This window comes from Danio aesculapii, chromosome 1, assembly GCF_903798145.1.
Source record: "Danio aesculapii chromosome 1, fDanAes4.1, whole genome shotgun sequence".
NCBI classification, from domain to species: Eukaryota; Metazoa; Chordata; class Actinopteri; order Cypriniformes; family Danionidae; genus Danio; species Danio aesculapii.
In genome coordinates, this window is record NC_079435.1 from 37484776 (window position 1) to 37773133 (window position 288358).

The 288358-nt window shown below is 36.5% G+C and overlaps 15 protein-coding genes across 18 annotated transcripts in view; 7 read left to right on the forward strand and 8 right to left on the reverse strand.

The window, feature by feature from the left end:
• Window positions 1-5085: 5085 nt before the first annotated feature.
• Window positions 5086-26653, forward strand: lcorl (ligand dependent nuclear receptor corepressor-like). 2 transcript variants are annotated; one of them, XM_056459779.1, is made up of 8 exons: window positions 5086-5201; window positions 6252-6317; window positions 6419-6498; window positions 7489-7612; window positions 12584-12796; window positions 13089-13158; window positions 18365-22719; window positions 26158-26653. In XM_056459779.1, the coding sequence occupies exons 1-8, from the start codon at window positions 5105-5107 to the stop codon at window positions 26169-26171; spliced, it is 5019 nt and encodes a 1672-aa protein (XP_056315754.1). In that variant the 5' UTR covers window positions 5086-5104; the 3' UTR covers window positions 26172-26653. The 2 variants fall into 2 exon arrangements, with proteins under 2 accessions (XP_056315754.1, XP_056315759.1); XM_056459784.1 differs by lacking the exons at window positions 18365-22719; window positions 26158-26653 and adding an exon at window positions 13833-18257.
• Window positions 26654-27961: 1308 nt separating this feature from the next.
• Window positions 27962-41456, reverse strand: ncapg (non-SMC condensin I complex, subunit G). The gene is made up of 22 exons (XM_056459790.1): window positions 41380-41456; window positions 40700-40817; window positions 40029-40244; window positions 39713-39941; window positions 39422-39567; window positions 39170-39254; window positions 38772-38967; window positions 37367-37516; window positions 37136-37276; window positions 36714-36837; window positions 36391-36480; window positions 36124-36309; window positions 35501-35611; window positions 35239-35358; window positions 34930-35154; window positions 33146-33327; window positions 31039-31201; window positions 30777-30947; window positions 28883-29009; window positions 28742-28786; window positions 28577-28646; window positions 27962-28474 (listed from the first exon to the last, which is right to left on the reverse strand). The coding sequence occupies exons 2-22, from the start codon at window positions 40805-40807 to the stop codon at window positions 28348-28350; spliced, it is 3012 nt and encodes a 1003-aa protein (XP_056315765.1). The 5' UTR covers window positions 40808-40817; window positions 41380-41456; the 3' UTR covers window positions 27962-28347.
• A 1705-nt stretch (window positions 41457-43161) lies between these two features.
• On the forward strand, window positions 43162-97625 carry fam184b (family with sequence similarity 184 member B). Its single transcript, XM_056459799.1, has 19 exons — window positions 43162-43585; window positions 58271-58450; window positions 62242-62916; window positions 65507-65642; window positions 66927-67078; window positions 69780-70052; window positions 71433-71528; window positions 76865-77044; window positions 77351-77457; window positions 79970-80087; window positions 80971-81153; window positions 81719-81935; window positions 87135-87265; window positions 87352-87515; window positions 90814-90978; window positions 92793-92901; window positions 92978-93082; window positions 94808-95064; window positions 96972-97625. Exons 1-19 carry the CDS (start codon window positions 43427-43429, stop codon window positions 97060-97062), a joined length of 3498 nt encoding a protein of 1165 aa, XP_056315774.1. The 5' UTR covers window positions 43162-43426; the 3' UTR covers window positions 97063-97625.
• Window positions 97597-116066, reverse strand: LOC130221100 (uncharacterized). Its single transcript, XM_056453428.1, has 18 exons — window positions 115968-116066; window positions 115079-115256; window positions 114820-114924; window positions 114283-114453; window positions 114110-114197; window positions 113274-113872; window positions 110284-111055; window positions 109027-109201; window positions 106765-106922; window positions 106476-106661; window positions 106234-106319; window positions 106087-106149; window positions 105824-105915; window positions 105674-105753; window positions 100407-100495; window positions 100162-100304; window positions 98046-98148; window positions 97597-97963 (listed from the first exon to the last, which is right to left on the reverse strand). Exons 1-18 carry the CDS (start codon window positions 115987-115989, stop codon window positions 97759-97761), a joined length of 3315 nt encoding a protein of 1104 aa, XP_056309403.1. The 5' UTR covers window positions 115990-116066; the 3' UTR covers window positions 97597-97758.
• An 11647-nt stretch (window positions 116067-127713) lies between these two features.
• chrna9a (cholinergic receptor, nicotinic, alpha 9a) lies at window positions 127714-139392 on the reverse strand. Its single transcript, XM_056480372.1, has 6 exons — window positions 139199-139392; window positions 138190-138335; window positions 134650-134804; window positions 134340-134523; window positions 132956-133307; window positions 127714-128782 (listed from the first exon to the last, which is right to left on the reverse strand). Exons 1-6 carry the CDS (start codon window positions 139242-139244, stop codon window positions 127923-127925), a joined length of 1743 nt encoding a protein of 580 aa, XP_056336347.1. The 5' UTR covers window positions 139245-139392; the 3' UTR covers window positions 127714-127922.
• A 7302-nt stretch (window positions 139393-146694) lies between these two features.
• On the reverse strand, window positions 146695-150448 carry rhoh (ras homolog family member H). Its single transcript, XM_056480482.1, has 3 exons — window positions 150193-150448; window positions 149030-149059; window positions 146695-147781 (listed from the first exon to the last, which is right to left on the reverse strand). Exon 3 carries the CDS (start codon window positions 147468-147470, stop codon window positions 146883-146885), a length of 588 nt encoding a protein of 195 aa, XP_056336457.1. The 5' UTR covers window positions 147471-147781; window positions 149030-149059; window positions 150193-150448; the 3' UTR covers window positions 146695-146882.
• A 1305-nt stretch (window positions 150449-151753) lies between these two features.
• On the reverse strand, window positions 151754-172125 carry n4bp2 (NEDD4 binding protein 2). The gene is made up of 16 exons (XM_056459812.1): window positions 171811-172125; window positions 170465-171374; window positions 169675-169799; window positions 168732-168820; window positions 168191-168267; window positions 167835-167987; window positions 165294-167692; window positions 164747-164832; window positions 164578-164623; window positions 162066-162220; window positions 161855-161979; window positions 158667-158793; window positions 158403-158585; window positions 156269-156437; window positions 156024-156147; window positions 151754-152560 (listed from the first exon to the last, which is right to left on the reverse strand). Exons 1-16 carry the CDS (start codon window positions 172079-172081, stop codon window positions 152515-152517), a joined length of 5085 nt encoding a protein of 1694 aa, XP_056315787.1. The 5' UTR covers window positions 172082-172125; the 3' UTR covers window positions 151754-152514.
• Window positions 172126-173733: 1608 nt separating this feature from the next.
• pds5a (PDS5 cohesin associated factor A) lies at window positions 173734-210379 on the forward strand. Its single transcript, XM_056459848.1, has 32 exons — window positions 173734-173867; window positions 174594-174755; window positions 199710-199913; window positions 200104-200190; window positions 200386-200483; window positions 200567-200693; window positions 200780-200860; window positions 200977-201117; window positions 201198-201313; window positions 201415-201509; window positions 201617-201759; window positions 201842-201993; window positions 202118-202231; window positions 202389-202470; window positions 203815-203863; window positions 203945-204084; window positions 204239-204354; window positions 204992-205097; window positions 205215-205375; window positions 205520-205643; window positions 206792-206950; window positions 207039-207107; window positions 207262-207398; window positions 207484-207607; window positions 208080-208284; window positions 208423-208537; window positions 208725-208857; window positions 209057-209176; window positions 209256-209324; window positions 209632-209783; window positions 209887-209962; window positions 210038-210379. The coding sequence occupies exons 2-32, from the start codon at window positions 174630-174632 to the stop codon at window positions 210377-210379; spliced, it is 3963 nt and encodes a 1320-aa protein (XP_056315823.1). The 5' UTR covers window positions 173734-173867; window positions 174594-174629.
• On the reverse strand, window positions 180151-190202 carry LOC130230685 (uncharacterized). Its single transcript, XM_056459825.1, has 2 exons — window positions 189608-190202; window positions 180151-183348 (listed from the first exon to the last, which is right to left on the reverse strand). Exon 2 carries the CDS (start codon window positions 182891-182893, stop codon window positions 180824-180826), a length of 2070 nt encoding a protein of 689 aa, XP_056315800.1. The 5' UTR covers window positions 182894-183348; window positions 189608-190202; the 3' UTR covers window positions 180151-180823.
• A 5888-nt stretch (window positions 210380-216267) lies between the features above and the next one.
• Window positions 216268-228199, reverse strand: ube2kb (ubiquitin-conjugating enzyme E2Kb (UBC1 homolog, yeast)). Its single transcript, XM_056459835.1, has 7 exons — window positions 227760-228199; window positions 226985-227078; window positions 226830-226888; window positions 223995-224077; window positions 223486-223585; window positions 221770-221898; window positions 216268-217997 (listed from the first exon to the last, which is right to left on the reverse strand). The coding sequence occupies exons 1-7, from the start codon at window positions 227820-227822 to the stop codon at window positions 217923-217925; spliced, it is 603 nt and encodes a 200-aa protein (XP_056315810.1). The 5' UTR covers window positions 227823-228199; the 3' UTR covers window positions 216268-217922.
• A 2217-nt stretch (window positions 228200-230416) lies between these two features.
• Window positions 230417-241531, forward strand: smim14 (small integral membrane protein 14). The gene is made up of 5 exons (XM_056459860.1): window positions 230417-230619; window positions 233473-233560; window positions 235767-235815; window positions 235916-236064; window positions 240057-241531. The coding sequence occupies exons 2-5, from the start codon at window positions 233486-233488 to the stop codon at window positions 240093-240095; spliced, it is 312 nt and encodes a 103-aa protein (XP_056315835.1). The 5' UTR covers window positions 230417-230619; window positions 233473-233485; the 3' UTR covers window positions 240096-241531.
• Window positions 241532-242977: 1446 nt separating this feature from the next.
• ugdh (UDP-glucose 6-dehydrogenase) lies at window positions 242978-255002 on the forward strand. Its single transcript, XM_056459871.1, has 12 exons — window positions 242978-243148; window positions 244382-244543; window positions 244801-244902; window positions 244982-245182; window positions 246487-246684; window positions 247054-247201; window positions 247819-247913; window positions 249432-249562; window positions 251272-251411; window positions 251604-251695; window positions 254631-254741; window positions 254851-255002. The coding sequence occupies exons 2-12, from the start codon at window positions 244382-244384 to the stop codon at window positions 254950-254952; spliced, it is 1482 nt and encodes a 493-aa protein (XP_056315846.1). The 5' UTR covers window positions 242978-243148; the 3' UTR covers window positions 254953-255002.
• An 825-nt stretch (window positions 255003-255827) lies between these two features.
• lias (lipoic acid synthetase) lies at window positions 255828-265687 on the reverse strand. 2 transcript variants are annotated; one of them, XM_056459884.1, is made up of 11 exons: window positions 265509-265687; window positions 265017-265234; window positions 263908-264001; window positions 263169-263249; window positions 262870-263026; window positions 260995-261052; window positions 260777-260905; window positions 260244-260389; window positions 260079-260149; window positions 258334-258445; window positions 255828-256261 (listed from the first exon to the last, which is right to left on the reverse strand). In XM_056459884.1, the coding sequence occupies exons 1-11, from the start codon at window positions 265596-265598 to the stop codon at window positions 256194-256196; spliced, it is 1224 nt and encodes a 407-aa protein (XP_056315859.1). In that variant the 5' UTR covers window positions 265599-265687; the 3' UTR covers window positions 255828-256193. The 2 variants fall into 2 exon arrangements, with proteins under 2 accessions (XP_056315859.1, XP_056315866.1); XM_056459891.1 differs by having other exon boundaries at window positions 265017-265219; window positions 265509-265683.
• Window positions 265688-265869: 182 nt separating this feature from the next.
• Window positions 265870-271256, forward strand: rpl9 (ribosomal protein L9). 2 transcript variants are annotated; one of them, XM_056459914.1, is made up of 8 exons: window positions 265870-265914; window positions 266351-266397; window positions 266479-266594; window positions 269261-269356; window positions 269454-269586; window positions 269691-269771; window positions 270547-270664; window positions 271097-271256. In XM_056459914.1, exons 2-7 carry the CDS (start codon window positions 266352-266354, stop codon window positions 270651-270653), a joined length of 579 nt encoding a protein of 192 aa, XP_056315889.1. In that variant the 5' UTR covers window positions 265870-265914; window position 266351; the 3' UTR covers window positions 270654-270664; window positions 271097-271256. The 2 variants fall into 2 exon arrangements, with proteins under 2 accessions (XP_056315889.1, XP_056315879.1); XM_056459904.1 differs by lacking the exon at window positions 270547-270664.
• A 1239-nt stretch (window positions 271257-272495) lies between these two features.
• rfc1 (replication factor C (activator 1) 1) overlaps window positions 272496-288358 on the forward strand; it is a 24366-nt gene continuing 8503 nt past the window's right edge. The window contains exons 1-15 of the mRNA XM_056459928.1: window positions 272496-272588; window positions 273316-273423; window positions 273518-273584; window positions 276146-276250; window positions 276338-276642; window positions 279381-279452; window positions 279756-279833; window positions 280052-280390; window positions 282690-282797; window positions 282923-283102; window positions 283248-283352; window positions 283911-284298; window positions 287201-287313; window positions 287827-287941; window positions 288051-288139. Coding sequence (XP_056315903.1) covers window positions 272586-272588; window positions 273316-273423; window positions 273518-273584; window positions 276146-276250; window positions 276338-276642; window positions 279381-279452; window positions 279756-279833; window positions 280052-280390; window positions 282690-282797; window positions 282923-283102; window positions 283248-283352; window positions 283911-284298; window positions 287201-287313; window positions 287827-287941; window positions 288051-288139 — 2175 coding nt within the window. The 5' untranslated portion in view covers window positions 272496-272585. The remainder of the gene's footprint in view (window positions 272589-273315; window positions 273424-273517; window positions 273585-276145; window positions 276251-276337; window positions 276643-279380; window positions 279453-279755; window positions 279834-280051; window positions 280391-282689; window positions 282798-282922; window positions 283103-283247; window positions 283353-283910; window positions 284299-287200; window positions 287314-287826; window positions 287942-288050; window positions 288140-288358) is intronic.

The following is a 288358-nucleotide window of genomic DNA, read 5'->3' on the forward strand; positions in this document are numbered from 1 at the left end:
CTTTCACTGCTGATGACCTTGTCAGTTTTTCCACTGATAAGGTGGAGACTATCGGCAACCGTCAACATGCAATTCTGTGTCTTCTTTATTTCTTTTCAAGACTGTTATCTTCAAAGTTCTTCTTATGAACTCTCGATTCTACACTTTCCTCAGACCCTTTTCCATCTCCCACATACAGTATATGCAAAAACAACACCCTTTATATTCATTCATATTCTTTTCGGCTTAGTCCCTTTATTAATCTGAGTTCACCACAGTGGAATGAACCACCAACTTGTGCAGCATATATTTTACGCAGCAGATACCCTTCGAGCTGCAACCCATCACTGGGAAACACATTCATTCACACACATAGGCATACCCATTTCACCTGTTCACATGTCTTTGGACTTGTGGGGGAAACCAGAGCACCCAGAGGAAACCCACACCAACACAGGGAGAACATGCAAACCCCACACAGAAATGCCAACTGACCCAGCCAAGGCTTGAACCAGTGACCTTCTTGCTGTGAGGCGACAGCACTAACCACTGCGCCACCGCGTTGCCCCACCCTTTATGTTTTCACACCAAATTCAAGCAAGTTTGCTCCACAGAAACCATCTCAGTCACATTAATAACAAAATGTGGTTTTAACAGCTGAGCAATAACCTCTTTTGCTAATTCAAAAATGTCACTGTAGAACTCGTAAGTAAATATTTTTTCATTGCATTATATGTAGTATTGGACTGTATTAGTGATGACAAAATGGAAAACCTTGCTCACAGGTGTGTTTAGTCAGAAATATAACGCTGAATGACACAAAACCAAATCAGGTAAATCAACATCTGTCTGTATTACTTTACTGCATCCAGAAATTCACCAACATTTACCCCACAAATGCCAAAGCGAAGCAAACACAAAATTACAATGCAAGAGAGGGTAAAATATTGACTGAGGGAATAAAATTTTGCTTTATTTTTGTATTCTTTCTTCAAGTCAAACTTGAAGAATTAAAGTCAAACCAGTTAATCTTCAGATTAATTCTATCTTAATAAAGCATTGGTTCAAAAAGCTTCAGTAAAGAAAGCAATTTCGTCTTTCACAATTGTTGATTTGTCTCCCTTTCTATAGTCTACAAGGCAAAATCCACCCAACTCATTCCATCTTACTGAATTACAATGTAATGTGAACTGTCAGTTCCCAAACATACCATTTTGCACTATAAAATGGTTTCATTAAATTCCACATTTATATGTAGAATTAAAAAGAAAATATTAAACTGACATTGCCCTCAGTCAAATAATATTATTCAAGAACAAATAACGACGATTGAGGTCAAATATTAGTGCTTAACCTGTGAAAGACATGAGTAATGATCAACTGCTGATCAACTCACATCTCCAAAATCATCTAAACACATTTTCGAATAGCCTTGGTGATATTCAGTATTTGAAATCTATATTTTAAATCTCAAAAACACATTACGTAAAGCATAGCAATAACAGCATGTTATCAAAGTTATATGACATAAGTATAGTAAGTTTTGTCTTTGGGACACTTGCAGTAAGAAAAGTGAAGCTACTGTAAGTGTGCTGTTATCAGTTAGATATTGCATGGCTGAAAAATACTCTCAGCCAGTCAGATTGAAGAATCATTAAAACTGTATAAAAATCGTAGTTATTGTACATTTTGGTAAATTTGTGGCAATTTTTAAAATTGAGTTCATAACATCTTATTCATTTGTTATGCCTAACAGGTGGTTAAATTGACATTTGCATACAACAAATAATACAAATTTGCCACCATGTGATTTTTAAAAAAATCAAGGGTTAGACTGTTGAATTTCCATTTTACATTGTTGAAGAAGATATGTTTACATAAACAGTTTCTTTATAATAATGAATGTGCTTGACAGTGGAACAATGAAAGTGTCCATACATCTTGTAGGCCTTCAGCCATAGTGCTGTAGCTGTGGAGGAGGGACAGGGATCCAGATGACAGAATACACACAGGGAGTCCGCAGTGAGCGTAAACTATGCTCAGATTAATCAGTTGACTTTGTCTCATTCACCTATAGCGCATATGTCTTTGGACTGTGGGGGAAACATAGCACCCAGAGGAAACCCACGCGTACACAGGGAGAACATGCACCCAGGACTCGAACCAGTGACCTTGCTGTGGGGCAACAGTGCTAACCACTTGCCACCGTGTCGCCATTTCAAGTATAACAATATTATTCCTACAGGTGCTCTGGTTTCCCCCACAAGTCCAAAGACATGCGGTAAAGGGGGATTGGGTTACCTAAGTTGTCGGTAGTGTATGTGTGTGAATGAGTGTGTGGGTGTTTCCCAGTGATCGGTTGCAGCTGTAATGAAATCCGCTGTGTAGAACATGTGCTGGATAAACTGGTGACCCCAGATTAATAAAGGGACTAAGCCATCTGTCAACCCTCCCGTTTTTTTCTTAAATGTGAGTCTGTTCTGTGCTTTCGCTTTGTTTAGGCATGAAAACACTTTGAAATAAATATAAAAATGGGGCGATTCCCTTCCTTTTCATTACAGGCGCCGTCTCTCCTTTATATGCAATCCTAAAAACAGAATATAGCGGTGCGTGACTGTCAGCTGATGTGCTCCATAGTGATAAATAGATGCTGTTTCCCAAACAGATTCTGTACAGGCGATTTGAAGCGGAGCTAAAGACTGGGTTTTGAATGCGTGTTTAAATAGAAATACACATAATTAATAATGATAATATCTAAAGATGTCGATCTTGGTGGGGTTTTTTCAAACAAAACTAATTTCGTCCGAAATGAGTATTAAATCATCGAATGATTTGAATATAATGTTAGATGTATGCATTTTTAAAGTGACTCTTGTTATTTAATGTAATCAAATGAAAAAAATCTAAATAAATAAGAGATTCATTCGTTGCTCTTTAATCGGAATGTGTAAGTTATACATTGAAGAAACGGCTAATGAGATTTGATTACTTGATTCTATTTCATTATAATAGCTGTTAATTTTAAGCTGAACTGTTTGCTGCTAATGTATACTATGTATTTTTTTGTAAATGATAATAATAAAACATATTACTGACCATTTAACTTTATTTACAATGAAACAGCTCCAAATGAACATATTTAGTATTTTGGGGATTTTGTAAGGGGAGGGGTTCAGGGAAATCTCTTATTATGGTGGGCATATCTCTTATTTTCACATCCCAATGTTGACAAGTATGGACTAAGCTGAAAAGAAAATGAATGAATGAAGAAATAATAATAATCATCATCATCATCGTTGTCTGTGTTGTTGTGTGTGTGTGTGTGTGTGTGTGTGTGTGTGTGTGTGTGTGTGCGTGCGCGTGCGCGTGCGCGTGCGCGTGCGCGTGTGTGTGTGTGTGTGTGTGTGTGTGTGTGTGTGTGTGTGTGTGTGTGTCTGACAGATGCTCAGCTGGGCATTAACTCCATCTGTTCTCTCTGAGTGCTTTCTCTTTCTGGACGGTTGGACTTAGAGAGAAAGTCACTTTAATGAATCGAGGGTGAGTGTGTGAAAATGTACATGAAAATGTAAATAAAAAAGCACATGTGCATTGATTTGTAAATTCTAATTTGCCATGGTTGAAACATAAAACAAATTTAAGGGACCAAATGTATCTACACCTAATTTTTACTATTTACCATTTAAAGTTTACGTTTAAGTGATGGGCTATCTTGTTGATGTGGCACTGCTGTTCTGTGTAGTTATGGGACCATGGGAGTTTGAAATTAGCTGTCATTTTTAACACATAACTGTCTTTACTTTCTTTTCTTGTTGATGATTAAACAGTACAAACTGCTACATAAGAGCCGATAGTTTATGTACACCATGTCAATTACATGATTGGTGAGGTTGATGGGAACAATTTTATTTCATAGTAATATTTGGCACTGTTGCCTCACAACAGAAATTGTAACCTTGTTTGACCATAAAGGGAGATAGAACAGTCTGTAGAACAGTAAAAACTTCCAATATTACAGCTATAGGATGTCCCCATAATAATAGCTGTACAGGTGAACAACCTCTACACTGTGTGTGTCTGTGAGAGAGAGAATGGAAAGCTGTCCAGGCATTTTCCAGCACTGGGGGTTACGTGAGTTAGTGCAGGTATAACATAATGGCCAGAGTAATTGTTGGTTCATTCAGCTCTGGTGATCCCTGATAAAAGAAGGGAAAACTTAAAGCAACATTATGCTTAGAAATGAGTTAAAAAAAATTCTCTCTGTTAAACAGAAATTGGGGAAAAAATAAACAGGGGGGCTAATAATTCAGGGGGGCAGCCTGGTGTCCTGGCACCTTTGTCCTATTTATAGGCCTGTACCACAGTGATTGGTTAGTGATCATCAGTTAAGAAATTAGTGTTTCCACATTTGGGCAGTGTGTGTGTGTGTGTGTGCATGGGTGTGACCTGGTGAATAAGTGTAGCGTTTTGATTGGTTATGTTTGGAAAAAAGAAAGCAAGCCACTTTAGATTGTTGTGTTTTAAGTAGAGAATTGTGTGTAAAGTTTTGAAAAAAGTGGTTCATGCAAATAAAAAAGTCCAAGACTGGAAAAAAAGCAGCTTCTGGTTTTAGAGATTTGCTGTGTAGTTTTGCATTTTGAGTGAGAGGTTTCAGAAATCGTGTGACATGAAAATATTTTGTGTGTAAGCAAAAATCTTCAAGCATTGATGACAAATACAGGGTGTGAAAATAAAGCTTGAATTATGTGATTAATATGATGCGATTATTACCCTTGATGTTTACAAGAACAATTTGATTTGCTGGATGACAGCTGAAAAATATCACCTTAAACCTACACAAGTGAAAGTAGTATTCAAGGTGCATTCAGTTCACCAAGTAGCTACCTTTGTTAGCTCGACTAAAGCAGCATTCAGAGCATTCATTCAGCAGCATACTATTGACACTTTTCGACACATTTTTCCATTAGGCATTCAGAATAAATGAATGTTCTGGATTGGGGAAAATGTTGTTTACATCTCTAAGGCCCGCCCCCTACTTGTTCTGACACTTGTCAATCAATCGGAACCGTCATATAGATGACGTACAGTGACGTCACGGTTACAGCCGGGGGGAAGGTGGACGGACAGAATGGCGACCCAGTGCCGGAGCTCCAAATGCACGGCTGAAAGAAAAGGATTCCGGCGGGAACTCGACTCATGGCGACACAAGCTCATCCAGTGTGTCGGTAAGATCAAAATTGCCGTGTTCGGAAAAGCCGAAGTTGCGTAGCTCCGTTAACGGATGTATTGCACTCCGGTGTATTCACGGAGTGTTGCGCACGGTTCCTTTCTTGCCTGGATCTCGCGGAGCTCCCTCCCCCAGCCGCTGTTAGCCCGCGGAGTTGCTAAGCGAGCTTCTGTCAAGTTCAAAAATAACATTAGCGTAAAGCCGTCGTCCGCGCGAGCCCCGTGTAGCGTTTGTTGCTAATAGGAAAACGGCCAACGACCAAGCGGGCTCTGACGGCTCCATTTTCTTTGTCCCTAACGTTAGTTACTTCTTGATTCCTCGATAACCGGGTTAGCTTTGCACTCACTGACCCTTTCTGCATTGAATGCCGATGTACAGATGTCCGTGTGATTGTTTTGTAATAATAGAACATCATTAAGGTCCTGCTTTGAATCCGTTGTATGAATTATACAGTATATTTTCATGTTACCCACTGGTTCTTGATGAGAAGACCAAAAGTTCAGCAGTTTTTGGAGAATGTTTGTTTACTGAAACAACGAACGTTCTTCGTGTGGTTTTAAAGCAGGTGGTAGTTACTCTTTGAGAATGCTGTAAAACCGTGGTGTTAACAGTAGTTTGGTCGAAAATACAGTGGTCAGCATAAATCTACTTGTGTTTATAGCGTAAACGCAACATTAAATAACTCCGGTTTGTGTAAAACTGTCGCTATGCACTTGAAACGTTTCTGTAAAAGTACATTCCACATGGCAATTACTTATGTGCACGCATTCAGGAATATAACATTAAACACTAGCCTGCATGCTCTGATCATACAGTAAGATGTTAAATAAATGTGAAGCAATTTGCTAGAGTAATGTTGAATCTATCATTAGAATGTCTGTTTAGTATGTTGTAATTTGTCTTTGTAGGTTAAATGGGCTTTAATAGAAGTCAGGCAGAGGTTGTGTAGGCTTAAAATGTGAATGTCTTTACCATTATGTATCATTTCTATGACATTGTTTACTTTTTGAGATTTAATACAGATAAAATGATAATTGTTTGTTTGCAGGATTTGAAAGTATACTGGAGGGGATATATGGACCAAGACTGCTGCAAGACCTCAATATATTTGATGGTGAGTTGTGCTTGTATGTGTCAGATCTATTCTTTTGTACCTCTTTAGTTTCTCATAGCATAGTTGAGAATTATAGCTGATTGACACTGATTCTCCCTCAGAGTGTGAACCAGAGGATTTGGATGATTGGTCCATCGACGCAAACTGCTCCTTTTGCAATCTGCAGTTAGAGAAATTGAATGTAAGTCAACAACTTCATAATGCAAGTCATTTTTACTGTGAGTGCACCCTATCCCGCCAAAAGCGTCAAAGTTAGCTCAAGCCACCTCTGAGATCGCTGTCTGCCCTCACAGCTACATTGATCTCACATTTAAAGGGCCCATTGCACCATATCAGCAAATCACTTGCATTAAGCATTAAAAATTTTGCTATCTAGCATGAAAATGTGGTGCACCTTTTATCAAATTCATTTTACAATGAAGATTAAGTTATTGTGTGTGGTGAGGCTTTGCTCCACTTATTCAATGTGTCCATATGTCTGAAATTTTCTGAAGCAGCAATACTGTTCTGTACTGTCGTTATAGTTTAGCTTAAAAAAAATTATATATATATATATATATATATATATATATATATATATATATATATATATATATATATATGAATGTATATATATATATATATATATATATATGAATGTATATATGAATGAAACTATTTTGCACATCAGTATCTATCGCAATAATTAAACCCTTGGGAACAACTGCATTCAGAGCCACAGGACTGTGTTCTCTGGAATCCTCTCAAACTGTGGACTTCTACATTCTGATTGGTTGCCGCCTAACCGCGTCATAGCTCATTACCATAGAGTTGACTTGATTTCAAGTCTGCTAGATGCCCACACTGGCGAAGACAACTCTGCTGTGCAGCTTATCATTGCTAACTCCCATTGAAAATGAATGACTTCTGACTACTTTTATAGCTCTTACCGCCTCCGGTGTGAACGCAGTTTAACACCATAGAAAATGTGCAAAATGTTGCACAGTTGCTTGAAAAGGCTTGCACTGACATTAGAATAGAACGCTGTAACAATTTTTGAGTACTTGATTATTTTTTTATTCAAAATATATGGTTTAACAAATTGAAAGCAAATACTTTTAAAATGATTTTAGTAGATCACAACTTGATTAATCCCTAGTTTTAACAGCTTGTCGCACTTGTTGTCACATAGGACCATCCTGCTGTGCCCGGGTCGCCACCCTCTGCTGAAACCCCCCCACCTCAGGGCCTGTCCACCTCTGATAAAGTCCAGTGCCAAGCAGACCGATTCCTCTATGCTGTATTTCGCAAGAAGGGTGAGATGTGTTTTTTTTCCCCTCAGTGTTCATAGCAAGTGAGGTCATTGTGACAGTTATTGCTTCTAGTACTACTGATCTACATCAGTAATTTTCTCTCAGCTGGAAGGTCAAGCAATGGGCTGCAAAAAACAATTGCTTTATTGGCATTTAAAAGGTTGTAGTAAAATTGTTCTGTATAGCAGTGGCTTACAGACACTTTTCTGCAGCCCCTTTATACTGCACATTTTCATTTTACACACAAGATTCAGCCCATCAGCAGAGACTCATGGTCCTGAAAGGACCTGATTTTTCCTTCTCCAAAATTTCCACCAAGCCATTGCACAGATGCACATCTTAGAAACAATGGAGATTGTGGTACAAAATCTGTCATCACACAAAGCAAATTATGGCATGAACAAACACTGAACAACTACACAGACCCCCAGCACTTTTAGGCCCCGTTTGCACTAATATGTTTTATTTTTAAAATGGCATTTTAGAATGAAAATTATCCACACTGGTGCTTCGCCTAGCATTTCTGAAAAGATCTCCATCCACACTATACTGCTGAAAACACACATCATGTGGCAACACACACTCTCTAGCATGCTCTGCAGCATATGCGGACGTCTGTGCTCCAGACAGACAGTCAGCGGGTGCTTTGAACACAGCTCCCCCGGTGAGAGCAGCGTAGATCTTCCGCTGGAGTGCAAAGATAAGTTAATGTATTAATTTATGTAACCACTTACACTGATTCTGCATATTTGACTGATTGCTTGCCTTTATGTCCTATATAAAAACCTATTGTTTGTTTATACTTTGATAATGGCTATTATTGATTATTAAAACTGATATTCAGCAAAGGAGACAGGGTGTGTTTCATGATTTTTGAAGAAAATGAAAGGAGGCAGTTATGTTATAAGCTCTGTTTTGTTATAAATATGTTAAAGACAAAGATGACTAGAGTAGAAAGCTCTGATAATTTATAGTGTGTCAGTATTCATCTGATTAGTGCAAGTATACGGAGCTAATGCGGTACCAGCTGTGTTCAATCATAAGCACGTGATCCTCTCGAAATTAGTTTATAAATAACTTCATTGTATTGTAAAGAAAGTGAAACAACATGATGTGAATGACATTATACAGTACGCTGTTTTTACCCAATGTGTCCTCGGGAGTTTGCTTTCCATATAAAACTTGCTTCATCTAAACTTAAGTAAAAGGGTGCAAGACTAAACTTTGTGTAGGCTACTTAATATTGAGGAAAAAGCCCCAATCAGATGTTTGCAGCCACACCTCCATTTTCAGATGTCTGTGTTTTTCCCCATCCATACTGACACGGAGCAGCAGCGTTTTCATACAAAACCGGCCTCTTCAGCATTTTAAAAAAGCTCAGTTTTCAGGGCTCGAAAACTCCGGGGTAGTGTGGACAGAAGGTGTAACCGTAGCAAAACTTATGCGTTTTAAAACTAATACGAATTAGGCCCTGTTTACACTAATAAATTTTAGTTTGAAAACGCATATGTTGTGTTACGCCATGCGTCCACACCAATCCAGAGTTTTTGAGCGCCTAAAACTGAGCTTTTTGAAAACACTGGAGAGGCCATTTTCATTTTAAACTGCTGCTGATTGGGGCTTTTTCCTCAATAGTAGCCTACATAAAATTCAGTCTTTAATCCTCTCCTTGTAAGTTCAGACTTTGCAAGTTTGATATGGAAAACAAACTCCCGAGGACGCGTCGGGTTACTCTTCAAAGGGAACAGTGTACTTTATAACCTCATTCACATCACCCTGGCTACATTGTTTCACTTTATTAGCAATAAAATCAAAACATGATATAAGGAACTGCCCATTTTCATTTTGATATTAGAAAATTAACAGATATTAGAAATGTTGAGGCATTGTGTAGCTACCTAATTATATGACCGTCATCTTCACTGTATACATATTTATAACAAAACGGAGCCTGTAACATGACTGCCTCCTTTCATTCTCATTGAAAATACGAAACATACCCTCTTCTTTGCTGAATATCAGTTTTAATAATCAGTAATGGCCATTATAAAAGTATAACGTATAATAGGTTTATACAATATAGGACATAAAGGCAAGCGATCAGTCAAATGTGCAGAATCAGTGTACGTGGTGACATAGGTTAATATATTAAATTATCTTTGCGCTCAGCCAAAAAATGTTACCTGAGAACAAGTAATAGATTCAAAAATTATCACGTTTAAATAGTTTAAAAATATAGTGAGATTACATCCAGCAGTAGATCCTTGATGAACAGTCCGATGTGCACGTACGCTGCATCGCATGCCAAGTGCATATGTGTGGTCACGTGATGTGCGTTTTTTTAGCGTTATTGACCTTATTCTTAAATCCGGAAGTGCGCTCTTTTGCGATTTGTTTTAGAACTTCCGATTCAGCTGCCTCTGGGAGAAATGACTAGGAATAATAAATGGCAGAAAACGGTCAAACTACTTATTCTACAAACAAGTGTTTGCATGACAATACAGACAAAGTAGAATAATATAATAAGAAAATATCAGTTTGCAACACCAAGCAGCAAAACGAGCTGTTTTTAACGTTTAAAAATTAATGCAAGTGAATGAGACCGGAAGTCTCGAGCCAAAATGATTCAAATGGCTGCGCCAGCTCGTACGCAGAAAATAAGGTGAATTGTGTGGATGGACAGTTGTTCAGAAATGCTGGGTGAAATGCCAGTGTGGACGCGGATCAATTTCATTCCAAAACGTATTAGTGTAAACGGGGCCTCTGTTTAAATAGGGCCTTAAAGGGTTATGAAACCCCCCTGTCTCAGCAGGGTGTTTTCACACCTCTAGTTTGAAAAAAAAAAGTCAGGAAAGAAGGTGTGTCCAGCTTTGTTTCGGTGGGAATGTCAAGTGGCAAAAGAGTGAAGGGTTTGCATGAAAAGAGAGTTTCATCACGTGCATAAAAGAGAATAATAATTTGCACATCATCAACACAAACACAGATGCTGGGGAGATGGACAGTGATTCGTAGAGCAGCATTTACTGAGAGCTGTGTGGAAGTGGAGGACTGTTGATGATACTATATAATGTTGCCATCTGAAAATTGTAGTGATATTACTGTAAACTTTGTAACTTCATTCATTTTGACTAACCATTTCACTCGTACGATCACACCAGTGTTAATATAACATTAGAGCGCACATCATCAACTGCTCGTATTCAAATGTGATGGCTCGCACTGAGGCACAGAAAGAAGAGTATGCTGCCTGTCATAAATCAAAATTCATCAGTTATTTCAAACAAACAAATACATAACTACCAGCAAACTATAACATTGAAGGTTTGTAAAATACACACAGATGTCAGAGATGGCATTAATATTTATTTTTAAATGTAACTGGACAGTTTGCTACACACTGACTTTTAGTATATAGTAGGCTTGTGCCGGTATTCGGTAATGTGATAAATCACGGTAATGAATATGCACGATATTGTTATCGCGGGCACTTCAAAATACCGTGAAAAATAATAGATCCGAATTTATATTCTTAGAACGCGCCTTAGCTTATTTTCCATCAACCGCTTGAAGAAACACTGCATATATGCTACGCAGAACTGATGCACACTCTGATGTAAACAATCCCCACATGTAGAAGCACTGTGTGCACGCAGTGCGCGCCGCCGCTGCCACTGCTCTCTAATCCTCACACGAAGAAGAAGCATGGCGGAAGGAGAAACGCTGCTGACAATTTATCCCCCTTCAAAAAGGGTAAAGTCAGAGGTTTGGAAATATTTTGGGTTCCAAAAAAATGCAGAGGTATTGCTGATCGAAGACGGTTTCCCTTTGCACATTCACTTTGATATAATTGCTCAAGTTTACTTTTATATTGTGTATTGTTTTATTTATATTTATTTGTATTTAAATGTTTGAAGTACTTTTAGTTAATAAAAAGATATTAAAGTTACTAAGTTGACGAAACTGAAGTTTTTTGTGTTTTACCTGTTTCTCTAGTAAAATTACAATATCGTGATAATACCGTATACCGTGATAAAAGCTCAATCAATTAATAGCAGCATGAAAATGTGATACCGGCACATGCCTAGTATATAGTATATTTTTGCTAGATACTATTACTTTTACATGTACGCTACTCCTCTCCCGGTTAGTCTCTTTCATGTCGTTTGGAAGGAAATGATGAATCCAGCAGCTCTGTCTGATCTTCTATGCCGCGTAGGCTAAACATGATCCATCAGCCATCATAAATCAAAGAATATGATCCTTTTTAAAATGTTTTTAAGATGAAATGCATGTTCTTACACGTATTTGGAAATCGGAATATTAGATATTTCACAATATAATTCTGACATTTGTCAATATTTGCAGAAAATGGAAAAAGAAGCAAAAAACAATATAAGCGAGGGTTATATTGTGGGGCTGTAGTATGTTACGTAACAATCTTGAAGCAATGCTATGGGAAATTTAAGAGAAGTGTTCTAAATAATGGTTACTATAAAAAAAAAAAACTCACACAGGTCAGCTAGAGTATTTAGAAGTTATGCATGAAAGAGCCAAGGTATATCTTTAAAAAATGAAAGAGTATTGTTGACGATACTAACTAACTTTGCCATGTGAATAAACATAAACAAAGAACATTAATCACATGCCACATTTGGAATCAACACGAACTGGAAGCGAACTTTTTTTTTTTAAGGCGACTGGTTTTGTTAAATCATGTTTTGTAATATTCAGAAAACATAATGTATAGAAATATAAACACAATCAGCATGTATTGCTTTGTTACACACTTTTGTGTGTACATCTGTAAAAAGTATGATGGACCATGAAGCGTGTTGGATGGCAAGTAATTGTTTATCAGCTGTAAATCCAGAAAATGTGTTTAAGACAAACATGCTAAAGCCATGAATTCTAAATTTTTACATGAAGTACATAGGATGAAAACTTTAACTGATTCTGTGGTGTTTAATTTTTCAGAATTTCCTCAGAGCTGCGATTCGAGTATACCACTGGTTGCACAAGAGTTGATGCGCAGAATGATTCGGCGATTTGCCTTAGAGTATGCATGTAAAAGTCAGACTCATGGAGACCTGAATGGACTAAGTGACAATTCTGAACGTCTCCTTAGCCAACCAGATCCTGATGGGCCTCTGGACCTCACTGTCAGCAGAGCTTCTCCAGCCCTTCAAGGTATGCACCACAACAAATCATCGTTACTTTAGAGGAAATCAGATCACTTCAGAAGATCGGCACACTACATTATGGATACAGATTCAATAGTGTAGCTCTGCAGTATCAGATCATTGTATAAAATCTTTTTTTTTTTTTTTTCTTCTTCAGAGAAACACATGTCACATTTTGATTCATTATATCTATCTCTGGAAGTCAGCCAACTCTGAATAAACATAATTTACACTGCATTAGTTGTGGTGATAAAAGCATTCATTTTAAATTTGTGATTGTTCTTTTTTTTCTCTTATAGTAGATGGAGTACTTGACCTCTCTAAGAAAAACACACCTTCTGAGAATGAAACACTGCAGATAAGTTCAGGGTGAGTACTTCTACCTTATCTGTCATGTTTATTAAATCGAGTGTTTATATGTTTGTATTAAAGCCGAAGGAGAGGTTAGTTCCATGTCTTTTTTTAATCAGTAATATTTAATACGTTTTTTTTGTCTTTGTTTCAGTTCTATGTTATCTGATTATCTGATGATGTTGTGTGAACAAAATGTACTCCTCAAACTTGAATTAGTGGTTGTTTTGTTGCACTGCCAAAGGGTTGACTCTTTTCTAACTTGTTGGAAGGTAACGTCACATTTGCCAGCAGTCAGGGGCTTTACTTGTTCGTTTGTGCTACCGTTATTTATTCATTTGTTTATTTATCTATTAATTGGTTTATGCAGCATTATTTTCATGAGACGTAAATACATGAGTTTTACAAAATGCATCTGCATTGCAAAGATACTGGAAGTACTCCCATAGCTGCTTGTCTTTCTTCACACAATTGACAAGAGACTGTCCTTCCAAGAAGTATCGTTTGCAACCTAAGGCCAAAAACAATCCCTGTTTACCCCCAAACAACTCAAAGGCTTTGTGTTATGCAGACAATTGAGAAGCGAGTGATGTTACCAAAAGACAAGGCAGTAAAGGAGTGGACCCTGAGTGCGTCCTGTCATTGGTCCACTCACCCGTTCGTTTCTCATCCTCCCACCTACCTCCCCTTAGGAGACCAATCAGTGAGGACTATTTGGATCGCAGCTCTGAGTTTGCAGAGGGCTTGCTCTCGAAAGCCTTGAAAGATATTCGGTCTGGATCACTGGATATTAACAAAGCAGCCATACTTTACGGGATACCTCAGAAAACCTTACAGCTTCAGACAGAGGCCTTATTACCGGAGAGGAAGGCAGGAGAACCACGTGAGAACGGCAGGAGCACAGAGGCAGTGTGGCCCACCAGTGACACACGACTTGTCCTACAGAAGGTAGCAGCATGGGCTCGCTCACAGTCTGAGCAATCTGAAGTAAGAAAATTAAAATTTACATCACCAGAGCACACAGAGCTGAAGTTCCCGGCAGCCGTTACTGCCTCGTCATACCTTCACCACTTAACCTTGCAGAGGATGGTCTCACAGTTACGGGAGCAGAGCGACGGGTCTCTCTGCAATGCAGAGCCAGCCACATCTCCTCACAGTCCTGCTTCAGGGCCGACTGCACACATTCGAATCCCTCAGGTACGCTTCAGTGCTCAGCCCAAAGCCCAGCTGGATCTGGTTGGCCTGGTGGATGCTGTGTACCAGACCAATAAAGCCTCTGAAGGCCCCACTGCTTTCCACAAGCTGAAGACTATTCTCCCTAAACAGGGCTTGGTTGAAAGCCACTCAGGCCTTGAGTCACGTCTGCTGCAGGGTGACTTGCCTCCGCTGTGTCTGAACATAAAAAATGGGAGTGTTGGCGGGAGCGTGACCGGAAGTCTGGTTGACTGTGGAGATGATGACCGTCGAGACAAGCAGCCACGGAAAAAGAGGGGGCGCTATCGCCAATATGACCATGATATCCTAGAGGAGGCAATAGCCATGGTGATTGGTGGAAAGATGAGCGTGTCGAAAGCTCAAGGCGTCTATGGGGTTCCACACAGCACCCTTGAGTACAAGGTCAAAGAGCGAACCGGCATGCTCAAGACCCCACCAAAAAAGAAGATCCGCCTTTCTGAAGCTGCAGCTTCAGGCTCCGGAAAGTCAGGGACAACAACCAATGCCTCATCAACTGCCTACAAACAGTCTTAACTCAAAACCAAAACTTCAGCTATTTTCTAGAGATGGTTTTAACTAAAACATCGCCTATACTACAGCCAACAGAAGTTATCTTTTTTTTTTTTTTTTTCTAACTTGCAGTCAGGACCTCATTTAGACTTGAAAGATACACTTGAATCCTCAACCACAGATTAAATGGTACCTTTTTCAAGTCACAAAACATGCCTTTAAAAATCTATTCAGGGGTTATTCACTGTGGATATCTATATGAATATATATATTTAAAATATTGTGAAGCACTGTTGATTTTTAAGTTAATTACAGTTTGAAAACTAAGAAATATTCAGGTTTTGTTCATACATAAGCTAAACTCAGCTTAATGATTGTTTTATTCAGCTTTCACAGTGATTAGTCTGTGTAGTGACTGATCATTTCATTTCAAGTCTAGCAACAGTATTTTTATGGTGTCTGTGTGGCAACCTGGTGACAGCATGACTGTAATTTGTTTAAATCCCCAGTGGGAAATGTTCATCCTTTATATGCAGCGAGTAGATATAGGTACAAGTTTCCACTCCAGCAAAGGAACAACACTGTAAATATGTTTTTAAGGACTATTATTGCTTATGGCTATTTTTTGTTGTTGTTGTTGTATAACAAGGTTAATAATATCAGTTTCATAAAGTATTAATGAAATCAGGACTGTTGCCAGATCATTGGAGTGAAAGCTTGGACCAGCTCAGGCTTTTTGTGGATGATACTTGCCACATTTTCACCAATTGGGAATTTTTTTTAAATTTATTTTTGTTCAGATATGCCTAATTCTATATAAACTGTTTTGTTTTTGTCTTGCCCCTTCCAAATTTTAGCTCTGCAAATCTTCTCAACAGATCATATGGGCTAACTTTGATATGCAGTGTAATGCATGTCTTGATAATGCACAGGGGAAATGCTCGACAGCAGTCTCAGTATATGTTTGTTTTACACTCAGTACTATATTAATATTTATTTTGTATTGTTAATATTATCTGAACTACTGAAAATATCTCCATGTTTTCTTTGCTGATTTAGAATTATACTGTGTAGAGTTTTGTTGTTCCTCACACTAAAGACATCCTTGCATTTTCTTTCCACTGTAACAAAACAGTTCAGGGTCATTTTGCCACTCCATTTACACACTCCATGAACGAAGCAGTTCAGAGTAGGGTGCAGCTGATTTGGATCAGAATGTTTCTTGTCCATATTCCATGATGCACTTATCATGGGGCAGATATTGAGCCTGATTCAAGTGCTGCTCTGAATTGCTTCGTTTTGTCCAGGTTTCTGTGGTTTTGCTGCTCTTGCTATGTTGTTGTTGTTGTTGTTCTTTAGTCAATGAATACTAATTACTGTAGCTTTTAATGACCTGTTTTATTTTATGACACTTGTAATTCAACTGGTAATTATAAGTCCTTATTTATAGCATGGACCTGTTTTTATTACTCAGTTTAGAAGCTTGCAAGATTCAGTTGCACTTTACAAAATATGCACATATATTTGTGATACAGGTGATGAAGGATATGGCCATGTTCCTTCTTGAATGACATCTCTCTTTAGCATAGTTCTGTTATCTCATTCACAAGTATATTTGTAATGCTTTGCAAAGTGTAGCTGAAGCAATATGTGAATTTTGTGATTTGAAGCTTTGGAAATGTAAACATTTCCATATGCAATTTTAATGTATATTTGTGTTGTGAATGTTCTTTAATGGTTTACCTCTTGTTGTTCCTCAAAAGTTAAATTTCCCTCCACACTAAAACAAACAGATTTACTTATGTATTCCTAAATTTAACAGCTTAAAAGCATTTATCAAATCACCCTGAATGTTGCTCATAGCTCTTAAAATTAACAACACAGTGCCTGCTCTTATAGCTACTGCTCAGTCGTTCTGCAGGCCAGTAGCAATTTTACAAATTAAATCCTCTGGAAGAAAAAAAAATCAGGTATTTATGTACTACTTGTGTGGATCTTGTATAAAATCAGTATAACTTTACCATGATTTCCAATGTAACAATTTTTTTTTTTTTGTTGTTTTTTTTTTTTTTTTTTCTTCAGTTTTTATCTCGGGGATAGATGTCACAGGCACAGTTTCACTTTTAATTTAAATGGTGGCGTTAATACCATGCACATTTCTTTTTAAATCACATACATGGTCAGTGCTGCACTCTTGTATTTATATTACATGGGATACTCATAGGCTAACTTTGGAGAATGTTATTCGCTTTAATTTCAATGCTATTCTAGCTTCAGAATTCTAGTGTCCTATGTAATTTCAGTCCAAAAAACTTTGTACATGTAAAAACATAGTATTCTCAGGTTAATAGCAGTCTTATAAATACAAATAGCATGATTTAAACTTTTTTTATATGAAAATAAGGCCCTTAGAATTTTGTTAGAGAGCCATATATATGGTTGATTTCAAAGCAAACTTGTTTTCTCCCATATTTTGAGACCAGCATGTGTTCAGGACTGGTCTGGCTCACAAAAGCAAATCATAACATTTTACAGCTTGATTTATTATGGATTCATTAAGATGGATAAATATCACCAGTTTAGGCCTTTCTAAGTATGTATTATTTCATATTCATAACGGATGCAGGATATGAATCATTTTGCAATCAGTTATTTATGCATATATTCGTTGCACTAAGGTTGATTAATTTTTTTTGTACTATTCCCTTGTTCTGTAATTGTATTTGTGTTATTTCTTTTAATGTAATCAGAATATGAAGTTTAAATGTTGTGTTGGTTTTGTGTTTAAGCACTTTGTTGCTCTTGCACATTGATATGTGAAATGCTTTACTGCACTTGCATGCATAAGTGAGTTTCCTGTCCTGTAATGTTCCTTCACATATAATTAATTTACCCCAGGCAAGTTAATATGTTATTCTTTATGACTTTTTAATCAACATAAAATGCAAGAAAACAACTAAAGAAAGCTAATCAGCCCTTTTAAAACATTTATTTGTGTCTCAAATATTTATATTTGATGTGGTCTCTTGAAATGTTTTTTTTTTTTTACATTTTAAGGAATAGGATAATGTTAAAAGAAAGAAAGAATTGAATTAATTGTAAAAAGGTGGAATACTGAAGGCATATTAATCCAGTGTGTTTTTAACTATGATATATTTAAAAATATGGAACTTGGGAGACTTTGGGAATTTGTTTTAATTTTAAATCTGCAAATTGCCTGGAAATGTTTGTGATTGGTTTTTGTCAAGACACATTGATTAATCAGGAAAAAAATTATTCAGGTTTGATTGAAATAATTATTCTGTACTTATAGTTTTCCTGAGTGTAAGCGTTACTACAATCGCCATCCTTTGCCTTCAAGTTACCAATAAAAAATAGTTCCATGTTTGGAGTTTTTTTCTTTTTTTTTGCTTAAATTTGGGAGAAATTGTGAGGGGGTAGCTCAATTTTGAAGAGCTGTTTGTTTCAAGTAATGACTTAACCCAGTTTATTTATGTAGTTCCTTAGGATCAAGTGTGGAAGACAAGTCCAGTCTGGAGACTGAAGATGGTTCTATAGTTCCTGAGGTCTGGAAAGTCACTGTGTTGGAGAAGGTCCTGTCTTCACTTTGTTCCCGTCATAGATTACTACTCGCTCATATTTTAAAGTATGTGCAGGAAGATTACAAGATCTCATTATCTTTACGAAATGCTCATGGAAAACAGGCTGGATCCCTTTGTTGCCATCTTCATAAAAAACTGCTTAATGAAGCCTCGACACTTGCATTAGGTGACTGTTCAGTAACTGCTGGCATTTGTTGCAGAACAGCTTGTGAGCATCCAACATGTGCGTTTTCTCCTTCATGTGTCTCTCTGAGGAACAGTCATGGCCATTCCTGTCAAAATACAGTAGTTGCGTGTGTTGGCCAAGCTATCTGTTGTAACCCCAATGATTATTGTACTAATTCAAAACCACTCTCATGCCAGCATCAACACAATGGTGATCATACCTACATTTCTCATGCAAGTGGTGCTCCAATCATTCCAGGTGGTAGTAACTCTCATAACGGACATAAAGGAAGCCGTAGCCCCTCTCCACCACCACTCTCACCAAAACCTGTGGACCTGGACTATAAAATAGCAGTCAAGCCCAGTGTCTTTCCAATTCAGGAATTCAAGACCCCAAACATAGCACCTCCCTCTCTCCTACCTCACAGAATGGAGAATGAAGAAACAACTTTACACTCCAGCACTTCTCTTCATGTGGGATCTTCTGATGGATGTTGTGAAAAGGTTGTAACATTGCAAACACAAGCAGAGAAGGATGACCACCAGTGTGGATCTTTTATTGGAGATCTTATGGACAGAGTCACTGAACAGCTCAAGAGTATCCAACCCTCTGAGAAGGAACAAAACATTACTGCACATGCCAGTCAAATCTCCAGGATAAGAGATGACACTCATTTGACCGAAATTATAACAACCGTGTTGCATAACAGTAGTGATAAAGATTATAACCTTAATGATCTTTTACAACAGCATGTAGCCACAGAACAGCAATCACCTCAGACACGTTCCCGTAAAAGATTTGAAACTTTAGTTGCCATGAGCAAATCATCTGACCTTCCGTCATCAAGAAGACAAAGCTTACAAATCAAAAGAGACCTGGCCAGACTTAGTCCATTTTCCAAGAGAAATACAAGGTTGGATGGGAATAGAGGCACAAAAACGGTTAAACCTTTGGAGCTAACATACTCCCTTATTGAACAACCTCAGTGTAGTAAGTTGAACAGGACGGTGTACACAGAATCTGTAAATGATACTGGAAATATGACCACATATGCAGAAAAAGAAAAGACAGAATATAAACAAGAGAACCAAGAAACTCACATCCAGCATGTTGTTAAAGAACAACTGCCTCCTAATGAAAGAGCACAGTCACAAAACGCAGAGAGTGACCGGAAGATGAACGCAAAAATCCATAGAGAGAAATGTCTGGCTGTTCAATTTGAAAGGACCAGAAGAAATATTGTTCCACCCCAGCGTTTCTCTTCCTATGTTACTGAGCCACGAAAGATGTATTTTGCAGCCTGTTTCTCAGAAAGTATATTCACAAAGCATTCCTCCAGAGACAGCACCTTAACAGCACTAGGATCCACAGAAGAAATTGTCTTGCCTAGTGATAAATGTGGCAAACAAACTTTTCAGATGGAGGATGAACAAGAAGTCTGTGGATTACCACAGAACAATGGTTTACCGAAATATAATTTTTCAAAGAAAGAGCCACTTGGTGAGTGCAAAAATAATGAAAGTCCTCATAAGGAGAGGAAAAGGAAATCACTCCAGAATTCCATCTTGCCATCAAAGAGATCTAAATGCAACAGAGCCAACAGTCTGAACACTGAACCACACAGTCCTACTTTATCTAACTTTACAACCACTGAGAGCACATCACAGGCTGAAACAAGCCCGTCTAGACTGAAATATGACAGTCCTATAAAGCTCATGTTTGTTTCCTCTGTGAAAGGTGAAGATGGTATAAAATACACACTCAAAGCAGCTGGCTCTGGCTCAGAATCACATTGTGAGATGTTTGATCCATGTGTGGAATCATCATGGGCAGGCAGTGCCATTGATGACAATAACCAGGATTCAGTCATTAACTCTAATCCAAGGAAAACTGTTGAGCATGTTGGGAACAAGTGCACTTCACCAAATGTGGTTTCAGCTGGTGCTCCATTGTCCAGTTTTTCAAGTGAAAGCCAAGAACCACTACCATTTATACATCAAACAACTCCAATAAAAAGGCGCCCTGGGCGTCCCAAAAAAATTGGACCACATATTGTGAAGTCTGTGAAACGTCCCATTGGGAGACCTCCAAAACCTAAAACAACAGATTTATGTTCAAGTACACCCAGTTCAAATGCAGTCAATCAGGGAACACCTGAAATGTCTTCTAAAGATGATGATAACAAAAATTTGAAAATCACTATATTATATGGAAGGTCAAGAAGAGTGAAGAGAGTAGTTTCTGAAGATGTGAGTAGTTTCTTAATACAGCAACCTGCTTATGAAGAATACAATGGTAGCATGTACAGTAAAACAAGTACTGATCAAACAACCAAAGATCAGTTTAAAGATCTACATCTTGTTATGCCTATAGAGGACAGGAAATGTATCCAGTCTAGCAGTAACATTAAATGTCAAAGACAGAGTGACGTTATACTGTCAAGGAGACCAGGGCGACCTCCAAAAGTCCAAAAGATTTCTGGCATTTCTGTCACAGTCACATCAGGGTCACCAAGACAAAGAAAGATACATATAAAAAGGGACACAAAAGTTTCACATCTGCTCAGAAGGACTCTTGAACTTCAACCTTCCAAAGAGCAGAAGACAATCTGCATTCCTACTGACATTAACAAAGATAGAGTGGATGCACAGAAAGAATATAATCAGAATACTAGAAGGCAGCTCATACCAGTGAGACATTCTGTTAGAGAACGGAAACCCTCGATTCATTTGCTTCACTCTGTTGCTACTGCCAGATCCTGCGCATTGGTTCGCAGGTCAAGAAAACTACTGCTGAATAAGGCTAGCTGCAAGGCAAGCCAGCATGTAAAGAACATACAAGAGGAACCCCCAAACAATGCACTTTCCATTAAGACCAAGAATGTCAGTTGTGTACAAGACATTGTTCGTTTTTCTGCCATTTCAGTCAACTCCATTTTCTCACCACATGAGGGTTTCAGGTGGTGGCCCACCTCAGCATCACCTGAGACCTTGAATGAAGAGTTAGCTAGGAGGATCAAACTGATGTCCAATACTTGGGTATCAGATGTCCTTGAGGCAAACAGGTCAGGAGAGATCACAATGGATCTTAAACCAAAAACTTGTAAGGACCTTATTGATGCTCCTAAGAAGTCTACTTCTGCTATTAAAATGCTTTTTGAGAAAAATTATAATATGGAGAAGCTCTGCTCTTGGTTTATGCAATCCACGGAAACTCAGTCCCTTGCAATTGTAAAGAAGGCCATTGCAAGAAATCCCAAGGATGTCTTTCATTACAGCCTCAGCAGACCCAATTGCAAAGTGAATGTTTGCCCAAGTCCACAAGCAGAGCGACTCAGGAAACATGTAAAGAAATTTGCTAAAGTCGTTCCAAAGAGTCCATCAATGCACAAACAAGCACAAGAAATGTTGTCCAAGTCAGCAAGGCCCATAGCAAAGAGAAAGCTCTTTGACACATCATCATCATTTAAACAGAATATTCCAATGTCTAGAGGCAAATGGGTTGACTATCGAAAAGCTCTGATTAGAGCAAGACAAAAATTTAAAACCAGACATAAGATAGCATTACGAGATGACGTTTGTGACCAAATGAGGACAAAGACTTCAGGTGCTAAGACTCTAAAGTTACTAAAAGAAATGCCTAAGTTGGTAGACAAGCCATCCAAACCAGTCATGAAAGTTCAAAATGCATTAAAGCTTTTAGTCAAAACTCCTCCAAAAATGATTGGGCTTTCCAACATTTCAAAGCAAAATAGAATCAGCTCCGAAGCTTGGAGTCCTGAGTCCCTAAAAGAGTGCAGGGTGTTTCTGAAAAAGATCAACTCCCCAAACACCAAGTCAACGACAGAGGAATGTAATGTTTGCACCGTAAAGCTTTATGATGTCTCAGAGCATGAGGAAAGTGAGGATATTAAGGTGAAAGGGACACACAACTCTCCAGTACAGCTACCCTTGTCCTCGAAAAGCCAGAGAAAAGTAGGAAGAAAAACAGGGAAACTGCAAAATCCCTCTCCTTCAACAAAAATGCTCAGACAATCAAGGAGCTGCAGGGGTGTTCTGGGAGCAAGGTGGTGTGACTTTGTGCTCGGTAAGTCATCTTTTTAGAATTACCTCTCACTATGCCTGAAACATACTTTATGCAAATGCAGATGATTCAAGCTTGCTACACAAGCTCAATTTCAAGCATCTTGACGAAGTTCACTTAAAAAGGCTGTCCAAACTATGCTTACCTGAAAAATAAAATAAAATATCCTGATAATGTCATAGATTTTTGAGTGTAACTAACTCTTTAAGGCATAGGCATAGTTAAGGCATAGTTGACTCTTGTCAAATTATTGAAATAAATGACCAAACCACTAAATAGTACCTGCCATGACTATAGTACATAATCACTCTGTTAGGAGAATTTTGCTTTCAAAATCCAAAATAGAGAACGGTAATGTGTCGTAACAAGCACAATGCAGTTGGCAACCCGAGTTTGATTCCCGGCTCGTGGTCCTGTGCCGATGCTTACCCTCTCTCTGCTCCCCGTGCTTTCCTGTCAATACTCTACACTTTCCTATAAATTAAAGGTGAACCCACCCCCCAAACAAAAAAAAAAGCGCAATGCATCTATTGATGATTGTGTATTTATATATATATATTAGACTTGGGCGGTATCCAAGTTTTGATACATCAAACCTCCTCCCTATTTTACCTCGGTATACGGTATTACCGTGCATAATAAAAGAAATTATGATGTAAGGCTCAGACAGCGTCACCAAACTGTTGGCTTGTGCCTAAACCATTCATAAAACTGAATACCGTACATGCGATCTTAGGTTCGCGGTCACCTGTTTGTCTTGTTTGGATTAGAGATCTGCACGGGATGCTCTCTCTCATTCTCAGACACACACACACACACACTCACAAATAGACAGCACCAAGCCAGCGATGCAAAGCATCACGCTCTCTCTTTCATTCACACACATATAGACAGCACCAAACAAGCGACACACAGCATCACACACACACAAACACACTGCATCCACGCAGGTGTGCTTGCTCGCTCGGTAGCGATATTGTTAGACCGCCCGCTCCCTTTCAAATTACACCAGAGTTACCGACCGCTCCCGCACTTTATTCGGAAATTTGTTCCCACATCGCAAGAAATCTGGTCGAGTCCCGCGGTACAGCAGTGGGAATGCAGACCTCTAGTTCAGATTTACCACGTCTCCCTTCTTGTTCGGTCGAAACGCGGAATACTGCCAAACTGCAGAGGTTGTGTTTTTTTTCGAGACCAGGTCACTTGGTGCGCGACTCGTCATCTTACCTCACCTCTCTCTCTCTCCTCCACACTGTCCCGTGATGACAATCACACATACGCATTTTAGGCATTAAATAAATATTTAATACTTGTCTCCTATAGAAGTGCATTGTTTTTATGAAGGTATAAAGGTATTGAAACTTTGCTATTTTTAGATCCCGCGGTATACCATATTACCGCCCAAGCCTAAAAAAAAAAAAAAATGTATGTGTATGTGTGTGTGTATATATATGTATATATATATGTATATATATATATATATATATATATATATATATATATTAGGGCTGTCAAAATTAGCACGTTAAGGCACGTAGTTAATTAAATATTTAACGCATTTAAAAAAAAAAAAATAGAGCAGCTGCAGTTTTTTTTAAATTTCCTGTTGTGGCCGACGTGTGTTCAGGTACGGCGCGTGCATAGAGGCGACCTAGGTGGCCGCCTTGGGCAGCAGAATAGTGAGCGAACCCCCCTAGAGCGCCAGTTCAGCTTGCTCTGGCCCTGCGTGTTAACATGCAAAGAAATTTGTATGAGACCAAGGACGCGCTTTTAGAAGGAAAGTTTCAGTATAAAACAATTAATGTCGCATCACTAGGCTATCCAGCGTTTCCTCCAGTTTCATGCAACTTCGGGTGTTTCATTTTTAATCTTTAGACTTTAACTACAGTTCACTCTCATTCAGCATATTTTCATTCAGGATGTTTTAATGGAATTTGTTACCTCATGGCAAACGGAAAGAACCGCAAGCTGTCAAAGACAGCCCTATTTTCTGCCTTTAAGCTACTTCTATGAGCCCTCACATTTCATAAGTTTGACATGTTTCCCCCTACACGCAACTTTTGTAAGAAATTTTTGCAGAATCCTTGCATGTAAAATACACTCATACTTTAGAACTCTTAGTTTAAGCAAATTTGATGAACGCGATTGTGCGAGTTGATGAATCTGAAGGGATCCCTCGCTCACCGGGTCCGCTGTACTGCGCGTGTTTCTGTTTTGTGTGTGTGTAGTCCACATAGAATCCAACATGGAAATCATTTTTGTTTGTTATTGGCATTGTTTTGAAATTCAAATGGCGCTTGAATACGACATTTTGTGATTAATCATGATTAATTACAAAAAAGTAATTCCGAAAAAAAAATTTAAATCATTTGACAGCCCTAATATATATATAGCAATAAACTATAAGTGTCCACACTGCAAATAATGAAAATCCTTGTGGCAGTTCGTTGATGCCCTGTCAGTTACAGATAAACTCGTTCATTTATTTGATCTTCTCTGGATTTGCCATCTCTGCCTCTGTGCTCGGCTTCTCGAGCTTCATTTCACCAAATTATCAACTTCTTGGACAAACGAAGAGCATTTATAAAGGTGTATACACGATAGTCAATTTCATTCAGAGGGTTTTTAAGGTGATTTTCAAAACATATTACTACAAAAAAAATTACTGTTGAGATTCCCATTGGTTTACATTGAGCACTCCTACGTTTGTCCACAAGCATGACCAACTGCAACTTGCTGTGATGTAGATTCCCGAGCTCTATAAATAAAGTAATCCAACATGTCTGATAGCTCCGCCCCTTCCACGACATGAGCAAAGCGGGTATTTAAAGTGCAGTTACTTTTTTTAGATTAAACAATTTGCTGGCAAACGCCCCTGATCTAAACAGGCAGGTTTGGTGTCACATTGATGTATACGCACTGATTTTTATATATTTTTTTCAATGAATAGAAATGAATGACTACATGTACCCGTGAAGTCTGTCTAATCCATTTTTCATTGGCAGCTCCAATTTAGCCAAGCCTTCTATGTTTAGACTTCTCTTAGATGTCGATTAAAACTTGCTTGGTGTGCATGGCTTATTTTATTTATTTATGCTGTTTTGAGGTAAATCGGTTTCCTACATTTTAAATAGTACAGTAGACTTTGTTTTGGTTGTTGTTGGTTTTATTTGTTTTCTGAGGTCTGCTAGACAGTGTAACGTAACTGTCAAGTGTGTTCAACCAGAATGTGTTAATGAATGCAAATGGCCATAAAGTATGTTTCTGGTTTCTACAAATAATGTTTGATTCATATTATCAGTTAGGATTATTTTCCCTTTTGTGTAGTTTTAACTTTGTGTTGTTTGGAGTACAGTTGTTTCATCAAGTGAAGGTTTAATTACAGCCTTTTCATTTGTAGGCTGCAATCAAATATAAGCGTCTCCGTTTTGTGTTTTACAGGATCATTAAAGTAACATGGGACCAGTTTTGGGCAAGACATTTTCTTGAACTCTTAACACAAGGTGCCTTTTAACAGTGGTCTGGCTGAGTATCAAAAGCATTACGATACACAACCTCAGCAAGCGTCATGTAGCAAAAACAACGTAAAAATTTATTTGACACTTGTTGCACTATTTAAATATTTCGTTTGTAAAAGGTTTCTTTTTTTTTTACTTGATTTTATATTTGGTGCAGACCAAAAGAAGGTCTATGTGCATGGAGTATGAAAGGTTACATGAGCAGTATGTTGTCTGGGTGTCAACCTTTGATTATAAAACTTTCTAAAGACAACTCTTCACATTTACATTTTTAAAAGGGTACAAATGGTCTTTTGTTTTTTTTTAGATTTGCCAATGTTTGATTGAAGTCTTATGTGCTATAAATGTTGTCACTGAGACAAAAAACTGCCCATTCAAAAGGTACATTTAAATTTGAAAGTGATTGTAGTGTTTTTTTTGGGGGGGGGGGGGGGGGGGGGGGGGGGGGGGGGGGGGGGGGGGTGTTGAAAATGTCAAGTCACTTTATTATTATTATTATTTTACAGAAATATTTTCTTGGAGTTTAGATTGTTTGACTGTTTTGTGGATAATCATTTAAGCATTAATCTACATCCATGTTCTTATTGCACTACCAAACCCCACCTGCTACCCATTTCATTTTCTTATTTCTGACTACAACAGAAGTTGTAATGTACAGTGTATTTTAGTGCAATGTTTTACTTTTAGAAAGATGTAAAAGTCTATTTTACTTTCTTTTAAATGAAAAGCTTTTAATATTATCCAGAAGCAAATCTGCTCTACATATCGTTTCTTGGGGAAGAAAAGCATACCTTGTGAAAATCTTAAATTGTGATCTTGCAGTATGACACCTACCTCCTAAAATGTACTGGTAAGTCATGGTAGTTCAGCCTGAAATGATTATGTATTGTTGTGACCTTGTCCTCGATTTAGGCCGTGTTTAGTAATTTATTTAACATTTGTTGTTTGTCCTACTGCTACTTTAGCTTCTGTTGGTCACCAAAATGAATTTAGGTTCCTTTTAACAAGACTGGCTTACATCTGTGCAATTAAAATGCAGTCAGAGCTACACTGAGGTTGCCTTAGCTTTAGATGGACAATCTAAGCTTTGAGAAACTGGTTATTTGACATTTCATCTAATATGTGCTATTGGATTCAATCCTTTGTGTCTGGGGTCTTATCAGCTAGTGTTCTGACACAAAAGAAATTAAACATTTTCGCACGTTTAGACACTCTAACACTGTGGAGTGTCTCACACCTGGAGCAGCTGCTGGTTTAGTGGGGACTCACTTCAGTCGTAGGTGGAAGAGAGTGCTGGTTATTCATTACCCTCTCACCTACAACCCCTGCCCGGGACTGAACCACTGACCTTTAGGTTCACAATTCCAACCCTCTGTTAGGCCAGGCTGCAAAATGCACTCCAATTGTAACCTTTACATAACCAGTGGCAGTGCCAACATGTCTGCACAAACCTTAGCAATCCCACCTAGTGCTTTAGCGTCTCAACTATTTGAAGTACTAGTGTGTCAAACAAACAGACAAGGCAGGAATATTTTGCCTGTACACCTAAGCCAACCGAATGCTGGAGATGAAGCTTGTTATAAGACCTGTCAGGAGGTCTTCTGTATATTGTTTTACTGTTTTGGCCACTGTATAATTGTTACCTGGTGCTACAAGTTATGTACATACATTGTGTTTTATACTTGCCTTCAAAGATGCTGTCTCAATCATTAAAACAATAAAAGCTCTTGTGAACAGATGTTGTTTTATTTCAGTTAAAAGCATACAAAAGTGAAATTGAAATATGAGTTAGCTTCTTAATCAGCTCTCACATATTAGTTATATAAAAGGTATGAACCATTCTCTTAAAATAGCCAATTATGAAAGGGGGTGGGTTTAGCCCACTTCCTTGTGCATTTTATTTACAGGTTCAAACAAGTAAATGAATTAGCATGACTCCTACCCACATGAAAAGTACTGCAGATGGCACATTTTCACCAACAATATTGGAATATATCAATATTTGCCAGGATTTAAACTAAAGAGAGAGAATGCAAGTATTCCAATCCACCAGTAGTTTCTCAGGTAAAACTGAGGGGACCGTAGGATGTCATTGGTTGAAAACAGTCCACTCTTATGAACCATTGGCCTCCTGGTTCATGAGGGCAGTCAGATCTTGCTTAGTTTTATCCAGAGCAGCAATTTTTGCACGTCGACTTGGTCGAACTGATGGAGGCTCTTCAGGAATATTCTCTTCATCACTATACATAAAAAGAAATATTAGCAATAGCACAATTAAAATAACCTGCAAAAAAGTTAGCATCTCAGCTTGAGAAAACTGCCAAATTGTAGCACAATCCAACCTTTCATCAGAAGACATGTCTGCTTTATAAGATTTTTTTCCATTCTTTGCAGTGGCAGCTTTTTTCTGGCCTGTAAAAAAATAAGTAAATAAACAGTGGAGGCTGAATACAACAATATCTAACATCGACCCAACACAAACAATTCAAAACGAAGAAAATAATGACCTCTTTTTGCTCGTTTTGGTTTAGTCTCATCCTTGTTCATCAACTCTGCAAGAATGAACAGGTTAGTAAGTGCAATCTTAAATTTGAATCTTAATCATCTTATCAAAATTGGATGCAAATCTACATTATGTTAGCTAGTACCTCCATTGTTTTCATCAAAGTTAAGCAAGGCTGTGTCCTGGTTACTGGCTGAATTGGAACCATGATCTCCGATTAGCTGGTTACAAAGCTTCTCGATAACCCTTGTACAGTACTTATCTTTCACTTCCTGTAACAAAAGATAAAGATGTGGTCACTACAATCATAATCACTGGCTTTAAAAGGGCACAGATGATGAAAATCAGCTTTTGTAAGCTGTTAGGACACAACTGTATGTCCAGTGTCATATTGGAGTGATACACAAGCCACTTTTTTTTCTGACGTTAAAATAGGACCCAAATTCCAGTGATTTTGAGGCCCAATGTGACGTAGGAGTGCGGAATTCACTGACAGGCGCCATGTTTCTATAATAACATGTACAGAACATTTTTTGTAAAGAAACTGGGATTAAAATATCTGTTCCAACTCTATTTATAACTTAAGAAAAAAATAAAAATAAAAATCAAAGAGCATGTTTGTAATAAAGACAGTAAGATCGCTATGTAATTCTTAACCGCTATAATCACCACAGCTGCATGGTGTCAGTATATATATATATATATATGTGCAAATTTACTGACAACATGCACCTGTGGTGATTATAGTATGTCCCCCTAGGCCTGCACTCACACTGCGTCTTTACCTTACGAGCTGAAGCACGCTTACGTCATTGATGATGCTACTATTCAGTTTAACAGGAAGAGAAGCGCTCTTGCTCAGTACAGTAGATTGCTTTAATTGTAGCGTTTTGTATTTGTATTTAATGGAAAGCATATTTTAAGTCGTTTGATATGCAGTGACAGTCAAATAATTTGTAGAACAGATCCACCACTTTTGGCGCTCATAAATGTCCTCGTGCTTTATGTATTATGAAGTCTGCTGAAGGTGGCAGCTGACGTGCAGTGGGGGGTTTGCATCTTCCATAAACAAATGACAATTAGCGTTCATTGAAAAGTAAGAATGATTAATAAATCCATGAGTCCCTTAAAGTAACGTTACGTTAGGTCTGTGTAATTAATCGAACATTCGGTTGCAATTTTAGCTTCTAACAATTATGAAAAAACATTAATCAAGATGAAACGATTATTGCAGTTATCCCTTTCCAGTTGTACACGTGTTGGTTTGCAAAGATTTCATGTGAAAATGACAAAAAGCATGTACTGTAATTTAACTTGCGGCACAGGATGCACATGATTCGAATGTACATCAATGAATGATTCAATAAATACGATAGAATAAAAATATGAAACAAACTGTGCTTTAAGCATCTTTACAGCACAGTTTGTTTCATATTTTTATTCTATCGTATTTATTTCCCTTTCCTTATTTACAGGGAGGAAAATAACTGTATGTGTGTGTGTCAACTGATAATCGTTTTGAATAATCGTGATTACAATTATTACCAAAAAAAATTGTGATTATGATTTTTCCCATATTCGAGCAGCCCTACGTCGGGTCTTTAGTTTTGTGCCACTGCACACTACAAGCGTATCGTGCCAAAGCCCAACCGGAATGCGTTCTGGCACACCTCTTCCAACCGGGCCAGGGCCAGTCAACTGAACTGCGCCTGGGCCTGATTCAGAGCACTCGCATGTCAAACAAACCGGGAAACGCACCCGGGCAAGGTTCGGATAGCCTAGTGGAAGTGCACCCTAAAACGGCTACACTGTACTCAGGTGTTAAAATGGGGATATTGTAGAGACTATAATAAATTATCTGACTGGCATTTAGAGCTAAAACTTTAGACACCAAAGGCTTATCTTGCATCTTGTAAAAGGGGTAATATAGGTGCTTTTTAATGCCAATCAAATTTGACAGCCCATTTCATTGTCAAGTGTTTCCGCCTTAATCTGATGTTCTTTTCTTTGATGCATGTTTACAAAAGACATGGCAATACCTGTAAGATGTCTTTTAACAGGAGCTGCAGTTCATTGTTGGCAGGTCCAGGTTCAGTGTTAATCTCCAGCCAGCTGAGAGTTTTGCAGTAGAGGCGCACTTCAGGAGCAGAAACATCTCTCAAGATCTCATTACAAACACGCAACGCCAGTGAGTCATGAACTGACACAGCCTGCAAAAGAGATGTTTGATCACTTAGATAATATGTCAACAGATTCAAGTGCTTCAAACAAAAGGCATTACTGATTCTTTTGTAAGTTTACCTGTACGACCGCAGGTTGCAGGAGAGCGCTGGGTCGTGTTAGTTCAACAAACAATTCAGCCACATTAGACGCGTCTACCTCAGACAGCGGAGAGGTCACAGGAGCATTGAACAGTGTTCTCATGGTTGGTAGAAAACTCTCCTCCACACACTCTTGATTTGCTCTAGGTTACAACAATTTCAGGAGAAACTGTAAATATCTTGCTGTGCGCTTACAACAATGTATTTCATGTTTAACAGTGGAATGATTCAGACATAACTGCCTGTAACATTACAGGGTTAGTTCACTCAAATATTATGGTTTTTTTAGATACTCTATGCATGTACATTGATGTTAAAGCAAAAAGAAATCAATTGAAACATTTTCCTCAATCAAACCCCATAACAGATATAGAATCAGTAAAATGTTGCTGTATTGTTCATTAACAAGTATTTGTGTATGAGTGATAAATTAAAATGTTCTATATAAATGATTATGAATTTTATTAAGACCACCTAATGACTCAACATGCGATAGTCATGGAACATATTGGGAGAAAGCACACCAAAACAAAATATCTATACTTTACTTATGTACCAAAACACAACAATGTAATAATATTGAATTTGCTTCCTGCTCACAAAAACAACTAAAGAGTGAGAAATCTGAACAGAAGCGGTTGTGTCCCACTTGAATGCATATTTAATACTAGATTAAAAAAAAATGCATCTGGGACGACGACTTGTGATTGGATCACTAAAAATGCATATTACCTGGTGAAAATAGGGTTTCAGATTTCATTAAAAAAACTTATATTTTTCTAAGATGAAAAAGTACTGCAAGTTTGGAACCTGAAGAAAAGTAAATGGCAGAATTGTATTTGTGGCTGAATTCAGCCTTTAAACTACATTCAAACTTTATTTTCAGGATTTCTGTATGACGGCAAAACTATGGCAAAAAGAATCAAGCGCACTGGTGATGTTTATGCACTCGATCTGTCTGTCTCTTTTCCTTTTCTCTGTGAACACAAAATTTTCTTTTTAGGCCAAGTTATGTTCCATATATATTTACTTTTTACAGATGTGCTGCCTTTGACAGTTGTATTTCGTCAATTGTCTCTATTAAAACTTAATAGGTGATAATAGGTGTTAGATGATTATAGCATAGTTGATGTCACCAGCTATCACTTTTTTGAATGCTTAGATGAAGTTTAGCAGCTATACTTAAACTGAGCTCAAGCCAAAAGCATTACAATTTATACAAATCAATCTCAAACTCATTTTCTATGAAGAACATAGGTTTACAAATGAATCAAGTTTAAAAAGTACATAGTAAATATATTGCATTATTCTGCTACTCCACTATTTATGTGTCCTATAAGATGTGGCCATGAGGTATATTTATAGAATTGGTATTTTTATGCCTCTGAAGGGGAAAGATGCAATGTATATGCAGTGAGTATAGTGATACAAATGAAGATGTAGCAATAACATCTTTGTGCCAATAGGTGTGGACAAACACCCATCTAAATGTCTGCCACAATAGTATATTCATCAAAAAGGATTAATAAAACATGAAGTCTTTATAAGCAAGTTATTGAATCAATGAGACTGAAAAAAATCTAATTAAAGTATATAATATACAACATATATACAATTTTTTATTTTAAACTATCCATGTTTACAGTGGTGGTTCTAGGATTTCATCCTTTGGGGGGCTTTTTTATATATATATATGCCCAAGGATGAAATCCTAGAACCACCACTTTAAAAGTCATTTACAAAACAAAAATAACTAGACAGATTAAAGAATATGAAATAATAATTAAACCAAAAATAAGTTTTGTGTGAGAAAAGAGAAGAATGAGAGCTCGTGACAGCTTGCATCGTACACGAAGGTGATATGTGCGTGAGGGTTTACAGCGAGCTCTCAGGCTCCCATTTCCTCACAGTGGATCAGTTAAGCACGCGCGTAAACATCCCATGCGCACACGGGCACCAGTTCCCTCGCGTGTAGGTCTGTTATCTTCTCGTAGTTCACTTGACTTCACATTGCCAGTGCACTTGATTTATCTTGCCATTGATTTGCCATCATATTTCTGCTCAGAAGTACCTGCTCAGATGCATACCTGCTTGCCCGAGCATACAGTTGTAAGAAAACTCCCAGACAATGGCGCAGTCTTTGGTCATCCTCGGTTACAGGATTGTACCACAGTAACACAAGGCGGGACAGCAGCTTTGGGCTTAAGATTCTTCCACAGTACATCAGCTTGGCCAGACCCTCTGCTGTCTCTGTGCGAAGCTCACAGACCTGAAAAATATCAGTTTCATTTGATGCAGCATTTGCAGAACATTTAGGGCAAATTGTCAAAATGCTAGCCAATCAGCTACAGGATTCATTCATTCATTTTCTTTTCGGCTTAGTCCCTTTATTAATCCAGCATCGCCACAGAGGAATGAACCACAAACTTATCCAGCACCTGTTTCACACAGGATGCCCTTCCAGCCGCAACCCATCTCTGGGAAACATCCATACACACTCATACACTATGGACAATTTAGCCTACCCAATTCACATGTCTTTGGACTGTGGGGGAAACCGGAGCACCCGAAGGAAACCCACGCAAACGCAGGGAGAACATGCAAACTCAGAACTCTTGGCTAAGTCAGAAATGCCAAATGACTTAGCCAAGGCTCGAACCAGCGACCTTCTTGCTGTGAGGCGACAGCACTACCTACTGCGCCACTGAGTCACCCCCACCTACAGGATTTGCCACATTATTGAATTGTAAATAAATCTTTACTCTGACTCTGGACAAATACATTCAAAAATAAATACACATTCATTAAACAGTAATTAATATCAATTTATAAATTGCTATAGAATTTTTCTATAATAGGGATATGATTTTTAAACATTTCTGATATTTAATATACATTGAATTGAGCATTTGACATTGGCATTCAGGGCAGTGTCAAAATGCAAATGCAATTGGTTGTGGAAGCGTTTGAAAGCCATGTTAATGAGCTGATCAGTCAGCACTTTGCTCATATATCTGCACGGTTCTGTTGATAGACGTGGCTCAAACAATGCCAATCGAATAAATTAATTTCTGGAGGAGGCTAATAATAATTTACAAAACCCTTTTATTGCAGCCAAAATAAAAAGACTTTCTTCAGTAGAAATCATAATAGGAGATAGGGTGCATATTTACTTTCCCTGTTAAAAATAGCTTGGGAAATATTTAAAAAAGAAATGTCACAAGTATGTATTATATATACAGTGCCCAGCATAGATGAATACAAACATTAAATTAGTCAGTAACAAAGCCAAAACTAGAGCTAATGTAACAAAACTAACTAAAGATTATGGTAATGATCTTAAAATAGAGCACCCAAATTAATATAAAAAAATAATAACTACAAATTTTAAAAACAAAGAAACAATTATTTTTTTTGTTAACTTTGTAGTTTGTAAAATGGATGTTTTTTTTTGCAATACCTCACAAACTCTATTAATTTAATAAAAATTGTATTGTTTAAACACACCAGTTTATCGACTATATTTAAACAACCATTACAAAAAGGACAAGCCAGTCAATTTCTGATGTCATGTTGTGATCTTTCCTACATTTTTTTTTCTTCAAAAAGTCATTCTGGGTTTTACATCAATGGTAAAGACCAGACAACAGCAACTGGTATTTCACGCTCTGTCAATTTCATTTTTGAGGAATTACAAAACTTAAAAAAAAAAAAAAAAATCTCTTTACACCAATCTATTACAATAGATTTACAGTAATTAGTTCTATTTTAGCTGTTTGTTGGGTTTAGGTAGGAAATGTCAGATTATGTCCTTAGTTCCTATAGTGTGCCTTTAACAAAATGTCATGCTAATGTAATTGATATGCAGTACCTCACTATCAAGGAATTCTGAGAGCATCTTCAGAATGCTCTGCATAGTGCTCTCCTCCTCTGCTTGTTTTTCTGGTTGTTGGTCACTGATGTCTGGAGAGTCAGGTGTCTGGGAGGCAGGAGGAACAGGCTTGTCTTGTAGAATATCAAAACCATTGAGGAGGAGCTGATCAATAAGAGATCGAAGGGCGCTGATTCTGATTTTAGGCTCATCCAGCTGTGTGATCTAAAATAAATAAATCAATAAAGTTTTACCTCTAATTCATCAACAAAAGAACTTAATTCAGTGTTTTTTAAAGCATAAAAATACCTGCAAGAGCAGCACAAGGTGTGTGTTGGCAAGGTCTTTACTGTGGAGAGCAGCAGTTCCCAAACATATGACAGCCATGTTGCGCACAGCAGGATTAGGGTTGGAAACACTTGGCAGTATCTAAAAATAAGAGATCACTTTGAAGCTTTATTTTGAAGCTCTTTAAGCAGTTAAGCACTGAACTGATTTTTTTGAGAGTTACACAAATGAGAAAAGCTGCATTTTTTTTTTATGCGAGTGCATTTACGTATGAGTATCGTACCAGTGATTCTATCAGAGCAATCATGGTGGGGCAGACTCCTCTTTTTATGCTCATTTGCTTGAACAACTCGGCACACATTGTCAAACATTTCAACAAGGTCTCAGGGTCACTCTGGAAAAGACACACATCTTGTAATGTTGATTTATGAAGCAAGCAATGTTGGTGCTTAAATGTCAATTATGTCATGCTCATAGAAACAAGCAAATCATTTAACTCAACAGCCCATCTACAAAAATAAAAACAAAATAATTCAACCAATTAACAAATCAGTTATATTTGCTGGAGGAAAATTCCCTGTTTATAAACTGATGCTTAAGCATTACGAACTGGTTATATACATTTTGAATATTTAGAAAGTCCCATATTCTTACCTAAACTTATTTGATCAAAAACAGTTAGAAAAGTTATAAACACTTTTATTAAAACATCTATTTTTTTGTTTTGTACTTTATTTCTATTGTGACAAAGGTAAAGGCTAGTCTTTAGTACTGCATGACCATTCAGAATTATCTGTTGTCATTAAATTTTTTTGTTTAAATATTTCTCAATGAAAAATGTAGTTGATGAAATAAATGTACCTACAAATACACACATGCATGTATATGTGCTTGTAAATTTTGTACCTTTTCCATACGCTGTTCCTTGACATTTTCGGCTGGCTGTGAAACCTCCAGGGCAAGCTGGTTTTTGAGCTCCTCCAGTTGAGAGATGGAGTCTTTCAGCTCAGCTGCACGACTAAAGTCCTGACAGCTGATGCACTCTTCTAGAGTCTGTTTGGCCTCCATTATCTGCACTCGCACCTCAGCCAGCTATCAAAAATATTTTTAAATCAAGACAAATGCAATAGATTTATGACATTAGGCACCAGTGATGTATAAATTTAAACTCACTCTGACTTGTTTTCTGCGTTTCTCATTCTCATCCACAGGCTCAGAGATGGGCAAAATAGGCTCCCTCACATCAGAGATTATTTCAGCAACCTGAAGAAAATATAACCACAGTCAACCAATTACATTTATTTTTTTAGCCAGTGATTAAACTTATTGCAAGCATGAAAAACAATGTAATCAGATTTTTAGCACCCAGTTAGGGTCAACTTTGAGTGTCAGCACACCCAAAGAAAATCAATCTGAAAGAAATATACTGATCCAGCCTCAGGCTGTCACAAACAGAAGGTTTTTCATAAGTAATATGCTGTTCAACAAGTACTGACCATCTGAATTTTCTGCGCATCATCTCGCAAAATGTTGATAAGTTTCTCTACTAGCAGACCAATCAGAGAAACGGGTGTGTTGGGCATCACAAGGATCTCCTGCAGCACTGCTACCATGCGCTTCCTAAACAGTAGTTGAGAAGGTTAAAGCATTTTACCTTTACATGCAATTAATTAAATAATATCAATGTTGTCTTCAGAAAATAAAAATAATTCGAACACTCAAGAATTTAATGTTGAACAAAAAAATTTTTTCCACAATGATCAACAAAAGATCTACATTCACTTGCACCTCTACATTACAGATTTATGCAACTAAATTTAGATAACTGCAACTTGGCAAAAAAGCCTCTGCTAAATTATTACATGTTAATGTCTCCACAGTTCATGCAACCAGCCTCAGATATATTGATAAATCAGACCTGCCGCCTTCCTCAGAAGTGTCCAGACATCCAACAAGCAGAATCAACTGCTGCCCAACAAACTCTTGGGTCATCACCATCTCAAGCTGTGTCATATCAGCTCTTTGCGCCTCGGACAGCTGAGTAATGCTCTTTAGATAACTGAAACAAAAAGGCTCTTGTTTAGCTGGCATATCAGTTTATCATCCATTTATATGCAAGACAGTAAACACAAGCGTAGAGCACATTCACCTGTATAGATACTCAGCATAGATTGCTGCCTCAGGGAGTAACTGCTCCAGTAATTCTTCACCCTCGTTTCCTTTACTCTTGACAAATTCACACAGTGCTCTCCAGTACAATACATTTTCACATGAGAGGGACTTGACAGGAATCAGTTTTCTGTACAGACATACAATTAAACTTGCATAAGACAAATATACTGGCAGCAACTCAATGTAATAAAGAATAATAATAACAACAGTAACAGCAACATGTGCAGCTAGTTTCACATTATAAAAATAAACTTGTAAATCGTAACTATATAAAAACTAGTCATTTTTTAAGATATTTTTAAGGTTTTGTCTAAGGATGCACCGATATGGGTTTTTGGGCCTATATCGATAACCGATAACTCTTCAGATTTGGATGCAGATAGCCGATATATATATATAGGCCGATAATTATAAATATCTCGAAATGTTATATTTTTATACAGTGAAAACTGTTTTTATTTTAAAAACGTCATAAAAGTTTGAACTGACCTTATGAACTGAATAATCTATACTCAAAGCAAAAAAAAAACTATAATTTCAAAATTGCAAGGTGATTATATAGACCTATATTCATGATTTTATAGCATGGCAAAAATAAATTATTTCCTTTTCTTCATAGCAAATTAACATGCAACTTGACTGTTGCATAAAAATACTAGGCGGACTGTTGAGAACCTCTATGCAGGATTCAGTGACTGGCACACCTCTCCCCCGTGCTGCTGTGAAGGCTGTCAGATCAGATATGTGTGCAGTGATAGCCCTCACGCACACTCGTTATAATCCATATGAATATGCCGATTAAACTAATTACAATCTTACATCAACAACACATGGCAAGCAATATGTTGATAATAACAAATAATCATATTAGATTACAAACAAACCAAAAAGTTGTTTAGCACGTGTGCATCTCTGCTATTAGGTTTACACATGTCATATTTTTCCTGAGGCGATTGAAACCAAAATACACAATGACACTATCACACATATCTACAATGATAAGCAACATGGTTACTTACTGAGTCATTAACGCCCAGCAATACCACATGAAGAAAGAACGGACTTTGAAGGAATAAACAATGTGAGAAAAGATCCATTATAGTGCACTGGACAAGTCTGAACAAGTTTCCCCCACACATGCACGAGGCAGGCAGTTCTGTACCATTAAGTAATTTATCGGCTTAAAGATATCGACCCAATTTTGACATCGGTCCGATGATGAGAACCGTAAAAATAGCATTTAATCAGCCGATATATCGTGCATCCTTAGTTTTGTCTACAAAACAGAATTTTCTTATTTTTATATTGGTGGACTGAATTCTGCTTCAAAGCTGCAGTGACTGAAATATCCTAGTTTCAATGTTTTGATTGAAGCAACTGACCTTTCATCCAACCTGACATCATTTTGCATAAGGTCATCAGAGCTTGTTGCCATTGAAAAGATGGCATGCAGGGCAGTCACTGCAGTTTCTGCACAGTTCTCTACATCTAGTCTGTGAAGCAACTGCAAAACATCTCCTTGGAGCAAGCGAAGCCAAGCAGGCAGCAATTGGGCCCTGACAACCTCCTTCACTGAATCTAAAAGAAAAACATGATTTACTGACTTGTCTGCAAACATGTTATGGCAATTTCATACCGTTTTATATATATATATATATATATATATATATATATATATATATATATATATATATATATATATATATACATATACATATATATACATATACATATATATAGTTTTATTCTTTGACAGCTTAATTAACAATCCATTTCTTACCTGAAGAGTCACTGAGGCCCTCATGTAACAGACTTACTCTCTGAGCAATGCTCAGAGCTCGAATATGCACTTTCTCTGCAAGTACCTGTGGGAAATATATATATTTACTGCATCTAATGCATACTATTGTTCAAATATTCAGGGTCAGTCGGATTCTTATAATTTAGACAATGAGCATTTTTGATTATGAATAAAGAATAATTATTATTTGTTAACTTTCCTTGCAGATTACTCTTTGTCATATAACATTACCTCATAGGCAAGTTTCCTGACTTTCTCCTTGACGTCCCGTGTGCGCTTGTAGATTTTAGGAAGTGTGACGGCAGAAGGTGCAATGCAGGACAGCACAGCACGACGAACCTCAGGGTTTGAGTCATTTTCCAAAAGCAAAACATAAGCTATACACAAACAGAATGAATCACATTCACTTTAATTTACTTACTTTTTATTACTTAATTCATGGATAAATATTTAAATGTTCGCCAGGGAGAGATGTACCTCAATATCCTTTTGAAATAGCTCTAGTAAGAAATATCTGAGTACCTTTAATAGTTGGGCAATCCGAATTAGTGGGGTCCTGGAGTCTGGCCATGGCCAGTGCAGCCTGAATTCTGACATTAGGGTATTTGTCTGTGACTCTGACCAGCATGGCCTCATGGATCCTATCACAAAGATCATCGTCGATCTGAGCGTTCTCACTCAGACTGCCCAGCAACTTATTCACCAGCTGACAAACACGAAATCGCACGGCATGGCTGTTTGCACCATGAGACTAAGAGAGAAATAGATGAAGATGGAAAGGAAACGTTAGGTAAACGAACATTTTGCATTTTAGTGACATGCATTTTAGTGACATTACCTCCAAAAGGAAGTTGAACAAAAAGTTCAAAAACTCATTGTCGTCATCTTCCTCCACCTCCTCCTCAGCCTCCTCATTAACAGGGATTTCAAAACTTGCAGCAAACTTTGTGACAAAATCAATGACATTCTCCACTGCTGGCTCTCGAGTGTAAATAATCATGGCATACTTCAGGCAACGTATAAACTCCTCATGGAATTGGGTTTTGTCTTCCAGCTAAAAACAAGACAGAATTCAAATTTAGTATTCAAAAAATATCCTGTGAATCGATTTAAATATTTTGGTTTGGTACAATCTCATTAAAAGATGCATTTATTGCATACAGCAGAGCAAGAGCTTAAATGATATAAAATAAAGCATAACAATATTAAATACATTTATAAATAATGGATTGTGTTTCATTACTCCACTCTTCAGTTTTCCATTACCCATAAGAAATTATTATAATATACTGATTTGATGTTTAAACAAAACATTGCAGGTAAAAAACGAAGCTTTTTAACCAAGGTTTAAGATTTGAACAACTTTTTTGCAATTTTTTTAAGTTTTAATCACTGTCAACTTACAGCATCGTCTTTGAATAAAATGTATGCGTTTCTGTCACATTCATACATAAATCTAGTTTTTTCCTAAACAGGTATTAAGTGCATTTTTAGAGTTTGAATCTGTACCTTATTATATCCGTTCTTTAAACTGGCAACAAGTTTGGCCTTATTGTTATGAGCTTTCTGTGCACGCCGAAAAGCCTCTCCAATCTCCAGATCCGCGTCTCCAGGCATGTTGATATTACTAACACACAAAAACAAATATATCAGTTAACGTTATATCAACTTTAGTTTGAATGAATGATATTTCGTATGCTTACAAATCCAAAACAACTATTAATTTCAGACATACACCTAGCTGGAACACAATGAACGGCACCTGCTTAAACATTTATTTAGGGTTAGCTTTTAACGTGAGTTGTTTTGGCGTTGGCTGTTGTTTTGTGGTCACAGCAGACGTAGAATAACGTTAGCTCGGCAGAACATCTTTACGTTACCTGATATTTCCTTGCCCCATAGGACAGTTCTGATTTAAATACAGAGTTGCTCATTAAACGGGGCAGTATTAAACACAGAACACGATATATGTGAACCTGCACCATATCAGATTGTACACATAAAATGGGCGACTCCACCCCGAGCTCCGACAGTTAGCAACAACATAACAAGAAACGCCAAATCATCACTTAAATGTTATTACATTTAAAAACTATCAAGAACATCGTCGTCGTCAGCGTCTCTGCGAAACAATTAATTCCTTATTAAAAGGTTTTCATGGAGGAAAAACTCTTTAAACCGTGTCATACCTGCAGAAAGGGCTTTGGAAACTTCGCTGTTGAAAAACGACGAAAGCGCCACTTTTCAAAACGTGCTCTCGCGAGACGTTAGGTGGAAACCGTCTGGAAGCGGTATCTTTGTATTCTTCCTTCTAACCTCAGAGTTTCCTCCAGAGGGCGTTCATAGGCTTACTACATGGGCTTACTAGGGCACAGTTGAAATCCTCCTAGGTCCAAATCTCAGGACTTTTTTTCTCAATGGATGTATTTGTGTACTAATTTTCAAATAACAATCAAGGTCCCACATTATTGTAATTTTTTAGATGCAGACCTCCAAATATGATCACACTCGTATGAGGGACCATCGCCCAAAGATGTAAAAGGCAAATTTTTGTATGGAATTTTTACAAACAAATAAATATTGTGAAAAATACATTTTATAAAAGAGTCTAAAATGTTATTTGGAAAATATTGATTCTATTATTTTATGTTTATAAGTTTTATACCCATTATAGTACATTTAACTTTTATTAATTAGACTTTATCATATTTTAGACGTGACCATATTATTATACCATTATACATATAAGTATACCATTATTATTTTGTTAAAAAATATTCATAAATAAATTTTTATTTTACTCTAATTTTAATTTATTTCATCATTTATTTTAATATACTTTAGTTATTTGATTTTAATAGAATTTTTAATCAGATTTAAATTATTATTTTAGAATTATTATATTAAGATTACTTCAATAAATGTGTTAGTTGCTTTTATCCTAAAATGTGTTTATTCATTAAAATGTCTTGTTATTAATTTTAATCATGTTTTTATTGTATAAAATAAAAAAAATTAGATGCTTAATTTATTAAATAAATAAACAATTTATTTATTAAAAATTACTTAAATGTTCTTTGAACTTTAATATGACCAAACCTGAAAGATCTCTGTTCATTTTATGTTTGCTGGAAGCTAAACATGTAATTGTATGTTCTTGGAAAAAAAGAAGACAGTCCTGGTGTATCTCAGTGGATAAAGGAGATGACCTCTTGCACTGCATTAGAAAAGATAACCTATTTTTTGGAAAACAAAATTCATTTTGGTCTATTTGGAAAATATTCTATGACTTTTTGGAGAGTCTAGATGGAGACTCATTTCCTGAACTGATGGACATTGAAAGTATATAGATTAGACAAATATGTTATTGCTGTGTTATTAATATTAGTATTAATATTTATTTTTCTTCTTTCTTTCGAAATGTATTAAGTTATTTTGAATCTATGTTATTCTTTTTGTATTTTGTATTATTTTAAATTTTATAATTATTATTATTATTATTACTTTTTTTTTTTTTTTGCTAAACTGAAAAATTAAACCATTGTCAATTTGTATGTTAACAAATTATTTAAATACATTTTTACAATTTTTATGCTTTTCATCCAAACATTTCCACGGACACTGTAGTTCTCTCTTTTGAGGTCCCAGAACCCTTTGAAAATGTAAATCTACCGTTACAATATACTGTCCCCTTACGCCACCTGAGAACACAAAAAAAGAGAAGAAAACATCTATTTTACGTTAATTTAGATCGTACTGCAGTTCTCAGTTGACACTGTTTATGATAAAACGATTCAATGTTTAAACATCATGTGAATGCGAGTAGCTGTGGTTACCGTAACGAAACTGAGGCGTGGAACCTGCGCGTGCTTGTGTTTGTTGTGCTGTTGCGCGTGCTGCTGTTCAGGGGAGGGGCTGTGATTACACTGCAGTACCCGTGACTCGTAATGTTAGACGGTAGTCACGCCCCGGGTAAAAGACAGGTGTCCGGACTGGGGGCACATGCCGTCAGTGAGTCGTGTCCCGGGGGGCGGTGGATCACCGATGGCATTATTTTGTGAGCTGTGCGCTCACCGGGAGCAGCTTCACGGCGGAGTGGCGGGGTGTTCGCCGGTCGCTGCAGCATGCAGAATGCTTTCGACTGTCGTAAGGACACTACCTTCAGGATCACGTAGAGACGACCAGGGTGTTGCGCAGCCCAGTTTGTGATTGATCAGCTTCATCTAACGGGTTATTATGGCTTCCAGCTCTGGTAAGATGAACCATCCCCCCGGCGGCAGCGGTGCATGCAACGGGACTGCTATTGCGGACATCCCCAGTGTGAATGTAGAACAGGAATTGTATGATTATCAAATGCACACGAAAATGTGCAAGAAAATAGCGCAGCTAACAAAGGTAAGCGCATAGTTTTTTTTTCTCCTCAAGTATCATTTAACTGTTTCCTGGATATCCGATAGATAGATAGATAGATCGATAGATAGATAGATAGATAGATAGATAGATAGATAGATAGATAGATAGATAGATAGATAGATAGATAGATAGATAGATAGATAGATAGATAGATAGATAGATGTACGCGTGCATGTGTGTTAATCACCCTTTCTACTGCACACATTTACGTTACATTATTTACACATGCTTGACATTACAAGACAGTGTAGAGTGTAAATATAAATTATTGACACATCAGAATTTCATGCTGCCTGATGACCCACTGGCCTTTTTACGGAATGCAACAGGGTTTAATGTACTGGGCGTCGCATCACTGTATTTCCATTACAGATGCAGAACCTGGCAGAAGGTAATCCAAGACAGTCACGATTTCAATAGACATTTTAAATCCGATTTCATGGAGTTTATGATTCAAACTCATGCTACAAATGGTTCCTCAAAAATAGCGTGACCCGTGGGATCACTGGCAGCAGAAATCAGATTTGTGTATCCATCAGATCACATGCAGCATTCAGTGACCCGAATAAGTAAACGTGACAGAGTTCAGCTTGGCTAAAGACAATTCTACGAACGTAACATTTTTTTGCTTATACATTTTTTGCTTGTTCTTCAAAGAAGGTTGGGAAAAAGAATTATTAGGCTATGTTTGTTGAAGTTGGCAGTTCATTCCGCTGCGGCGAATCCTGATAAATCAGGGACCAAAGCTGAAGCAGAGTGAATGAACGAATGAATGTTTTGTTGTGGTTTGTTGCACAATTTTTGAACTCCACGAAAACTAATGTTGCATCATCTTAAATACCTGTTTTGATTTATTATATTTTTGGTCATCTTTAGTACGTTAAAAAAGCTCATTATAACTCATATACTTAGGATTTTAATGCATTTCAGACATTTATTTAGATTCATAATTAAATAGGTTTTATTTAGGCCATGCAGGAGAACATAAAAGGAGATATTCTGAGAGATATCTCAGGCCCGTCTACACGGACACATGTTTAACACTGTATTTGTATCATAGCTATTAGGTTAAGTGTTTCGTCCAGATGGATCTAGCTTTTTGGTAGAATGAAACCACTAACCCTTTAAACCTGGTACCATAGTGGAAAACTCTGAAAACAGCACCCTTGCATTTTAGGGCTGGGTATCAATTCAGAATCAGATAACTCAATTCAGTTTGATTTCGATTCGATTTCAATTCTCGATTTGATGAATACAGATTTAATTTAAACAGTATTGATATTTCCAAAACTGAATATGGTGAACATCGTTTTTACAAATGGTAAATTTATAAAAATAATTTGAGAGGCACCGACTTGTTTTTAAAAGCTATTGCTTAAATTAAACAAACAACAAAACTCAGCCTTTAGAAATCATGCCAAACACCGCACACAGACCTCTGGCTAAACATATGATGCATACATCACAGTCTTATGGAAACAGACAGATTCAAAGTTGTCCTCTGATTGGTTTAAACATGACTGCTGGTAGGGATGGGATTATAAATCAATGCTTTATGATTCATGGATTGATTCAAAGATTTTTGAAATGCAATTGTGATTTTCTCTGGATTTGATTCTGAGATTTTAACTGCAGATCATGCTCTAGGCTAGTGTTAATTGTACACTTTTAGTGAGTGTTTGTGCTTTTAGTCATGTGCTGTAAGTGGTATTTGCACCACAGCTTTTATTCCATGGGAGACAGGAGTGTGGCTGTTTGTAAAGCATAAATCCCCATCTGGTGGTAAAAACTAAGCTTAGAATCGATTCAAAAGAGAATCACAAAACATTCAGAAAATTTTAGAATCAATGCAGAATCATTGCATGATTTGCAATGCATCAATTTTTTGTCCCATCCATAATTTCTGGGAATCATACAGCGGTTGGACTATGAAACTGTAACATTGGCCAGTTTAGTGTTGGAGGTTTCATGGCTAATGCCATAATATTTTTCATCAAATAGACTTCCATTCATACGAATACAAATGCAGCAGATCAGAAACGCAAGCTTGTGGAACAAGTTTCCCATGACGCTGCATTTGATAGTTCAAGCTTGGTGAACTCTGACCTGTGAAATCACGTCCCTAGATTGTGTGAGACCAATAGAAGATCAAAACATGACCTTTCTGTACAGAAATATAAATTATGGAGAATTGCTCTTTTTTAAACATCTAATCGACTTGAGCCCTGCTCAAACTCTACTGTGACCACCGCTTAAATTTGACCAGCCTGGTTGCCAATCTTCATTGATTGCACATTCCACAAGTAAAGCTACGGTCACACTGGACTTTTCTCCCCATAGACTTCCATTCATACGCACGTGAATGCGTCAGACTGGAAACGTAAGCTTGTGCAACATGTTGCAAAGTTTAAGCTTGGTGAACTCTGACCTGCAAAATCACATCACTTGACTGCGTGAGACCAATCGAGGATCAAAACATGACCTCTCTGGACAGAGGTTTAAAATATGGACCAATTGCTCACTTTTTAAAATGTCTAATCATCTTGTTTAATCCTGCCACTTATTACAGCACCGTACAACAAAATTTCTCATGCACAAACTCTAGTGTGACCACAGCTTAATGCCGCGGTCACATTAGAGTTTGTGTGTGTGAAAATCTGTCGAATGGCACTGCGAAAAGGGACACTGGAATTTGGTGTGTTTTTTTAAAATACAATCCAGGTGAAGTTGGATATGTCACCCATAATTGCATTGTAATATTCATATTTTAAGCAAAACTGTGCTATTGCTTTGCTATAAAGCCCATTAAATTAAACACATTAAATTAAACCAACTTACTGGTGGAATGTCCACCAGGCCGGTCAAATTAATCCATGATTAGTATTTATACAAATAAAAAATGCTCATGGCTAGAAAAATTGCGCTATGTGCATTGTTATATATCTTGTTAAATAACATCAAATTACATTTAATCTTCACTAAGTTACAATGTATCCTGTTGATTTCTTTATAAACAAGCTCATTTACAATCCTGTAAAACAGAGTGTGTGTCAGCATCTGTACTTTCCACACCCCTGCAAAGTGATGCGCACAATGAGTATGTACAGATGTGGTATCCTGTTCATTTTTTCTTTCACTTTATTATTAGCATTAGTAATTATCATCATCTCCTTTATCATTTGATGTGTGCATTCTATGTATGTGTGTGAATGAGTGTGTAAGGGTGTTTCCCAGTGATGGGTTGCAGCTAGAAGGGCATCTTCTGTGTAAAACATATGCTGGATAAGTTGGCGGCTCATTCTGCTGTGGCAACCCCTGATTAATAAAGAGACTAAACCGAAAAGGAAATTGAATGAATGAATGAATAGTCAATAATGGTCATTACAGAAGTATAACGTACAATAATTTTATACAATATATGAAATAAAGGCAAGCAATCAGTCAAATATGCAGAATCAGTGTACGTGGTTAAATAAATGAATATATTATCTTATCTTTGCACTCAGCCAAAACACGTTACCTGAGAGCAAGTTTTAGAGTCAAAAGACCAAAGAGTCATTAGATATAGACAACAGGATGAATCAAATATCACATTTAACAACTATAGGGAGATGACTCCAGCAGTAGAACTGTCCGACGTGTGCTGCTCACACCTGGGATTTTGTGCTCAAAGCACCCACTGACTGCCTGGGGCTCAGACATGCGCATACGCTGCAGCGCTTGACAGTGTGTGGGTGGTCACATGATGTGCATTTTTAGCAGTGTAGTGTGGACGGAGAACTTTTCAGAAGTGCTAGATGCAATGCCAATGTGTTTGCCACAATTTCTCTGCACCATCCTTCCGTTTCTTCTTCATCTCTCTGACTCTTGACTGTTTTTACAAATACATATCGACGTTGCACGCTCACACAGAGCCCAAAATAGAATTGTGATTGGGTCAGCCCAATGTCAATAAAGAAAAGGACCAATGGGCTGCAGATTATATCACATGGGCCCGTCTGTCCGAAAAAAACAACAACTTGCTTTCAGAGCGTCACTGATCACAGCATCGTCAATTAATTAGGCAGCAAAAAAGCGATAGGCTGCTAACCATTATATCGGCCGATCAGATCACAAGAAGATGATCAGCCTGGCCCAAAAATTACGTTGGCCCAGCGGGAAACTGCCCGGTCTGCCAGATGGCCAGTCCGCCCCTGAATTCAACTACTATATTGTTTATTTAGATAAAATAGGTCTGCTAAAATACCTAAAAAGTACATTCATTCATTAATTTTCCTTCGATTTAATCCCTTAGTTATGAGGGGTCACCACAGCTAAATAAAGCAACTATTCCAGCATACAGTTTATGCAGCGGATGCCCTTCCAGCCATAACCAATTACTGGGAAACACCCATTCACTCTCACGTTCACACACACACTCATACACAGTACGGCCAATGTAGTTTATTCAATTCACCTGTACCGGATGTCTTTGGACTGTGGGGGAAACCGGAGCACCCAGAGGAAACCCATGTGAGCAAAGGCAAAACATGCAAACTCCACACAGAAATGCCAACTGGCCCAGCCGGGACTTGAACCAGCAATCTTTTTGCTGTGAGATGAATGTGCTAACCACTTAGCCACCATGCCACCCCTAAAAATTAGAATTTATTTTATTTTATTTTCAAAAAACAAAACAAAACAAACAATGCTAATAGAATTTTGATGTAGTCTCCTATTTTTTTCTGACCTCTGGAGGTTTAGTTTGAATTATGAAGTTTTGGTTAAACTTCTCCTTATGATGTATCATGAAATGAATTGCCATAACTATTAGGGCAAGACAATATATCATTTCAGAATCAACATTGAAATTTTCAAATCCGCAAATCAAATCGCAGAATCTGCAATGTCATTTCAGTTTAAGTTCAGTTATAGGTTACTCATCCATTAGGAAATTTGAGTGGCATTAGTTGACCAGGAACCATGTAATGATGTTTAACCTTAAAAGGGTGAAAGTTTTTGATTTGCTTGTTTGCTTTGTTTTTAAGGCCTATGACTGTGAGATTTCAATTGTATTTCAACCTTTGTGTATAAGACATTATAACATTTTAACAAAGATTAATTGCTTATTTTTTATACAACAAAGACTATTAAGTGTTATCTTTAACATTTGATTATTTAATTTCTGTACCTGAATACAGTTAGAGTTATTCCAGAAAACCAGTTTAATTTATGCAGATTATTTGTCCTACGAAATCATCCCAATCAATATAAAATTATGAATTCTTTCCAAATTGAGCTATACAAATTATCTTGTGAAGTTATATTCGTATCACAAATTATATCACAGAAAAACAAAACATTGCAATGTCAGTTTTGTCCAGTATCATGCAGCCCTAATATCTAACAATGAAAAATGAAAAATGATTATCCTCCTGGCCGACTACAACTTCTAACTATAAAAACTCTGATATAACAGTCTGTAACATCTACACACTATTAATGGCTCACACACCATCATCTCTGTAAATTCAGGAGAATGAAAGTGAGAGTATGTGTATCAAGTTTTATTAGTACAGACCAGTTAGGAAAGATCCCATATGTACTGAGAAGACTGAAGAATATAAGTCATTTTTATAAGTAGTTTTCCTCTAGAATGTATGTGGAAAGCAGTTTTCAGTGTTTGATATCAGAGAGGCTGTACATATGCTTGTTCCTCGAACCTCATTTTCATTCTTGTCAAATAAAAAAAAATGGTGCTTGCCCTGACTAAAGTCCACTGGGGTTAGGAACATGGAACTGGCAGCACAGTTACTAACAAAATAGGTCAGGGCTCGAAACTTAAACCTGCCACAGTGTATGTATCCATGCGGGTATATGTGTATGCATGAGTATGTCTGTGAGCTTGAATGTCACAGCTGTGTGGAATCCCTCTCTCTATGTACTCCTGCAGTTATCTTTAGCTGTGTGTTGTCTGTGTGTGTGTGTGTGTGTGTGTGTGTGTGTGTATGTAAGAACAGATGTGTGAGTCATACCCTTTGTGATGCTTGTTAACGCTACACACCAAGCCGCACTATTTTTACAGATCAGTAGTGTATGAGATTTGATCTACTTCAATCTTGTAATGATATAAAAATTCATCATTTAATCATTCATTGGCACTATTTTCAGTGGATCTATTCAAATCCACATCAGATTAAGAGTCATTTATGCTTAAAAAAAGTTTTAAAAAAACTCAAAAGGGTGAAAGGAAAGGGTATGAAGAAACTAAACTGATTAAAATATACCAGGTTGATATAATATATATAATATAATACGATATAATATATAATATTTGTCAGGATTAACTAATCATTGGACTTACAAGTACTTGTAATATTTGTTGCTGCACATCTTTAAAAGACGTTTAGAATGTTATTGTAAGCACAAAGCAAATTAAATTAGTTATTTTAAAAAAAAAAGTTCTTTATCCGTGAATAAAATAGTACTGGTCACTTTCGGGTGAATAGCAGTATGTTTTTGTCCCATTATCTATAGATTTATAACAAAACAATGTTCACTTTAGATAACTGATGGTCATGGGCAGTTCTTGTCCAGAATATATCAAAATTTGTCTCAGTGACAATTAAAAAAAGAGCTCCTAACAGGGAATATCTGGTCACTAATGGCCCTAATTAATCAACCATTCTGTTGTGTTAAATGACTGTAACTATAAAAATCAACTACAAAATATAGACTTAATTAATCTTTCTAATTCTATAAGAATGTAAGAAAATATATCTAAGGAACTACATTGTTGCAGTGTTAATTTAGTTGCTGAAAAATTTTCATCATAACTTTCGCAACGAAAAAATTTCTACCGAAGAAAACTAACAAAAACTTAATAAAAATGAAGTGATGATGACTACAATTGTAATAAAAATATACTGAATTTTCGTTGACTAATAAAAACAAGATGAGAATATGATTGGGGAGAAAATTTTTGGAAAATATCCAATTAAAATTAATCTTGGTGTGTGATGCATGACGCACACACACATTTAAAAAGTAACAGATCCACAGCAGATGCAGGATGCGTTTACATCATCATAAGAGTAGATTTAGTCAACTAAAATCTTATGAAATTTAGTCAACTAAAACTAGACTAAAACTAAAATGATTCAGAAGACTAAAATTTGACATAACTAAAATGCAATTTTAGTCAAAAGGCTAAAGGCTCGTACACACCGGGACACTTCGTTTGGCAAGATGGCGGACATACCCTCTGGCGGAAATACTTACCAGAGAACATTTTCACCAAGTAGTTTAATGAGATTTTTGATATATTATTATATTCATCCATTTAGCAACTCCTGCAACTTTTTGTCATGACAGTTAGCCTACTTGGTGTCGCTCTCTGTGGTTGCAAATAACAGTACAATGGCGAGCGTGTCAAGTTTGAAAGCCTCCACAACTTGCGGCTGTACATTTATAACTATGATGGTTGGGTTTAGGTTTAGGGGAGGTGTAGACGTTAAAAACTGTGATGGTTGGGTTAAGGGTTGGGGTAGGTGTAGACATTAATAACTGTGATGGTTGGGTTAAGGGTTGGGGTAGGTGTAGACATTCTATAGTGGTTGGGTTTAGGTTTAGGGAAGGTATAGACGTTAATAACTATGATGGTTGGGTTTGGGGTAGGTGTAGACGTTAATAACCGATGTACAGCCCCATCTAGCTGACAACATAGTTAGGGTTAGGGTTAGGCCGTTAAAAGTGGATGGAAAACGCAAGCAAAAAGCATCCTGTTGTAAACGGGCCTTAATACTAAAACCAAATCAAAATCTGCTGTCAAAATTACCACTATTGTTGAAATCCCACACATACATTTTTCTCCAGTCAATGAATGATCAGAACTGAATGTTAAACAGTTAGACCATTTAACGTGCAGATATCATAACTGCAGTGAATGCTTACAATTGACAGAAAGTTTTGGTTTGTTGGTGTAATTTGTTAATGTAGTTAAAGTTATTTTTAAGTAAACAGGCCTCTCACACCCGATAATTTTGCTAGCTGTGTCAGAAATGACTTTGTATGCCGTTTTTGAAATGCTGACAAATGGATAGAGAAACAGACAGGTGCTTCTGTCATTTGTGTTTGTTCAGAAGGGAGAAGGAAAATACGACAGTGTGTATCAGATTTCATTAGTATGGATTTTAGTTTGGCAAGACGCCATATTTGCAGAGAATGAAAACAAGGACAAATAGAGGAAGAGAGGCCTTCAGCACTTTCTATTTGTATAAATAATGGCTTGTGTGAACACAAAAAACAATCTCTTGTCTTCCTCAGTCTGCTCTTTATCCTAATATTGTTTCAAGCTCAGTCCATTCCAGACTGCTGGATAAGTTATGAGTGCTGTCGCTCTATATAAAGCAGACATTTCAGTCGCACAGATATATGACATTAGTTTCCCTTTTATTCTGTGCACCATTAAACATGAGAGTAAATGTTCAAGGTCTTAGAGAGAATGGGCAAGAATAGATAGAGGGTGAAAGTTATAAAGGGGAGTCTGGGGAAGATAGAGAGGGTGAAAGAGAGAGTGTAACTGGCATTAAGAAACACTGTAGGGTACAGTCAAAGAGGGAGAGCAAGATCGGTGAGTGAAAAGAGAGAGAGAGACTTCCGGATAGTTTGTCATAGGGAATGTGCAGCACTGCTGTGTTTGCGATTAATGACAGACAGTCAGGCGTCATGGTAGCACTAGACCCGCAGGAGGGATGAGTGAGACGTTGGGAATCTGATGACACCCCAGGCATGGGGACTTGTGGGTAGGACACATTGATGGAAAGCTAAAGTGACACATAATATTAGTACTCTCTCATATGCCTACAGTATGCAGACTCGGATACACAAACAGCCTGCACAATAAACACTGCAATGAAAGGACATTTTCCACAAATGGGATCAAATGTATTTGATTAACGAAGTAATGGCTAGTTTATTTCAAGTCCCCCAATTAGGTTATTTTAAAGTTTCTTAATTAAGCCAAAGTTCATGTATCAACATTATACTATATTCAACTATTGTTATTGGAGATCAACTGCTGTAGAAAGTACTCTGTTAGTATAGGCTATCATTAGTTTTGTTTTCCTGTTTGTTATTTTATACCTATAAAAAGACTTGGCAACTGCCAGATAGCGATCACCTGCTTTCTCACATCATAGTTAGCTTTAGACTTGCTGTCCAACAACATTTAATAGCTTTAAAGCCCACATTCGACAACAAAACCACACATTTAGCTTGTCCTTATGTCTTTAATTTCAGAAAAACCTTTTTGTGAAATTAAATTTAAATTCCAAATCTGATGGGCAAAACATTTATGTCTTTGATTTAATTATTGCTAGCACTTTCATCAGTGTATAACAAGAATAAAATTAACTAAACTAAATATGAAATCAACACAAAGTTTTTGATTCTCTGATTTCTGTTAAATGTAATGTTTAGTTAGTATTATTATCCTTAGTATTATCAGTATTATTATTATTGTCATCTCTTTTTGTTTCATGTGTGCATTCTATTTTGTATCAACTTATAATAATAGAATGCCAAGGAAAGAAAGGATACAAATAAAATAAAAAACAAAATCCAGAAGGAATTATTTCCCACTTTTTAGTGCCCTTTTTGGTCCTTCTGCCCTTGCCCCACAGGAGGTCTGGGCACGTCACTATATCTTGGATCACGATAAAGCTAATTGTGTCTGCAGTAGCATTTATTGTCTTGCTAACTTATGCTTAACATGTAGTTTGAAAAGTGGAGTTCATCTGCTTGATTGCTTTCTTGCATGTAGAATATATATTTTTAAGAAACTTTGCCAAATGTGTTATTTAAAAAAAAAATTATTATGGTTTTTGCAGACATAGAAAAACCAGACAAACCCATCATGTAACAGTAATCTGTGCAAAATGTAAAATAAAGCATGAAACAAGGGAAATGGTGACATAGAAGACATATATGACCTACAAAAAGACACACAAATCTTCAGAAATTAAACAAAACTATTCGTTTTTATGGTGTTTTAGAAAAAAAAGCCCACATGTTATCAAATGCAGAGTTACCAGAAGTGATACATCCTATTCTTTCCAAATGTATAGTGGAGGTGAGTCCAAGAAGCCAGTCAGAAAATAAGAGGCCTAACATTTTTCTTCCAGAAACAAAGGAGAACTTTTTTTTTGTTATGATCATGCCCTACTGGACAGGTAACTGTACATTTTGGTTGATAGTCTCCTGAAAATCCGAGCAGCCAAAAATTGTTATCATTGGGTCAGAGTAAGACACAATCGTAAACCTTAGCAAAGAACTTAAATATTCCTAACTAAAAACTCTGAATGTTAACACAGGACCAAAAAAGATGTGCTAAGGTACCCTCAGCAACTTTACACTTGTCACATGTGGGAGAAACCGAGGGATAAAATTTACTTAGCTTTGTTTTAGAATAGTGAAGTCTGTGTAATACTTTGTACTGAATAAGGTTGTGTCTAGAATTTAAAGAACATAAATAAACAGATAAAAGCCATTGATTGATTGGTCTCAGAGATTAAAATCTCTAGGTCTTCTTCTCAAGCGACTTTAATGTGAAGAGTAGAAAAATCTGTTTTGTTTTTTAAAAGCATTAATAAATAAAGAGGTTAGGCCTCTAGCATTTGGAGAGTTTAAAAATAAATCTAAAGATAAAACATCAAAATCTGGAATATTTAGACGGACATAGTTTCTGACCTGAAGGTATCCTAAAAATGAGAAGGAGGGGGTTGAAATTCTCAGAGAGTTGTGAAAAGGGGGCAATGTTAATGTATAAATCTTTAACATTGGAAACTCCTTTATCTTGCCATTGCTCAAAAACTTTATCTGTAAGAGAGGGTTTAAATGCATGATTGTAACAAATAGGAGTAAGTGGGGAGGTATTTGATAAGTTGTTTAATTTTCTAATTTGATACCATATTTTAATAGGGTTATTAAGAATGAAATTACGTTTAGGAATCTCTTTGTTAAGGAGGGGTGTAAAGCAGAAAGAGAAGAAAGCACTTTGTTCTATCGCTAACCAACCGGGAGTGTCTGCTCAAATGATACATGGAGAAGAATCCCGCCAGTACATTAAAACCCTGCATTGCGCTGCCCAGTAGTAATAACAAAAGTTGGGTAAACCCAGACCCCCCCATTTAACATGTGAGTCTTGGATATATGAGCACTTTTAAAACCCCATATATAAGGCATTATAATAGATCTAAAAATGACTTGGGTAGAAGGACAGGTACATTTCGAAGAATATAAAAAAATCTTTTCTTATTGCGTTGATGCGGCCGATCATTGATATGGGAAGTAATCTCCATCTTTCTATGTCCTGCTTCAAATTGTCTAATAACCTGGAAAATTTTAATTTAACTAAATCCTTTGAATTCTTAGGAACAACTACTCTAAAATCTTGGTGAACACTTTTAATTCAGTATTAAGAAGAGCAATTGGGCGAAAAAATGACACATTAGTCTCATCCTTGCCCATTTTAGTAAGTAAAGAAAAGTTAGAAAAATAGAGAGATGGAGGTCATTTATGCTGAGAGAGAGAGTGATTAAACATTTATAATATAAGAAGTGCAATCTTTACTGCATTTTTAAAAAATAAAATTCAATGCAAAAGCCATCAGATCCAAGAGCCTTTCCATTAGGAAAGGCATTTAAAGCATCTAATATCTCTTGAATAGTAATATTGGCATTCTGCATATTCTGATCGTCTTCGCTTAATTTTGGAAGGGGAAGTGAATGAAGAAAGTCTACAGTAACCTCAGTGGTAACAGAAGTTTTAGACTTAGTACAAATCTGTGTAGAATTCCATAAAGCGATTATTAATGTCTATTGGATTAGTGAAAATGTTGCCATCCTTATCATCAATACTGTGAATTGATCTACTAGCATAGGAGCTCCTTAACTGTCGAGCTTATAATTTGTCAGGTTTATCAAAATCTCAAAATGCAGAGATTAAGATGTATAAACGTTAGGCTCTGTGAGATGTTTAATGACTGATGTGGAGTTACGTGGAGGATCTAAGTGAACTGGAAATTTATCCAAAGTAGGATGTAATATGCAGTTAAAATCACCACCAAGTATAAACAAGTATCACAAAAAGAAGGTAGAAGGTTAAACACCTTATGAAAAAAGCTGTATTATCATAATTTGGGGCAAAGCGAATAAAAAAAAATGTTTAGAACCAATTAAGCTAGTGACAAGAATGTGCTCTTTTTATATCAATTTCTTAATGAAAAAATGAATTAAACCATTATGAAAAATTCTTTTTTTTAATGGGGGTAAAACCTTTAACTTCTTTCAAATTAAGGGTTCACCTGTGTGTGCGTTACTGGATCATTGATTTTGGCATGTTAGATTTTTTTAACAGATTGATAAAAAATTCAATGTCCATACCTTTAAAAATAATGTTGTTAGCTATTCTAGCTTATTGATTTCTTTGGTCAAACAAAATGCACATTTTAAATACTAAAAATATCTGGAAGTCTATAATAATAATTATACATTTTATTTATGATGCGCTTTTCTTAAACTCAAAGCACTACAAGATCTACAATAACAATAAAAAATGCAGATAATTACATGCTTGCATAAAATCCCAGTAAGAAGCCAGAAGTCATACCGCAATAATAAAACAATAAAGAACAATAAATAAGAAAAATGTTACAAATTGCATAGAAGTGACAGTGATGATTACAAATGACAGTAAAATCACTATAAAATGTTTGTTTGGCCTTCTTCAGCAAACAGCGACATTATTTATTATTTAAAATAAAGTAAAATGTATTATAATGAATTATGAAACTGGCCAGTGGCTGCTGTCACTAAAGAAAGCCTCTGGCTCCTGGAAAAGTGCTGCTGTGAAATGCTAGTGCCTCATTTTGCATCGGTCCCCACTCAATAAAAATACTAAGTAATAAATAAATATCACTCCATTGACATTGTCAAAAAAAAATGATTTTCTCGACTTGAATCCAGAGGTTACAATTTTTATTTCTCATTACCGACACGAGTTTTAGGTTTGAGGAGTGAATGAACAATGCTCTCTTCCTCGTTTAGTACCCACGGCAGAGGTGCCTCTGTGTGTGTGTTCACTCACTGCCTCTAATGTGTGTGTACTAAGGTAGATTCCATTCAAATAATAAATTCAGAGTACTTGGCCTTCACATGGCTCCTGGAAAAGTGCTGCTGTGAGATGCTGGTGCCGCATTTTGCGTCAGTCCTCTCTCAATAAAAATACTAAGTAATAAATAAAAATCATTATCGAACTAAAATGTAGTACATTCATTTAATTGAACCAGGGGCGTTGCTAGTCATAAAGTTCTACTGGGGCACGCTCTCCTATATATATATATATATATATATATATATATATATATATATATATATATATATATATATATATATATATATATATATATATATATATATTGTAAATACATAAAAGTATTATTGTTATTATACAATTATTATTCTAAATAAATTAATTCTTAAATTAGAAATTAATCCTAAATGTAACTGGCAACTTAAAGACACAACTGGCAACGTAAAAACAATGTAAAGACACAACTGTAGTGATGCTAAGATCATTTAAGAAAGCTTTTGCATGAATAATGAAATTCTATAGACAATTATAGAATCAATAGAACACAAAAAAGATGTTTTATAGAATTATCTGTTGTCTGTTGACTTGACATAGCAGAGAATTAGGTTTATTAAGCCTTTACCTCCCTGACTCGTCATCCCTCCTTTTTACTTCATGCAAAAAATCTATCAGGAGACATGCTTAGTAAGATCACCCTCATATTAATTAATACTTTAGCCTAGAATTGCAAAACTCACTGCATGCTGTCACCACCGCATAAAAGGCTGTTACACCGGTTTCACAACGCATGAGCGGCACGTGAGCAGCCACTACTTTTTTTGGCGTGCATGTTAACAACCGGCACTCGCACCGGGAGAAGAGCAGTGCGTCAGGGTCCAGCTGGAGCGGTGTGTGAGGCGTGCGGGTATGGTTTTTTCTGCGCACACATAAACACATTGCTTTCACCAGCGTTGGTTTGGTTGCACATAGAAAATAACGTCTTTATTCTGGGATTACCACTCCTAGTAAACACACTTTGCATGTGAAGTAAATCATATCTCAAAGCATTTACTGGGGCACGTGCCCCAGTAAATTGGGTCTGGCGACGCCTCTGAATTATACTAAAATAATATTGGGCTGATAAAAGCTATTTACTGTAACTGTCATGCAAGGTTTAAAATCAGTTCATAGGATTGTCAAAATTATGACATTGTTTTGTGAGGTGATCTCTAACATGTCTTTATATACTCAATTTTCTATGAACAAATACCTGGAATTAGAAAATGCCAAGCGACACCACTGTGAAAGTGCAAATGCATACGAACAGCAGTGCTCAAATCACACTCGTATAAGTTTAAAACGGCCATGTGAAGAGCATAAACATAGATGCTACTAGAAAGATATAATGCAGATAACTGTGGGGTTGTAACTGATTTGATCAGTGTGAAAGAGTTTGTCAGTAAATAACTGTTGGACTGTTTGATTAGTGGTTCATATAAAACATGTGTTGTCCTGCTGTGTTTTACTTATATTTATGTTTGTGTGTTTTATGTATAGGTCATATATTCTTTAAACACAAAGAATGAGGAACAAGAGGCAACTCTGCAATCATTACGCCGTGTTGCTTCAGAGACGCAGGGCAGCCTCCAGCCAACCACAGGTCAGGATGAGGAAGAGGAGGAGTCAGCATCTATTTTAAGGACACGCCTTCTAGAACTGCAGGCCACCGTAGAGGAAGTAAACATAAGTGGTCACACATACATATGCGGGCTTTTCACACTTGAATCCATTAACCTTGGGTCAGTCTGAACCTGAGTTAATGAAACACTGCCTTGTCTTGCTTCGTTTCACATTGCTCATACTTTACGCAGAGTTCACAGATATTTCTGGGTATTCATATGCTGACATATGCTAGCATATTCACTGCTATAATTGCAGTGTCAATGCCATTGATTGGATGAATGCAGTCAACTATTGTAGCCATGTATCCACCAAAACATTTTAAAATGCAGGTGTTCTTATAAAAACCCAGAAGTGCTTCTTTGATGCAGCTTTTTCAGTAAAGAGTCATGCTCTTTGGCTAGTATGAGACCAAATATCTGCAGTACTATGCTAACTAACTTATTTGTCTGTCTGAAAATGTCAGCAAAATATACAACACTATTGATTTCTCCTCCATTTTTGGTGTGCTTAATGTATGGTATAATTAATTAATTAATTTTCTTCTTAATGCCATTCCAGAATACATGGCTGTATTCATGATGAATTTATGCACAAGTAATTCTTGTACATGTCTTTCTTAAACTTTTTGTTTTTAAAGGTCAATTTCAAATCTTCAGATCTTCAAAATCGTTGTGATCTGGGATTAAACCAGAGTCCCCAGAAAAAACCAACACTGACCAGGGGACCTTTTTGCTTTGAGACACTGACTACATTTAAATGGACATCAGTAATCAAATTATTTACCTTAATCCGAATAAGACAATAATATGATTCAGGTGTTTACATGAGTTGCTTTTTTAATGTTCCTTTTATGATCACATTATGCATGTTATAGCACATATTACGATTAACGTCATTAAGTCACCAGGCTATCCACATTTCCTCCGGAGTTTCATGTAATTTCAGGGGTTTCTTTTTAATTTGTTGACTTTAACTGCAGTTTGGCACTTTCTTTTTCATTCAGAAACCTTTCATGTGAGCCCCCCGTGATAAAAGATATATTGGATGCGAGTATGAACTACTGGAAAAGTATTGTTTTAATGGAATTTAATGGCGAAAATGCTACACGATTAATAGTTTGATTGCTGTATTTACGTGTCTGTTCTGTTCTTCAACAATGCGACTAAAATCAGCATGCTCCACATGTCTTAATTCGATTTCTGTTTAGTTAGATTATGACTTTAGTCGGATTAAGGTAATCAAAAATCGCTGTTTACATGGTAGACTCTTAATCAGAGTATAGTTTTAATTGGATTATTGGTGTCCATGTAAACTCAGTGTGGTATTTGATCCATCCTTCCTACTCTGTGATTGGATGGCTGGCTCAAAACTGAATGTTATGGGTGCTGCATTTTACTCAAAGTTGACCATAATTCAGGTCTTCAGGCATGTGGTAAAATCCCAGAAATAGACATTCATCGAATCATCACACCATTGACATTGTCAGAAAAAATTATTTTCTCGACTTGAACCCAGAGGTTACAGTCTTTAATTCTTAGTACCGACAAGAGTTTTAGGTTTGAGTAGTGAATGAACAGTGCTCTCTTCCACCTTTAGTACCCACAGCAGAGGTGCCTCTGTGTGTGTGTTCACCACTCACTGCTTCTAATGTGTGTTTACTAATGTGGATTCAATTCAGATAATAAAATGAGTACTTTGCCTTTACATTACTTCACTAACACTAACTGTATTGTCACCTGTTGTTTCAAGTACTTGTTTCAGAATTTTTGGTCTATGAAGATAAGAATGCATATTATTAACTGCAAATCACATGTTCTCTGTAGCAATTAGACATTTTGTCACCTTAAAAAGATACATTTTTATTCTTTTATTTAGAAAACTTTATCCCTATGTAACAAATCAGTCACAAGCATATTTTTTAAAGATTTATACATTAGATTATATATCATTTGGCTATTTATATTGGCAAATTTATATTTGTGCAACATAAGACATAAGCTTTTGTCATCCAGGGTCACATAGTAAAACTTTAAAACTCAGTAACTCAAGTAGCAATTTATTTCCACTCAAATGCTTAAACGACAGTTTTCATAACTGTCTAAAACATGAGAAAATTACATGATTGCCTAGTGGTTGCTAAGCATTAAGCTGTAACATTCACTGCATTATTTCATGCTGGACAAGTTTGGCACTTCAATGAGTGGTAAACACCAGGTAAAACCCTGGAATGAAAATGTTTTTTCTGTTCAGGGTTAAAGGTGTACTATAGAATAATGAAAACCTAGGTTTATATAGATAGTTTAATTTAAAAAAAAGTATATTTACTCAACCTAAACTTGTTTAAAAATGTTTGAGTTTCTTTCTTCTGTTGGACACAAGAGAATAATTTGAATGTTGGAAACTGGTAGTATATATATGTATAGGTATATATATTGTGTATATATGGGTGGACAGTGAAACTGAAGCACTGGCCAATTTAGTGTTCTTAGCTGAATTAGACCAGCCTGGTGGCCAATCTTCATTGATTGCACATTCCAACAGTGAGAGCAGAGTGTGAAAGTTTAATTTGCACAGCACAGTTTTGCTTAAAATATTGCAATGCACACAACACTATGAGTTCAAAAGAGGACAAATTAGTGGTGCTTGTCTTGCTGGCGCATCTGTGACCAAGGCGGCAGGTCTTCATGATTTATCAAGAGCCACGGTATTCAGGGTAATGTCAGCATACCACCAAGAAGAATGAACCACATCCAACAGGAGTAACTGTGGATGCAAGAGGAAGCTGTCTGAAACAGATGTCCGAGTGCTAACCCATATTGTATTAAAAAAAACAAACATAAAACTAACTGCACATATCACTGCAGAATTAAACATGCACTTCGGCTTTGACAGTTTGTCGGGATCTCCACAGAGTCAATACATATAGCTAAACCTTTGGTCACTCGTGCCAATGCCAAATATCAGTTTCAATGGTGCCAGCAGCGGAAAATTTTGGGCTCTGGACGATGTGAAACATCTATTGTTTTCTGATGAGTCCACCTTCACTGTCTTTCCCACATACAGCAGAGTTACGATGTGGAGAAGTCCCAAAGACTTGTACCACCCAGACTGCTGCATTACCAAAGTGAAGCATGGTGGTGGATCAGTGATTGTTTGGGCTGCAATATTATGGCATTCCCTAGGGCCAGTACTTGTGCTAGATGGGCACGTCACTACCAAGGATTAACAAACTGTTCTGGAGGACCATGTGCACCCAATGGTTCAAAGATTGTATCCTGAAGGTGGTGCTGTGTATCAGGAAGATAATGCACCAATACACACAGCAAGACTGGTGAGAGAATGGTTTGATGAACATGAAAGTGAAGTTGAACATCTCCCATGGCCTGCACCAGATCTAAATATTATTGAGTGTATTGGAGGATTGAGTCAGGAAACATTTTCCTCCACCAGCATCACATAGTGACCTGGCTTCTATTCTTCACATTCTTCTCTTGCAAGAAGAATGACTCAAAATGGTTCTGACCACTGTGCAGGACTTTATTTTACTGTGCGAAGAGTAATTGAATTATTGTGGTCCAAAACCAGGTATTTTGCGTTAATAATAGAACCCATCTTTGTGTGTGTTTTGTTATGCATGTCAGTGGTTGCATTTTTTTTTTTCAACAGAAGAAAGAAGCTTTTAAAGATTTAGAAACACATAAGTGAGTAAATTTCGATTTTTGAGTGAACTCTCCCTTTAAATGCAGTGTGAAAAGCCCTATACTTTATCTTCTATGGATTTAAGTGAGTTATATACAAGATGAATAGATTCACTTTCTTTATCTTGGGAAATGTATCCATCTTAGGTGGAGGAGCGTGGACAGAGGGCAGAAATAGAGTATGCAGAGCTCATAGCAGTGTTGACCCAAGAGACATCAGATCTGCGCAGAGACTACCAGAATCTGCAAACAGATAGAGACATCCAACACAAATTACTGCAACAAACACAAGATGAAAAAAAGCACTTGGAGAACGAGTGCCATGAGCTACGGAGAGCCAGAGATGAAGAGAGACAGAGAGAAGAGGAGGAGAAGATGCAAAGAGTGGAGGAGGAGAGGAAGAAAGAGATGGAGGAGAAGAGCAGAGAAATGGAGGAAAGGAATAGAGAGTCACAGGAAAGAAAAAGAGTCGAAGAAGAATGTGAGGTCAAGTTGAAAACGGTGAGAAAGGAGGTACAGGTTCTGAGGGAGGAGAAGGAGAGCATGGAGAAACAACTTAAGAGCGACATGGAGGAGTGGAAGAAGAGAGTGAAAGACATGGAAGACGAGAGGAAGGACGAGCAGGAAGTGGCCAAGAAGGCACTACAGCAGAGCCTCAATGAACACATCAACCAGTGGCACCAGAGAGAGCAAGAAAACCGCAAATCCCAGAATTCAACACTTCAGCAGAGGCTGAGAAAAGCTGAGGCGGACTTGGAGGTTCGAGAACAGAGGCTGAATGAGAGCAACAGACACTGCAGCAAACTTCAAGAGAGAGTAGAGGTACGCATGTGTACATGAACAGGGTCCAAAATTAAACAAATTTAGGAGAATTGCCAAGAGAATGTTGGTCTTATTGGCCATAAAAACAATACTTTTCAATCTATTACATGAATATACACATCAGATTTTTATTTTAAACTGTCATCTTATGAATAATTACTTGGTAATTATTATTACTTTATATATTATTATTATTATTTCATTATTATTACTTTATATATTATTATTATATATTTATTAATACTTTATATATATATAATTGTAAACAAACAAACTAGTATTGTTTTATAAGCCAGTTCACATATATACATTTGAGTGACCATGTGTAACTGACCATTCAGCAGGGTGTTTGTCTCAGTGAAAAAGGGCAGTAATTACTGCTGTGACTGACATTTCCGAATCTAATTGAGACAGAGATTAGAGGGATCAGACAAACACCCACAATTACCATCTCTCAGACACACAGCTGTGCAGGAACAGATGGCAGAGCTGACTTTAACAGTCTTTGACAATACCCCACAGATCTGTAGCCAGATTTTCCAGCAAAGTCTGAGCAGAACCTGCAGACAATAAAAATAACATAGGGTTTTTTTAAGTGGGACACAAAAGTAAATCTTTGCTCTGAGTGTTTAAATAGGGTAAAGCCAAGTGATTAAATCAGTAAGAGTTGCAAAATTCACTCTTTCGTCTGCTATCATGCAGCTTTTAATGTATGCTAAAGCCAATAGATGTGTCTAAAAATGGCAGATGCACAGTGAGATGAGTAACACTCTGCTGTGGCTCAAGAAAGATTCACAGAAAATTAATCAGTTGCACCTCAGACATGCGAACTCAGAGCAGCTGCTGTGATGTCATCAAAAGGTTCGTAGCTCATACCTGACTGATTACATTTGAAATTTTAATCTTTATGATGTCACGGTCATCCCCAAATCTTGTCATCTTCATTTGAGTAATCCTCATCCTGAAAAATATCTATATAGTTTCTTGTTTAATGATCCAATGTATACTATGGATATACATGGATCTATAATATTATTTGGAAAATATCTTGTCTGTTTTAAGTTTCATAATGTCTTTTTCTCAACTCACTGTAGTATCATATTTGTGTATTTAATTTGTATCATTCAGGTAAATCTAATTTGTATTAATTAGATTTAAAAATAGAAAAGGATTTGGAATTTTATACATATATATTTGCTTTTAAGTTACACTATTGCTTTTTATTTACATGTTCTAGTTTCATATTTGTGTAATTTGAATTATTTATGTTATATTAATAACAAAAAACTTTTTAAAATCATATATTTGTTGTAGATTTTTTTATCTTAAAAATTATTGATGGTTCTCATAATTATATTTAATTTTATTAATTAAACTATTAATATTTTTTTTACGTAATTTTATGTTGTATCCTTTTTTTCTCCAACTATTTCCATGGACACTCCTTCCTTGTGGCCCTTGGGGTCCCCTGAAATGAAGTCATATTGGGCTGTAGGGGGCTGAGAGATGATGTTGTTTCAAGTTCAAACTTTTATTTAGTCGAAGTACTAGTTGAGATAATGGAGATTCTTTCATTCCCTGTAAGATGTAAGTGGTGATCAGTTTACTGTCAGGGTTGTTGTTTTTTTGTGTGTGCTTTTATTCTGGGTAGTTGCTTACAGAACGTAAAAGATCATATAGACAAGTGATAGTCTGTGGTCTTGAAAATCTTCTTAAGAAAGAAGTAAAGAATGTCACTTTCCTAGTGCATCTCTTAAGAAGCTCTGTGATATTTTCTTAAGAACATCTGTTTTTTTAAGAAAAAAGTTATGAAGTTATCTGGCATGACAGCTCTTCTTGAAAACTGACTTGTTAAAAGCTGTCTTCAATATAATCTGTAAATTCTGGAAATTTAATGATCAGAGCCCACTTCATTTTATAGAATACAGATTGTCACTTGATCTGCTATAGGCATTTCTAACATAGGCACCAATGCTGTTATTAAACTGAAGTCACTTCCGTGTTTATTTAGTTTAGCTCAATTCTAATGTCGATTTTTCAAGATGTGATTCAGGAAGCTCTACAAAAAACAATAGTGCCAAAATTCAGGTTAATTCACTTCAAGTTTAGCTGGTGTAAATAATTACACTTAGTCAAAAAACTGGTAAAAACATGGAAATTTTGAAATTATTTTCACATTTGCTGTATAATGAGCAGTTGCTTACCATGTAAATTAGGCTTTTTCTTTTTTTTTTGGCATCTAATGGTTCAGGAATGCAAAAATGACATATTTTGAATGCTTCATGAAGGCTAAACATCTTGCCTTTGGAGATTTAAGACAAGTGGGAAGTTATCCTAACTTGGAGAGGTTAGTTATAGTTTTCCGAAAAACTAAAACTTTTCAGGAATTCAAAAAAGTTTGTTTAGACTTAGAGCATTAAATATATTACAAAATATTATTAACTTTGTTCATAAATTAGAAGAATAAATGCATTTAATGTGAATTTGATTCTTAAGAAGGTTTCATTCCGAGGACCGGAATTTGAACCACTTTTCTAACCCCATCCATAATTAGCAGTTACACTTATTCAGTGAATCATTTCTCTTATAGGATCTCGAGGAGCAGTTGGAGGATGGACGTCACCGGGTGGCTGAGGCTGAGAGTGTGGCAAAGAAAGCAGAGGAAGAGTTAGCTGTAGCCAAAGAACGATTATTGCTGCAAGAGAATGAGCTACAGAGCAAGTCAGGTACAAATCAATGAAAGACATGCTGCACTGTGAAAATTTTGTTGCTGCCTTTAAGTTTCATGTTGACTCAAGTTAACTCTATAGTAGGCAATTTCAACTAAAATTGATTTAAAACATCAAGTTGAAGCATGATCCACTTTAGTTAAAATATCAAAAACATGTCATGACATACTCATTATATTATGTGTTATAGTGTGAGTCTGTGTGCTTAGTTTTTGTCTGTCAAAACTGTGATTCTTCAAGTTTGAATTGCCTTGAGAGTTGGAAATTCATTTACACACAAAAAGTGACTTGATTAAATGCTACATTTTCTGTGCATCATATTGTATATAGTTAGCTCTACTAATACCTTATTTATAACAGAAATGTCTACTATCTTTGTATTTTAAGGGATAATTCACCCAACAATGAAAATTCTGCTATAAGTCTAACTTTACTTGTTCCAAACATATTTGAGATTCTTTTAAACACTTTCTTTTAATGATATTTTGAAAAAGCTGGAAACATATAACCATTAACCTACATAGTATTTGTTTGTTCTACTGTGGATGTCTATGGTTACAACAGGCTGTCTGCAGGGTCTTAAAAATTCTTAAATTCACTTAAATATTGTCTTGTAGGTCTTAATTCATTTTAAACAGCTCTTAATTTTCCTATGTTCATGTTAAGCTATCAGGCTGACAACCATACAATCACCAACAATCCATCTCAATAAAACTGTTAACCAAACTTAACCTTATTTACCAATATGATTTAATTATCTTCCTAACAATGGAACATAGACCATATATGGTGTGGACACTGACTTTTACAGACTTACAGTATATGCATACATTTTGTTTACTATAGTTTTTTTTTTTCCAAAGAAAATTAAAGAAAAATGTTTATGTATAAAACTAGAGTTTGGTTGACTAGAGTCATTGTTTAAAAAAGGGGCTAAAAAATAAATAATTGGATTTTTTATGGGACAAGTACTGTAAGAATCTTTTCCACTGCCCCAACTAGACTAGTAGAAAACAATCCTTAGCATTTAGTGCTGTGCAAGTGTGAAATTTCACTCATAATGGTCTTAAAATTTGACTTAGTGAAAGCTGTAGAATCTATGTACAGGTTTTCAGCTTTCTTCAAATGATCTTCTTTAGTGTTTAGAGTAAGGAAACTCATAACAATTTGAGGGTGAGTAAATTGTGAGTACAATTTCATGTTTGGTAGTCATGATCACTAGCTAGTACCCTGACAGTTTTGCTTTCTTTGATCTAATCATCATCTTTCTCATTTCTGCAGAGGAGTTAATGAGTCAGAGTTCATCTCAGGTGAGATTCTCTGCTGAAGTGGAAGACCTGAGGTCTCAACTCAGTCGTCTCAACATTAGAAACAAAGAGCTGGAGCTTCAAAACAGTGGCCGATCCAATGACCATGCCCGCATGCTCAAACAGGCAAGCCAAACCCACATGCTTTAATGATGCATTCAGATCATGTAGGAAAGATTTTATTTACTGGCTGAATGCACCTCAATGTTGTAATTGCTCTGCAGTCTCTGCCAAAAAGATAATCTAAAATTAAATTTAAAAATGCGAAATGTGCAAGCACAGTTAAAGGGGTGGTCCACTATGATATTATATTTGAAACTTTAGTTGATGTGTAATGTAGCTGTCTGAACATAAACAACATCTCTGAATGTAAGACGGTCAAATGGAGACATAGAGTTACAGAGTTAGCTTAGCAAAGCCTACAGTTTGGGGACTACATAAAAGAAAGCTAAAATGTCGTCCAAACGCTGCCATTTCTACATAGCGTGTTCTGTTTCTGTATTTGGGATTCCAAAGGACATGACACAAAGAGAAAAGTGCTTACAGTTTAATTTTGTAAGCGTGACGCTTTTCCTGGTGACGTGGAGCTGATCTGTGAATTACAGCACATTATGTTAGCTCACCAATCAGAGCCTCTTTTGGAGGTGGGCCTTTCAGAGGAACTAGGAAATATGACATTCATTTTCATGTTAGCTGAATGTTCAAAATGATCCAAAACAAATCAGTCACATTTTACGATAAGGTTTCATCAAGTAATGTTAGAAAATGTATTTACTAATATAAACAAAGATTGTACAATACTTGTACAGCATTTTGTAATAATAGTTCAACATTTTGAAATATGCATGGGTGTCCCTGGAAAAGAGGGCAGCATATTGTGCTCCAAAATGTCTATGTACTTTTCAGCATTCATGGTGCCATCACAGACGTGCGTGTTACTTTTGCCATGGGCACTGACACAATCCAATACCATGACAGACCCTGGCTTTTGGACTTGTTGCTGGTAACAGTCTGGATGGTTCTATTCTTCTTTGGTCTGGAGCACACGGGGTTCATTTCCCCCAAAAAACACCCGAAATACTGAATCATCTGACCACAGTGCACGTTTCCACTGTGTGATGGTCCATCCCAGATGCCTCTGAGTCCAGAGAAGGCGACTACACTGTAACCATAGGGCTTGTTTACATTTAGCACAGTACAATTTTCATTGGCCTTTATGGATGAAACTACATATGGTACTTAACAAAGGTTTGCTAAAGGAGTCCTGAGCCCATGTGGTTATATTGCTTATAGATGAATGACTATAATTCTTGATGCAGTGCCACCCGAGCGATCGGAAATCATAGTTGTTCAGCTTAGGCTTGCGCCCTTGTCCTTTAGATACTGAAACTCCCCCAGATTTCTTGAATCTTTTAATTATTTTATGCACTGTTGAAGGTGAAATATCCAAATGTCTTCCTACCTTTCTTTGAGGAAGATTGTTTTTAAACATTTCAATAATTTTCCCAGGAATTTGTTGACAAACTGGCGATCCTCAGCCCATCTTTGCTCCTAAAGGACTACACCTTACTTGGAGGCTGCTTTAGTACCAAATCATTATTACAATCACCTGTTGACATCACCTGTTTCAAATCACATCATTATTTAACCAATTTACCTGATCACTAGCCCTAAATTGCTCCTGTCCCAACTTTTCGCAGTGTGTTGCAGGTCTGAATGATGTACATTTACAAATGAAAAAAAGAAGTTGACAACACATGAAATATTTTGTGTTCGTATTGTTTGCATTGAAATACAAGTCATACAAGTACATGGTTTCCGCTACATTCATTTTTCCATGGTGAGGCGCCACACCAAAGTTCATCCTGCCACGGCTACATTACAGCTTCTCATTCAAAAGGAGTTTATAGCCGTTTCACTTTACTTCAGGAAGCATTAATGCCACTCTGTAGGTCTATTGGAGACATTCAGAAATATTCCTAGCAAATCTAATAAATGTTGGGGACATACTCGTTACATAAACGCACTAAATTGCACTTCAGCAGCGTATATTTGAGAGCGCACAAGAAAATCTGCACCTGAGCAGCATATATTCGAGGGCACGCAAGAAGTTTTGTGCACGAACAGAGGAAATCGGCGCTCAAGCACAGAGATTCGTATGCTTGTATTACATGAATGCGATCCCGACTTGTAATACTGCGCTCACGACATTTGTCAATGAAATAACGCCACAGGTAGTTGGTAGATCTGCGTAAAAGGCCCAACAGAGTCTGCCACCACATCTGGAAAAAATCCTAGAGCAAACACTGAAATAAATGTAAAAATTACTACTTTCTTTTTTAATTTGCATTTTCCATGCTGTCCCAAGATTTTCTAATTTGGGGTTGTATTATTAATTAACTAATGGAACCTTATTGTAAAGTTTTACCAAATGGTACAAACCATTGTACAAAATGGTTCCAATGAAAGAAATGTGTTACAATGCTTGACATTTCTCTTAAACTGAAAAAAGGCACAACATGCTGCTGTTTTTTTTAAACACATCCACTATTCTCTGCAGTTACTAATATTAAAGCATACTGTATAAGATCGAATAAACAACAGGGTGAAATTCCATTCCAAATGAAGCCTGCAAGCTTAGAGATAAAAGCCAGAAACACATATACAAATGTTTAATGCACACTTTAAAAGGTTTTTCTAAGCATTTGTATGCAGAAAAAAATATCAAAAGGGACACCTCAGAAGCTGATTGGTGTAGTGACATCCTTTTGAAGTTACAGGATCACAGTTTTACATTACTATTTTCATTCTTGTGTGTGTGTTTTAGCATGCAGACACTTTATCCTCTATGCGTCTGGAGCTGCAGCGCGCTCACACTGAGGAGATCAGACGCCTTCAACAGGAGGTGGAGAACGAAAGAAAGAATGACAGGCAGGAGTTGGAAGAAGAGAAGAAACAAGTGCAGCAGAAGATGGAAGAAGAAAAAGTGAGGCTGAAAGAACAGCTTAGAAAAGCACTAGAGGAAGTGATACGCAAACATGCAAGTGAGCTGCGACATGCTCATACGATGCTGGATGCTGAGAAGAAGAAGTTGCAGCAGGTACGACAACAGATTTCAGCTGCTGTCATGGAATCTTACAAACTTTTTATGACAAAAATGTTGATTCAATGGCTGGTTATCATAATTCAATTTAGTAATGCAAATGTTTAATTTTATCCATGCAAAAGGGTATTAAAACCCTAAAACAAATCTGTACACATCTCTACTTGTGTTGTTTTACTACTACAGGGAATATGTAAAAATGCTGTGTGACATGCGCTATTATATACAATCTAAATCTCCAAACTCAATGCATTCTGATCAGTTTTTAACACTAAGCTCCAAAAATGGGTCATTCTGAAATCAGAACCACATGGACATATGGTGCATATGTCTGCATTAAAAAATGTGGCCCACACTTTGGAGCATCTTATATTATAATAAATGAGCTGCAGTAAGTACTGCAGAAGCTCAAAACATTGTTTAAATGTTTAGGTGACCCAGAAATGAAACAGAAATGTTCTTAGCATGATTGTACATCTCTCACTTATGACTTTTATTTTATCTTATTGGTTCCTTGGAGCACATAAAAGGTGTGTCAATGTTGCCTGTTTTGTGGGTTTCTTGGGGAATTGGGCTACTTTTGCACAGTTGCTATGAGAACCCATCCCAGCACCCTACTCCAAACCTGTGGTTAGGATAGCTTTGGCTAGGAGTGAACAATATAGCACAAAATGAAAAGAACAAAATAACACTTAAGACGTAAATCTCATCAGCTATATTTAGTCTTTTTGGCTTATGTTGTATGAGCACTATTCCTCCGTGAAAGTTTCCTAAAGATATTCCGTAAAAATATTTAAAATGACTCGAAATTTATATTTTTGGAGTAATAATTCTAAATAAAATACGTGGTCATGTTATGGCTTTTAGATACAAAAAGTGCACCTATACAGGCTGAAACAATAATGTATGCTTCAAAACGCTTCAAAACATCATGATTTCAAAGAACGAATGACCTGAAAAAGTGTGACACTTTAAATAAGAATGTATTTATTAGCATTAATTAACCAAAATGTGGAAAATTTGACATTTAAATAAAACATAAGTTCTATTGTTTTCATTTGTTAACAAAAAATTAGTTAATGTTAACAATTATTGCTAAATATATATTACTCATTGTTAACTCATGATTGATATGTGATAATACCAGAAGAATCTTGCTGTAAAGTGTTACAGAATTGTACACATAAATGCAACATCACTTTGGATGAAAGCAACTTATGGGAAGAATATAAACAAAGGCTAAATGCCCCTTTAAACAGAATAAAATAAAATAATAACGTACGAAATCATTATTTAAAATATTTGATGTTATCATGTGCTAATTTTGTTATTATGAAGATAAAAAGTACTTGTATTTAGATGTTGGTTTGAATACAGGCTGAGGAGCAGATGAAAACCACTGAAGAACACAGAAAGGTTTTAGAGACAGAGAGGGAAGAGCTGTGCAACCAACTACAACTGTCCAAAACAGAGGTAAGTTATCACAATGTATGCCACACACAAAAAGACTTCTTCCTTTGCTTTTTCTCTCAAAAACCACAAAAGTCTTGGAGATGTTTGCATAACATTGTTGACCTACTAATGAATCAGGTCACCATAAAGAACATGAACTATATACATATCAAAGTCAGGCTAAGAGAACAGACTTAGTCCTTCTGCTAAAATACATAGAGACAGACTGAGAGGCCCAGAGCTCTCCATATGACCATGATAAATGGGAAAACAAAAGGAACATTTGTAGTGCCCAAGGCACAGGGCTTCATGTAATGCATCATCTAATCTGCCAGCAGGCTTGGAACTAGGTTATGATTACAAAGTACTACTTACTAAGTGATAGATAAGAAAAAGAGTGTGTATTTCAGTGCTCAGTTGCAGCAGTGAAGAAAATCATTACAGTTCCTTCTCTGTATAAGAAAACTGTGTGCTACAGCCCGATTTGCTTACTTTTATTACGTCCAAGTCTTGAAAATAGCTTGATTGTAGTGTTGGTAAGGATCTAGGATGATGCAACGAAGGTGTAGCTTAAAGCTCTTCAGAAAGGACTGTCTTTAAAAGTAAAGTACTGGTATACTTGACTTATTCTTATCATTTGTGAGTATAAAACAATTGCATATTTGGCAATAAACAAAAACCAAAACAGTCAGTGACAGTAGCCTGGTTAGTAGCTTGTAAGATATTTGTAAAGATTTTTAAGACCATACACATTGTCACATTTCCAGCTTTTGTAGCATTTTTGTTCTCTGAAAGAGCTCAAATGTAACAAGAATCAAAATGGTAAATGATTGAAAAGGGAATGGGTGCCACTATGACTCAGTGAATAGCACTGTGGCCTCACAGCAAGATTGCCGTTTCGAGTGATGGTTGGGGCTGGAGGCCTATCTGTGCAGAGTTTGCATGTTCTCCTTTCGCGTGGGTTTCCTCACTGTCCAAAGACATGCGATATACAGTGCATCCGGAAAGTATTCATAGCGCATCACTTTTTCCACATTTTTTTTGTTACAGCCTTTTTCCAAAATGGATTAAATGAATTTATTTCCTCAAAGTTCTACACACAATACCCCATAATGACAATGTGAAAAAAAAAATTTAAATTGTTGCAAATTTATTAAAAATAGTAAACCTGAAAAATCACATCTACAGTATATAAGTATTCACAGCCTTTGCTCAATGCTTTGTTGATGCACCTTTGGCAGCAATTATAGCCTCAAGTCTTTTTGAATATGATGCCACAAGCTTGGCACACCTGTCTTTGGGAATTTTTGCCCATTCCTCTTTGCAGTACCTCGCAAGCTCTATCAGGTTGGATGGGAAGCGACGGTGTACAGCCATTTTCAGATCTCTCTAGAGATGTTCAATAGGATTTAGAATCAGAATCAGTTTTATTGCCAAGTGTGCTTCACACACACAAGGAATTTGTTTTGGCTACAGAAGCTTCCAGTGTACATAAAGTGACATGTGACAACACAAAATAATCTGAAAAAATAAAATAATAATAATAAAAAATGATGAACATTAAACAGATGCGGTTAGTCAAGAAACCTGGATGTTGAGTTGTATGTACAGATTGTTATAAATATACAGGTTATAAGGTGCTGTGTACAAGTGCGAATGTAGAAAGTATTGCATTGTATATTGATATAAGGTGCTGTGTACAAGTGCGTATGAGAAAGTATTGCACATATTTATTGCACAGTAGGGGAATATTTAACTGTTCATAAGGTAGACAGCCTGAGGAAAGAAACTTTTCCTGTGTCTGGCTGTTTTTGTGCTTGGTGCTCTGAAGCGCCGACCAGACGGTAACAGTTCGAACAGGTAGTGTGCTGGGTGTGAGGCGTCCAGAGTGATTTTGCGAGCCCTTTTACTCACTCTGGAAGAGTACAGTTCTTGAAGTGTAGGAAGGGTTGTGCCAGTGATTCGTTCAGCAGTCCGGACTATTCTCTGTAGTCTACGGAGGTCAGTTTTGGCAGCTGAGCCGAACCAGACAGTGATTGAAGTGCAGAGGATGGATTGGATGACAGCTGAGTAGAACTGTACGAGCAGCTCCTGTGGCAGGTTGAACTTCCTCAGCTGACGAAGGAAGTACAGTCTCTGCTGGGCTTTCTTCACAATAGAGTCTATATGAGTATCCCACTTCAGATCCTGAGAGATGGTGGTGCCCAGGAACCTGAATGACTCTACTGCAGCCACAGTGCTGTTCATGATGGTGAGTGGGGGGAGTGCAGGGGGGTTTCTCCTGAAGTCCACTATCATCTCCACTGTTTTGAGCGTGTTCAGCTCCAGGTTGTTGTATCTGCACCATAACGCCAGCCGCTCCACCTCCTGTCTGTATGCAGACTCGTCACCGTTCTGGATGAGGCCGATAACAGTAGTGTCGTCTGCAAACTTAATGAGTTTGATGGAGGGGTCTTTTGCAGTGCAGTCGTTGGTGTACAGGGAGAAGAGCAGTGGAGAAAGAACACATCCCTGGGGGGCACCAGTGCTGATGGTGCGGCTGTCGGATGTGATTTTGCCCATTCTGACTAGCTGCTGTCTATCTGTCAGAAAGCTGGTGATCCATTGACAGACAGAGCTAGGAACAGAGAGCTGGGCCAGTTTGTACTCAAGCAGTGATGGGACGATGGTGTTAAAGGCAGAACTGAAGTCCACAAACAGAATCCTTGCGTAGTTCCCTGGTTTGTCCAGATGTTGTAGGGTATAATGCAGTCCCATGTTGACTGCATCATCCACAGACCGGTTTGCTCTATAGGCGAACTGCAGGGGGTCCAGCAGGGGTCCAGTGATGTCCTTCAGATATGCTAGCACCAGTCTTTCGAATGACTTCATGGCCACAGATGTTAAGGCCACAGGTCTGTAGTCATTGAGTCCTGTGATCTTTGGCTTCTTTGGGATTGGGATGATGGTGGAGCGCTTAAAGCAGGATGGAACTTTGCGCTGTTCCAGTGATCTATTGAAGATATGGGAGAAAATGGGAGCCAGCTGGTCAGCGCAGGTTCTCAGACAGGCTGGTGAGACACCATCTGGCCCTGGTGCTTTCCTTCTCTTCTGTTTACTGAAGATCTGACGCACATTATCCTCACTGATCTGTAGAGCAGGGGGGGAGAGGAAGATGGCTGGAGGTGTTGATGGCTGTGTAGGGCGATGGTCCGGGCTGTGTTGATGTGGTGTTGATGGCCGTGTAGGGAGATGGTCCAGGCTGTGTTGATGTGGTGTTGATGGCTGTGTAGGGAGATGGTCCGGGCGGGTGTGAGGTGTCTGGTCATAGGTGTCAAACCTACAGTAGAACATATTCAGCTCGTTTGCAATATGTTTATTGCTGTCGATACTGGGGGACGGTGTCTTGTAATTAGTGAAATCTTTTAAGCCTCTCCACACTGATGCAGGGTCGTTAGCTGAAAACTGGTTTTGCAGCTTTTTGGCATAGCTTTTCTTAGCCACACCAATCTCCTTTGTCAATGTGTTCCTGGCCTGATTGTACAGGATCCTGTCACCACTCCTGTAAGCATCCTCTTTGGCCTGACGAAGCTGTCTGAGTTTTGGTGTGAACCATGGTTTATCATTGTTAAATGACAAGTAGGTCCTGGTAGGGATGCATAACTCCTCACAGAAACTGATGTATGATGTTACAGTCTCTGTGAGCTCGTCCAGATCTGTGGCTGCAGCTTCAAAAACATTCCAGTCAGTGCATTCAAAACAGGCTTGTAAGACCTGCTCTGTGTCGTTGGTCCATCTCTTTACAGTCCTTAATACTGGCTTAGTAGTTTTAAGTTTTTGCCTGTAAGTTGGTATAAGATGAACCAGGCAGTGATCGGAGAGTCCTAGAGCTGCTCTGGCGACGGAGCGATATGCATCCTTTATTGTGGTGTAGCAATGGTCTAAAATGTTATTGTCTCTGGTGGGGCATGTAATGTGCTGTTTGAATTTAGGCAGCTCATGTGTGAGTTTTGCCTGATTAAAGTCCCCAAGTATGATAAAAGCAGAGTCCGGGTGTTGTTGTTCTGTCTCTGTGATCAGATCAGCCAGCTGTTGCAGCGCAGTACTCACGTGTGCTTGCGGTGGAATGTAAACACAGACGAGAATGAACGAGGAAAACTCTCTTGGTGAATAAAACGGCTTACAGTTAATGAAAAGCACTTCCACATCAGGACAGCACATCTTCTTTAACACAGTTACATCCGTACACCACCTTCTGTTGATGTAAAAGCATGTCCCATTTAGGTCTGGGCTCTGGCTGGGCCACTCAAGAACATTCACCGAGTTGTTGGGAAGCCACTTTGTTGATATATTGGCGGTGTGCTTTGGGTCATTTTCCTGCTGGAAGATGAACCGTCGCCACAGTCTGAGGTCAAGAGCACTCTGAAGCAGGTTTTCATTCAGGATGTCTCTGTACATTACTGCATTCATCTTTTCCTCTATCCTGACTAGTCTTCCAGTTCCTGCTGCTTAAAAACATCCCTACAGCATGATGCTGCCACCACTATGCTTCACTGTAGGGATGGTATTAGCCTGGTGATGAGCGGTGCCTGGTTTTCTCCAAATGTAACGCCTGTCATTCACTACAAAGAGTTCAATTTTAGTCTCATCAGACGAGAGAATTTAGGCCTGATTGGTTGATTGCTGCACAGATGGTTGTCCTTCTTTAAGGTTCTCCTCACTCCACGAGGTCAGGTTTTTTATTTTTAATAAATTTGCAACAATTTCAAAAATATTTTTTCACATTGTCATTATGGGCTATTGTGTGTAGAATTTTGAGGAAATAAAGGAATTTAATTCATTTTGGAATGAGGCTGAAACATAAAAAATGTGGAAAAAGTGAATGAAATACTATACTATGAATACTTTCCGGATGCACTGTAGGTGAATTGGATAAACTTAATTGACCATAGTGTGTGAATGAGAGAGTGTGGGTGCTTCCCAGTGCTGGGTTGTGGCAGGAAAGGTGAATTGTGCTGTGAGGACCCCTGATTAAGGAGGAAATTAACTGAAGGAAAGTGAGTAAAAAGGGCAACTGCAATTCCTTCATAATATAAAAAGTGGAGGCCAGCAAAAAAGGTTTTTGATACAGTGGTCTTCTCATCAAAGATGCATTTATTTACCATACTATAATTTACTATAATTTTGAAATATTGTTATAATTTATTATTTTAATATATTTGAAGTGTATTTTTGTAACAGCGAATACCTCAGGCTTCAGTTTCTGTCTCACGATTCTTCAGAAATGATTTTAAAGTTGTAAAATTGAATAGAAATGCCCTCTATACAATATATTCTTTACACTACATTTGTTTCAGTGTAGTTTTCTTGGCTTGCAGATGACAAAATTGGAAGAGATGATTCAGACTCTGGAGAGAGAGAGAAAAGAGGAAAAGGAAAGGGCAAAAGAGAGAGAGAAGGAGTGCGCAGAGGTGGAGCAGCAGTCAGCGTGTGGCCCGGAGTGTGTGCGGATGAGAGAGGAGCTGGAAAACACACACAGCAGTATGCAGCAAATACAGGTTCCCACTCCTGTTTGCTCAACACACACTTAACTCTGATATGTGGATGGAGTTTTAGAGATGTCTCTTTCTATTATTGTACAGCTGTATCATGCATACTCACAAGCACACGCAGAAATGCAGTTCCCTTATGGCAGCACAAGGTTCTGCTGATCTCAGCAGATCTGTGCCACTCAGAGGAAAGAAAGACTTCAGCATTCATCTGGCAACCGATTCACTTCTTTTTTCCCATTAATCTCAGGAACTCTCAATTCATCCATTGATCCAGCCATCTTTGTTCCCCTTTTCTTTTTATTTCTTTCACAGGAAGAGTTTACAGCACAGAAGGAAGTGTTACAGGCAGAGATTTCAGCTCTACAGCAGGAGAGAGACATTCTGCAACAGTCTAATCACGGTTTAGAGGAGAGAATCAGGTGAGTTGTATGACACTAGTTATGTTTCCATCCACCTATTTTTATGCACATTTGGGAATGTCACATAAATAAGGACACCTGGAGGGAATGTGATGGTGGGGGAAAAAAAACTGTGATAGGAAAATATATTTTAAAAGTTTTTGCATTCCCTCACAAAGATGTTTTGCGAGGGAATGCCAAGATGTTTTGATGTTTTCCTGTTCACTTCATACATGTCAGTCCTCCCGTTTTTGCTGGGATTCTCCTGTATTTTACCATTCTATCCCGCTATAATCTTTTCATTAAGTATTTTCCCATATTTCTCATATATTTTTAACAACCTCTGTACAAGCAAATGCATGTATAAGCATGATAAACTGATCCCAGATCAGCTTCTGTATACCCCATTTAAAGAGGAGCTAAAGTGCAGGACACTTTGGGATTCGGGTGTGTGTTTAAACAGACAAGTACACTTAATATGGAAACATGTCCGCCTAGTGTGTTTTATTTTAAACACAACAAATTTTCTCTTAAATGAGCACAAACAGTTACTAAAGTAATCGAATGCTTTTATTATAGACCTGTGCATTCTTAAAGTGACACCTCTCAAACCGAACAAAACAAAACAAGACATTAATTTGCTGCACTTCACTTGTTTGAAAACAGAGGTGTCGCTTTAAATAGTGTGTACAGAAGTTGATATGGGATCAGTTTATCATAAGGAGCGCGTCCGTCACTCATTTACATGCTTTCGCTGATTCAGAGGGACGCACAGCTTTAGTTTAAAGAAAGTGAATGTAGATATTTTTATATTAATTTCAGCATGCTTTCAAAAAATATGGGAAAATACTTAATGATAGGTTGATAGTGGGATAGAATGGTAAAATACGGGAGAATCTCGATAAAAACAGGAGGGTTGACATGTATGAAGTGAACAGGAAGTGTTTGTGGAAATATATCTTTGCGAGATAAAGCAAAACATCTTTGCGAGGGAACGCAAAAATAAAAAATATAAATTTTCCTATCACTGTTTTTTTTTTCTCCCACACATTTTTTTTCTTCCGAATAAATTCCTGTATGTGCATTAAATGTCATGAGATTTTGTTATAAGAGATCACGTGATGATAAAAATTGCATTAATGGACAGACCAGTGTGTCGACCGTCACCCTAGTGGTTCAGTATTATTGTTATTATTATTATATTATTAGTTCCTCCAGAACTATCATGAGTGCCTGTGCTCCCGAAAAGCATCTAAAAAGCCTCTAAAATTTGCCACGTGTTCATTGCATTTTATCTTCTGAGGTGATTTATTATATTAGCAAAAGACTGAGGAAGCTGTGAATGCATTTTTCTTTTTGATATTTGGCACCAGTTTATCAAAAAGTGATGTTTTTGTTCTCTTGGACTCATTGGATGGAAACACAGCATTATTCGCCGATCTTTTATGCAATATTCCTGTTGTGCACATAAATTTAATTAGCATCTTTTGGAAGCAATCATAGCTACTGAGACATGAGCGATTCATACTTGTTTGTAACAGAGCTGTCTGTTAATTGAAATATATCATTATTATTGATTTTAGTTATTTGATTCACTATTGAACACTTGTTTGTCAGTTCCGTTTTAATGACTAATTCTGGAAAACCTGGAAAAGTCATGACATTTTTGTTCCAAGTTTTGGAAAAACAAAGAAACCCAAAATGTTTTGGAAAAGTCATGCAAATTTGTTTAACAATTATCTGTGTATTTGAATATATTTGAGATGAACTTGACTTATACTTGACACTATATTTGATGGGAAAATTTTAAATGGGTAAAAAAAGCAATTTTAGCTTCGCCTATCTTTCACCCGCTTTCACCGTAATTCATGATGCATTATGAGTGTTGTGTCCAGAAACAATATCTAACTGCAGAGCTATGATACTGTGGGCACTAAAGGTTAATTTGCGCTAATCTTAAGTTTATTTAATTAATATATAAAATTTTCACGCAGACAGCAACACCTTACTAAAAACTATTTTACGGATTTAAAAAATAAATAGAAACTACATGGATTGCCATATATTTTTATGCTGTGATAAATGTGAATGTGCATTTTCTTTCCTATTTACCACATGTACGTAGACATTTCATGAAACACAAAACAAGATCATAAATATTTACCTTAAAGTTTGGGAAAAGTCATTAAAAAGTCATGGAATTTTAGTAGTAAATGTATGTATGAACCCTGAATTATGGATGTAGATATGTATGAGGCTGTTGAATGCTTGATTCTGATAGGTGCAAATATCCTTCACTACATTACAGTTTCATATTATTTTGCTATAGTTATTTGGTCCTTACGCAGAAACATGCTGACACAGAAAAATATTTTTATCATTAAAATAGATTTGCAGCTTAAATTGTATATGACATTTCACAAGTGATGTAATAATGCCATAACATTTGGAATGTTGATTTTATTTGGAAATAAATCATTGAATTAATATAAAATTAATTAATCATTTCTGTTGTTGTTTTGTGTGTGTGTAGGCTACAGTTTGAGAAGCAGTTTTCTGATCAGATCGTAGAACTGAAGAGAGAAAAAGAGGAAGAGATCAGAAAGATGAACCAACAGTGGCAACACAGAGTAGAAGAACTGCAAACACAGGTAATGCCGAGTTCAGACTGCATCATTTTCAAAGTAGTCGTGTCACGGATGTTTCACACTGCATGACTATCTAGGGTAGTGTTCCGTCGGTGCTGTGTTTACACTGAAGAATGGATCGGCGAAAGGGGTTTCACACTGAATGACTTTAAAATAGGAAGAATCGAATTTAGACAACTCTGTCTAAATTACATCTCACAACCAAACACACGCAAGGAGTGACATGGCAACAGCACGAGGTTACGAAGAAAAAGAAGGCTTTAGTGCGGTTGGAAATGTACTTATTTTGCTCACCTGGGTTTGAAGAGAATTCGCAATTTCTCCTCACCTTTTTTTACTTTTCGATCAGGTTGTGATATTGCTCAGATAACACATCAAACAGACACAGTGCTCCTGCCAAATTTACACCAGTTTTTTCTCCATTTATTTGGTCCAAATAAACTAAAAATGAGCGCTTTTGACTTCTCCCCCAACCTCCTGCTGGCCTGCAGGTACCCATACTAGTGGATGCTGCTCTCTCATTGGCTGTAGGTGATCGCCAATGTTATTTTCAGTCAAAACTCATTTCACACAGTATGATTTGAATCACCGACAGGTCCAGATATTTAGCATGCCAAATATCTGACGGGTGTCTGCGGCTCATTGGCGATTCTCTCAGATCACATCCTTGATAGTTCACACTGTGTGATTGTAATTTGCGTGAACTAGCACCGATTTGCCTGTGGTTTCAGGCATTTGTCGACAATTTTTCAAAACCTGTCAGCAAGTCAAAATCAGGGCTAAAATCATGCAGTCTGATCTCAGCATAACACACATTGTTCGTTTCCTTAAGACTCATCATACACAAGTTTCAGTCTATCAACATTATTTCTCTGTGTGTGTCCAGTTCGAAGAGAGGAGAGTTCTCTCGGAGAAGATGGAGGGAGAGAGAGAGAGACGTTATGGTAATGGAGAGATGGAACGGATGAAGCAAGAGATCCAAAAGACACGAGATATGAACAGTTCACTCAGAGCGCAGCTTCACTCCACCATTCAGGAGAAGGAGAGAATGATGAGGCAGCAGCTACAGGTGTGTATACAACATTTTGCTATTGTTTACTCACCTTCATCTAATTTCAAACCTGTAATTATTTCTTTATAGATTGGAACACAAAAGAAAATTGTTCTGTAACAAAAATACCCAACAATACCTGATACATTTTTGCATTGTGATTAGAAGGATCAAAATTACACTGAGAAACAAAATCATTAAGGAACAAGGCTAATAATAGCACTAAATAAAATGAAACGTAATGAGCATGTATTTCAGTTCATAACAAAACCTTTGCTTGAATATACCGTATTGAATATTTGTCAGAGTAACTGAATAACAGAACGAAAAAAGTATGAAAGTATAAAATAAAGAGGCATTTTTCTGGCATTTTTTTAAACAAAATCATTTCTAAATGTCAGGCCTAAACAAATGTATTTTAAAAACTAGTGGGAAATGTGCTTTACAAATATGCGTATTCTTTACGCATGTTTGGACCCCATTGGTTTTTATTGTTTGGATAAAAGTTGAACTGATGACAGAGGACATTTCTGTGGAAAGACCTCCTCTTATTAGTGATTTGTGTTGTCTCTGTGCATTGTAGGTAGTAAAAGAGGAAGATGAGGATGAGGAGGATGGAAAGAGTACAAGAGAGAGGGAAGAGGAGAGGGAGAAGCGGGGGTGGCGTGAGCGAGAGGAGGAGCTGTTGCGTGCGGAGAGGTTAAATCACCAGCGAGCTCTTCAGGTCCTGGAAACACAAGCCAATGAAGAACTTCAGGCAGAAAGACAACGCTTGCTCACACAGCACAAACTCCAGCTGGGTAACCGTCACTGCTCATACAGAATGTCCTCCTAAAAAAACTAGTCATTTTATATCAAGGAAAGAAAATATACAGATTGGCCTATGGAAGGAGTTATTATTATGAGGGCTGAGACACACTAGGGGGCTTCGTCACACTATCCAAGGGGCCGCAAATTGCTTAAAATAAGTTTAAAGCAGGAAAAAGTCCAGATAAATTAAGTTCTATAATCTATAACAAATTTGGATACATTGTAACACTGCGCAATGTTTAAGATGTGAGTGTATATAGTATATTTTGTTATATAGGGTATAGCAGTATTTCCCAACCCTCTTCTTGCAGCACTATACATTTTCAAATTCCTGGTTCCTGATTAAGCACACCTGAATAAACCCATCAGAACATTAGAAGAGATTCCAGAACCTAAAATAAATGGGTCAGATAAGGGTGACATGAAAAATATGTAATGTTGGTGTAACAGTAACAGCCCAGCCCATCTAGCTAACCATCTAACCAACAACCATGCCATGTTCAAAGTCACTTAAATCACCTTTCTTCCCCATTCTGATGCTCGGTTTGAACTGCAGCAGATCGTCTTGACCATGTCTACATGCCTAAATTCATTGAGTTTCTGCCATGTTATTGGCTGATTAGAAATTTGCATTAACAAGCAGTTGAAAAGGTGTACCTAATAAAGTGGCCAGTGAGTGTATATCTTCATATGTTATGCCAATATAACCCAAGAAACAGTGATATATTGGGTTTCTTCAAATAGTGTATTTGACACTGGTGTGCCTATGCATCCAAGGCCAAGACCACAAGCATAATAAAAGAACAGTCTTTCTCACTACACTGTAAAACCTAAGAGTCAACTTTATCAAATGAAATGAGTGTAGTTAACTCAAAATTGACTGAAAGTTAATTCTACTCATTTGAAAAGAGTTTTGAACTCAGTGTTGAAGGTAATGAGTTAATAAAATACCTCATTACTTCAACTTAAATGGAGTAAGTTCACAGTACTCATATAGATTAGTTGTTTAACTCAAATGGTTTATTGCAATCCTCAAACTGTTTGAGTTGCCTTGACTTATTGGGTTTAACAGTACTCAGTTGGTTTGAGTTCTTTTCATTTATTGGGTTTTACTGTGCTTATATTGCTTTGTTTAGTCAAATGGATTATGTTCACAGTACTCATTAGGATAAGTTCATTCATTTTCTTTTTCTTAGTCCCTTTATTAATCTGGGAATGAACTGCCAACCTATCCAGCATATGTTTAACGCAGCGGATGCCCTTTCCATCACTGGGAATCATTCACTCATTCACACACATATACTACAGACAATTTAGCCTACCCAATTCACCTATACCACATATCTTTGGACTGTGGGGAGAAATTGGAGCACCCAGAGGAAACCCACGCGAACATGGGGAGAACATCCACACAGAAATGCCAACTGACCCAGCCGAGGCTCGAACCAGCAACCTTCTTGCTGTGGGGCGAACGTGCTACTCACTGCGCCACCGTGCAGCCCTGTAGGCAATTGGTTTTCTCAGTTTGAGTTACCTTAACTTTTTTACAGTGTACAGATAAATGCAGCTAATTAGTAACACATTAGAATTGAAGTAGCATGACACACCAATCTGTTGGCATTAATCATTTAAAACAGTTGGTGTCAAACTGAGTACTTGGAGGGCCTCAGCTCTGCATAGTTTAACTTTTACCCAAATTAAACACAGGTTTGTTTAAAACCTACAGTTCACAGTTTTCTTTCAAAATCATCAAATCTTCATTGCTTTCACACTGCTTGACCATCTGTGGGTGCATTCAGTTGCTGCTGTGTTCACACTGCATGCTGGATCAGCAGCAGGAGGATGCACACTGCATGACTACACTATATAAACACTATTGCTGTCAACCCGCAAGCACACGCAAGAAGTGATAAGGAAATAATCTAAAACTGCAGGCTAGACTGGAAATGGTGGGCCTACCTTGCAATAACCATTTATAATAAAATGGTCTGTGCATACATATATACAGGTATACAGGTATACAATCACACAGTGTGATATACAGGTTAATGGCAAAAAAAAAAGATAATAGAGGAGGAAATTAGGAGATGCAGGGAACAAGGATTATGCATTGTGCAAAGAAAGAAAAAGGTCAGTGAATAATTTTGCAACGTGCTGCTGCTGCTTTGGCTTATCAAGCAAATGTATGTTTTTTATTTTCTGTTCAATATTATTTCAAAAATTATTCTGAGATTGTGGTCTATATTTGCTCCCAAAACTCCCCCCTGCCCTGTCCTGTCCTCTCTTATCTTTGGCTCTAGGTGATCACAGCATGACTTTGAATTGCAGACAGGTTCAGATATTTAGCTTGGCCAATATTTTAGGTGTCATCTGCAACTCTCTCTGATCACTTCTTTGATTCTTCACACTGCGTCATTGTCACTCTGAATCTTTGTCTCCTATTTAGGGCATTGTTAGCGAGTGAAAATTAGGGTTAAAATGGTGCAGTGTGTTGAAGCAGGGTTGGAACTAAACTCTGCAGGGCTTTGACACCCCTGATTTAAGTTTTGTCAGTGTAGTTTGTCAGGAATACATACATTAAAATAAATTTAAATATGGCTCAATATACCATAATGTGTTTTTAAAGCTATAAGCTGTCGTTAGGAATATGAATAAGAATTCATGTTAGTTAAATGACTAAAATGTAACCTATTCAATCGCAGGAGCATATAGAAAAGAATAGTGGTGTATGAAAATGTGTATTTATAATATGCTAATTAGCACATTTACAGATGTATTCCAAAATCCAGTAGCAAAGAAGTTTTGGTTCAACACTTAATTCAGCAACAAAAAACAAAACATCTACATACATTTAAAGCCTTGCAATAAAAATATATATTTTTTTGGTCTTCCCAACAGGGAAAACCAGCAACAATCAAGAATGCATGACTATATAGTGTCATGGCTGTGCAACAAAAAATGTATTTATAATGGAAGTCAATGGGGCAAATACAGCCACGAACATAACAAAAGGGCAGTACGTTTGCCCAGAGTATGTTGTTGAATATGTTTTGTCACCAAAATAGGATTTGTGACCAAAAATCATTAAGTTTGCTGAAACACAGAGGATGTTGTGGCCAAATTAAGATTCAAAATCACTTCAAAATAGATGAAAACATCCCTAACAGCACACAAGGGTTAAAGTACAGGTAATTGACCCTTCGCTAAGCCCCGCCCTCCTTAGTTACTATTGTTACGCATGTCAAGCTTTCGTGCTTGGTGCATACATATTGCAATATGTATGTGCTGCTGTCAGACATTGCCAGGGATATAATTCGTCGTTTTTGGCGAACAGATGAGATATCTGAGAAAGCCAGACAAGAAAGGACTGCAGTATGCATTACAGGGGTATATTCACGACATAATAGGCAACCGATTAGAAAATTATTTAATCAAAATTGAAGCTAGGTTAGCCTAGCCACCTCATATGCTGACCATTCAACAGCTTAGTTCATGCACAGCAGGAGAGGTGAAATTTAAAAATAATCTAATAATAACAAATTAAACAGTGATTTCCCTTCATTAGCCAAAAAGCCTGATAGATTAATTGTTGTGCAATAAAATATAGCGTTACTAACGAGGGACCGATGAGGAAACACGCATGGACCGTGCTTCTACATAATTCATTCATTGAAAAAAAGGCCAGAAAGGGTAAAATTAATGGATTTGTGCTGAATATTAGCATAATTGACCCATAACAATGTACACTACCTATAACCGTCAGTATGTTTGTGTGCTTTTTATACCGTTTCTAATCTAATTTGCAGTTAAGTGGAAAAAATAAATAGATTGAAATGCAAGTTAAAGTATAAATAGCAGTAGCAAACAAATAGATTTTCCCTACCAGTAAATATTAATCAGACACGAAATATAAAAGCAGACACTAACCCGCTATAACGTCGTCACCAATGAATATATCTCTAAAAGACGGACGAAAACATCAGTGAACTGAAGCTCTGACATGGGCATGAGGGTTATAAATTACTGAAAAACAGCTGCGGGTGAAGTATATTGATCACAAATGCTCAGATTGTGATAACATCTCGATTTTGTTCTATTGATATGTAATTTCAAATATTCGTAGCTTGAAACAGATGGAAATATGATTGCTATTTGTATAACTACTATTGCGAGGGCTTAAACAGAGCAATGCTCATAATATCGAGCAAAAAAAAAAAGAAAAACAGCTGGGAAACATAACCTGCTTTGCATTTTTGTAGGAAACACAGTTTAGATCTGTTTAGGGTAAGAGGTATTGGAGTTAATGCCATCTATCACTGAATGTGTCAGGATTATCGAAAACAAAACCAACTTAAAGCCGCTCTTTTAGCACCCCTCACAGAGCTCGATCCACGCTGGCATTTCTCCTCTTGGGTTTTAGGTTTTGGAAAGGGAAAAAATTCCACCACCCCGTCCAAACTTTTAGGATACCGGGTGTCAGATTTGCACAATCCATATGCACAATGCTTTGGCTTATTTCCCTCGCTCGAAGGCTTGACAGGCCTCCTGCGTGTAGCTATGGTTGCTAAGCTATGATTGGTGTGTGGTGGTTTTCAGGTGTGGCTTAGTGAAGGGTCAGTAATGCATAGTTTTCAGTTTTTGCTATTTGTGTTGTACAGTAGTTGCAGGTTGTAACCAGCGACAGTGAATTGAGCTAGAGGGTACTTTTAATACAGTGATTAGAGTACAGATTTTAGCTGTCTTAGTGGAATAAAAACAATATGAGGTAAATGAAGTTAACCACTGCCATGTTCCACTGATCCATAATTGGGGGTTAGGGGCACATTCACACAGATAATGATAATTGCATAAAAATGTATTTGTTAGACCCTCACTATACAAAATATAATAGAAAACTATGTTATATATCATTTATAGGAACTTTTAGGTATTTGTTTGGGAGCCCCCAGATTTCCTGTGGCCCCAAGTGGCCACTTATCTTGCTGAATGGTCTTTGTACTTTGCAGATTTTTTCTTTGTGTGTGTTCTATCAGCAATATTATCCATAATAGGAGCATACATTGTATTTTGCACAACAGTACCATCTAGTGCCAGCTAGTCATGAAGTAAAGCAGGAGTGAAGCCAGAATGTAAGCATATCTGATCTAATGCGACATCCTGTATGTATGTGTGTGTGTGTGTATGTGTAGACAAGCAGAAGGCAGAGCTGACCCAGCAGCACACTGAGTGGGTGAGACAGGTCACCCAGAGACACATGCAGCAGATCGAGGACCTTCAGAACGAAATACACACGCACACACAAATGATGGCCCTGCAGCAGGTACACACATACCCAAATAGACACACACTTCTACATCAACTCAAGGGGTGTCTCATCCCATGACTATCTTCCTGTCTTTTTTCCAGGATCTGAAACAGCAAAACCGCTTACAGTCATTAGAGAGACAGCTGGATGAGAAGAGCAGCGAGGTTCAGGAGCTGAAAAGAGAGAACGAAGATCTGAAAGAACGAATAAATGCATTGAGCTCACGAAGAGAGGAACAGGAGGACTATAAACAAAAACACAAGAGGTCAGTGCCAATATGACAATGAGCCCAATCACATACAATAAATCAGTAAAAAGATTAAATAAAACAAACACACACACAGAGACAGAAGGCATTTGATTTTTTTAAAGACATGGTGCAGTGTGAGGCTCTTTTAAGGCTTTAATCATCGTTCTGTTCATCTTATTTAATGTTCTTTATGTAAATATGTTAATCAATGTTTAAATTTTGTGAAAAAATGCTAAATGAATTCTGTTCTGAAACAATTCTCTCTTCAGAAGACCTAAAGCGATAGTTCAGGGATAGATACACAGGAAGATACATATATACAGTGCATCCGGATAGTATTCATAGCGCTTCACTTTTTCCAAAATTTTTTCTGTTACAGCCTTATTCCAAAATGGATTAAATTCTTTTATTTCGTCAAAATTGTACACACAATACCCCATAATGACAATGTGAAAAAAGTTTTTTTGAAATTTGTAATAAGTTGAAATTTATTAAATTAAAAACCTGAAAAATCACATGTACAGTATATAAGTACTCACAGCCTTTGCTCAATGCTTTGTTGATGCACCTTTGGCAACAATTACAGCCTCAAGTCTTTTTGAATATGATGCCACAAGCTTGGCACACCTGTCTTTGGGAATTTTTGCCCATTCCTCTTTGCAGTACCTCTCAAGCTTTATTAGGTTGGATGGGAAGCAACGGTGTACAGCCATTTTCAGATCTCTCAAGAGATGTTCAATAGGATTTAGGTCTGGGCTCTGGCTGGGCCACTGAAGGACATTTACCGAGGTGTTGTGAAGCCACTCCATGTATTATCTTGATATTTTGGCGGTGTGCTTTGGGTCATTGTCCTGCTGGAAGATGAACGGTGGCCCTAGTCTGAGGTCAAGAGCACTCTGAAGCAGGTTTTCATTCAGGATGTCTCTGTACGTTACTGCATTCATCTTTCCCTCTATCCTGACTAGTCTTCCAGTTCCTGCTGCTGAAAAACATCCCTACAGCATGATGCTGCCACCACTATGCTTCACTGTAGGGATGGTATTAGCCTGGTGATGAGCGGTGCCTGGTTTTCTCCAAACGTAACACCTGACATTCACTTTTCAATTCAATTTTAGTCTCAGACCAGAGAATTTAGTTTCTTATGGTCTGAGAGTCCTTCAGATGGCTTTTGGCAAATTCCAGGCGGGAAGTGGCTTCCGTCTGGCCAATCTACCATGCAGGCCTGATTGATGGATTGCTGCACAGATGGTTGTCCTTCAGTAAGGTTCTCCTCTCTCCACAGAAGCACACTGGAGCTCAGACAGAGTGACCATCGGCTTATTGATCACCTTCCTGACTAAGGCCCTTCTCACCCGATCACTCAGCTTAGATAGCTGGCCAGCTCTAGGAAAAGTCCTGGTGGTTCCAAACATCTTCCACTTACGGATGATGGAGGCCACTGTGCTCATTGGAACTTTCAGAGCAGCAGAATTTATTCTGTAATCTTCCCCAGTCTTGTGCCTCGAGACAATCCTGTCTCGGAAGTCTACAGACATTTCTTTGTCCTTATGCTTGGTTTGTGCTTTGACATGCACTGTCACCTCAAAGGCTGTGAATACTTATGTACATGTGATTTTTCAGGTTTTTTATTTTTAATAAATTTGCAACAATTTCAAAAAATCTTTTTTCACATTGTCAATATGGGGTATTGTGTGTAGAATTTCGAGGAAATAAATGAATTTAATCCATTTTGGAATAGGGCTGTAACATAAAAACATGTGGAAAAAGTGACGCGCTGTATATATACACAAATGCACAGCAGGTATAATAAGCAGTGAACACATCATGATTTTTGATAGTAAATATATTTCTAAAGGAGCTGTTGACATGAAATTGACCCAGATATTGGCAAAAACCAAAACAATCCAAACATACAAATAAACCTTTTTTTTATTTGTGTAATAACAATGAAATGACACAAGGAAAAGTTACTGAACTACTGAAATTTATTTAAAACCTTTTTGTGTTGTTGGTGTTGTTTTTAATGACATCATTTCACTTACATGGAGAATAAAATTGCATTCATTGATCAGATGTGATGTTTTTTCCCCCAGACTTGTCTAAAAATCTTGACAGTTCTGTGAGTCGCTTCTATGAACTCTGAACTTTATTTCTTATTTTCTATTGGATTCAAGTCAGGGGATTGCTTGGGCTATTCAAGCAGCTTTCTTTTTTTCTGAAACCAATTGAGGGTTTCCTTGGCTGTGGTTGAGATCATTCTCTTGCTGAAATTTCCACCCTGGTTTCTAACTACTGAGAGATTTCAGCTGCTGTCTGGGCTCTCCATGGCTTTTTACACTCCCTTTCTTCATTTGTACAATATTTTTTCCTGTCATTTCATTTTAATACACATAACTTAATTTCTGTATGTATTAAATTAATGTATTGTATGGATATTTTAAATTCATTATTCACTATTTTCTATACTGTTCTTTACAAGAATATATTTTTAATAATATATTTGTGCAATATATTAGAGTCTAAAAATTAGTACACCCAAAATAATATCTTGGGGGGGAAATGTTAAATAAATTTGTAACAGGAAATATCAAGAGAAATCTAAAAACATAACCTAACTTCAAATTTAGTTGAAGTTTTGTAGTTTGTACTTGTTTAGCAATACCTCTTTTAAATTTAAATGTATTATCTTTCTATTCCTGAAGATGTTATTTGACCAAACTCTCAAACTAATGGATATAATGCTTTAATAAAACTTGTTTAAATGCACCAACATATATTGTCTATTTTCACTGAGAGACAAAAAACTAAAAATTATATTCAAAAGGGGTGTACTCATTCATGCGTTATATACACACTATATGACTTGAGGTTCATTTTTGGGTCTCATTTAACCTGCTAGTGTCAAACCAGGACACACTGACATAAATGTCCTCATCAAGTAGTGTTTCTAAACAATAGTAAATTAATCTGGAAGATTGGCACGAAACAAAACACTATAGCGGATTACAGTTGAAGCACAATGTGCAGAGATAAGATACAAATTCTGTCAAACGAATTCCTTTTTCCCCCGTTACTATCTAAATTGTTTTGATTTTATTTTATTGCATGTGATGATAGAAATGTATATTTTATATATTAAAAACCACTACTGAAAATCCATAAAGATCTTGGTTCAAAGGTATTTGAAAGGACAAAAGCATCTGAACATAAATTGACCAACATACTGCATTTTAACATCAAATGTTTTGGAAATAAATCTGATTTAACCCTGAGAGAAAATTTGAATTTACATATATTTATATCTGATGCGCAGTTTCCCAGAGGAAAAGCATGAGGATGGTGAAGCGGATGGGTCAGATCACAGGAATAACATGGAGACTGTGAAGAAAGAGCACAGAATGGAGATCCAGACCATAATATCAGACTTCAGCACCGCCCAAACACGACTACAGGCCCGCATAGTTGCCTTGGAAACAGAGTACCTGCTCCTCCCACATCAATAATGCAAAATACAAACCACACATACATACAGAAATGTACCCAAGCTAGTCGATGTATAAAGATGGCTCATTATTAGGATTCCCTACAGACTTCCACAGAATTAGAGAATGTTTCAAAATTATCCACATTTACACACATTGCATGCTAATTTCAATTTAGCTACTAAAATGGACTACTAAAATCATTGATATGTACAGTTGAGATCAACATTTGAAAACAGTCTACAATTTCCTCAAATTTGATGTCCTTCTGTACTAACTGCATCATCCTAATATGGGGAAAGGGCAGGTTTTCATTTCATGAGTTAGACAGTATAAAAATCTTGAGTTAGATATTTGAAAAAGTATGATTAAAATTAGAAACCGCTTTCTGATTCATGCCAGTTCTTGGTGTTATTCTGGCACCTGATAGTAATTTCCTTGATTATCAGAGAATCTGAAACTCTATTTAGCTGGCAGCCTAACATTACAGTTTTCACTGAATTTGGAGAATGGTGAGTCATTCTAAACTGATTGATACCATCTGATAGCAGGTTGCCAATGTCATTATTTTATTTAAATCCCCAAAAAGGCTAGCAGGGTTACTGCAGGTTTTATCAAGTCAAATTTAAGACTTTTTAAGACCCTTTTAAGACCATTATGATTGAAACTTATTATGAATTTAGACTTATACAGGGCTAAACACTAATGATTATTTCTAATGGCCCAGTGGAATTTTTTTTTGCATCCCACAAAAAAAAAAATCAAATGTAGTTATTTCTTAGCGACATACTTTAATGTGTCGAAACAAGAAAACACTTATTGTATGTACTATTTTCAACATAATATTTCTGTTTTTTTTTTAAATGATAAGTTTAACATTGTTTAAAGTTTATTTGTTGTGGAGGCAATTATGTAAATAATCAAAAAAATATATTTTTGGCTTTTGGTCCAAATTGATTGAGAATAATTTCTATATTCAGCCTAATGCATTTCTGATATAAAACCTGAAGTTTCATGTCTATTTATAAATATTATGTCTACTCACCCTTCTGTAAAAAGTTTTTTATGAATGGTAGATAACGTAAGGGGATATTTTGCTCTGTTATTATCATAAGGAACTGTAATTGTTTTAAGTTTACTTTCCTTGATTTTATTAAGATGGATTGTTGGTGATTGGATGGATGTCGGCCCGATTGGGTAGCTTTACTTAGACAAAGGAAAATTAAGACCTGTTTAAAATTATTTAAGACATACAACATAATATTTCAGTGAATTTAAGACTTTTTAAGGCCCCACGGATACCCTGGGCTAGTCGACCACAAAAGTCAGATCCACCAGAGAAAACAATAGCGAGAAAATTCCCTATGGCCAGTCAGTTTAACACTGCAACTGGACTATGACACCATAGAATCAGAGGTTCTTTAAGGCTGAAAACCTTGAAATAAATTTTTCTGTGTATTTATCACGCAGCCAGCAATTTTCATGAAGGATAAATGGGTTAAAAAGCCACAACCATTAAAATAATGAAATGGCCTTGCTAGAGTCCTGATCAAAACTTGATTGAAAATCTTATATATATATATATATATATATATATATATATATATATATATATATATATATATATATACAGTATATATATCGTGTTTATAAATTTTCAAAAAAATTATACTATAATATATTATCTTATTATATTATAATAATTATATTTTTATCTCCACTGTATATTTTGTTTAAATAAGACATTTGTTTTATAGTATTATTTAATTAATATTTGTGTCTACTGATTTTTGTTTTATTTTACTTTTAGGTTGAGAGAAAGGGAAGAAAGGGGGAAAAGGAGAGTAGAAGACCTGCATACCATTGCTAAACTACAGGACAAGCTAAGCGAGAGAGACCAACTCATCAAAAATCTCGTGGTTAGACACACAAACACTCAAACCACAGGATGCTGACTCTTTTCTATCGCATTAGCACAGTATTTCTCTATTTCAGGAAGACCTCCACCAGCTTTCCCAGCATCCACCTCTGTGCAGTGATGAAATACTCAAGCCTCATGAATCTAGGACACAAGCAGGAACCCTTACACCTAACATGAAGGTATAAACAGGGTTCCTACCTCATATATCTAATTCCCTGATGTTTACTGACTAAAGAGTTGCGTTTTCATAGCATATACAGTTTTTTTCCAATATATTTAACAAGTTTTCTAAACTCTTAATGCATCAACACACCTAAAACACACAATTGGCAAAACGGTTAAATTCAAGCTCAAAATCACACATTGTAAACTAAACTCCAAAACTAACATTCAAAATACATTAATAAACTAACACAATACATCATGTCTAACAAAACACTGCAAACATGTTTCAAAATCAAATAATTGTTCAAAACACTAACACATGCTCTCTTATAACAGGAACATTTAGTCAATCAGAACACATTGACAAAAAAAAACACTATCATCAGCTGAAATTACAGAAACTGCATTATTTTCTGTCAGATCTGCACTCATATTTGAAGCGTCTCTACAGTTTTGTTTTGTTGGGTTTAGTAAATGCATGCATTTTGTTTCTTTTGCTGCATAAATTCAATACAAAAAAAGAATGGCCATCTCAGAGTAGCTTTATAAAATGTAAAGTTTATGTTTATGAAACAAAAATACAGACACAGAATTGCTGAAATATACTTTATTTGCAAAAGGACATTACTGCAAGATATTCAAACAGAAAAAGCACCGCAATTATAATAAAAAACTAAGTAATCTTCTATTCTACCCGGTCTTCTGCATTTGCCTGGCTTCTTCTTCTCGGGCCCGGCACGCTAACTGTGGCCCTTTGGCCTATAATGTTTCTCCCATGTTGAAATCCTTTTCACCAAGCTGAAGCCAACCTCGTCAACATAGATAATTTCATGTGTGACTTTATTGGCCTCCAACTCCATGACTCTCTGAAAGTAATTAGACACAGTGTATGTACTGTAGATGCTGTACTGTATATCTACTGTATGTACTAATGAACTCCAGGTTTATATAGTTGTACAGTATATAGTATACAGTGTATAGTACAGTAATGACTGTATTGCATAACCTTACCTGGATTCATTGGTGAAGGAGTTCACTGTTCCTTTCAAAAGCCCAAAGAGTCCTCTTTTAGAAAATATGATCACGTGATTGGAAACATTTTAACATATGAGTGTGTTTTGTAGATGGGAATCAGCTGTGATTGATATAGATAGATATTTGATAGTAATGGAGAGACAAACAGGCCACTGTTGTTCTTATTATTGTAACATTAAATTATCGATAGATATGTTACAATAATAACAATATTAAAATGGAATTATATTTTGCATTACTTTAATAGCCACTGGATCATTTATATTGGATAATTAATAAGTTAGTTTCATAAACTTTACATTTAACTTTTAACTAAACTTTTTAACAGGCAGTTTTCGAAGTGGTCACAAATATGATATAGAAAAACCAAAACCAATTTTAGAGGCTAAACCAAAGATTTAAGTGGCAATGGAAAATCCTTGACATTCCATGATTTGGATTTATAACTCTGTCTTTCAATGTCTGGAATAAACCATTGCAAGTTCCATATTACAGAAATTCCCTGACCCTTGCGAGCCCTTTATAAACACACACACTTCATGCAAGAGCTTATAACTTTACCAGCTGATTATTGGCTTTAATTTAAAAATTGGGATTCTTTTCATCATATAAATATATATATCACTTTCTCCCATTTATTCAAATGTTTTATGTCTAAAGTCTTTGGCATTATGCTGTTTGTAATAAGAATCTTCTTTTTACAGAAAAAGACAGTTGAGGATGCTAGCATCCCAAACCTCTGCTCGTATGATGGAGGGTCACCCAAAACCAAATGCTCACCAGTTATGGAGCGTGTATTACCCAGTATGGAACAGAGTGGGAGAGGGACCCCACTAACCAGGACACACACACCCACCTCCCCTCATGCTGAACACAGAGCCTCTTTAAGACACAGCCGTCCATCATCACAAGAGCTGCGACATCAGCCCCAGCTTAAAATCAACTACAACCAGCACATTAGGTAATCAGCAGCAGACCTAATCATTTTCAGAGTTCCTCTTTGTGAAATCATGTTTTGAGTGTGCACTGAACTGCACCGAACTTTTTAAATCCTAACAGTCTCTTATTGGTTTAAATAACCAAGCTTTGATAAAGCAAACAAAACAAGTCCTTGAATTTAATGAGAAAACATACAGACACTTCATATTACAGTTTTTCCTCAGTGGCTTTGGTGCATTTCTCACAACACTATTTACATTTGCACAACAGTTCATGCATTTCTCAAAACAATTAGTCATTTGTGCACATCATAGTAGCAGTTTCTCATTCCTTCCAACAAATTGCAAATGCTTTTGGACATGCATCAATTGCTTTCACACAACTCTCTGCTGTTTTATAACATAATTATTTACTTATGTCAGTCAAAATTAACTAAACTTGTGAATGCTGAATAGTCATTTCATATAAAACTAATAGTCCTCTTTTCATTACTTGAGTCATTACATACAAAAATGTTCAACTAGTAGTCAAAATCTGTCAAGCCAGTTTTATAAAACAAATTCAATCTTTTTTTCCTAAAAAAAATGTCTTCTAAAATGAACAATGTCATGAATGATTTACAGACCTATGTACTGTATGTTGTAGATTCAGTTCCAATATGTACTGCATTGTTTACAGTTGTGCACAGCTCTACCCAAAGGAAGTTTGTTTGTTGTAAATAAGAGTGTATTTATTCTTTTGCACAATGCTGTGAATAAATTAGAATTGCAAAGAGCATATGAAAAATGTGAAACATGCATATTCAGTGTCTTTTACTCAGATACCTCCCAAAATGCAGTGATGTCTAACTTTACTGTAGTTTTCAAATGTGTGCTGTCTTGAGCATTTTCAGGAGGAGTCACCAAAATCTGACTTTTTTTTTTTTTTGCATTGGAAAACATGTCCAGAGTAAACGGTCATAATGAAAACATGACAAATCCATTTGACTATCTTGTTTATAAACAATGGTGTCAGGACTTTTCATCTTGATGACACTGACACTTTCATTGACATGAATACTTGCTTTTGAGGAATGAGCTCCCCCATTTTGAGCAAGTGACATTCTTTTGCAGGTTATCAAACAGGTTTTGGAGTTTATACTAATTGTTTTGAGAAATGCATTAACTGTAGTGCAAATGTAAAAAGTGTTGTGAGAAATGCACCAAAGCCACTGAGAAAAACTGTAAATGTCATCAGATAATTAGCTAACCGGATTTAATATTCCCACATTACACTGTCAAATTATACATGGAATTTGTTTGTACCGTTTTTGTAGTCTTTTTCCTAACACTGTTGTTAAATTTACTCTTTTCTGATCAGCACTTTTCACCAGTTTATTCACCTGTTTTAGTGCTTCTAAATGGTGAATCATATCACAAAGTAATCGATGAAGTAGACATGTTTCAAAATCTTTTAGATATTTCAAATACAAACAAGTGTTTATAAATTTGATGATTTTAAATATTAAAAGCAGTCAGCGACAAATATCATTTTGTAAAGCTAAAACAACTCAAAATATAAGTCCAAGTTTTTTATTAAAAGGTTGCACCAGCACTTGCTAAAGTTAAGAGATGAGTGCCTTCTACACTCTAACCCAGGCATGGGCAAACTCGATCCTGGAGGGCCTGTGTCCCTGCAGACTTTTGCTCCAACACTAATCAAACACACCTGAACACAATAATTAGTGTCTTCAAGATCACTAGAAAGCTACAAGCAGGTGTGTTTGATTAGGGTTGGTGCAAAACTATGCAGGGACACCGGCCCTCCAGGATCGAGTTTGCCCATCCCTGCTCTAACCTGTGGTCTTATGAAGGTATTAAAAGAAAAAGATGTTATTGTTTTGTTTTATCCCCTTGACAATTTTTAACATGTAATAATCTTGTGCTTAAGGACTCCTGCTGAGCAGAGGGTTATCGAAACAGGGCCTGATGGACAAGACCCTCAAAAACAGGAGTGGTTCACCAAATATTTCTCATTCTGAGGTCCCATTGAACATTTTGACAACAGGTGCACCAAAGTCTCCTTTTTGTGCATAATTACTCTCAACTGCAAGCTAACACCAAATAAGCTTTTCTACAGGATGCATCTCATTTTCACTTGTTTGACAGCAGCAGCACACAGGCCCAATGTCTTAAAATGTTACAAAATCAAGAGATTATGCACTCAACCAATCATCAGAACAGTGAAGGACGACAGGACACAGATTACGGAGAGGGTGAATGTCAAAGAGCTGAAAAAAGAATGTTAATGTGCAGAGGCTTCCATTATTAATGTATCACTTGTGTTCTCTCCTTGCACATTATGCCTCCAGCACAAAGGCGATCATACAAGGTCTAAAAATTCCTGAACAGTTCTGCATCAAATCCAACATGGACATCTATTCATTTATAGAATGAACTGCCAGGTTTGGATTGCTGGAAATGTGGTGTGGAATGCTGAAACTTTTCCTAATTAAAAGAGAATGCAAGAATAGCTGGTTTTGCCGTACTATGCCAAAAGTGTTACTATGTCAAGATGATGTGTATCAATAAATTAATTTTTTTTAATTGCATGATTGCACATTTTCTTTATTTGTATCTTAATATTTTTTTTACAAAATAGTGGAACATTCTATTGGTCCTGGATTGATCCTTCTAAATATACAGGTCTATTAACTGGGGGAATTAAAACAGCCGTTTCACTGAAAGAAACTGCATTTCATAAGAGCTTCTGTAGCTGACGGATAATTCATTATCTCTGACTTAAAAGCATTGAGGGAACTCTTCAGCGTCCTCTGCTGGCTGGATTGGGTTTTGTTCCTGTAGTTCATGCTCAAAAGTTTATCAGCCAGATAGTGCAGCCACAGCACATTGGAATGAGGATTATACGCTGACCAACAGTTTCTGAAACAGAGAGGAAAAACTCATCATAAATCCAGAATGGAAGAATTTAGAAAATGTTGTCGTTTGAGGCTAAAGCACACACTTGTTTTCTTTCTTCATTAGACGGTAGATTTCAAACTGATAATCTCCCTGACCCATAAACAACTCCTCATCAGAAGAGATGTCGCATGATACGGTCAGTCCATCTGAGGAGACAAAAAAAGGGATTGAAAACATTTTACCATTTATATCTAGTTCACAGCTTCAACTCTTTCACCTAAACCATGTCTAAACACAGTTTAAAAAGAAATGTGTGACTTTGTTATGGTCATAAACATTACAAAAGCATTAATAACTTAATGTTTAACATAAATACAACAAGATTAATATGTAAATGGATGCAAAATGCAACAAACATACTAAAAGTTTGTTTTGGTAAGCTGTTACAAACTGAACAAATTGCAAATAAAATTCCTGATCAAATTCTGCTTGAAATGACATACATGGTTCATCTTTGAATTGCTTGACGGGTATTAGGGCCTATACTGTAGTGTACACTCACCGGCCACTTTATTACTAGTACTGGGTTTGGACCCCCTTTTGCCTTCAGAACTGCTTTAATCCTTCGTGGCATAGATTCAACAAGGTACTGGAAATATTCCTCAGAGATTTTGGTCCATATTAATATAATAGCATCACACAGTTGCTGCAGATTTTTCGGCTGCACATCCATGATGCGAATCACTCGTTCCACCACATCCCAAAGGTGCTCTAGTGGATTAAGAGAACTGGTGACTGTGGAGGCCATTTGAGTACAGTGAACTTATTGTCATGTTCAAGAAATCAGTCTGAGATGATTTGCGCTTTATGACATGGCACGTTATCTTGCCTGAAGTAGCCATCAGAAGATGGGTACACGGTGGTCATAAAGGGATGGACATGGTCAGCAACAATACTCAGGGTAGGCTGTGGCTTTGACAATGTTCAATTGGTACTAATAGGCCAAGTGTACCAAGAAAATACCCCCCACACCAATACACTACCACCAGCCTGAACCGTTGATACAAGGCAGGATGGATCCATGCTTTTATGTTGTTGACGCCAAATTCTGATTCTACCCTCCGAATGTCAGAGAAGATTGGAGAAAGGTTGCCTGATCTGATGAGTCTCAAATTCTGCTATTGTCAAATTTTGGTGAGCCTGTGTGAATTGAGCCATCCGACTCAAGGTTGAAAGTGTTGTGCATTCAGAGATGCTATTCTACATACCTCGGTTGTAACGAGTGGTTATTTGAGTTACTGTTGCCTTTCTATCAGCTGGAACCAGCCTGGCCATTCTCCTCTGACCTCTGGCATCAACAAGTCATTTTCGCCCACAGAACCGCCGCTCACTGGATATTTTTTCTTTTTCGGACCATTCTCTGTAATCCCTAGAAATGGTTGTGTGTGAAAATCCCAGCAGATCAGCAGTTCCTGAAATACTCAAACCAGTCATCTGGCACCAACAACTATGACGCGTTTAAAGTCACTTAAGTCATCTTTCTTCCCCATTCTGATGCTCTGTTAGAACTGCAGCAGATCGTCTTGACCATTACTGCATCCGAAACCACCATCTACTCAGTAGGTAATGCCTCTGAATTGAAATGTACTACCCGGCCATTAGAAAAGTATGTTCTATACAGTATGAATGTGAGAAGTATGAATGGAATTCGGACGTACTACATCAGACATTTTGTCATGGTCACATGACCTAACTACGTCAGTTGCGTTGCTTTACTCCTATTCATGAATTCTCTCGCGGGGCATCATGGGATAGCACAGCGTGCATGGGATGCGCACTCCAGAATCTCGCCGGAAGTAGTACTTTTCGCATACTGATTTTTGAATTCTACGAATTCGGACATACTACTCGGCTTGCATACTGATTTTAGCGTACTGTATAGTATAGAAGTATGCGGTTTCAGACGCAGCCCATGTCTAGATGGCCAAATTCATTGAGTTGCTGCCATGTGATTGGTTGATTAGAAATTTGCGTTAATGAGCAGTTGGACAGGTGTAACCAATAAAGTGGCCAGTGAGTGTATATCCAGAATACATTTAATGTTGGAAAACAATATCTACAATATTTAATAAAGGTGACATTTGGGATTACTTTAAACAAAGCAGTTAAATATTTGTGCCAAAAAAAGTGTAACGGAAAGAGTTGCAACTTTGACTGACCAATTTCCAGGCGTGAGAGCGAGTAGTCAATAATATTGACGTGAACCCCTCGTGTCTCAATGCAATGTACTGTTCCATTCAGAATGAACTCGTTCTGCTTGTGCTTGACGTTCTTCACCAGTATGTTCCCCCAATGAAGATCTCTGAAATGTCAGTACACACCATTTGCATCAGCTTGTGTTGATGGCACAAACAGTAAAATTTGGATACATTTGATTCTTTTACACCCAATCTTCAAAACTTACCTGTGTTCAAAGCAAAGCGCTTGTTCAGCTACAGCCAAAGATGCAGTGACTTGATGTAGCACACTTTTGGCCTGGGCCATAGAGGATAGCTGTAATAAAACAAAATAAATATCACAATTATATATTTGGACTCAAAATATATGGACACCCCATATCTAATCAGATATTACAGTAATGGAATAGTTTATTAATCCCAACTTTCATTGTTTACTCAAAAGTTTTTATTTTAAATAAGGACCACTTTGGGTTATTACGGAAACATGCATCAAGACATTTTTAATGGAACACCAAAAAGCAACAACCAGTGAGGATTGTCATCAAGTTAACTGCAGTTGAGGTTTTATTTACAAAATTTGATAAGATCTACTTATGCTCACTGATCATCATATAGACTTTGGTAATACTTTTTGATGGTCAATTTTACATATTGTGGCCTATAAGTAACTTAACAACTACACGTTAGCTAGCCGGTCATTATATAAAAACATTTTCACCTTTTGCATGCAAAGGTGAAAGTTTTCACAACAGCATCCACATGCTTAACTATTTACCTTTTTGCACCCTGGTGAAGCACCATAATTGTATATAGGACAGAAAGTTTGGAGTATAGATAGTACAGCTGAAAATGTCAAAAAGACATTTGAAACAACCAGTGGACAAAAACAAAGGGTTGCTAGAAGTTTGGCAGACCTGCTTTTGCATAACTTTTTCAGTCGTGGAATCCAAGTTTAATTCAAAACAACCTTGCTTAGCAAACAATATGTTTGGATGATGTGATCCAAAGGCACAAAATAACAGCGTCAACACCTTTTCAGAGCAGTTTCTTCATAACAGCTACTAGTAAATGCACACAGTACTGTTTTAACAATAAAAGACGATTTGTGCTGATGCAAGCAATTAGTAAACCTGCCCCAAAATGTCTAAAAAGGGATCATGAAGTGCAACTCCAAGCTCTTGCGTGTCTTTAGACGATTTGGATTAAACTACAGGATATATATGATATCCTTTATACATGTCTTTAAATTTTGGGTGGAATAAAATTGCGATGGAAAAAGAAAACTCATAATTTGTTAAAGTATCTTAATGTATTTTAAAGATGATTGGAAGTCTTATGGCTACACCCACACGGAATCTGCGCGCGCAGAATTCCACAGATTTCCGCAGATTTTTAGCTCATCATTAATTCTGTTTATTTACTTGAGTAAATGTGTGTAAATATATATATATATATATATATATATATATATATATATATATATATATATATATATATATATATATATATATATATATATATATATATATATATATATATATATATATATATATATTTATTCATTTTTTTTAATTAATCACAGTAATAATGACTAATATGAAAATGTTCATCGGATTTATGTACAATGCAGTTTGTACAGTAATATTTTCTGTCTTTTAGTAGATATATTATATGAGAGACTTGCTTTGTTTACCAAATAAATGGAATCTTATGGGATTTGCGTTTTAAACATTAAAGTTAAAAAGGTCTTACTTTTTATTTAATATTTTAAGGTTTTGGCTATGATACTCCCTAAATAATTCCGCAAAAATGTGCAGATTACCACCAAAATTCTCAGCAGAAAAAGCGTCCGCAGAGCCAGACCCAACAAGAGCGTAGAGCCTTGTTTACACTAGGTATTAAGTTGCATTTTGGTCAACCGAAATTAAAATTAGAGAAGGGAAGTAGATGCAGTATTAAGGAACCTCCTTAATTGTCTAAGTGTTCCCTTAAATGCAGCAACAAAGTCCTTAGCAGCCATTTCACCTTAATACATTTAAAGGACCCAGACAGCTCCGTTAAGTAAACTTCAACTCAGAATAGATACAGTAAGAAAAACAAAGCAATTATTAAATTATTCCAAAACAAACTAAATACTTTTTTTGTGCAAATGAGATTGATGGGTTACAGCAACTTTGGAGAGTATTTTATTTGTGTGTGAATATACTTCCATTCTATGTTCAGTTTGGTTTATGTTTCTCGGTTTTCTGTAGTGTTTGTATCAAAACAAATTAATACAACTGTGGTTTTGAGGTTTGTTACTTCCTGTTTATGGGAGATGCTGAGATACTGGGACCTTCACAACTACATCTGCACTCATTGCCATGAGACTACAGTGAAATGTTTGGTAAAAACACTTTTTTGTGGGAAGTTTGTTACTCCTGGCAAATTCATTCTCAATGCTGCTGATGAAATACCCTGCCTCATGGATTTCTCCCCCTTCAGGGCTACCCCCAGTCAAATTATTTAAGGAATTTCATGCAATCGGGCACCGGACACATCAATCCAATGGTCGATTGTTGGGCAGCTTCGGTCATCAATAAGAATCGGTCAGGCTAATTTGTTTGGTGTGTTCCATACACATTCTGCTGCATTTTGGTTGCATTTCTTAATTATTTGCACATGATCTGGATAATAAAATCATCAGACGTTTTTGAGGATCCATCTGGGTTGATTGAAAAGTACTGTTCAAAATGGTACATATACGCTGCTTTGTATATGGTGTGTATATAACCAGTTCCGAATTCCTGTTGTGGAACGACAATACAGTTCTTACACATTTTTCAAAGTTACATTTACTGTTTTAAGCACTATCCAGATGTATTTCAAAACTTTTCCAACACTTTACAAGAGTGGCAGAAATGACATTTTACATATACTGTTAAAGTCAGAATTCTTAACCCTTCTGCGAATATTATTTTTATTTTTCAAATACTTTTGTGATGTTTAACAGACATTTTCTCAATTCACAGTATTTGTCTTCTGAAAAAGGTTAGTTTCTTTTAGTTTGGCTGAAACAAGAGCATTTTAATAATAATAATTATACAAAAACAATTTAAATATTGTTAGCACCCTTGAGAAATATTTTTCAACTGTCTACAGAACAAACGCCTGTTGTCAAATGACTTGCCTAATTACCTAACTTGCCTAGTTCACCTAGTTAAACCTTTAAATTGATCATTAAGTGGAATACTACCATCTTGCAAAACAAGTAGAAAAAAAAGGTCCCACTTTATATTGTTCTTAACTAATATGTATTTACACAGAACTTAATCATTTGTTATGATGTACTTATTGTGTAAATACATGTATTTACTGTGTACTTATGCTTGAGTAAATACATGTATGTAATTACATCTGTAATTAACTTCTGCAACTACATTTGTAAATACACTGTTGACCATTTCTTAAACCTTAACCCACCCTTAAACCTACCCATATCACCAAACCTGTCCATAACCCTACCTCTATCCCAAATCAAGAGCACCACAAGTGTTTTCAAATACATTATGAATACAATAAGTACATTGTATTTATTTTTTGATGCAAGTACATAGTAGTTAAGGACACTTAATATAAAGTGGAAACGAAAAAAATAGTATGTACTGTCAGCATGGCAAAAAAAAAGTTATTAGAAATTAGTTATGAAAACTTATATGCTTAATATGTTTAAAAAAATCTACTCGTGGTTAAACAACCAACTTCACAGGAAGGTTATTAATTTTTACTTCAACTGTACATAATAACTGTACACATCTGTAGTAACCCAAGGAAAAACTTTGATGGCACATTTTCCCCAAGTCTAACATTGAATTACTGTCATTTTCTTTCAATTATTACTTATTTTAGTAACAAACTATTATGAAAGCAACACAGCAGTTTCAAGCAATTTATCTAAAATCCATCCTCACACAGACACATAATGAACATTCTTATTTGAAGCAGCTGTCATACGTTTGCAGTGTTCACTTGCAGCTTTTTGGTCCAGATGAGAGTCATATTTATTATCTACTTACTTTATGTTCATGAAGAGAGGGTTTTCTGGGAACGTGTTGTATTTGGGAATATTTGGTGTTTGTAAAACTAGTTTGAAAGCTCAAATACAGCTCATGTATAGCATATTAAATGCTACAGCAATGTACTTCAAACTTGCTTTAATGCAACCATTTTATTTTGAGAGTTCTGCACAAGGGAATTAAAGGAAAATAACAGAGGTCACATTATTATTTTTAGTAACATGGTGGTTCAACATTCCAAACCAGTGATTTCCGTTCTTCATAAGATACAGCTTTATGAATGTTTCATTTCATATGCATAGTTTTTGTGTTTTTAATAATTTTATTCTCAAAGCAACATTCAAGAATGTAGCTAAGCCTGTGATCGATCATTTAGTGTTTTGGTCAATAGGGTATATGCAGAAGGTCTTTTCATTTTTAGTAACCCAGTTAAAGCGATTCCGGTCAACTGTATGCATTTATAATTTTTTTTTATTTATTTATTTTTTTAAATTTTAAAACAGAGCTTAATGTCTGTTTTCTTTTAAAATTAACAATCTTCCCTGCCTGATAGATATAGAATATAAAGTAGGTCTCAGAGCGGACAAGAAGCATTGCGTTAAATTCCATGTTCTCACGCTATGTCTTTAAACAACTAAATGAATGCTTAAGTCTATTTAGCTGATTGTTTTAATTACATCATAGATGCTGTAAAAGGAACCATATCACTTTGAAAAAGAGTCACATTAACTGTTACCGGAAGTTTATTAGTAAGGAAAAAAACACTAGCTGTGCATATGCCCTATATGATTGTTTTATATTAGACACTTAATTTAATTACTTTCAATTTTCAAAAATATCTGTCAAACAAATTATCAAAATAAAAGCATAAATACATGTTTAAATTTTAAAACAATATAGTGTGTATGGAGGACAGAAATTAAATATCCATCTAGAATTTCATTATCTAGATTCATTGATCTGGTCCTTTTAATAAGATTTTTATTTATTTATTGGGTAAATTAGGAATTGTGCTAGCTTTCACAGTATTAAATTGAAAGTTCAAAAATAACAGTGGTTAGATGTCTATGTTATTTACTTGCACACGACCTCACTCGCAGGCTCAGCCACGCCCCCTCTCTGTCTTTCTGCCCGTCACTGCTGATTCAATTGGAACTAGAGCTAACACAACTGATGAAAATGCAGTCATATATTGTGCTATATAAAGAGCAAAACTAATTTTAACTTGTCTAGAACTTAGCAAATGATTATGGAACAAGCAGCGGCTTGCCGTGCATTAAAGGCTTTTAAATGCACTTTGTAGAGGCTTCCACTAATGCGTTAGTCGGTTATTCACCTCCACATCGTGCATTTAAAATCTTTTAACATGCCAAACCACTGATTATCCATTACATGATGAAGCCTGTCTATGAAAGGGAAACCATGTGCACACGTACCTTGCCATTCATGTTTTCCAGATCACTTCCTCCAAATTCAAACTCCAGGATTAAAAACAGCTGTTCGGCATCAAAGAAATCTGTACAAACATTAACGGACAGTAAATATCAAGACAGAACTGCATAACCTTTTTTGTTAATTTTATTTACCAGGTCGATCATTCTCTGATCCTTTCTGATGGTCAAACTTGTCCCATGCTTTAAGCAGAGCTTCAGGATAACATCCACGGACACAATGTAGGCTAAAAGGTAAATTAACAGCTCACTTATAAAGAAAAACGAAACTTTCGTTGAAAAAAATACATTGGTATTCGTGTGTGCATTTTTAACACTACGTAACGTTTTCATACTTTCAAACCACCTAACTTTTCATTTGAGTTAGCTAAATGGAGGAATGAATAAATAAGTCTTACTTGTTAAGTCCAATGAAACCATCTGACTTGTTAAACTCCTTCAGGTTAAGGCTGCTCAGCTCTCTGTAAGAACGTTTTAAAGTGTTTAGAAAATTGACAACATCAAATTGTAAAAATATGTTTGCTTATCAATGCCTGATGTCCTACTTGGAAATGATGATTTCATGAAGGATTTCACCAAATGTTTTCTGATGTTCACCATTGACCTGCTGACGGCCTTCTACTGGGATGATCTACAGAAATGATATTTTATGTGAATTTGTGTATGCTTTCAAATTAGTGTTCAGACTTTGGTTTACAATTCAAGTTTGTATTCATCCTGTGATGTGGCAGACAAGTTACTATGCTTCACAATGAAATTGTAAATAACTACTAAATTGTACACTTACTTTGAGAGCGACACTTTCATTGGAATCATTTATAGTTGAGAAGACCTCTCCAAAAGTCCCTTCACCAATTTTATTGAGGTACTTCATGCGAGCAGGAGGGATGCAATCACTAAACGAAAGTGGGCCGCTCTGCTGACATTCCTGATATACCTTTTCTGCATCACTGATATCCTCGTCAAATGTAGTCTGGGTCACAGACAAAGAAGAACTGTTAGCTGAATTTGACCTGGACTTTTACATAATTGTTTATTAGAGAGAAAGAAAGAATGCAAAACTCTTGAGTCCTTACCATGGGGGTGTTCATAGTGGACTGGACCATCTGTGAAGTTTTGATTCTGGATGGTGTGCAGAAAGGCGAAGCAAAAAGGTCTAGACTGTTGTCTGCTGGAAATCCAATGCCAGGGGACTTCAGGTGAGACTGAGCCAAGCGCCGTGGGGTGGGAAATGCTGTAAACACACACACACACATGAAGCAATTTACAAAAACACTTAAAGGTGAAGTATGGCATTCAAGAATTTCTATTAAAGGTGCAAAAGGTGATTGTCTTCAGAAACATTTTTTGTTGTGTTGGTTGAAAGTCTCTTCACATATGTATTGCAATATGAATACAATTTCGCAAGATGACCCTATTTGTGAAGAATTCCTAATTTTATAATGATTAGCATCATTTGTACAGGAGTGTATTTACATGAAATATTTTAAAGCACAAATGAAAACAACAGAACAAAGACAAAAATAAAACAAACTAGACTTTATAGTTTTCAGTTGAAGTTTAACAGTATTGAACTATAGAAACCTAATAATCAAATGTAAAAAACGTGGCAGTTTTTATTGTAGTGAATAATTAAACAACTTATCTTTGTTGAAGTGGTTTAAATTAAATTGAACACTTACAGTCACAAGCCTTAAACACCCATCCAAATAAAATGTTCATATTATATTAGTTATCTTTTCAACGACTTCAAAAATCACAAATGTGGCAAAGTGTTTAATGGTTAATTATTATCCCCACTTGACATTGCAGAACCTGCGATGCGATTATTGCAGATTCACACATTGTGATATCGATGCTGAAACAATATATTGAGCAGCCCTAGTTTGAAGACCATTTTACGTGACATTTATTGCCATACTAAATGCAGCAGATTATTGCAATCCTGCATGCAATTTCTCTCAGATAGTTTGAAATTGAACTTTAGAGCTGCCTCGATGCAAACCTACAAAAATCAGTCACTCAACATGTACTTTTAATAAATTTAAAAAAAAAAAGGTTTATTATGTATTAATTCGATTCTAAATGCGTCTGAATGGCCCTATTTAAATATTTCTCTCATGTTGCATCTGGAGCGGACAGACAAATTGCTTATCACTGCAAATCTTGTCATGTTGCGTGTTGTTAAGACACAGTGTTACAACGCAAGCTGCTCTGCTAATGTTTATAATAACTATATTATTTGCTAATTAAAAACTCTAAATCGGTCTCTCATTTCGGAGGCTGCAAGTGTCTCATTGTCACTTACATACACTGATGCAGCCTTCAAGACTGAGGCCCCGTTTACACCTATACATTTTAGTTTTTAAAACAGCATTTTAGAATGAAAACGGTCAGCGTCCACACTGGCGTTTCACCCAGCATTTCTGAACAACTCTCCATCCACACTATACCTCTGAAAATGCACATCACACACACACTCTGGCATGCACTGCAGCGATGAGAGCGGTGCACGTCGGACTGTTCATCATGGATCTGCTGCATCTAATCTCACTATATTTGTTTAACGTGATATTTAATTCATCTTGCTGTCTATATCTAACGACATATTCCCAGACTTTGGTCTTTTGAATACATTACTTGTTCTCAGGTAATGTGTTTTGGCTGAGCGCAAAGATCTTAAAATTTTATTATAACCGCATACATTGATTCTGCACATTTGACTGATTGCTTGAATTTCAAGAGTTCGCCCTTAGCTGATTGTGGATTATAAAGCGTGATGTCCTGGGAGGGAGCCCTGAGCTTGTGAGATCCTCGAGCCCGTGGCTCAGTTTTGGGCACTTGAAAACTCCGGCATAGTGTGGACAGATGGCGTAACCATAGCAAAACTTATGCGTTTTAAAACAAAAACTTAAGTGTAAACGGGGCCTGAAATGAAATTCGTTGTTTTCCACAAAGGCAACCCGGGGTGCTAAGATATAATTGGGTAATCTGGCAGTGGTCGGGTTATAAAGACTAAAAGACAGACATTCAGACATGGAATGCGCATTTTCAAAGAAGAGTTGCATTCTCTAGCATTAGTATAACTTTAGCATTGCTTTTCATATAAACAAGTATGTTTACTTGGCATATTACCTAAATATCTGCAAGCATATTATGGTTAGATGAGTCAAAAACTTGCGTGAAAGACCTTTAAAGCCATACACTTTTTATAAGGTAACAGAACACAGACCAAATATTGTCTATAACGTCTCTTCAAAATGTGGGTAGTTTTGTGTATGAATCAAAGATTTGTTTACCTCTGCTGAGTGCTAACAAGTTTCTTATTAAAAACATACCAGTTTTTTTCTTATGCAGGGAAAGTGCTGCCTTTAGTCTTCCCCAGGAGTGCGTTGTGAGATTGTCAGGAGTGAAGTTGGCCAGAAAAGAAGTGAGATTCATTTGCTCAAGTCTGAGAGGTGTCACAGCCAGACTCATCCCACTGGTGCCCTGCATCATGCCACATGCAGATTCCTGCATGAATTCAGACACCACATTTCAGTTACAATCAATTTCTTCTGCAGAACAATCAGATTTTTTTTTCATAAGAGGCCGCAGCACAGCCAATTTTCTGTAATGGGGTTACTTTCAATCTTCCTACTATATTATTAAGCTTTTGTTTGCCTGCCAGATGTTGGTCTGGAATAAAACTTCTATTATTTCTTTAATTTGAATGTTTTTGTGTGACAAATTGTATGCACCATATATTTTTAGTCAAACTTGTATCATTTGTATCTTATTTTTGATGCATATTTTGTTGGTAAATTATGTTTAATAATCAGGAAGATCAAAAGAATGAGTAACAAAGTGATTTTCAAACAAAACCCATTACTATGCTTCCACAGATAGATCAAAAAGACGGAACATTTGCCCTTAGCACATGTAACTTAACATGTTATGGCACAATAAAAAAAAAACTATAAAATAGATTGCTTACTGTTTTACAAGGTAATACATATAGTTGAAGTCAGAATTATTAGACCCCCTTTTAATTTTTTTTCCTTTTTAAATATTTCCCAAATTATGTTTAACAGAGCAAGGAAATTTTCACAGTATGTCTGATAATATTTTTTCTTCTGGATGAAGTCTTATTTTGGCAAGAATAAAGGCAGACTTTAATTTTTTAAAGCCACTTTAAGGTCAAAATTATTAGCCCCTTTAAGCAATTTTTTCCCCATAGTCTACAGAACAAACCATCATTATACAATAAGTTGCCTAATTATTCTAACCTGCCTAGTTAACCTAACTAACCTAGTTAAGCCTTTAAATGTCACATTAAGCTGTATAAAAGTGTGTTGAAAAATATGATGTACTGTCATCACGGCAAAGATAAAATAAATCAATTATTAGAAATGAGTTGTTAAAACTATTATGTTTAGAAATGTGTTGAAAAAAATCTCTCCGTTAAACAGATATTGGGGAAAAAAATAACAAGGGGGCTAATAATTCTGGATTCAACTGTATATCAATAAACAAACATGTTATAAATTATACAAAAAATTTGCAATTGCTTTAAAAAAAAAAGGTGTAAACATTGCAGAAATGTAGTAACTAACCCTTACAAAGGTGTCTGCTCCAGTAGACAACATACTGCCCCATGAACTGTAGTCTCCTGAAGCAGCCTTTGTTCTGCCTTCCCTTTTCCTCCTTTTATCTTGGAAGTCTCCAGCACCCTTCTTAGACCACCGGCTGACATTCAGTCCACTAACACAAACTTTACGACCCGTGCCAGTACCAGTGCGTTCTTTAGTCACAATAGGCGGTCGTGTTTTGCTATAAGCTGCAGAGGCAGGTGGAGAGACCGTAGGTGGTTGAAATGGTATAAACAAGTTTTGGACAACCGCTTTCAAATTACTGGGAGTCCTGTGATTTATTGGACTGTCTAGGATAACATGCTGTGCCTTCTTTAAAGTTGGGGAAGTGGCAGGGTCCTTGTGGCAGATGTATGAATTATCAGTGCAGGGTGCTTTTGTCACCCCTTGTGGGATAAAAGAATACACATCCAAGTCAAGACGAGGAATGCAAACTGCGAGGGAAGATAACAGACATTCAGCCTTTAGACGTTCAATAAGCGACTGGTTTGCTTCTGGTAAATGGGTAGTGGAGAGAGATTTAGAGGAGGAGATATAGATGGATGATTTCGATGGTGTAGAGCAGCTGGATGATACAGTTATATAAGTTTGGCTGTTCAGAATGTCCGCTGGCACGAACGACTCCAAAGAGTTTAAGGCAGTCTTCTCTTCCTGTTTCTTGCTGCAGCTCAGCATTGATAAATGGTCTGAGACATCTATTTTTTTGACCATTACGGCTGTCTTCACTTTGTGACACCTATATAAAATCAAAATAGACAAAAATGAACAGGAAGCCATTAATTCGAAAATCAAAATTGACCATTTATATACAGTACATACACACACAAACACACACTACTTGTCAGTTTATACCTACCTAGGTATTCTATAATGCTACAGCATTCCACATTCTAACAAATGCTGGTTAGACCTAAACTGCATTTCGTTGCCTTGTACTTGTACATGTGTAATGACAATAAAGTTGAATCTAATCTAATCTAATTAAAAAATAATCATTAGATCACCAAAATGTTTAAACAGGGTTCCCAGTCAGCGATGTGTTATATTTGCACATGGACTTTTAATTTTCTGTCAGCCACCCCAAGTGCTACTGATAAACTGTCTTTACATTACAAAATTTCTGTAAAAAATCAGTGATCTTCACTGCCTGTTAGATATACTACTTAAAGTGAGTCTGGACAGGCACTGCATTGAATTCCATTTTCCCCCACTATGTCTTTAAAATATGACAATTTGTGCATATAGCCCATTTAATTGCCACAAATATCATTGGTATAGCAAGGACACTGTTTGAATTCCTTCTGTGCCATCTGCATTGTTTTATATTAAAAAACATTGTATTTGCATATAGAAAGTGCTCATCTGGTGTGTGATACCCCGAGTTGTCATACATAGCACAGCAGTGTGACTTACTTTAGACATGGTTTGTGAAATAATTGTAATGCCCATTCAGCAAAAGCCTATTTGAACGAGGCTATGTTCCTTGAATTAGAAATGAACATGATATGTCTAATGCTGTTGCGTAAGAGATTTACACAGTTTTGTTATTTTGACCATCAAGTCAAAATTTGATCCTCTTAGTTTTTTTTTCTTCACTTTCGCTAATTAGTGAAGTTTTTTTCCCTCTCCGCTGTCGCCACTAGCTTGCATGGTTCAGGATCTGTAGAGCTGCGCATCGTTGGTTTTGCTCTTCAGTGTTTGGACTCCCAGTGGTGATTTTTAAACCACACTGAACTGAGCTAAACTGAACTGAACTTAAACACTACACTGTTCCTATTTACTATGACCTTTTATGTGAAGCTGCTTTGACACAATCTACTTTGTATAAGTGCTATACAAATAAAGGTGAATTGAATTTGTTTCTCTGTTTCCTGTTCTAAATGGTTATTGGGGTCAAAAAGTAATAGAAAACCAAGATGTGTATATTTGCACAACAAAACACAAGAGAAGCCCAAAATATTGCTGTAAATTTAGACAATTCACTACCAAATCAGACATTTTATGCTGCTGATATTCCATGACTAAAACTAAAAAAATAAATATACACATACATTTTCTGACTTTCAATGACTAGAATAGACTTGACTCCATGATATTCCTGAAATTCCATGACCCTTGGGAACCCTGTTACATGCCAGTAACAAAGTATTTATTTTCCTTTAAAAGCAGTCACTTCCCTTTTAAATTGTCATTATGCAACCAAATAGTTGAAAAATAAGGTAACATGCTCAGTCTCTAGAGAAATAATGAAATAGAAAAATGCAGTGAACGCCTCAGCTATTAAGTTCTTCATGTCAAAGGAGTAACTAACTTTTTTTTAAATGAGATTTAAATCTTTTAATATTTGGCAATAAATGCTTTTGTTCTCAGCTACAATTTGTTCAAGGCTAACAGTTGTAAACATTTTTACAAACAAACAAAAAGCCAATTGGAATTAACAATTGCCCATTTGCTGTATCAGAATCTCACAGATCTCATTTTATTTTAAAATAATGTCACTATTACTAAGATCAAGCTGCCACATTAAGTTTTTTTTATCACACAGCCTTGAAAAAAAATTTAAATTGTGAACAATAGATTATCAGCCTATCTATTTTATGCTGATATATGGTATTTCTAAATGGTATTTAAAAAACAACTGACATTTTTTCTTTACAACCCAAATGAAACTGAAAACCATGACCAAATCAACAAATTTGTGAAGTCAGAGTTATTAGCAGTGGAGAGAGAGAGAGAGAGAGAGAGAGAGAGAGAGAGAGAGAGAGAGAGAGAGAGAGAGAGAGAGAGAGAGAGAGAGATAGAGAGATAGAGAGATAGAGAGATAGATAGATAGATAGATAGATAGATAGATAGAATCACTTATTAGCTATAACTTGTTTCAGAGAATATCTTTTGTAAGTTTGCAAAACAAGCTTTCCACCCATTTAGTTTTCAAATAATCAACATTTACTTGCCTCTCTTTTAGCTCTTCTGCTAAAGATTGTAGTTGTGATTGTGGTGAGACACAACCAAAATCTGTGTGTGTCTGAGCAGATGTGGCCTCTGAGTGTCTTCTTTTATGCTGAACCATCTCTCTATCGTCGTCTTTCCTTTCCTCAGTTATATCCTTTTCTCCCTCGTTCAGTTCTATGACTCTCTCAGAAGAGACGCCAGAGCTTGGGAGCTGTTGCTTAGTGTTCGCCTGTGGAATGATATCGCACTCTTTGACATACTCCAAACCATTAGAACGGTTGTTGTTGTTTTCTGCCGGTTGTCCAGATTCATCAAAGCTGAGGGAGGAGATCTCACTGATGGAGGGCTCTGGTAAGTTTTGCAGCTGTCTGCAGACCAGAGAAGGGGTGCTGGACAGAAGGGGACATTTACTTGGGAGATGCTGGTCATCACTGTCATTAAAAGATACCTCAGCCAGAGGTACACGGTTCTGCAAGCATTTGTGAGCAGCATGTTTATTTGAGTCGTAGTTTTTCATGCACACAGTCTTCCTGCGCTTCTTTTGGAAGACTGACGGGAGGAAATCATCCGATGAATTTAATGTGTGGTGAAGAACAACAGCCTAGGACAAAGGAAAATAAGTGGAAAATAACACAATCAGTGTTTTTGCAGATGATACAGACTAACATTAATTAGCCCTTTTAAATTTTGATCGATTGGGTTTAATACAAGTCACACCTTTTTTCCAGATAAAGTGACACTCTAAGTTTTAAAACAAGGCTGTTTTTCATAAAGTTATGTGTGGAGAAACAGCACATCATTTTTTAGCTACAGAGAAAACAGCAGCATAGTTACTTACAATTTGCTTGGTTTGGATGGGTGGCAGTGGTCTTCTGCGACTTGTGACAAACTTGCCCAAATAAGGATTTAAAACTCTCTTGTCATTACTAGAGAAACAAAACATCACTTTATGAATTTACATAACAGAAATGGTTTCCAGATTTATTGTTTGTACTGCATTAGAAGACTTACCCAGCACATTCATTAGCAGAAGTTTTTGAACTGACATTGTTTATCATAATGGAGTCGTCATCATTTTCACTGCTGCTGAGAATTAATTGTGTACTTTTTTTTGCCCTCTTTGTGGTTCGAAGCTTTTTCATAGCTGTAGTCTTTACTGATGGTTTTGTATTGATCTTCTTTCTACAATAACACAGCCAAATGAGTAAACAGTGAAGGAAAATATAACAGATGTTCAGTAACATGAGTAATAATAGGTAATAGAATTTAAAGCACAGGTGTCAAACTCAGTTCCTGGATGGCCGCAGCTCTGCACAGTTTAGGTCCAACTCTAATTAAACACATCTGAGTAAGCTGATTGATTGCTTTAGGCTTGTTTGATACCTACAGATAGGTGTATTGAAGCAAAGCTGAAACGTAACTTTGCAGGTCTGCGGCCCTTCAGGAATTGAGTTTGACACCCCTGATTTAAAAGGTTTCAAAGAAAGTACAAAATATCTGTTTTGAAGTGTTGTACAAAATGTGATGTTATTTTAATACAGTCCTGACCTGGAAGGTATGGATGGTGAATAGTTTTCTTCATCACTTTTATTTTCCTTTATGGCAGCCATCACTTTAGTCTTAGTGGTGCGGGAGGAAGTTTCTTTTATTCTCCTTGGAACAAAGAAAAGGATGTGAATCTGGGATGAGTAATAACCAACTACTTTTCAACAGTCAAAACTTTTTCTAGTAACATATATATATATATATATATATATATATATATATATATATATATATATATATAGTGATTTAATTTGTATTTTACCTTTTCTTGGGCTTTGGGGTCTCTTGTATCGACTGATCTGAGGAAAGAGTGCTTGAAAAAGAGAAAGCTGCTTTCCTTAGGTCAGGCGAGATCCAAGGCTCCACCTTTCGCATTCGTTTACTGTATGTCTTGATAAAACCGGCCCATTTTTTCCTCTTGCGTTCATCTTGGACGTTTACTACAAAGTATAAATAATCAATTATTAAATGAAACTCATGGGGGGAAAGAAGCATTGGTTTGACACTTTAGCTCAAATGGGAAAGAATGGAATAGATGTGTGGTAAAAATGAAAAGGTCATTGGTTAAAGTGCCTGGGAAAGGCTAAACTACTAAAGGGAAAAAAGTAAACATTGTAACTCGCTTTGAAAAGAAATACGAATGTTACTTTAATTGTTCCGATAATCAGCAATTAAGACACAGAAGTTTTCCGTTTGTAACAACTCCCAGATAATGTTTTGTTAAATTACAATTACATAACTAACGTTACTGCCCGAAAAAGACTTCTGACATTTATCGTCTTTTAACTATATCAAGATATTAATCTTTAGAGATCGAGATCTATATTCTCTTCATGTTAACGTTTCATATCGTTAGCTGAAAATAATCCTTAACTGACTAACGTTAACGTTAAGAGAATTTCCAAACCCTAAAGAATTGTATAAAACTGCTCACTGACCCAATACCTCATTTAGTTTGTACAGTAATCCTAAGTGTCATTTCGCAGACAGTTTTCAAATATACACATCTTTAACACAATGCCCTTACTATACATTAGAAACGTTTTGCAGTTAGCAAGACAGCACTGCAGTTAACGTTCGTCTGAACTTTTAGTTAATGTTAATTATTCAGAGAATTAAAAACAATAAAAGCGTTATGTTTAACAGTTTACCTTCCGATCGTGTTGTCGACATGCAGATTCCTTCTAGAGATTATTTAAATGTAACTTCTGTAAAAGCAACACGACATTAAACCGCTTCACGTTCAAAATGAGAGGAGTCGCTGATTGGGTCGTCTGTTCTTCTTCTTCTGATGTTTTTTTTTGGCGGAATGGTAATCCAACGTACACTATGCATTATCGCCACCTTCTGTTCTGGAGCAAAGAAATTAGACTTGGTGTTGTTTTGTCTGGAATAAGGAGTCAGTGCGCATAAATGTGATTAACTACAGTTTATGAGAGAGAGAGAGCGAGAGAGAGATATTAAATTAGTGACGATTTTATATTCATAAAAAATTAATAAATGCACTACATGTAATTTAAATGCCTTTAATATATACTATTTCCATATTTCCTATCTTTTAAAAATATTTCACCAGTTTCAAATTTTTCCTGTTGCATTTGTCCACTCTCTAATAGTGATCCTTCATGATTTAGTGGAATTATTTCATATTTGTATGCATTGCATTATAGAAGCTTTGTGCAACCTAAAGGGCCCATATTTATGTCCATCTGACATAGTTTTGGCTCAAACTATAACAGGAGCCAAGAATGTAATTGATTTGAATCTGAATGTCTAATGAAAGTCAAATGTCAAGCTAACTTTAATGTGGTACTCAACACACCTTAGCTGATAAGAAATCACCATTAAAATGTAACTTTTCCACCAGAATATGAAGCTTTTAAAAAGCACTATCAGCACTGATAATAATGATGAGTAAACTCACCGATTTAGAATGATATCTGAAGGATCACCTGCCATCAAAGTCTGAAGTATAAACGATGGAAAATATTTTGGGATGAAAGAGGGTTTTTTTTTTTTCAGATTGAAGCAATATTTCATAATATCGATGCTTTTTCACACCTGTGCAAATGCCACAGGTGTGATACCTATACTCACGTGACCTTTAACCTCACCACTCAACTGCCGCCATTTCTTTCAATGCCATGAAAGATTTCTGAAATGTACATGCAAGAGAACAGGTGCTTCTGTGTTTTTAATATATTGCAATAAACAAACTCGTCACCGCAGCTATGCTTGGTCTCTATATGTGTACAGAAGGAATATAATTTTTTTTATTGATTTGTTAGCAAAAAAAAACCAGTTTAAACCCAGTCAACAATCGTGTGGTGTTTTACTAGCACGTCTGATCTCCCTGATGAACACTAAGCTAGACTTTCTAAATGCCAACTAAAAGCTTTACATTCTGACCTTGACAGTACATTGGTTCTACAGCACCATGTTTGTTCATCACTTCTATATTAGCGTGTTGAGTATTTTCTCTTTTATTTCTGTATTGCAATGCTGGTGTGAAGCCCTTACAAAACATAACTGCAGTAAACTGAAGTAAAACTGCAGTACAACAGCAAGATATAGAAGTATAACTGCAATAAAATTAAGTACAATTGCAAAATCGCAATACAATGTAGTATAAACACAGTTCAAATACAGTACCATAAAGTTCAACAGCAGTATAAATTGCAGTAAACTGGAGTAAAAACAAATAAACTCCGTCTTTACGGCACTTGTGCAGAATGTCAATGTCTAATATGCCAATGGTGTAGTAAGAACTGTACTGCACTTGTGTTCCAAAGGGTTTGTTCTTCAACATCTTTCAAGAATATTTTGTACTTTTTTCCACAGATGTTTTTTGGATTGAAGTAATTTTCTAATTAGAATTTTAAGTGTTTATTTGCAAAAACGAATAATAAAAAATAACTGCAGTTAACTGAACAGTACAACAGCAGTAGCCTATATAAACGGATAACTGGCAAAACTCAATGCAAATGCAAAATTGCGGTATAATAAGGTATAAACACAGTTCAACTATAATGCAATAAAGTTCAGCAGCAGTAAAATCTGCAGTTCAACTGAAGTAACATTAAATAAACTGAGCGAAGCAATATAGTGATATGATATATAATTTATTGCACTTAAGTACATAAGTATTGAAAGTGCACTTTAGTTTTATTATGTATTGCAGTATCGTACATGTATTTCTGTAGGTACTTATTCTTCTGAAAAGTGCAATACAATATATTGTGGTAGTACTTTAGCAATACAACTGAAGTACTAAAACCTCATTTGGAAACACGAAAAGAACCCATATGAGAATGTGTGCGCATATATGAAACCTATATGCAGTATATATGCACATATATGATATACAGTATGTGCATATACAGGCCTCCTGTATTGCTTCTTTATGTCCATATATAAGCCCTAGATGTACATACAAAATATCCCAGATATAGCAGCGTTGCACTGATTCACTGTTGAAATTCTGAATCAAAATCATTATTTTGGTTAGGGTTGAATATTCAGCATTGAATTAAATTATGAATCAACGTTGATAATTCAATCACTTCCCATTGTTGTAAATACTTACATTGAACTAATGTTGATAATTTACCTATTTCTTAACTGAAAATACTTACATTGAATAAACATTGATATTCTGGTAATTTACTATTGATGAAAATATTAACATTGAAAAAAATTTGATAATTCAACCATTTCACAACATTGAAAATTCTTACATTGAATCTGATTCTTACATTGAATCTGATGAAGGTCATTTTAGACCTTCATCAGAAAAAGTCAAAATTCACCTAGGAGAAATGTACAAGGTGTAGACCGATTTAGAAAAAAATCTAATGGAAATGTATAAAAAATGCATTATGACAAAATATTATGACAACTTGCTCAGCAATTTTTCATGTAAGGACTCATGCCATGAACAAACGATTAAATGTTGTGGGGGGTGAGACTATTCAACAGAGACCAAAAGCATGACAAAAGCAACTGATAATGTAGGAAACAGCAGAGAATTGCACATAGTCATTTGTATGGATGTACAAAAGTATTTGCAACTTGTTCATAATGAGAAACTGCTTTTCTGATGTGCACAAGTGACACAATGATGATCCGAAATTGAACAGGGAGTTTTGAAAATTTAAATTCTGATCTGAGAAATGGACCAAAGCAACTGAGAAAAACTGTAACAGAATTAATGTTTAATTAATTAAATAAAACACTTGAAAAAAAAACACTGAAATAACGGGTTATGTATGAGAGCTGCTCTTTGAAGAGAAGAAGCAGCTTTAGCCTTATGCAAAACGAATAGTTTGCAGTCAAATATGATAAGCATTTATTTTAGCAAAAGAAAAAACTATATATTTTGGACAGAATTCAGTGTAAAATGTAAGACATTATTTATAAAGATAGACAGGCCTACCAAATTATTTTTAGAGCATATGAACATAAATGGCAGCTGTTGTTTTTGACCCAACAGCCGCAAAACTACATGATGAACGCTGTGAGTTTGCGTCAGGATGTTGATACATGGACTGATTTTTTAAGCAACGTTGTTAGGCAATATTACAGGGAGTGATGCTGCTTGGCTACTTTCATAAAATTGGCAACAAACATTTTACATAAACATTTGAAATGTAAGTTCGTTTATATTAATGTATCACAATAGGATGTGAGGTCTAGTTACCTACCTATCCTCCCAAGCCAGGACGAGCCGAGGGTGTCACAGCAGTTGTTCTGTACTTCTGTTGTATTGCAGTATATGTACTGCAGTTAGTTGTATTGTAGTACTTCAGATGTATTGCAGTAATACTGCAATATACTTAAATAATGCAGTTTTTTTCAAAAATGCAGTGTCCAAAAAACTTCACTTTTCAGGAGTTAAATTGTTTTTTTTTTAAACTGCAGTAATTTTTTGTAAGGGCCCTCTCAGTTTGTTTAATGTTACTTCAGTTGTACCGCATATTTAACTGCTGTTGAAGCTTATTGCATTACAGGTGCTGTTTTACTGATTAGTTTACTGCAGTTATTTTTTATTAATAATTTTTCAAAATAAATTCTTCCCGAGCTCGTAAACTTCCAAATCGGGCTCAAATCAGGCATAAAATCCTGTAGTTTGAACTAGGCTTTAGGCTGTTCAGTCTCCGTGTTCAGTCCATTACTTCCACTGTATCTGTTTAGCTGAGGGAACGAAACCAACCCCGTGACGTCAGACACAGTCACATTCCAAGCTGGCGGTGCCCTTGGTCTAAAATCTATAGTAAAACATGCCATTTTCTTCTAAATAGTTACATTTTAATATATTTTCATTAAAAGGAATCCAATGTACAAGATAATGTAAACTCAACTGCACCTTGAGAATGAGTTTTACAAGTTTAAAATGATTTTAAATCAGTGAATGTATGTAATGAAGAAAAGACAGTAAAATTGCTACGTAATTCATCACCACAGCTGCATAGTCTCAGTATAATTTGTCCAGCTTCGTTGTGGATCCCCAATAGACTTACAAGAGAAGCTGGAACGACATACTGCCACCTCTTCCTTCCTGTCAGGGCATCTTTTGGCACCCTATACAACACTCCGTCAAGCATTTTAAGCTTCACCCACTGCTTCATGGTTTTGAGCAGCTCAAATGTCTCATCAGCTCTCTCACAGTAAGAAGGCTTCTTCCCTCTACTCACATAAAACAAAACTTTTGACAGAATCTCATCCTTTTGCTGATTCTTTTGCAACTCACTCAGCAAGAACACAGGCAGCAGACTGGGACCTGGAGTCCACAACTGGTGAGTATTTTGAGTGAGCCATTGGATCGCCCTATCACATGTTCCCACTCCCCATTGTGTATGGACATCAAGAACTGCTTACACCAGTCCACGTAAGAAAACAGTGTTCTAGTGCCCTACAGTGTTGGTGTTCAACAGTGCAGATGTTCACACTTAACCTGAAGACATCCTGAACAGTGTTTTCTTGTACTTTTCTGACTCATTTAGCAGAACACAAGGTGGTTCAGACATCAGTCTTTGACCAATACTGATAAACGAAAGGCTGTGTACTCAAAGCATCAGCGACCATATTTTTGCTCACAGGAATGTATTGAATATTAAAGCTATAGAGGCCAGCTTAGAAACCCATCACTGCTCGCATGCGTCTAGTTTTGGCTATTTCAATATGTACGTAATGGATTGTTGTCTGTCCAGACAATGAAGTTGTGTCCTTTCAGCCAGTGACTGAACTTGTCAGATAAGGACCACTTTAAAAACTCAGAAATTCCAACTGATGGGCATGTACTTGGTTTGTGCCTTGGTGAGGACTTTGCTGACAAAGGTGATAGGGTGTGCCTTGTTTTCACCTTCCGGTACTTGGGGAATTAACTAAATGGTCCCTAAATTCATTCTATACTCATTAGCCCACCTACATATAGAACAGAAAAGTAGAAATTCTTTAGAAGTTGTTTGTCACTCTTGCCTTTGTTGCTCTGCCTTAAATCTGTGTCTATTATTAATGAGTCCCTATTATGGGTTTTTGAAAATTACCTTCCATGCAGTGTGTAACACAGCTCAAGGTGAATGAAAACATCCAGCTGAGGTTTAAATCTGAAAGTGCACCATGTTTAAAACTATTGATTCTTGAGTCAAATAAATGATTTGTATTGTGTCCGAATCTTTTGCCTGCTTGTATCGACATTGATACAAAACATCGCCAAACATGAAGTACTGGATCGGATAAAACGTGAACGCACCCTTCCCTTCAACACTAGCAGCGTACAGGGAATCATGGAATTAATCATGATGCGAAGATTACAACCACTGAAAGAAGGCCAGAGATGTGGCTGTGGAAATATATTGTCAAAGTTAATTTTCACAACAATAGTATAGCCAACCTTGTACTGTATTGAACCCAGGCTCATTGTGATTACGTACCCCTATATACACTTCTGGAGAGAGCAAAATACGTCCCAGGAACTAAATTTTTTGCAGTTTTTGCAAATCCATCCGAAGCTGCTCTATAATGTGATGCAGACGCGGACAATTCGGTATCAGTTCAGTAATAGATCATAACCGGTTATTACATACTGCCATCCTTTATCTCATATGCACTAAATTGTGGTAGCATACTATGGTGAGGGAGGAAACTGCGAGTTATTAAAACACTTCAACTACTTAAAAACACAGAATCTGTGCACAATTCACTGCGTGTGTGTCTTATAATATAGAAATATAATTTATAGATACAAGATTTTAATACAAGAACTCTTGTGTTGTAAGCCTGAGAAGTAAAATATAAAATTGTGTATTGAAAGCATTGTCAATGCACAGTGATGCACCGAGACATCAGATTGAACCGAATCAATGGCATGATAATCGTAACTGAACCGAACTGTGAGACCTCTACCGCTGCTTTTTTAGATCTTAGATTTCTCTTGCTAGTGCCATTCGCGCCTGCTGTTCTCATGTAAATTCCCCAGATGCCGCTGTTGACTGACTTACTGACTGACTAACTAACCAACTGATACACCAACCCTCCTCCTTCCCTAAACCAAACTGCAGTGTTTTAAAAAGCAATCTAAAAAAGCCAAATTTTTACCATGTTTTCAGATTTTACCACATTCTCACCCCGTAATTAGTTTGTTTGTGTTTCTTTTTTTGTCTTACCTGCTTTCTGGAACTGTTCTTCATCGGACTCCGTTGTTGCGGTCAATTCCGCTTTACATCTCAAGTACTCCGATGTATGTGTCAAGCTACCAGACATACTGATAACAACAGAAAAGCCATCCATATAGAAGTAAGTGGTCCGATGGTAAGCGAGAAAAGGAACGCCGTCATACTGCCTGGTAGCGTTCGTTTTTAAAAATGAAATGCAACCATACATAGCTCTGGCTACATAATTCGATCTCCAGAAATGTATATAGGGCTACGTTTTCAGAATGAGCCTATGTTGGCTGTTTTTCTTCCTGTCAGTTTTCTGATGATTGATACAATAATCTACCCTGCAAAGCAAGATTTGCCAGACGTTTTCTATTAAAGGAAGGATCAGCAAGGACTATTAATGTTTGGGAATTTGTCATCAGACTTTGACAGGGACTTTGTCAGTAACTTACAGAGTTGATATGGACTAGTTTCTTCTTCCTCTAGATTACAACCTGTAAGTGTGATTAAAATGGTTGCCTCAGTTGATTGTAGTTTGCAAAATTTGTATTTAATTGTGTGTTGTAATTTGTAATCACTTATCTTTTATAAATCAGTGCTTGTAATGTTCTGTGTCTTCACATATTCACATGTCGTATCTAAATCCATGTAGTAACACAACGCATACTTTTTTCATTACCAAATTTTTATGCTTTCTGTACTTGCGATTCCTTGTCATTGCTATAGCCACCATAAGCTGTTTCTACACATGCGTGGCACAGTCAATTATCAAAATAGTTAAACTTTTGCCACTGTATCGATTAACACTGAATGTGAGTCACTGGTATTACTTGGGGTTAGAGTTAAGAATAGAGCAGTATGTTGGTGTTTAACTGCTTTGTTTTAACGCATTCTCTGCATTGGGCTCACACATCATACACAGCACAATGAGGCGCAAGACATGTAGGGCTTGATTTGTTGCTATTTTCATATGAGTGCAGGTTTCATTTCATGTTTTTGCACCATGTTATTTAAATAGGAAACCCATTTGCACCACTTTGTGAACTAAGGTGGACTTCAAGAGTTCACACATAGCTGATAATTGTTTATCAAGCGAGTTTGGCATGCTGGGGAGACAGCCCTGAGTTCATATGATCCTTGAGCTCCCTCCCGTTTGCAGGGCGAGAGGGGAGTTTGAGCACAGGCAGTTCTCGAGAACTCCCCCCTTTAAGAGCTGATGACAGATTACAATTGCTATGTAGATATATACTGCTGGTTAAGAGTTCGACTATAGTGCTAATTTAGATTGATCAATTCACTTATGACACGTTTTTGGACTGTGGGAGGAAACCGGAGAACCTGGGGGAAACCCCCATGAGCACAGGAAGAACACGTAAACTCAGCACAGAAACGAGAGCTGGCTTGTTAAGGATTTGAATCAGTGATGTTTTTGCTGTAAGGCAACAGTGCTAACCACTGGGCCACCGTGCTGCCTCAAGCTACGGTCACACTGGGCTTTGTGTGTGCGAAATTCTGTCGTACTGCGCTGTGAAAAGGAGCGGGATTAAACAAGTTTATTAGATATTCAAAAAAGCGAGCGATTGCTCCATGTTTTAAATTTCTGTCCAGAGAGGTCCTTTTTGATCCTCGATTGGTCTCACGCAGTCAAGTGATGCGATTTTGCAGGTCAGAGTTCACCAAGCTTGAACTTTGCACTGCAGCCACATGCGAAACTTGACGTATGACCCTGCGTTTCCGGTCTGACGCATTCCCGTGTGTATTAATGGAAGGCTATGGGAAGAAAAGTCAAGTGTGACCGCAGCTTTACAGAGGGAAACGTGGAGGAGTAGGGGTGGAAGGGGGGATTGATTCTTCAAGGCAAAGATAGCTGTAGTAAGAAACTCTGGCCATTTATAGTGAGTTAGGAATCATCTGATTGGTGAATCATGCGTTAGTTAATGCGAGACCAGCCATGCTCAATCATAATCACGTCCTCCTCTCGAAATTAGTTTAGAAATAAACTTCATTTTGTGGATTAAGGTGCATCGTTGTTGCATTGCTATTTTGAGGCAACTGAAATAAAATGCACAATTGAACAACTAAAAGCTGGTCTAAAGTCAACGACGCATAGTTTTTGTAATTTAAAGAGCGCATTAGTTAGGCATCTATTCGTCGGTCCAAAACACACATACACATTGCTTAATATACACAAGATGTACATCAATACACAAATATATTTAAATATAAAAACAATAAAAACATATGCTGGATAAGTTGGCAGTTCATTCTGCTGTGGCAACCCCAGATTAATAAAGGGACTGAGCCAAAAAGAAAATGAATGAATGAATTATTTTCTACATATAAAATATAAAAGCTACTGGCTCCGTACCTTCTTCACAACTTAAAAAATCAGAAATAGTGTCTTATTTCAGTGCAGTTGATGGTAAAATAGAGATAATGATACATACATACATACAGATTATGAAAACGTCATCCTGCTGCCTTGACCCACTCCCCACATATTCCTTCAAAATGGTGTTAAACTGTTTATCTCCTAAAAGTGATAAATGCTTCATGTCTTTCAGGAACTTTTCCAAACTCCATTAAAAGTGCAGTTTTTAAACCCCTTCTGAAAAAGAGCAACCGGGATAACAGCATATTGAGTAACTTCCGACTGATTTCAAATTCTCCCTTTCATTGCCAAATTATTGACAAATGTTTTTTTTAACCAGATTAACAAATTTCTAAGTTCTAAGAGATGTTTAGACATTTTTTAATTTGGATTCTGACCACATCATAGTACAAATGGTGCCCTCATAAAGATAATCAATGATATTTGTCTTAATACAGATTCAGGCAAACTAACAGTGCTGGTATTGCTTGACCTCAGTGCTGCATTTCACACTGTCGATCACAGCATTCTTCTTCATAGGTTGTAAAACTGGGTTGGCTTTCTGGGACAGTCCTCAAATGGTTCAGATCATTTCTTCAAGGGAGAGGTATATGTCAGTACAAGTGACCATAGGTCGAGGCGGACACACATGACATGTGGAGTCCCACAAGGTTCAATTCTGGTACCTCTCCTGTAAAACTTTTTTATGCTCAAACCAAGAGAACCAAATTTCTTACCACAGCTATGGGGGTATAGGGGTCAAACAACAAAAAATAACCTTGGAGTAATTTTTTCAAGAACCTTGGTGTAATTCTGGATTCAGACCTTCGTTTCAGTAGTTATGGCATAGCAGTAACTAAATCAGCATACTATCATCTCAAAAACAATGCAAGAATTGGATTATTTGTTTGCAGTGGGAGAAATCTTGTTCATGCTTTTATCAGCAGCAGGGTGGATTACTATAATGGACTCCTCACTGGCCTTTCTAAAAAGACAGTCAGACATTTGCTACTCATCCAGAATGCTGCTGCCAGGATTCTGACCAGAAAATCAGAGCACATCACACCTGTCCTCAGGTCTTTACACTGTTACACTGTCCCATTTACATTCAGAATTAAATTTAAAGTATTATTATTGTTGTTTATAAATCACTAAATGGCCTAAGACCTCAATACATTACTGATATGCTCACTGAATTCAAACCTAGCAGATCACTCAGATGAAGGATTGAGTAAATTAGAATTTCCAAGAGTTCAGTCATAGCAGAGTGAATCTGCCACTACTGAATTAGCTACTGTTTGTGCCCCTACTGCTGGAATCAGATTCCAGAAATTATCAGATGTGCTTCAACAGTAGGCACAATCAAATTAACACTTAAAACACTGACTTAAAACACAAATCTGTTTAGCTGTGCCTTTACTGAATGAGCACTGTGTGTGTTGTTTTTCTTTTCCTTTTTTTGTCATTCCTTTTAAAGCTGTTTTAACATATTTTTAATCTGTTTTGATTATTTCTATTCTTAGTGATTATGATTTATTATACTTGTATTTAATGATTATTTTTCTTTATGTAAAGCACTTTGAATTACCGTTGTGTATAAAATGTGCTATATAAATAAACTTGCCTTGCCATCACTGATTGTAAGAGACAAAAATGAGAAGGGCATATTGCCAAATTTTGCAGATAGTGTGTAGTTCACCGTACATATAAAATAATCAAACTACATCAAGGTCCCTTTAAGGCTGAATTGTCTCTTCGGCAGATATTTAAAAAGCCACAGTACAATTATGAAAAGACTAACAAGGCGCAATCTGTTTCTATTTTTAGACCAGCGCAACTCTAATTTTCCCATTTTTTGCAACGTTGTTTAAATAGCAAATCCAATTTGTGCCACTTTGTGGACTCATGGGTGTTCTGGTCTAAAAAACAGGTGTGTTAAGATGCATTGTTGTTGCGTTGCTATTTTGAAGAACTGAAATAGGACCAAATAAACCTTGGTCTAAAGTCCAGCGCAGACCGCTGTAGTTATGCGCCTATGCAGGTCCAAAACGTGTACAAATTGTTAAACGCACACAGGATGTAAATCAATACACAAATATCTTAACATGTGAAAAAAATTAAAGGATTAATGTTACAAAAATTATTATTTTCTAAATAAATATAAAAACCACTACCCCCATGCCTTTTTCATGTCGGGGGGCTTTTTGGACTCGCCTTTAATGCTTTCATTTCTCAGACCTTCAGTTCCTTTTTCAGTTTAATCAATGTAGGGTTAAGGGGTTTTGACCAGCACCTTTTAAAGTCTTTAATGCTATTCTTCTAAATAAAGCTTGGTTTATTACTGGTGCAGTAACTGACTCTTGTTTCAAGTTTTGTTACAGTATTTGAGGTTGCATTCCTAATTTCTATGTATCCTTTTTCTCAAGTTTATTTCTTTTTTTTTATCAGTAGGTCTTTCTAAAATTCTAGGATTTTGTGATTAATTATTTATTTGTGTAGCACTGTTTGTAAAGTATACTGTAAGCAAAGATAAAATCAAGGGACAACCACAGCAAATCAAACAAGCCAACAATAGGAGACAGTAAGCAAATATAGAAGTTGCAAATGTTGATTCTACGATAGGATGAATTGGTACACTAACATTGGTAAAGGATGCAAGATGCACGTGTTCAACATTCAAGACAGGTCTATTGATGCATTTTTAATGTGTGTTAGTGTCAATGTCTGCCCATACGCATGTGCGAGGTTAATTGTGCATTATTAATGTGTGTCCATGCTGGACAAAGATTGTGTTACTCTATATACACTTGTGGGAACACTTCTACACCTGAAATATTAATGCCATTTCTTTAACTTTTACCAACTACATAAAAAGAATGAGTGGAAACAACAAAGACAGCAATGAAGAAAGGGAGACATTCAACAACTAAAACACATGCTGTAACTGTAATTCACATTTTAAGCTGAATGCAGAACCCATTTGCCAACAAATACAGGATTACAGAACAGGATTACAGTCTTTTGACACATAGTTACTTATTATGTACTTTACCAATTGCATCAAGCTGTAAACTTTCCTAGGTTGCCTTGGCCAAGACAAGGATACTCATGAGGAAGACCATGATGAAAAACACCCACATGAAGAACCTGTCCATCACCTTGGCAACCTTCTTCCACTCGGCCCCTTTGGCCTGGTGTCCCCTCTGCTCTCTGAAACAGTTAGCTATGTACTCAATGTTTCGCACCAATTTCTGATGTTTTCCACAGACACACCCTGTGCCAGTAGTGGTCTTATTGTAGCTATCTGCTCCAAAGGTTTTGCTGTAGCCATTATCGTGAAGATAGGCGACTCCATTGAGATACCCATTGCCCTGATCATAGGTGTATCCATTAATTTTTTCTGGAATGGAGATTTCACTGTCTTTGAGTTTTTCTTGACTTGTTAGTGGGAGCTTTTCGCTTCCATCTCGACCGATAAAGTGTGTATATTTTGGATGATGGGAACTCTGTCGAATAGGGGAGTTTGATGACGATCGGGTTCTTCTTTGCTGCTCATGCCTATGTTGCCGATAGCTGCTGTTTTTCTGATGGTACGCATTCCCATGTCGGTGGTCTCTGTGACTGTACCCATTGAACTGACTGTGGATTCTTTCATCAAGGTGACAGTCTTCATAAATCCCTTTGTCAAAATACCCATCTCTCTCCAGGCTAGCCAGTGGATCTTCAGAGAACAATGGGCCTCGATCACTTTCAGGTGTTGTGCAGTTCTCTCCTACCTCATACACAAAGAAGATCTTTGACATGTAGTCTATAATCAGGACTTTGGCCCAGTGGGGCACAGGTTTAGCTTCTGCTCCACAGAAATGTATATTCATGATAAATATAGTCAAAGATGTAGAGGCTGTTATCATGGTCATGGTTGCAATGTAATATTTTCCTATAAGAAACACAAAACAAAGAAGCTATGTTAACACAATCAGCTGTAGGGAGTGCGCTTTATTAACCTTAAAAGAAACAAACAGTTGAAGCAATCAGTGTAATACAACCCTATCAATATATTAAGTCAGATGTAAGGCGGCGTTTTAAAATAATGTTAATACCAATTGTTTGACCCCACCAGTTGAGTTTAAATAACCTCTTAGTCATTCTAAATTCAGATCACTCTAATGCTGGCTTATCTTGATTCGAGTGTTATACAACTCATAACCTTTTTGAGGTTAAGTTAACTCTAGGTATTCAAAATGTTGATGTTCCACACTATATTTCTAAACCTTAAGTTAATAATTTTATTTTCATATAGTTTTATTTTCAACACAGAATGTTCAAACAGCAATACCAGTAATTCTTTTACTTTGTGAAAAAAAGGGTTTTTTAGTCTTGAGGGCTGGAATTAGAGGTAGAATTAAAGTAAGAGGAGAGACTAAACAATGTAAAGTATAAAATCATGTTAATTGAACAAATAATAATAAACGTTATTAATGTACACATACAACAACTGTGTAATAAACATTAATTTACATACATAGGCGATTAGAATGTCACGATCACCAGTGATCTAGCCTATGCAATTCCACCACTGAACCGAACTACAAATACCATGATACTTAGCACCAATCAAAACCTGCTACAGCTGCAAACTATTAGGACTGATACACAGCCACACACACACACAGGTGAAGATCATTCATTTTGTGGATTAAGGTGCATCGTTGTTGCATTGCTATTTTGAGGCAACTGAAATAAAATGCACAATTGAACAACTAAAAGCTGGTCTAAAGTCAACGACGCATAGTTTTTGTAATTTAAAGAGCGCATTAGTTAGGCATCTATTCGTCGGTCCAAAACACACATACACATTGCTTAATATACACAAGATGTACATCAATACACAAATATATTTAAATATAAAAACAATAAAAACATATGCTGGATAAGTTGGCAGTTCATTCTGCTGTGGCAACCCCAGATTAATAAAGGGACTGAGCCAAAAAGAAAATGAATGAATGAATTATTTTCTACATATAAAATATAAAAGCTACTGGCTCCGTACCTTCTTCACAACTTAAAAAATCAGAAATAGTGTCTTATTTCAGTGCAGTTGATGGTAAAATAGAGATAATGATACATACATACATACAGATTATGAAAACGTCATCCTGCTGCCTTGACCCACTCCCCACATATTCCTTCAAAATGGTGTTAAACTGTTTATCTCCTAAAAGTGATAAATGCTTCATGTCTTTCAGGAACTTTTCCAAACTCCATTAAAAGTGCAGTTTTTAAACCCCTTCTGAAAAAGAGCAACCGGGATAACAGCATATTGAGTAACTTCCGACTGATTTCAAATTCTCCCTTTCATTGCCAAAATTATTGACAAATGTTTTTTTTAACCAGATTAACAAATTTCTAAGTTCTAAGAGATGTTTAGACATTTTTTAATTTGGATTCTGACCACATCATAGTACAAATGGTGCCCTCATAAAGATAATCAATGATATTTGTCTTAATACAGATTCAGGCAAACTAAGGCAAACTAACAGAAATATAGTTCCACACTATATTTCTAAACCTTAAGTTAATAATTTTATTTTCATATAGTTTTATTTTCAACACAGAATGTTCAAACAGCAATACCAGTAATTCTTTTACTTTGTGAAAAAAAGGGTTTTTTAGTCTTGAGGGCTGGAATTAGAGGTAGAATTAAAGTAAGAGGAGAGACTAAACAATGTAAAGTATAAAATCATGTTAATTGAACAAATAATAATAAACGTTATTAATGTACACATACAACAACTGTGTAATAAACATTAATTTACATACATAGGCGATTAGAATGTCACGATCACCAGTGATCTAGCCTATGCAATTCCACCACTGAACCGAACTACAAATACCATGATACTTAGCACCAATCAAAACCTGCTACAGCTGCAAACTATTAGGACTGATACACAGCCACACACACACACAGGTGAAGATCATTCTTACTGATTACTAAGACTATATACACAGCACGCGCGCACACACACACACACTTCTGAGTTTTGTTAGTCTGTAACGCCACAAAGCGCTTCTTTGTCCAAATCTTTCTGTGTTTGATCCCTGCCTTGTTTTATCCTTTACATTGATTCTTTGCTGCCTGTACTGACTACTTGGCTATGACTTTGACTAGCCTTCTAGATAACTCCATGATACTGTTTGTACATGTTTTGTCATTGCCTGCCTGGCCATTCTCTGTTTATTAAACTGCACGTGGATCCCCAACTCCGTTGTCCAGCATCCTATAGTTACAGAATGACTGCCTCTAATGCACACTTACTCACTTTTCCACATTTTTGTATGTTACAGCCTTATTCCAAAATTGATTAAATTCATTTGTTTCCTAGAAATTCTACACACAATACCCCATAATGACAATGTGAAAAGAGATTTTTTAAATTGTTGCAAACTTATAAAAAATAAAAAAAAACTGAAAAATCACATGTACATAAGTATTCACAGCCTTTCCTCAATACTTTGTTGATGTATCTTTGGCAGCAATTACAGCCTCAAGCCTTTTTGAATATGAAGCCACAAGCTTGGCAGACTTGTCTTTGGGAATTTTTGCTCATTCCTCTTTGCAATAAGTACTTTTTGTGCTTTTTCTATTGTTTAGATTACTTCATTGGAAACAAATTGAACTGCACTGATTCCAAAAACGAAGATAGGGAATGAAGTTTAGGCAGGATATTTATAGTAGTTTTAGAATGATCTGATAGGCTAGCCAGTGATTAGTGATAAGGATCAGCTGTAGTCGATCATATCACGTGCTCCTCTCAAAATTAGTTTGTGAAACTTTACTTAAATGTTATTTATTCTGCTACTGAGATTCATTTTTTGATATTCCATGAAATGTATTCATTTTTCAAAAGATTAATTTACATTATTAGGTAAAATAAAGTGTTTTTAGGTAATTAATGCCTTATGACTAATTTAACTAATACAATTCATAGATTACTTAATGAATGACTCAAATAGAACGTTTATTTGCTGTTCATGCAGTAATCTTTAATAAACTATTTATCTCTTCATGAGTTATACCTTAACTTATGATTAACTGTGCATTTGTTAAGCATTAGTTAATCCCTGTTATAGCACCTATATTGTAAAGTGTTACTTATGTTGCATATTGACAATAAGCATGTCTTGTAGTTTGATTAAACAGGTCAATATAAACAGTTTTAAAGCAGGTTAAACATAGTATGTGGTTCATTTACTTTGTGTTGTGAAAGGCTAAAAGCTTAAATGTAAATACATTCTTTCTGTTACTTTTACTTTTTTTAAATAAATTTTGTTTTCGGCTTAGTCCCTTTATTAATCTGGGGTCACCACAGCGGAATGAACCGCTAACTTATCCAGCATATGTTTTGCCCAGCGGATGCCCTTCCAACTGCAGCTGTTGGGGGTACAAAAATAGAATTGGGATTGGGCCTTAATTTAATTGAATATTTTTCATTTTCACACAATATTTGTACTTTCTCATTTTTGAGTACTTTGTGAAGTTTTCAAACTAATTTCGAGAGGAGCACGTGATATGATTGACTGCAGCTGGCCACTCATCTACATTCACTAGTTAGCCAATCAGATTAACCCCAACTCACTATAAGTAGCCTAGCTAGAACTACTCTCTTATCTTCGTTTTCCGAAGAAACCCCCCATCCACCCCATCTCCTCCTCCTTTCTACCTCTTACCACGGGGAGCTCTCGAGAACCACCTGATCTCGTACTCCCCGCATATGCTCTATGGACCAGGCGGGAGCCCTGGGCTCACCTATCTCCGAGCTCAGGGTTCTCTCCCGGGACAGCATGCCAAACCTGCTAACAGTTGTCAAACAATATCTAAGTGTGAACTCTTGAATTACACATCTGACTAGGGGTCCAGTGGAGTCACAAGTACACTTAGCCACATTAACACAAGTCCAGAGGGTCTAAATCATATGAAACAGCTTGTTGTTGTTATTATCAGAAAAACATTTAACAATCTAACAGCAACAAAAATAGTCTCTAGAAATAAAGAAAAAAGAGCTCATCCAAATATTTTCTAAAGCTTTTTCCACTGCTGGAAACTTACCAATTAATGGAACACTTTCTGAAGGAGGCATACTTTCAGCCACCATCAGCTGAAATACAGTCAGAGCCAGCAGGACCGTCACCCCCAACGAGACCTTCTCCCCAGAATCAGCCGGCAAGTAGAAGCCCAGTGGAGCCAAGAAAGAGATGAGGAAACACGGCAGAAGCAGGTTGAAGATGTAGAAAGAAGAACGCCGCTTGAGCAGGACTGTGTACGTTATGTCAGGGTATGGGTCTGAGCAGCAGCCGTACATTATGACATTCTTGACAGCTGGCATGCCATGACACTCCCATTCCACGTTATCCACAAAGTCTGAAAGATCACCACTCTCCATGCCCATAGCAATGTCCACCTGTGGTTACAATATTGAGAGGTTACAAATTCAGAATTCTGCCTGGAAAGACCTCCACAACTACATCTGCCTAGAATAATAGGTCTTAACACATAAGATATAGTCTTGGTCACACTTTATTTTGATGGTCCGTTTGTTGAAATTAAGATACATTGCATCTACATGCCATCTAATTGTCATTAGATTATAAGTAGACTGTTAGGTTGGGGTTGGGGTTAGGGTTAGTGTAAGTTGACATATACTTTTAATGACAGTTGTAGGAAGTTGTCTGTTGAAGGAGCAGTATCAACAGATATTAAGCAGACAGTCTACTAATACTCAAATGGACCATCAAAATGAAGTGTTACCATAGTCTTTTATTTACTTATTTATTTATTTATTTATTTATTTATTTACTTATATTACTGCTAGTAGCATTTTAGGTGATAATGTTTTTTTTTACTATTTTATATATATTGTGACATTTTAGCCATAAAGGAAGATTTACTTGAGAAGAAAAAAACATAAAATACAGTTTTCCAAAAATAAATAAATACATATTCTAAGATGTTAAACAAGATTGTTTATTTAACAAAAACTAAACATAAATCTATGTTTATAATATGTTATTGTGCACTAAAAATGCTGGGTTCCACACAATTCCTTCATGTTGTCTCAACACAAATTAATTAAGTTTACTTAATCTTTTTAACAAACTCGATTGAACATAAAACAATTAAGTTGTCCCCCCAAAAACTCAAGAATTGTATTGATTCAGTTCATTTTAAATAAGTAGTTTGTACAAGCAGCAGTATTTTTTTGAGTGCGTCTTGTTTTTTTTAATTTTACATAAATATTCTTGTTTATACAACTAGTGAGTTAAGAAACTTTAGAGAATTACATGTACTTTTGCACAGCTTTTATTATTTTACACATATTCAGATACAGACAGTTCTTATCCAAATTAACTTTGAATGAAATTAATAATTTAACACAAGGAAACAAGTTTGTTTACTATTCTATTTGCTATGCCTCAAAGTCAAATACATATACCTGGTTGCCATTGTAGGTCCAGGAACCAAAGGTAAGGTTGCATTCCTGACTATCAAAGGGGAAATAAGAGACGTCCACCTTACAAGAACTCTTGGTGATGGCAGGGGAGTCCCATGTGATCTCACCATTATATCTCAACACCACATTAGTGTCTGGGGGTCCTGAGGAGTCCTCCTCATCTGCACTGAGGTAAAAAGTCAGTAATTCAGTTGCTGGTTTAGGCCCAACCTTCAAATTCATGCACTATAGTCCTTGTTCTTTAGATAATGTGTGCAAGATAATGTGTGCATGTGACAGATGGTAATATTACTTGTTATATAAAACTATGTCTGGTCTCCAAACAAGATTGCTGGGTATGCGGATGACCTCAAGTCCATCATATTCTTCTTTATCCCAGCTCAGGTAAGCATCATGCCAGATCTGACGAACCCACAGATATGTAGTCAGCACCTGGTTTCTTTCATCCTAGAACAGAGTCAAGCACAAAAAAATCTAATTACTACACAATTTTTTTTATTTGAGCTCTGTACATGACTTGATCAATGATTTGATTTATAAAAAAAAAACATATTTATATGTGCCAGCATGTTCAGTCAGAATGACTTGTAATGTGCGCATTAGTTGGGTTGTGTTGGGTGTATCCAGGGCTGTGTGTATGTATCTTTAGGTAAAAAAACAAGCAAAATTTGTAAAAGAAGATGAGGTGGCACAATTGAAAAAAACAATATCAACTAATTTTAGAAAACGACAGAGGTCATTTGAAAAGGGGCAGTACACAAGGAAAACCTGTAAGAAATAAGAGTAGTTGGATGAATGTCTCATCTTTTATGCCCAACTTAATGATCATGCTTTTTTAACCTTTATTTGAAAGGGCAGTCAAGAGGATGACGGATATAGGGAGAGAGGGAAAGGTTCGCCAATGGACTTCAAGCTGGAAATCAAACTCTGGTTGCCATGAGCACCACAGTACTATATGTCGATGCACTTACCCACTAGACTATTGGCGTCAACAAGATCATGTTTAATTGTAGGGGGACCATGAGAGTCTTTTACCTGAAGGCAGTTGAATTTGCATTGCCCCGGACTATCAGAAATACCATGCCCTAATTATGCGTCAAAATAGTTTTATACAAACTCAGAAGCTGAGCAGAATAACATGCTGTGGCAAACTGTGACACAGATGCAAAGAAGGCTAATCAGTTTAACATGTTTACATATCAAATATTTGTTTGGTTTGGAGTGCTTTATTCCACCTACAGGTATCTGAAACCGATTACAATTTAGTCCAGTTTTATTCTTTGACTAACTTGTTTATATGGAGCATTTTCTATAAAATGTGACTTTTAAACAAATTACAATGCATTATGTAAAAGTACTATGGGCTTGATCAGGGGTGCCCAGACAAGTTCATTGAGAGTCACTGTCCTGCAGAGTTCAGCACCAACCTTAATTAAGCACACCCTTGCAGCTAAACACTGCTGGACATCAGCCTTCCACGAACATGATTGGACACCCCTGGGTTATATGGTATGCTAGTTTGAGTATTCATTCGTAAAGGGCCTTGCTCTGCAAGATAAAACCCTGATGCTCTACATGAAACACTTTCTCACAACAATGAAGAATGAAAGGGAAGAAAGTCTGAACCCTTAGGTTGCACTTAATGCCTTCTACATATCACATCTCATTGGTTAAAAGTACTCCTCAGGTTCAGTAAATTAATATTTGATTGAGTTTGATCAGGGAGGAAATTCAGTGCCTCTTGAATGAGAAATTCATTGTCTTCTTCTGAAACACATAAACAATGTCTACCAGTGCCTAATATAAATATCATCGGAAGACAATGTACACAAACATTGACCATAAAATCTATTTTAATTAAAAGTTAATTTTATTATTTACTCTACAACCCATACTGGGAAACACCCATACTTTCTCGCATACACACACACTCATGCACAATTTACTTCATCCAATTCATCAATACTCCATGTCATTGGACTGTGGTGGAAACAGCACCTGGAGGAAACCCACATGAACATGGAGAGAACATGCAAATTTCACACTGAAACACCAACTGGCTCAGCCGGGACTCAAACCAGCAACCTTCTTGCTGTGAGGCAACAGTGCTAACCACTGAGCCACTACAGTCAGTTTAGTTTATCCATTTCACCTACTGTATGTTGCATGTCTTTGAACTATGGGGGAAACCAGAGCTCCAGACTAGGACTGCAAGATTACAAATACTAAAATCTTAAGAAGTTTTATGTAATTTATTGTAATCCTCAAATTATGTTTGAAGAAGGAAAAATGAATAAGGCTTCTGACAAAAGTAAACAATAGCATAATGTATGTACAGTACAGCATTATATCTCCTGTAATGAATCAAGTCTACAGTTATTGAGACCGTTCAACTTCAAAAACCACACTGAAATTTCAGTTTAAAGATGGAAATAAACTAAATATTTAAAGATTTTTAAAACTGTTAAACAAATATGAAATATGAGGTTAAATTAATTTAAAAATATCCTGTAATATTTATAAGTCATTCAATGAAAAAAAAAAACAATTTGCAAAAAGGCACGAGGTATACTTGCATCGAAACACTAGATTATCTTTCAAACATTCTGAAATCATGCTGGGATATCAAATCAAGGAGTTGCCCTTGTGCTCCCTATTTTACAGGAACAGCAAATAAATACATAACACATTAGAAATACCAAAAAACAAATCTTTCTTATTAATATTCCTCTATACACAAACATATTATCATAATAAACCATGATCCGCTGTGGCACAGTTGCTAGAGACTGTTATACATTGGTCACGTGCATTGTACATTAGTCATGCAGCTCACCCTATACACATATTATGTTTACAGTGTCATAGGATACAGATGGATAACGAAACGAGTATCCAAATAAAACTGTCTTTATAAACAAGTGCTGACATCTAGAGTTATGTACTGTAACTGCAGTAAAGTGTGCAGTAAATTGAAGTTAGTAAGCAGACAGTTTGGTTGGTTGGATACTATTGGCACTCATTTTACAATTATTGTAAAAGCATATACAAATGTGACCCTGGCCTGTACCAAAATACCAACCTTAAGTTGGTATATTTGTAATAACAGCCAAATTGAGCTAACAAGTTGTATGAGTAAAAATTTCGATTTCGATTTTTTTTCTGCCAAAAATCATCTGTGCATTTTCTACTGTACATGTATTAAAGGCTTTACATTTTTTATTAGTGATATACAGTCCAAATTGTGTTACTGACCCCCCTCTAAGCCAATTCTAGCCAATTTTAGTTGTTATGATAACCTATGGATGAATGGTCAACCAAGCAGTTACAATGTCTATTAAAGGGTTAAAGTGTTCAGTTTGTTTTGAACTCTCAAATATTTTCAGATGTATAAATCTGTATAATGTATAAATCTCAATTTCCAAAAATGAATCTTATGACTTGTTTTGAGGCCCATAATCACAAATATTTAACTGTGATCATTTAAGTATTACGTGAACATATGAATTTGAACTAAGCGTGTAATTCCGAAGGTTAAATGCCTTTGACCATTGTGGTCTATGTGGTTTGAGAATTAAATCATCAAAGTATGCTCAGAAAACACACACGCCACATCAAGGTCAGTTGGACAGTGTGTGGGTTTTGTTGGTGTATTATACAGTGTGCCTTGATCTCAGAACCAGCGGATGTGATTTCAGACACTGTTTCTGCAGAAGAACTGATGTATGTGGCTTTAAGTTAAACTGCTCTAAAAACATCCGACTAACTCTAAATCTTAAAGTAAATATGAGCGAGACTGACTTGTATTTGTGTGTATAAATTAAGGGCTTACCATATCTTTAATCTGTGAAAGCGTGATCTGTAGAGTGACGTTAAGGGCTTTGTCTGTGTCCTCCACAGGCCGTAAAGCATTAGAATAGCCCTCCATTAGGTCATTCAACAGTTTTTGAGCAAATCGACCCTGAGCAGAAAAAACAGCTAGAGACAACAGCATATATTAGTTATAGATAGATAGATAGATAGATAGATAGATAGATAGATAGATAGATAGATAGATAGATAGATAGATAGATAGATAGATAGATAGATAGATAGATAGATAGATAGATAGATAGATAGATAGACAAAAAAATTTGATTAAAATATTTTTAGATATGTAACTTTAGACATGCATTTTGACAACACCACTATCTATCTATCTATCTATCTATCTATCTATCTATCTATCTATCTATCTATCTATCTATCTATCTATCTATCTATCTATCTATCTATCTAGTAAACTGGATGTAAATTATGCCCACCCGCAACCTTATTGTAATTTTCCTTTTCTTTTGTCATCCATGTTAAAACATAACCATATGCATGAAACCATAATCTGTATATTCATATTGTGAACACTGGTTATTCAAGTAAGAATAATAGGCTAAATTAAATTTCTGAAAAATCTATTGCTATTTGGCACTTTTTCCTCATGAAATATATACATTTGGTCACACTTTATTTTGATGGTCTGTTTGTTTAATTTAAGTTACATTGCATCCACATGCCAACTAATTCTCATTAGATTATAAATAGACTGTTAGGTTAGGGTTAGCGTTGGGGTTAGGGTTTGTCTAAGTAGACATGTACTTGCAAAGTTTTTTATAGTCAGTTAAATGTCTGTTGAAGGAACAGTGTCAACATATCTTAAGCAGACAATCTACAAATACTCAAATGGACCATCAAAATAAAGCGTTACCATACATTTTACAATATTTTAATAAACACCAAAGATACACATTAAGAAAATTATTATTAGTATTTTAACACCATTAGCATCAATAGAAGCTTGAACTTACCATGTAGCAACAAGCTAATGTGAAACACAAGAAATATGATCTTCATCTTTCAGAAGAATGGCTAAAATTAAATTAAATTAAATCTACTAGTTATTATTTGCTGCTGCTCTTCTTTTGCACTTCATAATTGTTAAATGTTATTTGCTGCAGGGCAGGAAGGAGAAATTGCTAGAAGTCCCATCGTGATCTCAGTGTTGAGCGTGGTGTGCCCAGCTACAGCACTGAAGGCCTGGATGTCATTCTTACTGCTTCTCTGGAACAAGAGCTGAGGTATCACATAGCATGAACACACGCACACACACACACACGCATACACACGCACACACACACACACACACACACACGCACACACAAATGCATATAATTCACATATGTAAGACCCAATGTCCTTACGACATTAGAGATCTTTGTTCTTCTGTTTAGTAGCAGAAAGAAGCTATGTGTTATTTTCTTTAGAGTTGGGCTGGGATGTCCAATGGGATTGTGTGTGATTGAATGTGTTTGTCCTGTCAGTCACAGCGAGAGCCGATCTGACAAGGGTGTAGTGCAGACAGGTCATGTGGTTTGAATGTTACACACAATGAATTTTAAAGGAAGAGATGGCTCTGTCTTTCTTACACATGCACGCTGAATTTCGAGACAGCAGAGATTAACAGTTAACATGTTATTAGGTCTAAATCCTAGAGACCGGCATTCTGATCTCAGACTTGTGGAAATGAAAATAAAGTTTTTAATCACATTTCTTTGCGTCTCTGTATCTCATATCGACTTTCAGTCTCATTAAAGAGTGAGAACTAGTGACATTGTGCCCTGTATTAGTTTACTGCTAGCGGGTATTCTTTTTCTCAAAGGCTTAGGAAATTGAAATGAAAAGTGTGTGTTAACATAATACTGTGGGGTCACATTTATTTAGATGTAGCTAGACCAAAACAGTGCGCAAACTCTTGACATTTCACATAAGCTGGAGCAAGCTACCAAGTCACGAAATTGTTTCAGACAATTGGTGAATCTTATTGCATCTTCTGTTTTTTATTTTATCTTTGCCATGATGACAGTAAATAATATTTTACTAGATATTTTTCTATACAGTTTAAAGTGACATTTAAAGGTTTAACTAGGTTAATTAGGTTAACTAGGTAGGATAGGGTAATTATAGGCAACTTATTGTATAATGATGGTTTGTTCTGTAGACTATCGAAAAAAATATAGCTTAAAGGGGCTAATAGTTTTGGGGTTAAAAATCTTTTTTTTTTTTTTTTTTTTTTTTTTTTTTTATTAAAATTGCTTTTATTTTAGCCGAAATAAAACCACCAGAAGAAAAATTATTATCAGAAATACTGTGAAAATTTTCTTGCTCTGTTAAACATAATTTAGGGAATATTAAAAAAAAAAAAAAAAATTAAAGGGGGGCTAATAATTCTGACTTCAACTGTATATATACAGTTGAGGTCAGAATTATTAAACCTCTGAATTATTAGCCCCCTGTTTATTTTTTCCCCCAATTTCTGTGTACGGAGGAAATATTTTTTCAACACATTTCTAATCATAATAGTTTTAATAACTCATTTCTAAAAACTGATTTATTTTATCTTTGCCATAATGACAGTAAATAATATTTTAATAATTATCTAGATAATTATCAGTAAATAATTATCTAGATATTTTTTAAGACACTTCTATACAGCTTGAAGTGACATATAAAGGCTTAACTAGGTTAATTAAGTTAACTAGGCAGGTTAGGGTAATCAGGCAAGTTATTGTATGATGATGATTTTTTCTGTAGACTATCAAAAAAAAATTGCTTAAAGGGCCTAATAATTTTGACCTTAAAATGGATATAAAAAAAATTAAAAACTGCTTTTATTCTAGCCGAAATAAAACAAATAAGACTTTCTCCAGAAGAAAAAATATCAAATATTATCAGACATACTGTGAAAAATTTCCTTGCTCTGTTAAACATCATTTGGGAAATATTTAAAAAAGAAAAAACAATTCAAAGGGGGGCTAATAATTTTGACTTCAACTATATATATATATATATATATATATATATATATATATATATATATATATATATACTCACATTAAGTATATAAAACCTATTGATTTACCTATGGATTTAGCACTGCATTGTGTTTTAGGATTAACAGAAATATCCATAAAATTGGATAATGTCTTCGCTGTTTTATTTAGTTTAATTCTTTCATTTTTTTTTACTAGGAATATTTATTAATACTAGGTCAGATCATGTGATATGCTTTGTCCATTTTTCTTAGAAATCTGTGAATTATAATTTAGGTAGCCACAACAATGTTAAAAGTAACCTATGTTTTAAGAGTAACAGATTAGAGTTGTAAGCACTTTTGAGAAGCTGTTTGTAACTGAAACTCTTTAGATTGTGTCAGACAGCCCCCTCATATTTCCCAGCACCTACGCAGGAATACAGACACATACACACACACAAGGACCAGGGGGTCTGAAATGATGAGAGGAACAAGACAGGAAGTGGTTGTTCTCGATGCGTCTTTCTATATTTCTCTGTCTTTCTCAAGCGTAGGAGAGTTTCATATCCTGTAATTCACTCACATATATTAAGCTACAGAACTACATTACCCATAATTCTTCAGTAATAACATATAAGAATGATTAAATGAATGCAAAAGAGTGCTGCTTTAGATAATTAACCTTTTCTATTTTTATTACGTGTCTTCACGGTTCGTGTTACACTGCGTTACAGCAGCTAAGTCTATCTTTACAGATTCCTGACGCAATGAAATGGCATAATGACTCAAAATGACTCAGTCAGGAGGTGTATTATTTTGTGTTTTCTAAATTCAAGATAAATATTTCAGTATCATTTTCAGGGGTATCTTCCCAGTCCCACACACTACTTTATATCTGACTTAGTGTTGGCCAGATGGCACAACGTATAACTTGTGATCTTTAACACATCTTTGTCTGTGTTTGCTGGTGTTTCAGCATCTCCTCAGCAAGTGGAGCCTATAGGAAATATCTGATAATGCTCAGTCTCTTAAGTTTTGGCTTAACTGTCGTAAATAGAAGATTGTGTAAGGCTTTGATGCTGTATGGGTGGATTGTGTGTGTGTATGTGTATCAGAGCACTCGTGTGGTAAGAGAACAGTGCAGGTGTTTCCTGTTGTAGAAACGAGAAACATACTGTGGCAGGGTCACATAGAAAGAATGCAAAAATATGTGCGTGTATTGATTTTGTGTTGTGCAGACCACAGTACTCTTTACATTAGCCCAAAATGGACCAAGGCCTATTGGTAATATGCAATAGTCTCTTTTGAATGCATATTACAGTTTAAACCTACGTATATCTTTGAAAGAATAGATAAACCAAAATGACATCTCTGTTTATGTTCATTCTATTACAAAAGTGATACATAAAATAACTACAATTTTCAATTGTCCATTCTACTGACTATACGTGTTTCTTTGCAAGCATATTAACTTATACTACCAACCTTAACCCCAACAGTTTATTAGTAACACTTTATAGATACTCCAAGAAAAGTGAATTGACACATCACTGCAAAGTTACTTGAAGGGGTTATAGAAATAAAATGTAGCCTGAAAATACTTTTGTGAAATGATTTTTGCCTGTACAGTTAATGTCACTAAGGTTTAAAATCACACTGGACCTCACTGACTTTCACCATACAATTTTTTTTTCAAAATAATCTCCTGTGTGTCACAAAATAAGTAAAGAATAAAATAGTATTTGGTCACACTTTATTTTGATGATCCGGTTGTTGAATTTAGGTTACATTGCATCTACATGCCAACTAATTCTCAGATTATAAGTAGACTGTTAGGTTGGGGTTAGGGTTAGTGTAAATTGACTTGTACTTGCAAAGCTTCTTATAGTCAGTTAAATGTCTGTTGAAGGAGCTGTATCAACAGATATTAAGCGGGCAGTCTACTAGTACTCAAATGGACCATCAAAATAAAGTGTTACCTAGTATTTTTTGAAAGAAAAGTAATAAATTAACACAAAGCCTTATTAGGGGTGTTACTCTTGATATTGAAGTATTTAAACACATGTATTTGCAGCTCTGTTGTTCTTGTTAGTTTCAATTGCCTATGTATTCAGAATATAGATTAATAAATAACAATTTTTAATTTGCTAGTTTTCACTTCCTCCTTTGTGGTAGAACATTGCAGTCCTTTTGACCATATTTCCTAATCCCCAACTTTGTTTATTTAAAAGTAGCTGCTGCAATAATAATACACTAAAAGATCGATTGGATGGTGGAACTGTAGTTAATTTACACGTTTCATTCTTTTGAACGGCAACAGCTGACCAAACTATTCATTTTATGTAGATTTCTAACATTAAAATATTTCAGTCAGCACATAACCTTGATTTACAAAACATGTAAAAATTTGGACTGCATTTATACATTTTTTCAATACTATGAAATGATGTTCATGAAGCCAAGAAGCATAACGCGGTTTCAGCGAGTTCAGAGAAAGACGTTCTCCTGCTGGGATGTGGTTTCTGGGTCTGAACTCAGTTCTCCAAAAACATCACTTCATCTCCATAAACCACATAACATGTACTCCTTCTTTCTGTCTTTCTGCTGCTCTTTCTTCTGTTCTCTACCAAATCTTCCTTTCATGTGCGATTAGTAGTGCACTTCTTTGTTTTACAGCTTGTGTTCATTAAAAACATCTAAATTCATATATATATATATATATATATATATATATATATATATATATATATATATATATATATATATATATATATATATATATATATATATATATATATATACAGTGCTCTGCATATGTAAGTACACCCCTTACAAATCTCTCTTTTAAATTCATATATTTAGAAGGAAGCTATACAATATTGTATTTGCAGATACATTAGATTCAGTATGTTCTGAAGCCAAATCTGGAGCTTATCTAACAAAATCTCGGTCCAAAAACTTGTACACCCAAATTTATGTTATAGAAAAATATTAAATACAAATTTAAAAAAGAGGAAGATCAAGAGAAGTAAATTTAATGTTTTTTGGCAACATTTTGCTTGAATTTAATTGTATTATCTTTCAATTCCTAAATATGTTTGGTGGCTAAAATAATATTTTAATAAATATATCTGTTTAATAAATCTGTTTTGTTTAAGTGCACCAAAATACATTGTCTATATTCACTGAGAAATGGATAAAAATATTAATTTTCAAAATAGGGTGTCCTCAATTATGCTGAACCCACTACTTGTTTTATACAAAACAATGTCCAAACCAGCAGTACATGAGCTGTTCCAAAAGAAACTATTGACCCACACTAAACACAAAACTGCTGTGTGATTTGATATATATAATAAACCAGTCTGAACTATCTGATGGATGGGGAAGAGCAGGGCACCACAACATTTTGTAACAATGGGGTTTTGATGTTTTGTATAAATTAAATTCACACTCGTCTTGAACAAATATGTGGCTTTATTTTATTACAGAGTTTTTTTTCCTCATCAATAACCCCTAAAGAATGTAAGTAAAATGTGATAGCTTAAAACGTGGTTTACGTTTTCATATAAAAATCTTCTTTTAAAAATGAAAAATAAACTAATTTTGATGCTTGACAATGAGGATTGCAACCAGGCCCTCTTAATTGTGATTACACAGTTACAGTATACAGCACCGTTCAAACAATGTGCAAACAGATAAAAAAAAAAAAAACACACATTCATACATCCAGAAAAAAGGACCACTCATTTTACAGAACAGCATAAACTGCTAAATCACTGACTGGAGATTAAAATAATATAGGATTCATCTCATGTTAAATAAACACTAAAAACTAAGATATTTTTAGTTAACCTCAGCAAGACATTTAGCAAATAAATGTTGAACAAAATCTTTAAAAGAATTTAGAATTTGGGCACATCTCAGTAACTCGTTAATGCTGTTATGCGGTATGGAAATGTTTAAGCCATAAGCATTACAACAAACCCTATGTTATTTTGTTCCCTCACCCATAATACATAATTAATATGCAATATCGGGCCTAATCTATGTATTAGGTGTTGTATTGTAAAATATAATATTGCTGCTACATTTAGTTGGCAAATGTCTTCATAATTCTTACCAGTAACTAGCGCACACCTATCCCTCACAAGCACACTAACAACCAAACCTTGTGTGTTATAAGATGGCTAAAAATGTAAATATTTACTTTTACTTCTTGCGTTGTCCTCATGAGTGTTATGTATTGTACATTATGTGACCCAACCAAAATGTATCTATTCATCTATTAATCTTAATCTACATATCTGGTAAATGTATTTATTTTCGTTCTTTTTCAGAGCAAGTAAGAATCTGCTAGTAAATCAATATTAACTATGTGTCTCAGGTTCTAGATCTTCAAAAATGTATTGTTATTAGTGAGCTGTTTTATGTTTACAACTTTTATTTTATGTTAAACTGTTAAAAATTGCTTGGGCACAATGTTGTGAAAAACTCTGAATATAAAAAAGGTTCAAATAAACTATTTAATATAATATATATATATATATATAATAAAATAAAATTTAAAACTAATATTTTGGCAATACTGTTTTCTACATTTTTTTAAACATTTCTTTTAGCTTTAGTGCAATGATAAACTAAATATTATGAGTTTGTTTTATTATTATCTTAATTATTATCTTTCTCTCGAGTCAGCAGAATGCCTAGTATTTTTCCTAAATTTCTTCTGGCTTCAGAGCGATGAAAAATGTGATGATTCTTTTTTTTCCTATTAAATAATTAAATCAAATTATATCACTCTTCATACAGTATAAATACGTCTTAAATAGTATTTTAGAAAGTTCTTTCACAAAGGAATCATCATTAGGAGTGCAAGCCATTAATAGACATGTAAAGCTGTCCCGCAATTCGGATTTTTGATAGCAGATGCTTTGCGTTCATGCAGTCAGATGATATACGTTAACTCCAAATTTTCTCCGGGTTGCTGTTTATAGCAGACCGCACAGCTACATTTGGAAACTCTCTTTTTTATTAAAACATCTACATATTTAATATAAAATTAAAATTTGAAGTCTTTAAAACTGAGAACTTCTGAAAAGAAACAAACCTGAAAGCTTAAAGATAGCGTAAATAGAAGGGAAAAAAAAGCTTTTTTCAGCAAATCAGAAATACAAAAATTTATTTGTCATCTAAAATTAACAATACAGAATTTGGTCTCATTGATCTCATATGTGAACCCGTATTTCAAAGATCTGAAGTGAGCTTAAAGGTCCATTTCAGTTTAAAAGAAAACAAAACTAAATCTTGGTTTTTAAATGTCAAAACATCAACATTTCAATTGAAAAAAATAAGACTAGAAGTACTACAATCTACAAATGTAACCACATCTGAGCAGTTCAACACCAACAATTAAAAATAAAAATTAGAATACAAATAAAAATAAAACAGAATAATTTTATATTCATAAAATTAACTACAAAGACACAGCATTTTAATGAATAAATATAGGTTCAGTATGTATACTGTGTGTAGAAATCTGAATAGAAGACTCAAAATCAGAATCTTTTGAGTCAACAGTATTAAGACATCAGTGTTAAGAAGTCTTTGTTGAAGCTTCAATTACTTGACTTTGTGTGTGAGAAACGATTTTATCTTAGTGATCTTTCCTTTAAAAGCATTTATGAGATTTTGCAGGGGTTAAGGTTTAGCAGTCTCCGTCTCGTCTGTCTTCGTGCCCGATTTACAGCTGTTCGCACAGCACACTCAAAAACCTGTTGTACACCACGATTGCTAAGGGCCGAACATTCCAGATATCCCTTGGCACGAATCTCCTGTGCCACCTGCTTGCCCTCTGGGGACGTGGTGCAGTTAGCACGATACGGGCCCATCTCACGATGGTCTGTCTGTGTGGCAACAACCAGTACTGGCACCTTTGGAAGATATTCCCTCACCTCAGCGATCCATTTGTGCCGCAAATTACTTAAAGAATTTGGATTTGCTACTGAATAACACAGCAAGACCACATCCGCGTCTTGATAGGACATGGGCCGGATTTGGCGGAATGTATCATGCCCTGCTGTATCCCACAATCCCAAACTGATCTGGATTCCATCCATAAAGACATCAACTCCCGTGTTTTCATAGACAGTGGGTCTGTAGCTGTCTGGGAAAGTTTCAGAGGTGAACCGTACCAAAAGTGCAGTTTTACCCACTGCGCAGTCCCCAACCAGTACGCATTTCACCGAGGTCTCTGGCACCCCGTTCATCCTTCTTTCTCTGCTCTTGTAGTCCTTGAAAGGTGCAGTCTGATAGTCCTAAAAGAATCAGCAGTGTCCAACAGATGATAAAGTCATCACTGAGATGTATAAATTTACAAGTCTGTGTGGAGAAAACACAGCATTCTGGAGACGAAGCCTCATGCACTTAAGTCTTGCGCCGTGGTGTTTTACTCCTCTGATCTATAATCCAATGAAGGTTGAGGGACTGAAGTCGTTGTGTGCCATTAGAGATATTCAAGACATAGAAATCCAAAAGTGAGAAGTCTGGCAGACAGTTGTGTCTAGTATCTTTCCGTCTCCTGCACAATTCAAAGAATAAAGAATTAAAATTAGTATGCTAACGCTAAACACAAAAAAAGTATCTTTATACACTGACTTTCCTTAGTCCATGTTAGTCATTGGTCAGAATGAACCGCCAATTTCTCTGGCATATGTTTTATGCAGCTGATGCCCAGCACTGAGTGCATTCATGAACACTCTCTCATTCATACATTGTGGCCAATTTAGTTTTTTTTTTCCATTTCACCTATACCACATGTCTTTGGACTGTTAGAGAAACCGGAAGGACAATCACAGAAACATGGGGACAACATACAAACTCCACACAGAAAAGCCTCCTGATCTAGCCAGGACTCGAACCAGTAATCATCTTGCTGTGAGGCGCTATCCAATGAGCCACCATGCCATCTGCCTTTATACAATGCAATGATATTTTAAGTTTTTTTTCACTTTATTTAGGGGAAAAGCACCAGGAAAAGACATCAAGTCGGTTGAAGCCCCAAAAGTCAGAGCACAATTATTATATATCTCTGTATTATTATTTAATTTTAAAATGGACTCATATCTAGTCATGTTTTTTCTTATTATTCTTCCTTCGTTTAGCCAGATCATCACACTGAGATACATCTTCTTCAAATCAGACATGGTCAAGACGGCATCACATAAAAGTTGCTTACAAAGACTTACAAAAGATATCACAATTTACACGTACACATTCCCAACTCACGAATCATAATTAATAAGCAAACCATGAAAAACAATATCAACTATTCTTTAAAACATGATACAAAACATTAAATGATACATTTAAAACTATTTGAAGAGTTCAGATGCAAAAACCTCAAAATGTCGTCTGAAAATTTTCTCTAAAATTTGCATTGTTATAAGGCTCCTGTGTGTATGTTCAGTAATATCACTTTTATGGCAAATAATAAGTCCTTTTCCTGGCCTTTAAAATGAAATATTTCAACAAAAAATAAAGGAGGCTGAGAAAAATGTTCATTTTTGATGGAAATGTCAGACCGCCCTTAGAGGTTTTTGCATCAGAACTCTTCATGTAGAGTTGGCAACGTAGCAAGATTAAGTATAGTTTGTAAATTGTGCCAAATCTAAGGGTATAGCAGAGAAAGCCAAGATATTTTACCAAGATCAGACAATACCCTTGGAACTTTCAAATGAATACAGGAGCCAGAAAGGGTACAATGATTATTTGTATTAAGCAGTAATAGTTTCAAAATAAATAAAATAAATTTTATAGATTTACTCACCCTCTGATATTTCCAATCCTTTCTTTTGTTCTGTGGAAAACAAAATAAATTATTTCCAAAATTGTAATAAAATGTGAAGTTTGTTGTTGTTTGGACTACAGTATACTTTTTTCATTCTTTGTGCTCCATTGATGCGAGTTTGAGCAAATGCTAACAGACTTTAAAAAAAAATTAATAAATAAAATAAAGAATGGTCCCTTGAATAGTCTTTGAAATACCAAAAAAACATCAGGCAATAGTCCTAATTTTTCTTAGATGTAAAATAAAATAAAATAACCCTGTTAAGAGGACAGCAGGCCCGTCTCATCACAGGACCCAGGACAGCTTTATCTTGGTACAACTGCCATTACTCCCCTGCTACTGTTTAAAGTAAAATTTAAGAACTGTTGCTTTGTGTTCTGAAAAAAAGCAGACCAATACACCTGCTACAGCTTATAAATTTATTTAATATCACAATATGGGTTCTGAATATGACATTCTGACATGTTAAAAAGCAACGTCAAATATTATTCTCCAAAAGAAGGTAATGACTTGCACTTCTTAGGCCTACATCAGCTGCCATGAGGGGTAAGTACTTGTAGGTACATAATTTATTCAGAAAATTATGTAAATCCTTTTAAAATTACTTTAATGGATTGAACTTCCGATCTTCGTAATGAGTTGCACATGTTGATTCCACTTTGACTTTCATTTTGTTTCAGGCATTCAGGCAGAACAAAAATAGGTTTGACAAATTAACTGAATCTAGAAGATGTCAATATCATGTGGCCAAAAAAATTAAACAAATATTCACTTTTTTTGTAAACAAAATAAACTAGTAAATCAAAAATGAGACAGCCCTACAAAAAACATCACATTTTAACTGAAGCGCTTCATAGCCCCATTTTCTTTAAACCTAAGAATACAAATGTTATGACTGAATGTATAATTCTAATTCAAGACATAGCCATTAACATTTCAATTTCAATCATTGATTAATCAACTTTGTATTACCTTTTAAATGTGGATACATTTATGTAGTTAAAACATCTAGAATTTTTTTTTTACAATTCCATTTTTATTTTACACTAAAGGGACTAGAAATTTCGAATTCACAAACATTGTTTTTAAAGCACAGCAGTCATTACATGTATGACAGAATTTATAATTGAAAAACAACTTACCCCTTTGAGCTCTTAAATTGATAATGTCACGGGTGCATTTCGTTTAGCATGTTTTGTTAATTATTTTTGTTAAGTTTTTTTAAAGAATGACTTCAGTTTAGACACCAGTCCAATTCTGCATATTTTTCAAAACTACAATTACTAAACAGGAAATTCAAGTCCTCTTAAGAGCAGAAAGATCAGATCCTCTTGTAGGGAAATGAAATGCGAGGCTGGGCTCCTTTCTCTGTAAAATCTTACATCAAATCTTTTCGATGCTTCCGCTGCGATCGTGTGACGTTCTCAGCTCATCTGTCGAGTCTTGCTTCTTCTGCAGTCAAGAACTCATTTTGTGCAGTAAGGAGAAAAACAGATATAACCAAAAACAAGACAAACCCTACGTTACCCTAATATAACTTGAGGTTTGTTCTAATGCTGGGGCTTAGTAATTTAGTTATTTGGTTAAATTTATTTATTTTCTGTTTAAAGTGCTTTATTAGAAGCCAAACATTAACATTTAATAAAGGTGACTCTCAGCTAGTATTAAATTACCTCAGCAGCTCTTCAGGAAGAACATAAAATTTAAGTGCAATACAGTAATTACAGTACAATAGTCTCAGAGCACTTGTTTAGGTGAATAAGGAGCATGTTATTTATTGAGACATGATTGTTAATAACCTAAAAATAAAAATTCTGTCATCATTTATTTACCCTTTTCTTGTTCCAAACCTGTTTGATTTTCTCTCATCTGTTGAACATAAAGCTATTTTAAAGAAAGCTGGAAACCTGAAACCATTAACTTAGTACCATTTATTTTTGTTTTTTATATTACAGGTTTTAGCTTTTACTTGATTTCAGTTATGTTCAATAGGATAGAAAATGTAAAATCAATACTGCAAAGATTTGTTGGACCAGTCTTTTAATGGTTCTTTTAGTGTAATAAATTAGTTGTTGTTGTTGTTGTTTTTTTACTGTGCAAATATGCAATTTGGTGTTAATGGTCATTTATTGACATTTATATGTACACTATAAATTAAATTCAATACTTTTTATTATGTTTATAAAAAGTTAGAGAAAAAAAGTTAGAGAAAAAGGGCTTTTACTCAATAAGAAAAAAGGAAGATAAGTAGGAATTTGTGTACTGCAAGTTTGTAATCAAGTGTTTAGAATTTAGAGTGCTTAGAAATCTGTGTAAATATAATAAGGTAGCATTTTAGGTTCAGAAGCCTCGTGTTAAATTTTAGACACCAACGTTACTCATTAGCGGTTTGAGTGCACTACTTAGTCAACAACATCGCCCTCTGATGGACAGGAAGTGCAACTTTATTCAACTTAACAGCTGCCTCTTTCATCATGGAGAAATCTGACCTTTACCAATTTAAACAAACGTCAGCTACTGAGCATTCTACAAGCTAGAGTATTTTCCCCACCAACGGTTTCTACTGTTTAAAAGAAGAGAGAGACAATCGAGAATGTAAAAATGCTCAGCTGTGAGCTCCAAGCTATGCTTCGCTATTTCAAGCCCTAGAGTCATTCAAATTGATCCACTTTTAAATTTCCCCAAATGTTACCAAAATAAAACTCGTATATTTTAAGCTTTTATTCTTCTCTTCTCTTCAATTTAAAACAAAATAAAACAGATCGCTACATATAAAATCTTCTGAGGATCAAAATTTAGTTTCACAAAAAATATTTTCCACAAATTTACACACAAGAATTACAATAAGAATCGTGATTTGCATAGCAGAATTACGCTTTCTAAAATATATACACGACAACATTTGAAACTGGAAATATAAAACCTTTGAGCTAAAACTCAAATACTAGCACTGCAAGGGAGAGTAAAATGAATAATTCAGATTCTCACAAACAAAGTAAAATGCAAAGCAAAGTGAGGATCAGCTTTTATATTTCCAGATATGTATAGCATTCTGTCGCCTTCACATTTACTCTGTCTCTAAACAGCAATAACATCTTATAAAACTTGTGTTGTACTGCCATTATAAATCAAAACTATGGGTCATCAATATATCATTAATAAAATAAAACATCAATTTTGAGGAAATGCAATTATAACTAATTATGTTAAAATGTAGTGAAAGCATAACATGTATATACAATACAATATAAAACGCTGTGTTAAATATGCAGTACCCTGATAGCTTTATGTCATACATAAACTCTTTCACAATACAAAAAGCTGTGAAAATAGACATGTATGCAGTTAAAAGACAAAAGAACATTATTATTATTACTGGCACTATTGATCTTCAGCGAAGACACTTTGGATTAAGGCAGTGGAGAGAGAAATTTTAAAGTAAAAGCTTCATTGTAGCAGCTCTTTCAATGAAGTGTAACCAGCACCAACCCGATCTTAGGCTCAGTATAACTGTGAGAAAAACAGAAAGAAATTACAAATCATTATCAATCAAAGGTTCTGACATCAATAGTTCTACATGACAATTTCAAAGTATGTCAATAACTACAATAAAATAAAATAAAAAAAGTAATAATTTTATGGTTGAGGAATGACTTGGGGGTGATTAAAGAGCCCCTATCCCTATTATGCATAATAAAAGATCATATTTTGGTTTTGGGGTCTCCAACAAAAGGCTAATATGCATGCAAGGTCAATAAACACTTTCATTGTCTTATAATATGCATTTATTTTGACCCAATTATCCCAATGACTCCCCAATGATTTGTTTAGCGATTCAATTTTTCCAAAACCTTCCTTTGTGTGACGCTGATCTGCGGTGATTGGTCTGATGACCCAGACTGTTGTGACTGGTCGACTGCAGCTTATCAACAGTGCCTCGAGTACAGACTATGTGTGAACCCAATGCAGAGAATCATTAAAGCAATGCAGTTAAACACCATCCTATTATTCTATTCTTAACCATAACCCCAAGTAATAACGATGGCACACATTCAGTATTAATCGACACAGTGGCAAAAGTTAAAGTATTTCGAAAAATGACCGCAACCCACAACCTCAAGATCGTTGGTGGTGCATTCTGTTCAGCATAGCTCAAACCATTTACATAAAAGCAAAAGCTAAAACAAATCTATTGGTTAAACAATGTAATTGCCAAAACTAATATTTAAGCATCAAGTTAAGGACTTACGTTGGTGATTAACTGGGGATTTTAATCTTCACCTTAAACTATTATCACTGTAATTCTGTTTTATAGTAAATTTGTAACTAACTGAAAAGGGTAAAAACTGAGGGCGAATACACCCCAGCACAATAAGGCGCAAGACTTGTTTGGCACGATTTATTGCTATTTTCAGAGCAGCGCAACACTCACTTACATGTTTTGCACAACGCCTATGCTGGTCCAAATGCTTAAACATTGCTTAATACACACAGGATGTACAGCAATACACAAATATCTTTACATATAAAAAAAAACTTTAAAGGATTAATATAAAAACCACTGCCTCCATGCCTCATTTCGCGGGGCTTTTTCAGTTTATTCATGACAATTTGCATTTAAATAATGCTATTATTATAAGCAGTTTTATTTATTATATGCATATTTATATTTCTTTTAATAAAAACAAGTTTAGATTTGTCCACCTGCCGGGTTTTGTAGGCGTATGCATCACCATATGGAGCATAAGAATAGGACGTGTGTTTGGATATAACGCAGTTGTTTGACCACACTTTGTTATTATTGTTCATTTATTCATTTGCTGGAAATTAGAACTGAATTAGAAATAGTTGAAACAAATCTTTGTGGTTAAGGAACAAAATTAAGGCCCAATCCCAATTCTACCCCTTAGCCCTTCCCTTTACCCCTCGTTTTGCGCGTTCTCGTGAAGGGGTAGGGGTGTCCCAATTATCTTTAGCTTGAAGCTGTAGGGCTAAGGGGAAGGGGTGAATAGCCCTTCGAATGAAGATTTTTCAGGACCACACTCGAAACCAAGGGGTAAGACAATTTCCCAGAATACACCAGCCACAACAGTAAGGTAGTTACACCGGGAAGTAAGGAGATCCACAAGTTAGTATTTGTTGTCATTATTATTACGATTTTTTACAATAAACAAGCACATGTTTTAATATATTAATAACCGTGTTCGTGTTTTACCGTCATGCTTTAAAAAAAAATGCTAAAATTAAAAACGCTAAATTTCGCTATCTATAATCCATAATCATAACTCCTGTATAGCAGTCCCACAGCATTCTGACACTCTGTGACACTCGAATACCCTGTCAGGAAAGTCTAGTAGCTGGGAATGTGCTTTCTACAGTGTCTGCTATAATTTTAATGTTGTTTTGGGTGTGTTTACATAGAATATGGCCACTGTGTTAAATGCACAGAATTACGATCTTATTGCCACATTATATCCTTATGACAACATAATATTTTCCTTCAGTGATTTTCTGAAGATAAATACCAAAAAATAAAACAACTGGAATAACTACAGCAGTCGCGATCGTCTGATCTCATATGAAGCAAGAGATCGCGATGATATATGATGACGTGTGTAAGTGTTGTAGTGGTGTCCCATTTCTTAGGGGTAAATTTTGAAGCCCTTCCCCTTCACACTCTGCTTTAAGGGCCAAGGAAAAGGGAAAGGGGTAGGGGTACAAAAATAGATTCTGACACACCCTTAATGCTTTTGTGCCATGTGATTTAGACTTTGCGCATAGATTGTTAAAATAGAGCCCTGTATCTCTTAAACTCAGATTTGAATGCACCGTAATTGAAACATTAATAAACATATGCAAATAATCATCATTTGTAATTTATGTTACGTGGGTGTTTGAATTGAGTCCCAGATCTTTAATGATTAATTGTGAAGCTATACACTGAATGCATTGATGCAGGCTAAACAAGTAGTGACAGAAAACACCTTTAATAATCTAATGAAACATTTGGCTAGGTGCCACCACAACTTCTTCCGTCATAATTATTTTTTACAGGAAAATGTTTTCACACACATGATTTGAATGACGCGGAGGCGATCTCTCTGCGAAAAAAAAAAAAAGTTATTAATCTGATCTGTTACACCCCTAATTGTGGCCATAGCAACAACAAATGCAAGAGGATCGCACGCTCAAAAACAGATTTAAATTAGTAAAGGAAGTGGTATGCGATTCAGTTTTAAATGCAATATGGAGGAAGAAGAAACTGGTCCATATTTGAACTATGTAATGACAAAGCTCCTGTCAAGGTCTGACAAAGTCCCATACATTAATAGTCTTTGGTGCTTATCCTTCCTTTAATAACAATTGGCCAGCAAATTCCTAATTGCAGAAAAGGTTATTGTATTAATCATTAGAAAAATGACAGGAACAAACACAGCACAAGGTTGGCTAACAGTGGAATTGTTGTGAAAATGAACTTTAACCCCCACATTTCCCCACAGATGCATCTCGAGTCATCTCAATCATCACAAGTTTACCCAGATCCGGCAATTTAAGTAAGGTAATATTTTGTATCGACATCAACACGAAATGGCTAATGATTTGAAACCAACATGATTATATTTAAACAACTCTGAGTCTTGAACTCTGAGTTCAACTCTATTTTTTTGAGAATCGAAAATTTTAAACATGGTGTACTTTCAGATTTAAACCTCAGATGGATGTTTTCAATCATGTAGAGCTGTGCTACACACTGCATGGAAGGGGATTTTCAAAAACCCATAATAGGGGCTCTTTAAATGTTTGAAATTTCATTTTGGGGTAAACAAACCCTTTCACTCCTGTACATGCTTATTTCCTTTCTTAAAACGATCAAGAATTTTAAAAGTAATGTGTTATGTGTATCAAGTTTGGATGGTTGATCATTTTATGAAGATTAATAATTGAAAGATTCGACTGGATTTAGTAAGTATACCTGTAGTGTTGGTTTTTGAGGTAGTCTAGTACAGCAGGCCTGATGCGAGCAACTCCACCTTGGCTGCGATTGCCTCTTCCTGTGATGACTGACAGCTGAGGCGGACAAACACCCTGATGAAATTCTACAAAAGAAACACACCAAAGGGATTCCAGACAACATTGTAAACGTTACACAAATTATCTGCTGATTACACAAAAAACAACATATGTTTTATGTTGCATGTCAGTCAGTGGTCCACGCACCTAAACATTTGTCATGGAGCACCTGACTAAGATGATGAATGGCCTCGTCCACATGCAGTCCATGGAGATCTAGAATATTCTGAGGCAAAAGTGAAGCGTTCACTTGTTGGAATATCTGCATTGCTGCTCGATGGTTTGCTTCACGCATCTTCTCTCCGTGCATGTGACCCTAAAAATATACAGCATACAAAATTATTCACTGAAACCTTTTTATAAAAGTAAAGTGCATTCATGGTTCAAAAAGCCTCTGTCAGTTTGTATTGACCACGAATATTATATATTACCGACTTGTGACTTTTAAAATTAAAGTTTGTTATATCCCTATTGGAAAAATGATTTTGCAACTAAGGTTGCTGAATAAGCATTTTTGCCTTGTGGTGCAATTCAGAGACTACATTATTCGAAGGCTGCATCCTAAGACCCGGGAACTGCAAATGCAAGCATTGGGTTTAAAACTGCTTGAATGTCTAATAATAAAGTTTTAGGTGGTTTAAATGTTGGCATATTTTACCAAGATGCAATTTTAAAGGTAGTTTATACTCAAGTACATCCGTCTGGTAACCATCAAGTACAATAGCTGGTTTAAAATCATGTGATGGATGGCAGGAAGTAAAAAATAAAATGTAAGTCCATAATGTTGTGACTTATACCATCAAAGGAAAGTTATGAAGAGAAAATAACTACATATCCTTATATTATGAAGAGGAATGAGTTTTCTACCAAACCGAAATATTAGTTTAATTACTTTTTTTCCATTTTTTTCATTCCATTTTTTCCTCCCCTTTACGAGCAACAACTTTTAGAACACTATAAAAGTTATTTGCCGATTCTGGGTTTCAACCATAAACAATGCAAAAAGTAAACATTTTAAAGTCCTGTTAGCGATTCCAATATTGAAGTAATCACTTCCTGCCCTCAAGCTGAATTTTCATGAGTCATGTGCAAACAACCTATTGTTAGTGCCAATCATAAACAGCAGCTGTCCCAGTTGCTAGGCGACAAGAGCAATCCTCCAATGGTTCAACCGTCCCATTTAATATCACTCAGTTCAGCCTTTACACACTTCAGCTGATGCAGCCTCTTAATTGGAACAGAAGTTTTTTTTTCTGTGAAGCTGTACCCACCCCCACCCTAAAAATCTAAATCCCAGTCATTCTTTGTATTTGTGTCCATGTCCCGTGTTTACATTGGACAAGCAACTTTGTGTTTAAAAGACATCTAACAGACATCTAAACATAGATGTTTTTGCTGAAACAAGGTTAAATTTTGGCTATCAGTGAAAATTTTAGAGACGTCTAACAATATTCCAAAACTAGACTAGTAGTTTTCATCTGATGACTAGTCTATTTTTAGATGCCTATTCGATTTTCACTCACAGCCCAGATTTAGTCTTGTTATAGCCACATCTGTAAGACTTATTTGAAACATCAAACTATTTAGATTTAGGGCTGGGTGATTAATCAAAGCCATTATTTATGCTCATTTTGCAGGCTCTGTAACCAATTGAAAACCTCCAGCAGTTGCTTTCAGATGGTGCATTGTTTACTGACATACCTCACTGACAAGCTACTAATTCAGATACGGATTACACTTAATCTACAAGATTCTGAAATCGAGGAGAAGCACTCTGTGATTTGAAAGCTGTTGTGTCGCTTCTCAGTGATCTATAGCTCTGTGTTGGTGCTGATCTGAAAGCATGTGAATATATCACTTGTAATATCATGTATTTACTCCTAACTCATACCATAACTTCAGTTGAGTGTTTGAAATAAATAATTTTGTTATTGTGTGTTTATTAGTCACATTGAATTAATAAAAGCAGTAAAATCCTCTGCTCTGCCTGATTTCCTGACCTTCCTGACAACTTCTTTGTGGCGTATTTGCAGGGGGTTTACTATTGATAACAGAGTCGCGTTAAGATATGCTCAAGGATCACAGATTTTGCTGAATCGCAATCTCAATTTCATTTCAAATAATCACGCAGCCATAGTCAGATTTCTGAGTTCGATTGTCACGAGGAATGATGCATCACATCATAGGACACAAATGTAAATGAAAACAAACGTGTATGTCTCAAAATTACTCAAATATTTTAACTTTAGTTTTTAGCACACATTATGTTCGTGACTTGAACCTGTTGTGCGTAGAAACTAGCCACATCTTTGCGTCCTTGATGGTGGGCTTCAGCTGCCTTGTTAAAACATTCTATCTGCTGACGTCTCTGCAGCGTTGCCTCGGTGCGGAAGTCATCATATTCTGGATCCTCCGAATCCTGGAACTGAGCTGCATCAACCTCTCCATCTCTAGGTTTCCATTTCTGAGTGAGTCAGACAAAAGCGTCAATGATTATAGATTATTTTATTTGAGTATGCTATATGGGTACATACACAGTGCTCACCCGCTCTTTGCTCGGAGCTCTGTGTGTGCTGTTGCGTTGAGGTGAAGGTTCAGGAGCCACTACATTTTTGACTGGCCCATCATCCAAAAGAGTGTGCAAAAATTGTTCGGTTTGCTCAAGAGAGTAACTGCACAAAGACAAGGAGAATGTGTAGTTTCACTCTTAAATAGATTACTTACAAATGATTTAATGAATTGTGCATGTCATCATTAAACAGTTGATTTTAGCCATGTTTAACTAAAGCCACCAACCTCTGTCAGATATCATTACAGGCACATGATAAAGGCCCAGTACACTTTAAAGTGCACCTAGGTTAGCCCTTTTTTCAGATTGAATATAAGTGTTTTGCGTCTCCAGAATGTGTCTGTAAAGTTTCAGCTCAAAACACCCATCAGATTTTTCATTATACCTTTTGCAAGATTCTATTTTATACATTTTGCACTAGGGGGCTGTTTTGTCGTACTGCGCCGTTAAGGCTAGTTCTCCCCGCTCACTGTTTCTACGTGCCTTTAAGCGTGCCTTAATCTCCTCCCTTGGCTGCGTCAGACAACAGACAGACTTAAAGGAAACAGATCTCACGTAGCGTTTGTGAGAAATACTACAGTAAGAACTTTACCAATCAGTATTTGATGTGCAGTTGCATCGATGAGTCACACACAATGTCGTTACAAAGTTCACACGTGCACACACACAGATACACACGCACACACACACACAGACAGACAGAAAAAGCGCGCGTTTAGCTTTGCACTCTTTTTGCACGCAAATGTGACAGGATACAGGTTAATCTCCACTGCTGTATGAATCTCTGTTATGTTAATGTACAAAATAAACCTGATTTAAAGTCCACAAACCGAGACTGAAGCGTCTTCCTTTATAATTGTTCTGACACGCGGCTGTGCTGATGAAGTAAAGCTGAAGTAAATCGCTGTAATTCATTACACACATGCTCTGTTTTAAAACATTTTGAACTTGTTAAACTCACTCTTGATCACATTTGATGATGATTGATGATCCTAGCGAACTGAACAGACCTTTTATTCCCGGTTGCTTTGCGTACGTCTGGTCTTGTTGATATGATTATACACGTGACTACCGGACATGTTAATATGCAGCTGTCAATCAATTCGGTGGGCGGGGGGACCGCACTCCTAAGTCAAGTTGCGGTCCGTCTGAAAACCGATCCAATTGGTCCACCATTTTTATGTTGTTAAATTGAAAAAAAAGGACTGGGTGCGTTTATATCACCCCAATATCACGGTCTATACACTATATCTACACATATGTCTGTCCAAACAGCTTGAACAGCTTTGAAAATTTTTCACCATAGATACCCTTTAAACAAAGTTCTTTTTTGACCTTTTTTTGAGGGCAAATAATTTTGAGGGCAAAAAAAGTGACACTGCTCTCGCTAACTTGATGTTGTTGTGTTGAATGTTGTTCCCCTGTCTGACCTCCATGCAGGGCTCGAAATTAACCTTTTTTCTTGGTAGCACCGGTGCTCCTAACTTCAAAAATTTAGGCGCACCAGACAAAATTGAATCACTCTAATCACAACTAACAAAAAAACAAAAATCTGCATGCGCTCACCGGCCCTGCACGCACTGCTTGACGTGAACGAGATGAACTGAATAAACAATAATATGTGCTGTTCTCACGGGTGGTGTCTGATATTGCACAGACAATATTGACACATAACTTACTATTTGCATACGTCATCTTAATAGCAATAACGGTCTTTTCATGAGCTGCAATATTAGTTTCATCTCTATGAATGCATGCTCTTTAGCGATGGTGAACGCGGTGTCAGTCGCACGATTGACAGCATTGTGACGATTAAATGAAGGATTTAATAACGTTAGAGCATCTCATGCTTAAAATGTGTAGATTCAGTGGCAAACACGGTTACCTGAAAACTCCGTCCCACCGGCTTTACAGTGAATGCTTTGTCATTTTCATAGCGGACTTTGAACACTGAAAGTCTTTTATTTACTCTTCGAAAAGTGTACATGCTGGATTGACATTCATTACATGATCACTGATAAGATGTGCCATTATTTGTAACTTTAGGTGGTTTCTAAAACTAAATCTGTCAGTGTTGTTTTCATTCTCTCATATCTAGACCTTTACATTTTCGCGGCTGTAGTTCCCTGTCATTGCAACTGAGTGATTGAAAGTTGATATTAACCATTCGCATTATCCATTCGCATTCTGTTCTAGCACAGTGGGCCAATAAGAAGAGCTTGAAGGTGGGGCAGGCACTGCGGGCTTTGTTTACTGCAGCAAGTTGACACGTCAATGGTTTTAAACCATTCCTGAGCGTTGCGTTTGGTGTTGTTACGTGCAAAGATGCTTAATGCGTGAATGCCTCCTAATTCCACGCATGTGGTGAACATTTTGCTGTGAAAACTGATCGCAATTTTATGCACTCGCACAAATGCTCCCAAATATATTTTAAGATCGCATAGATAAAATTTCGGGCGCATATGCATCCAAAACGGTCGCAATTTCGAGCCCTGCCATGGATATGAAATATGAATCAAATCACACTTCTAAGAAGGTGGAGTTCCAGTACACAGACACAGATTGCATAATAGTCATGGACCAATGGTATCTGAAAAGGAGCAATTTAGGAGCCAAAACGAACTTCTACAAAAGTTCACTTTGGTGAGATATTTTGAACTGCTAAAGCAAACTCAAAACAAACTTAGTTTTGGCCAGATTTAGTTCAAAATGACATAATTTCGGTTTATTCTTCAATGTCACTTAAAGTATACTGTGGCCTTAAAGTGCCATGCAGACCAAAAAGATCTGATGGTGAGTTTCACTTAACTTAATTTTCATTCATGGCTTGTAACTTTTTCTTACAAACTTTTGACCAGATGTTTTGTGCTGTAGTGGTGGAGGACAAATAAAAACCTCACAGTGTGTACGGGCCTTTACAGGGGTTGATGATGATGATGGTTTGTACAATAGTTTATGCTACATTGTAGGGACCAAATGCCTCTAGTCCCCACAAGAAAAAACTGGTTAAATATACCAAGTGAAAGTGGAAGTGTTTAAAGCATTCCAATAGAAAATGTTGTTTAGTCAGTAATAAAACAAAGAAATCTATGGTCCTCACAATCCACAGAAGCCTAATTTACCTATTATGGGTGGTTGTGCAGGTGTGTGCATCAATTTCTTACTTGTGATCTCTGAAGATATCCCTGAGAAAATGTCTGTCTATTGTGGGAAACAAGGAAAACAGCTGGTTCTCCTTTAACTTTGCTGCACTGTCTTTCTTATCCAGATCCCTCCGACTCGACCTGCACTAAAATCCAAGCACAGCTCATTTGCACTTCTTATTTTTTGGTAATAGGTAGTGAAGGGACATGAGTGTTCATGTGTGACTGTTACCTTTTCCACGCTGTCTTGCATGACCTGCTCTTCAATCATGATGTCCCTCAGTGAGACAGGAGCACAAGATGCATTCCAATGATCCATGAAAGGAATTTCTTCATGCAAAGCGTTTTGGTCCCTCGGTTTGCTTTTGCTTCCCCATTGGACAGGACCTTCATAACCACAAATACACAAAGAGGCAGAAAAGAGGACAAACAAGATAAAAATTATTTTCAGTATGGGGTGAAAAGGTGAAGAGCACAAAATAAAAACAAAAACGATGTTAAACCTAAAGATCCATTAAAAATATCTGTATTGTCTGCCCATATGACACCTTAAAGCCATACAACAATGTAAAAAAACATGACATTAACATTTATTGCAAAATAGTTAACTATTAAGTATTTTTATTAACAAAACATAATAAGTTACATTCAAAGTTTTTGCATTGCGCCATTGGCAAAACTGTGGACATTCCCTTATGTCACACACTCTTACTTGCACCTTCCAGCCACATTTACTTCTAAAACATTTTTATAAACATTAAATATATTTTGGGAATGTCCAAAGATACTTGCATTTTGGCAAGGGTTAAAGATTGAGATAATGAAAATTATGTAGTTAGATCTACCTTTTACTCAGTTTTGCTTAAAGGGATACCCTAGGATGCATATAATAAAAACCAGCGATATATACTACATATACATTTACTAAGTGCAAGAAAGACTATAACAATAAACTGGATGAAGCCACGCCCTCCAACAATAGCACAGTGGATAGAAAACCTCAAACTCATATATAGAATGAAATATTTGATTGCCCAACTTCAATTGAAAATGGAAATTTAAAAACAAAATGGGCCCCTGTTACTATGTATCTGAGCATGGCTTTTTGTAATTTGTTTTATTTACAGGTAGTGTCACTTGTTTTTTATTTCTGAATCACCACTGTTGTCACTGAATGTTTTGTTCTGTAAAATATTTTATTGTATAAAAAGTGAAAAAATAAAATGGATGTGTATGTGTATACAGGGGTTGGCCAATGAAACTGAAACACAGGTCAATTTAGTGCTAAATTTGACCAGCCTTGTGGCCAATCGTCTTTGATAGCACATTCCACCAGTAGGAGTAGATTGTGAAGGTTTAATTAGTGGAGCAATTGCACAGTTTTGTGAAAACATTGCAATGCACACAACATGGGTGACAAATTGTTAGTGTGCATCTGTGAGCAAGACAGTCCCACTGCACTTTTCACCCCATAAACTTCCAATTCATACTCAAGCGAACACAACAAACTGAAAATGCAAGATTGTGCGACAAGTTTTGCAGTTCGCTGCATTGCAAAGTTTAAGCTTGGTGAACTCTGGCCAGCGAAATTGCATCACATGACTGCATGAGACCAATAGAACATCAAAACATGACCTCTCTGTACAGAAATTTTAAATATGGACTAATCGCTCGCTTTTTAAAAATGTCTAATCATTTTGTTTAATCCTGCCCCTTTTCAAATGTGACCACAGCATAAGTCTTTATATATATATATATATATATATATATATATATATATATATATATATATATATATATATATATATATATATATATATATATATATATATATATATATATATATATGTAAAGCCACATCTTTGGTCACTCATGCCAGGAGGGGAGACTTACAGTGTGGAAAAACCCCAAAGAAGTGTACCAGACTGTTGCATGCCCAGAGTGAACCATGAAGTTGGATAAGTGATAGTTTTGGCTGCAATATCATGCCATTTCCTAGACCCAATATTTGTGCTAGATGGGTGCGTCACTGCCAAGCACTACCAAACCATTCTGGAAGACCACGTGCACCCAATGACTCAAACATTGCATCCTGAAGGTGGTGTCATGCATCAGGATGATAATGCACCAATACACACATCAAGACTTATAGCAGAGAGGTCTGATGAGCATGAAAGTGAAGTTTAATATCTCCCATAGCCTGCACAGTCACCAGATCGAAATATCATTGAGCCACTTTGGGTGTTTTTGTGGAGCAAGTCAGCAAATGTTTTCCTCAACGAGCATCCCTTAGTAACCTGGTCACTATTCTGCAAGAAGTATGACTCAAAATCCCTCTGGCCACAGTGCAGGACTTGTATCTGTCTTTCCCAAGACAAATTGATGATGTATTGGCAGCAAAATGAGACCCTACACCATACTAATGAATTATTGTAGTCTAAAACCAGGTGTTTCAGTTTCATTGTCCAATCCCTATAGTTTGTATGCACATTAATCTCTAAAAGCAAAACACTGCAGAAAGAACAAATGAATATATTTATGGCATATCATCACATACTAATCACATTTGATGTTTGAGGCAACTAAGAAGTGAACTATTGTGTTTCGGTAATCAAAGCAAAATAAAAGAAATGCGATTTCTCACTTCATGCTTCTTTTGTATGACTACTTGTAAAGACAACATTTAAGTCTATATTCACTGTGAACTAGTGAGTATTGATAGTTGATATCATAAGCAGTCTTACACTCTTGCATTAGCTGATAGGACAGAGCTGCCAGTCTGTGTTTCTCCTGCCAAAGACAAAAAAACGTTTTACATGAATTCTAAAGTGATCACATTAAAAATACATGCTGTTTATATCGATTTGTCAAAAAATTGTTTGAACATAAGATCATTACAATATGCATACTTACTTGGATAGTCTCTTTCCATTTCTGGTGCAACAGTTTGGCTAAGTTCAGGTCTATTTGCACTGCACAGTCATCTGATGAAAAAGCACCTGCAAATATATGAGGTTCAAAGAGATTTTTATGAGGGTGAATAATGGTTGATGTGGTCACATACATCAGAAAGTAATAGCTTTTCACATGACTAATGTGAAATTCTGAAGTACAGTTACTCTTTGTCCCTTACACGTTACTTTTTTAACAGTAGTTTTGTGCAGCAGTACTCAAAATGGTTCAATAAAAAAACTGTGGGAAAATAACAACGCCTAATAAAATAGCACTGTCCAATGAAAATAGCAATGCAACTAACCGTATTTTTAAATTTTTTTTAAAGAAAAATCACATGATCAGACAACAACCTTTAAAAACATTAAATGTGTCAAGCCTCTATCACAAATTAAAATAACAGTTTGGTATCACTGTATGCATTCAGGTCACATGATCCTGTGAGTGATACATTGTATTAAATGACTAAAATTATTTATTTTTGACTTGTTGTTAGATATTTAATTACCTGGACTAATCCCAACAGGTCCAAAAAGCTCAGTGAGCTGTAATGCAAGTTCAGTAGGAAGTTTCAGCTCCAGGGATTGGATATCCATTGAACTCTGCTCTCTCCTTCCCAGTCCAGTTCTTCTTCTCTCGTTTTCTCGTTCCTTCCTGTCCTCCTCCTCTTTCTGTTCCATTTCATCAACCTGGCTCAGTAGCAACTGTGTTATGGCATTTACCTCTGCTCTTGTCTCATCATCTTCCCTTTCCTGACCTCTACCCTCCTCTTCCTTCCATTCCTTCAAATCTCCCTCAAGAAGCTGAACAATTTGCTCACTTTGGGACATTAATGTTTCTTGCAGCCCTGCACCTTGTTTGCCTGTTTTCTCTGTCAGTTCTTCTTTAACCGCTGGACCAGCCAGTTGTATTTTAGAGTCTTCTATTAGCTGCTTTACTGTTTCATGGCAAGGTTCAGACTCGCATATCTCCTCTGTCATGCTTTCTTCATCATATCCCTCAGCATCGCTTAGTGAACTTTGACCTGGGCTCCAATCATCACTAGCAGGGCTAACGTCACTAGGGTTAGTTTCTTGGGACTTAGGACTGATACTACTTACTGAACTGTTGCTAGAGTCATCAGAGAACACAGCTCTTGCCTGGTCACTTTGTGAGCAAAGCACAGTTTCTGATGGTTTTATAGATAATTCACATGACTCTTGCATAGTAACCAAAGAGCCCAAGTCAACCTCATTATCTTCCTTATTATCCTCATCTTCCTTGTATAGTCTTTCTCCAGAATCTAGCAACAAGTTAGTTGTCCACTCTATATCCTGATGGCATTTTTCATAAAGGTCCTCCAGTATATCAACAGAGACATGTCTGAAATGACCGCTCAGAATCTCAAGGTTTTGTTGTTTGGAGTTGCATTCTCTAAAGTCATTATCTTCTACCTGAGAACCTTTTTCATGGACCACACGATACGGCACTTTTTGCTGCCAGGCAGATTGCTCTTCATTTATTTTTGGAGTAAAACGCAAGGAGTTTCCTTCCAAAACAAACATACTACTATTAGAGGAGTCTGAGCCTAATTCAAAAGATTTCTGCTGATCAATTCGCCAAAGCAAAGCAAAGTCCTGAGGGTATGTTTGGGCTGAGGAATTGGAACACAGCATGGGCAATGAAGGTGTTCCTCCTGCAGGTGTAATTTCAGAGGGCAAATGTGAAACAACTGGAGATTGTGAGCAGGGTGACGATGTGCTTTGATTAGTGAAGGTAAGGGCCAATTTACAAGATTTGCCACTTCTTCGGCTAAGCCCTTTCCTTCTCTCCAAACTGCCTTCTGAGTCTATGACAACCTTTGAACTTTTTCCATTGTCTTCCTGCTCAATCTCATCCTGTGTGCTCTTTTCAGAAGACATCTGGTTAGACTGCCCAATTGGGTCTGCTCCCTGTTCTGGTGTACTTGGAGAATTAGGGTAAACCTTCCTTGGGTTAGTGCCCTCAGAGTACTTCCTCTCGAGTACACAGTCAGGGAGTCCAGGCAAAACCGTTGTCTCTAGATCCAAGTTACTTTCTTTTACACTTAATAAAGATGACTGTAGAGTAGTCAGTGTATTTGGAGCCGGAGTGTGGTAAAAATCTGGAAAGGAGTTTCTTCCACCCTGCAATAGATCGACTAGTTTCTGAAATTCAGTTGTGCTGTCGGTACTGACATTCTTATCTTGATTATCCTTATCTTTTTCTGTGTTATCTTGGTGTTCAACAACATTAGCTTCCAAACCACTGTTATTAAAGATGTTATTCCTTGAATTTTGACATCTTCCTTGACGCTGGTCTTGAGATTCCAGTGGCCAGTCTCCCACAAAATCCAAAAGCTCTGGTCGCACTACTTTGTCCTCAACTAAAAGATCACCCTCACATCTTTTCTCCTTTTTTGGTTCTGAAGAGTCAAGAATAGGGTCGAGGTTCACAGGCTGATCAATGACACTTTTTACCTGGGGTTTTCTATCATTTTCTCTGACCTTTCTTATACGTTGAGCAATAGACTCCGAAAATGCCACAGGTGGCTCTCGAAACGTCTCATGTTCTGACACTATATATTCCTTAGTTATCCCACATCTCAAATTACTAAATTCTTTGTCAGTGTTGACAAGGCAGGCATCTAGCTCCAAGTCCAATCCTTCAGAATCAAGTAGATCGGATTGAGGTGTTCTAGCGTCCTCTTGAATGTTCTCACAAATCAACATGGACTCTTTGGAAGTGTAGGAGGCCATTTCACTTTCTTCTTCACCTGCAGAAGTGGTGCTGTAAATCTGGCTAACAGAGGACACATCAGGGAGAGATGAGGAAAGGTGCAGGTTCAGTTTGCTCAAGTCAGAGTCACCAACAAGATCAGGATGACTGAGGCCAGGGTGTAAAGACTGCCTGAAAAAAAGACAGGTATCCCCATGGTTGTTAAAATACAAATAATTGGATTTACGTAGTCAGTGCTTGCACAGTTACTAACAGATGTCACTTAAAATTGTCTTATACACTTGAAGACATGAAATATACTGCATATACTCACTGGGGTTGCTCTGTCTCCTTTTGGGTCAAAGCTGCAACACTTGACACTGGTTCTGGTTTTTGTGAATTCATGATGGTCTGGACAGAGACAAATCGGTCATACCTTTCTAATATGCGTCTGATCTTCTCCTTTGTAACCTGGTGTCTTGTGCGCCTTCACAAAGAGAATAAGATTAGTGGAAACATTGTGCATGCTTATGATTATAAGCAACATGTCACAGTTCTGAATAGTTCTGTAGATATTAAGATTTGGCACAACATTTAGAACATTTAAGTCTCCCAACAAAACATTTTATTGTGAATTATGTTTGTATTATAAAGATAAAAATTTGTGGTTTGTGGTCATGTTTAACATACTTCTCCAGCTCTCTAGGTTTAGTTTTCCACCAGGTATCTGGCTCACGAAACAGCACCTTATACCTGTGTTTTTGTGCCTAGGTAAAAGAAAAGGAAGACTCGTTATCAACAATAAGGAGGATTTTTTTTGTGCTTCATGTTTGTCACATGTAAATTATAGACCATTAACTTAATTCTAAAAATAAAAAAGATATCATGTAAAGCCAGGCTTACACTGTGCAGTTTTTAAGAATTATTCACGATCATAATGGGGATTAATCGGCTGTCAGTTAACATGTCAAACCAATGATCAAAGACAACATATTTTATTTTACTATAAAATTAAAGGAATCTTTTAGGACTTACAAAATTTGTGGACAAACTAGCACAGTGTGAGTCAGACATAACTGAATACCTTTTTAACATGATATGTGCAGTACAATTTAACATTAGAAAAATAAAATCCGTTAAAAGCCACAGCTAGTTTATGAATGCAAAAAATGATCTGAAATAAACTGATACTGAACAGTAATTCATATGTGTTTCATCATATAGTGCTCACCATGGCAACATATGGTTTCATCTCCCAACATTGCGTATTGGTGTTGTCTATTATGATTGGTGACTGGCCTTTTTCAAAAGCATCTTTGGCTGTAATGTTGATCATCACAAGAAAAATTGCAGAGAGGCAAAGATTAAAGGTGAAGTTTGTTGTTTTGCACCAAGCAGAATAGAAAAAATAATGACAATTTTCAAAACTGTTTCGCAAAATACTTTATCTGTCTACTATTTGTCAAGCAAACAGGTAATTCGCAACAAACTCGAGTCAATGGCTGAGCAAATGTTGCAATGTCATGATGCTTCAGTCTCTCAATGGTGTCATTAAGTTATACTACTTTTCATAGTGCTCTTAACCCTGTGTTATCACTATTCTAAACACCCCTTTTATCCTGGGTAAATGAACATTTCACATGTAATTTAGAAGTAGAGGCACTGGCTTTTTACTAATTCTAAAAACCCCGCTGTTTCTAGATGTAGCTAGATTTTTAGCAACTGCAAAACAAGTGTGTGTCTGATATTCACATGTTTTGCACAGTTAAAAAACAGTATATGCCACAAATACAGTTTCAGGATTTGAACAAGCGACTGAACTGAAATCAAGAAGCGATTAATTCAGTCTTACCTTTATAGACAAGAAAGGTCCATTAAAAACTGTTAGTTTAGAAAGTTTATGAATGTAGAGTGTGGAAACTACAGGAATGTACTATTAATAGCCATGATATACTGTTAAATCTAGGGTAATGTATAAACAGCTTAAACGTGAACTGTAAGATTTAAGATTCAAAATTCTGTTAACCGGGGGTTTAGTATAACCCAGGGTTTACGGCTTCAAGTGTGAAAAGCCCTATATTTGCTTTAGTTTATTAAGGTAATTAAACAAACAAGGTAATAACTGCATTTAACACATTTGGCATTTTGCTGTGGCCTGAGCTAAACATACTCACCTCTCTGGTGATTCCACTCGTGGGCCTCTCCTAGTAAATTTGGCTCAAAATAGTACTGCCCATTTCGCATAAAATATTCATCAGTGCTCAAAACAACCCCTCCAGGGTTCTGCGCCAACATTGCACTGGACAACAATAAGAAACAGAAACTGATGCAAATCTATATACCTTTTATATGAACAAAAGCCAAAAAGCAAAGTGGTTAATATTATTCTGATCAGTCAAATGATCAAAAGCTAATTATGGCTCAAGTATAGTGTATTTTCAAAATGCACCACTGCTGTCAACGTATATATAAACAGATTTCAAATATGTATTTATTTATTTATATATATTTTTTCCAAATTAAATTAAATTGATTAAAAAAAATCAAAGTTGGAAATTATTTTCATTGTGACCTTTACATTTAAATAGCCAAACAGATGTTTAATAAGAAAATATCATACACTGATATAATCCCTGGCTACATTTTCTACCCATTAACTGATATCCAAGCACTCAGCATCTAGATCTGTTAGGACCATCTCAATTAATATTAAGGATCAGACCTCCTATTCCAGGAGAAGCTATTATAACTTACCCCTAAGGAAATCATTTCCACCTTAAGGTGAAATGTGGTAAGCCATTTACTGCTCTTATGGAGCAAAATGTTTAAAGCATAATGACAAAACCTTATATACCATAGTCTCTCTCCTTTTTTTCTAAGGTTCTACATTGAAGCCTTCCCTTGCGCTACTGCATATGTTTTAATACAATTGTACATATCCCAGAGATGCATCTACTTGCTTACTTGGCAAGAGTGGTTTTGCCTGATCCAGGAGCCCCTCTAAGTAAGACCAACACCTGCCCTTCCAGTTTGAGTCTGTGCCTAGTTGGCAGAGTCCATGACTTTGGTACAGTTGCAGAAGGCTTCAATGGTGCTTGTCTGATAGTGGCATGAGTCAGCCACTGTGAAGCAGGGATAGGGTTACTACTCCAAGGTGTAGGATGAGGAATGACAGGTGTAATAAAGGATGGTCCCATGGAGTGGGGATGAAACTCAGCAGCCTGAGTGTTCCAAAACATGGCAGGTGTGCTGAGTGATTCTTGATGCTTTTTTGCCCCTGCGTGGTTATGGAGTTGGTCAGGTCTACGATAAACCTGGAAGGCAGAAGGCCGTGGTTCAGTTGAGCTGGCCTCCAGCGTTAGGTGACTAAAGTCAAGAGATATGTTTTTTGTCTCGGGGATATGAACCCCACCGAAACTTAATTCATTCACAGGAGAACTACCACCACAGGCCTCACTGAGTCCAGAGTCAGAGTGAGAGACCTGCTCTGCTAAGCTTTGGGGAGCTGGATGTTGAGGCTGAGATGCAAGAGACATTAATTGAGAAGAAGAGGGCAGAGAAGAGAGAGGTATCGAGGACACAGAAGAATGAGAGCTCGCTTGTGTTTGCTGTGTTGTCAAAGTTTGAAGTTCTTGATCTAAGAGAGCATCAAACTCCTCTGTCAGGTGAGTTTCATCAGGACTGAGCTCTGGTTGAGATCTAGGCTGATTTGAAAAGACAAAGTTCTGCGCGGTCCCACTGAGGAGATCTGTTTGAGTGGTGTTGGTTCCCAGGAGAGCAGCAGCCTGCTCAAAGCCTGAGACGGGTGGAGGAGGTGGTGCTATGCCCTCAGCAGCGTCTGACAGCTCCAAAAGGGAATCCATTGCATTGTCCACTAATGCAGAGAGATGAGAAGAATATAATATAAATAAAATAATAATATTTTAAATAACAAGTACAGCCTACACTACTTAATTTTAAAAAGACGATCTTATTCTCACCAAAGATGCATTTATTAAATGAAAGATAATAAAACTGAAATATTTCTAGCGTTAAAACGGTGTTTGTTTGTAATTCACTATATTTAATCTTTATTTTAATTTAGTTTTGTCTACACAAATAAAATACATGCTAAAATAAACTTTACTATAGAAATTTGCTATTTTGGATACCAATAACGATATTACTGTTAATAAATGATGTTTGGTGAAATATGTGCAGCCTTGAGACTTTTTAGGACTGTGTGCTGCCTCGTACATTCTTCCCACAACGAACTTTAATTAGACAGACACTGATTAAAATTAAAACCAGGGGTGGTCATTCATGCGCACCTTTAAAATCGACCTCTGAGAGCACCATGTAAATGACTTCTGGATCCAGATGTGAAAACATCTCCTGCATTCGCTGGATGATCTCGTCCCGACTTTGAGATTCCACCCGATCGCTGCTGTAATGCGTGGAGGAGCCCAAATGTGTTGCGCCCGCCCGAGTGACAAAAGACCCATTTGTCCCGTATGCTCGACTCTCGGAACCGCTCCCGTACTCAGCCGACTGGATTGGTGCTCGGGACGGACTATGTCCGTTTTTCTTTTTCTTTGGCATTCTGATGTGCCCCGTTTTAAATCACAAACGAAACTGTTTACAAGTTTTACTAGAGGAAAGAAAAGTAAAAGAAACACCAAAGAGGTGACTCTTAACTCCAAAGCAAAAACACTGCATCGCCTCTAGTGGATGGAAACAGAACGACACCAATTTTGTCATGGTCGACCCAAGAGAAAATCTAGGAAAAACTGCTTTTGCGGAGAATGTTGATCAATCAATCAATCAATCAATCAATCAATCAATCAATCAATCAATCAATCAATCAATCAATCAATCAATCAGTCAGTCAGTCAGTCAGTCAGTCAGTCAGTCTGTCTGTCTGTCTGTCATGTGAACGAAAATTTGCAAAGAATAAAAAACACTTTAACCCTTTGACTGCCGCTCTACCAAACGGTTGGCCATGTTTTGACTGTTTTAAATAATGACTGTTAAAGTAATTTAAAGAATAACTGTTTTAAGTAATGATTTACACTACACCATTATTGTTGGTTTACAAAAAAAAAATCTAACAAACACATCCTGTTGCACTACTACACTTGATTTTGGTTTTATTGTAAAATGAGAATCTGAAATATTTTATGGCATACTTTACAAATAATAAAGGTGATTTAGTATTTAAAAATATTTTTATTTTATATAAATTAGTCTTACACTTCATATTTTCAGATTTTTATGTATTAATTCCGGTACTCTTACCATAAACCGACATATCAGCCATTTGGTAGAGCTTGATATTTTAGAAATGCGACATTAGGCGTTAGGAAAAGCAATCCAAACATGTTTTTTTCTTGGTGAGGTAGTTAAAGGGTTAATGCAGTTAGTGAAAGAGATAACAATTTCATAAAATAAAATAATTTAAAAAATGTATAATGCAATAAAATGTAATTAAGTAATCTACTGTTTCATTAAGATAATCAAAAAGGATACATTTGTAAAAGGATTAAACAAAACTGCCTCAAAAAATCTATTATAGTAATTATAAAATATTTTAAATGCTATTCAGTTAGCAAAAAATAGAATTCTTAGTAAAATTAATAAACATTATTTAATAAAACAAATGTTTATTTGATGTATATTAATTATTTATTAAGTAGATAAATGCTAAAATGAAAAAATTCAGAACAGTAGATAAAATAACGTTATTATTTCAACAAGAAGGTTGCTGGTTCGAGCCTTGGCTGGGTTGGCGTTTCTGTGTGGAGTTTGCATGTTCTCTTTGCATTCGCGTGGGTTTCCTCCCTGTGCTCCGGCTTCTCTCTCAAGTCCAAAGACATGTACAGGTGAATTGGGTGAGCTAAATTGTCCATTGTGTATTTGTGTAGATATGTGTGTGGATAAGTTTCCCAGAGATGGGTTGCAGCTGGAAGGGCATCTGCTGCATATAACATGTACTGGATAAGTTGGTGGTTCATTCCGCTGTGGCGACCCCAGATTAATAAAGGGACTAGAATAATTACAGTATTTGTATTGGTGTTTTTGATGGTGTTTGCAAGGCAAGGCAATTGTATGGGCACTCCTTCTTTGATAGTTACGGTAAATCAAGTTCAGTGCCGTTTGTTGACATTTTGAGGTGTTTCTTTTCTTAGGTGTTTGGTAACGTTTCTCTCTCTGTCCGCTGCAATACCGACTGTCAACCAAAGGGGTCGCTGCGGCTCTACTTTCCACGCGTGGACGCTCACACAGCGCTGTATGAAAGAGACGGAGCTTTGTGCCCGAAACTAAAAAAAACACACCCAAACCAGAACCCGAACCGACTCATGAATTAAAACAACGACTTGTCTGTGAGGTAATGACCAGAAAATGGTTTTCAGGAGGTTGTAAGACGGAGATGCTGATGGGAGTTTAATTCACACAGTTTGTGTGGGATGATCAAGTTGGTGGTCGCTGTTTGCCTCGCTGAGTGAACTTATACAGAGAAAACAAGTAAACAATTCCGATTTCTTACCGTCTAAAGTTAGGTTAAGGGCCGAAATGGAGTAGTGTTGAGTGAGAGATGTGGAATAAATGCTTTTTGGGTAAAGGGAGCTGGAGGGTTGTGATTTTAATAGGATATGTGAGTGTTGGCTGGATGTTTGTTGAATAGTTTGAGGCCTGGAGCTGGCGGCTAGGCCATTAGCCGATCAAAGAGATTTTTTTTACCCTCTGAGGTGTTTTTTAGCGATATGGGTTTAGCTAGGTATTGCGGTAATGTGTAACGTGAACAATATGTGGGGACCCTTGTCATGAGAGATTAAATGCCAATGTAGTAATGTGTTTTAGATTAAAAGCGCGGTAGCGGAGCGGGTCTCGTTAGCTCTGCTGCTAGTATTGCGTTTAGCTTCATTAGCCTTGTGGTTTTATTTAAGATTTTCCTTAAAACTGTCGATTGTAAGACTTCTGTGTTATTCCACATTTTTAAAGGGGTTAAATACGCGCCCAGAGAGCTGAAGGCTGACGTACATAAGGTGTTTTTTAGCGTTTTTGTGGTGGTGTGGCGGGTTTGTATGCTGAACTTTAGTGTTGTTGCCTATAGAGGCCAGTAGAGGATCGTCTGTCTGTCTGGAGAAGGATGATGGAGTTCCCGCAGCAGCCTCAGCAGCAAAGACCGGCGGGGGACGGAAAGATCACCTACCCACTTGGTGTCAAAGAGATCACTGATAAAATCAGCAACGATGAAGTCGTCAAACGACTCAAGGTAAGAGCCAAAGTGGTGATCAATGAAGTCGATGCAATTATTTTCAATACGTTACTAACAGTTAATTAAAACTGGATGTCATGTTTGAACCATTTGTCAGTACTTTATGCAATGTCCCACTACTGAAATTGTTTGTATTGGATGCTGTCTGCCTATGATACTCTGTCACTCTGTGCTGGTTATGAACTATGAGTCCAGTTTAGTTCTAGTCGAGGTGCACTTTTACATCTGTAAGTAGGGGTGGACAATATGGGATATTTATTAGTATATCATTATTATATTCATATTTCAAACACACAGTCTTAGGTGTTTTAATCCCCAGGTACAGTTGGTGTATTTAGCAGTGGCGTTTAATAGTTTACAGTTTTCCTCATTTGCTTTGGTACATTCATTCAATTTTGTTCCAGCTTAGTCCCTTTGCTATTCTGGTGTCGCCACAGCGGAATGAACTGCCAACTTATTCAGCATATGTTTTACACAGCGGATGCCTTTCCAGCTGCAACCCATCACTGGAAAACACTCATTCACTCATTCACACACATACACTGCGGACAATATTTAGCTTACTCAAGTCACCTGTAGCGCATGACTTCGGACTGTGGGGGAAACCGGAGCACCCGGAGGAAACCCACGCGAACACAGGGAGAACATGCAAACTCCACACAGAAATTTCAACTGACCCAGCTGAGGCTCAAATCAGCGACCTTCTTGCTATGAGGCGATTGTACTATATGCGCCACCATGACGCCTGCTTTGGTACATTCTCAAATCAGAATTGATATTAGCAAAAAAGTGCATTTCTCAAAACAATACATAGAAATATCAAAACACCATGGATTACCTGCAAAAGGTTAGCCGCGTGCTAACCACTAGGCCATTGCGCTGACACTAATGATTATTTTAATAAGCGATTAATCTGTCTATTTTTTTTCAATGAATCAGGAATAAAAGGAAAGGCATTCATTTCCAACCCTTTATTCAAAAACAGAACTAAAATCTTTAGAAAGTGCACAAACATGTCCTTGAACATGTGCTCTTATTATAATAATAAAATTAAAAAAAACTTAGTATTTTTGTCCTGTTTTCAATCCAAATATCTAAAAACAAAAATCTTAAATCAAGATACATACTAGATGCATGAAATAGCATAGAAATTGTCTTGTTTTCTGAAAAAACACCTAAATGAAGTGATTGTTCGCTTAAAACAAGCTAAATTATTTGACAATGGGGTAAGAAAAAAAAATCTTAATGAGATATAATCTCAGACAGACGTTTTAAGCATCACTTCAATTTCTTTTGCCATTTTTCTGGTCTAGTCTTGATTTAAGATTTTTTTAGCTATTTGGACTGGAAACGAGATGAAATTACAAAGTAAAGCTTTTTTGCAGTGTAGCTATACATGGCAACAGATAGAAAAATGAATGGTCCATAAAAGGCGAGTGAATAAAAATGTGTCTTTAGTCTTTAGTTTTTATAGAAAAGTGCAAAGTAACTATACCACCGCCGCTTAACTTCTGTTATTAACCCGTTCACTGGTTCACCGTTTAAAAGATTCTATCTGGCCCTGGCAGTGAGTTTTGTTAGGCGATCATTATTTTAGGGTAAAGTCTAGATCGGATATGCGATCAGCCGGAAGTGCGATATGCACGTTAATATAGCAGCATTTTTTTTTATGACACTGTACATCAATAATTAATTTTTTTACAGTACTGTGACGGTTGGGTTTAGGGTTGGGGTGGGGGTAGGCGTTAAAAATTACAATAAATGTGAAATTTCATAAATAATAGAAATAAATCTCTTAAACTTCCGGCTGCATCTATATCCAGTCTAGCAACAACCTTATTTTAGAACATTCACCCTTAATGTTTCCTTGGCGACGCACCATGTTTGTCACGTGACACATCGCAGCCACAATAACGCTGTATGTCAGATGTATCCCTTTTATTATGCCTTTCCTTTTTGATACAAAATATTCACACACTGCCATCAACTACCTGATATTCCAATTCACCATAACGTGTGAGTGTTTGTTGTTGTTGTTGTTGTTTAAAAGACAGTATAAATGATCTTGATCGTGATCTATAATGTGAGATGGACATCGCCATGTTTACTTACCATGTTTTACTCCTTCATAAAAGCAAAACACGCAGGGTTCAGCACGTAAATTCACCAGTTACTCCCAAAATGCATGCAAGCAAGTGGCTGGCCAGCTGGGAGAGGAATAGATTGAACTTTGTTACTTTCACTACATGTATCTAGTATGAATAATACACATCGGCAAATTATATTTGAACGGATTGTTAGACTTCCATAGACTTTCTTGGGTTTTTTATGAACTCTAAATGAGAACTCTAAAATGTTTTACTAGTACTTGTGTGTATTTACATGCCTAAACATAAAAATAAGCATTTGGTGGTCAAAAAAACTGCAGAATTGGGATAATATGACACATCTTTCTCTGGCTCAGCGCAAGCCAACGCACCAAAGCTCAGTTTGACTTTTTCAAGCTGGATAACTAGTAAACACCAGCACCAGGGACATTACATTCCTCACGTCAAAACGGAACAAAAGTAGGATTCCAGCTCAGGACTGCTGTCACAGTGGGTGTGAGGGGCACTTCTGCTTCTCTCAGATTAATGTTGAAAGGGATTTTAATGATAAAGTGTGCTGTTTCTAAATACAATTTCTCAAATTATTTGTCTTTTTTAAAGTGAAATACTGAGTTGGCAATCATTTAGGTAAGGACAGTCTAATAGGCTAGGTTGGATTTGATTGATGTTTAAGTTTGCAGCTGTACTGTGGTTGAAGATGTGGTTAAATATTTTGCTGAAGATTTAAGTTTTTATAATTAGTCGTAGTTGTCAGTGTTTTTGGTAATAGCTTGTAGAGTTAAGCAGGCATAAACTCCTTTTGGTGATGGTTGTGAGTATATGCATTAGCTATAAAACTTAAGAAATTAGATACACATTTTATGATCAAAGACTCATTTATAAGCCTGTGATGAGTTTTTCTATGCAGGTCTAGGTATTTTTATTTATTTATTTTTGAAAAATATATTGCAGTTAATTTTTTTGTTGTTAAAAGTATACTGTATGATTGTGGCATGTTAAAAGTTAAATGTAAGTTTTTGACTCTCATACTGCATAAAAATTCCCAAAAATATGTTTGCACGTACATGCTAAGTGACCATACGTTTTTGTTTGAAAAAGTCTGTTATTCTCATATGAAAATGTGTGTTCCCTCCAGTGGCTGCATCATTGTACCTCTACAGGACAGCAGCAGTTCAGTATATGGACATGGGTGTACAGTGAGCCTCAAAACTAGGGCTGCACGATTAATCGAGATGCTTAAAAGCGGTCGCACAAGTCTTTATAGGAACATGAACACCTTGAAATAGTGTTAAAAGTGTCACATACTGTATTTATGAGGTGTCACCCAGAAATGTCATTTCTGTCTTCTTGTAACGTATTCGCGGCCGCGAAATCGCATGTGAGCTGACCGCGAGGCTGTTTGTTTACTGCTGAGAATGAGCGCGGGTGCACAACAATGACGGCTACTTTAGTGAACAGAACCTGCGTAGGCTGTGAATACCAGGTAGTAAAATGTAAATAACGTTCAGTTTGTTGCACAGAGCGATCGTTTGAAAAAAATGTTTTCCTTTGTCAGTATAGCTACTATAGCTTATATAATGTTGAATATAATGCAAGAAGAAATCTGATAATGACAAATGTCTGATTTTACCAGTGAAAACAAATGGTCTAATAATGTTGTCAATGACAAATGACAAGCACATATCTCAAACATAATAAATCAACTTTAGAATTATGAATAGTTGTATTCAGATGTCATCATTTTACTGTGAATTAACAAACAGGACATATTGAAAGTGTTTAAGTCCACCATAATGACTGTACAAAATTTAGCATTTTAAGCAAGAGTAGACCTACACATAGGCCTAATATTATTAGTGTTGTTTTACCATATCGTCACCTTAGAACAGGGGTCACCAAACTTGTTCCTGGAGGGCTGGTGTCCTGCAGATTTTAGCTCCAACCCTAATCAAACACAGCTGAACAAGCTATTCATGGTCCTACTAGGTATACTTGAAACACCCAGGCAGGTGTGTTGAGGCAAGTTGGAGCTAAACCCTGCAGGGACACCGGAATTGGTAACCCCTGCCTTAGAAGGTTCTATCTAACATTTGTCAAAATTGCGTTATTGACGCATTCTTATTAAATGACAAATTATTTACAATATAAAAAAAATTATGTTTTTTATAAATTGTTTACACTTTAAGACTTAAAAAAAATGTTACTTACATACCGTTTGCTATATGGATTGCAAAAACATTGAAGCTCAATATCTTAGCTGGAATCCTAGAGGAAACGCTAAGTATTCACAGCCTTTGCCGTGAAGCTCTAAATTGAGCTCAGGTACGTTCTGTCACCACTGATCATTCTTGAAATGTTTCAGCAGCTTAATTGGAGTTCACCTGTGGTAAATTCAGTTGATTGGACATGATTTGAAAAGGCATACACCTGTCTATATAAGGTCCCAGGGTTGATAGTGCATATCAAAGCACAAACTAAGCATGAAGACAAAGGAATTGTCTGTAGACCTCCGAGACAGGATTGTTTTGAGGCACAGGGCTGGGGAAGGTTACAGGAAAGTTTCTGCTGCTCTGAAAGTTGCAATGAGCACAGTGGCCTCCATCATCCTTAAGTAAACGGTGTTTGGAACCACCAGGACTCTTCCTAAAGCTGACTGGCCATCTAAGCTGAGTGATCAGGGGAGAAGGGCCTTAGTCAAGGAAGTAATCAATAACCTGATGATCACTCTGTCTGAGCTCCAGCATTCTTCTGTGGAGAGAGGAGAACCTTACAGAAGGACAACCATCTGTGCAGCAATCCACCACTGTGCAGTGTAGTGGCAATTTTTCTTTAATGAGGCGTTCTCTGTGGTAAAAAAGACAAAGTCTTACCCAGGGTGTCTTTTAAAGTTTTATTCTTTGCAAAGAAGGTCACAATCATACAGCAACGACAGTTTCTGCAGAGTGAGACACTGAAACAGAGTGCTCGCTCGTTTTTATCTGGTTTCTCCCCTGTACTGCTTACAAGGTCACTACAGTCATGCGCTAGGCACATGCATCATGGATTATAGTTATCTTTCCCCTGTATTGGATTCTTGTTTACTGCTTTAGGTTTGTCTTTTAATCAGGCCATATCATGTTTACGTTAGGTGTCTCAACCTTTCTGACCCATGCCCCTAACAAAACAAGGAGACAAACAACATTACACAATAGAAGTGTAAGATGAAAAACACAGAGTAGTCATGCACAGTAAAAGGAGCAATGTAGAAAATGCATTCACATCTAAAAGATGAATATAAAATGAATTTCCATTACAATTCCTCTCTTTTTATCATTCATTGATAACACAACACTAAATTCATTTTCTGTTAGTTTCTAAAATCATACTGGTTATAATCATGTTGTTAATCATTTAACAGGTTTCTGCACACATCATATACACTAGAGATGTTCATACAGTCTTCTTAATATAGTTTCCCCATTAAGATCTACTTTCCAAAACATCCCTCTTCCCTGGAGCCGGGCTAAACGAATAATCACTGTTATTGCGCTCCTGACCGAAATCAGACCCTCAGTCACCCACAGAGGTTCAAATCACAGAATTTGCCTGTTAATTTTACATTATTATTGTTTCATACACATAATAAATTCTGCAAAACATTTCTTCAATCAGTTAAAATTCACTAATACTCTACATCATTAATTCATCATTAATAACATTTACAACATATGAACACGTTGTTGTTACTGTACTCTTAAACATACATCACATTTACACTCTTCTCTCGATTTTCATGTAAATGATCACTCTTTTAAGATTTGCTACAGAACATACCAACTCATGCAGTTTTGCTGTTTTTGTTTGGATAGACCCAAAATTCATATAAGCAAGCAAATAGTAATTTCATTCTCAAATGTCAGTTTTGTTAATTTCTGCAATTAAGTAACAGCCGTCACCTAATTTTCATTCTCAAACTGTTTACGGTTTTTCCATAGTCACATAGCTGTCGCTATCATTAGAGTCATAGTCAAAATCATCACCCATGTCAATGTTCATACCACCTTCATTAACATCCATCCTTATCATCTGATGTGATGTTGATGCTGTAACAAGTCTGCTTACTGACCATGATACGAATCTAAATATACATGGCAAGCAACATAATATCACTAGACCTATCCCCAGTACAGGTGCAACTACAGTACAGGCCCAATAGATCCAGTCTCCCCATTTGAATGACAACCAGTCTAGCCATGAACTGTTAGCTCTTTTAGGCACTTGTACGGCCATTCTCATATGAGCCACGATGTCAGTAATGTTTTGGCTGTAATCAGGTAAGCTGAAGCAACAGGACACGCCCACCAATTTACATAGTCCTCCCCGTTCCGCTGTTAGTATATCTAACGCCATTCGGTTTTGGATTACGGCATCTCTTATTTGTTTCATCTCGTCATTGATCAAAGTCAGAGCAGTCTCAGTCTTATTTGCAATTACCAAGACTGACCATGCCAATCCGTTAATTTTGTTTATGCTCACGGCTGTACCCCCTCCCAAAAACACTGACCACCCAACATTAGCCCCTATTGATGTCCAAGGATCGAATAACACATATCCGTTATATCTGTCAGGCATTTCACCAGGTAAAATACTAACACCTCTCCTATGTCTTCCCCCTTCGTTTTTATCATTGCTTGGAAGATAAACTGAAGTACCCACATTCATTAAAGCAGGATAGCAGCATCCCGACCACCCCCCTGTTGGTAGTGAGTGAAATGCTCTATCTCCACACACCCATATTGCTGCTGGTGAGGTGTCACTTGGACTGCCAAATGGACACCTAAAGTACCTTCTTACGCCTTTGATTAACGCTGTGCAGTTGTACGGTGGTTTGTCCACTGTCTCTATCTGCAATCTGCAGTCAGACCAACCCGTTATTGCCACATTCGTTCGTGAAGGATGACACACACACACATCTCCTCGTGCGTGCACAACTCGAAGGGGTGGCAACACTATTCCAGATCTTTCATTCATCCGTGATGCTTCACAATTCGGATCAGACGTTGCTCTTGGAACTAGGCCATTGTCAATGTCCCTGCCGGCCTCCAAGACTCTTGTCATTTGAAGTGGTATCAGGCACTTAGTGTCATTCCATGCTGTCACCGCTAGAGGGGCTGCTCTCCATGAGTGGGACATCTGCAAACACATCCAACAGCTTGTGTTGATCTCCAGCTCCCTCTTCTGTAACACAACCAAAGTGCACGCTTTGTTTCCCTGACATTGAGACATAGCTGTTTTTACTGGCTCGTTCAGCCCCTTTCCTCCGTCTTCGCCATAGCTCCCCATCCAGGCCTTCTCTGTCTCGGTTGCTGGTTCAACCATCGGACCCACAACCGCTTTGACTGGGTGTGGAACCGGTTTCTTTACAACAACTTTAAAAGTCTCATACCAGTCGGTTCCCTGAACATCAATACCACAGTAGTATGTGCCTGCGTCGGACATTTTTACTCTCTCCATCAGAACCGTCATCCCATCCTTGTTGTTTCCCCGTCTATTCCTCTTCTTTACTTCAAATCGGTCATCCGTTCCATATATGGCCGGGTTGCTGTAGGCTTTCACATCCTTCCACTTGCATGAGTCTTTGCAGAAGTAGACTTCGCCGTACTCAGCTTTGCTTGTGCCTTCATACTCTGGTCTAGCACAATAGGGACAGTTGTGCAGGTACGGGTTACAGGAAAATTCTACCGTTGTCCCTTCAGTCACCGTCACCACTTCCTCTTCTTCGCGGTAGACCGGTATGGCGATCGTCACCTTTAATGCTCTCTTTGCCCGTAGGTTTTTGGAATGGTTGGCTTGTGGTGATGTCATCCCAGTTTCCGTACAGTTCCCTGTGCAGACGTTAGGCTCTGTTCTATATTCAATTGCCAGTTCCAGAGCAAGGAAAATGATGCAACATAATGTCAATGATGTTACCATCAGCCACAGCATGGTTGGTTTCGGCCCACACACTCCAGGCACTCGAACTGGATACCAACGAATCTTTCCGTCCATCTTCAGGTTTGAGGGTTGATGTTGACAGCTTATTCACCTCTCTTTTGGTCACCTTCTCGTTCGTTGCTCTGTGCCTGTGTTGGCTTTGAACTCAGAAGTTACTGTCTCACACACATATCTTGACTTATGTTGTTGTTTCTCCGCAGCTGTGTCCTTGCTTCACTCAGATAACAGCCTGCTGTTTTCTCTCAGACAGTTTCAGAGCCTCCCTTTCTCACACATTCCTTAACTGTTTCCTCTTCAGGTGATGGGATCTTCCTGCAGTGTCCAGCATGCACCCACGTTGCCCGCTCTGCGACCTTCACCGCTGTTTCCGTGGTCAGTAGCACTTGGAATGGACCCAACCAACGCTTCGCTCTCCAGCTCTTTCTCCTTAGATCTCGAATTACCACGAAATCGCCAGGCCTCAAACTGTGCAGTGGTTTCTCTGCAGCCTTCCCCTGTGCGGCCTTTACCTGCACACAAACATCAGACAACACATGAGACATTTCTTTACAATAATTCAACATTTCATTCTCACACACATCTGTTGAGGGCAGCTGCTGTTTTCCCCCATTCACTCCTACATGCGGTGGTTTGCCAAAGAGAATTTCAAACGGGCTCAAATTCATTTTTGGTCTTTTTCTCATTCTCATATACATCAGGACGATAGGTAGGGCTTGAACCCATGTAAGTCCTGTGTCTTCACAACATTTTGCCAATTTGTTTTTCAGTGTACCATTTTCTCTTTCAACCGCTCCACCTGAAGCTGGATGGTAACTGCAATGTGTTCTCAAATCAATCCCCAGATATTGACCCACTTGTTTGATTGCTTCATTAACAAAATGAGTACCATTGTCTGAGCTTATTTTTTGTGGAATTCCCCATCTCGGTACAATTTCAGTCAGTAACGCTTTTGCTACTGCTGCCGAATCTTGTTTTGAGGTCGGAAAAACTTCAACCCATTTTGACCACATGTCAACCATCACCAAACAGTACCTCTTCCCATTACATGGGGACAATTCAATGAAATCCATCATCAAATATTCAAATGGCCCTTTTGGAGGTGGGTGAGATGTTTGTGGAACCTTTATTGCTCTGGCCACATTATGTGTATTGCAAATTACACATCGTCTACAGAAATTGTCCGCAAATGTGGTGAACCCCTTTGTGAACCACAGTTCTCTCATTTGCGTAACCATTGCTGTCTTTGACGCATGATCTTTACCGTGAATCAATTTCGCATAATGTTGGAAAAAATGTTTTGGTAAACAAGCCTTGCCCTCAGCACACTTCCACACATTATCTTTCATCACGCAGCCAGACTGTCTCCACTTGTTTTTTTCCAGTCCCGTCGCGAACGTTTGCATATCCTGTAAAGAAGAACAGACATCATTGTTATTGTCAGCAGATAGCAAAGTACATTCAGAACTGTCCTCGTCTCGGGACGCCGCGACTTTTGCTGCTGCGTCTGCTCTGGAGTTACCTACAGATACAGAATCTTTGTTGTTAGAGTGCGCTGCGCATTTACAAATGGCCAGTTTGCTAGGTAGTAAAATCGCCTCCAGTAGTGCAGCCACTAAAGGAGCATGGAGTATTGGTCGACCATCAGATTTTAGAAAATTTCTGTGTTTCCACAAAGCCCCAAAATCATGAGCTACCCCAAACGCATATCTTGAATCAGTATAAATTGTGACTTCCTTTTCTGTCATCAATTTACATGCTTCTGTCAACGCCACAAGCTCTGCAGCCTGTGCAGAGTAATGCCCTGGTAATTTCCCAGAGGTCACCACATCGAATTCAGTTGTCACAGCGTAACCAACCTTATTCTGGCCTGTTTGTGGATTTTTAAATGCTGAACCATCCACAAAGAGGACATTTTCACAATTTTCAAGCGGTTCGTCAGAAAGGTCAGGTCGTGGTGTACACACCTGTTCGAGTGCTGTTAAACAACAATGATGCTCCTCCCCATCTTCCTCATTAGGAAGAAGAGTAGCCGCATTCAACCCTGTGCATCGTTTAACAGTCACATTTGGCATATCTAACAGGATGGTGTGATATCGCAGCCAGCGAGCTGTTGACAAATGCGATGTTTTTTGTTCTTGGAGTATCATAGACACTGCATGCGGCACCATCAGTATCAAATCAGAATAACCAACAAAATCTCTTGAAGCCATAACAGCTTTTTCCGCAGCCGCCACTGCTCTTAAGCAACGTGGCAGGCCTGCTGCTACAGGGTCAAGTTTGCTGGAAAAGTAGGCCACAGGTCGCAGCCTACCTCCGTGGTCCTGTAAGAGTAATGACGTCATGAACCCACTCCTTTCATCTACCATCTGAACAAATGGTTTTGTTGGTACTGGTAAGCCCAATGCAGGGGCTTCAGCCATTTGTAATTTCATATTTACAAATGCCTGTTCTGCCTCTGTTGTCCATTCTAGTTTATCAGTGGATTTCATCCCCTTCCCTAACGTTAGGGCTCTCAGGGGTTGTTCCAAAATTGCATAATTTGGAATAAATGTGCGACAGTATGAGCACATTCCCAAAAAGGACAGCATCTGTTTTTTTGTTAGTGGTTTTGGTACATTTTTTTATACCACTCACCCTTTTTTCAGATAGAGATTTGCTGTGTGGAGTAATGACGTGTCCCAAAAATGTTACCTTTTGTTTGACAAACTGTAGTTTTGCTAAACTGACTTTGTGGCCCTCCGCAGCTAAGTGCTTAAGGAGAGTCACAGTGTCATTCACACACGTCTGTTCATTTTCAGCGCATATCAACAGATCATCAACATATTGTAACAAAGCAGTTCCAGCTGTCAGGGTCAAAGGTTCCAAACTTTTTAACAATGCCTCATTGTATAAAGTTGGAGATGCTGTGAAACCCTGACACAAACGTGTAAAGGTGTAGCTTTTGCCATTGAAATTGAATGCAAACCAAAACTGGCTATCTTTGTCCACTGGCACGCTGAAAAATGCATTTGCCAGATCAACCACTGAATAAAATTGTGATTTTTCAGGAATTTGTGACAAAATCGTGTAAGGATTAGGAACTAATGGAGCCCTTTGTTTGACAGCTGCATTTACTGCTTGCAAATCTTGTACAAAACGCCATTCTGTCGGCATTCCTTTATCCCTTATTTTTTTTACAGGAAAAATAGGGGTGCGAACCTCAGAATTGTTGCATGGCACGATAACACCCTGTTCCAGTAAGGCTTTAAATACTGGGGTAATGCCATCAATGGCTTCCTTTTTTAAAGGATATTGTTGTTGGCAAGGTCTGTAATCAGATTTTGCAGTGATTGTCACTGGATCACAACCCTTAATTAGACCCACATCATATTTGCTTTTAGCCCATAATTCATTTGGCACTTCTGCTAAAGCTGGGTGTATGTCTTCTGTGTTAAAGTCAACCGTGCAAGAATTCTTTACACCAAGTTTGTCAATAGCAGTCACAGTTCTTGATACAGCTATTTCATTTTTGCAGTCACACCTAAATGCTTGCAAGTGCTTGCTCCATTCAACCCCTCCTTCTCTGCTCTCCCAGTCTATGGTTTCAACACACAGTTTCACAAACTGGCCTAATTCAGACCAAGACTGATGTTTACTTTTGCAGACTGATAAGTGAGGTACAGCCTGCTCTGACATGAGATAGAGTGAGAGCTGCTTTTCTGACAGAGACACTGAAACTGCACACAAGCTTTCTGTCCAGTACATCTGTTCTAAAACCAAAGTTTCATTTACATCTGTCTCAAACCAAGCTTTTTCAAACTCTTCATCTCTTTCAGTCGCGACATGTGACGTACAATGCAGTTCACCAGGAGACATTATATCAATGTCGAAAGGTTTTACACGTTCTTTAGCCAAATTGCAAATCAAATCAGCCCATTCATTGTCTTCAATGAGCCATTCATAGGCCCACTGTGGTGTTTGTGATTCAACCCGCAAACAACAAAATTCCTCCCCTTCCTCCACTCTCACACCTGAGGAATCTGCCGTTAAAACCAAGTTTAATTTACACAAAATATCCCTTCCAAGGAGAGGAACGGGGCATTTTGGTGAACAAACAAATGCATGGTTGAAAATTTTACCCCCCTCTGTCTCACAGGTCAGCGGAGCTGTAAATCGCTCAACGGCAGTATGACCAGATGCAGACAGAGACTCGTGAAATTTGGTTGTTAAAGGTATTTCACACTGTAGGTCACATGGTCGTATGCAAGATCTGCTAGCCCCACTATCGGCTAGAAACTCAACCAACGTATTCTCAATCAACATAGAATACTTCGGCATATCTAAAAACGCTTCATTATTAAAGAATAATGCCATTATCTCAGAAAAATCATCATTACTACTGCGATCAAAATTACAGTGGGAAATGCAAGCTTTTTCTTCATTGCAGAGAGCTAAAAGTATGTCAGTGTATGTGTATATGTGTGTGTTTTGTGTGTCTGTTAGTAAAAAATGTTCACTTCCCTTTGCTGTGGCTGTTGGCTGCTCGCCCGGACCCTCTCCGCTCTCCCTCTCCCACTTCTCCGCACATCAGTTCGTTGTTGCTGGTCTTCGCCTTTCCGGGCACTCCGCTGACCAGTGTCCTTCAGCATGGCAACGCAGACACTTGGTACAGTCCCTTGTCATATGGTCAGTTGCACCGCAGGCCCTGCAGGTTCCGTCACCCTCTGCCATGTGTGAGGCTCTCCATTTTCTGCCATTTCTCTCATCTCTGGGACCCTTATCGCCTTTGAACTTGCGGTATCTTTGGTTGTCAGGCCTTGATGCTGCTTGTACGAGGGCCATATGTAGCTCCTTTTCTGCCTTCTTCTTGCCTTGCTCTTGTTTCGTTGTCAGCTTGTCTTCAGCATGTTGGGCATAAAGCAAAATATCTGTTAATCGTCCGTTTCTCCAGTTCACACAGATGTCCTTCACTCCTTGACAGATTTCAGGTCTCAGTCCAGCTAGGAAATAGCCACGCAAATGGCATTCCCATGTGTCCGGTTCGCCTGCTCTTACTGCTGGCTCTTTTATTCCGCTGTGTTTCTTGAAAGTATCGTGAAGTCTGTGGTAGAACTCTTGGACAGACTCGTTCTTTCCTTGATGACACGTAGAAAGCAGTGTGGTGTCAACCTGTACTGGAAAGGCAATCTTTATGGCTCTGGTCAGACGTTCGATAGCAGCCACATATGTCGCATTTCTGCCATGTTCCCATTCTGGATGTTCCCGTCGGACGTTATCAGTTGTCAGTTTGTCACTCACTTTCCCCCAGTTCACTGGTCCCATCTTCATCATCATCACTCGTCGAAGTTCGATTGTGGTCGGGCTGAATTCTTTACAGAAGCTCTCTAGTGCCTCGGCAAACTGTTCCCCAGATGCTGCAGGGTCTGGTAAGTGAGCTGTACCTTCTTTCATGTCAGCCACCGTCCAGGATCTGTAGACCATCATTGCTCCTTCCGGTCCAGCCACCTCTACCATCGGCGCTGTGACTTCAAAACTGACCTCCTCACTCTTGACTGAGTCGCTTCTGTTGGTTCTGGTTGATGGTTTAACAGGTCTTCCTTTTGTCCTCCGTCTTTTTCCTGCTTTATTTCCGACCCTTTTGGCTGTGGCTTCCGTGATCGGATCCTCTTCCTCATCCTCTGAGTCTTTTTCGTCTTCTTCACTGCTGGTTGCGGCCACTTGTCTTCCGCTTGCTTGTGGTGGGGGTTGCGGTGGTGCGGTTGGTCTTCTGGGAGGGCAGCAGTCGAGGTCTGGGTCATTTCTTAGGGCTCGCAGCTCAGCCATGGGATAGTGATGATACGGCGGTGGTACATGTGTGGAAACAGATGTATAGAAAGGATTAGTAGTGCTATTTACTTTTTCATTCACACTTTCACATTTTTCATTTGCTTTTTCCTTCACTATATTCCCTTCATTCTTTTCCCTACATGCCAGTTGCTTCTGCAGCATTCTCCTTTGTCTCTTATCTGCTTCTTCTAGCCAACAATCAATAGTGTCTTCGCAGGACACACACACATGTCTTTCACAACAACAACCTGCTCTTCCTTTTTTCTTTTCTATCGACTCTTTCACTGTGCTTAACCTCGTAACACTCAACGTTCCCTCTCTTGGAAAATTGTGGTACCTTATTAATTTCCCTATATCTTTCATGCCTTTTTCTCCATAAAGTCTTTTCATGTTCCAAAACACCGGTGTATCATATTTTCTCACCTTACTTTGAGACTTCCCCATGCTGGCGATAACCCCTCTCTTTGGACTTTTTCGGTACCTATTAATCTGTCGGACGTCTCCAACAGATTTCGACTTTTCACCTAAAGTCGAAAAGTTAAGCTATCCAGCTCTAATTGCGTGCCCCCCAATTTCAACCCCCTTCTAGAAGTAAATCGCACGGCTCCTGATTTCAACCTCCTTCTGGAAGTAAATCGCACAGCCCCTGATTTCAACCTCTTTCTGGAAGTAAATCGCACGGCCCCTGATTTCAACCCCCTCCCGGGAGTAAATCGCAGTTAGCTAGCCAAACGTAAAAAAGGTCTTGATCTTAGTCAGGCGCCAGATCTCACTTGTGAGAAAGGTCTTGATCCTCGCCTGGTGTCAGATCTCACTTGTTTAAATTACGCTGCTATCCCACAGAGACAGATCTACCAGCATGGTGATGGCCCAAATCACAGTGAAAATGTTTTGACTGCCCAATAAAAATGCCAAAATCTACTCGAATCTCATTTAGTAATTAACAAAGAATTTGTCTCTTACCAGAGAGTTCAGATGCCACTTGAGTTCTTTTTCCCAGATGTCAGTGGGGTTCCTCTCCGAGCCCGGCGGTCGGCCCCTCAACCCTCAACCGAGTGGGGCAGGGCTGTGACACGAAGTCTCAGGATGATCAGTCACCGTCCGCAGGGTCCGGAAAAGTTCCTCCAAGACATCCCACTTCTGACACCAAATTGTAGTGGCAATTTTTCTTTAATGAGGCGTTCTCTGTGGTAAAAAAGACAAAGTCTTACCCAGGGTGTCTTTTAAAGTTTTATTCTTTGCAAAGAAGGTCACAATCATACAGCAACGACAGTTTCTGCAGAGTGAGACACTGAAACAGAGTGCTCGCTCGTTTTTATCTGGTTTCTCCCCTGTACTGCTTACAAGGTCACTACAGTCATGCGCTAGGCACATGCATCATGGATTATAGTTATCTTTCCCCTGTATTGGATTCTTGTTTACTGCTTTAGGTTTGTCTTTTAATCAGGCCATATCATGTTTACGTTAGGTGTCTCAACCTTTCTGACCCATGCCCCTAACAAAACAAGGAGACAAACAACATTACACAATAGAAGTGTAAGATGAAAAACACAGAGTAGTCATGCACAGTAAAAGGAGCAATGTAGAAAATGCATTCACATCTAAAAGATGAATATAAAATGAATTTCCATTACAGCAGCAATCAGGCCTGTATGGTAGAGTGGCCAGACGGAAGCCACTCTTTAGTATTGGAATTTGCCACAAGGCATCTGAAGGACTCTCAGACCATAAAAAACTAAATTCTCTGGTCTGATGAGACTAAAATGTATCTCTTTAGAGTGAATGCCTGGCCTTACGTTTGAAGAAAACCAGGCATCGTTCATCACCAGGCTAATACCATCCCTACAGTGAAGCATGGTGGTGGCAGCATCATGTTGTGGGGATGTTTTTCAGCAGCAGGAACTGGAAGACTAGTCAGAATAGAGGGAAAGATCCAGCAGAACAATGACCCAAAGCACACCGCCAAAGTATCAATGGAGTGGCTTCTCAACAACTCTGTGAATGTCCTTGAGTGACCCAGCCAGAGGCCAGACCCAAAGTGAAGCGCTATGAATACTTTCCGGATGCACTGCATGATTATTTATTGAACATCAATTCTGAACAACTGATATTAAAACACACATTACTTAGAATTAACTTTTCTTATCAAAAGAGTGAAAATAAATAACTTGCACTTTTAGAAGCAAAATAAACCTACTTGACCAGAGATCAGATGAGGCTGCAGAAGTATAGACTATTTTCATCCTTGGCTTATTTATTCTTCTGCATCGAGTGATCGCCATGACCCACGATGCATACCTTGTGCGATGTCATGCATTTATACTTCTGCGTACTGTTTGTTTTGCCCTGCAATAACACTTCCAAAACGCTAGCTGGCAGCAGGTTTTTATGTTCTGTCTTGAGTTTCTTCGCGGGGTTTTGCTTTTTCTGAACGCTACCTTAATGAACAAGAAGCTAAAACCAGCTCATTTAGAGGTGGGAACCGGCAGATGTGCAAAAACTTTAATCATAAGGTAAACACAAAACAAAAGTCTCCACATGGAGCTTACTCATATGGACATGACAAGCAGCCGAGTCATCAGGAGATCAGCACTCATAACACAGACTGAAATATAGCTCTGGAAACATTAATATATTCAGGCTATATTTGATAACCCACAATGTTTCCTAGTAAGACAACATTGATAATTTTCCTCCCTTAGTTATTTTTAAATTATAAAAACTTTATATTAAATTTACTATGTATGCAGGACTTTTGTTTTAAAAACAGGAGAGTGGATTGTTTTCTATACATTGCTATGCAACGACTCCATGAGCCATCTGCTCATATCGTTGTAATGACGCAAAATACGTTATACGGATCACAAAATAAATTTGGCTCCACCCCGAAGAGGCCTTCACAGCTAATCACAGTCATTTCTGTTGAGCGTGTAAACACAATGGCCAATCGGTGGTGTTTAAGAGCATCCTCAAGTGTTAGTTGAAAATGGTAATTTTTAAAGTTTCAGTACCGACTGGTACTAAAATTCAGGATCATAACACTATTTTAGAACTAAACTTTAATTCCTTTTTCAAACCCACTTTGTGATTTGCTGAAGAAAATCAGCCTTCTCATTTTCTTTGATCAGTTCTTGACCAGTCCTTTCTTTCATAATGTCTCTGTATTTTGACCTATCCCAACATTCCCGAGCAACTAATAGTCACAAAATTTGGAAGATCTTATCTTCAGCAGGAGCAAGACATGTTGTTTTGCAGGGAAAGTGAAATTGAATTAGCATTACTGCCATTTGTAAACTGCGCTATGTAAATGCACGCAACGTTCCTTATACTGGCTATTGAGCACAAATGTGCAATACCTGCTAAATATTTCATTACTAAGCATTTTTTTTTTTATCGGAAAAAACTGACATATTTGGAAATGCAATCGAATTCTGTCATGCACACATCAGGTTTATTAAACCGCTCCCATTGGATTCTATGTATGCATGGGCAGTGCTCTATGACCATTTATGCACTGTATCTTTTGTAAAATCAAGATAGCAGAATTTTTAATATTCAGAAATTTATATTACTTATAAGCTACCACTGTCATAATAGGAGTTAATAAAATGACAGAGGGATATCTTGACTGAAAAAAATTCAGCCTATTTTATTTGTTGTTGTTGTTGTTTATAGCATCGCCTGAACTTGTCGTGTGTGAGATGAAGAAAATGAAAGCACATCAGCACAGAGGAAAAATCTGATGCTCAAGACATAGTCATTAAAATAATGACTTATGTTAAAAATGTAGCAAGTTAAGAACATGTGTTTGTGACTATAAATCCTAATTTTCAACAGGGCGAAACAAATCACGGCACAGCAGAGGGGCATGAACAAAACATATGTTACACTTCATATAGCCTGTTTTTCCTGAAACAATATATCTATTTGGAATAAATTTTATTTGGTATACTTTATCTTTTAGTGTATTTTTTGTTGGTCAGTTATCTACTAAATAAATAACGACGAATTACATTTGAGGTGAAGCACTTCAAAACATTGTCTGCTGCATACTGAGATCCATGCAAAGCAGGGTTTTTATGCATCCCCAAAATGCAATGTCAAAAAATATATATATATTATTTAAACTATATCAAATTAAATCACAACCTGTATTTTACCATTTGTTTTGGCTTTAATGAATTATTCAACATTATTAATAACTTGTCAAAGTGTTTTTGATTTTACTGATCTCAGTGAAAAGTTTCCTGTGTAGGCCTGTATTAATAAAAAGTATTATTAAAGCCGTGGCTGCAGCAAGTCAGCAATACTGTCTAAAATGAAACAATTACTCTTATTAGAAAACAATAAACACAATTATTCCAAGCACAGCGTTGCGTTTGATTTTAGCAAATATAATAGTGAAGTATGCACTGCTTTTCTGTGTTGTTTGATTTTGGTGCATTAACCCTCGTGTTGTGTTTACATCCTGCCCCTTACTTTAGTGTTCCTGGTCAAAATTGACCGGTCTGTTTTAACTGCTCTTATACTAGCACAAAAATAATTTTTCTCCACCAAATTTTTATTCAACATTCTTTAGCTGTGAAAATGTCACAAAGTAGTGTTTAACATGAATTTACAGAATTAGACATAAAATAACTGCAATGAAAATAAAAATAGGTACTGAAAATATATTACAAAATGAACAATAGATGACCGAAATCAAAATACTTTGTTTCATTGCTAATAGACAGCTTGCTAAAGTAACTATCACAGGGTCTGACCAAAGAAATTGATATTTTAATCCATCTGAATGATTTCTCAACCAGCAAAGCACAAACAAAATGCTATCCTGTGTTCTGAGTGATCAAATTTTCAGTCCCTCAAGTGTACTAATATCGGGAATAGTGACTGAGGGTATAGACGGTAAACATAGAAATAAAACTAGCACTAGGTATACATTTTTGAGCGAGATGTTAACGGTCTAATATAATAAAATAATTGTTGCTAAGCTAAAAGTGCTCCTGCTAGACTTAGAGATTGGCTGAACAGAGATTGGCAGAAAGAGAGAACGAAAGACAGAAAGACACAGATGGATTCACATAAGACACCTAGTCTGTGTGAAGATTTGATTGACTGTTTTATCAGGAAGTTGATTTACGTTGGAGGATCAACACTTTCATGGCAATTCATAACCTATTGGTTTAGTAGCTAATCCATAGCTATCCATAGTTGGGGTAGTGTGTGTGGGGATGTTTTCTGTCTGATGAATGAGTATAGCATGGATACCCATTCATTTCCTATGGCGGTCACTTTTGACCGGGAACACCACAGATGTAACAAGGTTAATTAAAACACTCAAAATTCAATGAAAGATATGATGATCACTTATATGTTTAAATGGAGAGTGAGGAGGATATCATAAGATCTTGAGGCAATCAGATATATATATATATATATGGGCCGCAAATAATCACTTGGACTTGAAGTCACCATCAAATCTTGTCCTGTGTGACACTATTGCATCGAGTATCTTTGAAATAATTTATAGTTATCAGAGCCTATTTAGCTGACAGAAATGATTTGCATTTATTTAAATTATTTTCCCAGATAAAACATAATGCAAAGGGAGTAGATGATTAAATAAGTCAAAATTCACTTGAAAGCTAATAAATATATTTAGAAATAATTAAATAAGTGAGCAAATAAGTAAACATAACATTGCAGTGCCCCCGTGCGATAATATCATGTATCGGAGGAGGATATGATGATCTGAAAATTTAGTTTATCACCCAACACTACTTTTTTAATATCTTGCATCAAACATGCTTCTTCCTTGTCTGTCTCTGTGCTGTTTATCTTACGTGACACATGAGAAGCAGACACACACGAGGGAACGGTGGGTGGGGAGAACCAACTCATTTTCATTTAAAGGAGTTAAATTGTTCTCTGACATCTACACAGTAGTTTTATGGCTTCGGTAAGTTCAAAAAGTCTCCAGAAACGGTTTTATAAAATACCCATAGAATCACAAAATCCGTGATCGACCATTTGTGGTTTGTGTTGTAAATATTAATGAGCTTTGCTCTGACGTGCTGCTCTTACAGACACACACACACACACACAGAGCCTGATGTACGCTGAAACCGGACAAGTATAAACCCAATCAGAGTAATGTAAATCTATTTTGCTCACCAGATCTGTTGTGGATAAAGGCTAACTTATATTAAAATTTGACAAAAGAGAGTGATCGAGATGTATGGCATTGTATTTTATAGCTATAGTCAAAGAAAACCAGGGATTCATATCTACCTCTGCATGAACAAATGACAGTTGAACTGAGTGATTTGACATGATTCAGCAGTCTGCATGTGTTTGTTGAAACATGCATCAAATTTCAAAATAAACACGATAAATTAACAAAAGATGTAACTAAACATACTTCATGCCTCTTCAGAGTGGAGATGATTAAATGTGTAATCTGTAAGTCTTACATTTTGTGTCCAAAGGCCAGTTTGAACTTGCCTCATGCTGTCGTTGCTCAGTAATGCACAGTAAACAAATTGGCACTCTCATTTCAAAATAAAAGCTTGCATAGTAAGTGAAATGTACACTTAAAAATCACTGAGGGAGAAAAATAATCATTCCTTCACTAGAAAACATTTGGCTTATCAAACGCAACAATGCATGCAAATTAATAATCTTAGAGTTTGATTACATGGCAGCATGTAAGGTCCGAATGATAGACCCAAATTAGGCATACATGCAAATGCGGAGGGCATGGCTCTCGAGTCTCGTCACAGTTGGTTTTGTCTTCTGATTGGCCTGTTGTCTAACGGGATTTTACACTGAGAATTGGAATTTACAATGGAATTCACAATGGAATTTACATGAGAACAAGAAAAACGTGGTGTCTGAGGCTCACGGTATGCCCATTTCCATATAGGCCAGTCACAATATCTATTTTTTGTTGGGCAATATATTGCACCAGAATATATCACGATAAGCGATATTATTGTCATTTTATGCCACTCATTATATAATGCCAGAATGATAATCTAATAGCATAACAATACAAATACACTCTTCCAAAGAACACATCATATTTTTTTCTCAGGAAAATTTCATTTAATTATAGTCATTTTAACAATTTAGCAATGAGGCATTGGAATCAGAATGTGAAAATGCATATCAAGTTAAAGATTAACAGAGGCTGAGATCTGCTTCCAGATATATTTTCAGTTGTCAGACACCCACATGAAAATATACTATAATAATCTATAGTAAATACTATAGTGTTTTTTTAACCATACTGACAATGACACCTCCAATAGAGATAAAGATGTCGCACAATCACCTAAAATGTTGCTAGAATTAGCTTCTATGTAGGGGCAATATATCTTGCAATATCAAAAATGATTGAGGTCATGTCTAGGTGTCAATGTGGTGCCATAAGTCGATATATTGATTGTGACCGGCCTATTTCCATGTACAAGTTTTTTTATTCTTCTACTATGCCTTGGTATACTCAGATTTTCTTTATAGGGCACCTTTATAGGCACAGGCTATAAAAACAGCTACAATTTCCACTGAACAAAAAAGTGACATTTTCAGCTGGGTATAATAAATGATCTAATGGGTATTTTAAGCTGAAGCTTTACAGACACATTCTGGAGACACCAAAGACTTAACTTGCATATTGTAAAAGGGGTTAAATAGAAGCTCTTTAATATAGTGGTGGGAAATAACTATTATTTTCAGTGGCCATAATCAACCAGTTATTCAAAGACATTTTCAGCAGTCTGCTTCATTCAGGTTTTAAGAAATGCCTCTTCAGTTAAAATATTCTATAACGACAGCTTAATTATGCTGCGTTAACACCGGATGCGGATGAAGCATCAATCGCAAATGATTTAAATGTTAAGTCAATGCAAAGACGCGAATAGACATCCTGCGGGGCTACACGTGTAAATGATGCGCCGCAAGTTGAATGTTTTACGCGTTTAATTGGCACGAAACGCTCGAGTTTTAAAATCTGAACTTCAGCTATGTTAACCAATCAGGAGCTTTCTCTTGTAGGGGCATGATTATGACATAGTGCCTGTTGTTGGTGTCCTGAGGGGAAATCATTTTGCAGACACTGGACAACAGTTCATTAAATTGGGCTCGGCTCAGTCGGAAGCACTGCTGAAAGCTTCCATCATCCAGGTATAGTTTCTGGAGGAGATGATAAACTTGCAGAGCTGGGTGCACCTCTGAAAGCATCAAGGGGCAAAACATGGCACCAAACAAATATATATGCTGTTTTTAGTCTTCCTAAAGCACATAAACACAGCTATTCTCTCAATAAATACCATGTTAGCCATTTAGCGAATCCGCATCTATTGTGAGGTGAATTTGGTGTGCGAATGAAGAGAGTAAACTCAGAATGTTCACGTGTCTATTTATTTGCGCGTTCCACTTTTGGTGGAAACATGGCATTAGAAAATAATACACACCGAAAAGGTTGTTCTGTACATTGTGTAAACAAATTGGCTCAGCTCTCAAAAAATGTAATCTGCTAATGTTGGAAAGGATCATGAAATCCTAAAAAATTGTATAGTGCTAAGTCAAATTTCTTTTGTAGAGGTTAGGGCAAATTAAGGCTAACTTTTTTTCCTGTCTTGTTCTTGATGAGCTCTTTGTAGCATTAATTTTATACTGGTTTCCTAAGATTCTGTAGGTCTAGCTTTTTGTAATCTATTAAATGTGCACAAATATGATTTTGTTATCTGAGTGTTTTGGAGAGTTAGAGTGAGGCTGCTGGGCTTCCTGGTTTTGCAACTGTGGGGCTTTCCTTGAGTTCTGAGTGTTCGCTGCCCTTCCCCCACTCCACCAAACACACAGGCACACATAGTGGTAGAATCCCTCCTCCTGGGTCCTAAAACTAGAATAGTTCAGTGCTTATGAAAGATGAGCTCTCAGGGAAGAGGACAAGCAAATGTGAACATTCTGGCTAATATGCTTTGCATATATTACTGATTCTTGTTTTTATACAAACTCTGAAAATAAAACGAATTAATATTACTTCTACTAAAACAAGCAAGTGTCTGTAAGATTATCGGCTCACTAGGGCTGTGCAATTATTCGAAAATAAGATTTCGATTTTGGCTTCTAACGATTATAAAAAAAAAGCATTAATGAATATAAAAGATTATTTCATCATATATACCCCCCCCCCCCCCCATTTGCACACATTTGCATTTGCTACACATTTTGTACACAAAGCTCAGTTTCACGTGAACATTACTAAAAGCATGTACTGTAATGTAACTTTTGCAGAAGAAATTTTGAATAAAACTGAAAACCTGTAGGGGCTGGGACTAGGCATGGGCCTGTATAAGATTCTGACGATATGATGACCTTGGATAAAAATATCACTGTTTGGCAGTATTATGATTACTGCTCTAAAAGATATTCTTTTTAAATATCTGGATAAAAAAACGAAAACTTTTTTTTCCCTTTTGAACACAAAATATTCTTATTTTGAGAAACATTTAAAATATTTTGGAGCAGTAAAACATGTCAGGCGAAATAATTCTAATAAAGGATTGACTCTCACTGTCTTCATTAGTTTTAAAAAACAGATTTCTTTACAATTTAATACATCTTTAAAGATCTTTTCTGCTGGAGATACTGTTGTGCTAAAAACAACAAAAAAAGTAAATACATAAATCTTACATACCTTAGGAATGGTATAACATAAAATTTTGACTGTTTTAAAACCTTGACTTTTCCAAACTGCATTATACCTTGAAAATTGTTATCGTCTCATGCCTAGCTGGGACACACCAAGCCAAAAAAGTGGACAAAAAATACCTCCGCATGAACGCAAAAAACTGCTGGCAACCAACTGAAATGAGTGCATGTTCTATGCCTGCATAAAAGGAGGTGTCTTACTACACCAGCAATCTGTTTTCTCATTCCACCAAGCAAAACCGAAAAGTGAAATGCACACAATGCGTGAACAAAGCAGCATTTGCAATTATTATCTCAGTAATTTTAATTCATCATGGAGGGATTCACTTGCGCACATGTCTGATAATCTAATAATCCATGTGGTTTGCAAATGTGAAAATGAGATATGTAGTGAAATTACAGACAGCTTCTTTCTATTCTTTTTTTACTTTAATTGTTTATTTGGATGCATCACTTCAGTTTTTAATTCTTGCGCTCTAATTTGCTGCTTGAATAACCAGTCAGATCGCTTTCTTCAGCCGAAGGTCAATGTTGAGTTGACATGCTGAATCGGGCTAAATTATTCATGTTGTACTACTACTTTACTGTATTTTCCTCTATAATTAAACTTTTCCACCCCTATACGCACAATGACACACACGTGCACACACAAATAGACACAAACATACACAGCCTGCTACAGTTGACTGACCTGTATGGTATAAATAAAAAATATAGGCTTATGATCTTTGGTTCATGTAAACCTGTTTTAAGAGCATGCCACTGTTTTAAGAGCATGAGCTGGTTGACTTCTCAATGTCCTGAAATGTGTAAAAAAATGGCAGTAGGCATGGGACGATAACCGTTTTTAAGGTATACCGCGGTTTGGAAAAGTCAAGGTTTTAAAACCACCAAAGTTTTCTTTAATATCGTCCCTAAGGTAGCTGTGATTATCTTTTAATTACTTTTTTGGTTTGTTTTTTTTGGACAACAATATCCCCAGCAGAAATTTTTTTCCAAAGATGCCGTTTTAAATTGTAAAGAAATCTGTGTTTTTGAAACAAATGAAGACAGCAAAAGGCAATGATTCATTTGAATTATTTAGCCTGACATATGTTTACTGTTCCAAAATATTTTTAGTGTTTCAAAAAATAAAATACATTGTTTTCAAAGGGGAAAAAAGTTTTTGTTTTTTACCCAGACATTTAAAAAGAATATATTTTAAAGCAGTGATCACAATACCGTGAAACCGTGATATTTTTATCCAAGGTTATCATACCGTCAGAATCTTATACCAGCGCATGCATAGTTGGCAGACAGTATTTAAAAATTAAATACTTTAAGTATTGTTTATCTGTTTGTCTTCTAGTTGGTGGTTAAGACATATATGGACATGGATCAAGACTCAGAAGAGGAAAAGCAACAGTACTTGGCTCTGGCTCTTCACCTGGCCTCTGAGTTCTTTCTGCGAAACCCCAACAAGGATGTACGGTTACTTGTGGCTTGCTGTCTCGCTGACATCTTCAGAATCTATGCTCCAGAGGCACCATACACCTCACATGACAAACTCAAGGTATAACCTATACTCCTCATCTAGCTGTCTTGAGAAATTTCAAAATCTTTTAAAAACACTTTTACTTTGTCAAACGTGATTTGTTTTTTCCTGCACACAATCACCTAGTCAGTATGAAACAAAACTGGCATTAGTTTAAGTGTTTAAAACAAGCACAGTGATGATGGTAATTTATTTTTTCCCCATCTAGGAAATTTTTCTTTTCATCACACGGCAGTTGAAGGGTCTAGAGGACACCAAGAGCCCACAGTTCAACAGATATTTTTACTTGCTAGAGGTGAGATGGGTCTTTTAACGGGAGTTTATTGATCTTTTGTCCTCTGTTTAGACAAAGAAAAGGCTTTGTATGCATATTTTACATTTACTCTCAGACCCAAGCCATCTAAGCAGCTTTTTTTTGACCAGTTTTCCTTTTGTTTATATCATATTTATGATTGTCATCACAGCAAATTTTTCAATTTGACTTGCACAGAACTTGGCATGGGTGAAGTCCTACAACATCTGTTTTGAATTGGAGGACTGTAATGAAATCTTCATCCAGCTCTTCAAAACCCTCTTTTCTGTCATCAAGTGAGTTTAATTTTAAATTTGTGTAATTATACCATTTGTTCTGCAATTGTTCTCTTTCTGATCAGGACTTTGCACTCTTTCAGTAACAGCCATAATCAGAAGGTGCAAATGCACATGTTGGACCTGATGAGTTCCATCATCATGGAGGGTGATGGAGTGACGCAAGAGCTGCTGGACACAATCCTCATCAACCTCATCCCTGCTCACAAAGTAGGAAAATGACCTATTGTGTTTATTTCTCATTCCAGTCTCAGAAAGCTAACAAATATGGGTTTCAACTGTTCTGTGTGCTTTAGAACTTGAATAAGCAGGCATATGACCTGGCCAGGACTCTTCTAAAGAGAACGGTACAGACCATCGAAACCTGCATCGCCTCAGTGAGTCACGAAATCGACCGTTTGTATTTTTATCCTTCGAGAATAAGTTTCAGTATTATAACATGTCAAAATATAATTTCAGATGTTTGATTGCCTTGGCGTTTCTTTCTCTGTAGTTCTTTAATCAGGTGTTGGTCATGGGAAAGTCCTCAGTGAGTGATCTGTCAGAGCATGTATTTGACCTTATTCAGGAGCTCTTTGCAATTGATCCTCTGCTCCTAGTCTCCGTGATGCCACAGCTCGAGTTTAAATTGAAGGTGACCAAATTGACATGCACTTAATTTCACACCAGCTTGCAAACAAACCTCATTAGAGTCTTTTTGTTTTGTTTGTGTAGAGTAATGACGGAGAGGAGAGGTTAGCTGTGGTGAAATTGTTAGCTAAACTCTTTGGCGCAAAAGACTCTGAACTGGCCACTCAGAATCGCCCACTCTGGCAGTGTTTTCTGGGAAGGTAGGATGTCTTTTACCATTTAAAATCTGGAATTAAAGTGTAAGAGATTTGTAGGATTTCTTATTGAATTTGGCTTTAATTTTTTGCTTTTTGTCTTGAAGGTTCAATGACATCCATGTTCCTGTTAGACTGGAATGTGTGAAGTTTGCCAGTCACTGCCTGATGAACCATCCAGACCTTGCCAAGGATCTAACAGGTCTGTTCTGCTTGAATACAATGTCTGTTCATTGTTCCTTATTTTAAGACCTCCTTGACATAGAAGCGTCTTGTTTAATTTATGATGTGCTCTCTTTTACTTCAGAGTTTTAAAGGTGAGATCACATGACCCAGAGGAGGCAATCAGACATGATGTCATTGTAACGATTATCAATGCAGGCAAGAAAGACCTGAACTTGGTGAATGATCAACTGTTGGGTTTCGTCAGAGAGAGGATGCTGGACAAGAGGGTGAGAATAATGGTAGCCTTACAACAAAAAGAAATTTCAAATCCTCATATAACATAATGTATAACGTTTTTTGTTTTTTCAGTGGCGTGTCCGTAAAGAAGCAATGATGGGTTTGGCTCAGCTGTTTAAGAAATACTGTCTGCACCACGAGGCTGGGAAGGAGTCTGCTTTGAAAATCAGCTGGATCAAAGACAAACTCTTACACATCTACTACCAGAACAGCATAGATGACAAGTAGGAGCCACACACATGCACACGCAACTGATGTTCATGTACTTCTCTTTATATTCATTATCATAGTATTGCATGTGGGGGTAAAAAGGAAATCTCAGGTCCTTTAAGTGTGTTTGTTTATTAGGTTGCTGGTGGAGAAGATCTTTGCTCAGTATATGGTTCCTCACAGTCTGGAGACTGAGGAGAAGATGAAGTGTCTGTACTACCTTTATGCCTGTCTGGACACTAACGCAGTAAAGTGAGTCTCAATCCACTGCTTCATTTCCTGTTTTAAAAGCTTCATCAGACTGTCGAAAGAGAGTCTGGCAGTTTTATACAGTACCACTGCACTTTCAACTACACACATCTCACCGATGTTTAGTTGTATTAAGCAGAGCATCTCTTTTGCTTTTCAGAGCACTGAACGAAATGTGGAAGTGTCAGAATATGCTGAGAGGGCTGGTTCGAGAACTGCTGGACTTACACAAACTGCCTACGGTAAAGTTAAACAAGCCCTCTTGAAGCTATTTTTGCAACTTACACATCCACAAACACATTGAATTAAGGTCTTAATACCTTACTAAAGTTAATATAATACTTGGCACAAATGTATGATTTACTCTATCATATTTTATAAGTGTATGCTTTTTTTTCTGACAAACAAAAAGGGAACTTTTTTCAATATTTTCTGTGTAGTGACATTAAATGTAGTTCATAGTGGCTATGTCTACAAAAAGACATTGTATATATCTGTATGACTTATGTGCAATATACTATATTTTACAAAGTCATATAATTGATTTTTGATAAGAGCAAAATGGTTTTGTCCTAAATATAGATTATTCATTATTTAGTTACTGAATTGTGAACAATTGATTTTAGTATTCTTTTTCATACACACTGGTACCAGCTGGGCGAATATTTTTTTTTTCTCTCTGTATGAAGTTGACACATACTGCAGGATTTTAGTGAACTTAATTTGTAAAAATTCTCAAAATAATATATATAGTTGTACGTTAAAATGAATTGTACTTTAATATAAAAATAATAATATTAGACTTAAGTATAAACCGTCGAGCTCCTATTTAAAACCTTTTGCTGCATGGATAAAAACTTCTACTAGGCATATCAGTCAAAATTGCAGTAAGTGGAAAAACAGCAGTTGCTTAACTTAATTTTATATAGATAAAATATGTGTTTTTTATATGTATTTGCAGACGTTAGCCTTTTTATATGTTTGATCCCACCAGTCTGATTAGCCTTGCCTGGTCCCTAAAGCATACGGTCACACTGGTGTGATTAGAACTTTCAAAACACACTTTTTTTTCTATTTAACTATTGATTATGGCAGGCTGTTATAAGCAATAATAAATGATTGAGTGCATGAGAGACTCTTGACATTCAAAGATTTTGACATTAAAATCTGGAAACAATTTAAATTCCTCTGCAGTTTCATTGGTACTGATAAGAGTCAACAGTAGCAGAGACTTGACTTAATGTGCTGTATGTGATGCACTCAAACTTGAGCCGCTTTATATTTTCTTATGTGAACTCTTATTTAAACTGTTTAAAGCATACATCAATGCATGTTCTGCACATCAAACAAAGATTGAATTCGGTACATATTTGCCATACTGAAGGTATCCGAAGGAACGTTTAATCTTTGCTATGTTTTACATACAAGTGAGATACTGTAGCGAGGAAAATATATGCAAGTGATGAGATGATACTAACTAATTAGTAGTGAATAAAAGATTGTGATGCTCTTATTTTGTAAGTGTGTACAATACACAAGTTTTCCATCTATGGATGCTGACTTGTTTTTTTCCCCTTTTCCTGCAGTCTGAAGCAAACACCTCAGCCATGTTCGGGAAACTTATGACCATCGCTAGTAAGCACACTGCATAAATGTCTGTAAATTGATAAATCGACAGGTTTAACAAAGATTAATTTGCCTCTCTCTCATCCTCAGAGAATCTACCAGACCCAGGCAAAGCTCAGGACTTCATGAAGAAGTTTAATCAGGTTCTGGGTGAAGATGAGAAACTACGTCTTCAGCTTGAGCAACTCATTAGCCCCACCTGCTCATGTAAACAGGCCGAACAGTGTGTGGTGAGCTTAACAAAACTTTTTTGAGTGCTTGAATGCATTCATAATCGTCCTGTTTAAAATTAGTAGATTGTTCCGATCAACAATTACGCAAGCTTTTCTGTTGTATTAAATATTAAGCAGACATAAGTTATCTGAAAGTGGCGTGTCGTTTCAGAGGGAAATCACACGAAAGCTGACATTCCCCAAGCAGCCCACAAATCCATTCCTAGAGATGGTGAAATTCCTGCTGGAGAGAATCGCACCAGTGCACATTGACTCTGAAGCAATCAGGTAAATGAGAAGTGTTTTTCGGTTGGAAAGAAAAGTTTCATATAGCGCTGATGCCACTGATGAATATTGTCTCAAGTGTGTTTTTTATTATTAGTTTATTAAGTTTTGGCTGCAAAAAAAAATTCAAAGATTGAAAATTTTATTTTAAATGAAAGAATTATCTGATGTTTTAATTCTTTGTTGATTACTAATAAAAAGACATTGCCATAACAGCAATCATAAACGAACTGTACATGGACAAGATTAAGATTATATGAACTCCTACTTTCAATTATACAAAAGTAGTAAAGCAAGTATCTAATGTTTGAAGTATCACAAATTTGTTCAGTTACAAAATAAGTGCAGTCAGTTTTTAAAAAAATGAATTGGGAAATATTTACAGAGTGCTGTTAAACGGCAGTTCTATGGACTCCTATCAGTGCACCTGCAGAAGTGAAGTGCGAGCATGAATGAGAGAGGAAGAGAAACTGACTGAGTGGGAGAAAGATAAGCACTAAATGGGCCATGTGCTTTTTCCCTCCCTAACGGTTGTGTAACAGCCTCAATGGCTTTTTAAGGGTGTGACATCTAGTGAGGGAAAAGTGTAACTGCAGGTATTGTGTGGCCTTTTTGATAAACACATTATGTGTGTCTACAGTGCCCTGGTTAAGCTGTTAAATAAGTCAATTGAAGGCACTGCTGATGATGAAGATGAGGGAGTAACTCCTGATACTGCCATCCGTGCTGGACTTGAGCTACTCAAGGTACTGTTTGCAATTGCAAATGTAGAAGTTTGAGATATCACAGAAAGCACAATTTCTATCTTTTTTTGAAATAAGACTTTTAAATACTATGTAAGAATTTGCCTTTCCATGCCTCAGGTTTTGTCATTTACTCACCCCACTGCGTTCCACTCGGCTGAAACGTACGAGTCTCTGCTGCAGTGTCTGAAGATGGAGGACGATAAAGTGGCTGAAGCAGCAATACAGATCTTCAGGAACACAGGACAAAAAATTGAGACAGAACTGCCACAAATTCGCTCGTATGAACGCCTCTCATATTCATCTACATAAAAACAGCTCTGCTAGAGTCAGAACTAGAAGCCTAAACTCATTAAAAACCTAATACATGCTTATTAAAACACAAATATGGTGTAGTGAAATGTTTTTTGTTACTCTATGTGCAGGACTCTTATTCCCATACTTCATCAGAAGGCAAAAAGAGGAACCCCGCACCAGGCTAAACAGGCGGTCCATTGCATCCATGCCATCTTTCACAATAAAGAGGTCCAGTTAGCTCAAATATTCGAGGTAAACCTCTTTTTTTATTTCAAATTGCATATACAGTAAACATTAGAGAAAATGAAAGGGTCATGATCCTAACTGTTTTAGCACTGGAAATTTTCTGTCATTTTGTTTTGCCTTCACAAATCAGTAAACTCTTGAACCACTGTTATTAGCAATAGTCATATTTGTGGATTGGAAATTGTGGCACGCTGTGTGCAATTGGCTAAACCATATTTATAATAGTATGACCTATTGGTGACGCAGTGGTAGTAGGTAGTGCTGTCACCTCACAGCAAGAAGGTCGCTGGTTCGAGCCCCAGCTGGGTCAGTTGGCGTTTCTGTGTGGAGTTTGCATGTTCTCCCTGCATTCGCGTGGGTTTCCACTGGGTGCTCTGGTTTCCCCCACAGTCCAAAGACATGCGGTACAGGGGAATTGGGAAGGCTAAATTGTCCATAGTGTACGAGTGTGAATGCAAGAGTGTGTATGGATGTTTCCCAGAGATGGGTTGCAGCTGGAAGGGCATCCGCTGCCTAAAAACATGTGCTGGAAAAGTTGGCGGTTCATTCCGCTGTGGCGACCCCAGATTAATAAAGGGACTAAGCCGAAAAGAAAATGAATGAATGAATGAATGAATGAATGAATGAAATAAAGAAATGCAAATTATGTAAGGACATACTGTAGCTTTTGATGGTTAAAGTGGTTATCCCTCCATCATCTTTCAGGAGTGACATTTACGATATTTATGACCTATTCAGAGACAGAGAATTGTGTATGTTCTCACACAATTGCTACCAAATGTATTTTAAGGTCGCAATGTTAACATTTCTGGTACATATGAGACTAAAATGCTTGCAATTTACAACCCTAGCTTTTTTTGCATCTTATTGTAGGATAAGAAAATGCAAGCTCATTTATGAGACACCCGTCAATTAAAGTAGTCTTTTGCCACATCACATCTGAGGTGTTGACAAGATTTTAAACCCAAATATTACAAAAAAAAACACCATTTTCTCCTGCATGTATAAGCAGATTTATATAAAAGGGGTGCTAACTTTTTTGTGTGTGGAAAAATGTCAACAAACTTATTTTAAATGTATTTATATTATTAAGATGCATTTGTTTTTCTGCACGAGTTTTTGCAGAACATTTTCATCTCTGTGTTTTGTTCCAGCCGTTATCTCGGAGTCTGAATGCAGATGTGCCTGAACAGCTGATCACTCCACTCGTGTCTCTGGGACACATCTCCATGCTGGCCCCGGATCAGTTTGCATCTCCCATGAAGTCAATTGTAGCCAATTTTATCGTAAAGGACCTTCTGATGAATGACAGAGTGAGCTTATTGATGTATTATTCTGCTTTGAGCATTTAGAAATGTTTTTTTAGCCTTGCATGTTAAATTTACCCTCCTCATCTCTCAGTCTGTGGGAAACAAAAATGGGCGGCTCTGGACAGCTGATGACGAGGTTTCTCCTGAAGTTCTGGCTAAGGTAAAGTAGTAGTTGTAGTAGTAGTAATAATACTAATAATTGTAATAAATAATTTTCACATTGTGCCTTTAAAAAAATCCCAAAGCACTTTGCACTTAAAAAATAGTTAATACAATAATAAGGTTGAAAACATCATTTTTGTTTGTGTTTCCAGGTGCAAGCCATTAAGCTGTTGGTCCGCTGGTTGCTGGGAATGAAGAATAATCAATCCAAATCGGCTAACTCTACTCTCAGACTGCTATCAGCCATGCTGGTCAGTGAAGGAGACCTCACGGAGCAGAAGAAGATTAGGTACTCACTAGTGGTCAAGAGTGATTTAAGATGATAATGAAAGACAATAAGCCTCTAATACACATTCGTATGTTTGTTTACACAGCAAGTCTGACATGTCTCGACTGAGGCTCGCAGCCGGGAGCGCCATCCTGAAACTAGCACAAGAGCCCTGTTACCATGACATCATCACTCCGGAACAGTTCCAGCTCTGTGGACTCGTCATTAATGTGAGTTCAGCTCTACTGGGGCACATATCACTTAAAATATTTAACTGAAAACAGGATAGCCTTGACTTTAGGCAGCAAAGAACGAAATTTGCCTTTGCAACATGATGCAGTCTAATTCCTGGATCTGCATACACATCAAAATGGCAGGCAATTTTTTGTTCAGATGTTTTGATGAAATGACCGAAGATCAATTTTAAAAGTCGACTTTTTTCTTTTTGAGAGTTGGTAACTTCATACATGGTGCACTTTCAGATTTAAGACTAGAGCTGTGTTACACACTACACGAAAGGCTTTTTTTTTTTAACTCTTTAACTAAATTGTAAAAAAGATTCTGCTTGTATATGGCTCTATTTGTGCCTTTAAATGTGTCTCTTGTGTTTTGTCAAGACTTTATTTCATCATGGGTTATATCACTGTACAGGAACAACTCTTCATCTTATCAGCTTTCCTTCTCTTTTCGCTCTCTTCATAGGATGAGTGCTATCAGGTGCGACAGATCTATGCGCAGAAGTTACATGTTGCTCTGGTGAAGTTGTTGTTACCACTGGAGTACATGGCTGTATTTGCTTTATGTGCTAAAGACCCAGTGAAAGAACGACGTGCTCATGCACGACAGTGCCTGCTGAAGAACATCAGTGTCCGGAGAGAGTACATCAAACAGAACCCCATGGCTCATGGTAGATACTTTGTTTTTAATTATTTAACAAAAATATATATGTTTTGTACTGGTAAACCACATAACATACTGAGCCAGTTTCCTGTAGAGCCGCTTGAATGGCAAAGATCTCTCTAACTATTCTTTTTTTGCATTTCAGAAAAGCTGCTGTCTCTCCTTCCAGAATATGTGGTGCCATACATGATCCATCTTCTAGCTCATGATCCAGACCTTACCAAACCACAGGATTTGGAGCAGCTCAGAGATGTCAAAGAGTACGAGAATCATTTTTGCTGCTTTTCTTTTCACTCAAATGGCCTGACTAATTCTAATAATGTCAGTCTTTATACGTTTTTGTAGATATAATTTCTGCTTCAACAGATAGATCTAGTTTCCCAAATTGCTGTTAGGTGCATTTTAAAATGACAACTAATGAAATTAAAAAATACCTCATTTTTACAGGTGCTTGTGGTTCATGCTGGAAGTTTTGATGACGAAAAATGAGAATAACAGTCACTCGTTCCTAAGAAAGATGGTAGAAAACATCAAACAAACAAAAGATGCTCAGTGCCCTGATGACCCAAAGGCAAACGAGGTTTGTCACATTAAGGCATTATGCAGATTGTTTATGTATTTCTGAATAGGGTTGGTAAACTTTGGTACCAATCTTTACTGAATGAAAAATTACTACATTTCCCACTTGCTTTGAGTGCTGCTGAGCGGATACACTGCCAATTGGCCATTGTGTTCATGTGGTCTGAATCTTAGTGTTTTACAGTATTTTTTATTTTCAGAAACTATACATTGTATGTGATGTGGCATTATTTGTGATCGCAAACAAGAGCACTTCATGTCATCTGGACTCCCCAAAAGATCCTGTGCTGCCCAGCAAGTTCTTCACCCCACCTGATAAGGTAACAACCACTCAGACAACCACAGCACCTCTTTACGCGTGACCATTCTATGAAGATCATTCTCTCTTTCTTTCAACAGGAGTTTGTCAATGATAAGGAATATCTGTCAGCAGAAGCAAAAATAGTTCTGCAGACAGGGAAAATCCAGGTAGGTTTTATCCCCTATATATGTACATGGCACCACGTGACACATTTGTGTAATAATTCCGTATATAACCATGGCTAAAGCATGATTTTGTTTTTATTTAATTTTCGTGACGTTAAATGTTAAAAAGTAAATATATTTTAGGCTGAAAGGACAAAAAGGAAGGAAAACTTTAGGATTTGGGAGTTAATAAATAGGGATATAGCAATAATTATTTCTTTATAATTGTTTTGAAACCACACAACCAACCAGAAACAGACAGTTAAATGCTTGACTGCATGAAATGACACATATTTGTTGCTCATTTCAGCAACCACCAAAGCAGACAGGCGTTCTGGGGGCTGTAAACAAACCTTTAACAGTAACAGCTCGCCGACCGTACATTAAAACCATCACCTCTGAGACGGGGAGCAATGCAAGCACCAACTCCCAACCCAGCTCACCTGCAACAAATAAGAGCAGGTTTGTGCTGATCAGAATTTTCTCTTTAAGATTCAATATGATTTATTATGGGGGAAACACTTCATCTTCATGAAGGATTTTTTAAAATTTCTTTCTATTGAAGGGATGTGAGTTCTGAGGTGGGGGCGAGGGAGAACGAAGAGAATCCTGTGATCACAAAAGCAGTCAGTGTAAAGAAGGTATGAAATGAAAAAGTCTGTATGTTCACACTGCTATCATCCTCAACTCACTCTTATTTGTTTTTGCTCCTGTAGGAGGAAGCTGCTCAGCCCAGCGGGAAGAAGCGTGCTGCTCCTGTCAGTGATGGTACAGAGAACAGTGTGTCTACAAACCCCTCTGCAGGATCACAGCCGCCGCTCAATAAACCACGACGCGGTCGACCCCCTAAAAACAGTGCGGGCACTGCCACACAGGAAAAAGAGGCTGGAGCTACAACGGGGGCAGGAGTCGGACGGGGCCGGAAGAGAGCAGCTCCTTCTCAAGATCCTGCCAGCACAGCCTCAACTGATGCACTCAGTGAGAAGACACCAAAACAGCAGAAAGAAGCAGAGCCGAAAAGAGCAGCGCCACAGAGACAGATTGATCTGCAAAGGTAATTGAGTTTGTGCTAAAATTATTGAGTGAATCTGTCGCTGGAATGTGCAACTTACCTCCGTTATTGCTGTTCTCTTAATGCCTTCACACCAAGTCCAAAAAGTCTTTTTGTTTGTGATTTTGTTTTACAGTGTGGAAGTTTTTTTAGATTTTAAACTGAATTTTGAAGTCGTTTTTTATCACCGTGAGTGTAATCATGTTATACCATGATTTTCACAGTTGGCTCAATTGCCTGGCTCACATCGGAGTTTGATTGACCATCGTGTATGAACTTTGTAATGTGAAAGTTCAAATTAAGGAGAAGAGTGTAAGGAAAGGGAGTGATTAAAAGCATAAATACACAGTCAGACCAATTTATATGTGATTTAATAGTGGTTTTCGTTATTTACCAGAGTTCATGTTAACTGCACGCTAGACCACCCTTTCAGGCAGACTCTGGTACAGTTCTCAGGCATGACTGCAACCCTGTCTGTCCATACAGAGACCAACTTTTTTTTACATTTATTCTCTCAGCCGGAAGCAAATTTGCACTAGGCAATATACTGTGTCCAGTGCCATAATCACATTTAGATTAATTAAATCTGAGGTAACATAAACTAAATGCAAAGCATGCTAGCACAGCTACTAAGAAAGCATAACTTTTATAGAAGAAAAACAAGCACATAACTTTACACAGGCAGCAACACAAACTGAACAGGTTCGTGATGAATGTTGATTTATTTTTTCTTCATATTGCAGTAACCTTTGCCAACAGCACTGGTATGCAAAAGCACTTCTCCTGCACTGTCTAATCTGTATCCAATTTGTGTTTTTATTGTTGTGTTTACAACTATGTGCACCCATGCCTATAATACATACACTTGTCAGATAGGTTTTTCTTAACTGAGCACATGAAGGGCCAGAGTAAACTTTTATTTATTAATATATTTTATATTTTTTTTTCATTTTTAATAATGGATGCTATATACCAGGGGTTCTCAACATTTTTACTGCAGGGCCCACTTCTTTCTCTAATCAATTTTTGAAGGCCCACCTGTCTGACATTTGCTCTAAAATGTTTGTATGAAATGCTCATTTTAACCTTTATCTATTAACATTTATATTATATTGTATTGTAATAAACTAAATTAAATGATATTATATTATATTAAATGATTTATATTATATTATATTATATTATATTATATTATATTATATTATATTATATTATATTATATTATATTATATTATAACAAATATATACAATACATTTGTGGTGCCTTGTTTTTTTCTATTATCAGCATTTTATAAAAAAATATATATATTTTTTTTTATTAAATTCTATATTGTATAATATTATACATACAGAAACACCATGCATTGAGCCTCACTAGATCCTCCTGTATGGTCGCGCATCCGCTATAAAACACTCACAGGACATTAATTTGGACAACTATGCGAACATATTAAATAATTCACACAAAAATACAGAGAGAGAGACTTTCACTTCACGCAGTTTGTGACTAAACAAACATGCGTTTACTAGTTCTACTAGCAATCAATGAGGCTGTTTTTGTACCGAGTTTAAAGTAATCAACCAGAGGACTGAAGAAAGCACAGTACTTCGATCATTTTATTATAGCATATTAATAATGAAATCCAGAAATTATAGTAAAATATTGAGAGTTAATTTTAATCTTGCGGCCCACCTGCAGAATTGCTGAGGCTCCCTAGTGGGCCGTGGCCCACCGGTTGAGAATCCCTGCTTTATACCAAGCCACATAGGCTACGTTCACACTGCAGGGAAATGTGGCCCGAATCTGATTTTTTCCCCCTCATGTGACTCAGGTGATGACAGTGTGAACAGCCCAAAAGGCATGGAATCTGATCTTTTCAGGTCAGATCTGTGCCACTTTCATATGTAGTCTTAAATCAGACACATGTCTGATGTTTTGCAATGTGACTGCAGTGTGAACGGTTATGTCGGATTTCATGTGACTTTTACATAATCTTCGAGTAACATGCGTCATCATTCTGTTCTGCAAACATCATCTGCTCCTCAGCAGCATAGTAGAATAGCAGACAGGGCGATTACTGTACCACAGAAAGTTGGTTGTTCGTGTTGAAAAAGATTTTGAAGGTAAAACTGGTGCTTGTTATCTAATCTGGTTAAGGATTGAGGCACGGGTTGATCATGCAGCTGAAGCATCGTGGGTGTTGCGGATAGGGGATCCGTGTGCAAAGGAGGGGGAACTTTGCGAGAGAGAAAAATCAGGTGCTCGAGCACCCAAAGCCCCCTTCTGTAAGTGTCTGCTGTTTGTAAAGAAGTAAAATTAAACGACTCTGCTAACGAAGATAAACCAACTCAGCCTTTACAGTTCAGTCTGCGGCTGCTCATTAACCCTGATGAGTTCACTACATCGGTGGTCAGAGCGCCATGCGGTGCGCTTGTCAATCACAAATGATCAGTGTTTTCGATCACAAGAGACTTTAGGAGATTTTAGGTCTCAAATGCCAAAATAAACATTAGTAGTTTACAGTTTACAACCCTTTACAGTTCATGAAATACACCACGGTTGTCTGTGAAAAGAGTAATAATCATAAGCATGATCTGATAACGTGCTTACTTCATACAGTATACACATTGTGTGCATAATTAGACATTTTGTGCTGTCCGTATCTACTTTTGCGCATACAGGATCTGTTCACACTGCAAATCTGATATTGGCCACATTTATAAGAGCAGCGTGAACAGCCATGAGAAAAAAAATCTGATTTGAGCACTAAGCCTCGCTGTGTGAACGTAGCCATAGTGTCTTTGGACTTGGTGTGAAAGGCAGTAACCCTCAGCTGTAGTTGTTATTGAAGTCTTCAATGCAGTTGAGGCAGTTGTTTTTTTTACACAAGATCAGGGAGGGTAGCGCAGCGAGATCAGCATCATCAGGACACACACACGTCTCAGAAGACATACGGAAGTGAAGGAGAGACAGAGAGAGAATTTGAGTCCAGTCCAGAGAATGTACTCTCACTCACACAGCTTCAGGAGCAGCAGGAACGAGCCTTGCACAGACGCTTCAGAGCATCGGGTCCTAAACCGAGACAGTCCAGCCACACAGCAGAGCAGGGGGAGCTGTTAGTGAGTGTCTGAGAGAAAGCTTCCTTTAGCAATGACGTCACACACTTACATTGAGGTCAAAACTAAGAATTGCCTGCATTTACTGTACACGCACTGTTGCTCCTAAATGAATGATGAGCTGTTGTCTATTTGACTTCAATATATATATTCTGTATTCTACACGTTTTATAATGAGTGGAACCCACTGATATCATGATTTAGTGAGATCATCCGTCAAACTAAATACTGATTCTTTCACAAAATTGAGTGGCCTTAAGATAAAGATATATATATATATATATAAGACTACTTTTAGGCATGTTATCATTTACTCACCCTCTACTTTTACAAGGGATATTTTGAAGAATGTTCAGTGCTTCCCACAGGTTTGAAATATACTTGCGGTGGTAGCCAGATTGAAACACACCATTTACCCACATCATAAGTGGTTAACTATATGCAACAAACAAAACATAATTACATTTTTGACATTAGTTGTATTTATTATGACACTGTTATACACAGTTTCTTTTCAATGGATAAAAGTAATAAAAAAAAATACTGTTGAAATAAAAAAGATCCACTATTTCTCCTACTTTTGTGCTGTTCAGGAGCCACATGCACCAACTGGCAGGTCAAATCAGCTTCTTTCTCTTTTAAGTCTGAAGCAAACTTGAATGCCAAAGCATTTTAGATCTGTATATAAAACAGCCTATATAATATAACCTAATGGAATCATCAAATTAATAAAGTGTACAGCAAATAAGAAATAAATGTCAGAAAAAGGAATACAAACAGACAATATCTCAAAATAAAAAAATCATAATTATATGATTAAAACTTGTAGATTGTTTAAATAAGGCAAATGAGTTATATATATATATTTTGCAGGCAGTTTTGATCAGTCATTTTGTCCTCTCCAAGCATATAGTAAAGTTTTTCTGAATCATTCAGATTAAAGAATCTACTTTTTCTCTCTGTTTCAGCTGTGAATCAAGCAGAAAGTAGTCTTTAATGAAAGAGTAATGCAAAAATGCATACGAGCTTTAGAAGCGAAAGCAAAAGTTCAATCCAAGAAATTTTTGTAGATTTAGAAACCCGGGCCGCACAAACTGGGTAAACTGGGTATTTTCCACTATTTAATCGATCGCGGATGTTTGGTTATATTAGGCGGATACAAAATAGTGTAAAAGAATATTAATAAAGGTAAAAAAAAAAAAAACGTGTCACCTAAAGAAACTTGGGTGGCCGTTAATATACCTGGGCGGCCCGCCCAAGTAAAGTCTATGCGTGGGACGCTCTGATCTTGCAAAATAGTAGCCTTTAACTTCCATAGACATACTATGCATGTCAGTGGCTAACGGTTTCCAGCATTCTTCATATTATCTTGTGTTTAACAGTATGGGGTAAAAAGTCCTATTTAGTACCACTTGAGGGTGAGTACATTTTAATTTTGGTGGAACTATCCCCTTTCGCATGGATTTCCTGTTGGTTGATCATAAGTGGACAAAAAAGATGGATGACTGAGGTATCAAAAATACATATTAGAACTATGAGATTGCAATGAAAAATAGGTTTAAAGTTATTAAAGAAAAAAATAGGCTTAAAGTAACATTGTAAATGTGTTGATCAGTTTCGTGCAAATCCTTTAGATATTATCTTTATCCTGTTTGCCTTTTCTGTTATAAATTTCTCATCTGGTGCTTCATGTAGAAATGGAAAAAAACGAGTGGTTTGGAATGACATGGCTAATTAAGTTCTTTGTATGGTATCTGTAGGCCAATTGAAATCTGCACGCTGAATTTTGAAGAATATTTTATAACCTTTCACTAGACTTAAATTAGAAAGTTTACCCAAAAATGAAAATCGACCTCCCCCTTTACTCTCCCTAATGTGCTTTTAAAACTTTGTGTTTCTTCTGTTGAACACAAGATTATTTATTTCTTTGTTTGGTTTTTTGAAGAAAGCTGGTTCTTGAAAAATAGAAGTCAGTGGGGAATACACCATCAACCAGCTTTACTCTTGTGTTCAACAGAAAAGTCAAATGTTTGGGTGAACTATCCCCTTTTATTATTCTCATTTGCCAAACTGATCGTTGATCTCAATGGATGTATTTATTTGTTTCAGGTAAAGCGTCGGATCATGCAAACGAGGATGGTCAGGCAGTAAAGGACTGAATGACCCAAAGAAGAGACACATTCACTTACACACACACACACACACTCTCTTCACATCCTGAACTGTCATTTACCCCACGCCTCTGAGAAATGAATTCTTTAGATTCAACTGTTCAAACTTGTATGTAGAAAAACAGACCTGTTTGTTTTACTTTGATTTTTGTTTTCTGTTCAAATTGTTCTTGTTGCCCTTCACCTCTGTCTGGAGCAATTTTTAAAAACAACCTTTGAAAGAAAAAATGTTTTAATCTCCTTTAAGGTTGCTTATTAACCTGAAAAGGTGTTTTTTACTGTTTTATCTCCCCTCTCTTTTAAACCTCTATTAAACCCAGATACTGTACTCCGGTTTCATTGAGGCTCATTTACCTGCATTCGGTTCCATGAACTCTTTACTGTCGCAGACTGTACCATGCTGCTGTTTATGTCTCGTGTATGAGCAGGAATTCCTCATACTGTTACAATAGACTAGAAATAAGTCTAAATATTGAAAGTTTTTACTGCTCAAAGTTTTTCACGGTTTAGCAGAAGTTACTCCATTTTCCCCCACATTCGTACAATTTCCAACTATTTACATGTTGAAAGCGAGATCTAGCATAGACATGAAGGCACAGGACACGAGTTTTCAATTTTCACTTTTTTTAATTCAAAAGAATATGACAGTTTCACAATAAATAACCATGCTTGTACGGCTCGAGTAGGTTTTTTTTCTGTCTTGTTTCGTAAAGGAGCTTAAAGTGACTAAAGCCAGAGCCCATGACCTGCATTTCTCCTTTGACTGAAGTTTTTGTCCTTCTTCGTGCAATATTGAACAAGGTGATCACTACAGGAAGACAGTCTTTTTGTTTTTTTCGTTTGTTTGTTTTTCATACAAAATATAAATCCAGCCATCGATGGTGCATTCTAGAGATGAACAGTGCGCTTTATCCCCCCCCTCCCTCCCGTCCCAAAACAAACTTGGCTGTATGTACATGAGAAAGGTGTACGAAAGCAACTAGCTTTGAATTGGGGGTATTATGAGAACAGATGGGATGTGGGAAGGCTAGCAAAGAGGCAAGGCAAGTAGCAAAAAGAGAAAAAGAAAGCTTTCACCCCTGTAAGAACAAAACACGAGGTAAAAACCAGGATCACAAAGCATTGTGTGGCAGTACTCGCGCTCTTGGCCCGCTTGCTTGAAAGCATCTTTATAGACTAGAGAACTCTAGCTTGCTTGAAACATGCTTGCAATGTGGGTTATGTGCCAAACGTGAAATTATACCTGCAGCAAATCTATATCCAGTTGAGTGTGTTAAGAAACGCCAGCCATCCTGATTGCTTCACAAACAAAATCCAGTCTTTATGAGAGAGGAGAATCTCGTGTCTTCACTTCCTACAAGTGCTTACACAAATGCTAATTGTTTCATACATTATTCTTCTTCTTTAGGGGAAAAAAAAGGCAACTGTCCACGATCAAGTCACATCCTCTACAGCTGCCTTGAAGTCAAATAGAGGAAGGGTTTGCGACCAATATTCTCACATCACCCCTTTTTCAAAATGAGAAAGGGCATCTTTTCATATGTATATATGTAAAAAAAAAAACACACACTTCACCCTGTAAGCTTGAAACTGCATCTGCACTCACAACACCATGTCATCTGGCCATATCCACTTCTATACAGACTGATTAGTGTAAAGGAAAGCCAAAACAGACATTAAAAGAATGAAATGAGCAAATTAAATCACACATTAGTTCACAGAAAGGCTAATATTCATCTTTTTTTGTTCGTTTTATATGCTAAATATCCCATTCAAATGAGCAAACCCAAAACGTCTTATGGTGTGCAGAAAAAAAAGAGCATTCCTGCTATTTTGCATTTTTAATGTACACAACCTTAAATGAACTACATGTGCTAACATTGCTGCTCAGATCTAAGCGGGAGCTTCTTTAGTGTGAAATGACAGTGATATTGGCTTTGTCTTTGCTGGGATTCTTTAAAAAGGAAGCGACAGCCTAAATATAAGAGGGGAAAATGATTGTAGCAAAGCAAAAACAAGTTAAACATGACGGGGAGAAAAAAAAAAGACACTGGATGTGAATGTTTGCAGGGAGAGACTCTGATAAAGTTGCACACTATTTGTCTGGCAGTCTAACTGCTGCTGCTTCTCACCAAAACATTCATTCTGAACACAACCCAACATGGGTGACGCATGTGTGGATGGTTGTTTGGGTGGGAGTGAATGGGTCATGAAGCAGGAGGGGTCTGATGGAAATATGGCCTGATGAATAGAACTGGATGATCAGTTGCTTAGTAGCAGCTCTGTCGCTGTCTCCACGTCCCATGATTTTGAGGACAAGGCTACTATTACTGCATTCTGTGCAAGAGAGAGAGAGAAAGACAGACAAAATGTTACAGTCCAGTTATAAGAAACGGCAAATCTGCTTAACGAACTCCCAAGGCCTTGACAAGCTTCAAGCAAAATGGCCAAACGGATGTGAGGACATTTTCAACAATATCAGGCCAATACAAAGTTTGCTTGGAGTTCGTCTGGCGAATCTGACATGGCTTGCCAAAGCAAACTTCCTGGAAAAGTTCACCTCTGCTAATAAACACTACCACTGGTCTAGAAAAGGAACATTCACTTGGAAATGTTTGGTTCATTTCCTTTGTTCAGTCCTTCCAGGTTTGATATCCATGAGTAAAAACAAACCCTGAAGTGCTGCTTTCTAGTACATTAAGGTGTAAATCTTTTTAAAAGTGAAACTGCCTTTGACTATTGATGTAAATCTGCTTGCTTGAAGGCAATCTACTCTATTAAATACTCAGTGATTGAGACCTAATTGCAGAATTTGTGCAAACGCCCACATTGCTCGAATCAGACGCTTTTTTAAAGAGAAAATCATTTACTCACACTTGACTAGTTTTTTGTTCCGTTAAAAACAAAAGATATTCTGAAGAATGTTAAAAACCGGTAACCACCGACATCCATAGTAGGAACAACAAATACTATGGAAGTCATTGGTTATGTTCTTCCTTTGTGTTGAACAGAACAAAAAAAAAAGATGATATGAAACAAGTCGTGGGCGAGTAAATGATGGTGCGCTGTCCCGTTAACACATTTCACATCACTGATACTGAGGAAAACTCGACACATTTTGAAATGTTCATCTAAACGTGCTCTCAGCAACATGGACAGCAGTGTGATGTTTACTGTAGTGTAACAGTAACAGGTTACCACTACTTAGTCATTAGTCTAAATATTTTTTTTGTTCTTCATTTAGGACTATTAAAATACACAAATTTCACTCATCTGAACAATATCATGAGGTAAACATCACATTCATCTATTATCATTTATCCTTCAACACAACAACTAAACAGAAAGTTCTACAAATGCTAAATGTCATTCTCTTTCTGATAGTGCAGACAACAGTTTATTGTGCATATTTTCTGTCAACACACACCCCCATTCAAAAGTCTGGGGTGAGTCATTTTTTAAAGACGTTAATATTTACTAGGCAAGGATGTGTTAAACTGATCAACAACTATTCCCAACACTGCTAACATTGATTTCAAAGACTGGAGTAATGATGCTAATAACGATAATTCAAGAATAAACTGTTTAGTCCTAATTGTTATTAAATTATACATTTTATTTATCTTATTTTGTTATTTTCAATTGTAATATTTCACTCTCAGTATTGCCATTTTTTTACTGCACTTCCGATCAAATGTTAAGTAGATGAGCAAAACAGACTTCTATCAAAACTATTCAAATATCTTACAACTACTAGGCTTTTAAACAGTATTCTGTCAGCGCTGGTGATTTTGCACACCTACATAACCACCATCGTTTTCATTGTGTAACACATGAACATGCAATGCAACACAAGCAATGTGTAAATGTGTAAGTCTAGGGGTTAGCAACCTTTGTGACACGAAGGATAATTTATTTCTTAATTATTCTTATGTTTAATGTACAATACACTTTGGCCAATCATGTAGTCAATCTACAGGAATGCATTTTTACTAGAGTAATGCTGGTGCTTTGAAACTGGCAGGTAATTGTATCTTGTCTGTGACACGCCTAATCTCTGATTACTCTTCAACAAAAAGCATATATATGATTTTGAAAGTCAAACTTTAAATTAGTATCAATATATTAGTCTTCAGGTAATCTATAATCTAGTATGATCCAAAACAGTGACAAGCTGTCACTTCCGGCAAAATGAATCAACTAATTTTGACATGGCCTCACACTTCTGTTTCTCATCAAATCTTCTGATTAATCAAATGTTGTCTACTATTTGATACGCCACGCACCTTTCAAAACGCTATTACTGATGCTGAAAACGTTGACTGTTAAATGTAAATTTGCACAAATCTACAAGGCACATCTGACTAATCGAATTCTATTCAAATAGGCGCTACTGAGCAGAGATTAGGAACATCAACACAGATTCAACATTTATGTTGGACTATAACTGTCCTAAGCTCAGCGACTCTGACAGAGCTGTGATATAAACAAAATTATTTGAATAAAGAGGAGGTGCTGTGCAATATGCCCCATCTTTAATTCCTGTATCAGTGGAAACTGCATCATCACATTGAATTGGTACTTCGGGGGACCTTAAAAGTAACATTTCATTCAGACTGTACAATTATTTCAATAAAACACCCAAACAAATTGGCTGTTGTATTCTGATTTTTGTTGTTAGCAATCCGTATGTTCACAAAAAAAAAAAATAATAATAATATAATATATATATATATATATATATATATATATATATATATATATATATATATATATATATAATCATAAGTTTAACTTGTTGATGTCATTATGAGATATATATATATATATATATATATATATATATATATATATATATATATATATATATATATATATATATATATATATATATATATATATATATATATATATATATATATATCTCATAATGACATCAACAAGTTAAACTTATGATTAACATCAAGCAGCTATCAGTTTCACTTTGTCCAGCCAACCAATCATACTGGGGGAGAGGTGGGACAAATACCACACAAACCGACCAACTAAACAGGACCAGCAGGTTTAAGTTCAGCAAAGCCTTCATCTTTAACAAGGGCCAGAACAGAACTATGTCTGTCTGTCATAATTTTTACATTAAGAAACAAACTTCCAGCAGAATCATTGTCACACTTCCACTGAGATTCTGGATCAGACCAATCAAAAAAAAGTCTTAATTGGGAAAAAAGGCTTGGGCAAACATGCAGCGTAAACCATGTAAATGGTAAATGGACTGGTACGCTACTAAAAAAATAAATAATCTATTTGAGAAAAAAAAAAAAAACTGTTTTCAAGTGCATGTTATCAATCTTATTTTGAATAATTCATACACGGGGCCAGGGCGAAAATTAATTTTAGGTATTAAAAGAATTCAAGTGTTAAGAACTGAATACAAAAAAATTATAATTGCCACCATCTTTCAAACCCAGAGGTGCTACTCATTTCCCAGTTTCAGACATATGAAATGACGTTACTATATTATATATATTTTAATTCATACAGGTGTGAACATTTGTTCAGTTTTTACATTCTTTGCTGAATGACAAAGGAACCATGTCTAACCTATATTTTGATCTTTATCTTAGACACTTTACCTGCATTATATATGCTTTCTATCCACATAAAATGACTTAAGTGTAATTTATGTTTGCTCAAACATGGAACATCTAATCTTTGACCCAAATGCATTTTTAAATATCCAAATAAAATTTGTTTCGATATCAACAGTCATTTCTTAAAACATTATTATGACACTTGCTGAATCTTACATACATTTAGCTAAACTCCTTTTCTTACATCTGTCTGCAAGCCCACTTTCAGCTCTGCCAGCATTCATCGATCAATAACCGATAGACAGAAATCTCCATCTAAATATTTTATACTAGAAGTTGCCAGTCAAAAGCCACCATGCTAAAGACCACACAGGACAGGATTAGAACCTTAATAGCTATGGACATTTCGAATTTCTAACAAGTAATACGCTCAAAGTGCATCATGTCACAAAGTTGCCAAACCCCGCTTTAGTCGGTGCATCTTTTCATTGTGCAGCTGTCCACTTTTCAGTACTTACTTTGTCAAAGCCCATTGCACAAAGTTTGTCTATTTTGCGTGTGTACTCAGGACTGGACACGGGAGCACCGGCGTATACGTGAGACCAGAGACGAGCGGTTTGTTTGAACATTTCTGGATTCTGCTTATACTGCAAAAAAAAAACGACAACAGTGACGTTGTTAAAAGGTTTACAAAGCCACATTGTCATGCCACATTCTCATTTAGACAGAGACAGGGGTTGCATCTGAAATCGCATGCTTCCCTACGATATAGTAGTGTGTCCAAATTAATAATATGTGAAGAATTACCCGGAGGTTTTTGTTTTTTTAAATTAAAATTAAGGTTTTACAATTGCTCAAATTTTCTGTTACACCATTTTTAATATGCAAGTTAAGTGTTTTTACTGCCATTTTATTTAGTATTTTAGGGCAACAGTATCTCCAGCAGAAAAGGAGCATCCACATCAAAAGCTACTGATCAGCCTACATCTAAAAACCAAATCGGTTATACGCCAACATCCAAGCATGCTATAGACTCTTATTTATATCCGAAGATAAGAAAAATATCCAAAGATGCCTTTTCAAATGTAAAGCTATATGTAGAAGAAATATAAAGAACGTAATAATCACAATAGCATGAAAACCTTGATATTTTTATCCAGGGTTATAATACCGTCAGAATCTTATAGTAGCCCATGCCTACATTGAGTCTACCTACTACCTACCCCAGCAAGATTCTTACTTTTCTTACTTTGTTTTGTTTTTAGTCCAAATATCTAAAGTTTTAAAAATCAAGAAGCATTTTCTAGACAAGCAAAACATTTAGTCTGGTTTTAGGAAAAAAATATGTGAAAATTAAGTAAAAAAAAAAAGCTAAATAACCTGCCAGTGGGGTAAGCAAAATAATCTTATGTCAAAAGGGAAAACAAGACTATACAATATGTTTTGCTTGTCTAGAAAATGCTTTAAGATTTAGGACTTTTTAGATATTCGGACTAGAAACTAAACAAAATTCTAAGTAAGAAAAGCACATATTGCAGTGCACATCAAAGGGATGCAACGCTATCAAACAGTACACACACACGTTAGAGAAATTAATGAATGGACGTAAAGCAAAGCAACTGATGCAGGTAGGTCATGTGATGATGACAAATGGTGGGTACTGTTTGTCTGCATTCCATTCATAATGCTCACATTTGTACTATATAAAACGTACCTTTAGGCCCACACGGAGTCTGCACGCGCAGGATTCCACAGATTTTTAGCCCATTCATCATTGATTCTGTTCATCTACTTGTGTAAATGTGTGTAAATCTATATTTATTCAATTTTTAAGTTAATTACAGTAATATTATTGACTAAAATAAAAATGTTCATTTGATTTATGTACAATGCAGTTTGTACAGTAATATTTTCTGTCTTTTAGCAGATATATGAGAGACTTGCTTTGTTTACCAAATAAAGTGAATCTAATTGGATTTGCATTGTAAACATTAAATAAAAGTTAAAAAGATAATTTTTTTTTATTTCACATATTAAGGTTTTAGTTATGATACTCCCAAAATAATTCCGCAGAAATCCGCAGATTTTTAGCAAAATTCTCAGCGGAAATAGCAAAAAATGCCCGTAGATTCCGTCTGGCCCTGGTCATGAGGTAAATTCAGATGTGGAACCTACTCGAGTAGCATGTGATTTCGGACGCAGCCACTGACAGTGCATAGTTGACAGAGGTGTACCTGATTGGCTACCACAGCGTCTTGTGGATCATCGGGCTCTGCTGCAGCTAACAGAGCCTGTAGTGAGAGCAGAACTGTTCGCAGAGTCATAGCAGCAGCCCTGTACACAGGATATGAAAACGCAATTATTTGAAAAGGGAACAGGAAGGAGAGAAAGAAAGAGCAGTGTCAAAATTATTGAAGGGTTAGTTCACCCAAAATGAAAATGCGGTTATCATTCACTCACCCTCCACTCGTTTAAAAGCTGATTGACATTCCTTTTTCTGTTGAGCATAATAAAAGATATTTTGAAGAATGATGGAAACCAGTAACCACTGACTTCCCTAGTGGTTGTTTTTCCAACTATGGACGTCAATGGTTACCGGTCTTCAAAATTTTCTAAATATTGTATTTTGTGCTCAACAGAAAACAGAAGCCCGTAAAGTTTAGGAACTACTTTATTTGGAGTTAAATTGGAATCAGTTTTCATTGGAAGTTGAACGATTATATCATGATAATAAAACACTCACCACTGGTCTTTTAAAATGTCCAAACATATCGCCCCGGTAACAGAACTTATATTGGGATGCCAGATCTTTGTAATAAACCGAACCTGAAAAAGATGACAAAACCCATTTTTAATTTATGATATATATTTTTGCTGCGAGTTGACATTAAATACTGAATGATCTTCTTTGCTTTGTTAATGCACTCAGAACTGTCATCAGTGAACAATATTCTTAAATTGAGGTAGGACTCAAAAATTAAATTGAAGAGACTCAGAGTTGAACTAAAAATTTAAATATACATTAATAAACTCTTGTATAGAACCAAAAAGTCAAATTGGTACAGTTTACATTCTTTCCTTTTTTTTCTCCATTCATCTTGTCTTTCAATGTAACAAATATTCAGATACAAAAACATCTTGTCTATAATATTTGAAACCGGAATTATTTGTTGCCCCAAAATAAAAAATAATTCATTGTAAATCTTAAAACGTGTTTTACACATGTATGAGGATCCCATTTTTAATCAGTTAAAATTCAACAAAATGTAGTTTGATCACAGCTTCTTTTAAACATTTTATCGAGTTTAGCACATGATAAGCTTTTATTCTTAACCTAATATGTGCATTATTCATTCATTATTCATTCATTTTCCTTCGGCTTAGTCTCTATTTCAGAGGTCACCACAGGGAAATGAACTATTCCAGCATATGTTTTATGAAGCGCATGCCCTTCCAGCCCTAACCCAGTACTGGGAAACACCCATACATACTCATTCACACACACACTCATGTCTTTGGACTGTGGGGGAAACGGGAGCACCTGTAGGAAACCCACACGAACACGCAGAGAACATGCAAACTCCACACAGAAATGCCAACTGGCTTAGCTGGGACTCGAACCAGTGAACCTTCTTGCTGTGAGGCGACAGTACTAACCACTGAGCCACTGTGTCACCTTTTGGGGCATTATTGCAACACTTTATTATAAATATTAAGGCTAACCCTTTGATATGCTTTTCATGCATGTAAAAATACTCATGTTAATTTAATTTGATGCAGACTCCAAAACATCCTTGATTAAAAATTTCTGTCCAAAATTTATTTACACCTCTTCTAGAAGGTTTCCCAGCAATTTTTAGGGAATTTACAGAAAAGGTGCAATGCATTCTGCCTTCAAGTTCAAATAAATTTAAATTTTTAAGTACTTTATTATTGCCAATTTATATTCAAATACAAGAAGTCATTTTAACCTTCCCAGTTGTAAGTGCAAGATTAAATACAGCTGCAACTTTTTTGAATTTACTGCTTTATTAATCAAGTTAATTTTTAGGGCATCGCAGATCAAACAACTGAGAACTACACATTAACTAACTTTCATGCTATTTTGAACATAATTAACACCAGAAGAAACATTCATCTCATTGCTTGGAGACGCATGATGATATACATGTTCTAAAATCTGTTTAAAATATCAAACATGTCTGATATCCTGACTAGATGAAATCATAGCCTGATGCATTAAAAAAAATAATCAATGTCAATAATATAAAATCTGAATCTGTTTTTTGCAAACTAGCAATGACCCTCCAGACTTAAAGACAAAGAGGTGAGAGACATACTTGAACACTTTAAACGAGTTGTTTTGTGATCTTTCTTCTCAAAACCTGTTTTGTAAGTTCACATACAAGTTTTACTTTTAGATTTTTCTCTAAATTCTAAATGGAATCAATATTGAACTTAAAAGAAATACTTCCTTTACTCTTTACCCTCATGTCTTTAAAAGGGCTTAACATACCGATCATATCCAGACAACTCAATTACAGCAGCCCAGTCGATTACTGAACCTCACTAACCAACTATTGTCTTAATGAATATAAACAAAGATCATCCAGATACAGATGTTATAGAACTTTTAACTGTATAATAGGGATGTACAATATATCATTTCAGCGTTGATTTCGCAGTGTGATCATTTGCAATAGTCACATCGCAGGATATGCAATGTTGAGTTTGTATTATAATTTAAGATCTGCATGTGTTTTGAGGTCTGTGATTGTATAATGATTTTAAATGCATTTGGGTATGATAAATTGTACCATTTGTGACCTTAACTAGGATTGATTTTATTGAATTATTTTTATCATTCAGTTAGTGTACTTGAATACTGTTAGACCCGGGAAAGATAAAACACTTCATTTCAATTGTATCTTTGTCTTGACTGTATTTATAGATTGTCATGTATGAAAATACTCATAACATATGCAAATACAGAAATGCACTGGTAATAGCACAGACCACAACGAAAATGTGTCAGGGACCCGGAAAAGTTTACAGATTGTTTATTGGTTTTTATGGAGATGCAAATAGTAAACATTAATTTATTAATCTCTGACTAAACATGTGCATATAAATACTCACAACACATGCAAATACACAAATGCACTGCAAATAGCACAGACCACAAGAATGTTTTAGATTATGTTTTAGATTTTATGGAGATGCACTGCCACTGCTGAATCATCCCAGTTGATCTGACATTATAAATTCTTTCCAAATTGAGATATTAAGTGATCTGGTGAAATTGTATTCATATCGCAATATATATTACAAAATAACCTCGCAATGTTAGATTTTTCCCATACCGTGCTGCCCTACTTCATAATACATTCATATTTAATTTAGATACATGATATTTTTATCCCCTTTCATTCATTTATCACCTTGTTTTAATTCTATGTTATGCTATTTTCTACTTATTTTTATATTAATACCAGCCGTTATTCTTATTAGTAGGTCTATGTAAATAGTTTGGCAACATTATATGTAAAAACAGTAGAAAGAACATTTGTTGAATTACCTTGGGTGGATTAAATGGATACGTCTCAGGGATCTTGATTTCTAGTTGATATCTTCCTCCTGTGGAAAAAAAAACAGTTTGCATGTTATACTCTTATCTCCAGCATTAATGTACTAGCAAACATTGAAGAAACATCATGAAAAGGCTCTCATTACCTTCATATGGTGTGTCTGGTGGTCCTGCTATTTCTCCCTTTAACTCTGTGAAGTTTTCATCCACCAGATCTACTTTTATTTGATTTTTACTCGTCTGTTATAAAGCAAAACAAAAATGTATGTAGTACGTGAGATGCCATAGTTTCGTGTGCTTTTTTCACAGAACAAAGAAACGACCGGTATAGTCAAGTTATGAAACTGTCTTCTGGTCATAATAAGCACCCTTTGTAGACAGCATGATATGCGTCTATGATTCTTAAAAATGCTGTCTATGTAGGCAGCTTAAAGGATTCTGAAAAAGCAATGGTGCTGCAATACTTTAAAAAAGCACAGCCTAGCTGTTCTGTTTACTGACAACAACACACACAAATACGTATGAACATGATTAGTAAACCACTAATGGGTATTTAAAAACAGACAAACAACCTTAAAACAGTGCTATTATTGCACAATAAAGAAGTGTTGGTGAAGCTAGCCGGCTATGTCAAATAGCTCCATGGCTTAAGCTCGATGTGTGCCATCACAAATTTATCCATACTCTGACATGCTCATAAATGAAATAAACATTTCGGTCTGTGTTTTCGTCGTATAACATCGAGGGTACACATTTGTCAGAAGTGTGACTTCCGTATCTTAAGTCCATCATATGACAGCTCATGCTAACATTAGCTTAGCATGCTAGGCTAGCTCATTGGGTTATGTGTGTTCATCGCCAAAAGTCCTTCTGTTTGTTCCTAACGGGCAGGAAAATATAGTAAAGTAGCGTTTTGCAAACCTCTTCGCTTTTCAGCACTTCTTTAAACTCTCGCTTGATCCTCTGCACAGCGATATTTGCCATGGCTGATTGATTCCTCTCTCTCTCTCACACTCTTTCTCTCTCTCTCTTCCGCTGTTTTTGAGCCTCCAGTCCGCAAAGAATGATAGAGCTTCACTCTCACACCCCTCTCGCGCTCCTTCGCCCTCTCTCTCTCTCTCTTTCTCTCCCGTTCTCTCTCTCTCTCTCTCCCTCCCTCCCTCTCTCTCTCTCTCCCTCCTAAAACAGTTCGGAAAGCACCAGAAAAACACCGGTAAACACAACAAGAGCCTGGAAAACTCAAACACTGCACTCCAGCACTGTTTGTCCCTATTTGTTGAATCGGGTGGATGTGTTATGCAGCAGAAAAGCAGAGCTCAGTCTTGACAGATCCAGAAAGCGTTCACATCTAGTTTCACTCCCATATGATGTGGTGCTGTCACATGATGTCGTGCTGCTAAAGCTCGGATGCATCTGTTTTACTCCCACGTGATACGTCAGAGCGGTCCATCCTCACCCCCTTTCACTGTATCAGCAAACAATTTAGGCCTACACTGTTTTAAACCAAGTATTAAATCACATGTGTTGTTTTTTGATGAATCTTACAGGAGAATGAAGATAAATTATCTGTAACATACAATACGTATTTAGCATTATAATGCCATGCTAAACCTGAGTTAGTTTTTCTTATAGCCTATTTTATATATATATATATATATATATATAGATATATATATATATATATATATATATATATATATATATATATATATATATATATATATATATATATATATATATAAATAAACAACTAAAAAGTTTAAACTGTGGTGAATTATACAATGTTTAAAATAATGCAATCGTTTGATGTGTTGTAATGTGTTATATGCAATATTTAACAAAAGCCATTGATAAGAACTTTTTTTTTTCACATTTCACTTTATAAACAAAATGAAATTGAGTTAAATCAGCCATGCTTGGAAAGTTGCAGGTTCAAATCTTAATACCAGTTGTTGTGAGTGTGGCAGGGAATGAACAAAACTAAGGTGCCTTTAAGGGTTGGTTCTCCCAAAAATTCTGCTATTAATTACTCATCCTTAGTGTTGTTACAACCTTCAACTTGGGACCTGTTGGGACCTTCAACTTCAGAATACAAATTAATATTTTTTACATGCTCAGTGCCAGTAGCTAGTGGTTAAGTGCACTGACACACAGCACTGAGGTGCTTGGGCTGACCTAAATTTGAGTCCCAGCTTGATGTCCTTTGCTGATCACTCCCCTGGATAAGTTTGTGGTTCATTCCGCTGTGGCGACCCCCCAGATTAATAAGAGAAGAAAATGAATGATCTTTATATCATCTTTAACGCGTACTTTGCATTGAGCGCATGACTTTTATATTTGTGTTATCTTGTCGATGGGTGAGATTAGGACTGAAACTGCCCTCCTATAATAAAGATTATAGAGATAAAATAATCTTATTAATAAATAAGATTAGAGAGACAATCAAATATATAGCAAATACAGTGTAAAAATATGGTTAATTAGCATTCAATTGCTTGTCCATATAAACTGCTGCTGCTGTGTTGCATTTTGAGAACTCTAGATCAAGCACATTGTCAAATGACTGGTCAACTGTGAATAGTTGATTCAGATTTTAGATACATTTTGCTTCCTTTAGGTCTGTCAAACAATGCACTATATTTATACAGATCTTAATATAAATTATATAAAACTTAAGTCCTAAAAACTCATCTTGGTTTAAAAAAAAAAAAACCCTGGAATCCCACTTTAAATCTCTATTTTTGACTAATTAATAACTAATAGTGACCATTGTTATCCCTGATTCACTCTCACTGAATCATTATGCAATATCACTCAATAGCACTCTTAATTTAAGATGGCAGACTTCTCTAAAATATTGTTTTTGCACAATTTATGCACACTAAACATGGTTGCATGTCTATTTCCTTTTCTAACAGGAATATTGTGTCAACATCAATTGTTGGTTTAATTTTTGGTGAGACATAAAAGTTAGAAGCTACATTCTTTCAACTGTGGAAATGACAAAATAAATATGAATAATGCTGTTAACAAAGCAGTTGACACAGGCATTTGACAAATTTCCTTCTTTTCATGCAAGTATAAATATCTACTAAACTTTCTTAACTTGAGAATGAATACATTGAACAACTGTATTAAAAAGAAGCCTATCAAAACACACACTTAGCAGGTCACAAAGACAATATTCTAAACAGAACAAGCCTAAATTCCTTTTTTTAAATAAAGTTACATGGTTTATGTTGATATTATATGGTAAGCCTTTAACATTATAATCTTCACAAAATGATCTGCGACATTTCACGTCAGCAACGTGGCTCTCCCAATGACTGTATCTCCATGTTAATTCCTCTACACGAAGTCACGAACGTGTAAATATTACTATGGTAAAGGATTCTCTCATGTATATTAATGACCAGGCGTTAGTCAGCCTTGTTGATTTGCTTAAAAGTACGGAAGACTTATCTTATGAATATTAATTACGTCTGCAATTGGACGCCATACGGAGGATACAAATCAACGTCAGCGCAGGTGTTTACCATTCAAGAACCAAGCCTTCGCCATAGTAACATTCCTAATTTTGCTTTGCCGATCCTATCAAAACACAGACGGAACATCAGCCGGAGGTGCAGCTCTTTGCCAAGCACCAGTGTACACAGGGAGCATTTGCACTGGGTTTGGCCTGTCCAACCGGAGGCTCTCAAGGGTCGGTATAAACAGATCAGAGCTGCCTATTTAAAGCGAATGCTTTTAAATCTCTTCGAGTGAGTTGTCCAAATCATTGGTAAGATATCTAAATACTGTTTTATTTGCATTGTAGTTTACATATTCTTATATTTTCTAATTCCTTTTTTAACGTTGCCTTTATTAAAATATATTGGTTAATGAATTTAAGTAAATTTTCAGCAGCAGTTTGAGGATGTAGTATTCTATTTCAATTAATGCTTCACTTAATATGATTTACGATGCTTTATAAAAAATATTTTTTTTATTCTTTGTTTATTTTGTATACCTTAAATTATATTTAGTGAATGCTTTTTTAAGCAGTTTGTAACTTTTTAGTGTTATGGTCAGTCGCTAGGTTGAGTGTAAAATTTCTAAACAGGATCAAGGTGGCCACGACAAATAAACGTAGTAAAATAAGGCATTTACAATTGCATCGAATCTAAGGTTCGTGGTGTTTCCTTTAAAATAAGTATAATGAGTATACGCATCCTTTCCTGAAACTTTACTCGAGTTTTGTTTGTTTGTTTATGGTTTCGTAATCTAGATGCAGAGGTTTCACTTACTGAAACACGGAACTAAACGTCGAGTTTTATATATCTGTACTGGTAAGCCTGAACTTTCCTTGAACAAATATATCAAGTGATCATTATCCCGGTACTCGCATCTAATCACCGGTACTTGCATCTAATCATTTCAGACGCGTAATGCTAATTTAATGACAGCGTGCAGTGCTGTAAACGTCAGAGCGTGCACCCCTTCTGATTTTCGACAGCTAATGTCCTCATCACAGTATAAACATAAAAACAGCACACCTATTTTAAAGCTAAATTAAAGTTTACTGTAATCAGCTGTTATAAATGTGTTTTTAAAACAAAAGTATAATTGATACCACGTAATTCTCGTCAATTCACCCCATATGCAAAACTGAAACCGGAGAAGTTCAGGAAAACAAATTGTGCTTGGACGTTTTTAAGTTTATACCATACGTTAATTTCGTACTCAAAGTAACACATTTGTTTCAGAGACAATTTCCCTATAAATATTTTTGCCAAACATAATAAAGCTTTTAGTCTAAATAAATTTATGTGGGCCAAATATAGGCAGTCTATTAATAGTTTGCAAAAATGAACGTATGGCTCTTCGCCATTGGTATGTGCAAGAAGATTTAGAAGACATTTACAACATTGCAACTTTGCACATTGTCTGGAAAATGTTGATGTGAGTCTGGAGCACTAGCACCTGTTGCATGATGATGTACATGTCAATGCAAAATTGTGACGTTGTTTGTTAACAGTGGAGTGGGAAAGGGTGTGTATGTTGTACAACATCTTGAATGATGCATACAAAAGTTGTAAACCGTGTTAGCTAACATTTGAGTTTGTGCCCCATGCATCCATTTTGTATCAGGAAGCTTGTTTCCTGCTGTGAACACTGTTTGCTCAGTATATGGATTATAACATGTTCAGTTTCTTGCACAGAATAAATAATTTGATTCATAAACCTCAATATTTTGTCACAGTGATGTCAAAGTAAATCGAGCACTTGAACACAACTACAAAAGTCAAAGTACATGCAGACTTGATTTTTAAAATACTTGTATATTAAAAGTAAAAAGTATTTACTGACGGATTGTAATTTATTTTACAAGAAACTCTTTATTGTATTTCCAAATTACACTGATTGCTTCTACAGATTATTAATACTATTTCAAGTGAACAAATGAGAATTTTAATATGATAAACGGTCTGAACACAAAATGTTTGCAAATGTGTGCTGGCAATACACTAGCAATGGTACACTAGCTTTATATCCATCATGCTAGTGAGCCTTGGTTTTGACATAAAAACTACCCATTTTATAAGGAAATACACAAATATATATTTGACCAATGCATACAATGGCTTCGCAGCTCAACCTTTTACAGTAAATGTACTTTACAAACAGACAGATGTGACTTAAATAGGATTTTAATTCAGAGTGTTAAATCTTAAGATTCATCATTAATAACTTTGACACACTCCTTGTAAATGTAATTAATCATTTACTGGAGACTTACTTTGACTGGATCATTTCAATCAGTAAGTTGTTAACTAGCTCTCAGTGGATGAATTAAATCCGTTGTTGACTCATGAACAAGTGCGAGTTGTGATCCAATGTAATCAAGTTTATAATGTAGCTTTGGGAGGAGCCTAATAATTCAGGTATGGGAGGAGCCTAATAATTCAGGTATGTCAATCATTATGACATGGGCATACAAGCCGCAGCCATCCCACCACTGCAGTCTAGATGGTCTCTCTGACCTTTGACACTGTAAACTCAGTGTCTTTCTGAGAAATGAGCTGAAATACAGACTCCACTGTGTTGTTGATGATCGGAGATCACCTCTGACCAGCTGAGTACCAACAGCATTATTACTACACCCAACCGATGTACAACTTTCACCATCAACAAACATTCAAGTGACATTTCTTGATGCAGCAGCAGACTGTTCAATTGCAGTGTTTCTTTCTGAAATTCACCTTAGCTCATGTGGCTTTATTAAACAACACAACATGTGCCATCTGAGGCTCAGAGGTTGGAGCACATTCAGCTGCATTCCTGTCTTGCTCTACTCAGACTGAGATTTCTCTGGATTCCTCAGTGTTTTCACAAGTTTCTTTAAAACTGTTTTGGATATTCTATGACCTTTTCACTTTTAGTTTGCCTCTGTGCCAACTGTTTTAGAGTATATCGCAGTTGTTGAAATCCAAAATTTATTAATATTTCTAGAATACAATTAGTTTGTTCTTGATTTTATTGCATTTTTTAAAAGTCCTAAGTTTTCTGGTTGTATATTTCTCTGTGAATCTATTATAATTCCCCACACCCGTTCAAGTTAGAGCTAAATGTGTGTGTGTGTTTGTTTAAAAAGGAGAGAGGAGAGGATGGCAGAGGGAGGTTTTGACCCTTGTGAGTGCATCTGCTCCCATGAACATGCCATGAGGAGACTGATCAACCTGGTGAGTTTCACATGAGTCTCATTCATTCTCTTTTACAGATCATCATTTTAAATAACACCGCTGCTTTTGTTTTTTTATACATTAACAAAATAAATTATAATAACCAGAACAATTAAAAAATTACAAATGCATGAATTTTATAATTGTCCTAATATAAATACATTGGATAAATTATAAAACTTATTGATCCATTAATGTTTGTAAAGGAAATGTGAATAAGTGCTAATTAAATTTTCTCTTTTTTTTCCCTTGGTAATTAATTTTGGTAAAATAGTTGAAATATTTCAGACTTTTTGTTGTTGTGGTTAAGAACTCTGTATTCTAAAGTGATCTCGTGTGTATAGATGTACATAAAGTAGACACTTCAAAATTTGTGTTCATGTAAGTTGTTTATTAGAGTAAACTTTTATACCTGTTAGTTTCACCACCCATGATATGCTGAGTTATTATCTACAGGAATGCTTTGGGGTTTTAAAATAAGCAGACTTTGCAATTAAGCTCAGTTACTGTTCTTAGTTTGAGGCATATAATGAAACCTTGCACTCCACAAAATATTGCGCATATTTAGTTTAGTTTTAGTTCTTATTTAGCAGTGTCAGTGAATGTTCATAATGGAGTGGAAAAAGTTATCAAAAGTCACAATGGAAAATGAAAGTTAATACATAATTACCAAAATACAGTGCATCTTAGAGGTATCCACAGCCCTTCACTTTTTCCACATCTTCAGTTCTAGCCTTATTCCGAAATGGATTAGCCTCAATTGATAAGATTTCTGAGAAATCTACAAACAATATTTTAGCAAAAAATGTTGTTTAGAAAAATGTATTTAAAAAAAACAAATGACATGTACGTACATTGGGCAGCACGGTGGCGCAGTGGGTAGCACAATCCCTTCACAGCAAGAAGGTCACTGGGTCGAGCCCCAGCCTGGTCCATTGGCATTTCTGTGTGGAGTTTGCATGTTCTCCCTGTGTTTGCATGGGTTTCCTCCGGGTGCTCCGGTTTCCCCGCACAGTCCAAAGACATGTGCTATAGGTGAATTGAATAAACTAAATTGGCCGTAGTGTGTGTGGGTGTTTCCCAGTGTTGGTTTGGGGCTGGAAGGGCATCCGCTGTGTAAAAACGTGCTGGATAAGTTGGCGGTTCATTCTGTTGTAGCGACCCCAGAGAATGATGCTACAAGTTTGGCACACCTAATTTTGTGTAGTTACTACTGTCTTTGCAGTGCTTCTAAATGTCCATTCGATTGGATTCACAGATTTATTTAGATTTCTCCAGCGATGCTCAATCAAGTGTTTATCTGGGCTATGGCAATAGTTGTCCCATAGCGTTTCCTTTGCCATTCTGGGTGTGTGTTTAGGGTTGTTCTCCATTTGAATGATGAACGCTTACCCATTCTGGGGTTCAGTGTGCTTTAGAGAAGGTCTTTATCAAGGTTGTCTCTTTATATTACTGCATTCACCCTTCCCTTGATCCAGACAAGCCTCTCAATTCCTGCCACTGGAAAACATTCCCACCCTAAATCTCTGTTTTATCAGACCATAGAATTGCGTTTGTCTTGGTTTGAGAGTCCTTTAGGTAAATTTTGGGGAAACTGTAGATGGACTCTTCTTGTGTGCCTTTTACTGGGGAGTGGCTTTTGTCTGGTGACTCTGTGGTAGGGTCTTATTGATGGAGTGCTGCAGAGATGTAGATGCAGGTTCTCCTCTCTCCACAGAGAAATACTGGAGCTCATGCAACATAACATCAGGTTTTTCTGCCTGACTAAAGCGTCCCACTCCAGGAACTCTAGACCCACTCATTTAATGCTGATCAGATACAATATAGTTTTAAAATATTCAGTCTGCTTTATGAAATAACGATTCTTCAGGTACAAACAGACTGGAATGTCAAAATCGTGAACAGATTTTGAATACATTATACCTGCTAAAGTTTTGCTTAAGTTTATAAGGTTGCCCAGTAGAGGGCGCTAACAGTCCTTGGTTCACTTGCTGCAGCCAGATTCGCCATTACCATTTGACCTCTATTTTTTGTTTTGATTTTATAATCTAATTTGTAGAGCAAACATTCGAAGTCCAGTAGTTTATACACAAACACGTTTCAATTCAGTTACATTCAATATCAATTTATAATCCTTTATATACACAGTGTATTGTCATTTATTACTTGGCTTGTTTTGATAAATATTGTATTTATTTTCCCAAAGCTGAGACAGTCCCAGTCCTACTGTACAGACACAGAGTGCCTTCAGGACAGTAAGTGTGTTGGCCCTCTAAAATCAGTCAATAAAAATTAAAAGGAACATATGCTAGGTAAAAAAAATATATGGGTATTTTTTTGTGTATGTGTTTGCAGTGCCAGGCCCCAACTCCTCAGTAGAAGGCGACATCACTGTACCCATGATTATTATGGGATGGCTGGTTCTAGCTCTTGTACTGTTTCTCTTCCGCCCAGCCAGCATGAGGGGCCCTTCAGCCAACAGCAAGCCCTTCGGTCCACATGGTGTAAGTCATATCAAACAAACTTCCTCAGTCAGAAATGAATTAAGGTGATCTAACTATGTCAGTTATCACTTAGAATTGATCAACAAAAGAACTCCATTACATTCACAATGAGATGTTAGTCAGTGCATGTGCTGCAGGGCATGCTCAATGGCCATTGTATTAGTTACAGTGCATCCGGAAAGTATTTGTAGCGGGTCACTTTTTCCGCACTTTTTTTATGTTACAGCCTTTTCCCAAAATGGATTAAATTAATTTATTTCCTCAAAATTCTGCACACAATACCCCATAATGACAGTGTGAAATGTTTTTTTTTAAATTGTTGCAAATTAAAAAAAAAAAAAAAAAAAAACTGAAAAATCACATGTACATAAGTATTCACAGCTTTTGCTCAATACTTTGTTGATGCACCTTTGGCAGCAATTACAGCCTTAAGTCTTTTTGAATATGATGCCACAAGCTTGGCACACCTGTCTTTGGGATATTTTGGCCATTCCTCTTTGCAGTACCTCTCAAGCTCTATCAGGTTGTATGGGAAGTGACTGTGTACATCCTATTGATCTCTAGAGAAATCTGAAAATGGATTTAGTTCTGGACTCTGGCTGGGACACTCAAGGACATTCACAGAGTTGTTGTCAAGCCACACCATTGATATTTTGGCGGTATGCTTTGGGTCATTGTCCTGCTGAAAGAGGAATCGTTGCCCCAGTCTGAGATGAAGAGCACTCTGTAGCAGGTTCTCATTCAGGATGTCTCTGTACATTGCTGCATTCATCTTTCCCTCTATCCTGACTAGTCTTCCAGTTCCTGATGCTGAAAAACATCCCCACGATGCTGCCACCACCATGCTTCACTGTAGGGATGGTATTAGCCTGGTTATGTGCTGTGCCTGGTTTTCTCCAAAGTAACGCCTGGCATTCACTCCAAAGAGTTCAATTTTAGTCTCATCAGACCAGAGAATTTTGTTTCTTATGGTCTGAGAGTCCTTCAGATGCCTTTTGGCAAATTCCAGGTGGGGAGGGGCTTCCGTCTGGCCACTCTACCATACAGGCCTGATTGGTGGATTGCTGCACAGATGGTGGTCCTTTAGAGCAGCAGAAATTTTTCTGTAAAAAAAGTGAAGTGCTATAAATACTTTTCAGATGCACTGTACACCTTGCAAAAAGCAGATTAGACCCCTTATACTGCCAGGCTGCTCTTACCATAAAACATATTTTGTTGGAATGTGGAAGTTTTAATACGATTTGACAATTTTTTTATTTTTTTTTATGGACATTTTTAAAAAGGTACCACCAGGAAGAGTCTTAAATTATTTATCAAAAATTAAATTGAAAAATCATATTTAACTTTGAATATATTTTTGTGTGAATTCTATTTATTTATATTTATATATTTGAGTAACTTTTTATTGTAATACGAATTTTAGGTATATGCATTTTGCCCCGAATTAGCCATACGTTGCTGATGTGTCAATAAATAAATAAATAAATTAGACTCCTTTTTACCTTAACTGCCTTAATTTTATGTCGCAAAGATTCAGCCAAGTGTTAGAAACAAAAATCGGAATTTTTGGCTCATACTGACATTATACAGGGTTCGTATGGGTGCTAGAAGTCCTTGAAAATGCTTTAATCTATTGTTATTAGGGTTTGAAAGTGCTTTAGATTTTGGTCAAAAGAGTTTGAAACCAATTTAAACTGTAATTGTGATGCTTTTTATAAATTTATCTTATTATACAAGTAATTATTATAAAATATTTAAAGAAAATAAAATCTCTTTGCTTTTGCATAATATGAAAGCTCTGAAGTGCCTGTAGTGGGATTTTTGTTAATACATTTTTTATCTGCACCCTTTGAAATGAATATTGAAGTTAATTTTAAGATGAAACATGATGTATTTAAGATGTGTGTAAATTATATTAACCAAATTAATTGACAGTAATTAAATGTTGGGCTCGGAGCAAATATGCAATCAAAATTGTTCTAAGAATATTGTACTATACTGTAGAATAAAATAATGATTAGCATTTGATATAATCTGATGAAGTATGTATAGCTGTCTGCAATTTACCACACTTGTAAAGTGCTGGAAAAAATCGAATATGCACCTCTTGAAAGTTTTTTTTATTTGACTTTGGAAAAGGTGGAAGAACCCTGATTATAGAATTACAATTGCAGATTTGTTTGCTGCATATCCATGATGTAATTCCAGTCTCTTTTTTTTTTCCAGCACATCTCAAACGTTCTCTGTTGGATTTGTGTTTGACTGTAGTTTAATGAATTCAATTTAAGCAGTTATCCTGCTGGACATTGCTATTACATGATGTGTACCCTGTGGTCAAATTAGAATGGACATGGTCAGCAGCAGTACTTTGGCTGTGGTGTCTAAACGATGCTTGTGTAGTACTAAGGGGTCAAAAAATAACCCTCACAACTGCTTGAACTGTTGAAGCAAGGCAAGAGTATTTATGTGGTTTTGGTAAAGTTAAACTCTGACCCTTACATCTGAATATCACAGCAGAAATCAAGACTCGCCAGACCTGACAACCTCTTGTAATATAGCTATTGTAGTTCTTTTGCTGTAGCTTCTCTATTTCAAGATTCTCTACTGATCTTTGACCTCAACAAGGCATTTTTACCCACAGAACCGCTACTCACTGAGTATGAACTATTTTTTTAGGCCTGTTTTTTATAACCCTAGAAAAGCCCGTGCATGAATTCCAGTACATGAAATACTGAGCCTGGCACCAACAACCATGTCAATTCATATTTCCTTTTAAATTCCCTTAACCAGTGTGTCCATTTTGTTTTTAAAATTGAGATTGGTACATGACATGAAAGCTGAATAAATAAGCTTTCCGTTTATGTATACTTAAAGGATAGTAAGTCCAATGTTTGGCAGATACACAACTATTTGAAAATCTGAATTAAAAAACCTTAATACTACAAAAATCACCTTTTAACATTGACTTAAGTTTTTAGCCATGGACATTACTAATCAAATTAAGTTTTAGTATGTTTACTTTAGGAAATTAACAAAGGAACAATATTTTTATCTAATAAATAAATAAAATATATAATTGCAACAGCCAAAAAAAAAAATAGTATGGCAGATGAACAGTGGTACAATAAATTTGCAAGTGAGTGTAAAGCCGCGGTCACACTTTATTTTTCGCCCCATAGACTTCCATTCACATGCACGTGAATGCAACAGGCCAGAAACGAAACGAAAAAAGTTTAGCAGTTTGTTGAACTCTGACCTGCGAAATCGCATCACGTGACATTGTGAAACCAATTGAAGATCAAAACATGACCACTCTGTACAGAAATGTAAAATATGGACCTATCGCTAACTTTTTAAAATGTTTAATCCAGCCCCTTGTGACCACGGCATAATGCTGTATCCGAAATCGCCCTTTATACCCTCATTCACTACCCTTATTAGTCTACTAATATAGTCCTCTTGAAGCAGTGAATTAAGTCAGTGAGTGAATTTTGAGTTCTTTGGAAGGATCAGATTTTCAACTTTCTGGTCACACCTTGTTATAATATAGCAAATAGTTACATTTATTGAGCTGTCTATTAGTAATGTAACAGACTTGATTTCTCGTGTATACAAATGTTACTTATTATAAAAAAAGAAACTTGGTTAGGTTTGTGATTTCAGATGTCATCTTGTGGTCAGATGTGTAAATTAATTTGGCGTGGTGAACTTTTTGCATTTTAGCTGTTGAGTGTACATGGGTAGTAGACCCATTATTCCTGTGCATTGTGGGATGTATTCAGTGCTCTTCAAAATGTCCACTAACTTCGAACACTACTCAAAATGGCTGCTCCCTTTTTAGCAGTCATTTATGTCACGGGGTGATTTATAGATCCAGTCTAAGTCTTTTAACAGGTTTTTAACCATCAGTAAACATGTGTTTTGCTTTAAATTTCAGATTAATGCTGTAAGTTTACGTACATTTTTTTTAATTAATTTTTTTCTTCATTTAGAATCGTGGCAGAGAGCCGCCAGCACCTCCAGTGGACTAGCGGTTTCCCAACAGAAGAAGATTTGATCTTAATCCAGCTTTCATCTGATCAGCTCCACTGACCAGCCTAACTTTCCTTACCTGTCAGTTTTTCAGATTCTTTCATCCAATAACGGGAGGCTGATCTCCGTAGATGCTTGAACAGCAAGGTGTTTCATATGTGAAGATTTCAGGGTTTATAAATCTGTCTTCAGCTAATTACTTTATCTTATATTTTTATTATTCAGCATCATTATGTATTTAGTAAGTTGTTACAATGATATAAAGGCCTATATAATAACACTAAACAAATCCAGAATATGGAGGAGAATTGGGATAATTTTGGTTAGACTAAAAGAAGTGATTGTTTCTTGTATAATACGATAGCTTATACATTCCAAAGCTATGATGATTTCACAGACGTGATGTCATCGTCTGCGTAAGAGCCTCAGCCTTGGCTCTGCATTGGGTAATTCTAAACATGGGTGTACGTGAAATGACTCACACATTTTGGTTGACCAGACCACCTTTCTCTGTGCAAACGGAAATAATGAAGGGGTTGTATTCCAGTATTTTCTTGACTCTCCTCCATGTAGTCATGACTCTGTAAATGTTGTCATCCTCTGGGATCCGTTGACCACAGAGGGATGGCTGATCTGAAGCAGACCTCTCCACCCTAAAGACTGCGAAAGCATATTTAACTCTTAAAATCACTACAGAATCACTAGTGCAACTGCTAGTAGAGTCAAATGGCATTCTGAATAGTTTTCACCCAGTTGCTCAGGAATCATTATGTAGCTATACTTAATTGAACAGTTGTCAAATGGTATTAGGATTCTGTTAAATTTACAGAAAAAGGCCAGTTCAGACAAACATTCTGTTGGCATTTTCTCATCCTTGACTTGTTTCCGAGTAGTCGGAATAACAAAATCTATGAAAGTCACGGTTAGCGTTTTCTAACATTCTTCAAAATATCTTCTTTTGCGTTCAACAGAATAAATTGGTTTGGAACAAGTCGAGTGTCAGTAAATGACAACAGAATAACTTTTTATTTTTTGGCTGAACTGTCCCTTTATTTCTAAGGAGCGAGAAGATTCCCTTTTCAGATTTGCCTAAAGACAAATTGTAATGTAGCACTTTAGCTGTGGCACCTTTTACATTGGTCAACAGAAAGCAATGGTCCAGAAAAACACCAAAGAAACAATGTAAATGTGTTTCAAGTGTGGTGTAACTGCTCTTCATTTCTTTGAGAATGTTACATTAACTTTGTTGCAAAAAGTCAGTTAATTGGTCAGACTAATGATTCCTAGAAAGGTCAGTTGAGGTGGTGGTGTAGATTTCAGGGCATATACAATGAATTCTGTCTACACTGTTTAAATGAAACTGCTCTATGAGAAAAGGGCTTGATCTATGCACTTTTGGTTACTTCAAATAAATAAATAATAATAATAATAACAACAGCATTACATTGTGGCTTTCTTTTGTTTAACATGGGAATGTGAAGTGGTGGTGGGCAGTCTCCTGTTATATCAGGGTTTCTGCAGGTTTCGCAGAGTTAAATTTAAGACTTTTAAAGACATTTTTAAAACCATTATGAATGAAATTTTAGATTCATAAAGCTCTAAATGCTAAGGAATTTTTCATATGGAAAAGTTTTTTTTTTTTTACCTATCAAAAAAGATTATAATTTAATACTAATAATACATTAATAATAAACAATTAAAATATTTTAGATTTTATTTCTTAGCTAAATATTTTAAATATTGAGTAAAAACAAGCAAGCTCTACCTGTATCTCAAGCAAGCTCTACCAAGCCCCCCCAACATAACCTTTCTTTAAAAAAAAATTAATGTTTTAAAAGGTTTAAAAACTAAAATAAACTAATATATATAGACAACTTATATATAGATAACAATCTGTCCAGGTCGGTATCCTCAGCAGTAAATACATAGGAAACTTTTAAACAAATGTTATTGTAAGGACAATAATTAACCATTATGATAAATAGAGTTAAAAATGACCTTTTTCAATAAAAATATGAAAGTTTTTTTGAGATGGATTGTTGGTGATTGTATGGGTTTTGGCCAGATTGGGTAGCTAGCAAGACATGAACAAAGGAAAATGAAGACTTGTCTAAAATAAGATTTCAGACCTAAAACACAGTATTTCAGTAAATTTAAGACTTTTTAATGGCAAAAATTTGGATTTTGATATTTAAGACTTTTTAAGAGCCCGCAGAAACCCTGTTATTTGTGTTTAATTGCAATTCACAGTTTTCCTTTTGAACACCTTAGAGTCTAGATTTTCAAACAGTTGAATCTCAACTAAAAACATCCTATCCTAACAAATCCTACATCAGTAGGAATGTTATTATCCCGCTTTCAGATGCTGTAAAATTACTATAAGCTGATGTTATGTATCAGTCTTAGTATTAAAAAAAATACACTGTGAATGGTTTTGTGGTCCAGGGTTACATTTGTTTCTTATTATAATTTCTTCTGATGACTGCTTTCAACAGTAAATTCTGCGTCAGACACAACTAACGTTTTCCTTTGAAATGACGTCACTGAGACCTTCCAGTCACCGATTGGATGCTGCTGAAACGGCTGCGTTGTGCACACGTTGCGTTAGCCGTCTTTGCAAAAACGTCAAATTTAAAGCACCGATATTCATTTCGCCCTATAGATAATGCGAATGATGCTGAATTGTATTTAAACTGTAAAAACTAAGGCTTTTTGGTATAAAACGCATGTTGGATTTGTTTACGTCCTTGTCAGAATAAGATTTGTTTTGTGCTGGCTTAGTTAGCGAAGCTCTTAGTTTGAAAATACTCTTATGTTCCCGGAAGTAGATGTGTGTACTATCCCCTCTCTGAAGTGTTTACGTTGCTATCTCCTCCCGGTGGGTGTGTATGTGTATGCGTGTGTGTGTGTGACTGTATGTTCTGCCAGAGTTCATGTATCAATAGTTTATTCATTCAAGAACAAGGCGCCTCAGACGGAGGAATCTTACCTGCATACAACGCTGAGTTTCATAAAGGATAGCTTTAACTAAAGAACTGCACTGTAAGACAAGGTGAGTCTGTTCAGCTGTTGAAATCGTTTATCATTTAAAAAGATTTAAAAAGTGCATATCTTTAAAATAATTGAGTTTAAAACTTTGTGCTTTTGTCACTGAAGCTATAATTTAAAGCCGATCACTTATATCCCTTGAGTCTTGTCTTTAATCCCTTGAACAGCTCTGTTTAAAAAAGTTTAAAAGATTTTCAAAATTCATATATTTAGGAGAATATAATCAGATTATATGATAAGCAAAATAAGTGAATCATTTAACTAATTATACTTATTAAAAGCCTGGAATTCTCACGTTGATGAGACTTTTTGCAAACAAAAGTTTATGTGCTTCAGAGTTGTTCATCTGGTTCTTGTTATTTATTTATGTATCTTAAAACTGAGGCTTATATGTAAATCATGTAAACTGTGCCGTAAACATGTCTAAACAAATCTTTCACGAGTCGATCTGTCTACGAATCATCTAACTGTACTGAATCAAGAGAACCAAGTCTATGAATTAGGACTGGATTGATGCGGTGAAATTTAATTGACTGATTATCTTTATATTTAAAATGTTTTTGAATATCATGATTTTGATCTCTGAATTTGTTTAATTGTGATGCTTTTGTAATTGATTATTAAAAGTTATTAATGACAAAAACATTTCATTCAGACTTAAGAAGTGAGCTAACCCGAACCATTTCACAACTGAGGTTTGAAATGTGAAATACTTCTTTTATTTACTTACTTAACTAAAATAAATAAACAAACAAATGTAAACACACATGGTGGAGTTTTACCATTTGTTGTTTTTTTTTTAAAGGTTTTTTTATTTAATAGCAATTTTTAAGAAAGACTGGATATGAAATCACTGTCACAAGTCGTGAGTTGCAAGACAGATTTTAGAATAAACTTTTTAAAAGAACCAAATGTTACAAAACAGCCTAAATTTCAAAACAGTTAAACATTCATGCTTAACTCCCAGGGGGTCAGTTATGCGATACTTGGCACTGGCCACCTCATGAGCCCCTGGATCCCTGCTGATCAGGATAAATTGCCCCAACAGTACTTGGCTGGTCAATAAGAGGCCATTCAGAGCTACTGTAGACCTGTATGTGTGTGTATATATATATATATATATATATATATATATATATATATATATATATATATATATATATATATATATATATATATATATTGTTATTGTTTTTGAAGGAAATGTGAGTTTGATTCTCTTTGTCTCTTTTCTTAGATGTTTCAGATTAAAAAGATTTGCTGTATAGGAGCTGGATATGTTGGTGGTCCGACTTGCAGTGTCATTGCCAGCATGTGTCCTGAGATCACAGTAACAGTAGTGGATGTTAATGAATCCCGGATCAAAGCCTGGAACTCTGATACGCTGCCCATTTATGAGGTAAAAATTTTTTTCAAAGAATAATTAAAGGTGCACTCAGATATAGTTTCTTTATTAAATATGTATTTTATAAATACTGTAAGTGAAAAGTGCATTTGCATTAGTTGTTGATTTTTCATTTGCATTTATCACAGAGCAAAAAATCTTCAAAAGGCTTTTTCTAATTTACATGTTATTTTAAGAATGCCAGTGGTAATTTAACAAAAAAAAATGTAATTCACTGTCATGAAACGTGTCTCTTCTTCTTGCTGTTGTAGCCGGGCCTGAATGAAGTGGTGCTGTCTTGTCGCGGGAAGAACCTCTTCTTCTCCACTGATATAGACTCTGCCATTAAAGAAGCTGATTTGGTCTTTATTTCAGTGAGTGCAGCAAAGAGTCCTATTGTGGTTGTGCGCGTAGGTCTGTGCACTGATCCTTATTTACTTCTCTTTTGCTCAGGTAAACACCCCAACTAAGACATACGGTATGGGCAAAGGGCGCGCTGCTGATCTAAAGTTTATTGAGGCATGTGCCCGGCGGATTGTGGAGGTGTCGGATGGGTATAAAATCGTTACAGAGAAGAGCACAGTGCCAGTTCGTGCAGCTGAGAGCATCCGCAGGATATTTGATGCAAACACCAAACCCAGCCTCAATCTACAGGTTTGTTTGTATGAGCTGCTCTATACTCTAGCCCCTTTGATTTTTTTCTATAGTTTTAGCCCAAATTCTTTTTTCTGGATTAAATTTTTACTGCACATTTTAAATAATTAATTGAAAAGCATGTCCAATATACCGAAGTTAGGTTCAATTTAAAACAACGTGTTATCAAAAGATCAATAATAAAATTATTTTGTGAAGCCTCAAGCTGTTTTTTATATCAATTTTCAACTGTACTGAAGTTAAAATCAAAATCTGAAGCAGTTTCTTAATATTTTGAGCAGTTTCTAATTATTTAAAGTACATTTTACTTTACAGTAGTATTGTGTGGATATTTCTGGATTCTGTTAGTGTTTTGTTTCTGTTCTGGATTCCACAATTAGTGGAGTGGCAGACTCCGAAAACACCTCAAGCCTCATGAATGCTTCAGTATGTGTGTAGTAAATAAAACTGTTATTCATTCTAACAAACACATGCAGAATATTATAGGTATAATATTACTCATGTATTTCTGTGCAGATAATAATTTACATCATAATTTGATTAGATGTACTGAAATTGAAAATTGTACTGAAATTGAAAACATGCCCAATTCCATGACTTTGCACTACTGATTCTGCATTGTGGAAATTATAGGAGAAAGCTGATAAACAACACGTCCTTGAGCTATTTTACATCGAAATCTTTGGTTCAATTGTATATAATTGTGTAACAGAAAGTGTAGAAAGTGTTTTAGTGCAATTATTGACTGAATACCTGTATAATAAATTGCTAAAGTTATTGCAAAAATGCCTTTTTAGTAAAATATTTAGCTTTGAGAATTTATTCACCAAAGAGTTCTGAAAAACAAGGTGGTTTTCACAAAAATACTAAGCAACACAAGTGTTTGCAACATTGATGAACTATTTTAAAATGCTTATTGAGCATCAAAAGAGCATATCAGAATGATTTCTCAAGGATCATGCGACATTCACCCTGAAAAATAAGATGCTGTGAGGGTCCTAAATAAAGCACTTGATTTGTGTAATGTATGTGTAAGATATTTTTACATAACCAAGTGTGTTGTTAAACATGCTTCAGCATCAGTTTGCCATTTACCCACAGATACCATCTACTTGTAAATAAAATACGGGTCATATACACACAGATACCATCTACTTGTAAATATAATAGGGGTTTAGGCTGTTGTTTTGAAGGGGGATTTCAACAAAGTTTGCTATTTTTCTCCTGGATTTGTGGATTCCCCCTCCCCCAGTTAATTCTGTACCTCTGTGCTAATAATTTGACCTTTTCCCTTTGGAATACAGGTTCTCTCTAACCCAGAGTTCCTTGCAGAAGGTACGGCAGTAAAGGACCTTAAAGAACCAGACCGTGTCCTGATCGGTGGAGATGAGACTCCGGAGGGTCAAAGGGCTATCAGTGCTCTCTGTGCAGTTTATGAGCACTGGGTCCCCAAAACACGCATCATCACCACCAACACCTGGTCCTCTGAACTTTCTAAACTGGTATGTAAAAGTAAGATGTCTAATTAATGATAATAATTGATTAAAGGGATAGTTCACCCAAAAATAAAAATTGTCAGCATTTAGCCATCCTCTACTTGTTCCAAACTGGTCCAAACTTTCTGTTCCAAACTTCTGTTGAACACAAATGCACAAGAATATCCAAGAATGTTGGAAAAAGCAGTTGTTGACTTCTATAGTATAAACAAAAAATACTATTGATGTCAGTTGCTGACAGTAATTCTTAAAGGTTTCGAACTAACTTTTGACTAAATGGTTTAGTTTTGGGGTGAACTATTCCTTTAAAAATTTAAGTAAAATTGATTCATTTAAAAATGTTTTTGATGTATAAAAAGCATGTTTGTGTTTTAGGCAGCAAATGCTTTCCTGGCTCAGCGCATCAGCAGTATAAACTCCATCTCTGCACTGTGTGAGTCCACTGGTGCTGATGTAGAAGAGGTGGCCAGAGCCATTGGCATGGACCAGCGAATTGGCAGCAAGTTCCTCAAAGCCAGCGTCGGTCAGTGTGCTTATTTTTTACCTTAACTTTATCATAATTCCTTCTTTAATTGGTGTTTTAATGCTTCGTAAATCTGCTCTGATACAGTGCTCAGCATATATAAGTACACCCCTCACAAATCTTTATTTTAAATTCATATTTTTAATAGGAAGCTTTACAATATTATGTATGCATATGCATTAGATTAGTCAGTACTGAAGCCAAATCTGCAGCTTATCTAACAAAATAACTTAAGATAACGGTCCAAAAATTGTGTTATGTTATGGAAAAATAATAAATACAATTTTTAAAAAAAGAGGAAAAATCAAGAGAAGCCAAAAAATTGAAAGATTTAATTGAAATTTGTAGGTTGTAATTTTTTTTTTTTTATCTTTCAATTTCTAAATATTTTTGGTGACTAAAATATTATTTTATTAAATATATCTGTTTAATAAATCGGTTTTGTTTAAATGCAACAAAATACATTGCCTATATTCACTGAGAAATGGATAACAAATATTCTTTTTTAAAATGAGGAGTACTCAATTATGCTGAACCCTGTATGATAGAACAAGGTTTAAATTAAAAAGTGAGACTTTTGCTTCAGTTTTTTAAATCCACATCCACACCTGTATTAGGATTTGGAGGAAGCTGTTTTCAGAAGGATGTGCTGAATTTGGTTTACCTCTGTGAAGCACTGAATCTACCAGAGGTTGCTTCATACTGGCAACAGGTAAATCTTGGCTTTGAATATCTTCTATTTAAGTCCTGTGTCATTTCAAATTATTTAATGCTAAAGGATAAGGATAGACAGCTGTTGTTCTGTTCTATTCTATTCTGTACTATTATATTATATTATATTATATTATATTATATTATATTATATTATATTATATTATATTATATTATATTATATTATATTATATTATATTATATTATATTATATTATATTATATTATATTATATTATATTGGGCCTCACAGCAAGAAGGTCGCTGGTTCGAACCTCGGCTGGGTCAGTTGGCGTTTCTGTGTTGTTTGCATGTTCGCGTGGGTTTCCTCGGGGTGCTCCCTCGCAGTTTCCCCCACAAGTCCAAAAACATGTGGTATAGGTGAATTGGATTGGCTAAATTGTCCATAGTGTATAAGTGTGAATGTGTGTGTATGGATGTTTCCCAGTGATGGGTTTCAGCTGGAAGGGCATCCGCTGTGTAGAACATGTGCTGGACAGGTTGGCAGTTCATTCCGTTATTGCAACCCCAGATTCATAAAGGGACTAAGCCGAAAAGAAATGAATGATATATATTATATTATATTATATTATATTATATTATATTATATTATATTATATTATATTATATTATATTGTAGTATAGTACATAATAATACCTATTATCCATATGTAATAATACGTATTAATAATATATTAATTATGATATGGGTGTTTAATTTACAGTATAGCATAACAGGAATGAATAAAATAATAATGTTTATTTGACAGTATTACAATATCACAGTTTTACTGTTAGCTGTTTCTTCAGATTGTTTGTGGCCTAAAATAAAAATCTAAAAATGCATTTTTTGACCTCAAGAACCACTGGACTCTGTAATTAATAAAAATGAACCAATGAGAAAAATTAAAGCGAAACTAAAAGTTTGATATAATGTAAAAAAAAAACGTTTCTTCAAATATGATGTATTTCTTCGGGTCAGTGAGCATTGCAGACCTACTACATTGCATTGTGTTTGCCAATAAAATAAATAGCTTGCATCATAAAAACAATCTTACTAAATACACACTGTTGGGAGATTAAACAAACATATGATACATTATGCATTTTATGTTAGTAGTCTGACAAACTATTGGGAAAATATAATTGAAAAAATAACTAAATATGGTGCACCAAATTGTTATTTTCGTCTATTTTGAAACGCTAAGTAAAATCAGATGTATAATATAAAAAATACAATACGATCAGATTAAAATGAGTCGTCATAATAATAATAATGATGTGACTCTGTAATGTTTGATCTAATAAACATAGCCATCATGATCTGAAGAGACCTATTTCAAAATATATAAAAAATAAATACAAAATATTTATTTCAAAATATTTAAAAAATATATACAAAATATATTTTCTGACTTCATGCATTTCGGTGTGTAAATTTCAACAATATAGTTTCCTATAGTAATATGTTGTATGGAAACAGTGAAATCAAATAATGAGTTTGTTTTTGTGTGTGTGTAGGTGATTGACATGAATGAATATCAGAGAAAAAGATTCGCCTGTCGGATCATTGACTGCCTGTTTAACACGGTTACAGGGAAGAAAATCGCCTTGTTGGGTTTCTCCTTCAAGAAAGACACGGGTGACACCAGGTAAATGCAGCAGAGGCACTTTGAGCCAGTCATTTTTCATTTACGACTACTTTATCACTAATTCATTTATGGCAGGTAAAATGCTTTGTCATAAATCTAAACCTGTGACCTACAAAACAGATTGAGAGATGCCAAAGCATGAGTTAACCATCAACTTTGATTGTGTAATGACAGTTACACACATTTTCTCTGTTTAAACTATAGCCTGTTAAAAAGCTTTAAACGCTACAGAGCATGCGCAAACACACTGTAACCTTTACCTAGAGTCAATGAGAATATGTCATGTCTCCTGTGTGTGCATGTTTTCAGAAGTGAACCATGACAGACTTTTCACCTCCATTCAAGCCATCATGACAGATTAGATTTTTTTGTGCAATTGATGAAACTCAAATGACAGAGGAAATGACATGACATAAACCCCTTCAATAGTGAAGATGTTTTGTATTAGTATTAATAATAATAATAATAATAATATTTTTTTAAACAAGATTTCCTTTACTACTTATATTATTAATATAAAAGTATGTATGAAAATAAAACCTCCATTAACCTATAGCATGATTTAAGAATGATCCAGGATGTTTTGTAAAAAGGAAATTTCACCAATTTACTTAAGTTCTGAATTTGCGAGGAAGTGTAAATAATAATAATAGAATAAAAAACAAGTGATTTGCTGAATTATTCACTTGGGTATTCTTAAAAAGCTATCATGCATCTACGATGAAAACAACATGAAATTGTTAGCTACTCAAAATACGGAAAATGATTTTATGATGCATTTAATTTTTTTAAGATTACCTGTTTTTTACAGTTAAACATTATAAACTTAAGCATATTTTACAGATGATCGAATTATTGAATTCTTAATCTTTTGGACACCAATGTGATATAGCTTCATTTAAATGAAAAAACAAAAATAGGAGCAACTTTATAGAGTTGTTTAATGGAGAGAAGATTTTTTCAACAGATTTCTAAACATAATAGAAACTCAATTCTTTTTTTTTTTTTAGAATTATTTTGGCCTTTTTACCTTTATTAAATAGGACAGTATAGAGACAGGAAGCGAAGTTGGATGGAGAGAGAGAGGGAGGGGTGGTGGGAAGTGGGTAGGGTTGGGAAATGTCCTCGAGCCGGGATTCGAACTCTGGACGCCCTACTGCACCACATGTCAACGCGCTAACCACTAGGCTATTGCGCTGACAAGAACTCATTTCTAATAACTGTAAATAGTATTTAACTAGATATTTTTCAAGACACTTCTATACAGCTTAAAGTGACATTTAAAGGTTTAACTAGGTTAATTACAGTAGGTTAACTAGGCAAGTTAGGGTAATTAGGCAAGTTATTGTATAACGATGGTTTGTTCTGTAGACTGTAGATCGAAAAAATATATAGCTTAAAGGGGCTACTAATTTTGACCTTAAAATGTTTTTCTTTAAAAAAAAAACTGCTTTTATTCTAGTCAAAATAAAACAAATAAGACTTTCTCCAGAAGAAAAAAATATTACCTTGCTCTGTTAAACATCATTTGGGAAATATTTAAAAAAGAGAAAAAAATCAAAGGGGGGCCAATAAATAAAACATATTTGGTGGAAACTTTACCAAAAGTAAACTACAGAGTAAACTGTGCTATGGTCTATATATGACAAACTATATCATGGCATCATAATTAGTCCATAAATGAGTTTTATGTTAATTCTGTGTTTCAGAGAGTCATCCAGTATTTACATTTCAAAGTATTTGATGGACGAAGGAGCCAAGCTGCATATTTATGACCCTAAAGTGCTGAAGGAGCAGATAATCCAGGACCTGTCTCAACCCGGCATCTCCGGAGACAATCCAGAGAGAGGTGTGTGTGTGTGTGTGTGTGTGTGTGTGTGTGTGTGTGTGTGTGTGTGTATGTGAAGCAGATAAAACTATGCCTTAGGTCTCGTTCATTGTGCTTTGTCATGCTGAATTTCACACAGAAATGAACCTCATGTCTGGGAATGCAGGAGAAAGTTGATTGTGTGTAATGTTGGATGACTCTTTCTTTCTGCAGTGTCTGATCTTGTAACAGTGACGGTTGACCCCTATGAGGCCTGTGAAAGTGCGCATGCTCTGGTCATCTGTACAGAGTGGGATATGTTTAGGGTAAATGACACGCACACAAACAAGATTCAAAAAGCCCATAATATGATACTATTTTGTGCTATTAAATGCTTTAAATCAAAAACAGGGTGTCCGCGGGGTCTTAATAAGTATTAAAAGTTGATTATTCAATGTAGAGAAATTTAAGGCCCTTTAAAGTATTAAAAAGTCTTATGCAATTTTGCAAGGTATTAAATTTGATATCATATTTGATTATGCAATGTATGGTTGTATGCTAAAGTTTGCCTGAATTAAATCTGTGAATATCAGGATGCTGTGTAGTCAATGAAATCCTACTAGATTTGACATCATGCTGCTTTGTCTACTGCAGTAACCAAGGGAAAACCATTATTTCTGCAGTTCTATAGGTGCCAACCTGCTGAATTAGCTAGATTTAATAGATTTTTATTTAGTATATGAATAATGTTTTAGTTTTGTTTTAATTAGTAACATATTAAAATTTAGTAAATATATTGTAAGTTGAAATCTCGCCAGTGTTTCCGGTTAAAAAAAGTGGTTATAAGGTCTTAAAATATATGGAAAGAGTCTTAAAAAAGATCTTAAAAAGAATGGAATTTCACTCTCTAATTCCTGTATATACTCTAAAAAAACCCTATTGGTTCTATCATTAGCCCTGTTATTAGTAAATATTAGATTATATTCTGAAGATATTAGAATATTTTGTACTCAATTGTAAAAAAATAACATTACTAGGTAATATTATTACTAGTAGGTAATATTTTCAAACAATAATGTCTACAGTATTTGTATGCATTTCCATATTCAGACACACACACACACACACACACACACACATATATATATATATATATATATATATATATATATATATATATATATATATATATATATATATATATATATATATATATATATATATATATATATATATATATATATATATATATATATATATATATATATATATATCAGTTGAAGTCAGAATTATTAGCCCCCCTTTTGAATTTTTTTTTTTATTTATTTTTTTTATATATATATATTTCCCAAATGATGTTTAACAGAGCAAGGAAATTTTCACAGTATGTCTGATAATATTTTTTGTTCTGGAGAAAGTTTTATTTGTTTTATTTTGGCTAGAATAAAAGCAGTTTTTAATTTTTCAAAACCCATTTTAAGGTCAAAATTATTAGCCCATTTAAGCTATATATATTTTTTGATAGTCTTCAGAACAAACCATCGTTATACAATAACTTGCTCAATTACCCTAACCTGCCTAGTTAACATAATTAACCTAGTTAAGCCTTTAAATGTCACTTTAAGCTGTATAGAAGTGTCTTGAAAAATATCAAGTCAAATATAATTTCTTGTCATCATAGCAAAGATAAAATAAATCAGTTATTAGAAATTAGTTATTAAAACTATTATGTTTAGAAAAAATGTGTTAAAAAAATCTTCTCTCTGTTAAACAGAAAATGGGGGAAAAAATAAACAGGGTGGCTAATAATTCTGACTTCAACTGTGTGTGGGTGTGTGCATATATATATATATATATATATATATATATATATATATATATATATATATATATATATATATATATATATATATATATATATATATATATATATATAAGAAGTGAGTGTATAGAAATAAATATTGTTTAATTGGTCATTTTACAATAAACAGTTCACCCAAAAATACAAATTGTCATCCTTTATTCACTCTTCACAAACCTGTTTGCGTTTCTTTCTTCTGCTGAACACAAAATAAGTTATTTTGAAATATTTTTAGAAACCTGTAACTATTGAAATCCATGGTATTTGTTTTCTCATATGGAAGTCAATGGCTACAGTTTCTTTTCAACAGAAAAAAAGAAGCTCAAAAAGGCTTCGAATCACTTGAGGGTGAGCGAATAGTGAGTAAATTTTCGTTTTTTGGGTGAACTATCCCTTTAACTTAAACTCATGTATAATAATAATTACTTATAGATTATTTAATATTATTGATAGATTTATTTATATATGTTAAAAATATGTATAACTCTAAACATTGTTCAAATACATTTTTTATGAATACTCAAACAGAAATGTAAATTAACCTTTAAGGTGCACTACTTGAAAACAGAATTTTTGGCCCACATCTTGAATTGAGTAATATACTGACACAACTCTAACAAATATTATGATAACTTACGATAATGATAACCTATACTTAAAAGGCCAACCAGGTGGTTACAATGCCTGTTAAAGGGTTAAAGACACTTTGGGTTATTTTCACAGCCAGACGGTGCATATTTATAACGAACATATGCTAGTCTGATAAAGCTCTTACCGAGTGTGGAATCATGGCAGTTGTGGTTTTCATTACATCCTATGGGACTTCTGCAGAAATCATGTTTATGGATGAGCTAAAGTATTCAAAACTAGTGATCATGCAAGTATGAAGCGGAGTAAAACCATTGAAGCAAAACGAGACCGCTAAACACCATTTTATTATGTCACATCAGCCTCTTTCGGTTGTGATCATCGGGGTAGAAGTAGTGCTGTTTTATCATACTGTTCTGTACACACAACAAATTAAAGTGGCTTTAGTGTTTCTATAAACCCAACAAGTAATCAAGGGTGGATGATGATATTAGCATGGTGACACGGGAGGACACAGTCGGTCGCTAGTTAAAATTGCTAATTTCTCTAGATTTGAACATTCTTTGAAACATTTGGGACAATGTAAGCACACGGCTGCAAAATATATAACACAAGGTTAGTAGATTTTAATGGACAAATCTTACATATATGAAAAACTATAAATATTTATAAATATTTTAAGAATTTATGTGTGTAATTATTAATAACGTTTTAGTATTATGTGGTACTACAAGGTACATCAATTCCACTATTGCACACATTGTTTGTTAATGGTTAAATACTGGGTGTGTATTAAATATATTTATTTTTAGGATTTGGATTATGAGAAAATATATCACAAGATGTTGAAACCAGCGTTCATTTTTGATGGTCGACGAGTCCTGGATCATCTGCATACCCAACTACAAAACGTCGGCTTTCAGGTCAGTGCTTATTAGTGAACTTCACATATAGATAGCTTTTGCACCGGCCTGACTTGTCTTTTTATTCCCTTTAAAAGTTCATGTTTACATTTTTGTGTGTCCTGCATAGATCGAGACCATCGGTAAGAAGGTGACGACACGAATCCCCTTCACAACCTCTGGAGGAGTACCACGAATCACTGAACCACCCATTAAGAAATCCAAAGCCTGAGACACAACTCATCCTCCACACCACACACACACACACACACACACACACACACACACACACACACACACACACACACACACACACAGGCACTTTACGCTAATTAAAGTCTTTCTCTGAGTCTAAACCAAAGTAATGTGTGACCTTTGCTGGAAATCATCAGACTCTTCTGTTTGTAAAAATGCACGTGCTCTGTGTGTGTTGATCTGTGAGTGTTTTTTAAATCAGAGTTTTATCTTTTATGGCCATTAGGAAAACTTTATCTTTGATGATTATAATATTTCAATGTTCTCATGTCTGTACAATTTCACATAAACTGTGCACAAAACTGGTGTTAATGCATTTCAACATCCCACTACTGTTCAGTAGTGTATTAATGTTTACAGCTGTCAGTCTTATGGGTTTTTTATACCAAAATTATATTAGGACTGACAACTTTTAGGACCAACTGGGACATTATCTCTATAAAACGTTTGGGTTTAATTTGGCACCTGATACCTCTGGCAAATATCTGTTCATTTGACCCAGTTATTAATCTTCTTATAGATATATATATATATATATATATATATATATATATATATATATATATATATATATATATATATATATATATATATATATATATATATATATATATATATATATATATATATATATATATATATATATATAATGTATGTATTGTATGTTATTATAGTTGTAGGTTTTATAAATCATCTCTTACTGTACAGGTTTGTATGGATCATGTACAATGATTGCAAAAACCTGATTTTTAAAAAAAATAAAAATAGACCAATGAGAAGCGCTGTCTGTCATTCTACTCATTTCACATTTTGGAAGTCAACCATCACTGAAAGAAAAACACAACTAACATGTATTTTGACAAGAGTGAATTTAATATATTCTGAGCTTCATTTCTAAAACAATCAACCTTACATCTTTGTTTAAACACTTTTACAGAATGCAACTGTAGCAGTTAATTTTGTCAGTTGTATACTTCAAGGCAGTTTGTAGCCCTGGATTTTGAATTCTGCAATCATTTCCTCACAAATCATCATTTGAAACTTCAAGGATTAACACACGAGTTCCACACAACTTCAAGTTCCACACAAGAGAACATCTTAAGGTTGAGCAAATTATGACAATTTTCATTTTTGTGTGGAGCATCAGTGTAATATTGTTTATTATGTAAGCAGAGAGAGAGAGTATAACACCAGACAGGCAGGAGATGTTCAGCAGTTCTACTCAGCTGTTGCTGCTGTTTCTTCAGTCTTTCTCTTTTCCAGCAGATTCTTCAAAAAGAACTCACCTAAAACATATATTTCACAACATGTCAGCAGATCTCACACTTGACTACAGAATCAGTCTTAATAGTTTTTTTTAATTGAGATTTTATTCATGATCTGGAAGCAGAATATATGAGCTTACTACTGCTACATGGTTTGTTAGGACAACAAGAGAAAAATTTAATTTATTTAAAATCTATTTTGAGAAAAATAAATATTGAGAAAAACACCTTTAATATTGTCCCAAATTAAGTTCTTGGCGATGCATATAACTAACCAAAAATTGAGTTTTATATATTTACAATAAGAAATGTACAAAATATATTGAATCATAGGTCTCAAACTGGATTCCTGCAGCTCTGCACAGTTTTGCTCCAACCCTAATCAAACACAGCTGACCTCATTAATCAAGATGTTCAAGACTACTAGAGATAATTAACCAGGTGAGTTGGAGGTGGTTGAAGCTGAACTGCAGAGCTGCGGCCCTCCAGGAATTGAGTTTGAGACCATTGTATTAAAGGAATATGCTCTTTCCTTAATATTCAAATCATTTTGGCATTAAATTAACAACTTTGATTACAATGTACTGTAAGATATAGTGGTCCCACATAAAAATCTGCCAATGTTTACTTAACAGAAGTAGATGATAGAATTAAATTCAGATTCAAAATGAATCCAAAGCAACATATAGTAAACAATTCAGTTCATGAGCCTAGATGTGATTGTGGCCGTGAGGAAACTATTGCAGATTAATGCAAATGTCAACATTGGCCATCAGACTTGCCTTGGTGGTAAATGAATGCTCAGTGTCTTCTGTTTGGACCACAAAAAGAGCTAATAAAAGTAATGCTTTTGCAAAACGAAAGAAAGAATACATCACAGAACAAGACACTTCCCACAGATTCCAAGTGGTGAGATCTTATTCAACAAGGGTTGATATTTTACTTAAATTTGATATATTATTTAACAGAAATCCTGGCCTTGGCTGTTGGTCTTTAACACGACTGCACTTTCAACTCTAGATCGGTCTTATTTGGCTTGAAAAACCCTGGCGTATCTCATGTGCAGCGTGGAGCATTAAGTGATACATATGTGTGTTCTTAACAGCTTGATGCTGATTGATATTTGCTGTCATAATATGGACGAGCATGAGATTTTTTGAATCTCATATTTTACCCAATGAATAAAGCACGGCACTGGGTCAACACCAGAGTGAGCAAATCTAATGCAATCTAGATTTGATTTCATTCATTTCATTTTCTTTTTCGGCTTAATCTCCTTATTAATCAGGGGTTGCCTCCACAGAATGAACCGCCAACTTATCCAGCATATGTTTTACACAGTGAGGGAAACACCCATACACACTCTTTCACACACATACACTACAGACAATTTAGCTATATTAGACAATTCACCTATAGTGAATATCTTTGGACTGCGGGGAAAACCGGAGCAAACGGAAGAAACCCATGTGAACACAGTGAGAACATGCAAACTCCACGCAGAAATGCCAACTGGCCCAGCCGAGGCTCGAAACGGTGCCCTTCTTGCTGTGAGGAAACAGCACTACCCACTGTGCCGCCCTGGTTTTGATTTAAGGACTCTAAATTCCTAAACTCTTACATTTTTGGGGCAGCACAATGGCTCAGTGGTTAGCACTGTTGCCTCATAGCAGATTCAAGTTCCGGCTGGATCAGTGGGCATTTCTGTGTGGAGTTTGCATGTTCTCCCCCGTATTTGCGTGGGTTTCCTCTGGGTGCTCCGGTCTCTGACGCAGGGTCCAAGGACATTCACTATGGGTGAATTGAATTAACTAAATTGGCCGTAGTGTATGTGTGTGAGTATGTATGGGCGATTCCCAGTACTGGGTTGCGGCTGGAAGAGCATCTGCTGCATAAATCACATGCTGGAATAGTTGGCTGTTCATTCCACTGTGGCGACCCCTGATAAATAAGGGACTAAGCCGAAGGACCTTACGATATATTTGTTTCAGTCAAGCAACCATAAAGAAGAGGAATGGAAATGTTCTAATAGATAGTGGTATTTATGTTATATACTATATAGAACTCTGAATTGAAACATCCTCTTAGATTACCTGCTTTATAAGACGAGCGCACAAGTGGTCCACTGGCTGTGTAGATGAAGCCCATCTCCTGGCCAACCTTCTCCCAAAACGCAAACTTCTCAGGAGTAACATATTCTTCCACCTTCGGTCAGACACACACACTTAGACTGATGTGTTCATTAATAGTCAGTGACTCTCAACAGAAGAAACAGAATGAAACTGAAATGTTGTTTGAGATGGGAAATAAAAAATACTTTTTACTTTAAAATCTGGTCCCTACTGTGGCTTATTTTGTCTGAAACAGCTTAGATCACCGTTATGTACAGTTTTTAAGATTGCCCATCATAATCTTCAATTCAAATGACTGAGTTTAAAGGGATTTTTCACCCAAAACTGAAAACAAAAACTGTCATTATTTAATAAATCTTCACATAAAAAACCCGTTTTAGATTCTGTTTCAACACGAAAAAAATTTATTTTGAAGAATATTGGAAACCTGTATTTATTTTTCCTACTACGAATGTCAGTAGTTACCGGACTCTAAAATTCTTCAAAATATCTTCTTTTGCATTCAACAGAAACTAGAAATTAGAACTCACTTAATTTTGTTTTCAGAAAACTTACATAGACAATGTTTCTTGCAAGACGCCAAGTGCTTGATTTAGGAATTTTTAGCTATTTAGTCTAGAAACTGCCTTCAACAGATCTTAATTGGACTAAGGACCTCTGGGATATGATGGAACATCATGCTGTGGGGATGTTTTTCAGCAGCAGGAACTAGAAGACTAGTCAGGATAGAGGGAAAGATGAATGCAGCAATGTACAGAGACATCCTGAATGAAAACCTGCTTTAGAGTGCTCTTGACATCAGATTGTGGTGACGGTTCATCTTCCAGCTTGACAATGACCCAAAACACACCGCCAAATTATCAATGAAGTGGCTTCACAACAGCTCTGTGAATGTCCTTGAGTGGCTCAGCCAGAGCCCAGACCTAAATCCTATTGAACATCTCTGGAAAGATCTGAAAATGGCTGTACACCGTCGCTTCCCATCCAACCTGATAGAGCTTGAGAGGTACTGCAAAGAGGAATGGGCAAAAAATCCCCAAAGACAGGTGTGCCAAGCTTGTGGCATCATATTCAAAAAGACTTGAGGCTGTAATTGCTGCCAAAGGTGCATCAACAAAGTATCGAGCAAAGGCTGTGAATACTTATGTACATGTGATTTTTCAGGTTTTTCATTTTTAATAAATTTGCAACAATTTCAAAAAATCTTTTGTGTGTAGAATTTTGAGGAAATAAATGAATTTAATTCATTCTGAAATAAGGCTTTAACATTAATTTTAAAAATGTGGAAAAGTGAAGCGCTATGAATACTTTCCGGATGCACTGTAGTTGTACATGATAATGTGTCCCTTTAATTTACATCACCAAAAATACAATCGCAACTTCTGTTTGACCACAAAGCTTTGGTGTGTATTGTTTAATAAATGTAACTCTGGAATGAGACTTATTAAGACTGTAAGTACTATAGACCATTTATAGTACTTATACACCACAGATGTTAAACTCAGTTCTTGGAGGGCCGCAGCTCTGCACAGTTTAGTTCCAACCCTAATTAAACACACCTGTTCAAACTAATTGAGTCCTTCCTTCTTGTTTGAAACCTATAGGTAAATTTGTTGGACCAGGGCTGGAACTAAACTCTCCAGGTTTAAAAATCCCTGATAAAGACCATACTATAGACTTCTAGAGTTATAGTGTTGTTATAGTACCTTAAGATGGCGTTTGGTTGGCTGCATGTACTGCCCCAATGTTAGACAATCCACGCCAGAGTGCCTCAATTCTGGAACGAAATAAAGAACTCATGAATGTTAATGTGCTATTTTATTTACCTCCTGGCAAGTACATAAAAACCCAGCAACTCTGTTATCATTTACCTGCTAAAGTGGCTTGTATTTGTGCATCTGTTTCTCCGAGCCCCAGCATGATAGAAGTTTTTGTGAGCACACTGGATTTCACCTTTTTAGCATGTCGTAAAACACTCAGTGATTGGTCAAAGTTTGCCCGGGGGTCACGTACATGCCTTAAGGTCAAAGATCAAAGGGGAAAAAAATTAGGTCTGCAATGAAATCTCCAAGCTTTTAACTGCAGTGAAAACTGCTGTTACTAATTTAGGAACATGGATAGATATAAAAAACTTGTGCCATCTGGTGGTAACTGTATGTATTACAAATAAAACTAGGGATAAAAAAATCGATTGTATTTTAAAATATTAAATAATAATAATAATAAAACATGTGCATTCAACTGCAACAGAAATAAATATTCTCAAATAAAAGCCAATCTCGAAATTACACAGTCCATTAAAAACAGCTTTAAAAGTCTGCCATTGCAGACTTTCTGAACAATGTGGGTGTAGAAGATTCAGACAGTCTGTAGTTTACAAATTGTAAGAGTAAACTGCACCAACCTCTGTAACTCTCTGACCGTCTCTACATTGTGAGCATAAACATCAAGGCCAGACAAAGCAATTTTCTCCACCGCTGCCAGATCACCACGAAAATCAGGAGTCAAACACTCTACCAGGATTTTAGAGTTCCTAAAAGAAAAAAATCATGTACAATAAGAAAAGGTGAATGACTTTATTTTACAAATGATTTAGATGCAATTTCCAAGCAATTTCTGTACCTTTCTTTAATGTTGGAGACAGTCTTTGCAAAGTGTTCAGCGCCACCATCAGGAATGTCTGTTCAGGAGCATAAAAATATCAACAAGATTGTGCTACTATGTGTCATCAATAAGCTAGCATACTGCTAAAACTTTGCAAATAAAGACAATGATTTGTGCTAATATTTGTCAAGTGTCAGCCATATTCTAGCATACTGCTAAATCTTCACAAATATAAACAATGTTTTGTACTACTAGCCATAAGCTAGCAATCTACTAAATCTTCACAAATAAAGACAATGTTTTGTGCTACTATCTGTCAAGCATCAACCATATACTAGCATGCTGCTAAAACTTCATAAATATAGACAATGTTTTGTGCTACTAGCCATATGCTAGCAAAATACTATATGTTCACAAATATAGACAATGTTTTGTGCTACTATCCATATGCTAGCAAAATACTATGTGTTCACAAATATAGACAATGTTTTGTGCTACTATCCATATGCTAGCAAACTACTATATGTTCACAAATATAGACAATGTTTTGTGCTACTATCCAATGCTAGCAAACTACTAAATGTTCACAAATATAGACAATGTTTTGTGCTACTATCCATATGCTAGCAAACTACTAAATGTTCATCGACAATGTTTTATGCAACTATCCATATGCTAGCAAACTACTATATGTTCACAAACATAGACAATGTTTTGTGCTACTAGCCATATGCTAGCAAACTACTATATGTTCACAAATATAGACAATGTTTTGTGCTACTATCCATATGCTAGCAAACTACTAAATGTTCATCGACAATGTTTTATGCAACTATCCATATGCTAGCAAACTACTATATGTTCACAAATATAGACAATGTTTTGTGCTACTATCCATATGCTAGCAAACTACTAAATGTTCATCGACAATGTTTTATGCAACTATCCATATGCTAGCAAACTACTATATGTTCACAAACATAGACAATGTTTTGTGCTACTATCCATATGCTAGCAAAATACTATGTTCACAAATATAGACAATGTTTTGTGCTACTATCCATATGCTAGCAAACTACTAAATGTTCACAAACATAGACAATGTTTTATGCAACTATCCATATGCTAGCAAACTACTATATGTTCACAAACATAGACAATGTTTTGTGCTACTATCCAATGCTAGCAAACTACTATATGTTCACAAATATAGACAATGTTTTGTGCTACTATCCATATGCTAGCAAACTACTATATGTTCACAAATATAGACAATGTTTTGTGCTACTATCCAATGCTAGCAAACTACTATATGTTCACAAACATAGACAATGTTTTGTGCTACTATCCATATGCTAGCAAACTACTATATGTTCACAAATATAGACAATGTTTTGTGCTACTATCCATATGCTAGCAAACTACTATATGTTCACAAACATAGACAATGTTTTGTGCTACTATCCAATGCTAGCAAACTACTATATGTTCACAAACATAGACAATGTTTTGTGCTACTATCCATATGCTAGCAAACTACTAAATGTTCATCGACAATGTTTTGTGCTACTATCCATATGCTAGCAAACTACTAAATGTTCATAGACAATGTTTTATGCAACTATCCATATGCTAGCGTACTACTATATCATCATTAATATAAACAATGTTTTGTGCTACTATTTGTCGTCCATATGCTAGCAAACTACTAAATCAAATAATCTCTACAATGTTCCTCCTTACAAAGATTACTTGCAGTAATTGCTGATAAAATGAATGATTTTCTTTAGAACAGACAATTTTTTAAAAAATTAATGAACACTTCAATGTCAGCATCGCATCCGGTGTGCGACCTGCTTTAGTGTTTGTCAGTGGAGGGTTACATTTCCTCACCATCTCTGTCCACTGATGTGAGTACTACATAGTCCAGACCCCATGCTGCAATGGCTTTAGCTGTGTTATATGGCTCATCAGGGTCAAGAGGTGGAGGACGTCTTGCTGTTTTAACTGAACAAAACCTACAGCCACGTGTGCATGTGTCCCCCATTAACTATGGAAAGAGAATGAGACAGTAAGAAAAGACGGATAATCACAGTTCTCCATTAGACAAGTTGCTAAAGGTCTACTGGAAAGAGAGCATTATCTTAAGATATTGTCATTGTATGGGTGTTTTACAGAACCAGCACACTCACCATAATGGTGGCTGTGGCCGTGGCGTACTCTCCTCCACCCCAACATTCGCCAATATTTGGACAACGGGCTTCTTCGCAGACCTGTAACCACAAGAACAGTCGAGATTTCATGTATTACTAGGAACATAAGCAGCTTTTATTTTTTGTTAATGGAACTATTTGACCCCCTATTTAAGTTTTTTCATCTTTTCCTAATGTTTTATTTTTTGCGGTGCAACATAAAAGAGGGTCCTTATACAAGAATGTCCATACAATAACCCTATAATTATATATACTAAAAATGAATGGTAATCATTATTCTCTATGAAGATTTTGAGTTTGGAGAGAAATAACATTCAGTCTATTTACCACACTTTATACTAAATACCTCTCAATCAAAAATAAGCTTCTAGCCTTACATTATTAATGCTGAAATCCAAATATTACCCTTTAACTTTGGTAGAAAGTTCAAATAAATATTTATTTCAAGAATATCTTAAAAATATATTTTCTAAACATGCAAAAGTCTTTACTGCCACTTTTGTACCATATCATGCACATTTGCAGAATAAAAGTATTGTTTATGATTTTTTAAAACTAATAAAATGAAACAAAGTCTCTTTTTTGCACTAATTTTATGATGCTTTAGGCTGCATTTGCATTTTTGCTCTTCCAGTCTATTGTTCTCTTCCATGTTTATTGCATTTAAATGAGTAGTTCTGATTAACTTGATTTTAGAACAATGATTTAAGACACTCACTGTGTGCAGGTTTAATTCTCTAAGTGTATTCTTCAATTTGTTGTAGTTTTTTCCTATAGGAATCTCTGTCTTCAGCCATGGCGGTAGCCTTAACCTGGGAAAACAAACAACTGATTAAATCATCTGGACTGGGATTTGCAATTTTATTTACACACAAAGCATATTTAATGCTTTTTTCAAGTAGTGTCTACATAAACGTTTCAAATAATAAGATAATAAGATTATTATTATGTATAATATAAAACATTATAGATGCTGTTCTTTTGTGATTCAGAGTAAAGATAAGGCTAATGAAAAGGAGATGAATGCACAAAATTACCAGTGGAGACATGCAAAAAGCTGGTCAGCAATTATAGCAAGTGTTTGATTTGCTGTAATAGCTAATAAAGGCTTTTGTTTTGATTACTGAGAATAGTATAAATACTTTTGGACATGTCACTTTTTAATCAAAGGTAAATAAAAGCTGATAAATGTATTTGTTTACACAATGATGCCTCTTGTACATTGTCTTATTATCTTTAGGGAGAAGCCTGTGTAATTTTCGGTCAAAAACAAAACAAAAAAAACTTGACAATTCAATAAAAGTAACTAAGAAATATATATATATATATATATATATATATATATATATATATATATATATATATATATATATATATATATATATAGCAAAATACTTACTCTGACCTGTATTTATAATACTATATAAAAGAATAGGAGGTCGTGGCAGAACTTGTTGTTTGAGGAACGGTAATAAAGTGCAAAAAACAAAAATGGTTCTACATATTCCTGACCAGATTCTTTTTTGTTTTTAAACTATTAATAGACAAATATATATATATATATATATATATATATATATATATATATATATATATATATATATATATATATATATATATATATATATATTTTATAATTATTCAATTAAACATGACACAAGAGACATTTTATGTTATACAAAAAAACAAGACATAAAGCTGCAATACACTTTTATTGATCAGATGATTGAAAGCACGACTCATATGCAGACTAAAAATTATTATATTATTATTATTATTATTAAGTGACTTTCAAGGAATAAGTGATAAAAGATTGTGTATGTTCACCTTTCTCCTTTTTCTCTCTTTAGGTTGCCTCTGTATTCCTCCCACTTGCTCTTTTCTGACAGCTCTCCAGATATGAAGTCCTGCAGGTTCAGTCCATCCTCCCTCAGGTCTATCTTCTTGTCATTGAGTGTGGATGATGATGATGATGATGATGATGATGATGATGGTGTGCTGGCAGCAGTGCTCAGTCTGTTACAGTACACCTTCGACAACAAGCACTAAATCAGGGCACTTCAAAATATGAATAATAATACAACTTTCATACTCTGATCATCCTCTACCTTGCAAATATAAGCTCATGCACTACAACACGAATTCTGCTAATAACGTAGAAAGCGTTCAGCTTATTTGACTAACGTTACATTTGATAAGTGAGTGTGTTGCAATAACTTCTGTAGTAAGTTACTGGCCTGCGCCGGTAGATAAAACTGAAATGTTCGGCATTGTGTTTTTGTAAAGTCAGTCATTAAACGAATCAAAGAAATCGCTTACATTAGCCGCCTCGACGCCTTTAGACGGTAAAAACAGATGACTTGAAGAATATCGACTCGCAGCGCCACAACTTCTACTGATCAACGCCATGACTTTAGATCCAGCTACAGCCTGTCATTGACAACAATCACTCTGACATCGATTCATCTACACTGCAGTTATTCATATACCTCGCTAACATGTGCGTGTAACACATTTTTATGTTAATAAATATATGCATAATAAATAAATAGATAATTATAGATTGCGATTGAGTACAATTTAAGAAAGCTCACATCAATAACTTAAGTAATAACGTATCTGCAATCGCTTGGTCGTGCCTTGAAGGCTTGCGGTGACGCAAAACGTACTGGTTACATTTACGTCATGACGTTCTTCCTCCTTCCTTTCCCCCCTAATCGGCGAGGTAAGAACATGGCGTATCCTGTTCTTGTGCATTTGAATCAAGTTCAATCTGCGTTATTATGAAGTCTGTTTGGCTTCCCTGGTACCTCATGGTTTAGCGTACGCGCTCATAAAAATATCCGTGGCTATATTAATAAGAGAAAACCCGATGATCTTTGATAATAGCAGACAGCCCGGCTTGTGTTTATCTGTCAGCGGGACTTAGAAGGCCCTAGCAATTTCAAGTCATTCATTAAGCACATTGATATGAAACCATACTTTGCAAAATATGATATTTAAATGTTCACGTAGCATTAAAACCCATTGCTAGGGTCAAAGCTGTGGCAGCGGGGTGGCTCGGTAGTTTGTCTTCGCTAACGCAGTAACTAATCATCCGAATCGTTTAAGAAGTTGGAAAGGGTTTCCAGCGGGTTCTAACGTTGCTCTCTTCGTTTCAGAATGAAGACCATTCTCAGTAACCAGACAGTGGACATCCCTGACAACGGTAATATCATGCTTCATGTTCCAAACCATTCACACATCTGTCTCTAAAGTAGCATCCTGAATATCGTTTCTTTCCTTGCAGTCACGGTGTCCCTCAAGGGCCGCACAGTTACCGTGAAGGGACCCCGTGGTGTTCTCCGCCGGGAGTTCAACCACATTAACCTGGAACTCAGTCTGTTGGGCAAGAAACAGAAAAAGGTTTGTAGCTTAGTTTTGATACATGGGACTGAAACTGTATTGAGTATCATTCCTGCTGGAGTTCATTACCAGAATGTAATGTGTGATACACACTGTTGGCCACTGATTGGTCAGAGAATTGTCACTACTAGCATCATTGGATTTGACTCGAAAGCCACTATAATTCAATGGTTGGCAGCAGCGGCCACTGGTGTATTGTTGGGTGGCATGACTTAAACTGTTTTTATAGACTCCTGAAATGGCAGCATCGGGGTCAGTAGTAAAGTTCCAGACATTACTACATAATTACGACATTATTATTATTTTTTTTAGTTTAAAAGCTAAATGGTATGTTCTGGAATCAAAACATTTTTAAGCAGTAGAGAAGGCACGACTATAGCGATAATCACACCCACTTTAAGTGCTCCTGAAATGCTAACTGAACCCAGGAAAAATTAAACCAAGCTGTACTGTATTACTCAGTGGAAAAGCAGTATACGGTGTGTTGTGAAAGCACACCAAAAACTAGGTATTCATACTTGTGATTTATTCAAATTGTGTGTTTTAATAAATATTGTAGTTGTTGCTTTCCACAGCTGCTAGGCATGGATTTGCTCTTTCAGTAGTTTGTGCTATGCTGAACTCTAATGTAAACGTAGCGTAAAATGTTATTCTTGTTAATGTACTAATGCTTGTTCAAAATTGGCAGGTAATGCTTTGTGGCTGGTCAGTAGGGTATATGCACAGCTAGTGTTTCTTCCCATACTGAAAAATCTCCGGTTAATGAACTTTTTTCAGTATTATAGGGTTACTTTTACAGCATCAGTGTTGTAATGTGATTAAAATATAATCAGTTAAATAGACTCGAGCATTCATTTAGTTATTCATATGTAAAACAAAATGAAAAGCCGTTTACGCGCGCACACACTATCAGGATCAGCGTGTGAGTCCAGAAACACCATTGAAAATACTTGGAAAAATTCGTATATCAATCAGGCAGTAGAGATTTTGTAACTGCATTCAGTTCACAGGAATCGCTTGACCCAGGTTACTGAAAATAAAAAGGCCTTCTGTATATACCCTGTTATGCATGTTAATACTTGTTGGAAATGGAGGCCATAATATTATGGTGTTTTAGACACAGATCTGATCAATTCTGCATTGAAATGTTTGATTTCCGACCTCAGTGGGTTATAGTCTGTTACATGTCACTGTTGCATATTCACCATGTGAGGTGGGAATGTTTCATAACAAAAATGAAAAGAACAGAAAATGCTTGATGTCCATTACCCTTCTGACTCTCTTAGAAATAGCCTATAGTATGGTATCCACTAGGGCTGCACGATTAATCGAAAAAAGATCTCGATTCGACTCTACACACGATCTTAATTTAGCTTTTTCTAAGATTCAGCCAATTATATTTTCAAGGTCAGGAGAGAAGCAAAGCAGTCGCACAAGTCTTCACAGCAACGTTGACACCCTCAAATGGCATTAAAAGTGTCACATACTGAATTTATAAGGTATAATTCACCCATAAATGTCATTTCTGTCTTTCATGTAATGATGTATTCACGGCCGCAAAATCACGCTTGAGCTGACAGTGAGGTATTTGTTTACTTCCAAGAACGTGCACGTCTATGACGCCTACTTTAACAGAAGCTGCATAGGCTGTGAATAACTGGCAATGAAGTTGTAAATAAAGTTTAGTTTGTTGCACAGAGCGATCGTTTGAGGGCCGTGCGGGAGGTTTGATTTGCATGTATGTTTTTTTCTCACAGTGACTGCAGCCATGAGCCGCACTAGGAAGATAAATTGAAACCTGTGTGCACATTTAAATGATCATATGGCATTTTAGAGTTATGACAAGCATTTGATAAGTTTTTTCTTTCATAGCGAACAGTGTTGTGTATGAAAAATATTTACTGTGTCAGTATAACAACCCTAGCCTATATATAATGTTGAATATAATGCAAGAAGAAATCTGATAATGACAAATGTCTGATTTTACCAGTAAAAACAAATGGTCTAATAATGTTGTCAATGGCAGATGACAAGCACATGTCTAAAACATAATAAATCAACTTTATAATTATGAATAGTTGTATTCAGATGTCATCATTTTACTGTGAATTAACAAACAGGACATATTGAAAGTCTGTTCAAGTCCACCATAATGACTACAAAATTTTGCATTTTAAGGGAGAGTAGACCTACACATAGGCCCAATATTATTATTATTATTATTGTTGTTGTTGTTGTTTTACCATATGTTTGAGAAATAACAATAATAATAGGCTAATCATATTAACCTTTATTTTACATTTACAGAATCGTAAGAAAATTGCAATCTTAAGTTTAAGCAAAGAAAAAAAAAAAAATCGTGTTTCACATATTTGCCAGAATCGTGCAGCCCTAGTATCCACACTTTGTGCTGGAAAAATACTATTGCGTTTCACATAAGGTAGCTCCACCGTAATCTCACTGAAGTTGATCTAGCCAAAGTCTGTGAAGTGACATTACGTGATGCATCTCTCTGAGCTGACCTGAGTTGACAGGTTGGAAATCTGACTTAAAGCATCATCATAGATGTGATATCCAAGTAGTAAAAAAAGTTCTAATTTTAGGTGGTTTGGAAATGAACATAAGTTTGCCGTATCAGCTAATTCTTATCTTAATATTTTTTTCAGCTGCGTGTGGATAAGTGGTGGGGTAACAGAAAGGAGTTGGCCACAGTCCGCACCATTTGCAGTCATGTCCAGAACATGATCAAGGGGGTCACCTTGGTAAGGAGTGTAATAATGTGTTGGTGCTCTAATCTTTTTCCCAGTCACATTAAATAAAAAGGGCTGTCATAAAATTCATCTTACTTTTGTTTCCTAGGGCTTCAGGTACAAAATGCGATCTGTATATGCCCATTTTCCCATTAATGTGGTCATCCAAGAGTCTGGCTCTCTGGTGGAGATCAGAAACTTCTTGGGAGAGAAGTACATCCGCCGTGTCCGCATGAGGCAAGGTGAGTCTGCATGTTGTCTGAATTAGTCTGTTTTATCATAATGTAGTCCTGCTCTGTATGAAATTTGGTTGTATTAAGACAGATGTTTGTTTTTTGTTGTCAAGGAGTTGCTTGTGCAGTGTCTGCTGCTCAAAAAGACGAGTTGGTTCTGGAGGGTAATGACATTGAGCTGGTGTCAAACTCAGGTAAGCATCTATTTAAGATGTGGTCTGTCAGTATATGACAAGAACAATCCACATTTGGAAATATTCACTGCTTTATGAATCGAAATGGGATGATGCGAGTAGAAATCCCCTGTAATTCTAGTTATAAAGGCAAAAAAGAATTATATATTTTTTGAGCAGCTTTGTATCTTATACAGTTTCAATTCCAAATTCAGTCTGATACTTTGATTGCTTATCAAGACTTAAAATATTAGTTGTGCAGACATCTTTAAATAGAAATGCTGGTGACTGAAACCCTCTCGCTGTTGCTCTCGAAATTAAAGTGGTTGTGCCAAACAAAGGGTTTCTCTTAGTTGTCCTTTTAGTTACTGTTTTGTTTAATACCAATATTAGATCTTATTTGGTGCTGCTTAAATTTCAAAGTGGCTTATCCAGCTGTTTATCTAAAGCAGTTTTTTTTTCTTTTGAATGTTTGAATTACATTTTTGAATGGTTATTCTTTATTTACTGGACTGTGGAGATGTGTAACTCTAAACCTAGACTGTTCCCCTTTACACCATATGAATTCCTTTATTTCTATTAATTTACTCTTACCTGCAGGTCCTGATAATGTGCTGTTTAATCTACTGTGAACAATTTTAGCCTCCTTTTTCCCTGTCCTGACATCCTTAACCCTTGGTTCCATAACATGAGTGATTGAAGAGACTGTGTTTGTATGCGGTGTGTGTGTGAGAGGAAGTGTAGCATTATAGAAGTGTGTGCGCATGCCTCACCTCCCCAGCATTTCTTGTTTCAGCGGCCCTCATCCAGCAGGCAACCACAGTGAAAAATAAGGATATCAGAAAGTTCCTGGACGGTATTTACGTCTCTGAAAAGGGCACTGTAGTGGAGGCAGAGTCATAGAGAACCGAGAGGTTAGAACGAGACCGCCGCACAGGGTGACAGGAGCCACTGCTGCCCATCGCCTTTCATTCGCCTCTTTCCTGCTTCTCGTCTTTGAAGCTGTCTGTTGTGTTGTCTTCCATGCTCTGTTAAATCTGTCCATTCTTTTTTGACAAAGTGCCAAATTTCAAATCATGCCATTTTCAGACTGAGTTGGCTGTCTCTTACATGCCAAATAGCCTTTTCTACACTAATTTTACAAGATTTTGTGTCCCTCTTTTGCATGTTCACATTCATCCAAGCATGACAACACTTAACAAGGCTTTTGAGTCCACAGCTCTAACCACTGGCTTGGTCTGCATGTTACACGTCAATTTTGTAGCACATGGGAGTTTGTGGGTGCACCGCCTTTCCATTTTAAACGGGTCTGTCTCTGACAAGTTGTCTTTTCTTCTGTCCATTAGCTGCTCTGATCCAGCAGGCCACCACCGTGAGAAAGAAGGACATCCGGAAGTTCCTAGATGGGATCTATGTCAGCGAGAAGGGCACAGTGGTGGAACAGCAAGAGGACTAAATTAGTCTCTGTAAAATCTGTCAATAAAGACCAACTCCATTTTTCAATCATATATGTGTGCAGGAGTTTTATTGTTGACGCTGTATGCTTGCATGATGATCTTTGTTTAATGAGGGTTTATGTGCATGTAGTAGAATATGAGCTACATGTATTGGGAAAACTTGATCGCAGTACTTGTATGCATTCTTCTGTATTCACTGGTTTAAGTTCAGGTGTAAAAGTATTCAAGTTTTAGTTGCTTTATATAAAACAATACACAATCTAATGCATTTAAATTTTAGAATGGGCACACCCTGCCCCCAGCAGGATTGTGATATAGAAATGTTCAATGGAAACAAAGTAAAACACAAAAAGAATTGAAAGCCATTTGTCATTGAATAGCAAATATCTTTTTTTTTTTAATATTAGTGAACATAATTAGGTAGTGTAGACTGTTCCTGCCAAAAAAAACAAAACAAAAACAAGGCTCTGTGTAATCTGAATGTGTCCGAAGTGCAGTTATAATGTTAAGGATTTGTAGTAGTTGTGAGTAGTCGGTCCTGAAAATGTAAACGTCCACATGGCAGGTTTTTTGCTTTTCCGGCGTATTTGGCCATTTCTCAAAATGTACTAATTGATTCAGTGCATGAGGAAGAGTTGTATAAGCTTTTCAAAAGTAATCAGAGGTTAATACTTCAACTTTTTCTATGAAGTGCTATTTATATACATCAATTATCCATTTAAAAGTTCTCATCTCTGCTCAATGCATTGTGTTGCCATCTTAACCAGTGTATATGTATATATGATATATATAATATACAATATATAAAATATTGTGGGCATATTTGCCTTCAAATAAGTTTTCCATAGTATTAAGTTGCCCAGTAACCTAATCTAATGAATCTTGTATAAAATCTTATCTCTGTGCATGGAATATCACAGTAGGATATTTTCGAAAGGGGAAATACGTTTTAACGACTAAAACGTGTATTTGGTCATCTACCCCGAATATATTTAAAAAAATAATTATCCTGAAAATAATTATATAAATTTTTATGATGAAGAATCATTAATTGCATTTTGTGATTCAGTTTGTAATATATTATTTGTTGCAATGATTTCTCACAGTACACATAGTTGGCGCTGTAGTGCCATTTCACCAACTTTTAAATATTTATTTTAAGTTCCATTTTGAAATGTGCAGTTTTAGGAAGGAAGGACTAGCATGTTTGCTGTCTCTGCATCTGCTGCGCGCGTTTGTCTCCCTCTCTCTCTCCATCTGCGCGTCATCACACTGCGCCTCCCTGTTGATTATCATTGGCGCCAAAGAGGATTGGAGAAGCACTACCTGCCCGCAGTTTGTCCAAAAATAAAGAAAAGTTTTTGACATATGATTAGAAATGGTGAGTCGCTTCATTAACGCTCTGTCTGTAGAAATAAAGACACAATCAGAGACTAGGTCAATGTAGCTGATCAAGCTAAAATAAAAACAGCTCAAACTTGCAGCCTTTAACGTAACGCGTTAATTAGCATATTAAGCTACAAAAATAAGAAATCATACACAGACTTTTTTGAAATTGGGAGTCCGTGTATGCGTCGTTTGTTTTCAGAAGTGTTGTTGTTTACGCCTTGGTTGTGAAACATAAAAAGTGGGAAGAACTTAATGATCAAGATCGACTCTTTCCCAACAACAGACAGTCAATACGAGCTTCAGTTTTTCACTATATATTAGTAAACTGCAGGTGTTTGTGCCTTACCACCTGCTTCCTGTTTGTTATTGTCGACTTTGAAATGTAAACATGCAACAGCAACTTCATCCATACGGTTACTATGGTACTTGCTCTGCACTGCACGTTTAGTAACAGCGTTTGTAATTTTAAAGTAAAAAAAAAAACACTAGTCAAGCCCGAAATTATTCATACCCCCGGCAAATTATGACTTAAAGGTACTCTTGTTTAACCAGCAATTTTTGGGACAATAAGATAATGCCAAAGAGGCATAATTCAGAAAAAAAAAACATTTCTCAGCTTGTATTTACATATGAACAAAACTGCACAAAAAAGTCAGGGGTATGAGTATTTTTGGCTTGTGTGTGTACGCAAGTCTCTAATTCAGCTATGCTCATTTCAGGACATCCGGAGATTTTTTACGTCCGCCAAACCTGCGGCCCAGAAAGCTTTGAATGGAAGCACAAGTACTGATGAAGAGCAGAAGAAGAAACAAAAATCAACACCTAAGGTAGAATGACATGTGAACGACATCCATTTGCAGGCTGATGTTGTGTCCATCGTGCAGTGTCATACAGTCTCTCTTTTTTTCTTTCTTTCTTTAGGTCAAAAGCCCCACATCTGATGAGAAACCTAGCTCAAAAAGGAAGAAAAGAGTTATAGTTGATTCAGGTTCATATTCAGAGTTTATTAAACATTGATGCATTGATAATCAGTCTTGCTAAGATATGGATTCTGTTATGTACATACAATAAATTAGTCCAGACAGGAGAAGACTGTCCTAACGTTTTTAGGAATAGAATGGGTGCTTTCAAAATGGAGAACTCATAAAGACACTCTGACAGAAAGACAAAACAGAAAATGTTTTGAAAAAGTAAAAATAAATAATATTTAATAAGTAAAACCTGAAATATTTGTTTAGATTAGAGTTCCATTTAAAATAACTTTTTTATAAGGCTATAATGATTGATGATAAGGGGCTCTATTTTAACGATCTAGGCGTTAAGTCCAAAGCGCAGGGTGCAGAAGCATTAAGGGCGTGTCAAAATCCACTTTTGCTATTTTAAGGACGGAAAAATCCACTTTGCAACGCAAGGTCTAACAGGGTTGAGCTTATTCTTTTAAAGAGTTATAGGTGTGTTTTGAGAATAAACCAATCAGAGTCTCATCTCACATTCCCTTTAAGAGTCAGTTGCATTGCACCATAGCGCATTTGCTATTTACAAGGCAGACTTTGTAAGTGGAAAAAAACTGAGCACTTCATTAGCGAGAAAACATTTAAACATCAGCATCTGCAGCGTGAGAATGAGCTCACATTCACTCTTTCGTGGATAGGGAAATGTGTTGTACACACAGACATCTATTAGCTTATACATAATTAATTTAAGCGCAAAGATTTGCTTAAACTATTTCTAAATTCAGTTCTAATTTCCAGCAAACGAATAAATGAACAATAAATAAATGAAAAACTGAGTTATATCCCAATACACATGCTATGCCCCATATGGTCCAAAACCTGACAGGTGGGCAAATCTAAGCTTGTTTTTAATAAAACAAATATAAATATGGATATTATAAATAATACTAATGATAATAATAACATTATACAAAAGTAAATTGTCATGAATGAACTGAAAAAGCCCCCCCGAGATAAAGGCGGCATGTAGGCAGTGGTTTTTATATTTGTGTAGAAAGTAATTTTTGTAATAATTTTTTCCTTTAATTCTTTTTCATATGTAAAGATATTTCTGTACATCCTGTGTGTATTAAGCAATGTGTAAGCGAGGCGCACAACTAAAGCGCTCTGCGCTGGACTTTAGACCTGCTCTCAGCTGGTCTATTGTGGTCTATTTTAGATCCTTAAAATAGCAATGTGCCAGCAATGCGCCTTAACACACCTCCTTTTTAGCCCAGAACGCCTATGGGTGCACGTATGAGCACAAATGCATTTGCTATTTAAACAGCATGGTGCAAAACATGACACTTGCTTCAAACTGAAACTAGCAAACAACATTTGCGTCGTGCCGGGTGTATGATAGAGCCCTATGACTTAAAGGGCCATGAAACCCCCCTCTTTCGGTTCAAGTCTACCTCAGAATTTTGCTTCATAATAGGTGTGGAGCTCTGCGGGCAGAGGGAGGAGTGGGCGTGGCCGGCAGAGCAGGTGGAGAAAGAGGGAAGCGAACAACTGTTGTCAGTTAGCTCACAAAATGAGACACAAACCATGAGACACATGATTTTATAATTTATAAAGTGTAAAGAAATAAACAGTAAGTAATGTAATGCCCTGCTACATATGTTATTCGTAATTTCATATACATATAATCACAATTTGTTATATTATTATAAAGATATTCATGTTTATATAAACACTATAACTGAGGAAGACTTCTCTCCTCCTGAATCCCCGGGTCTGAATGCAGACACGGAGCAGTACAGCAGGTCTCTTTCCCAATCTATTCCAACCATTAGCCCTGCTGGTAATCTGGAGGATTTTAAAAATAGATGAATACAGCAGCACAGATATAGGTGATGTGTCTGAATGGAAACAAAATCATCTGATAAAAGACAAAGTCCACTATCCGCCAATTCTCGTACAGCTCTCCCGACTAAACTGCTTGCTGCAAACCAACAGCTTTGCTGTATCGGCCCTGACAGCATCGTGGGGGAAAGCAAGCATCAAACCCGGTGAATCATGGAAACAAACACATACAACCCTTCATGAACGGCTAAATACTGCTTACTGTACATGGACTCGGTCTCACCCAGTCATTGGGTCTCACAGCTTGGCAGGTCTGGCTTGCATTCAGAAAGCACATGCTCTCGTAAATAATTAAGAAGCAGGGCCTTCTCATAGGATAAGAAAGCTCGGCTGTGGATAATAATGAGAAACCGATGCATCATCACTTCACTAGAAAATTCACGCTACGTCACTAATTTTGATCCCACCCCAAAAATTATTTAAGAACCGAAAGATAAAATTAGCTGACAAAAGCTCAAACTTATCCAGGTTTATCCACAACTAAAGCTGACAGGTGCTAACGTTGTCTTAACTGATGCTCAAAACACATAAATCTTTCAATTTGATCTAAAATAAAAAAAAAGTACTCAAGGGTGTCTTGGATCAAGTCATACTATTTGGCATCTAAAAATAATAAAACCCCCTCCTGAGACAGTCTTGGATTTTGATATGACACTGATTTTAGATGTTCTCCTCTCTCATCTTATCTTAGACTCTGAAGAAGAGAAGAAGGTGAAAGAGAAAACCAAAAAGAGCACTAAAGAGACTTCTACCCCCACAGAGAAGAAACACCCAGTAACTTATGTGTCTGATTCTGGTGAGGAAGTCATCCAATAAATTTCATCATGCAATATTAGTAGGTTTTCAGCATTATAACTTTCCCTCTCTCTGTAAATTTGTTCAGATTCGGATGGTACATTTGAGACTCTGAAAAAGCCCAAACCTAAAGAGAATGGAATGGCTAAAGGGAAGAAGGAGTCAGATTCAGGAAAGGCAAAACAAGCGAAAGTCTCCTCCAGTAAATCCCCAACCAAATCCCCCGGCATTGTGAAGGGAGGGGTGAAAAGTTCTCAACCCACCGTTTCCCCAAAGGTGGCACCAACCCCACCAAAACAGATGCCCACTTCAGTAATGGCTTTCTTTGGGAGTTCAAGTGTTCAGAGGTCGGAGAAGAAAATGGTGGCTAGTAGCAGCACTAAGAGGAAGGCAGTGAGTACAGAGAATAAAAATTGTTTGTGTTTGCTTGCTTAAAATTAGGGCTGGGACAAGAAATCGATGCATTGCGAATCGAGAAATGATTCTGCATAGAATCTGTATCTTTCTGATTGCATTTTGATTCTTTTTTTTTTAATCAATTCTGAGCTTAGTATTTACCGCCAGATTGGCGCTGTATTTTACAAACAGCCATACTTTGCCAGTCCTTAGGGCCGGTACACACTGGTACATTCATATGTATGCGATGGGTAGTGAAAGTGAAAGGGCTAAGGTGCAGAATTAAAATTGGCCCCAAGTGTGGATATGGAGGCCTGACATCAGTAGCAAACAGCCAACCAGCAGGGTTTGAAACAGGGTTTAAAATTTTCTTAAATGAGTGTGTCAAAAACAGCTCACAAATGAGTTCAAGTAAAGTTGCAGTAAAGTCACTGCAGCTTTGTATACAAAACAATTGGAGGTATTTTAGCTTTATAGTAGCAGTAGGAGTTATATAGTTACAGTAAAGCATATCAAAATTATGGTGTAGTTGTTTATATTTTATATAGTAAGTTTATCTACATACCGAATTTCATAAACTGATTATTGAACGTGCTCAGTATGTAATTTTCACTACTAGGGGCATGTATTTACAACGAACAAAGGCATAGTTTGATGACTGTGACTGAGTGTGGAATAATGGGTGTCTTCATTACATTCTACGGACTGCTGATTTAGACTCTGATGTAGAAAAACCCACCAGTATGAAAGCCTCAACAAATTCGGAAATGCCACGTTTACTTTGCAAATACCTCATTTTTGAAACCGTGATTAACTTTTTGCAGTCAATGTGATTCACTATTACATATTAAAACATTCAAAATCCTGAATTCAAAAAGATTCAACCCCTTATCTATTGATTCTAAAGCTTATTTATATTACATGCTATGCATATACATTTACCGGGCACTTTTTAGGTACCTTACCTTACTACTACCTGGTTGGACCCCCTTTTGCCTTCAGAACTGCCTTAATCCTCCATGGCTTAGATTCAACAAGGTACTGGAAATATTCCTCAGAGATTTTGCTCCATATTGACATGATAGCATCACGTAGTTGCCACAGATTTGTCGACTGCACATCCATGATGTGAATCGCCCATTCCACCACATCCCATAGGTGCTCTATTGGATTGAGTTCTGGTGACTGTGGAGGCCATTTGAGTACAGTGAACTCATTGTCATGTTCAAGAAACCAGTCTGAGATGATTCACACTTAATGACATGGTGTGCTAACTGCTGAAAATAGCTATCAGAAGATGGATACACTGTGGTCATAAAGGGATGGACATGGTCAGCAACAATACAAAGGTAGGCTGTGGCGTTGACACGATGCTCAATTGGTGCTAATGGGCCCAAAGTGTGCCAAGAAAAATCCCACACCATTACAACACCACCAGCAGCCTGAACCGCTGATACAAGGCAGGATGGATCCATGCTTTCATGTTGTCTACGCCAAATTCTGACATTACCATCCAAATGTCACAGCAGAAATCGAGACTCATCAGACTAGGCTAAGTTTTTTCCAATCTTCTATTGTCCAGTTTTGGTGAGCCTGTGCGAATTTTACCCTCAGTTTCCTGTTCTTAGTTAACAGGAGTGGCACACGGTAAGATCTTCTGCTGCTGTAGCCCATCCGCCTCAAGGTTCGATGTGTTGTACATTCAGAGATGCTCTTCCGCATACCTTGGTTTTAACGAGTGATTATTTGGCCATTGTCTGGCCATTCTCCTCCAACCTGGTACCAACAACCATGCCATGTCACTTAAATCACCTTTCTTCCCTTTTCTAATGCTTGTTTGCAGCAGATTGTCTTGACCATGTCTACATGCTTAAATGCTTTGAGTTGCTGCTATGTGATTGGCTGATTAGAAATTTGCGTTAAGTGGCCGGTGAGTGTATATTTATGCTATTTTAAACTAAAAACTTAACCTACAATGGCTTGTATAATAGATTAAGGATATAATAATGAGATATATCATGTAAATTAATTATAATAAATCATTTTTCTTTGCTAAATGCCAGATGTTTATTTTTTAAAAATGGTTTACCATCAAAGCAACATTTAATTTGGAGCAAGATAAACTAGGACAATCTCTTTATTGTGTAAGAGATGTGTCAGCTTGCACACACCTGATTTGTTAAATCTATATTTGAGTTCTCTAAACCAAAACATAACCTGCTCTGGAGCAAGTTGTTATAGCCCCGATCACTGCAAAAAGACAAATACATTTCATGGTCCCTTTAGTACAGAGCTGGTCCAGACTGAACTGGAACTTACCTGGCCATCCAGCTTCATGGTAAAGACCCTGGAGCTGTTTGATCTGTGTTGATGACTGTACAAAAACATCACAAAAGCAGATACTCTTTCCATATACTTTTAAATAGTGAGGATTTTATAGGTGGAAGAATAAAGAGGAATTACACACTTATCCATTCTCATCTGTAGTATGTATCAAACTAAAGTGCCACTGCTCAATGTGTGCTTGCAATGGTGGTTGATCAGCTACTTCTAATGGAGTCATTGTTGGACTTTGGTTTCAATAATACAGTACAAGCATCACCGTTATTACTGTTTGAATCATGTGTGTAAAAGTGATGTAGAAGACAGTTCTAGAGCTGAAATTCCCATGTGGAGATGTAAGATGTTTGTTTAAAATGTCATAGGTTCACAAACCTTTTTTTGATCTTGTCCAGCCACTGGAAACTGATGAGTCACTCAGTGATGAAGCTATTGCAAAAGAACTTCAGATGGATGAAGACAAGGAGGTTGGTTCAAGACCATCTGCACTTTTATTATTGCACAATATTACTCATATAATAATCACAATTTGATTATGTAAAATTGTACAGTTTTGTAATTAAGGATATGAATGTGAAAGTTGAATATATATTTAGAATAAAAACACAAGCATCTGCAGAAGAAAATTCAATGAGTGTTCGACCTGTTATACAGGAATATTCTTATATCATTTCATGCTACACAGCATGTTGTATATGTTTTTTTTAGCTAGTTTGTTTTCATGCAGAAATCATAATGCAAAACCTTGTATGTGTGTGTGTTTGTATTAGCTGGAAAAGCAGATTCATGATGATGAGGAATTTGCAAGGACGTTAGCCATGCTGGATGATGCTCCCTTACCAAAAAAGGTTGGTGAGCAGCACATTTGTCTAGAGATTGTCTTAATGCTACTTCTAATCAGATGTTATTATGCATAATAATATGCATAATTTTTGCTCTATAACCCTTTGGCCAATCTTTAAATCTATCCATTAAACTTAAACCCTTTTCTATAACAACAAAAATGAAAATCAATGTTTAGCAAAGAAGTACATTGCTTTTTTACTTGTCTCTTATTGTTTCTTAGGCTCGGGTAGACTCCCCATCCAAGAGCAGCTCTCATACAATTGCCTCAGATGTCAAGCCCATAAAGGACTTGTCCCCTAAAACAAGTCCTGTGAAGACCAGCTCCAAACTGGCTCAAATGAAAAGACGCCAGGAAGAACGGGATGAGCAAGGGAAAAAAGACAAAGGTGCAAAGCAGATTAAGATCTCTCCTAAGAAAGAGCCCATCTCTCCGACTAGCTCAGAGCGTGCAGCTACGCCAAAAACAGCAAGTGCTTCCGCAGGAGTGGCAAAATCAAGAAATTTGTCCACACCTAAAAGTGAAAGTGCCCCCAGTAAAACCTCACCGACCAAACCAGAGGTATGTCATTTGCAAATGCTGCTTAATTATTACATTAGCGCAACAGTTCTCAATCCTGGTCCTCGCAACCCCCCTGTTCTACACATTTTCCATGGCTGTTTTTCAATATGTGTTCTTCATCAACCGTCAAAGTTCAGTTCCAAAACTAGGAGTAAAAAAAGGAGGTGGGAAGCGCAGCATTCTATAGCTACTTATTATTGAAGTTCAGAGATATAGCTTTATCTCAGGAGTTTCCCTAAGTAAAGAGGTTGAAAATAAACATTAACATGCAAATCTTAACAAAGGCAAAAACATATTAAGGGTTTTTCTTTGCAGAAATTCAGACAAAAATCTGTTTTATTTGTATTGTGCAACGTATATTTGTAAGGTTTTTATGTTAAGGTTTTCATGTTATATATATATATATATTGAAAAGGGGAAAGGCAATAAATTGTGTATGAATTCTGTAATGTTTAAATAATCTTTTGTAAAAGTACGTGACGGTCATGTGACCATAAGTAAGAAACATAGATTGTAAAAGATAAGGACGTAGTGTCCGTGACGTCACTCAAAGGTTTCTAATGAATGCAAAAAAAGCTATAAGGAGGCATGGCCAACCGTCGCCATTTTGTTTGCGCGTCATCACACCGACCAGGGGATACCAAACAGCTACAGATGCCTGCTAGCATTTTACTTAGACAGGCTTTTCTTTGGGAGAAACGCTTAATACTTCATTACCTGCGACTCGTTTGTGTTCTGACCACATGTGCTTGGTTGTGTACCATATCAATAAAGTGTTTAGTCTTTTAAGAACACTGTTGTAATACATTGAGCCACTAAGCATTGTTCTTATGATGTTTTTCTACAGGGGGAAAGCGCAAATTACTTCCAAATACTTCAAATATAGTCTGTGTTAATAAATGCAAGGCTTTTATTGATGAAATCCAGGTATAACACTTATAACACTGTATGACAACATTTCGGATGCCTGTTCTAGAGCCTACTAGTCAATCTTTCAGATTCTGGAGTGCATGACAGGTCTAAAGAAAAATATAAATGATAAATTATGTTTAATAAAACAAATACATTTATAGAGATGGTATATAAGTATATAATTTTACTCACTTGGGAAATGGAGGCCATGTGAATGGTTTGTGAACACAATTAAGTGCACACAGCATCCCAAATTATCTGATAAATGTAAGAAATAATTTCTAAAAAGCAACTGACTTTGTAAAGCCACATAAAACAACACAAAAATACGATGTATATGCCGAGTTCAGTGGATAATCAGCCGGAATCAGCTCAGGTGAGGTGACGGCGACCAGCGAGATCTAGCTGTCATTCATGTGGCCATGCCCTTAATAATGCAGACTTAATATAACTTAATATAAACGAAACGGATGAGTTATAAATTCACCCCCCTCACATTTATCATGAAGGTTAATGTTAGCTATATGAACCAAAATCGTTCTTTGTACCAGACTGTAAACATTATTTTTTTCTGCTGTAAAGTTGGCCGTTTTAACAGTGGGCTCAAGAGAAATTTGCTCTTTTATGGAGCCAGGACTAGTGCAATTGCAGTTTCAGTTATTTCCGTATTTGCTTCATGAGGGAGAGCGGGAGGATGCTGCTTGGTTAGAACGCATCATCTCATTTCTCAGAGCACACCTTCTGTGTTCTCACCGTCTCCCAATTTAGTTTTTTCGAGGTGACCTTGCAGCATTGGTGTCCTCGAACGCAAGTCCGTTCTCTGCATTCTTGAAATTGAGAAACAGCCCATGCCTTTTTTTTACGCACCTGATTTATATAACCAGCTCAATAGAAGAGAGGTCCATGAAGAAACTGTATTACGGTTGAACTTTACATCACTTAAAAACAAAGATTTGCACTACACAGTTTGCAGCATGTTCAAATGATTACAGAACTGTGAAGGATCATTTTTCTATAATCATGATATTTGCATAAAAGTCACGCCTAGCACATGTTAATGCCCCTTAAATTAAACACACTTCTTTCGAACTGAAATCACTGTAGAATATATTGTGATGTCTGTCAAATGGACCTTCAGAAGCAGTGAGAGCGGAATACAAAAGATACAGATCAGGGAGTGGTGAGGATCAGAATTGACAACTGCTGTGTTAGAAGATACTTAAAAGCTCAATGTTAGATTTACAACAGTGTTATTTTACGGTCTAGTATTTGATTTGAGTAGTTTGATTTCATACAAAACGTTTCAGTTTGTGTGGTCAAAGGAGATTTACTAAAATAGGGATATTAATCCTCGAGTGAGCAAACCAAATCTTCCCTTGAATTTCAGAATACAAGTCCTGACGACCTGGAGAAAAAACGGGCAAATTCATCAGCCTACCGTAGCTATCTAAACAGAGAAGGACCACGAGCTCTGGGCTCTAAAGACATACCACAGGTAAAAACACCTAAATACCTCATGTAAACGGTTAAAGCTTTTTGGTGTCATTTCTATTTATAATTCTGATTCCAGGAATCAAGTTATACTTCTAAACTGCTTAATCACTTTTATGTGTGTTTTAGGGAGAAGAGAACTGTCTGGAGGGTTGTGTGTTTGTGTTGACTGGTGTTTTAGAGTCTTTGGAGAGAGATGAGGCTAAATCACTAATAGAGCGATATGGCGGTAAAGTGACAGGAAATGTCAGCCGTAAAACCACTTACCTTGTTCTGGGACGAGACAGCGGAGTCTCAAAAACTGAGAAGGTTCTAATTTCTTATTATGTCTTCAGCATGTTGTTGTATCTCTTTATTTCAGCATCAGTGTTTGCGTATTTCTATTTCAATTATATTCCAGCTTATCTTTTTGTTTTTGTAACATAATGTGCTCACATAACTCTAATATCTGTAGGCGGAAAGTTTCGGCACCAAGATCATTAATGAAGACGAGTTGTTGGATCTCATAAGAACCAAACCAGGCAAGAAGTCTAAATATGAGATTGCAGCTGAATCAGAGGTGAGGCAGTTCCTATCTGCCCTTTCATCTGCACTCCATTGCACGCTGTTCCGTTGAATATATCGCAAAATACAAGATTTAATGTCCATAAATTAACGAGCTAAAACCTAAATGACATTTTTAACAGGGAAATCTGCAGGTCTTACTATTTCACATTAAAAAGAAAAATCATATTGCAGTTATGCTGAATCGGTCGGAAACAGTATAAGCTTGTTTGTTTATTTAAACTGTGATGATGCTTAATTGTTTTTAATTTAGTCCTGTAAAGAGTACAAGTGGTTTTAACACAGGTTTAATCCTGCTAAGCAGGGATGGTTTACAGGCACAAGGTCCTCAGAGTCATTTTTCATCGTTTTGAAATAAATATATATTTTTGATGAACTCCCTTAAATTCTTAGCAGTCATTTTTGGATCATTAATTGCCCTCAGAGTGTAGCTCTTTAAGTTATCATTTTGCAATATACATTGCAGGAAAATAATCAAAAGTGTTTTGCTCAGCCTAGTGCATCCACAAGAATTCGGTGCATTGATGATCTGTCTGTATGCTCTATATTGTAGAATAAATCCTCTAAAACAAGGACTCCAGACTCCAGAGGCAAAGTCGCTTCTTCAGCCAAGAAGGCCACGCCACAAGGGCCGAGCCCAAATAAGAGAAGCTCTTCAGGGGGGAGGTCTAAGCCTGGATCTGCCTCTAAATCTGGAGCCCGTGGGGCCTCTTGTTCAGAGGTCAAAAAGAGCTTGAGCTTTGATCAAACAAAGACAGCATCCCCTGTATCCCACTCTGCCCCAGAGAATGATGGGAGCAGCCTGTTGTGGGTGGATAAGTACCGTCCACGCAGTCTGAAAAACCTGATTGGACAGCAGGGGGATCAGAGTTGCGCTAACAAGCTCTTACGTTGGCTACAGAGCTGGCATAAACACCACAGTGGCAATGCAAAAGCGCCAGGTCAGTGCTTTCAGTGTATGTTGATATTCGGGCAGCTGATGTAATAGCCTCTGAACATCGACATCACAATTTTTCACTTTTACTGATTTAAAATGGCCCCATAGTATAACGACATGCGTTTTTAAATATATTTTTTGTAATAGTTTCCCAATTAATGAGGTAATGAAGCACTTATAGTGTAAGGAAAGAGTTAGAATTTCTAATGGCTGTACAATGCCTAGCGTAAATGAGTACACCCACTTTTGCAAATATATATTTGTATCCATTTTCCAGTGTGTATAGCCAATAATGTTTGGTGCATTTAAACAAAAGAGTTTTATTAAGTGGTTATATCTATTAAAAGAGCTTGGTCACCTAAAACTTTAAGAATAGAAAAATAATACATTAAATTCAAACTATTATTGCTAAAACAATCCTTTCAACTAAATTTGATATGTATACGTTTCTCTTTATTTTTCCCGTTTATGAAAAATGTATTTAATATTTTCCCCATGAAATTAATTTAGGTGTTATCATTTATTTTTGTTAGATTAGTTCCAGTGTTGGCTTTGGTACTGACAGCTATAATATTGCAAAGCATCCTAAAATATTAATAAAAAAAAGATCTGTGAGGGGGGTCCTCAGTTACGCTGAGCACAGTATATAAATTTTAGCATATTATACTGCTCAGTTTCTGATCATTTTCACCCATATATAGAATGGCATGTTATGGCATGACATTGTACAAGTTCTATATCAGGGGTGTCCAAACTCTGGTGTCCTGCTGGTGTCCTAAACTCTCCAGGACCCATGCTGTGTCCCAATTTGCACACTTATACGCCCAAGTATGTACTTTTTTTTTTTTTTTGTGAAGGAAAAATGTATACTTTTGAGTGTGTGACAGAAGAGTATGCAAGCTTTGGGACACAATACTTCCTCATTAACAGATCGTTGTGTTGCTTAGTTATGAGCCCTGTCATTCTTCCACATTTCTGTCAACTTCAAGCTGCGGTCACATTTGACTTTTCTTCCCATAGACTTCCATTCATACGCACGCGAATGCGTCAGACCGGAAACGCAAGGTCATGCGTCAAGTTTCGCAGGTTGCTACGGTGCAAAGTTCAAGCTTGGTGCAAAATCGCATTACTTGACTGCGTGAGACCAATCGAGGATCAAAACATGACCTCTCTGGACAGAAATTTAAAACATGGAGCAATTGCTCGCTTTTTTAATGTCTAATCATCTTGTTTAATCCCGCCCCTTTTTGCAGCGCAGTACGGCGAATTTAGCACACACAAAGCCCGGTGTGACCGCAGCTTTATTTTCCTACCTTATTGAAGAAGCAGCAGCACGTTAATCTCCCATTCACGAGTCTTTCATGCAGAGAAATCTCCTCAGGTATTTGGATAGTTATGCATTCAGACATTAATGTCCAAACACGTCTTTATATAAGTTAAAAGTTAAGTAGTGTTGTTGCAGATGAAATATAAGACAGAAAACACGATTTAAATATCTTCATACAATATGTCAAACAAACATCTTTACTGAAGCCTCTCTATTTGACGGTTGGTCACGCGCATCCATCATGGTTGTAGTTTATTTTCACTTTTTATCTGCGTTTGTACTTCTAATCAAATTAACGTCCAATGCACCATGTACTGTGGGCAATATCAGCAGTTAGTGTATGGATGGTTTTACACTTAAAAGTTTTACAGGAATTAGTAAACCATCCGGGACCCTTTGGCATAATCTTTTCAACATACTACGATTTGGGACCTATTAATTCTATTTTCAAATACTATTTAGGACGGATAGTAAGGGAATTGGGATGTAGCATAAGTTTGGAAACTCCTGTTCTATATGAATATGCAGGGGCTGCCCTATAGTCAAAGTAAACATTTTCAATACTCAAATAGTTAAAAAAATAGTCAAATACCATTAGCCGAAGAAAAGAGGCTTTGGCCACCAACATTTTTAATTTGCTTAGTCACAGGATTTATTAAAACAAATCCACAGAATATATTGGTGTATATATTGTAAAGACTCTAGGTTTATTTGTGTTATTTTACAATAGCAACAAAGTCATTGTGCTTTTGTAAAATAATATAAACAAACACAATACTTTTTTGTCAAACAAAGCAGTAGTTAGTCAATAGATTATTAAAATGTTAATAATGCAGTCTCAGTACAGGTTTTACTTACATTCAAATCATTACTTCTGCCAGTTTATGTGTGTTTGAGGATGCATTAGGCTATGCAGGAGGCATTATTTTCTAAAGGTCAATTATTTGTCTTATACTATGGTTACCACACCTTCTGTCTTCAAACTTGGCTGTTCTAGTTTCTGAAGTAAATCAGCGATATAGAACTGTAATGCAGTCAAAACAGCCTGGTACTACTTTAGTTGTGAATGCCTGAAAACATTATTGCACACTGTATTGTTTATCAGCCAATCAGATTACATGTACAAGTCTGATCAGTCGACTCGTGGCTGAAAATGAATGACTTCTATTCGACCAAGAAGTTCTTTTGTTGATGGCATCCCTAAAATTGTGTAGTGCATGAATGCCCTTCTATGTTTTCTTGATTATGTCAGAGACCCACAGTCATGTTAGACTGGCTTTTTTATGTGTATATTTTTATAAATGTAAATCTAACATGCTTTTGACTTGAATGCAATCAGATGCACCACATTTAGTCTCAAAGGAGCCTGCTTTTTTTGACTGCCGTTTATTTTTGTTAAAATAAACCTCATAAAAATGTATAAACTTCATGATAAAATTCATCAAATGCTGTTTATGACTTGGGCTTAAGGTTTTATGTAACCTTTTTTAAAAGTAGTATATAGTAGATGTAGTGTATAGTATATATAGTATATGATTTTCTTTGTTCATATTCTGTGTTTGTCTGTGTGTGTGTGTAGCACCCAAATTTGGTAAATTTGGGAGTAAAGATGACGGTTCTGGATTCAAGGCTGCATTGTTATCTGGACCCCCTGGTGTTGGGAAGACCACTACTGCTGCTCTCGTCTGTGAGGTCAGTTCATTCTCACACATAAACAACTTTTACATTTTGTTTGACTGTGTTTCAAAACCAGTGTGTGTGTGTGTGTGTGTGTGTGTGTGTGTGTGTGTGTGTGTGTATATGTGTTTTTGTTACATATCAGGACACAAATCTGTATAATGACATAGGTATGACACGGGTATTACAAAAAGGAGGTGAAATATGAGGACATTGGTGACGTCCTTATTTCTCAAAAAGCTTATAAATCCCACAGGATGAGTTTAATCAGAGAGTAAAGCTGCGCACACAGTCTCCTGTGATGGTTGGGTTTAAGGGTGGGGTGAGGGCAATACAATATACGGTTTGGACTGTATAAAATGAATGGAAACCTATGTAATGTACCCACTTTTCACAAAAACAAACTTGTGTGTGTGTGTGTGTGTGTAAGCTTTTAATATGTTTATGAATTAAATCATTAGATGCACTGGCGCACCGTGTCTGTTGCTTTTGTTAATGCATTAACACAGTTTCCACATGTGCTTGCAGGAGTTGGGTTACAGCTATGTGGAGATGAATGCGAGCTGCACCCGCAGTAAGAACAGCTTAAAGGAGGTCATCGCAGAATCACTTAACAACACCAGCATTAAGAACTTCTACACCGGTAATTAGCTTAATTAATACACAATTAATCAGATCACATCTGCAAAATGGTTTTCAGTTGAACTGTGGTGATTATAATATAAACATGGTTCTGTGTTTAATGGTGTCAGGTGCATCACAGACAGTGAGCAGTAAACACGTCCTCATAATGGACGAGGTTGACGGCATGGCAGGAAATGAAGACAGAGGAGGAATACAGGTAGATATACAGGACATGCCATTGCATTCTCTTTCCTTACCAGAGGTGGTGCTCAAGCAACACAAATAGACTAGATTGTGTTAAAATCTTTCAGTTCAGTGGCTGTGAGTGAAATAAAGTGCTGGCTCAGTCATGCAGTTGACATTGTCAACTTAAAACTGAAGTTTTGTAATAATGGCTATTTGTATTCAATAATTTAGTCTATTTCATTCAAAAATG

Excerpts from the sequence above, each read along its gene's own strand:
- lcorl (XM_056459779.1), top strand. The coding sequence starts at position 5,105 with ATGGCGACCCAGTGCCGGAGCTCCAAATGCACGGCTGAAAGAAAAGGA. Across the intron at positions 6,318-6,418 it reads AGACCTCAATATATTTGATG|AGTGTGAACCAGAGGATTTG; the intron begins GTGAGTTGTGCT and ends ATTCTCCCTCAG. Across the intron at positions 13,159-18,364 it reads ACACTGCAGATAAGTTCAGG|TTCCTTAGGATCAAGTGTGG; the intron begins GTGAGTACTTCT and ends TTATTTATGTAG.
- ncapg (XM_056459790.1), bottom strand. The coding sequence starts at position 40,807 with ATGCCTGGAGACGCGGATCTGGAGATTGGAGAGGCTTTTCGGCGTGCA. Across the intron at positions 37,277-37,366 it reads TATGCTGAGTATCTATACAG|TTATCTAAAGAGCATTACTC; the intron begins GTGAATGTGCTC and ends TTTTTGTTTCAG. Across the intron at positions 28,787-28,882 it reads CTTTGATGAAAACAATGGAG|AGTTGATGAACAAGGATGAG; the intron begins GTACTAGCTAAC and ends TCATTCTTGCAG.
- fam184b (XM_056459799.1), top strand. The coding sequence starts at position 43,427 with ATGGCTTCCAGCTCTGGTAAGATGAACCATCCCCCCGGCGGCAGCGGT. Across the intron at positions 92,902-92,977 it reads AACTCATCAAAAATCTCGTG|GAAGACCTCCACCAGCTTTC; the intron begins GTTAGACACACA and ends TCTCTATTTCAG. Across the intron at positions 95,065-96,971 it reads AACTACAACCAGCACATTAG|GACTCCTGCTGAGCAGAGGG; the intron begins GTAATCAGCAGC and ends CTTGTGCTTAAG.
- LOC130221100 (XM_056453428.1), bottom strand. The coding sequence starts at position 115,989 with ATGTCGACAACACGATCGGAAG. Across the intron at positions 109,202-110,283 it reads GAGCAGACACCTTTGTAAGG|GAATCTGCATGTGGCATGAT; the intron begins GTTAGTTACTAC and ends GAATTCATGCAG. Across the intron at positions 105,754-105,823 it reads ATCAGAGAATGATCGACCTG|ATTTCTTTGATGCCGAACAG; the intron begins GTAAATAAAATT and ends ATGTTTGTACAG.
- chrna9a (XM_056480372.1), bottom strand. The coding sequence starts at position 139,244 with ATGAAGATCATATTTCTTGTGTTTCACATTAGCTTGTTGCTACATG. Across the intron at positions 134,524-134,649 it reads GACATAGTTTTATATAACAA|TGCAGATGAGGAGGACTCCT; the intron begins GTAATATTACCA and ends TTTTTACCTCAG. Across the intron at positions 133,308-134,339 it reads GGACCTACAATGGCAACCAG|GTGGACATTGCTATGGGCAT; the intron begins GTATATGTATTT and ends TTGTAACCACAG.
- rhoh (XM_056480482.1), bottom strand. The coding sequence starts at position 147,470 with ATGAACGGGGTGCCAGAGACCTCGGTGAAATGCGTACTGGTTGGGGAC.
- n4bp2 (XM_056459812.1), bottom strand. The coding sequence starts at position 172,081 with ATGCCAAAGAAAAAGAAAAACGGACATAGTCCGTCCCGAGCACCAATC. Across the intron at positions 158,586-158,666 it reads GAGCTCCGAGCAAAGAGCGG|AAATGGAAACCTAGAGATGG; the intron begins GTGAGCACTGTG and ends TGACTCACTCAG. Across the intron at positions 156,438-158,402 it reads CTAGTTTCTACGCACAACAG|GGTCACATGCACGGAGAGAA; the intron begins GTTCAAGTCACG and ends GTATATTTTTAG.
- pds5a (XM_056459848.1), top strand. The coding sequence starts at position 174,630 with ATGATGGAGTTCCCGCAGCAGCCTCAGCAGCAAAGACCGGCGGGGGAC. Across the intron at positions 200,861-200,976 it reads TCGAAACCTGCATCGCCTCA|TTCTTTAATCAGGTGTTGGT; the intron begins GTGAGTCACGAA and ends CTTTCTCTGTAG. Across the intron at positions 207,608-208,079 it reads TCTGTGGACTCGTCATTAAT|GATGAGTGCTATCAGGTGCG; the intron begins GTGAGTTCAGCT and ends CTCTCTTCATAG.
- LOC130230685 (XM_056459825.1), bottom strand. The coding sequence starts at position 182,893 with ATGGACGGAAAGATTCGTTGGTATCCAGTTCGAGTGCCTGGAGTGTGT.
- ube2kb (XM_056459835.1), bottom strand. The coding sequence starts at position 227,822 with ATGGCAAATATCGCTGTGCAGAGGATCAAGCGAGAGTTTAAAGAAGTG. Across the intron at positions 226,889-226,984 it reads ACCAGACACACCATATGAAG|GAGGAAGATATCAACTAGAA; the intron begins GTAATGAGAGCC and ends TTTTTTCCACAG. Across the intron at positions 224,078-226,829 it reads ATCCATTTAATCCACCCAAG|GTTCGGTTTATTACAAAGAT; the intron begins GTAATTCAACAA and ends CATCTTTTTCAG.
- smim14 (XM_056459860.1), top strand. The coding sequence starts at position 233,486 with ATGGCAGAGGGAGGTTTTGACCCTTGTGAGTGCATCTGCTCCCATGAA. Across the intron at positions 235,816-235,915 it reads CACAGAGTGCCTTCAGGACA|TGCCAGGCCCCAACTCCTCA; the intron begins GTAAGTGTGTTG and ends ATGTGTTTGCAG. Across the intron at positions 236,065-240,056 it reads AGCCCTTCGGTCCACATGGT|AATCGTGGCAGAGAGCCGCC; the intron begins GTAAGTCATATC and ends TTCTTCATTTAG.
- ugdh (XM_056459871.1), top strand. The coding sequence starts at position 244,382 with ATGTTTCAGATTAAAAAGATTTGCTGTATAGGAGCTGGATATGTTGGT. Across the intron at positions 247,202-247,818 it reads GTTCCTCAAAGCCAGCGTCG|GATTTGGAGGAAGCTGTTTT; the intron begins GTCAGTGTGCTT and ends CACCTGTATTAG. Across the intron at positions 251,412-251,603 it reads CGGAGACAATCCAGAGAGAG|TGTCTGATCTTGTAACAGTG; the intron begins GTGTGTGTGTGT and ends TTCTTTCTGCAG.
- lias (XM_056459884.1), bottom strand. The coding sequence starts at position 265,598 with ATGGCGTTGATCAGTAGAAGTTGTGGCGCTGCGAGTCGATATTCTTCA. Across the intron at positions 264,002-265,016 it reads AAGAGAGAAAAAGGAGAAAG|GTTAAGGCTACCGCCATGGC; the intron begins GTGAACATACAC and ends TTGTTTTCCCAG. Across the intron at positions 260,906-260,994 it reads GTCTCCAACATTAAAGAAAG|GAACTCTAAAATCCTGGTAG; the intron begins GTACAGAAATTG and ends TTTTTCTTTTAG.
- rpl9 (XM_056459904.1), top strand. The coding sequence starts at position 266,352 with ATGAAGACCATTCTCAGTAACCAGACAGTGGACATCCCTGACAACG. Across the intron at positions 266,398-266,478 it reads AGTGGACATCCCTGACAACG|TCACGGTGTCCCTCAAGGGC; the intron begins GTAATATCATGC and ends CTTTCCTTGCAG. Across the intron at positions 269,357-269,453 it reads TGATCAAGGGGGTCACCTTG|GGCTTCAGGTACAAAATGCG; the intron begins GTAAGGAGTGTA and ends TTTGTTTCCTAG.